The sequence below is a fragment of the Dendrobates tinctorius genome, unplaced genomic scaffold (genome assembly GCF_039654945.1).
Source record: "Dendrobates tinctorius isolate UK_male_01 unplaced genomic scaffold, ASM3965494v1 ptg000163l, whole genome shotgun sequence".
Classification (NCBI taxonomy): Eukaryota; Metazoa; Chordata; class Amphibia; order Anura; family Dendrobatidae; genus Dendrobates; species Dendrobates tinctorius.
The window spans coordinates 8,171,997-8,460,354 of NW_027361830.1; the positions used below are offsets into that span (position 1 = coordinate 8,171,997).

The window sequence follows — 288,358 nt, forward strand, 5'->3', positions numbered from 1 at the left end:
AACCACATGGATTTGCTGTGGGTATTTAGATAATCCAGTTCTAAAAATCTGCAGATGACACTCCAATTTCTCCCAAGGATTAGCCAGTGGATCCCCAAGCAAATGAATTCCTTAGAATGGGATCGGCAGCAATCATGGCCATACTATTGGAACTTTCATTCAATTTTCTTAGCTGATAGTTTTCTGGGCATGTGAAATTGATATAAAAGATTCTGATCACAAGCATTACTGGCAGAATATGTGCCTAAATCCTGACACAATCATCAATGTGTGAATATGGCGTTAGTTTCCTTACTGACTAATCACCATAGGGCACTTATGGCAGTCTATAGTTTATAAGTTGGCTTCAAAATATAAGTAGCTATATCATTAAAGGCGGCCATACGCCATAGATAGCTGTTGGTGACAACTGTGCCACATGACGCCTAAACAAATGCATGTTCGCCTGGACCGGGAATGCGTGTGTTCTTAATGGGGAGAGCAGACAAGGCCTCTGCAAGCTGCTTATCTCAGCTACAAATAAAAGGATGGATATGTTGAAGTTCACAAATGGTAAAGGGTTTGGCAACACTGCAGTAAAGAGGTCCTGCTTAGTAAGGAAGGACGGTGGTCCTGTGAATCATAAGAGGTAGCCTCAGCACAGAAAAAGATGAAGGCTTGATGCTTTTGCAAAGGTGAATATATTTATTAGAATCCAGCATTAGTGCAAGCAGATCAATTCTAACGTTTTGACCAGTGCAATGATCTTTTTCAAGGACATCTGCATCAGGAAGGAGACAGCTATATGTTGATTTTTGGCATTAGGCTGGGGTCACACTAACCGACGAGAAATACGGTCCGTACTTTCCATGCGTAATACGGAGAACTGTCCCCTAAACTGTGCTCCGTATGTCATCCGTTGTCAAGGTGTGGCCGCGTATTTTGCGCATGTAAGCATCCGTATGTCATCCGTATGCCTAGATTTTCTCGCAGGCTTGCAAAATGGACATATAATGGAGCCCAATGACAGGTTTAATCCCAAACAAAAGAATAGATATATACACATAGAATACACACACACATATATATATACACACACACACACACACACACACAGGTCATTGAGACATATATATATATATATATATATATACACACACACACACACACAGTATATATATATATTTATATTTCATACAGTTCTACATAGCAGAATAGCTGCAAAATCAATTGCTTCTGTAAAATCATTCTAAAACCCGACATGAAATGACACATGGTTTACATACAGTAAACCATTTATGTATTTTTTCTATGTCCCTGACTAATAATAAAATTAGGGTTTGTGTGTAAAATTTGGGACGTCCAGGTGTGAAATTAATGTGTTAATTAGTTGTAAAAAAAAAAAAAAAATGAGTGGGCTCACGCAGCAAAATCGCAACCCCTTCTGATGGATTGCAGCGGGAGACCTGACTGAGCAGCGGAGAGGTAAGGATATGGTTGCTTTTTTGTTTTATTTTTGTTACAAGTTGATGGCTTTTATATGGATTAGCAGAACAATAAATCTTGTCAAAAACTAGGTGTCTTTATTTCATTAAAATAATTTTAATTAATGTCATTGTGCGTTTTTTAACCGTTTAATAATCTAGGGTTAATAATGGATCATCGTCTTATTGACACCTCTCCATTATTAATCGGCTTAATGTCACCTTCCAATTGCAAGGTGACATTAACCTATTCATACTAACCCGTTAGCCACCACTACAGGGCAATGGAAATAGAGAGGATAAGTACCAGAAAAGGCGCATCTTATAGATGCACCTTTTCTGGGGTGTCTGGGGGCAGATTTTTGCAGCCGGGGAGGGAGCCAAAAACAATGGTCTCTCTCAAGGTATTAAAATATGCCCCCACTCACCTGCTTTACCCCTCTGGTTGCGATTTTGCCGCAGTAGCCCACGTATTTTTCTACAACTAATTAACCCATTAATTTCACACCTATACGTCCCAAATTTTACACACAAACCCTACTTTAATTATTAGTCAGGGACATATAAAAAAATACATGAAATGAAATGGTTTACTGTATGTAAACTATGTGTCATCTCATGTCGTGTTTTAGAATGATTTTACAAAAGCCGGCAACTGAATTAGCGGCTATTCTGCTATGTAGAACTCTATGAAATATAAATATATATATATATGTGTCTCAATGATATGTGTGTGTGTATATATATATAATATAATATAAATTTTTTTTTTTATTTTTCTCGTTATGCCGTTTACCAATCGGATTAAATTACTTTATATTTTGATAGAGTGCACACTTCTGAACACAGCGATACAAAATGTATATTTTTATATTATTATTGTTTTATTTTAAGTGGGGCAAAAGGGGGGTGATTTGAACTTTTATGTTTTTTAATTGTTTAAAATATTTTTTTGTTTGCTTTTTACTTGCTTCAATAGTCTCCTTAGGAGACTTGAAGCTGGGATCGTCTAATCGCTTGTGCTACATATAAATCATGATCTCCTATGAACCCTGACCACAGGCTGGCGTTCAATGGAGGTTCACAATGACAAGCATGCAGGTCTTCTGCCATGACAACCCATCGGCCGATGGATGTGTCTTATGAAGCGTTTCAGGTTCCCGCAACTTAAATGCCGCTCTCAGAAATTGACAGCGGCAGTTAACATGTTAACAGCCGCAGGTGGATCATAAGTTCACCTGCGGCTATTAGAGGCGCATGACAGCTAATCAAATCAACTGTCATATGCGGGGAAAGATGCAGGCTCAGTGCCTGAGCCCCCATCAAAGGCAGGGAGACAACTTTGGATGTATTCATACTGTACATCCAAGGTTGTAAAGGGGTTAAATAAAAGAAGCAAAGTGGATTTCTTCATCAAAGGTATCAATGTAATCAGTATTACAGCACCATTACAGCCATGTCTTTACTCTACATTACACAATCGTGCTGACTGCTTCCAGAGCTTGTTTTCCTGCCCAGCACCAGCTTCTTTAGCTTGGGTGGTGAAACAATTTAGGGAGGCAAAGGTTCCTATCTGGTTATGTCCAGCGCACTTAAGACCATGTTCACAAGTTCAATATTTTGTCAGTATTTTACCTCTAGGGCAGCTGGACCTGGGCAGTCTCCACTTCTATGTCCGTCATCCAGGGTCGGACTGCGGTGTCTGGGGCCCACCAGGGGAATGGACTCTAGGGGCCCACCCTACAGTCAGGGGCTGGCTGGCACTTTTCAGCCTGGGGGGCAATCACAAGGCAGTGGCCCTCCAGTTGCGGTGCTTTTGCCCTGTTTGTCTCTGGGCGCTGCATTAAAGAAGCATAGATAACAGGCTTTAAAAACAGGGTGGTACATAGATATGGGAACTGAACGGAGCTAGCTGCATATATATGGAAGCAGAACCAAGCTTACTGCCTACATAGATAATGTAACAGACAGAAGCAAGCTGACTACATAGACACGAGACCGGAACCAAGATTGCTGACTGGAGATTACTCCAGAGATATGGGAGCAGAACCAAGCTTACTCCAGAGATATGGGAGCAGAACCGAGCTTACTACAGAGATATGGGAGCCGAAGCGAGCTTACTACAGAGCTATGGGAGCAGAATTGAGCTTACTCCAGAGATATGGGAGCAGAACACAGCTTACTGCAGAGATATGGGAGCAGAACTGAGCCTACTACAAAGATATGGGAACAGAGCGGAGCTTATTACAGAGATGTGGGAGCAGAACTGAGCCTACTACAAAGATATGGGAGCAGAACTGATCTTACTACAGAGATATGGGAGTAGAACGGAGCTTACTACAGAAGTATAGGAGCAGAACGGAGCTTACTACAGAGATATGGGCGCAGAACCAAGCTTTCTACAGAGTTATGGGAGCAGAACCAAGCTTACTACAGAGATATGGGGCAGAACTGAGCCTACTACAAAGATATGGGAACAGAGCGGAGCTTACTACAGAGATGTGGGAGAAGAACTGAGCCTACTACAAAGATATGGGAGCAGAACTGATCTTACTACAGAGATATGGGAGCAGAACGGAGCTTACTACAGAAGTATAGGAGCAGAACGGAGCTTACTACAGAGATATGGGAGCAGAACCAAGCTTACTACAGAGTTATGGGAGCAGAACCAAGCTTACTACAGAGATATGGGAGCAGAACTGAGCCTACTAGAGAGATATGGCAGCAGAACGGAGCTTAATATAGAGCTATGGGAGCAGAACCAACGTTACTACAGAGATAAGGGAGCAGAACGGAGCTTACTACAGAGATATGGGAGCAGAACCGAGCTTACTCCAGAGATAAGTGAGCAGAACCAAGCTTACTCCAGAGATATGGGCGCAGAACAGAGCTTACTACAGAAATATAGGAGCAAAACGGAGCTTACTACAGAGATATGGGAGCAGAACTGAGCTTAATACAGAAGTATAGGAGCAGAATGGAGCTTACTACAGAGATATGGGAGCAGAACCGAGCTTACTACAGAAGTATAGGAGAACGGAGCTTACTACAGAGATATGGGAGCAGAACTGAGCCCTAAGAAAAAAATAATGGAACGTGAGTGCCCCTATCAAAACTAATAATGTCCCCATTTATAACAAATAATGTCCTCTGAGTGCCCACAAAGCTCTGAATATACAGAATGATGGTCCTACATACCACAAAACACAATATGATGGTCCCCAAAGCCCTTTATTATACATTGAGGACACCACATCTCCCTATATATAGTAAAATGGCTACATAGCCCCTATATAAAATAAGATGTTCTCATTGCCCCTATATATATTATGACGTTCCCCACTGCCCCTATATACAGCATGAAGGTCCCCCTGCCCCCTACATATGGTATGAAGGTCCCCACTGCTTCCTGTATATAGTATGAAAGTCCCCACTGCCCCCTATGTATATACAGTTGAAACCAGAAGTTTACATCCACTATATACTGTATAAAAATACAAATCTGCATGTTTTTCTCAATATCTGACATGAAATCAGAATAAACCTTTCCCGTTTTAGGTCATATGTGTCTTTTTATATAATGTATGGAAACTTCTTGTTTCAACTGTATAGTATGATGGCCCCATTGCCCTGTATAAATAGTATAAAGGTCCCCATTGCACCAAATAGTTTGGTGGCCCCAGTTGCCCCCATGTATATAGTAGAATGGTCCCAGTCCCCCCATATATATATAAAGTATGATGGTCCCACAGCCCTATATACAGTATATAGTAAGATATCCCCAGCTCACCCCATATATATATATATACAGTATATATATATATATGATGACCCCAGTTCACTCATATATACAGTATATAGTAGAATGGCTCCAGTTCCCCCATGTATATAGTAAGGTGGCCCCAGTTCTCCCATATATATAGTATGATGACCCCAGTTCCCTCATATATATAGCATGATAGCCCCAGTTCCCCCATGTATATAGTATGATAGCCCCTGACCCCCCCCCCCCCGTATATGGTATGATGCCTCCAGTTTCCCCATATATATAGTTGGATGTCCCCAGTTCCCCCATATATATAGTACGATGGCCCCATTTTCCCCCCTGTATATAGTAGGAAAGCCCCAGTTCCCCCATATATATAGTAGGATGGCCCCATTTCCCTCATATATAGTGGGTTGACCCCAGTTCCCTTATATATAAAGGATGATAGCCCCAGTTCCCTCATATATGAAGTACTAGCTGAAGAGCCCGGCGCTGCCTGGGCATAGTAACTAACTGTAGTTAGTTATAACAAATTATAATTATCCTCCATCACATAGTCCCGTGCCCATATACCCATCATACATAACCACGATCCCATAGGCCCGTGCCCATATACCTATCATACATATCCTCCTCCGTCCCATAGTCGAGTGCCCATATACCCATCACACATCCTCCGTCCCATGCCCATATACCCATCATACATATTCTCCATCCCATTGTCCCATGCCCATATATCTATCATAAATATTCGCCATAACATAGTCGAGTGCCCATATACCCATCACACATCCTTCATCTCATAGTCCAATGCCCATATACCCATCATACATATGCTCCATCCCATAGTCCCGTGCCCATATACCCATCATACATATCCTCCATCCCATAGTCCCGTGCCCATATACCCGTCATACATATCCTCCATCCCATAGTCCCGTGCCCATATACCCATCATACATATCCTCCATCCCATAGTCCAGTGCCCATATACCCATCACACATCCTCCATCTCATAGTTAAACATTATGACATCATAATGAGCGGCGGGGCTTGCGACCTATGATGACATCAGCGTCGCCATGGCAACCATTGTGACATCATAATGAGGGGCGGGGCTTGACACGCACACACTTTTTCCCCAGTATGCAGATAGGGGCAAAATTGTTTGGTGAAACGCGGGTTTAAAATTTCGCCTCACAACATTGCTTAGGACGCTCTCGGGGTCCAGATGTGTGACTGTGCCAAAGTTTGTGGCTGTAGCTGCGACGGTGCGGATGCCTATCCTGGACATACACACACACACGCACACATACATACATACATACACACTTTGAGCTTTATATATTAGACTAGCTGAAGAGCCCGGTGCTGCCCGGGCATAGTAACTAACTGTGGTTAATTATAAGAAATTATAATTATCCTCCATCCCATAGTCCCGTGCCCATATACCCATCATACATATCCACGATCCCATAGGCCCGTGCCCATATACCCATCATACATATCCTCCATCCCATAGTCGAGTGCCCATATACCCATCACACATCCTCCATCCCATAGTCCCATGCCCATATACCCATCATACATATTCTCCATCCCATAGTCCCATGCCCATATACCCATCATACATATTCGCCATCCCATAGTCGAGTGCCCATATACCCATCATACATATCCTCCATCCCATAGTCCCATGCCCATATACCCGTCATACATATCCTCCATCCCATAGTCCCGTGCCCATATACCCGTCATACATATCCTCCATCCCATAGTCCCGTGCCCATATACCCATCACACATCCTCCATCCCATAGTCCCGTGCCCATATACCCATCATACATATCCTCCATCCCATAGTCCAGTGCCCATATACCCATCACACATCCTCCATCCCATAGTCCCATGCCCATATACCCATCATACATATTCGCCATCCCATAGTCGAATGCCCATATACCCATCACACATCCTTCATCTCATAGTCCAATGCCCATATACCCATCATACACATCCTCCATCCCATAGTCCCGTGCCCATATACCCATCACACATCCTCCATCCCATAGTCCCGTGCCCATATACCCATCATACATATCCTCCATCCCATAGTCCAGTGCCCATATACCCATCACACATCCTTCATCTCATAGTCCAATGCCCATATACCCATCATACATATCCTCCATCCCATAGTCCCGTGCCCATATACCCGTCATACATATCCTCCATCCCAAAAAGTCCAATACAAAAATTTACAAAAATACATAAGTAATTTTATTGAGAAAGATATGGGGGGTATACTTTGCTGTGTGCCCATGTAATTTGATATATATTGGGATGACCACTCTGCAACTGAAAACACGTGTTCGCGAGCATGTGTTGGGGATACAGGCGGCAGTTGACCATGAGGACTTGGCCACTCTCAGGACGTTGCCTAGGCATTTTAAGCTCAAACACGATTGTGATAGTTCATTACTTCACGTTAGGGGCATTGATATTATCAAACCTAGCATACGGGGTGGTAATTTGACTAAAAGACTATTACAAGTCGAAACCAGCTGGATTTGGTCCTTGGATACCGTACACCCGAAAGGACTCAATGAGGCTATTAGCTTTGCTCCATTCTTGTGACCATCGTATGCGGCTTGATATTTGACCATTTTTTGTTCATGTGCTTTGTTTTTAAAATTGTGTTTTAATTTTTTATTTAGTGTGGTGTCCACTGATGTTTTTGTGCTTATACCTCCCATGATCTTGGAAATATATAACAAGGAACTATGGCTACATATTATCTGACTATACATTTGGACGAGGATTCTACGCCTGGCAAGACCTGTGATGGAGATTCATCATTATTTATGTTTATATGTTGTAATTTTTGTTTTTTAATTTTTTATTTCTTTTTCATTATTCTTGTATAGGAGAGCTATGTGGATCATGCCCCTTGAGCTAGCATTTGACTATGACTATGACATGATTATGATATGTATGCTGCTATCATGAAAAACATATATTCCACATTGTGATGTTTTTGTAGTTTTTGTTTATTGTATGGTCTTGTTTTTGATTTCTTATTTTTTATATTTTTAGTGTATTACATCTTTTCTTTTTGGTTATGATTTATATAATGATGTCCTCCATTTTTGTCTTGTTTTGCGGATCCTCTTTACACTTGCGGTCTAATTGCTCTGTTGGAGTGTTTACCATTAAAGGATTGCTGCATAACTTTTACTTCCCCTAGCGGCTCATGTTGCTCTGGCACGCATGTGTGCCGCTGCTCCCCGCACGCTCGGCGGCTTTCGGCATCTTTGTTGCCTGGTGACGGGTCACATGACTGTGACGTCACCGGTCATGTGATGCCGACGCCGTCTCGTGTCCGGTTTGCCGCGGCGACGCCTGCGTCACAGTGGGCGGACGTGACGTGCTATGGGAATAAGCAGTGTGAGGCACTTTCCTGTCCACTGTTGCCATGGTAACGTGGCGTTATTATGGGCAGATTTTCTTAACATCCTTGATACGTAGCTCTGATAATTCAACAGTAATGGGGGTGTTATCGCTACATTAGTGCCTGTGAGAATCATGTGGGAATAGTGGATGAGGGCAGGTATATCTCGCCCAGATACCTTTCCTATGTGGCCTAGTCTGGTCAGTATCTCACTTGGTGACTAATGAATAATGGGAGGCAGATATAAAAGGATGCCAGGTGGTTGCGTGAGTGTCTCAGCCTGGGAACACAGAGAGTCTGTCTGTGTGAGAGACACACGTGAGTGAAAGCAGTGCCCACTGCAACTGTGGTTTGGCTGGACGGGAGAAGCCCGCCAGTTGGTAGTTAGGTTGTACCTTGTTTAGTTAGTGCCGGACAGGCAAGGATTTGTTTTTTGTTTTTTTTCCTTTATGCATTGCTTTCACCTTTAATAAACCTGACCCAGTGTCAGTTATACCCAGACCCCGGCTGTGCGCCTGAGTTTCATGCTGAATGCACGTGACCTTTGACCCCAGCAAAGGTGATCCCGGAGTGTTTTATCACATGCCCCTATAGACAGGTCTTGAATCCTCTGCTTAAGCATGTAGCTCTGACATTAACATATGTGGTCATGCAGCGCTCCTGTGATATATTATATGAACATATGGTGGGCAATTTTTGTTTTTTGTTTATATTACAAATTTTTTTGCTATGATTATGTTTGTTTGATGTTTCTTTTGCTATAAGTCCATGAGGAGTTAGTTAGTTATCCATCTCCATGGTGACATATGTCCCTTCCTGGGAAGGTCTTTTAGATATATCACATGATTGGCTCATTAGATTTCACAATCTCATTGGTGGTTCCCCATTTTAAATACTTACCACTTCCCACTTCCTTTACCCCTTGAGAAAGGCCATCTGGCCGAAACGTGCGTTGGGGAGGGTACACCCGGGCAGACCCCTATTACTGACCAGTCAGAGAGGTAATATTATGCAGCAATTCATTTTGTGTTTTTGTAATATATCTTGCACATATTGTGTGTTGTGGTGGGGTCCATTATTAGGGGTAGCGATACCTATACACCTTATGTATATACCATTACTGGCTGTTCTATAGGATATATGTAGGACTTTGAAAATTTGTAATGTATTTGTCACGGTCACGTGTGTCTGGACGCAGAGAGTACCGCATGGCGAACCCATAAGACACCCGTGACCCTGGATACAGCGCCTCCAGTGGGGCGAATTTAAATAATAAAACGTGCAGCTGGATACACCGCCTCCAACTGGCGAATTTAGGTATTACACGTTATACATACAGCAGTCTGGAAACCCCGCCTCTAGTAAGGCAAATTTAAATGACAAAGGGGGAACCTGGGTAACATTAACAATGGTGGGCCCTGCGATAGGGAATAGGGAAGTGGAGACCTCCTGAACTCCCCTGAACCAGTGTCCCTGTACTCCTAACGTTCCCTATGCCAGTTCCGCACCGGGCGACGCACAGGAACCTAAAAACCCTAGCTCGCCCTGAACCTAAACCCTCACAAGGGAATTGGTCGGTGCGGAAACTAATCCCACCACTGCACTAAACACACATGAGGGAAAATGAAAATACAGGGGAAACACCACTTAGCTTTGCTCTGTTGCTTACGCTCCTAGCAACAGAGCCCACCACCTGTGTGCATCTTCTCCTCCACCCGGATCCATCACCATAACTGGATCCTTCACCATAGTGCAGCCTTGGAGTAGAGTCCACCACCAATTGCAGAAGTCCTGTAACAGAGTCCCAAAGATGAGTTCAGCTCCTGCCCAAAAAGTCAAGCATGCTTGAGTCCAGCTCTCAGCAACCAAGTCCCGCATGCTGAGTGCAACTCTCTCCATAGTCGTCACTCCACCAAACCATGCAAGCACTTCCTGCCGACACCATAAACTGTGACTCCACCACGCCATGCCAGACCTTCTTGCAGACCACATAGCTGCCACTCGTCACCTCTGGCTGGGCTGCCCAGGACTCATGTTCGTAGGGTTAAAATTTCGCCTCACAACAAAGCTTAGGACGCTCTCGGGGTCCAGACGTGTGACTGTGCCAAATTTTGTGGCTGTAGCTGCGACGGTGCGGATGCCTATCCCGGACATATACACACACACACACACATACATACATACTTTGAGCTTTATATATTAGATGATGGTCCCATATATATAGTACGATGACCTCAGTTCCCTCATATATATAGCATTATGGCCCCAGCCCTCATATATACAGTATGATAGTCCCAATTCCACCGCATATACATAGTAGGATGGCCCCAACCCCCATATATACAGTATGATGGCTGCAGTTCCCCCCCCCCATATATACAGTATGATGGCCGCAGTTCCCCCCCCAATTATACAGTATGATGGCTGCAGTTTCACCCCCCCACATATACAGTATGATGGCCGCAGTTTCACCCCCCCATATATACAGTATGATGGCCACAGTTTCACTCCCCCCATATATACAGTATGATGGCCACAGTTTCACCCCCCATATATACAGTATGATGGCTGCAGTTTCACCCCTCCCCATATATACAGTATGATGGCCGCAGTTTCACCCCCCCATATATACAGTATGATGGCCGCAGTTTCACCCCCCCCACATATATACAGTATGATGACCCCAGTTCCCTCATATATATAGTATGAAGGCCCCAGTTCCCCCATGTATATAGTACGATAGCCCCAGACCCCCCCATATATAGTATGATGCCCCCAGTTTCCCCATATATATAGTTGGATGTCCCCAGTTCCCCCATATATATAGTAAGATGGCCCCATTTTCCCCCCTGTATGTAGTAGGAAAGCCCCAGTTCCCCCATATATATAGAAGGATGGCCCCAGTTCCCCCGTATATATAGTAAGATGGCCCCATTTCCCTCATATATAGTAGGATGAGCCCAGTTCCCTTATATATACAGGATGATAGCCCCAGTTCCCTCATATATGAAGTATGATGGTCCCACAGCCCCATATATATAGTACGATGACCTCAGTTCCCTCATATATATAGTATGATGGCCCCAGCCCCTATATATACAGTATGATGGTCCCAGTTCCACCGCATATACATAGTAGGATGGTCCCAGTTCCACCGCATATACATACAGTTGTGGCCAAAAGTATTAACACCCCTGCAATTTTGTCACATAATACTCAGTTTCTTCCTGAAAATGATTGCAATAACAAATTCTTTGGTATTATTATCTTCATTTAATTTGTCTTAAATGAAAAAACACAAAAGAGAATGAAGCAAAAAGCAAAACATTGATCATTTCACAAAAAACTCCAAAAATGGGCCAGACAAAAGTATTGGCACCCTCAGCCTAATACTTGGTTGCACAACCTTTAGCCAAAATAACTGCGACCAACCGCTTCCGGTAACCATCAATGAGTTTCTTAGAATGCTCTGCTGGAATTTTAGACCATTCTTCTTTGGCAAACTGCTCCAGGTCCCTGATATTAGAAGGGTGCCTTCTCCAAACTGCCATTTTTAGATCTCTCCACAGGTGTTCTATGGGATTCAGGTCTGGACTCATTGCTGGCCACCTTAGAAGTCTCCAGTGCTTTCTCTCAAACCATTTTCTTGTGCTTTTTGAAGTGTGTTTTGGGTCATTGTCCTGCTGGAAGACCCATGACCTCTGAGGGAGACCCAGTTTTCTCACACTGGGCCCTACATTATGCTGCAAAATTTGTTGGTAGTCTTCAGACTTCATAATGCCATGCACACGGTCAAGCAGTCCAGTGCCAGAGGCAGCAAAGCAACCCCAAAACATCAGGGAACCTCTGCCATGTTTGACTGTAGGGACCGTGTTTTTTTCTTTGAATGCCTCTTTTTTTCTCCTGTAAACTCTATGTTGATGCCTTTGCCCTAAAAGCTCTACTTTTGTCTCATCTGACCAGAGAACATTCTTCCAAAACGTTTTAGGCTTTTTCAGGTAAGTTTTGGCATACTCCAGCCTGGCTTTTTTATGTCTCAGGGTAAGAAGTGGGGTCTTCCTGGGTCTCCTACCATACAGTCTCTTTTCATTCAGACGTCGACGGATAGTACGGGTTGACACTGTTGTACCCTCGGACTGCAGGGCAGCTTGAACTTGTTTGGATGTTAGTTGAGGTTCTTTATCCAACAGCCGCACAATCTTGCGTTGAAATCTCTTGTCAATTTTTCTTTTCCGTCCACATCTAGGGAGGTTAGCCACAGTGCCATGGGCTTTAAACTTCTTGATGACACTGCGCACGGTAGACACAGGAACATTCAGGTCTTTGGAGATGGACTTGTAGCCTTGAGATTGCTCATGCTTCCTCACAATTTGGTTTCTCAAGTCCTCAGACAGTTCTTTGGTCTTCTTTCTTTTCTCCATGCTCAATGTGGTACACACAAGGACACAGGACAGAGGTTGAGTCAATTTTAATCCATGTCAACTGGCTGCAAGTGTGATTTAGTTATTGCCAACACCTGTTAGGTGCCACAGGTAAGTTACAGGTGCTGTTAATTACACAAATTAGAGAAGCATCACAGGATTTTTTGACCAGTGCCAATACTTTTGTCCACCCTCTTTTTTTTGTTTGGTGTGAAATTATATCCAATTTGGCTTTAGGACAATTCTTTTTGTGTTTTTTCATTTAAGACAAATTAACTGAAGATAATAATAACAAAAAATTTGTGTTTGGAATAATTTTCAGGAAGAAACTGAGTATTATCTGACAAAATTGCAGGGGTGTCAATACTTTTGGCCACAACTGTAGTAGGATGGCCCCAGCCCCCATATTTACAGTATGATAGCCGCAGTTCCCCCCCCCCATATATACAGTATGATGGCCGCAGTTTCCCCCCATATATACAGTATGATGGCCGCAGTTTCACCCCCCATATATACAGTATGATGGTCACAGTTTCACCCCCCCATATATACAGTATGATGGCCGCAGTTTCACCACCCCATATATACAGTATGATGGTCGCAGTTTCACCCCCCCACATGTATACAGTATGATGGCCGCAGTTTCACCCCCCCCCCACACATACAGTATGATGGCTGCAGTTTCACCCCCTCATATATACAGTATGATGGCCGCAGTTTCACCCCCCCATATATACAGTATGATGGCCACAGTTTCACCCCCCCATATATACAGTATGACGGCCGCAGTTTCACCCCCCCATATATATACAGTATGATGGCTGCAGTTTCACCCCCCCATATACACTGTGTTCCAAATTATTATGCAAATGATATTTTTCTCTGATTTTCCTAAATAGTCAGTACAAATGACAGTCAGTCTAATAAAAGTCATCACCGGTTAGAGTATACATCAAATTTTGTTGAAGAAACCTCCCAATAATAACAGTATAATCTCCAAAATGAATAAAAACTCAAATTGCACTGTTCCAAATTATTAGGCACAGTAGAATTTCTAAACATTTGATATGTTTTAAAGAACTGAAAATGCTCATTTGTGGAATTTGCAGCATTAGGAGGTTACATTCACTGAACAAAAAGGATATTTTGGCGTTAAATAGCTTAACAGGCCAAGTTACATGTTAACATAGGAACCCTTCTTTGATATCACCTTCACAATTCTTTCATCCATTGAAATTGTGAGTTTTTGGAGAGTTTCTGCTTGTATTTCTTTGCATGAAGTCAGATTAGCCTCCCAGAGTTGCTGTTTTGATGTGAACTGCCTCCCACCCTCATAGATCTTTTGCTTGATGATACTCCAAAGGTTCTCTATAGGGTTGAGGTCAGGGGAAGATGGTGGACACACCATGAGTTTATCTCCTTTTATGCCTATAGCAGTCAATAACTCAGAGGTATTCTTTGCAGCATGAGATGGTGCATTGTCATGCATGAAGATGATTTTGCTCCTGAAGGCACATTTCTGCTTTTTATACCATGGAAGACAGCTGTCAGTCAGAAACTCTATATACTCTATATGCAGAGGTCATTTTCACACCTTCAGGAACCTTAAAGGGCCCTACCAGCTGTTTCCCCATGATTCCGGCCCAAAACATGACTCTTCCACCTCCTTGCTGATGTTGCAGCCTTGTTGGGACATAGTGGCCATCCGCCAACCATCCACTACTCCATCCATCTGGACCATCCAGGGTTGCTCGACACTCATCAGTAAACAAGACTTTGAAAATTAGTCTTCATGTATGTCTGGGCCCACTGCAACCATTTCTGCTTGTGAGCACTGTTTAGGGGTGGCCGAATAGTAGATTTATGCACCACAGCAAGCCTTTGAAGGATCCTACACCTTGAGGTTCGAGGGACTCCAGAGGCATCAGCAGCTTTAAATATCTGTTTGCTGGTTTGTAATGGCTTTTTAGCAGCCACTCTCTTAATCCAATGAACTTGCCTGGCAGAAACCTTCCTCATTCTGCCTTTATCAGCACAAACATGTCTGTGCTCAGAATCAACCACAAATCTCTTAACAGTACAATGATCACGTTTGTTTTTGGGAAATATCTAATGTTTTCATCTCTTGACCAAGGCATTGCACTATTTGATGCTTTTCAGCAGCAGAGAGATCCTTTTTCTTTCCTATATTCCTTGAAACCTGTGCCCTGCTTAATAATGTGGAACATCATTCTTAAGTAGCTTTCCTTTAATTGAGCTCACCTGGTAAACTAATTATCACAGGCATTTGAGATTGATTTCAGTGATCCAAAGAGCCCTGATACACAATACCATCTATGAGTTTATTTGATAAACAAAAAATTACATCTTTATGACACTTAAATCCAATTTGCATAATAATTTGGAACACAGTGTATATACAGTATGATGGCCGCAGTTTCACCCCCCCCCATATATACAGAATGATGGCCGCAGTTTCACCCTCCCCATATATACAGTATGATGGCCACAGTTTCACCCCCCATATATACAGTATGATGGCCGCAGTTCCACTCCCCCATATATACAATATTATGGCCGCAGTTTCACCCCCCCATCAATTCAGTATGATGGCCGGTTTCACCCCCCCATATATACAGTATGATGGCCACAGTTTCACCCCCCCATATATACAGTATGATGGCCGCAGTTTCACCCCCATATATACAGTATGATGGCCGCAGTTTCACCCCCCCCATATATACAGTATGATGGTCGCAGTTTCACCTCCCCATATATAGTTTGATGGCCGCAGTTTCACCCCCCCATATATACAGTATGATGGCCACAGTTTCAACCCCCCCATATATACAAGTATGATGGCCGCAGTTTCCCCCCCCCACATATACAGTATGATGGCCGCAGTTTCACCCCCCCATATATACAGTATGATGGCTGCAGTTTCACCCTCCCCATATATACAGTATGATGGCCGCAGTTTCACCCCCCCACATATACAGTATGATGGCCGCAGTTTCACCCCCACCCCCCCACATATACAGTATGATGGCCGCAGTTTCACCCCCACCCCCCCATATATACAGTATGATGGCCGCAGTTTCACCCCCCATATATATATTATGATGGCCGCAGTTTCACCCCCCCCATATATACAGTATGATGGCCCCACAGCCCCGTTCATATAAAAAATAATAAAGTTTATACTCACCTCATCCTGTTTCCCGGCACTGCAGCCTCCGTCTTCTCTTCAGGCCCGTAGAGCGGCGCGAGACAATGACGTCATCATGCCGCCTGCGAGCACAGCACAGTCTGTCTGTCTCATAAGCTGCAGACAGCGGCTGAGACAGACTGTGATGTGCACACCTGCGCGGCCGTGTCTGCTGCCGGCCACATCACAGCACAACACACACGGCCGCACGCAGTTTACTGTGCAGGGCCTTCAGGCGGCCGGCCCTGTACAGCTGCTGGGGAAGCGGCCCGGGGGGCATTTTCCTCCCTGCCACCCGGCCCAGCCCGCCCCTGCCTACAGTTATATGCAAATATCTGTCAGTCGTTATCCCCTTTACAGTGGAGCATCGGCTGTAAAGCACAGACGGCTCCTGCACACCTACTAGGAGGAAGAGGAAGGCCTGAGGACGCAGAGAGCACTGCAACAGACAGCGTCACCGCATACGACAATTGGGCGTCTTACCTAAGCTGGCGCCGGGCATAAGTAGCGGTGGGCGCCGCCATGTTGGGGGCAGGGCCAGCGCGTCACCTTACCCAGGAGGCCGCGCGCTGTGTGCTCATGCCCGACGCCGAGGGAGCCGGAGGCCGGGCGCGGGGAGGCGCCGAGAAGCAGGAGCGCGCCAGGCAGAGCACGCAGAGAGGTAAGTAGGAGGAGCAGGGGCCTGCGCCATGACAATAATGCTCCTCCATACAGTATTTTGGGGCACCTGCTCCTTCATACAGTATTATGGGCCCCTTGCTCCTCCATGCAGCACATTATGGCCCCCCTGCTCTTCATTGCAGCACATTATGGCCCCCCTGCTCCTCATTGCAGCACATTATGGCCCCCCTGCTCCTCCACGCAGCACATTATGGCCTCCCCTGCTCCTCCATGCAGCACATTATGGCTCCGCTGCTCCTCCATGCAGCACATTATGGCCTCCCCTGCTCCTCCATGCATCACATTATGGCCCCCCTGCTCCTCCATGCAGCACATTATGGCTCCGCTGCTCCTCCATGCAGCACATTATGGCCTCCCCTGCTCCTCCACGCAGCACATTATGGCCTCCCCTGCTCCTCCATGCAGCACATTATGGCTCCGCTGCTCCTCCATGCAGCACATTATGGCCTCCCCTGCTCCTCCATGCAGCACATTATGGCCTCCCCTGCTCCTCCATGCAGCACATTATGGCTCCGCTGCTCCTCCATGCAGCACATTATGGCCTCCCCTGCTCCTCCACGCAGCACATTATGGCCTCCCCTGCTCCTCCATGCAGCACATTATGGCTCCGCTGCTCCTCCATGCAGCACATTATGGCCTCCCCTGCTCCTCCATGCAGCACATTATGGCCCCCCTGCTCCTCCATGCAGCACATTATGGGCCCCCGGCCCCCCTGCTCCATCATGCAGCACATTATGGGCCCCCAGCCCCCCAGCTCCTCCATGCAGCATACAATGGCCTCCCCTGCTCCTCCATGCAGCACATAATGGCCTCCCCTGCTCCTCCATGCAGCACATTATGGCCCCCCTGCTCCTCCATGCAGCACATTATGGGCCCCCGGCCCCCCCTGCTCCTCCATGCAGCATACTATGGCCTCCCCTGCTCCTCCATGCAGCACATTATGTCCTCCCCTGCTCCTCCATGCAGCACATTATGGCCCCCCCCGCTCATCCATTTAATACATTATGGCCTCCCCTGCTCCTCCATGCAGCACATTATGGCCTCCCCTGCTCCTCCATGCAGCATATTATGGCCTCCTCTGCTCCTCCATGCAGCACATTATGGCCCCCCTGCTCCTCCATGCATCATATTATGGCCTCCTCTGCTCCTCCATGCAGCACATTATGGCCTCCCCTGCTCCTCCATGCAGCACATTATGCCCCCCCCGCTCATCCATTTAACACATTATGGCCTCCCCTGCTCCTCTGTGCAGCGCATTATGGCCTCCCCTGCTCCTCCATGCAGCATACTATGGCCTCCTCTGCTCCTCCATGCAGCACATTATGGCCTCCCCTGCTCCTCCATGCAGCACATTATGGCCTCCTCTGTTCCTCCATGCAGCACACTATGGCCCCCCTGCCCCTCCATGCAGCATACTATGGCCTCCTCTGCTCCTCCATGCAGCACATTATGGCCTCCCCTGCTCCTCCATGCAGCACATTATGGCCTCCCCTGCTCCTCCAGTATTATGAGCACCCACATAGTCCGCCATACAGTATTATGGGCAACCACATAGTCCTCCATACAGTATTACGAGCACCCACATAGTCCGCCATACAGTACTATGGGCACCACATAGTCCGCCATCCAGTATTATGAGCAACCACACTGTCCGCCATACAGTATTAACAGTATTATGTGCAACCACATAGTCCGCCATACAGTAGTATGGGCACCATATAATGCTCCTCCATACAGCATTATGGGGCACCTGCTCCTTCATACAGTATTATGGGCCCCTTGCTCCTCCATGCAGTACATTATGGCTCCGCTGCTCCTCCATGCAGCACATTATGGCCTCCCCTGCTCCTCCATGCAGCACATTATGGGCCCCCTGCTCCTCCTTGCAGCACATTATGGGCCCCCTGCTCCTCCATGCAGCACATTATGGGCCCCCTGCTCCTCCATGCAGCACATTATGGGCCCCCGGCCCCCCTGCTCCTCCATGCAGCACATTATGGGTCCCCGGCCCCACAACTCCTCCATGCAGCATACTATGGCCTCCCCTGCTCCTCCATGCAGCACATAATGGCCTCCCCTGCTCCTCCATGCAGCACATTATGGCCCCCCTGCTACTCCATGCAGCACATTATGGGCGCCCGGCCCCCCTGCAGCACATTATGGGCCCCCGCCCCCCCCTGCAGCATACTATGGCCTCCCCTGCTCCTCCATGCAGCATATTATGGCCTCCCCTGCTCCTCCATGCAGCACATTATGGACCCCCCCGCTCATCCATTTATCACATTATGGCCTCCCCTGCTCCTCCATGCAGCACATTATGGCCTCCCCTGCTCCTCCATGCAGCACATTATGGCCTCCCCCCCACTCATCCATTTAACACATTATGGCCTCCCCTGCTCCTCCATGCAGCACACTATGGCCTCCTCTGCTCCTCCATGCAGCACACTATGGCCCCCCTACGCCTCCATGCAGCATACTATGGCCTCCTCTGCTCCTCCATGCAGCACATTATGGCCCCCCTGCTCCTCCATGCAGCATATTATGGCCTCCTCTGCTCCTCCATGCAGCACATTATGGCCTCCCCTGCTCCTCCATGCAGCACATTATGGCCTCCCCTGCTCCTCCATGCAGCACATTATGGCCTTCCCCCACTCATCCATTTAACACATTATGGCCTCCCGTGCTCCTCCATGCAGCACATTATGGCCTCCCCTGCTCCTCCATGCAGCACATTATGGCCTCCCCTGCTCCTACTTGCAGCACACTATGGCCTCCTCTGCTCCTCCATGCAGCACACTATGGCCCCCCTGCGCCTCCATGCAGCATACTATGGCCTCCTCTGCTCCTCCATGCAGCACATTATGGCCTCCCCTGCTCCTCCATGCAGCACATTATGGCCCCCCCGCTCATCCATTTAACACATTATGGCCTACCCTGCTCCTCCATGCAGCACATTATGGCCTCCCCTGCTCCTCCATGCAGCATACTATGGCCTCCCTTGCTCCTCCATGCAGCACATTATGGCTTCCCCTGCTCCTCCATGCAGCATACTATGGCCCCCCTGCTCCTCCATTCAGCACATTATGGGCCCCCAGCCCCCCTTGCTCCTCCATGCAGCATACTATGGCCCCCCTGCTCCTCCATACAGTATATTATGGCCCTCATGCGCCTCCATACAGTATATTATGGGCCCTCTGCTCCTCCATACAGTATATTATGGGCCCCTGCTCCTCCATACGGTATATTATGGGCCCCCTGTCCTCCATACAGTATATTATGGGCCCCCTGTCCTCCATACAGTATATTATGGGCACCCATACAGTATATTATGGGCCCCACCACCACCACCACAAAGCCAAGGACACTGGACACGGCACAGACCCTGACTCTCCCCTTCCCCTACTATTTTCTACTCATCGGACCGGAGGGCTGTGTACACACTGAGGCGCAGAGGGAGCGGGAGCAGCAGGGTGAGCACTGCAGAGTGCGGCGGGCCGGTGGCGCCCTCTTGTCTGTGTGCTAGCGCTGCTATTAGCCAAGCAGCAGCCAGCTACAGACCAGGAAATCTGAGCGCGGGGCGGTTGTCACCGACCATCAAGAACAGGCTGCGCCGCTGTTGTGAACTGTATGCAGCAGCAAGGTCACGCGGCGGCCAGTGTGAGAGCGGTGAGTCATCACAGACTGTCAGGAGCCACCGGAGCCAGCCAGCCAGGGGGTCGCTGCCCGACCGCGCGTGGCGCGTCCCTGTGGCTCTTAAGGGGCCAACACATTTAAAGGGGCAGCAAATTTAAAGGGCCCCCGCAACCCACTGGGCGTTTACCCAGTACCCCGCCAGGCCAGACCGAGCCTGCCGACATCTTTGCGCGTGACGTTGCAGGGCATTACCAATACTATAGGTGCCCAGTATGCAGTTCGCAGAAGTGCCATGCAGTTAATCTTTTAGCTGAACTTTATAAATTATACAATGTGGTCAACTATTAATTGGCCACCTGCGCCCTGAGGTGGACGACTGCACCCTGAGGTGGACGACTGCACCCTGAAGTGGACGACTGCACCCTGAAGTGGACAACCACTTTGCAAGAGATTGCCAATTTTGGTCATTTTTTCTTTGACAACTGTCATCTTCACACCCATGGCCACATATAATGAGGCCACATTGCTAACTACAGTAAAATAAATTCTTTGAAACCATTATTATGAAATATCTATAGCCAGGGATGCCCATTACCAGAACGCACTTAAAGGGGAGGTCTACTAGGACCACATTACCTAGGGTAACGTGTGGCGAGTACAATTGCGCCACTCTCCTGCTGACACAGCCGTTACTCCCCTTCCCAGTGAATGGTTTCATCTGTCAGACTGAATAACACCAGACACGGACTAGTCTCTGATCACTTGAGAGGTGTGCCCGCTCACAGTAGTTCACAGCTAGGAGCCACTGAGGAGATTCGCTAAGCCCACACCCTTGCCATTCCCGGCGGGCTATGACACCCGGACTACAAGTCCCGAGCTGCACCGCGCGGCCTGTGACGCAGCCGCCGTCAGAATGACAGGCTCTCCTGGCTGGGTGCTGGCCCAGTGACAGGCTGCTGCTTAATATGTATGAAGCTGGCAGGCAGGTCACACCCCTCGGTGCATGGAGTGGCGGGGCTGGCAATCTCCAGCAATTACAGACGGAGCCTTCGATCAACATCACCTCCATGATGGCGCACCGTGCAGCCGGCACTGCCTAGACGTGGCCCCCGTGGGATGCGCGGGATTGAGGCTTAGATCCGATGCTCGCTCGTCTGGAAGGTTCCGCCTCACAGTCCATGGAGCAGCCAGCGGCGGCAGCAGATGGGGAGAAGCAGCGGCCGGGGATGGATGGAGGCGCGACACTCGTGCTGCCCCCGGCCGGGAACTGCCACAGCTCCTCCGCCAACTCCGCGCTGCTGCTGAGGAGGAGGCGGCGGCTCAAGAGGAACTTGTCCGCGACCCCCCTGGGCTCCGCCGCCCCCTCCACCCTGGGGCCCGGCACCCGCAGCCTGGACAGGAAGACCCTGCTCAAGTACCGCCAGTGGGTGCAGCTGCAGCCGCAGGAGCGCGAGTGGGTGCGCGGGGAGCTGCGGAGGGGCTGCCTGCAGATCTACGAGCCGCGCTCGTCTCCCGGCCTCCGGCCGCTGCTCTGCACCCTGGACACCACGGCCGGCGAGGTGGCGGCCCGGCTGCTGCGGCCAGGAGGGGGCTCGTCCGGGGTGCTGAGGGTGCTGGGCCAGGCCCCTGATGCGGGCACCAGCGGCGAGCGGCCGGAGGTCTTCTCCGGCTCAGGGACCTGGGTGGGCCGGCCAGACTGCTGGGACCCCGAGGAGGTGAACGGAGTCCAGCCGGAGGACGCGGTGTGCCAGGGCCTGGAACTCTTCCACTGCGGAGCCGCCTCGTCCTCCTCCTCGTCGTCGGTGGAAGAGCTGAGCGCGGAGCCGCCGCCGCCCGCAGTCACAGTCCGGCCGCTCAGCCATGTGCACGGCTCCCTGTACGTGCAGCTCCACGGGGACAGCGGCCGCAGGCTGGAGCCGCACGAGAAGCCGCTGCTGCTGCAGAACGATTACCTCTTCCAGCTGGGCTTCCGGGACCTGTGCCGGGTGCAGGAGGAGGGCATGGAGCCCGAGATCGGCTGCCTCATCCGCTTCTATGCAGGTAGGGCTGTGCCCCTGGGAATGCCGGGCATAGGGGTCTGCCATACATCACCCAGGAGGATGGATATTGGGGTCTGCCATACATCACCCAGGAGGATGGTTAGTGGGGTCTGCCATACATCACCCAGGAGGATGGTTAGTGGGGTCTGCCATACATCACCCAGGAGGATGGTTAGTGGGGTCTGCCATACGTCACTCACCCAGGAGGATGGTTAGTGGGGTCTGCCAGGCATCACCCAGGAGGATGGTTAGTGGGGTCTGCCATACATCACTCACCCAGGAGGATGGTTAGTGGGGTCTGCCATACATCACTAAACCAGGAGGATGGTTAGTGGGGTCTGCCATACATCACTCACCCAGGAGGATGGTTATTGGGGTCTGCCATACATCACCCAGGAGGATGGTTAGTGGGGTCTGCCATACATCACTCACCCAGGAGGATGGTTATTGGGGTCTGCCATACATCACCCAGGAGGATGGTTAGTGGGGTCTGCCATACATCACTCACCCAGGAGGATGGATATTGGGGTCTGCCATACATCACTCACCCAGGAGGATGGTTATTGGGGTCTGCCAGGCATCACCCAGGAGGATGGTTATTGGGGTCTGCCATACATCACCCAGGAGGATGGTTATTGGGGTCTGCCATACATCACCCAGGAGGATGGTTATTGGGGTCTGCCATACATCACCCAGGAGGATGGTTAGTGGGGTCTGCCAGGCATCACCCAGGAGGATGGTTAGTGGGGTCTGCCATACATCACTCACCCAGGAGGATGGTTATTGGGGTCTGCCAGGCATCACCCAGGAGGATGGTTATTGGGGTCTGCCAGGCATCACCCAGGAGGATGGTTATTGGGGTCTGCCAGGCATCACCAAGGAGGATGGTTATTGGGGTCTGCCATACATCACCCAGGAGGATGGTTAGTGGGGTCTGCCAGGCATCACCCAGGAGGATGGTTAGTGGGGTCTGCCAGGCATCACCCAGGAGGATGGTTAGTGGGGTCTGCCAGGCATCACCCAGGAGGATGGTTAGTGGGGTCTGCCATACATCACTCACCCAGGAGGATGGTTAGTGGGGTCTGCCAGGCATCACCCAGGAGGATGGTTAGTGGGGTCTGCCATACATCACCCAGGAGGATGGTTATTGGGGTCTGCCATGCATCACCCAGGAGGATGGTTATTGGGGTCTGCCATGCATCACCCAGGAGGATGGTTATTGGGGTCTGCCATGCATCACCCAGGAGGATGGTTATTGGGGTCTGCCAGGCATCACCCAGGAGGATGGTTATTGGGGTCTGCCATACATCACCCAGGAGGATGGTTATTGGGGTCTGCCATACATCACCCAGGAGGATGGTTATTGGGGTCTGCCATACATCACCCAGGAGGCTGGTTAGTGGGGTCTGCCAGGCATCACCCAGGAGGATGGTTAGTGGGGTCTGCCATACATCACTCACCCAGGAGGATGGTTATTGGGGTCTGCCAGGCATCACCCAGGAGGATGGTTATTGGGGTCTGCCAGGCATCACCCAGGAGGATGGTTAGTGGGGTCTGCCAGGCATCACCCAGGAGGATGGTTAGTGGGGTCTGCCAGGCATCACCCAGGAGGATGGTTAGTGGGGTCTGCCATACATCACTCACCCAGGAGGATGGTTAGTGGGGTCTGCCATACATCACTAAACCAGGAGGATGGTTAGTGGGGTCTGCCATACATCACTCACCCAGGAGGATGGTTATTGGGGTCTGCCATACATCACCCAGGAGGATGGTTAGTGGGGTCTGCCATACATCACTCACCCAGGAGGATGGTTATTGGGGTCTGCCATACATCACCCAGGAGGATGGTTAGTGGGGTCTGCCATACATCACTCACCCAGGAGGATGGATATTGGGGTCTGCCATACATCACTCACCCAGGAGGATGGTTATTGGGGTCTGCCAGGCATCACCCAGGAGGATGGTTATTGGGGTCTGCCATACATCACCCAGGAGGATGGTTATTGGGGTCTGCCATACATCACCCAGGAGGATGGTTATTGGGGTCTGCCATACATCACCCAGGAGGATGGTTAGTGGGGTCTGCCAGGCATCACCCAGGAGGATGGTTAGTGGGGTCTGCCATACATCACTCACCCAGGAGGATGGTTATTGGGGTCTGCCAGGCATCACCCAGGAGGATGGTTATTGGGGTCTGCCAGGCATCACCCAGGAGGATGGTTATTGGGGTCTGCCAGGCATCACCAAGGAGGATGGTTATTGGGGTCTGCCATACATCACCCAGGAGGATGGTTAGTGGGGTCTGCCAGGCATCACCCAGGAGGATGGTTAGTGGGGTCTGCCAGGCATCACCCAGGAGGATGGTTAGTGGGGTCTGCCAGGCATCACCCAGGAGGATGGTTAGTGGGGTCTGCCATACATCACTCACCCAGGAGGATGGTTAGTGGGGTCTGCCAGGCATCACCCAGGAGGATGGTTAGTGGGGTCTGCCATACATCACCCAGGAGGATGGTTATTGGGGTCTGCCATGCATCACCCAGGAGGATGGTTATTGGGGTCTGCCATGCATCACCCAGGAGGATGGTTATTGGGGTCTGCCATGCATCACCCAGGAGGATGGTTATTGGGGTCTGCCAGGCATCACCCAGGAGGATGGTTATTGGGGTCTGCCATACATCACCCAGGAGGATGGTTATTGGGGTCTGCCATACATCACCCAGGAGGATGGTTATTGGGGTCTGCCATACATCACCCAGGAGGCTGGTTAGTGGGGTCTGCCAGGCATCACCCAGGAGGATGGTTAGTGGGGTCTGCCATACATCACTCACCCAGGAGGATGGTTATTGGGGTCTGCCAGGCATCACCCAGGAGGATGGTTATTGGGGTCTGCCAGGCATCACCCAGGAGGATGGTTATTGGGGTCTGCCATACATCACCCAGGAGGATGGTTAGTGGGGTCTGCCAGGCATCACCCAGGAGGATGGTTAGTGGGGTCTGCCAGGCATCACCCAGGAGGATGGTTAGTGGGGTCTGCCATACATCACTCACCCAGGAGGATGGTTAGTGGGGTCTGCCAGGCATCACCCAGGAGGATGGTTAGTGGGGTCTGCCATACATCACCCAGGAGGATGGTTATTGGGGTCTGCCATGCATCACCCAGGAGGATGGTTATTGGGGTCTGCCATGCATCACCCAGGAGGATGGTTATTGGGGTCTGCCATGCATCACCCAGGAGGATGGTTAGTGGGGTCTGCCATGCATCACCCAGGAGGATGGTTAGTGGGGTCTGCCAGGCATCACCCAGGAGGATGGTTAGTGGGGTCTGCCAGGCATCACCCAGGAGGATGGTTAGTGGGGTCTGCCAGGCATCACCCAGGAGGATGGTTAGTGGGGTCTGCCAGGCATCACCCAGGAGGATGGTTAGTGGGGTCTGCCAGGCATCACCCAGGAGGATGGTTAGTGGGGTCTGCCATGCATCACTCACCCAGGAGGATGGTTAGTGGGGTCTGCCAGGCATCACCCAGGAGGATGGTTAGTGGGGTCTGCCAGGCATCACCCAGGAGGATGGTTAGTGGGGTCTGCCAGGCATCACCCAGGAGGCTGGTTAGTGGGGTCTGCCAGGCATCTCCCAGGAGGCTGGTTAGTGGGGTCTGCCAGGCATCTCCCAGGAGGCTGGTTAGTGGGGTCTGCCAGGCATCTCCCAGGAGGCTGGTTAGTGGGGTCTGCCAGGCATCTCCCAGGAGGCTGGTTAGTGGGGTCTGCCAGGCATCACCCAGGAGGCTGGTTAGTGGGGTCTGCCAGGCATCACCCAGGAGGATGGTTAGTGGGGTTTTCCATGGGACTGCTGTTATAGATGGCACTGCGGGGGTCCCACAGTCTCTGACCGTTCAGTGACTGGCATGGAATTTAGAGGTGGGCACCCTTCAGTGACTGGTGTGTAAACACGTAGTTGTGTGTGGGTGGGACGTTCCACGGCTGTAATGAGTGGCACAGCCCACTGGCACTATTGGTGGTTGTACATGGGAATGGCGCCCACTCTGGCCCCGCAGACGGCTTTATCAGAGTTGTGCTCCCATGCTGCGGTATTCCACTAGCTCAGTGCTGGAGAGTGGCACATTCCAATGGTGCCGTATTAATCATTAATGTGGTACAAATATTTGGATGGGACTTGGCCTGGCGGTATCTGCCTGTCACTCTCACTACCTGGGTATTCGGGGGAGGATGGCAGGAAAGATGAGCGGCTCACTGAGGGTGACCCAGGGCGGCGCACCCAGGAACATCCCGCCTGCAGCTGCTCCATTCTCATGGCTCCTAGAGGGGTCTAACTGGCTCCCAAATTCCACTCCATTCTGTCCACCCCCCGCAGGGGCAGGATGTGGGCACCCAGCGGCCACCTGACAACCCGCTTCTCAGATGAGCAGCAGAGGAATAATAATAATAATAATCTTTATATAGCGCCAACATATTCCGCAGCGCTTTACAGTTGAACAGTTTCAAACACAACAGTCATAAGTAACAACGTTAACAATACAATAATTAAAGCGAAATAATGTAGGCGGCGGGATAAATGATCTCCGCTCTTCATTTTAGGGGACACCCGCTCTAAAATACCTGACCACACAAATGGGATGTCTGACAGGAAACCCACTTTCTGAATGACCCCTTTAGGGTAATCTCATTAAATAAAATGGGACCCCTATTAAGCACAGCAGAGAGCTGCTATGAAGAGCTCAGGTGTGCCTGCAGACAGCACATTTAAATGGGCAAGGTGTAATGCTTCACTCCCCCTGCGGTGGCGCTCTAGGGAAAGTCTCCCCCAAAATGCAAATTCAGCTAGTTAAACATTTATATAGAGGACTTGGTTCTATATAAATCCTGTCGGTAATGCACATTTTAGTGTTTGTAGTTGGAGATAAATTCCTTTTGAATCCATATGCTGCTGACGAGGGCGCACTGATGCCCCCCTGGCGTGGCCAGTGTCTGCGCTGTTGTGCCCTCTGGCATATCAGCACAGCGAGCGCTCCTTTATTTGCAACCAAAAAAATACTTCTAGCATGATTTCAGTATAAACATACATTTTATAGTCCTGTATAGGTAGCTTTTTGGGGTCACGGTCTCCATTTAAAAAACCCCATTTCCACCATCTTATGGTTTGCCATCAGTGGGCACTACTGACAGTGAATGTATCCATAGTGGGCAACATTACTCGGTATCGTCACTTTCTGCTGTAGTATTTCATGGGGAAATACTTGTTGCCATGTACTTTGCCAGCTGGTTGGTTGGAATAGAACACGGCACCTTTGTGTACATGCCCGCGTCCCCTACCCTCAATCAGCCATCTTTGCCCAGTTGGCAGTATCAAAATCTCTCCAAACTACTTAGAAGACTTCCTAAAGGGAAGTGTGGGGTTTTGGAGCCTTCACTAGGGAGCTGCCATATTTTTTTACTTCGGCCGGCCGCCCCAGTGGCATGCTGTGACTTGTCAGGTGAATGAGGCGCCCTTTTCTCTGCTCGGTTTTCTTCAGTTTGCAGCTAGACCTCATGCCCGTCCCATGCACGTTATCTGTTGTGTAAGGTTGTAACTTGAGATGATGATATGCAGCCGTCTGGAGGGAATTAGCCAAGGTGCTTGTTCACGATGCTCATAAAGTAAGTGACATGAGCTTTCATTTTCCTGTGAGTCATTACTGTTTATACATGGCGCTCGGGTGATGGAAGGGATCTGTAAACTCTTATGTAACCTCCGCCACATATTGGGGGCTCCTTTCTGTATGATGTGCCCTGTGCTGGAAGCGCCACACTCAAAGATGGCTGAGGACAAGGGGCGTCTCCTGATTCCATTGAAGGACTAGAACCCATCTTGCAGTGGGTCTTCCCACCAGGAATTCCTAGCATTGGCTTAGGTTGTAAGCAGTCCTACATTTTGCTGTATGAATGGGCGGCCGCTGAATTCAGATACATGTCTTGTGCTGTCTCTCTGAAGTGGCTTTTGGAAGGAGCAGAAGTATAATTTTAAGAGCTATGTACTTATCTTTCAAAGTGCAACGATTGCCAAAACTATAACACCCACAGAAGCGTTCATTATCGAAACCTATTATTTCCACAAATTAAAGGGAATCTGTCACCAAGTTTTTACCATATATTATATCTATGAGAGCAGCATAATGTAGAGACAGAGACCCTGGTTCCAGTGGTGTGTCGCCTACTGGGCTGCTTAATGTAGTTTTCATTTACTGCTGCTAAAATGATCACTAGAGGACTAGTAAACCTGCTGCCATGTAGTCCTCCATGTTTATGAGCTCTATATATCCCTGCCACCACTATTTGGCAGCTTTCTGCCTATGCAGTGTAGACAGAGCTGTCAGTGATGTGGGTGGGGTTATCCAGAGCTAAGCTTTAAGAGAACTGCAAGATCTGCAGCAAGCAGCCCAGTAAATGACCCCCCCCCCCCATATCATGCCACTCTCACACGGGGTAGCAAAAACTGGTGACGGATTCCTTTAAGGGGGTTGTATGTGACTAACTTATTGATTTCCGATCCTTAAAGTATTGGATCATTAGGGTCCAACCCCAGCACCGCAACCAAGCAGCTAATATCTACTCCTGCAGTGGTCGCTGTTCCTCCCAACATCGGCTGTGAACTCCCCAGCTCCATACACTGATGAGTGACTGCTGCCAAGCTCTGCGGTTTGTCTGCATTAGTCTTAAGGCTCTGTGCCCACGTAGCGATTCTGAGGCAGAATAAACCTGAGCAGAATCGCACACCCTGCTCCCAGGAAACGCATGCGTTTTTTGACGCGCGTTTGTCAAGCGTTTTTGCATGCGTTTTCCTAAACGTGTTTTGGCCAATATAATTGATGGTATGCGGAATCGCATGCGATACTGCAAAATTAATGAACTGCGTTTTTAACAGCTAAGCGTTTCCGCAGCGGTTAAAAACGCACCATTGGCACAACATGTACGTTTTTCATTAAAAATCAATTGGATGCTTTTCTTAAGCGTTTCTGACTTTCTGCAGCAGAATCGCTTGTCTAAAAGCACTGCAGGAACGCTTAAAAAATGCTACGTGGGCACACAGCCTAAATGAGCTTTCCATCCCATAAACATTCAGCATGTTATTAACATGTATACCGTGCTGTACATGTAAGGTCCACATTTGGGGGATTTGTGTGGAGCTTCCCGAATTATACGCATAACGAAGTTCTTTCAGATTCGTAATTTCTTATTGCAGTAGGGCTCTTGAAAAACAAGTGTCACCCATGTTTCTATGTCTTGTAACGTATGACATCGCATTGAGTAACATGAGTATGCTTCCAGTGCCCGCTATAGGAAATATATGGCAAATCACAGGTGCGGGCAGCAGTGGACCTCCGTAACTTCTGTGTTTTAGTATCTTTAAATAACTTTTATAATCTACTTAGTAAAAACTTACCCCCAGTCTCCTGATTATCAAGGGCCCGATTCGTGGAATAGTTTTTAGCAGGATATTGGCAAAAAATAAATCTCAAAATGTTCCATAGTTTTGTGACTTTTGGTGTTTTACTCCAAATTTGGCCACCTTAACCAAAGTTGGCACAGCTTTGCCATGGCATGGTGAAGCCTATCCAATTCATCAAAAGTTATCCCACTTTAGTGGCATTATAATCGGGAGAGCATAGTTGAGGCAAGCGTCCCGATGGATCAATCCGTCTGGAATGCCCATCCCAGTAATCATAAATTATTATGCTAGAAATGGAACTTGACTAGCATGGATGAAAACTTCTTCCTGTTTCGGTACGATATCCTTGTGTCTATACCCATTAGCTAGAAGCAGGTTGATGCCTGAGCTCTTGAATGAATGAATGAATGAATGAATGATCGGCTGGTAGATTGTTCTGCTGAGGCAGCCATCCACATGTTGGCCATTAGTCATCCAATCTGGCAATGTTCAATGACGTCGGGCGAAGGTTGAACAATTTTCGTGAGGTTTTGTTTTTTTTTTTTCCCCCCTTTCAAAGGAAGATTTCTGGTGGACCCTATGAATGTTCTTTATGGGTTAAATGGTTCATTTTTGTTAACTTTAGTCTGTGTATGGGCATCTTTTAGTCCCTGCTTGGTACCTGCTTTTTACATTGCCCCTTACAAAATAAGTGAGTTCTGTTAGCGTAAGGATGTGCATTTGTGTAGATTGTTTCCATGCCCTTTGCGTTATTGTAGATCATTTTCTTTGACTTGTAAAAGATTTCCTGACGGGAGTGAACAATTTGTCGTGTGGTCGGACGACTGTACATTGCCCATGGGTTCCATTCATTCACATCATCCCTGTCGGTGGAGTTTACGGCAGTACTCGTGCTGTCATGTAATCTCGCTAGTGACCGTGTTTCCTACTGGAAATCCGAGTTGTTAAATTCCACAGGTTCTATTTGCACATTTGTGAAGGTTAATGGAGCTTATGTCATAGGAATGTAAATGGAGTCGTACACCATTACTATTCTGTACAGCTCTGGGCTAAGCTCACCTGCTTCATTCTAAATCTAGATCAATGTCTACTGATTCAGGGGCAGCGTATACAGTCACTTGCTGCAAGCAGAGATATTTGAGGAATGCTATGTGATGAGCATAAGACTTTCTTTTCTCCCCTCCTCTGGAATGCATGGAATCTGGTCACATACACTTGCATGGAAATGGGTTTGTTCTTCTGCTTTAATTTTGTGAGCTGATTAAGTTACTGAGTTGCGCTTGGATCCCGGCATTGTGCCAGCTGTCCCAACACCCATCCGTAGAAATTAGGCCCTTATGTGACAAGCAATGTTCGTTTACCGGTAAAGATGGCATTCTTCTTATGTCTAGAAGTTCCTATGTCTTGTCAATAAGACCGTTATCTTTACAGGTGTTGGTGGCATCTTGATTGTGAAGTGCAGCAGCGCCCGGCCTCTTCTCTGGTCACATAAGCCGAGACTTCGAATTTTTAGTCTGTTGTGTTCTCATTTAGGGCTCATTCACATATCCAAGTTCTCCACGTACTGGAAGAACGGACGGAGTGTGAGCCGGGTTTCATCCATATATTATTTTTTTTCTTTTTTTTTCTTTTTGAACTTGAAGTTAAAATGAAAAAAAAAAAAATTCTCCTCGTTCATTCTGACAGTTAATGAAATTCAGACTGGCATTGACAATTTTGATCCAACCCTCTGATTGGCCCAGACATGTGAATCGCCCCATAGACTCACAAGTATAAGTTCTACCCTTTAAAGGGAATCTGTCACCCCATTTTTCGACTGAGCTGCCGGCACCGACATCAGGGGCTTATCTACAGCATTCTAGCATTCTGTAATGCTGTAGATAAGCCCCTGATGTAACCTGAAAGAGAAGAAAAATGAGTTAGATTATACTCACCTTGGGGCGGTCCGGGTCCGGTCTTGGTCCGATGGGGGTCGCGGTCTGGTCCGGCGCCTCCCATCTTCTAACGGTGACGTCCTCTTCTTTGCTGCCTGTCGTGGTTATGGCGCAGGCGCACTGCTCTGCCCTGTTGAGGGCAGAGCAGAGTCCTGCAGTGCCCTGGTGCCAGGAGGGGTCCTGCGCACTGCAGTATTCTGCTCTGCCCTCAACAGGGCAGAGCAATGCGCTGGAGCCACGACAGGCAGCGAAGAGGAGGACAACACCCATCAGACCAAGACCGGACCGCTGTAGATAAGCCCCTGATATCGGTGCCGGCAACTCATAGTCGAAAAATGGGGTGACAGATTCCCTTTAAAAGCACAGATAGCACTAGTGTGTGACTGGATGAGCCCTTATCCTGACCACTACTTTCGAAATTTGTATAAATTGCCCCCCAAAAAACAGGAATCTGATGCCTTCCAGATCCATGGATGGCGCTCTGTATTGCCTTTTTTTTCACTCACAGCGGTGATGTTCTTTTGCTCCCTTCTTTCCAGAGCCATAACTTTTTTATTTTTCTGTCAATATGGCCATGTGAGGGCTTATTTTTTGCGGGACGAGTTGTACTTTTGAATGACACCATTAATTTTACCATGTAGAGTACTCGAAAATGGGGGAAAAAAATTCCAAGTGCAGTGAAATTGCAAAAAAAAAGTGCAATCCCACACTGGTTTCTTGCTTGACTTTTTTGCTAGGTTCACTAATTGCTAAAACTAACCTGCCATTATGATTCTCCAGGCCATTACGAGTTCATAGACACCAAACATGTCTATGTTCTCTTATCTAAATGGTGAAAAAAAAATTCCAAAGTTTGCTAAAAAAAAAAAATTGCGCAGTTTTCTGAGACCCGTAGCATCTCCACTTTTTGTGATCTGGGGTCGGGTGAGGGCTTATTTTTTGCATGCCGGGCTGACATTTTTAATGATACCACTTTTGTGCAAATACGTTCTTTTGATCAGCCGTTATTGCATTTTAACCCCTTTCCTACATTAGACCTACTATTCCGTCCATGTGACCTGGGACCGAAGTCCCAAGGACGGAAAGGTACATCTAGCGCGATCAGCTGTGCTCACGGGGAGGGATTATCACAGCTGACACTCGGCACTGTCAGGGGCGGTCACGGACCGCCCCCCGACACACTGCGATCAAACATGATTGCAGTGTATCGTCGGCATAGGAGAGAAGCGTGCAGGGAGGGGGCTCCCTCCATGCTTCCCTGAGACCCCCACAGCAGCTCTGCTCCAGGGCCTCCTTTCCTGCAGGTCTCGGATCCAATATGGCGGCGGGGGCCTGCAGGGAGCCGGCTCCTCATGCCTGCAAAGCGCCGGCATGAGGAAGCCTGTGCAGCGCCTGTGTCAGATCGCTGATCTGTCACAGCTATCTGTGATGTCAGATCAACGATCTCACACATGAGTTATGTACCACCTGGGGCAATGTAATAAAGTTAAAAAAAAAAGTGTAAAAATAATTTATAAAAAATCGCTAAATTAAAAAAAAAAACTCAAACGAGCCGCCAGACAGCGTCATCAGCGAAAAAATAAGTTGTTTTCCCGTATTTTTATTTAGATTTTTACAATAAAAAGTGTCTTTTAGCATGCGACAGCTGCCAAAAATAAAAACCGCCATAAATAGTAAATCAAACCCCCGTTATCACCCCCTTAGTTAGGGAAAAATACTAAAATAAAAAAAATGTAGTATTTATTTCCATTTTCCCATTAGGGTTAGAGCTGGGGTTAGGGTTGGAGTTAGAATTGCGGGTTTTCACTGTTTTGGCACATCAGGGGCTTTCCAAACGCGACATGGCGTCCGATCTCAATTCCAGCCAAAAAAGTAAAATGGCGCTGCTTCCCTTCCGCGCTCTGCCATGCACCCAAATAGTGGTTTATCCCCACATCTGGGGTATCAGCGTACTCAGGACAAACTGCACAATAACTTTTGGGGTCCTGTTACTCTTGGGAAAATAAAAAATTTGGGGTGAAAAGATCATTTTTGTGGAAAAAATTATTTTTTTAATTGTACGGCTGTACGTTATAAACTTCTGTGAAGCCCATGGGGGTTCAAAGTGCTCACCACATATCTAGATAAGTTCCTTGGGGGGGGGGTGTCTAGTTTCCAAAATGGGGTCACTTGTTTCCACTGTTCATGCACATCAGGAGCTCTCCAAACTTGACATGGCATCCGATCTGAGTTCCAGCCAATTTTGCAGTGAAAAAATCAAACGGCGCTCCTTCCCTTCCGAGCTCTGCCATGCGCCCAATAAGTGGTCCCCCCCCCCCCCCCACATATCAGGTATCCGCGATCTCAGGAAAAATTGCACAATAACTTTTCCAGTCCAATTTCTCCTGTTACCCTTGGTAAAATAAAAAAATTGGACCTGAAATTATTTTTTTGTGAAAAAGTTAAATGTTCATTTTTTAAAAAATATTCAAAAAATTCCTGTGAAGCACCTGAAGGGTTAATAAACTTCTTGAATGTGGTTTTGAGCACCTTGAGGGGTGCAGTTTTTAGAATGGTGGCACTTTTGGGTATTTTCTATCATATAGACCCCTCAAAGTGACTTCAAATGTGATGTGGTCCCTAAAAATAAAATGGTGCTGTGAAAATAAGAAATCGCTGGTCAACTTTAACTCTTATAACTTCCTAACAAGAAAAAATTTTGGTTCCCAAATTGTGCTGATGTAAAGTAGACATGTGGGAAATGTTACTTAAGTTTTTGAGTGCCATATCTCTGTGATTTAAGGGCATAAAAATTCAAAGTTGGAAAATAGCGAAATTTTCGCCAAATTTCCGTTTTTTTTCACAAACGCAAGTTATATGAAAATTTTACCACTAACATGAAGTACAATGTCATGAGAAAACAATGTCAGAATCAGTGAGATCCATGGAAGCGTTTCAGAGTTATTACCTCATAAATGGACAGTGGTCAGAATTTTAAAAATTGGCCCGGGCAAACCACCCTTGGGAGTAAAGGGGTTAATGCAATGTGGCGACCAAAAAAACGTAATTCTGGCATTTTTGAATTTTCTCACTACGCCATTTAGCGATCAGGTTATTCATATTTTTTTTTTTTTTTTTTGTTTTTTAAACACTTTTTTTTTTTTCTTTTGACATGCTCAATAGCCTCCATAGGAGGCTAGAAGCATGCACAACTCGATCGCTCTGCTACATATGGGCGATGGGCAGATCGCCCATATGTAGCAGATTTACTGCATTGCTATGAGCACCAACCAACGGGCGGCGCTCACAGCAATATCCCTGCAACAACCATAGAGGTCTCTATGTGACCTCCGGTTGTTCAGGCAACGCATCGCCGACCCCTGATCACATGACGTAGGGTCGGTGATGCGCTCACTTCCGGCCTGGCATCCGGAAGCGCTAGTTAACTGCCCGCTGTCAGCTTTGACAGCGGGATTTAACTAGTTAATAGGCGCGGGCGGAAGGCGATTCCACTTGCGCCTATTGCGGGCACATGTCAGCTGTTTATAACAGCTGACATGTCGCGGCTTTGAGGTGGGCTCACCACAGGAGCCCACCTCAAAGCAGGGGATCCTTACAGATGACGTACTATTCCGTCATCGGTAAGAAAGGGGTTATGGGTAGGTGCACATGATCAGTAATCGCTGCAATTTGGACATTGTGTTCTTGTCCAGCATCCAGATGTTACAGCATAGTGGATGGGATTTCAAGAAATCCCATGCCCATTATGTGTTCACAGATGCTCGCCCGCAGAGCCGAGCATGTTGCGCGTCACAGCATGTCACCCATAGAATGTATAGTACACGGTGAATCCACACGATTTAGTGAACACATGCGGATTCACCTGTTTATTAGATGGTAGCGATTTTGGACACGCTGTTACAAAGTGCTGCCACTTCCGGATCGTCTGCACATACCCAAATAACAGAAACATGGCTCCTTTTTCCAAAAGTAGCACCACATCGGTCTATAGGCTGTGTATTTGGGCCTAAGCCTCTTTCTGCATTGGAGCTTCACTACCAGGCCCAACCTATGCACATACAGTATGTCTGGCTGTTTTTTGGGGTTTTTTTTACACCACCTCTTTAGTTTCACACTAGCGTTTCACTGACCTGCGTTTGTCTGTGCATGGCCGCTGCTAAGTTCCGCCTCCTCCTGTCAGCTCCGCCTATGGGCGCATGCGACCTGCATACCCTATCTTTAGCATTGGGTATGCAGGTTGTTCGCAGGTATGCGTTTGCCGTTGCGCCGAGCGCACCAAAATGAAACACGGTGCGTTTAACGCAGGTCGGCGCACCGTTTTTGGACGCATGCCCCGGCAAAGGCATACCTGCGCACGGCCTGCGTACCCAATGCTAAAGATAGAGTACGCAGGTCGCATGCGCCCATAGGTGGAACTGACAGGAGGAGGCGTGGCAGGGGGCGGAGCTTAGCAGCGGCCATGCGCAGACCGACGCAGGTCAGTGAAACTAGCCTTATAGACCAGGAAATAATATAGTGCCATCCAGCGCACCCTGGGTGTGTCCTCCTGCCTTTGCTCCAGCAGTATGGGTGTATTGGTAGCCACTGGAGGTTTTGGCAGAGTGGACGCAGTGTTCTGTTGGTGGCCACCTGTAATTTTCCAGACATGTGTTGCTGTGTTTGCTCCTTATCAGTCGCTGTGAGTAAAGCCGAGGCACAGGAAAGTCCTGTGTATTTAGCACCGTGAACTGGTCTTTGCTTTCTGTCGCTTGCCATGTAGCCATTGGTCGCTTTGTCTGATGTCACCTTTCAGAAAGGGACCTTTTGCTGCTGTTGTCACTTGCTACAGTACAGCTTGCAATTTCATGTTCCTGGTAAAGCAATCAGTAAACACTCATTTGACATGCCACCATGACGGGACATCATTCATGAAAGATTGACTCCTGAGATATTCGGTGTTGAGGAATTAGAAGAGCAGTTTCTTTACTTCTAGGGTATGTTCACACACAGCTTTTTGACACGAATATTTGACATCATGCTACTATGTGTCACTTTGGCAACGAGCACATTTTCAGTATTTGAGTTTTTACCTCCGTATTTGTAGCCAAAACCAGGAGAGGAACAATCGGAGGAAAAGTATAATAGACACACATCACTTCAGGATTTATCACCAACTCCTGGTTTTGGCTTAAAGACACTGATGTAAAATACTGGCCAAATACTGAACGTGTGAATGTGGCCTTAAGGGCTGCTTGCGGCACATTTTATCTACTGCAGATCTACAAGTTCTCTCCAATATGAAGCTCTGCATCATCCCTCACACAGCATTGATGGACAGCTTTTTGTGCGCACTTCATTGGCAGAAAGCTGCCAATCAAAACTTACCCAAGCAACCCATTTTGTGACACATCACTGAAATCTGGGTTTCTGGCCCTTCTTTTTGCTAATCCCATTATGTGGTAAACATTTGGTTACAAATTCACTTTAAAAGGGAGCTGTCAAGAGATCAAGAGGCCAGTTTTTTTTGCTTTGGTTACGTTCCTATTGCCCCCTTGATTACTGTTTTGGTGGGGGTTTTTTTTGTTTTAATTTTAACCCACCATACAGTTTAAGTTATAGGTCTTTTTATTTAGTTCTAAATTTAGGGCTTTTAGTAAGGGGGCGTGGCTCAGATTCTTTGGGCTTGTGTTTCTGGGCTCACTTACCCTGTGAGCCACACCTCGTAAAGACAAAAATTAGAACTAAAAAGTCCATCTTTGCAACCATATGACAGACTTTGAAAAACAAAACCTGGTATACTCAAGGGAGCAGCAGGAATATAACAAGGAGACTCCTGCCACGATTGGCCTGGTGACAAGGCCTCTTTAATACCACAGATGCGTGGTCTTCGGCCTGGTGATATTAGTGAGGCCTTGTCACAGTTGTGTGGTCTTCAGCCTGGTGATATTAGTGAGGCCTTGTCACAGTTGTGTGGTCTTCAGCCTGGTGATATTAGTGAGGCCTTGTCACAGTTGTGTAGTCTTCAGCCTGGTGATATTAGTGAGGCCTTGTCACAGTTGTGTGGTCTTCAGCCTGGTGATATTAGTGAGGCCTTGTCACAGTTGTGTGGTCTTCAGCCTGGTGATATTAGTGAGGCCTTGTCACAGTTGTGTGGTCTTCAGCCTGGTGATATTAGTGAGGCCTTGTCACAGTTGTGTGGTCTTCAGCCTGGTGATATTAGTGAGGCCTTGTCACAGTTGTGTGGTCTTCAGCCTGGTGATATTAGTGAGGCCTTGTCACAGTTGTGTGGTCTTCAGCCTGGTGATATTAGTGAGGCCTTGTCACAGTTGTGTGGTCTTCAGCCTGGTGATATTAGTGAGGCCTTGTCACAGTTGTGTGGTCTTCAGCCTGGTGATATTAGTGAGGCCTTGTCACAGTTGTGTGGTCTTCAGCCTGGTGATATTAGTGAGGCCTTGTCACAGTTGTGTGGTCTTCAGCCTGGTGATATTAGTGAGGCCTTGTCACAGTTGTGTGGTCTTCAGCCTGGTGATATTAGTGAGGCCTTGTCACAGTTGTGTGGTCTTCAGCCTGGTGATATTAGTGAGGCCTTGTCACAGTTGTGTGGTCTTCAGCCTGGTGATATTAGTGAGGCCTTGTCACAGTTGTGTGGTCTTCAGCCTGGTGATATTAGTGAGGCCTTGTCACAGTTGTGTGGTCTTCAGCCTGGTGATATTAGTGAGGCCTTGTCACAGTTGTGTGGTCTTCAGCCTGGTGATATTAGTGAGGCCTTGTCACAGTTGTGTGGTCTTCAGCCTGGTGATATTAGTGAGGCCTTGTCACAGTTGTGTGGTCTTCGGCCTGGTGATATTAGTGAGGCCTTGTCACAGTTGTGTGGTCTTCGGCCTGGTGACAAGGCCTCACTAATATCAGTCCGTGGTCTTCGGCCTGGTGACAAGGCCTCACTAATATCACAGTCGCGTGGTCTTCCTGTGTAGCTGCTCTATGTAAGTGAACCTTCTGTCTATATATAACCTGTATGCAGAGATGTCCCTGGCAAATGTTTTCTTAGTCCAGAACTCTGTGCTCCACCTATTTACTGACCTTGATTTCTGAGTCAGCACTGGCATTGGTTCCTGATACACTAGGTTTATATAATAACAGTGTCATTTTATACAGGTTTTGTAATAATAAACAACCCATTGTGTCTAGGTGTGGGCTGCATCCTTGTGCCAGCATCACCTGTCTCATGACCTTTCCAATGCAATGCTGTCAAAAAGTGATGACGTGCTAAGAAGCAAACCGTTTTTCTTGGCTCATTTAAAGATTTTGATCTAGTTAGGGCAGGGTTCCCCAACCTGTAGATCGGGAGCCACATGTGGCTCAGGGTTGTCTGCCAGCTTGGTGCATTAGCTCCAGGTATAGCAAATGGGTAAGAGGAGCATGTCTCAAAATGGTGAATTCTGTGAGTAGCCCTGCACAGAAGATCCGATCTGGATACACACATACTGGTCTTGGGGTTTAGAGAAAATGTAAGCATGGTACGCTGGAGGCAGGATGATACTACCTGTAAGAGGAGGTGCTTGATGCGAGTGTGTTGGAAAGTGCTTGTTGGGAGAATACTGATTGGGGGGTATTGTGGGAACCCCTGGATCTCAGTCTACTGCTTTGTGGTGATATCTGCGGAAAAGCTTTGGTTACCTTTATACTCATAATGGGGGCTAATGTGCGGGAGGCAGGAGCTGGATGTGGCTCTTAAGGTTAGAAAGGTTGGACCACCGAGTTAGGGCAAAGACCAACAATCAGAATGTTGGTCATGTGTAGCCTAAATGGGGCCTTATGCTGTGAGATTCTGTATGGAATCAACAAAAAAAAGGCACAGTATTCTATTGGGATTCCCCTCAGTGGCACACAGTGTCCAAACTTTTCCACCACCTTTTTACCACATTCTTTTTGAGTTTGTTAGCCTAAAGTTTTCCTATAATGGGGATAGACTAGCGTTTTGTTCCTTTTGAAGCAAAGGCACTAGGTGAGGCGTTCTCATATGCCGTGTAACCAATTTAGTTCAAATGTAAGAATCCGAGGCAGAAGGGTAGCTGAGCTCTTCTGGGGGTCTCACTTGCTTTGATATCTAGCTGGCAGGAAGGCTGAATCACAATCATTCACAGGCTTGCATGAAATCTGACTCATTGCCAATTCTATTCATCTCCTGTGAACGCGGGAAGCTCTGTGATTTCATTGAGATGTGCAGGAAACAGTGCAGTGTTTGTTTTTGCCTTTTATTTTATTTTTTTTTCGTAGCCTAAATTCCTGGGGATCCGCAACATTTTCAAAGGACCGGGAACCGCAGATGTACCAGGAAAATGATTTGTTAAACCATTTGTCCACTTACAGTGTACATACAATTTCACAAGAAAATGACTTGTAGCTTAAGGGGGTTTTACACTAAGCGATATCGCTAACAATATCGCTAAAACGTCACTGGTTTTGTGACGTTATAGCGATATTGCTAGCGATATCGCTATGTGTGATACTTACCAGCGACCGCCTCCCCCGCTGTCCATCGCTGATCGCGCGAGAATGCCCGGCTCCATTTCTCGTCGGGCGCTTCCTGCTGTGACTTCCTGCTGTGACGACGAGCGACACTGGATGCGGGCGGGAGGACTTCAGGATCGCTGTGTGTGAATGGTAAGTATCGTGCGCTGCGTCGCTGCTGCATCGCTGTGAGATCTTTCTGTATGAAAGCTCACTAGCGATCATTTAGCGATGCACCAGCGATCCTGACCGGGTGGGATCGCTGGTCGGATCGCTGGTGCATCGCTAAATGTAAAAGGGCCTTTAGAACGCTGCAGTATATCTTTTTCTAAATCACACTGCATTGGCTAGTTCTGCCGAACATCCTCACTATGCACTTACAGAAGTCAGTTTGGGCTATGCTAAACAATAGAGCACCCTACTGGTCACTCTTAAGGCCCCGTCACACTAAGCTACTTACCAGCGATCCCGACACCGATATCAAGGTGTCAGGATCGCTAGTAAGTCGCTATGTGATCGCTGGTGAGCTGTCACACAGACAGCTTCACCAGCGATCAGCACAGCGATGCCGAGCGCCCGGCATCGCTGGCCATCCCTGTAAAAAATAGAATCAAAATAAAAAATATAGTTATTCTCACCTTCCGACGTCCCGTTCAGCCATCCTGCCTCTCTCCACGCTCCGGTCCCAGTGATCCTTTGCGAGAATGACCGCGAGATGTCACGGTCTCGAGGGATAACAAAGTCTCGCGGTCATTCGTGCAAAGGATCACTGGGACTGGAGCGTGGAGAGAGGCAGGATGGCTGACCGGGACGTCGGAAGGTGAGAATAACTATATTTTTTATTTTTTTTTATTTTTTTACACCTGATCGCTGGTCTCCCGCCTGTCACACACAGCGATGCGTGCTGGCCAGCGGGAGACCAGCGACCAAAGAAATGTCCAGAGGTTTCTTCCAGCGATACCGGCAGGGGGGCCGCTCGCTGATCGCTGTCACACACAGCGATCTCGCTGGTGAGATCGCTGTTACGTCACAAAAGTTGTGACTCAGCAGCGATCTCGCTACCAAGATCGCTTAGTGAGACGGGGCCTTTAGTCTTCATTGCACCAGTGAGTGCTGTAAACGGTTGACGTTCCGTACCACATCGCAAACTGTACAAAACCTGCAAGAGACAAAATGAGCAAAAACCCTGCTGTAACTAAAGTAAAAAGCAAAAGTGCATTTAAATAAGAGTTCTTAGTAATACTGTTTTTTGATCAAAAATGGCATAAAAGCCATCCCACCGTTGACAAGCTGACTCTGATCGGGACAGTCCTATACTGTCTGATATTAAAAACCTTACCATGTGTCAGAGTTAACCTCAATGTGTGAATAAGGGCAGACAAAACGACTGGGTCCCAACCAGTTTACACCAGTCTAGGGAAGCCTTTAAATACAGTTTCCAGCTCAGGAGAGGGAGGCCACACCCCGGCTTACACAGAATGCAAAAATACAAAGAAAAAACACAAGAATTGAGCTTGGTATGAGTTGGTATATATGCAGCACATAAACGCATGTTCACATTGGCCATAAAACCTACAAGAAATAAAATGAGCAAAAACCCTGCTATAACTAAATAAAAAGCAAAAGTACATTTAGCTAAGAGTTCTTAGAAATGTTGTTTTAGAATAAAAGCCATCCCACCGTCGACAAGGTGACTGATTGGCACGGTCCTACACTGTCTAATATTAAAAACCTTACCATGTGTCAAAGTTGACCTCAATGTGTGAATATGGGCAGACAAAAGGACTGGGTTCCAATCAGTTTACGCAAACCGTAGCCTAGAAGTAGGAGAAAATGTTGCATATTTGTGTGTAGCTGGAAGCACAGAGTTCGGGCCTCCATACCAAAGGTCATCACCAGAAATTACTACTAGAGTGATCATAAAAATGATTATACAGAGCTTAAAGGGAATCTATCACCTTTCTTTGCCTATCATTCTGTAATGCTGTAGATAAGCCCCCGATGTAACCTGAAACATAAGAAAAACACGTTAGATTATACTCCCCGGAGGGGGCGGTCCGGTCCGATGGGTGTCGCGGTCCGGTCCGGCTCCTCCCATCTTCATACGATGCCGTCATCTTATTTCCTTCCTTCCTGTAGTGGCTCCGGCGCAGGCGCACTGCTCTTCCCTGTTGGGGCAGAGCAGAGTCCTGCAGTGCACAGGTGTCGGGAGAGGTCAGAGAGGTCCTGCGCACTGCAGTATTCTGCTGTGCCCTCAACAGGGCAGAGCAGTGCGCCTGCACCAGAGCCACTACAGGAAGGGAAGAAGAGGACGGCATCGTATGAAGATGGGAGGTGTCGGACTGGACCGCCCCCTCCAGGGAGTATAATCTAACATGTTTTTTTTTATCTTTCAGGTTACATCGTGGGCTTATCTAGATAAGCCCCTGATGTCAATGCCAGCAGCTGAAAAAGGGTGACAGATTCTCCCCCCCCCCCAGCCCAAGTCTTGTGATACATGACCTTATCCCTCCTCCCTTTAAAACGTTGCAGTTATCTTGTCCCCTTTGCAGAAAAGCACCCCCAAAGTATGATGTTTCCCCCACCATGCTTGACATTTGAGATGGTGTTCTTGGGGTTGTACTCGTCCTCCTTTTTCCTCCCAAACTCGGCAAGTGGAGTGGATACCAAATGGTTCTCTTTTGGTCATTGGCAAACTTCAAACGGACCTGGATGGGACCTCGCATGCCCAGCAGGATTTTTAATCCATGACTGCGTAGTGTTACTAATGGTAATGTTTGAGACTGGTCCCAGCTCCACACAGGTCATTGACCAGGTCCTCCCGTGTTGTTCTGGGCTGATTCCTGACCTTTCTCAGAATCATTCTTGCTTCACAATTGCATGGAACCCCAGACCGAGGAAGATTGACATTCATCTTGTGTTTCTTCCATTTGCTAATAATTGTTCCAACATTTGTTGTCTTCTCACCAAGCTGCTTGCCTATTGTCCCATAAGCCCATTCCTGACTTGTGCAGGTCTACAATTTTGTCCCTGGTGTCCTTAGACAGCTCTTTGGACATGGCCATGGTGGAGAAGTTGGAGTGTGATTTATTTTGTGTGGACACGTGTCTTTTTCACAGGTAACGAGTTCAAACAGGTGCAATTAAGAGTAGGAGGGCTTTTTAAAGAAAAACAGGTCTGACAGAGCCAGAATTTTTGCTAGCTAGTTGGTGATCAAATGCTTATTTCATGCAATAAAATGCAATTTAATTATGTAAAAATCATACAACATGATTGGATTTTATTTTTCTTCAGATTGTATCTCACAGCTCTTCGTTCTTTGTAGGTGGGAAAACTTGCAAAATCAGCTGTGAATCGCGTGCTTATTTTCCCCACTGTGTGTAATTATATGTATGATACACTTTTATTAATTATAAACAATATCTAGGTCTAGTTTATGGAGCTGGAATTATGTTTGAAATGACTGTAAATTGTGGTCACTAGTTGGGGCTTGTGTCTGATGTAGTGATATCAATCCAATCTTTTAGGCCACAGATCATTTTCTAAACTGAGCCTTGTAACTGCTGCTGTCACTGTAATGTGCTGCCCTACATAATGGTCGCATATTGCCACTACATGACTGAAGGGCTCGTATCCATAACCTCATAAGAAGCTTTAGCTGGGCACGCGTTTTGAGTTGTGTATATTCATGAGTGCATTGCTGTCCTCGCCCATCAGGGCATGAATTGACATGCTGCAGTGTCAGCCGCTGCAAAGGGGCGAAGAGTACAGATGAGTGAACCCAAACCTCAAAGTACTTGGTGTCCGGTGCTTCTCCCGGAAGTCCGTATTATTTTTCTTAGTTTGGTGGGAAGTCCAGGTGGAGAGGGAGACTGGGGTTTTTTTTGTGTGCAGTTTTAGCTAATAGCAATATGCTCTTGCATAGGATGGAATAATACGATGACAGCTATGACTTATTGTTGTTGTGACTGAATACAGCAATGTTGTACAACGTTGAAAAAACAAAACAAAGCTGTCTACAGGATCCCCGCCATGTTTTTAAAGCTTTTACAAATCAGTTATAATGGGCGGTGGATAGTTAGTGGCGTGTCCACAAGTGGTTTGGTCCTCTTTGTTGTTCAATTTTTTGAACGTTACACGGTATATGCGTTTCCCTATGACAAAATATCCATGATCTTCGTTAGGGATTACAGATTAAAGAGAATGTCAGCAGGTTTTACTGTTTAGTATGAAAGCAGCATAATGTAGGGGCCAATACCCGTATTCCAGGGATGTCACTCATTAGGCTGTCTGCCGTAGTATCCAAACAACCAGTGATTTATCAGCATAAGATTATCACTGCTGGACTAGGTCTGGTCCAGCTAATCCGTGTAACATCGCCCACCACTGATTGGCAGGTTGCTGAGCATGCACAGTGTACACGGGACTCTACTAATCAGGGGTGTGGATGTGGTTATACAGAGCTCAGCATTCATAGCACTGCTAGATCTGCAGCAGAGAAAATAGGGACTCTTACCACTCTGGTGCAATTTAGATAAGTGTCACATCAGTGGAATCAGGTTCTCTGCCTCTACATTATGCAGCTCTCAATTACATGGCAAAAAGCTGCTGACAGATTGCCACTTATGTAGGTATCAGCTCCCCTCTAAACACTTGTTTTTCCTTTAGTAAACATGGTGGTATAGAGTGAATGATATGCATCATGTATGTATTGTTTGTAGCTTTAAGTGAAGATCTGATTTCCAATACTTTCACTTCTCCATCTAATCTCATCTCGCTTATTTTACACTGGAAAATTAAATATATTGTAAATAATTTTAGCAGACTAAAATTATTTTTCAGTAGTAAACTAGTTATAATGTTTGTAAACAAAGCTTTGCTCCCTGTCCTGCAGCGTCTTCACTTGGGACTCAATGTACTGTGCCGGAATGAATGTAAATGAGGAATGGCTTCTCATGTATGCAGCACAATGTGGGGAATTTCCAGCGAGCCCTCTCCTTGAAGTGATAATGTGATCCTTTGGAACGACCTTGCTCTTATAGGTATTTGTTGTGTCTTGACTGCTGTCTGTACAGTCCAGCCTAGGAATGGGACACGGCGCAGTCACGTCACTGCTGGCACGGTTTCCAGTGAAAACCTGTTGAACTGCACTTCTCCCTGGTGTTCAGTGTTTGTTTTTCTGGGGCAGCTCAGGAAGCGATCAAGATCCTCATCTATTTTGTGAGCAGGTTCAGCTGAAGTAGTCATCCGTGACTGTTATATAATGAACTTCCTGTGATCCTGGTTATAATGGCTCGTATTTACCTTTGTGATTATCAGCGACGTGTCATTAGAACACAAAGCTCCTCTTCCATCTCATGTGCACACGGTGGAGCTTGTGTGGTTTTCCGAATGGTTGCAAAACTTGATAAAAAGACAAAATTCTAGCTGTGTTTGACCTGGTATCTAACAGGGGTGATACTGTTCAAAAATACAATCCAAAGCACTGAGTTTTATTTGCATGTGGCAGCAAAAGAATGCAATAATTTACCCCTCCAAAATGTGCTAAAGTCCCCATAGATGGGCGCCAATCAAACCCATTGATAGACTGGCTCTGCCAACAGGCTAATGTATATGGTAGCCCAGGAAAAGATTAATTGTCCAGCCTTAAGGGTCTGGCATGTCATATTTTTGCAGCGTCGATCCTATTGTTCTTCAGGCGGTAAGACACTGGCTCTCTGAGAACTCTGTGCTCTTGTGTATAAGGGGGCCCACCAAACGCTGACAACCAGCTGATGTGTATGGCGGGCTTTAGTTGATCGCATGGTAAAACCAAATGCATTTGTTAAATATCTGATTTCACTCTGCAGTTTATGAGCTTATTTATGTAGTTTTCATGTGCTTTATGATTTTATGCTATTTACCGTGTATGAAAATTCCTCCCATCCATAAACAATTTCCATTTTGACCAAGTGCATTCAAAAGCTTCCACTATGAAAGCTGCCTACACATCCATACCAAGTCTTAAAATTGACAGCAGATTTCACTTTTTACATTGCACGATGTTCTTCACCCCTCGGGACATGTAAGGTCAGCTTGGCGCAGTTTTACACGCACACCATGCTGGTACAGGGAGGCTCTGAGAGTGAGAGAATGTAGCCCATGCAATCACTGACGTGCCACCACACTCGGTCACAGTCATGACAGGCTGAGATGTCCCTTTCACGAGCACCAAGAAACAAAGCGCTGCCAGGCTGGTAGGACTGCCACCAGTTCCTCATTAGATATAAGCCCGGTCTGTTAACTGGATTATATCAGTCCAGAATCCAGCCCCAGTAGCATGGGAAGTTAAACTGAGAAAAAGACGTGGATCGAGATAAAAGAGCAGGTCAAGGTTAAATTATATACTTAATTGCCTTAAGTGCACAATATGCCATACACGATGGCCACACACATACAATTGTGAGATATGCAAATAGAGTGGTTGGATAAAAGATATAGGCAGTACATCTGAGAAAGAGACCACATGGCCGTACACTAGCCTTTAGCCCCTTTGGGTCACTCCCCTCCAGCCCTCTGGGCTGTACCTAAAACCCCCTTGCCCCTACAGCTGCAAACTCCAAAACCTATGAAAGATCATGACTCCTTTCTTAATGGTCCTAGGGCGGTGGTTCTGACTGTCAGATCCAGCCAGGCCCCTGCTACACGTTAAGGGTATGTGCACACGTTGCGGATTCGTCTGCAGATTTTTCCGCGTGAAATCTGCAGAATCCGCAGGTCAAAATGCCTGCGTTTTACCTGCTTATTTACTGCGGAATTTTAGCATTTTTACACCTGCGGTTTCCTAGAATGGAATAAGTGTAAAAACGGTGCGGAGTCCACACAAAGAATTGACATTCTGCAGAAAATAAACCACTGCGTTTCAGTGCGGATTTTTCCGCGACATGTGCACAGCGGCTTTTATTTTCCATAGGATAACATGGTACTGTACATCCCTTGGAAAATTGCTGCAGATCCGCAGACTAATCCGCAACGTGTACACATACCCTAACACAGCTATGCTCTCTGGCATATTGGCTGTTCTGTGTATCCCTGGACCCGTGGAAGCGAGTAATCGCGAAACGGCCGTCTTCCCTTCTCCCCCGCACGTCTGGCATGTCCTTCTTGTCCGTTTGCTGTCCATGGCACTTATGTGAATAAAGGGCTATTGGATTGTATACCTGCTGGTGAGTGCTACGTTTTTCCTTTCATTGTTCATTGGATTTAGTCTGATTTCAGTTAAGCACCAATACCAGCTATTTTTACTGCGGTATTCAGATTCATTTGGATCCATGTCTGTTAAGTGGTGATTTGTGCTCCCTAGTGCTGTTCGCTTTGTTCTTTGCTTTTGGGAGTTCTATGTATCTCCATACCCCTGGGTGCTTCAACATGTCGAAACCCAGTCGGGAGTTTGCTATGTTCTGGTGATCTCGGAAATATAACTGGTGTGTGGCCAGGACATGCGGTAAGTCCATATTTTTCTTATTAAATCATGGCTGATTCAACAAAGCAGTTAGACCGCATGGTTTGGATCCCCATGGCAAGCAAGCCTTTTGTTCTGCTCTGAGTTGACTTGGTTTTAGATCTGTCATTCATAGCCTTTGAGGGTTGACCTTGCCCTGCTGAGCTGGTTGCACACTTATAATACCATGCCACATAGGATACAAACGATTGGCATTACATTATATCTCCAATATTCTTCACACAGATGATAACGTCAAAGAAAAAATCCAAGATGAATAAATCCCCAGTACCTATGCCAAACTACATTATATTTTGCAGCGCACAAAGCATATTACTTAAAGTGAACCTGTCGGCTGTTTTGACCGCTATAAGATGCGGACACTGCCTTTCACGGCTTATCTATAGCATTCTATAATGCTGTAGATAAGCCCCCGATTTGACCAGAAAGATAAGAAAAATAAGTTTTATTCTACTCGGGCGCCTCCCGTCTTCTTGTAACACTGCCCCTCTGCTTGCTTCATTGCTCCCTGGCATTGCGCTCCTGCGCAGGCATACTTCTCTACTCTGAGGGCAGAGCGAAGTACTGCAGTGCGCAGGTGCTGGGAATGATGAGACCCAGTGCCTGCGCACTGCAGGAATCTGCTCTGCCCTCAACAGGGAAGATAAGTATGCCTGCGCAGGAGAGCGATGCTGGGGATCCTGTGAAGCAAGCAGGTGGGCGGCGTTGCAAGAAGATGGGATGTGCCGGATCTGCAACACCCATCGGACTGGACCGCCCCCTGGGTGAGTATAATAACTTATTTTTTCTTCTCTTTCAGGTCGGACTGGGGGCTTATCTACAACATTATAGAATGCTGTAGATAAACCCTGAAAGGCGGTGGCCGCATCTTATATCTGCCAAAACAACTGACAGGTTCCCTTTAACTTGAGACAAGCCCCCATTGTCGCCCAAATGGTAAAGAACAGACTAAAGACGCAAATCTTACTTCAGTCCCTAGGGAACACCACAGCTGAACTAGACTAGCCGTGGCGTCGCACCCCTGTCCCGCCCCTGCTCCACCCATTTTGGCAGAGCAAGGAGAAACTGGTGTCAAAATACCAAAGGTCACAAGTTTTTGGCAACTTTTTAAAAGCAAATTACTCCAGAATTCTGGCGACAATTGTCGATGAATTGTGGCCAATAACTTATTGGCTTGGTTCTAGTGTTGGCAAGTATTTTTAATCAGTAGTTAACCATAGTCTTAGTTTTCACTCAGTTTTTCTCACCACCTTTTTTTTTTTTTCCCCAGGAAGTTGTTTTGACTTTAAGGCTGTGTGCCCATGTTGCGTTTTTGATGCGTTTTTCGGGGTCAAACCACATCAAAAACGCTTAAAAGAAGTATCCCATTCATTTTAATGCATTTTGGCCTTTTTGTGCCAATGGATGCGTTTTTTACCCTTAGCAGTAAAAAACGCAGCATGTTCATTGATTTCCGCTTAGGTCCGCATTTTTGGCTATTTCCAATAGTCCAAAAGACGCGCGGAAAAAAACGCACGGTTTTTGCGCAAAAAACACGCAAAAATCATGGCAAACAACGCGCGGTTTCTGGGAAGGAGACCCGTTTCCTGAGCGTTTAAAAAAGCTACTGTGGGCACATAGCCTAAGGGTATCTTTGTCCCTCCACACTGCTGTAGCGTGCAGATAATGCATCCTTCCCTCCTAGTCCATCTCTACACCATCAACTGGATACACACTTGTCTCTAGTGCACGTCTACGGAGGCTCCATCTGACTTGAGCTTGGCTCTTGGGCTGCGATTGTCTTTCTCCAAAGTGTTATTGCAGCCTTATTTTATCCAGCCTGGGCATAGGGAAGACCAAAAAATAATACGCTGATGCTGAGTGAAATTTACTTATACACACTTTGATGTTCTCCTATACAGCTAGAAACATCTGCTGCAAATGCAAAACGTCTGCACATACTGGGAGTGTTGGTTGGAAAAACACAAGTTTTTGACTTCATTTTTTCCCCCATTAATTTGGGAAAAACGCTAAATTGACTTGCAGCAGATTTGAAGGAAAGGGGAAAAAACCGCTTTAAGGGTTCAAAACTTTAAGAATAGAATAAGCAGCTTGTGCGTCAGATTTCAGAAATCTCATTCCCTTTGCTGGTACTTCATAACGCTGCATGTTTTTCTGCAGCAGAAATACATGAGGGAAAAACCTAGCAAAAACATAACGTGCATACGAGTCCTTTAAAACTGGCACATCAGATAAAACATCAATTGCTTGTATACTGATCGGTTTTACCTCATCAGGTTCTATCAAGGGTCATCGGTATTCTGACCAATCTACTCAGGAGATGAGTATATAAATATATTTGCAATTTTTGTTTTATTGTAAGATCTGAAATGAGATTTCCATGTGTGAACATGGCCTTTTGAGCTTGCCTTGTTTGAAGTGTTTCTCCTTTGCAATATGCAGATTATACATTTGTTCTTAGTAGAGCAAACTTTTGTTTTAAGGCCCCGTCACACAGCAATCTCGCTAGCGAGATCGCTGCTGAGTCACAATTTTTGTGACACAACAGCGATCTCACCAGCGAGATCGCTGTGTGTGACACTTATCAGCGACTGGCCCCCCTGCCGGTATTGCTGATCGCTGCAGGAAAGGCCAGGACTTTTTTTTTTTTGGTCGCTGGTTTCCCGCTGGCCACTGCTGGGCGTCGCTGTGCTGATCGCTGGTGAAGCTGTCTGTTTGACAGCTCACCAGCGATCACATAGCGATTCACCAGCCATCCTGACACATTGATATCATTGTCAGGATCGCTGGTGAGTCGCTATGTGTGACTCCAGCCTTAAGGGCCTGTTACACATAGAGACATCGCTGTAAGGTCACTGGTTTTGTGACGCAGCTGCGATATTGCTAGCGCTATCGCTACATGTGATACTTGCCTCCGACCGGCTCCCCCGCTGGCTATCGCTGATCGCGCGAGAACGTCCTGGACCGTTTGTCGTAGGCTTCCTGTGGAGAGACGAGCGACAGGCGTGGACGCGGGCTGGAGGACGTCAGGATCGCCGCGTCTGACAGGTAAGTAGCGACCCCCGACCACTGCTGTGTCGCTGGTGAGATCTGCCTGTGTGGCAACTCACTAGCGACCACTTAGCGATGCACCAGCGATCCATATTGTCTGGATCGCTGGTGCATCGCTTAGTGTAACCATACCCTTAGTCAGTAGATTAGATTAAGGATTTCCCCAGTTTAACCTTTTCTGTTGTCAGATTGGGCAAGCAATCGGTGTTTAGGTGCAGTTTTGTTACCTGTAAATATTTTTATTTCTAGAATGCCTACACATTCTACAGCACTTAACAAGTTTAGAGGGGGCTTGTACAGACAATAAAGACATCACAAAAAAAGCATAACTTGGATACAAAAGGAGTGAGAGCCCTGCTCGTAAGCTTACAATCTATGAATACTGTTTTTTAAAAATCTGATACCTCTCAGCCTAATTTCCCATGTTATCTAATGTGTGTGTGTACACTATACATTATAAAGGCACCTTTACATTTAGCGATCCCGACCACGATACGACCCGGTCAGGATCGCTGGTGCATCGCTAAATGGTCGCTAGTGAGCTGCCAAACAGGCAGATCTCACAGCGATGTAGCGACGCAGCAGCGGTCGTTACTTACCTTTCAGACGCGGCGATCCTGACGTCCTCGTCCACGCGTCGCTCGTCGCCACCAGCAGGAAGCCCAGCAGGAAGCGCCCGACGAGAAATGGAGCTGCGCGATCAGCGACAGACAGCAGGTTAGCCGGTCGGAGGTAAGTATCACGCATAGCGATATCGCTGCTGCGTCCCGAAATTGGTGATGCTTTAGTGATATTGCTAGCGATATCTCTATGTGTAAAACCCTCTTAACTTTCAGCAAGCCAGGTACCTTTGATAGTTGATCTCGTAAATCGGTCTGACTAGTTACTGGTGACTGTATGTTCTATATAGTGTATGTACAGACGCTCATGCTGGACCCAATCGATATACAAGCCAGGGACATTAAACGGAGCCGCACTTGGGAAACCTACAAGACGAGACTCTCGGTGTTTCTCTGCACGATTTGAGGTTTTAGTGTCTCGGCTCTGTTAGGCGATTATATACAGAACAGAGGACGAGGAGAAACGATGTATACGTTTACCTGCACAATTCCCATCCCTTCACCAGACTGTACGTTTAATTGATTTTACTTTTCATTACACTTGTCAGAACTCAATTAGCATGCGTCTCAAGAGACCTAGCGTTAATATGAATCTGCTGGGAAGACTGCCAATGGCTGATGTCATGAATGTGTAAGGCAGGCCTGAAGTATGTGGCTGTGCTATTCTCTTTATGTTTAGAAAAGCTAGAATTGCTGTTTTCTGGGATAAAGGTGGCAGCAATATATCTTGACTAAGCTTACGATTTTTTTTTTTTTTTTTTTTTCTTTTTCCTTAATTCGTCCAGACTTTACTTTTCTTGTTGAAATACAGCTTCAGTGCTGTTACTGGTCACACCTGAAGTGGACCTGTCATTAGCTTTCACACATTATAAAATAGATCTTAGACCGCATGGGGTTGGCATACTTGCTATGTTACAGGAAAGATATATCTTTGTACAGTGTTGGCCAGTAGAAAAATATTTAGAGTTGAGAGTCCTCAGTGGTTGATACCTTTTAATGGGTAACTGAAAAGATGGTAACAAATTGCAAGCTTTCGAGACTACGCAGGTCTTTTCATCAGGCTTGACTAATACAAAATCTGAAGAATCACATATTTATGCACAAGACAGCACAGAAATAACTCAATAGCTAAGTCAAGTGATGTGAAACAGAATAGTCATTATGGGAGAGGGCTAAGCATAAATATTGGAGCAGTTCATAGATAAGCAGTGTGAAGGTTTTATTGCCCTCTGATTGCAGTCTGGTTCTGTGTTGTGATGACCAAAGAAGATCTGAGGAGCAAATTCCTTAATTGATGTAAAAAGACATAAATCCATGCGACACATTCATACCTGCACTGAAAGTTTTCATAAATTTGTACTCTGAGATTCTTCTCTCTCTCTGAGACTTGAAGTTACCTTTTAATACAAGTAATTTAATGTCCATCATGCTATGACCAGGGATACAAAAATGTTTTGCCACAGGTAGATCCATTCTTTTTTCTCTTATTGTGTGACGATGAGAATTCATCCTAGTTCAGTTTTTGCCCTGTCTCACCCACATACAGACCCCCAGTTGGACATTTAGTACAAATAATTAAGTACACCACATTAGATGTGTTGCAACTGAAAGTACCTGGGATCTTGTAGTCCTGATGTGAGTTGGGTATCTTTATCATGTCCGTGGTCATTATAAATGGACATGTTTTACATTTTTTTTCTGGTTGCAAGGAAAGGTTCCTGCAGCTGTTGGAGAGGACAGGGAGCTTCTGACAATTATGCTTCTTAAATTTGGGGGCTGCCTAAAACCCAGTAGTGGGGGGTCTGGAAATATGGATTGTAATTGGGCATCTTTTTGCAGTAAAGGTTGTAATTTCTGTGCAGCTCCCCTTAGCACCTCCAGATTTGGATTGTAGGTGACAACTAGATGCACCCGGTTATTCTCTTCTTTAGCTTTGTAATGTAGCAGGTGATTCCTTGATATTCTGGTGGCCCTTGTAATTTGGTTTTCAATTGTTCTTGGATGGTAGCCCTGATTCAAAAAGGTTTTTCTGAGGCGACCAAGGTGTTCATCTCTATCCATGGGGTTGGAACATATACGATTGCATCTGATGGCTTGGCTGTATGTGTTTTGGATGGAAACTGTCCCATTTAAGGTATGTTGGATGATCGATTGGCTTCTGATACAGGGATGTCTCTATTTCATTGTTCTTTAGCTTAATGATGGTGTCTAAAAAGTTAATTTCAGTGCAGGAATAGTTGAGTGTTAAGTTGATGGTGGAATGAAATTGAATAACTGTTTGTCGAATGTCTTTAGCTGTTGCTCAGACTCCGTCTAGATTAAGTTGATGGTGGATTGAAATTGAATAAACTGTGGAACGTCTTTAGCTGTTGCTCAGACTCCGTCTAGATGATTAAAATATCAATGAAGTGGTAGTAGGCCAATGGCCTGATGGGACTTGAGGACAAGAAATCACTTTCAAACTTGGCCATGAAAGTATGCGGCCATGAAAGGATTTGCATACTGTGGAGCCGTTTTACTTCCCATAGCTGTGCCAGTCTCTAGGAAATAGATCTTATTGTCAAATTCAAAGTAATTGTGGGCGAGGATAAACTTTGAGTTTCACCACAGAATTCGCATAATTCCCGGTGTTTTCCATGAAGACTTTGCAGGCATTTAATCCATCCTGGTGTGGGATATTAGAGTACAAAGATTCCACATCCATGGTGGCCAGGATGGTTCCTTCTGGTCCTGAATGTAGCTGCGTTCGATACGCATACGTACTTGAGAATGAGCAGGTCCAGGAATTGTTAAATTAAACATTGTTTTTCTTTTTGTTAATGTGTGTTTTTTTTCACAATCCCTGTCTCCCTGTGTTTTTCTTTCTCTTTATTTAAACATGTATATTGTTGAGTGAAGTATTAATGGGTGTTAGTCAAGGTGTTTAGTATTAAAGTTACAGTGAAGGTTAGTATATAGTTAGTGAACATTACAGGTACATTTTGCTTATTAGCGGAATAAACCAATTCTTCTTGCCATGCCACATGTCTAATATCAGAAACAAAGTAGGCAGCAAATTTATCCCTCATTTGGGCAACTTCCACTGTAGTCCTCATAGGGTGATCTTGGTAATCCTGCAATGTGGCAGTAACAGGTTCCTCAAGTTCTAAGTGGTGTCGCTCTTTCACCAGGATGTAATTGTACAGAACAACACACTTTCACAACCTCATCACTTGCCTCAATTTGTAGATTGATGGCTGTTCCCAAAATGCGCCATTTAGATACCAGCAATTCAAAGGCACACTCCACAGGTCTTTGTGCCCTTGTCAGTCGGTAGTTGTAAATTCTTTTGGTGTGATTCATGTCCCGACTTGAGTACGATTTTACGAGGTTGGCACACACTTGAAACGCCTCATCCCCAACCACAACAAATGGCATTGGTGGTCCTTCAGTGTTCAGAAGAGGTCGTGGCTGTGGAAAATTGAAATTATTCCTATACAAACGTTGGCCCATGTCAGAGTTTTTGAAAGTCTGTGTCATTTCCTCGTCCAAATGAGCCAATGTCCACATCAACAGTCAGCATCTGCAATCGCCATGACAACAATCAGTGTTTTTTGTAATTGAAATACTCAGATCCACTTCCAGCAAGTTTCATAATCCGAATGTGTTTGCCGTCCACAGCCCCCAAGCAGTTAAGAAAATTATAAATGTCCGGGAATCTTGCAGCATTTTCCAGCCAGAGTTCAGTTGTGGGTTGGGTAAGGAATTCACATAAAGCACGGCAGGTGTCTCCAACAATCCCAGAAAGCGTGGACACTCCAATCCGGAATTGAAAAGGAAGGGAGAAGGTCTCTCCGGTAGGCAGGAATCTGCCGAACGGAAAATGGGGGGGGAATCAATACATGACTTTTAGAACAATCATACTAATGACAAGTGTTCGGTTTTTTTTTGTGTTTTTTTTTTTTTTTTCAACATTACGTACCTCGGGGTCACCAACAGACGTTCCTCCGCATGAATTGATTGCTCGACGTAGTTGTGTGTCCTGCCTGGTGATGGATCCTTGGGCACGTTGCAGCAAGTCATTGAAGCTCTGTTCCAACATTCTCTTGTACTAGAAAAACTTCTCAGGGTTTTCGCACAGCTCTGTATACAACGCGTGGTAGGCTCCATGGCTCTCTCGGACGTCAACAATGGGGTGTTGCCAATAGTGACGACGAAGTCTTCTCCGTGTTTCTTCGTTCGTCTTCACAAGCCACAGCAAAGACAACAGTCAATTTCAATGACAAATCAAGATTAATAATCTCTCCACGCTAAGATACATCTTGCAGCTGGATACAGAAGCAAAAGACGAGGATTTCATCAGTGCAGTGTGTCTATATATAGAAATCCCATGAGACGCGCCAATTGGGTGTCTGGTGTCAAGGAAACTCTACTGGAAAAGCATTGGAAATATCGAGCGCATGCGCAGAAACAAACACATGCACACGCAGTATTTTTTTGCCGCCATGCATAGATGATGCGGATAAACGCTGCGTAAACATGTTTGCGCATGCAGATGATGCGCTGTGCAGAGAAACGCTAATGTGAACCTAGCCTAAGTGATACAGTTCCTACAGTTACATTGAGGGAAAATGCCCATCCTTTGCCCTCTTCTAGGGATTTATAGGTCCTATGACACAGGCTGAAGTATTCTATGTCGTGGTGAAGGAAGACACTTGTGATCATCATTCTCAGTAGGGTTGGCATAGGGAGATCTGAGAGATCCTTTGACAATTAGGTCCGTGACCTTGGTGATCGGGTTTTGACTTTAGAACCAGTAATATGATGCGTTGGTGCTACAAGTGCAGAACAGTCCCAGTCAGTGCTGGAGAGCCACATGGAGTGCCAAGCCTTTGCTTTTATAGCTGTCCATTATTTTGTAGTAACACCTTGTTAAACCCCTACCTATATGTAAGGAGAGCACTGTAAATGTCACCCTGACAGCTGAAGGCACACTGTCTGCATAGTGGCTATGGACACATTATGCTTCCAGCCAACATAAGATGACTGATAAATTTGTCTAGGCTACATAAAATGTGTGCTTTTTCATCAATCCTATCAAGTTCTGCTTAAGGCTAATTGACCTTTCTAACTGGCTTATGGGTAAAGTTGCCTTTGCAGACATGATTTGCTTTGACTTTGTTTATGTTTAAGGCAAACTCTTGGGGTGGCTCTTTTTCCAATTGAAATGGGGTCATGTTATGTAGTAATCTTCTGATCTTGAATTTCTCTAGAGATGTGGATGATGATTCTCCAGGGGGTTTATAGTCTATATAAACTGTATGTATTTATGGATTGTCCAGCTGACGGATGTGGGCATTATACAGGATTCCATATCTCAGCAGTCCTGTATATCCAATTAATTTCATTTAGTACATTAAGAACAATATTAGGGAATGTTTGAGAAGTTCTCTATTTATAGCGTACCTTCACCAGTTTCCCAATGTTAAAGGGAATCTGTCACCCTTTTTTTGGACTTATGAGCTGCCGGCATCAACATCAGGGGCTTATCTACAGCATTCTGTAATGCTGTAGATAAGCCCCCGATGTAACCTGAAAGATAAGAAAAAAAAGATTATACTCATTCCCGAGTCCGGTCCGATGGGTGTCGCAGTCCAGTCCGGCGCTAATGTCGAACACTGCTGATTGATGAATGGGTGCATGCCTTTTCGTGAATCTGTCATGTCTGACGAATGGCATGCTATAGGGCTATTCACATGTCTGTGTTTTTCTGGGATCATGGATGACCAGGGTAAGTGTAGGTTTATGGGTCTGTGAAAAACACAGCTCATGGATGACATTCTGATGAACACTGGCACCGGTACCATTTTTTTTTCTTGGACATGTATGATGCCTCGGTTGACTAAATAATGTAATGTAGATAAAAAACAGATACTAACAGCAGCAAAAATGTAAGGTTGTTCTAATAAGAGTTTAGTGCAATATACCTTGATTCTTCCATTTTTGGGTGATGTAGCCCAGAAGTGTGGTTCACTGTGCTGGTGTGATTGATGGTCTGACATGTCGGTGCACATGGAAACATCAGCTGAAAGAATGATTGAACATGCTGCCTGAGTGCTGTACAAATCGCTGTGGGATTCTTTTACACAGACAGCGTGGGAATATTTTGTTTCCTAATCCAGAAAGGAACCATAGCTCCGATACTTCAGTTCTGTTTACATGACCTTGTACAAATAGGGGATGATAAAGTGTCACTTCACATCGGTGACGTGCCCAACACCACAGCACTCATCTGTGCTGGGCTGGTATGCACACACCAAAACAATGGCTCTCGTGACCTAGAACCAGTAACCAGTCTGGCCAGAGATTATTAATTGGGTACTGCCTTGGGGAAAGACACTTTCCTTCTGTTATCCCACAGAATTAGGTTTTGCGTGTGACCATGTTGTTCCTGATCTGATGGAGAAATCCCAAATACCTGGTGCATTCTAGAGACTGGTTCATCTGTGCTTGCTGCCCCAGCTATTAGTGGTCAGTTTGTGGCATGTTTGGGGACCGAGAATGCGCTGGGAGCCCGGTACAGCTGGACAAACACTTGGGATTGCATGCCTGTCTTCCGCTCGGCATTTCAGTACTGGAATGTCACTTGGCGGATGACTGGGATTAGTGCACGCAGCACAGGTCATTCAGCTTCAGGCTTTCTGTTCTTCTTACATGTAGTGTTAGCCATTATCTGCTAAACCTTGTTGACTTGTGACCAAATTCAATGGCTGAAAAAGATCAAATTGCTCAGAGACCATGGGTTAGCAGTAAGAATATCAGGATTTGTATCTCTTTACTTGGCATCCATGACATGGCAGCTCACACAATGGGGAGGTGAAAAGGCTGAGACTGCACCCAGTTTGGTGCTGGGGGATAAAGCAATGACCCTTTCAAAGTATGAGGGGCTTGAAAAACTACAGCGCCGGGAAGAAAATCTTTACTAGTTCAACGAAACCACAAAATCTTAACACTCAACCAATAAGAGTGCAGCTTTCATTTTACCAGAGCAGTATGAGAAGTAAAAGCTGAGCTTTGATTGGTTGCTATGGGCAACTAAGACAGTTTTACTTTTGGACACTGATTACTCCCCCATTGTGTGCACTTGTAAGAATTGAAATCATGATGTGGATTTTACATGTAAGGGTGTGTTTTGTTTTTTTTTTCCAGCACTATCATCAGGTCTAGTTTAGTTTTACCTATCAGGGACTGGACTTTGCATTTCCAAAAACAAAAGTCAAGCCTTATTGTATGGCAAAACCAGATTAGTTTATATACAGACAAGGTAGAAAAAGTTCAGTAACACACATGACAAATGCCAGGGCCAGATACCATGGCCACTACAGCTGTAGTGATGCTCAATGTCAGCCTGTTTACTGCCTGATGTCAAGTCTAACCTACATCTATTGGCAGATACTATGATCATAGATTGTAAGCTTGCGAGCAGGGCCCTCATTCCTCTTGGTATCTGTTATAATCTATGTGATTATTGTTATGCTGTAATGTCTACTGTCTGTACAAGTCCCCTCTAAAATGTGAAGTGCTGCGGAATAAGTCAGCGCTATAGAAATAAAACTATTATAGGAATTGCAGGAATTAGGGATGAGTCTTGGCATCTTCGTCCCAGCTTTGCCTTTGTTGAATGCCAGCTGCAATGTATGCTGTTAAAGGGGTTGTCCGGGCTTTTCACATAATCTCAGTACATATCTGAGCTGCAGAATTACGACAATAAGTAATTTACTTTCTGTCACTAGTTTGGACGGTTTTCTAGATATTCTGAACAGAACGTCCAAGGTGGACGGTGATCCTGTATTTGTGAAAGCAGCACAATACATACATACATACACCCCCCAACACTTCACACTGTTACAGCTGCTGACTGGACAAGCTGCTCCCATCAGTATTTGTGTCATTAGAGACACAGTGCTCACACATACACTGCACCAAATCTGCTGCTGTGTGAAGACATCAGTGACACAGAGCTGTCTCATTCACACAGCAGAGGCTTTGTCACACAACAGATGACATCAGTGACTGCCATCCCCTGTGCAGATTAGAATACAGGATGATTTTCCCTCCTCACTACTTTCACTTTCCATAGATAACTGTTCAGTGTGTGTCTGGGGGAGGAGCAGCTCTCTGCTCTCTGCACTGAGGCTGCTGGAGGGGAAGAATTTGTTACTGTGTGATGAGGGCTGCTTCATGTGGACGGGGAGGGCCTGTAGCTATGGAGGGTGGGGTTGTTGCTATAGAGGGCATGTTTGGAGTAGAGTAGGAGGTTACGACTAGTTATCATTTGAATGCCATAACGCCCCCCCCCCCCCTTGGACGTTCTGTTCAGAATATCTAGAAAACCGTGCAAACTAGTGACAGAAAGTAAATCACTTATTGTCATAATTCTGCTGCCCAGATATGTACTGAGATTATGCGAAAAGCCCGGACAGCCCCTTTAAGTGAGGGAAAGGACCATCCAGTACCTGTAATGCTGACAGAATGCTGATACAAATGAACCTCCCAATCAAAAAGTTTGTCAGGTTACAGAACATGAGAATTGCTACAGTTCCTGGACATATTAGGTTTGCATTTACAAAAATTGCAATTTTTTTTTTTTTTTTTATCTTGTGGAGATTGAGGACCATTTTGTCTGGTGGGTGCAATACATGTAGCAGCTTTGATAATAAGCTGTCTGTATTGAAATCTGCCCTTTATAGAGAATATGCATGTTTCCTGCTCTTGACCTCCTTTTATTTATTGGCCAGAAGAAAAGCTCCTTCAGAGAGCCACATCTCTGGAGACCTCTTAAATGCTGAGAACATTGATGTTTGCGATGTGGGTGACCTTGTTCTGTGACACCTAGAATAAGGGACGTCTGCCCTGCTTGGCTGACCACCACCATGTTCAGTTCTGGTACAAACTATCAGTTCAGATAGATGATAACTGTAAAGTGTGGGCCTGCAGCTGTGTTTTGCTTATTCTATGGCGGTATAATTGTGGTAGAACGCATTAGCCTGTGCTGAACCATCTGACAGATTATGTAGATTGCACCTCCTAAATATTTAGAAGGGAGCTGTCATGGATGGTAGAGGCTGGCTGCACAGCGGCTCACTTACGATATTTCTGAGCATTTTCATGCTGTAAATCCGTTCCGTGTCGATATGCCAGCTTTCCACTTGACAGCTTCTGTTTAGCATGTTTTCACTTCAGACTGTTGTGTGGAACTAGGTCATGAGTATAGCGGTGCTAGGAGTAGCCTCTCTTGTTTTGTGTTGGCACACAAAGACTTCAGTGCCCTGGTGCTGAAATGATGGAGGCGGCATCAGCAGAGTTCAGCAGCAGGGCAAGACGGCATTATTTATACAGGGCATGGCTGCTAGCCGCTATGGCGGAACAGTTTTCTTGCAATGTGTGATGATCTCTTTCCATATGACCCAATAAATTGTGCCGCACTGTAGGGTTGAGCGTCCAGTGTTATGTCGTATAGGTTGATGATTGGCATTCTTTGCTTTTGGGTAGTTGGTGTACAGTTTTTAATGTGTCATATGGAAGAGGTTCAGACAGATAGACCTCCTTTTTCCTTTTGACCTTCTATTTCCTCGAGATTTTTCTTGAATCTGCCATTCCGAAGCACTCTTCCTTATGTTTGTGTTTAGAAGTACGCCGCCTTCCACCTCCCTCTTCCTTCCATTTCCTGCTGTCATTTCCCTTGGCACCAAGCCACATGCTGTGCCAAAGGGGAATTTTCCATCTCTCTGGCAAGAAGTTTGTACTTGACATTTTCGCAGCCTAAACCCCAGATGTTATCTGCACAAGATGGCAGGAGATGCACGCTGAGGGCCGTCCACGTTGCTGTGGTGTGTAGGTGCGGCGCCACTGGTCTGTATTTCTCATCACGCGTACATTAGCCGTCTGTGGTGTGTATGGCAGGTCTGATTAGCACTTCAGCCCAATAAACAATGCAGTGCTAGTTGCATGCAGCACATTTCCGCTTCACAGACACTTGTCTCTATTTTTAACTAAATTATGCAATCTGAATCCTGTGAATTCCTCTCCCAATGCACCAGGCGCTATGTATTCTCAGCCAGCGAAGTGCCAAACAAATGTGCATTGGCGCCTTCTCAAAGCTCGGGAGGAGCTGACAGCAGCTGCAGCAGAAACTGACAAATGTTGGCAATTGAGCCTTTCGCCGTAGCATCGCTGGCTTTAGCAAGTGTTTCTTTGGCTAGAAGAGCTTTCTGTACTGAGATTACACACATTTGCACTTAAGAAATTAAAGAAATCATTTATTGAAGAGGGGGATGGGGCTCACGGCTGTAAGGCAGTAACGCTGAAGTAGTGCCATTATGTAACTGGCTTCTATATTAAAGCCCGTGATCAGAAAGTACAGTAACTGTAACGTGCCACATTTTTAATGAAACCCAGTTGCAAAAATTATTTTTATCCTCCATTACATGCATCTACGTACAGTAGTTTTTTGAAAGGAATCTTTCACCAGGTTTTGGCTACCTCATCTGAGAGCAGAGACCCTGATTCCAGTGATGGGTGCAACAGCTGTGATGACAGAATCAGTTTTTTAGATGTAGCAGAGCTCAGAAAGCTAACCCTGCCCACACCACAGATTTCTGTGTACAAGGCTACTGACAGTGAGCTCCTAATTCGGTGAGGGGGTGTGGTCGGGCCAGGGCTCACATGAGCTGTGGTCCAAGCATTAAGCTCCTGGTGATAAAACCTTCGTTGTATGTGAACAGCACACAGCCTTATAAGTAACACATTTCTGAAATCTGTCTTGTTTTACAAAGCAAATACCTGCTGACACTCCTTTTTAAGACAACTAGGCAATCTATGGAGTGTCAGAAAAGTGTTAAACTGGGAAACGGGGCACAATCGTAGGACAGCTCTTTTGCATGTCCCCCCCCAGTTTCTGGGAAGTCTCTGACCTCATGGACGAAGAATCAAATCTTCCAAAGTCAGTTTCAGTACTTCCTAGGACTCTTCGGGTCTGTGCACATGTTGCGGATTCTGCTGCGGTGTACAGTACCAGTCTAAACAATGTAAAACAAAAAACCCGCTGTGCACATGCGGATTTTTCCGCTCAGATTTTGCTGCGGTTTTTCCACCTGCTCCATTATAGAAATCCGCAGGTGTAAAACGCAGGGGAAATCCGCACAAAATCTGTAGAAAATCCGCAGGTAAAACGCAGGTCATTTTACCTGCGGATTTGGAAAAATCCGCAGCAGAATCCGCAACGTGTGCACATACCCTTCCAGTTGGTAATTTTTTGTTGCCTGATTTTGATCCGCCCGTCCCCTTTTTGTATCTCTTTAAAGGTAAGTTAACGTCCCGACTTACGATTTTTGCCCATTGTATCATCTGCTCTAGTCTTGTGGAGCAATATGGCATTAGTACTGTTTATGTAGTCCATTAACCCATGCTGCCATGTCAATATTTTTCTATAGTGTTCTACAATGAAGTATCTAGTATCAGAGTGCAGTGAAGACAGCGTTTTCTGCACCATATTAAGCGCCCACTAAAGTATTGGTTATAAAATAAACCCCATAAAGGGAGATTACGGGCCTGCTGTTTTTGTTTTGTAGCTAGAATGGTTCAGATCAAACAAGATCCTGAATAATAAGTCGCTACCCACAAAAGGAGGTCCTGAATGTCCCGTTCACTCTCATTCATTAGTTGTAACAGCTGTGTAAATAATAAAAGAAAAATAAATGCAGATAAAGCGGAGATCAAACACCCCGGGCAGAAGATAAAGGTATTAAATCATTGTTTACGGCCTCTCTGATTCAGTAACAACTTGGGAAACCTGAGGTATGACTAGTTATACAGTTGCGATAACTGCAAGCAAAGGCTAAAAAAGCCATCTATTGTGAATTATCGCTGTTAATTATGGTCAGCAGTTTGCAGAAAAATTATAATTGACCATTAATAACCACAGACTTGTATAAGAGGGATACTTTTAAATGTTAGCCACCTTTTGAGGGAACTTTTTTAAAATCCTTTTTGTAATTGGGTTTCATTACAAATGCTGTGCTGTTGCCTTCTATAATGTTTCACTGTCTGTTGCTGAATGTGCCGAGGGTCCACCAGTGAGCTGTCTGATGGGCCAGTGAGAGAGTTCAAACTCCTGGGTTTTTTTTTTTCTGACATCTCATATTTATGACCACAGCTTTCTGTGTACACTGCTAATCAGTGGTAGGTGAGCAGGGTGATTAGGAGGCACGAGACGTCTAGTCCTGTACTAGTTAAAACCGTGATTTTATTGAAACTGCAACACAGCCGAGTAAGTGACAAAGCTGAATTCAGGCTCTCTGCCCCTACATCATGCTGTTCTCATAACAAATACCTGCTGACAGGTTCCCTTTATGATGGCAAATGCATTAAATGGGTGGTGGGTTTGGGCATTGTTTATCCTGTGTCTATATTGTGGCTCTCCCTAACTCTATTATCACGAACTGCAGAAAGGAAAATAAATATTTGTATCACCGCACATATGAAGGAGGAGCAGTTTGGATCAGTAGTCGGTGCCCATGCCCTAAATATGCCCGCTTTAGATAGATTGAGGTCTGTGTAAATAATTTGAAGCCTGTTGATGCCAGCACCCCTGACTGCGCATGGACCCGATGCCCTTTACTCTGGGCTTACTGGCTGACTTGCCATCTCTTCATTTGTTGCTTATTATCACTGAACTGCTGTTGCCCCCCCATTATCTCATTGTCCACCGTACAGCCCGTATTCCCAGTGCCACTGAGGACTTGCTCGTGTCCCTTCTTATGCAGCACTAATGGCTGTGCAGCCCATTCATACATTGGTTCTCTCTGGAATGTCTGGGCACAGATCGTCTTCCATATCTGCAGGTTGTGACTTCGGTAACGTCGTGCCTACACAGTGGGTGGATCTGTTTACCGTCTCCATCTTGCTGAGCGTGTCGTAGCCACTTAAGTGACCGCTCCCTTTCCTATTTAATACAGGAGAGTTTATATGAACGCATTTACAAGTTAATTGCCGTCTGCGTGATCTGTCTTGTTGCCTTATTATTTGACAAGATTGTAATGGCTCTTGCCCTTCTAAATGTGCGGCTAAAAACCTTCTCTACCACAATGTAAGATCTATTCCCTTTTAGTGTACCTCTTCATCACCATTCTTAAGGGTACATTTTTTTTGTTCACCTGTGGATTTGTTTTTGCTACTTTGTGAAACCTGGAATCTCCTGTTTTGGGCCCATACATGTATGCCAAATGTGTGTGCAGGATCCCAAGGTTGGTGTACCACGTCCCTGCTCATGCTTGTACACCATTAATCTCTTAGGACGTATCTATAGGGGTTTGCTCTGTCAGTAAGTTTTCCTACCCTTTTTTTGTTGTCATATATTTTTTATGGTGTTATTGCTAATAATGTTTTTTTTTTTTTTTGTTATCCTGATGTGTTTTTCAGATACAACAGTAAGAAGTGAGTCTGTCTCCCCGGGAGCAGCGTCATGCACGTGCTGCCTCCCCATTTACCATCTCTGGTGCTGATGGAGATGGCCTAGCTCTGTTCTTTGTGATCTGTCATTTGCCTATTGATGTACTGTAGTGGATGAGCTTTTTCAACAGTTGCATCCTACGGTTTACACCTCTTCCATACATTTGCCACAAATGGCGTACTCTGTTGAAGTCTCCCAACTTGTCCATTCAACGTTTTGATTGGTCATGTTTGCTTACAGGGTTAAAGGGTTGGACCCTTTATTAATGATGGACTGTATTCCAAGGCGCATTCAGTGACTTGGAAATGTTCTCTTCCATTCTTTTTAGTCACCGTATACCTTTTACATTAGGCATTGTTCATGGGATATTTCAGTTCTCGTGTTGCCTTCCTAAATATTTCCCCTAAATCGGCGTTGCTTACATGACCGCCACGTTAACAGAGCCCCAAGGCCCCCACCTTTAGTTCTTGCTCCTGTGCTGGAGTGCCTTGTTTTCCTCTAATCTCAGGCTAATGATGCACATTACAAAGAAGCCTACTTTGCAGAAGCCTGGGCTCTTTTGCTAACTTGACTAATCCATTCAGACATAGTATTGAACTCCTGAATAGCTTATTAGAGGACGCTTGAGTAAATTTGCTAGTCAAAAACAACACCCTTTGTAATACTATTCCATTGGCCTCACTGCAGAAGAACAAGTGGTTGGATTGTCCAGTATATGGGCAAAAAGGAGGGCGGGGGAGATAATGGTTTTCATCACAATGCTGGGAAGCGTTTGGTGAACTTGCAGAAGTATCTACGTTATGGAACGTATCCACAAATAGTAAAGATTTCAGATTGGACGTGTCAGTGTCAACATTGTACAGTTAATGAGATTTCAGGAGTTTCATTTTCTTTACTGGTACAGTAAAATACTGCAGGCAACATGTGAACAAGCTCTAAACATCCATCACTCTGATTTACATATGATAGATAATTTTAATAAAGTTTTCTGTTCCCTCTCCAAAAAATAACTACCGTACGTTAAGAATTTTATTAGGATTTTTTTTGTCCTTGTAATGACTAGACATTTGGTGGATTATACATACAGTAGATTGGAAAGGTAAACTACCTTCATGAAGCATAGAAGCGGTGAGCGGTGTTGGTGCCAGCTGACCTGTCTCCGTGCCCATCTACAGGTCGTTGGCTCCCTGTTCGCTGACGCCTTCCTCTTCAGGCCGTCTTGTAGAACACACATCTTCATCAGATAGGCTTCTCCCTGGTGGTGCATGTTACTCTAATTGCTACAAGGAAAAGCTTTTGTGCTGGTTTTTACAGTATTTCCACGTTTGGCTTTAGTAGCGATTTGTGTCTCTACCACATTTTTTTTTCTTTTTTTTTTTCTTTCCATTTTATATGATGGAACAAAAGTTTTAGATTCTACCTCTACAAATGGCTATGAAATTGCACAAAATCAGATTACAGGTTCAGAGAAAATAAAGCCATAAGCGATGTTTGTCTGATTCCTCCGTATATCTGTGACTAGGAAAAGGCCGCATTGCTCGTCTGAGTGTCACCGTTGTATCAAAGAATCAACCTCTGTCTGTAATGGCGGATATGCTGGTTGCACTGGTATTAATGTTTTCCAAGCCAAGCATGTAATACCTATACTTTCTGCATAAGTGTCGGCGTGCGCTATTTGTTTCATAGACTGTCAGGTCTGTTGTCAGGCTTGACTATCCCTTTTTGGGTGGGCTTTAGATCCAGGATGTAATTGAGATACTTGATATTCCACTTCTGATGGCTGTATTATATAGGAAATGTAAAAATAGTGGGAAAAGTTCTTACATCACATATCTGAGCATGTACAAAGCAGCTTCCTGATGGAAGGCTCACCATGTATCTGAGCATGTACTAAGCAGCTTCCTAATGGAAGGGTCACCATGTATCTGAGCATGTACTGAGCAGCTTTCTAATGGAAGGGTGCATCACGTATCTGAGCATGTACTGAGCAGCTTTCTAATGGAAGGGTCACCATGTATCTGAGCATGTACTGAGCAGCTTTCTAATGGAAGGCTCACCATGTATCTGAGCATGTACTGAGCAGCTTCCTAATGGAAGGCTCACCATGTATCTGAGCATGTACTGAGCAGCTTTCTGATGGAAGGGTCACCATGTATCTGAGCATGTACTGAGCAGCTTTCTAATGGAAGGGTCACCATGTGTCTGAGCATGTACTGAGCAGCTTTCTAATGGAAGGGTCACCATGTGTCTGAGCATGTACTGAGCAGCTTCCTAATGGAAGGGTCACCATGTATCTGAGCATGTACTGAGCAGCTTCCTAATGGAAGGCTCACCATGTATCTGAGCATGTACTGAGCAGCTTTCTAATGGAAGGGTCATCACGTATCTGAGCATGTACTGAGCAGCTTTCTAATGGAAGGGTCATCACGTATCTGAGCATGTACTGAGCAGCTTTCTAATGGAAGGCTCACCATGTATCTGAGCATGTACTGAGCAGCTTCCTAATGGAAGGGTCACCATGTATCTGAGCATGTACTGAGCAGCTTCCTAATGGAAGGGTCACCATGTATCTGAGCATGTACTGAGCAGCTTTCTAATGGAAGGCTCACCATGTATCTGAGCATGTACTGAGCAGCTTTCTAATGGAAGGCTCACCATGTATTTGAGGATGTACTGAGCAGCTTTCTAATGGAAGGCTCACCATGTATCTGAGCATGTACTGAGCAGCTTCCTAATGGATGGGTCACCATGTATCTGAGCATGTACTGAGCAGCTTCCTAATGGAAGGGTCACCATGTATCTGAGCATGTACTGAGCAGCTTCCTAATGGAAGGGTCACCATGTACTGAGCAGCTTCCTAATGGAAGGGTCACCATGTATCTGAGCATGTACTGAGCAGCTTCCTAATGGAAGGGTCACCATGTATCTGAGCATGTACTGAGCAGCTTTCTAATGGAAGGCTCACCATGTATCTGAGCATGTACTGAGCAGCTTCCTAATGGAAGGCTCGCAATGTATCTGAGCATGTACTGAGCAGCTTTCTAATGGAAGGCTCACCATGTATTTGAGGATGTACTGAGCAGCTTTCTAATGGAAGGCTCACCATGTATCTGAGCATGTACTGAGCAGCTTCCTAATGGAAGGGTCACCATGTATCTGAGCATGTACTGAGCAGCTTCCTAATGGAAGGGTCACCATGTATCTGAGCATGTACTGAGCAGCTTCCTAATGGAAGGGTCACCATGTATCTGAGCATGTACTGAGCAGCTTCCTAATGGAAGGGTCACCATGTATCTGAGCATGTACTGAGCAGCTTCCTAATGGAAGGGTCACCATGTATCTGAGCATGTACTGAGCAGCTTTCTAATGGAAGGCTCACCATGTATCTGAGCATGTACTGAGCAGCTTCCTAATGGAAGGGTCACCATGTATCTGAGCATGTACTGAGCAGCTTCCTAATGGAAGGGTCGCTATGTATCTGAGCATGTACTGAGCAGCTTTCTAATGGAAGGGCCACTTGGAGGTATTTTGAGCATTAATTTGCCCTAAAAATCTGCATCAGAAACCTAAAGTCTTTTTGGTGCATTTTTTTTTTTTCTTCTGTGTACTAGTTCTTAAGTGTGGTTCTTGTCAGTCTTTTTGGATACTCCATGCTGTGAAGCTAAACATAATGGTTGTTTTGTGTCTCAAGTAAAACTCGCTCTCTCACTAAAAGGTCACCCGACCTGCAGATACAGGGAGCTTTGTTCTTCACCACAGGGGGCGTGGCTTCGCCCCCACGTGGCTACGATCACTCCGATTGGCTGTTTCACTTTTAACAGCCAATCAGAGCGATAATAATATTTCATCAATGAAAATTGATGAAATATTACAATCCAGCCATGGCCGATTCATTTTGATCACTGTGATAAACTCTCACAGTGATCAAAATAGAATGAAATGTAAATAAACCCCCCCCTTTATCACCCCCATAGGCAGGAACAAAAAAATAAAATACATTTTTTAATTTTCCGTTAGGGTTAGGAATAGGGTTAGGGGTGTGTTGGGGTTAGGGTTATGGTTAGGGTTGGGGTTAGGGCTGTGGTTAGGGGTGTGTTGGGTTTTGGGTTGGAGTTAGAATTGAGGGGTTTCCACTGTTTAGGCACATCAGAGGGTCTCCAAACGCGACATGGTGCAACCATTGATTCCAGCCAAAGTCAACGGTGCTCCCTTCCAAGCCCCAACGTGTGCCCAAACAGTGGTTTACCCCAATATATGGGGTATCAACGTACTCAGAAAAAATTGCACAACAACTTTGGTGGTCTAATTTCTCCTGTTACCCTTGGGAAAATAAAAAATTGGGGGCTAAATTATTTTTGTAGAAAATTTTTTTTTTTTATTTTTCACGTCTCTGCGTTATAAACTTCTGTGAAGCACTTGGGGGGGGTTCAAAGTGCTTACCAGACATCTAGATAAGTTCCTTGGAAGGTCTAGTTTCCAAAATGGGGTCACTTGTGGGGGGTTTCTACTGTTCAGGCACATCAGGGACTCTGCAAACGTAACGACGACCGTAGCTTTCCATCAAAGTCTGCATTTCAAAACGTCACTACTTCCATTCTGAGCCCTTACATGTGCCCAAACAATGGTTCTCCCCCATATATGGGGTACCAGCGTACTCTGGACAAGCTGGACAACAACTTTTGGGGTCCAATTTCTCCTCTTACCCTTGTGAAAATAAAAATTTGCGAGCTAAAAAATCATTTTTTGAGGAAAAGATTTTTTTATTTTCACAGCTTTGCGTTATAAACTTCTGTGAAGCACTTGTGGGCTCAAAGTGCTCACCACACCAAGATAAGTTCCTTGGGGGGTCTAGTTTCCAAAATGGGGTCACTTGTGGGGGGGTTCCACAGTTTAGGCACACCAGGGGCTCTGCAAATGTAACATGACGCCAGCAGACCATTCCATCAAAGTCAGCATTTCATGATGTCACTACTTCCCTTCCGAGCCCCGACGTGTGCCCAAACAGTGGTCCCCCCCAACATATGGGGTACCAGCGTATTCAGGACAAACTGGACAACAACTTTTGGGGTCCAGTTTATCCTGTTACCATTGTGAAAATAAAAAATAGCGTGTTTAAAAAAATCATTTTTGAGGGAAAAAAATATTTTTTATTTTCACTGCTCTGCATTATAAACTTTGGTGAAGCACTTGGGGGTGCAAAATGCTCACTACACATCTACATAAGTTCCATAAGGGGTCTAGTTTCCAAAATGGTGTCACTTGTGGGGGTTTTTCACTGTTTAGGCACACAGAGGCTCTCCGAACACGTGCCCGATAACGATTGGAGCTAATTTTCCATCCAAAAAGTCAAATGTTGCTCCTTCCCTTCCGGACCCTGCCTTGCGCCCAAACAGTAGATTATGACCAAATATGAGTTATCTGTGCACTCAGGAGAAATTGCCCATCAAATTTTAGGATCCATTTTATCCTGTTGCCCATGTGTAAATGAAAAAACTGAGGTTAAAAGAAAATTTTTGTGGAAGTGTTTTTTTTTTTTTTTTTTTTTTGTTTTGTTTTTTTTACAGATCAATTTGTGAAGCACTTGGGGGTTCAAAGTGAATACCACACATCTAGATAAGTTCCTTGGGGGGTCTAGTTTCCAAAATGGGGTCACTTGTGGGGGAGCTCCAATGTTTAGGCACACAGGGGCTCTCCAAACGCGACATGGCAACTGCTAAATATTCCAGCATGTTTTCCATTCAAAAAGTCAAATGGTGCTCCTTCCCTTCTGAGCCCTGCCATGCACCCAAACAGTGGTTTATGACCACATATGAGGTCTCGGTGTACTCAGGAGAAATTGCCCAACAAATTTTAGGATCCATTTTATCCTGTTGCTCATGTTAAAAAGAAAAAATTGATGCTAAAAGAAAATTTTTGTTGAAAAAATTAGTCCATTTTTTCTTTCCACGTTGCTTTAGTTCCTGTGAAACACTGAAGGGTTAATCTTCTTGATTGTAGTTTTGAGTACCTTGAGGGGTGCAGTGTTTAGAATGGTGTCACTTTTGGGTATTTTCTGCCATATAGACCCCTTAAAGTGACTTCAAATGTGAGGTGGTCCCTAACAAAAAAAAAAAAAAAAAAAATGGTTTTGTAAATTTTGTTGTAAAAATGAGAAATCACTGGTCAACTTTTAACCCTTATAACTTACTAAAAAAAAAAAAATTTTGTTTCCAAAATTGTGCTGATGTAAAGTAGACATGTGGGAAATGTTATTCAGTAACCACTTTGTGTCACATAACTCTGGTTTAACAGAATAAAAATTAAAAATTTGAAAATTGCAAAATTTTCTAAATTTTTGCCAAACTTCTGATTTTTTTCACAAATAAACGCAAAAATTATCGACCTAAATTTACTACTAACATGAAGCCCAGTATGTCTTGAAAAAACAGTCTCAGAATCGCTAGGATCCGTTGAAGCGTTCCTGAGTTATTACCTCATAAAGGAACACTGGTCAGAATTGCAAAAAATGGCCAGGTCATTAAGGTCAAAATAGACTTGTTCATGAAGGGGTTAAATAGTTTATTTTGGGTGTTGTGTAGTTTGAAGCAGAATCTGCTAAAAAGTATAGGCAATAAAACTTCACGAATGAGTTTTCTACTTTCAGGAAAGAGCAGGTATTCGTACTCCCTCTGTCCAGCACTGGTTCTTGTTTTAGGTACAATGGTGACATCAAGTTGACACTGCACAACACCCCTGTAACTAATCGCTGAGTTCAGTGGCTTGTGCCATCTACCTCCGTCTTTTCTTTTTTTGTTTTGTTTTTTTGTTTTAGAGCATATCGGGTCAACTTTCCTGAAAGTGGGAAAAAAAAAAAAAGCCTTGAAGGAGTATTCCCATGAACAAAGTTCATTTTAATCAATAGATATTGGACTAATAATTTCCACAATTGAATGTGTTTAAATAAAATGTTCCTGTGCTGATATAATCTTATAAATGTGCCCCTGCTGTGTACTGTGTAATGGCTGTGTCTGACCGTGCAGGAACATGGTCTGATGATACCACATCTCCTGGGCAGGGGAGGAAGCAAAAGAGGATTCAGACAGTATGGCATGAGATACAGCGGATACTTTTTGTGAGAGAAAGCCAGGGCTGTGGAGTCGGTAAGCCAAACCTGCGACTCCGACTCCTCAATTTCCCTTACACGGACTCCATGAATCAGACTCCCACACATATTGCTTATATTTAAGTGAAAAATGTATTGTAGTACAATGTGAACATCAGACATTTAATCATTTTTATGATACAATAATCAAGATATTTAGATAGAACATAATATATATTTATTGGAATACAACTTTAGAACACAAAAAACTGTAATAAATTGTAAATATGTAATGCACTATGTAATATCGATTACATATATACAGACTGTGTGTGTGTGTGTATATATATATATATATATATATATATATATATATATAAAACTATGTAAGTGGCAAAAACCGTTTTCAACAAAAACATGCTAAATAAGATTTGTGCAGTCTATGAATTTGTTCTAAGAAATACAATTGCCTCCATCAGATCCTCCTTCATAGATGACCTAAAATCTGATCTAATAATTTTAAGGCCAGAGATCAACCTCTCTACACTAACTTGGGTTAGAGGCAAAGCCGTAACCACATGAGCAACATCTCTAACAATTTCCGGGTATAAAGGAATTGCCTCATGCACAGTCAGTTTTGATGAACAGTTGAATTTTTCTATTTCTTTGAGAGCAAGTGAAACATTTTGCTGAAATATGGTCAATCTGCTTGCTATAGGAGACGGAGTGAAATCTTTTTCCTTGCGGCAACGCTTTGCCTGCTTCATGTCATCCAAATACTTGTCAAAGTCAAACTCCTCATGTGATGAGGATGAAGATATGGCAGCAGTAGCACTGTCAGGACGCAAGTCCTCTGGCGCCTGGCAGTCCTCCTGTAGGCCACTCATCCTAACTGCTACCTCTGTCAGAGCTTCTTTTCCTTTAGTAAGCTGTTGATCATCAAGCAGTATACGATGACTTGGGTCCACATAAACAGCTGCCAGAAAAATTTTATTTTCCAATAGCTTTGTCTTTCTCCGTTTTCATTGAAGCAGAAATGCCTTCTGCGATTAAACCTCCTTTGGGACAGGCAAAATAGCAAGTTCTTCCACTCCCTTATGAAAATGCCAGGAGTTAAATCCTCAGCTTGTAATTTTTTAGTCATGGTAAATGGGTGATTAAGCAATTCCTTCAATTTAGCCACCTGTGTCCATTGACCTTCATTTAGGGTTACCTTGAGGGTTCGCCATATCTATAAGAAACGGTTTTAGTTCAAGAAATCGCTCAATCATTAAATAAGTGCTGCCCCACCGAGTGGCTTGTTGGACAATTGCCCCTTTCCTAGCACGTCTCTTCAATTTCTTTGTCACAAACATATCGAACATTGATGGCAAAATAGTTCACTCTGTGACGTGTGCAGGCATCCATTTTAAGAAACATGAAGCGTCTTTTGAGAGTCTTTAAGATCTTCCTTTTACAGAGAGCACATAATAATCACCTACAATATTAGCATTAGTTACTTTCCTGTGTGTAAGAGATGAGCAGTAGTACTTTCTCCAGCTCGGGGCCCAGGAATCAGATCCTGGGCAGGAACCCCTCCCCCTCCTCTTTCTGGTGAAGACAGGACAGAGGAGGGGAGATTGCCCCCTGCAGTTTGGAGCCAGTGCAGGATGGGAGCACTGTAGCATACAAGTGAGTTTTGATAGGTGCGTGCCCCTGCTTCTAGGGGGGGGGGGTCAGCTGCCCCTCGCTGGCTATGGCCATGATTCATACACAGCGTTTTTGCAGTAAAATGCAGTGACTCTGGGCATCCCAGCAAAGTCAGTGGGTTTCAAGATATGACATTCAGACATATCGTTTTGTGAGGATCCGTTTTTGGGCTCAAAAACGGATCCTCACAAAGAATGAGCATGTCAGTTTGTGCAGCGTTTTTCTAATCTGCTTTTGCTACTGAAAACATTATCTGAGCTCAAAAACCTTTCAGGTGATGCGGTTTTTTAAAAAGCTGATCTGCTTTTGCAGCTGAAAAACGTATCCTCAAAAAACACAGGAAAAACGCTGTGTGTGAATGTAGCCTTAGATCAGGAACAGAACAGCCATTTATAGGACATTTCATAACTTTCCCAAATTCCTATGAAAAAATATTCAGCACATTCTGCATTGAACTACTGTACCCAATTTATTAGATATTTTAGGAGTCGGACCATTTTATACCGACTCCACCAAAATGAACTCCGACTCCACAGCCCTGGAAAGCATTTCACTGCCTGGTTTTAAGCAATGTTTTACCTCAAATAATCAGCTGTATCTCATGCTGTCCTGTCTGTGTACTCTTCTTCCTCCCCTGCCCAGGAGCTGCGGTATGATCAGACCATGTTCCTGCACAATCAGACACAGCCATTACACAGTACACAGCAGGGGCACATTTATAAGATTATCTCAGCACAGGAACATTTTCTGTAAACATATCCAATTGTGGAAATTATTATTATTCCAAGATGTATTGATTTAAAATGAACTTTTGTTCTTGCAGAAAACCTTTTTAAGGGTATGAGGACACGATGGCCCCAACGCATCAAAGTGATTATAGGTGTAAAGTTTTGGTGCAACACAGAGCTGCACAAATATTTTGTAACCTTTTTCTGTTTTCATGACCGTTTCTCCCATCTCCTCTGAAATGGGCAAAACTGGGGCAAGACGGATGTGCAATGATTTGTCACTTTTTCACCGCCTATGGCTTCCAAAACTGAGGAACGTCCAGCACCGTTGACCTGTCATTTCTTCTGGCAGTTTCCACTTGGAGGCTGTGACTATTTTTTATCTAGACTTTAGAAGACTCTCTTGAGGAACCAAACCCAGGCGGTATTTTCCAGAAGTGTCTTTTGCTTCATAAGCGAAGTGTTTGGGTATGCTGGCGCTAAAAGATGTGCATGTATCCTAGTAGTAGACGTCTCCCGGGCTTTATATTAGCATGATGGCTGACACGTGCGATACCTAAGTGTCAGCTTCCAGCTTTCAACCATATTCTCTGGGTCATTCCTTTCTCACTATTTACACAAGTCAGACATCGATCAGATCAAAAGTGCGTCCACCATCCACTCTGAACGTTTGCTCTTCTTAGACCTCGTCTCATGTTTCAGAATTCTATTGCGTTCCTCAGCGCTCCTCTTCTGGATTAAAAATGACACATGCGGAGAGTAAAAGCGGCACTCTTACTCTAATGGAAATGCTTTGTAAGAGTCGCAGACTAATGTTATATACAGTCATATGTAAAAGTTTGGGCACCCCTATTAATGTTAACCTTTTTTCTTTATAACAATTTTGGTTTTTGCAACAGCTATTTCAGTTTCATATATCTAATAACTGATTGACTCAGTTATATTTCTGGATTCAATTGAGGTTTATTGTACTAACAGAAAATGTGCAACCTGCATTTTAAAGAAATTTGACCGGTGCAAAAGTATGGGCACCTCAACATAAAAGTGACATTAATATTTCGTAGATCCTCCCTTTGCAAAAATAACAGCCTCTAGTCGCTTCCTGTAGCTATTAATGAGATCCTGGATGAAGGTATTTGTGACCATTCCTGTTTACAAAACAATTCCAGTTCAGTTAAGTTTGATGGTCGCCGAGCATGGACAGCCCGCTTCAAATCATCCCACAGATGTTCAATGATATTCAGGTCTGGGGACTGGGATGGCCGTTCCAGAACATTGTAATTGTTCCTCTGCATGAATGCCTGAGTAGAGTTGGAGCGGTGTTTTGGATCATTGTCTTGCTGAAATATCCATCCCCTGCGTAACTTCAACTTCGTCACTGATTCTTGCACATTATTGTCAAGAATCTGCTGATACTGAGTTGAATCCATGCGACCCTCAACTTTAACAAGATTCCCGGTGCCGGCATTGGCCACACAGCCCCGAAGCATGATGGAACCTCCACCAAATTTTACTGTGCGTAGCAAGTGTTTTTCTTGGAATGCTGTGTTTTTTAGCCTCCATGCATAATGCCTTTTTGTATGACCTAACAACTCAATCTTTGTTTCATCAGTCCACAGGACCTTCTTCCAAAATGTAACTGGCTTGTCCAAATGTGCTTTTGCATACCTCAGGCGACTCTGTTTGTGGCGTGCCTGTAGAAACGGCTTCTTTCGCATCACTCTCCCATACAGCTTCTCCTTGTGCAAAGTGCGCTGTATTGTTGACCGATGCACAGTGACACCATCTGCAGCAAGACGATGCTGCAGGTCTTTGGAGGTGGTCTGTGGATTGTCCTTGACTGTTCTCACCATTCTTCAATGCCTTTCTGATATTTTTCTTGGCCTGTCACTTCTGGGCTTAACAAGAACTGTACCTGTGTTCTTCCATTTCCTTACTATGTTCCTCACAGTGGAAACTGACAGGTTAAATCTCTGAGACAACTTTTTGTATCCTTCCCCTGAAAAGCTATGTCGAATAATCTTTGTTTTCAGATCATTTGACAGTTGTTTTGAGGAGCCCATGATGCCACTCTTCATAGGAGAATCAAATAGGAGAACTACTTGCAAGTGGCCACCTTAAATACCTTTTCTCATGATTTGATACACCTGGCTATGAAGTTCAAAGCTCAATGAGGTTACAAAACCAATTTAGTGCTTCAGGAAGTCAGTAAAAAGTAGTTAGGAGTGTTCAAATCAAGAAAATGATAAGGGTGCCCATACTTCTGCACCGGTCAAATTTTGTTTAAATGCAGATTGCACATTTTCTGTTAGTACAATAAACCTCATTTGAATCCAGAAATATAACTGAGTCCATCAGTTATTAGATATATGAAACTGAAATAGCTATTGCAAAAACCAAAATTGTTATAAAGAAAAAAGGTTAACATTCATAGGGGTGCCCAAACGTTAACATATGACTGTATGTTTAAAATGAACTAGGATTGTATCTGCATTTGACCGCAAGCAGTTCAACCTTCCATAATGTGAAGTCAAGTAATTCTGTAGATTTTAGTTTTGTTTTGTTTTTTTTTTGTTTTTTTGCCATGTCTGAAATAAGATATTGGTGGAACCCCGGGGGTAGTGCACATTGTTAACAAATTGCAATTGATATCCAAACAAAAAATGTAAATGTAATAGAAAAGAGCTGAAAATATCATGAAGAAATGTCTGTCTTCTACCGAGCCTGATCGTGTAGTCTTTAGTGAATTAATCCTGACTGTTTTGTCACTTATGTTTCAGGAAAGCCTAATGGAGCTGGCATGTCTGATAGGACTCAGCTGTCTGGAACGTACAATGTACGGAAAAGGAAGATGCAGTTACCTGTAAACAGGTGGACAAGACGGCAAGTGATCCTTTGTGGGACCTGTCTGATTGTGTCATCCGTCAAGGAAAGCCAGACTGGAAAGATGCACGTTCTCCCTCTGATAGGTGGAAAAGTATGTATAGATCTTTCTCTTATGACCCTGCCTTGCATGAAGCTGACTAGTCAGCTCTTTAGAGCAATCTACAATTGAGTGTTTGGATCTTGTGTTCACTGAGGATTACTGTGAGCTATAGCAGCCGCCTGATCTTTCATGCAAACTGGATAGCGCTGTCGTTGTGAGTTCGAGTGCAGTGTGACGGGCTTAACCAGGGGTTTAGCGTAAGGATTTTTGTGGGGCCCGTACCTGGAACTACAGCAGAGCTGTCTGTTGCTCAGTCAGTCTTGCAACAGAAGCCACTGGGATGGCTGTGGCTGCAGCGGAACCTTCCCTCTGATAGACCTTGCGTGGGAAAGGAGCCGGGGAACCCAAGCAGCCCAGAACAGATGCTGCAGCACGATGGGTAACGCGAGGAGAGGAAAATTTTTTTTTTTTTTTTTTATTTTTTTTTTTTTACACTAATGCAGGTTCAGCAGCCATTTGTTTGATGGCTACTACATCTGTGTCTTTATGCTTTATTCCAACAGCAAGTTGAAAAGGTTGCAACCAATTTACGAACTCTAGACCATTCTGCAATTCACCAATCGTAATTTGTTGATTTAAACAGGTCCTGATTTATATGGGTGCAAGAGATTGGGGTCCCTCATTACAGACTCTAGCACACACCACTGGTGATCACGCACTTCATATGTGAGGTGAGGGGTAGGAGACCAAATATTATGTGTCTCTTGATGCTCTGACCAGGCATTGCCTCATTAGCAGAAAATACATCATTTTGAGGTTATGTTGGCTTTTTATTCAAAGTTGCGGTCTTTTTATAGAACCCCAATTCCAAGAAGTCGGGATGCTGTGTAAAATGTAAAAAAAAAAAAAAAAAAAAAAAATTGGGATCTCTAATAGCCAAATGTTGTTCCCAGAACATAAGTCACAGATCAGAAGATGAGTCGGATATTTCTCACACACCACAGGAAAGTTGTGACAGGGCTGCTGTTCTTGTCTGATCTAGGTTTGTAGCTGCACCACAGTCCTGGGTCGTTTTGCCAGATTTTTAGTTTCATAATGCGCTAATTGTTTTCTTTTGGTTCGAGGTCTGGGCTGCAGCCGGCCAGTTCGTAAGCGGAACTTTCTGTGAAGCCATGGTGTATGTAGTTTAGCATTGTCTTGCTGATATGATGAGCCTTCCCTGAAATGGACAATGTCTGGATGGGAGCATATACTATAAAACCTCTATATGCTCCGCATTGATGATGCCTTTAAGGATGTGCAAGTTGCCCATGCCATAGGAACAGATGGAACTCTGTTGTGAACTCATTTTCTGGTCTGCCACCGATTTCTGTTGAGGGAGCTGGTTGTGCTGACAGAGGAGTTGAGTTCTCTTTCCAGGCTCCCTCTGGTGGTGGCAGGAGGTACTGAAGCTGATCTAATTAACAGAGACCTGCCACCTGATAATGAGGATGAGGATTGGACATCTGGAGTCACAGACTGGATTTAAGACAGCCGACTCTCTATTCCCATGCTGGCGATTTTTTTTTTTTTTCCTGCCTCCTGAGGTCTTAGTTTCCAGTCCAGTTCCTGCCTTCTCAAGCTAAGTGTTCTCTGCTAATGTTCACATTTGGTTTAGTCTATTCAGTTTTTTGTGTGGTCAGCCAGCCCCGGCTGGGGCTGTGCTGAATTTCCATTCTTACGTCACTGTATGTGCCAGTTTGCTTTTTGTCCCTTATTAGATTGGCCTCTTTTTGCTCTGTTCTCAGAATATGCCAGAGTGCTGATATAATGGGAGAAGTCTAGTGACTTCAGGGTTTTTTTTGCTATCAGAAGTGTTGGACATTTTTGCAGGGTTTTTTGGTGTGATTGCAGACAGTATCTTTCCTTTTCTGTCCTTTCTAGTTAGTGTGGGCCCCATCGTTTGCTCAGCCTATTTTCCTACCTGTGTTTGTGCTTTCATCTTGTCTCACCGTCAATACATGTGTGGGGACTGTCTATTCCTTTGGGGTCTGCTCTGGAGCAGTTTAGATTTCCCCTTTTCTTGCTGTAGGCTTATTTAGTCCTCCGGCTGTGACGAGGCGTCTAGAATCATCGTAGGTACGCTCCACGGCTACTGTTAGTTGTGTGGTCAGGATCAGGGGTCTGCAATCCGTGTAGTTACCAACCTCTCTGGTTTTTCTGTGACTTAGCTTGGTCTTGTTTTCCTCCTCGGTGACCCATTCCTAACACAACTCCATACCATCAGAGATGCAGGCTTTCGAACTGTGTTAAGAAGCTGGATGGTCCTTCTTCTTTAACACGATGTCCTGCATATGCAAGAGGAAAAAGTCCTGAGCCCGTGCAGTGGTTTGCAATGCCGAATCATGCCTGTTTTTAATGCAGTACCACCTAAGGGCCCGTAGAGCACAAGTCTCTGATATTGACCGTCGGCCTTGTTCCTTGTGCACGTGGGTTTCTCCAGTAAATTTCTGAATCTTTTGACATTATGTACTGTTGACGGTGGGTCTTTGTAATTTTACCTTTAACATTTTTCTGAACTTGTTCCAGATTTTTTTAGATGCAGTTATTCAGATTGGTGAACCTCAGACAATATTTTCTGCAGAGAGACTGAGCCTTTCTAGCATGTGTGCAATCACACATTCTTTAGTATTATCTTAATTTAATTTGTCTTAAATGAAAAAGCACAAGAGAATGAAGCAAAAAGCAAAACATTGTTCATTTCACACAAAACTCCAAAAATGGGCCAGACAAAAGTATTGGCACTCTCAGCCTAATACTTGGTTGCACAACCTTTAGCCAAAATAACTGCGACCAACCGCTTCCGGTAACCATCAGTGAGTTTCTTACAATGCTCTGCTGGAATTTTAGACCATTCTTCTTTGACAAACTGCTCCAGGTCCCTGATAATTGAAGGGTGCCTTCTCCAAACTGCCATTTTTAGATCTCTCCACAGGTGTTCTATGGGATTCAGGTCCGGACTCATTGCTGGCCACCTTAGAAGTCTCCAGTGCTTTCTCTCAAACCATTTTCTAGTGCTTTTTGAAGTGTGTTTTGGGTCATTGTCCTGCTGGAAGACCCATGACCTCTGAGGGAGACCCAGCTTTCTCACACTGGGCCCTTCATTATGCTGCAAAATTTGTTAGTAGTCTTCAGACTTCATAATGCCATGCACACGGTCAAGCAGTCCAGTGCCAGAGGCAGCAAAGCAACCCCAAAACATCAGGGAACCTCCGCCATGTTTGACTGTAGGGACCGTGTTCTTTTCTTTGAATGCTTCTTTTTTTCTCCTGTAAACTATGTTGATGCCTTTGCCCAAAAAGCTCTACTTTTGTCTCATCTGACCAGAGAACATTCTTCCAAAACGTTTTAGACTTTTTCAGGTAAGTTTTGGCAAACTCCAGCCTGGCTTTTTTATGTCTCTGGGTAAGAAGTGGGGTCTTCCTGGGTCTCCTACCATGCAGTCCCTTTTCATTCAGACGCCGACGGATAGTACGGGTTGACACTGTTGTACCCTCGGACTGCAGGGCAGCTTGAACTTGTTTGGATGTTAGTCGAGATTCTTTATCCAACATCCACATAATCTTGCGTTGAAATCTCTTGTCAATTTTTCTTTTCCGTCCACATCTAGGGAGGTTAGCCACAGTGCCATGGGCTTTAAAATTCTTGATGACACTGCGCACAGTAGACACAGGAACATTCAGGTCTTTGGAGATGGACTTGTAGCCTTGAGATTGCTCATGCTTCCTCACAATTTGGTTTCTCAAGTCCTCAGACAGTTCTTTGGTCTTCTTTCTTTTCTCCATGCTCAAAAAGGGGAAGAAGGTGGACCCAGGCAACTATAGGCCCGTGAGTCTGACTTCTATACCAGGAAAGATCTTTGAACAAATTATTAAACAACATGTATGTCAATACCTGGATAAGAATGAAGTGATTAAACAGAGTCAGCATGGGTTTGTAACTAATAAGTCATGTCAGACTAACTTAATTTCCTTCTATGACGGTATCACTGATTGGGTGGATCAAGGAAATGCTGTCGATATAGTATATCTTGACTTCAGCAAAGCATTTGACAAAGTCTCTCATACAATTCTTATTGAAAAAATGACTAAGTATGGAATGGACAAGGCAACTGTTAGGTGGATTCATAACTGGCTTAGTGATCGGACCCAAAGAGTGGTCGTAAATGGCTGCACATCCAGTTTGAAGAATGTTTCAAGTTGGGTACCACAGGGCTCTTTCCTGGGCCCTGTATTGTTCAACATCTTTATCAACGATTTAGATGAAGGAATTGAGGGTAAACTAATTAAATTTGCTGATGACACAAAGCTAGGAGGGATAGCTAATACTAGAGAAGAGAGAGAGAGGATTCAAAAAGATTTAAATAAACTGGAGAAGTGGGCAGCAACTAACAGAATGGTTTTTAATGGAGAAATGCAAAGTACTACATCTGGGCAATAAAAATGAAAAAAGCATATACAGAATGGGAGGAATAGGGCTAAGTGACAGCACATGTGAAAAAGACTTGGGTATACTAATAGATCACAGACTGAATATGAGTCAACAGTGTGATGCAGCAGCAAAAAAGGCAAATGCAATTCTAGGATGTATTAACAGAAGCATACAGTCTAGATCACGTGAAGTCATTATTTCCCTCTACTCCTCTTTGGTCAGACCTCATCTGGAATATTGTGTCCAGTTTTGGGCACCACATTTTAAAAAAGACAACAAACTGGAGCAAGTTCAGGAAAGAGCGACCAGAATGGTGACCGGTCTGCAAACCCTGTCTTATGAGGAAAGGTTGCAGGATTTGGGAATGTTTAGTTTGCAAAAGAGAAGACTGAGAGGAGACTTAATAGCTGTCTACAAATATCTAAAGGGCTGTCACATTGTAGAAGGATCAACTTTATTCTCATTTGCACAAGGAAAGACTAGAAGCAATGGGATGAAACTGAATGGGAGGAGACACAGATTAGATATTAGAAAAAACTTTTTGACAGTGATCAATGAGTGGAACAGGCTGCCACGAGAAGTGGTGAGTTCTCCTTCAATGGAAGTCTTCAAACAGAGGCTGGACAGACATCTGACTGGGATGATTTAGGGAATCCTGCTTTGAGCAGGGGGTTGGACCAGATGGCCCAGGAGGTCCCTTCCAACTCTACAATTCTATGATTCTATGTGGTACACACAAGGACACAGGACAGAGGTTGAGTAACTTTAATTCATGTCAACTGGCTGTAAGTGTGATTTAGTTATTGCCAACACCTGTTAGGTGCCACAGGTAAGTTACAGGTGCTGTTAATTACACAAATTAGGGAAGCATCACTTGATTTTTCGAACAGTGCCAATACTTTTGTCCACCCTCTTTTTTTATGTTTGGTGTGGAATTATATCCAATTTGGCTTTAGGACAATTCTTTGTGTTTTTTCATTTAAGACAAATTAAATGAAGATAATAACAAAGAATTTGTGTTTGCAATCATTTTCAGGAAGAAACTGAGTATTATCTGACAGAATTGCAGGGTGTCAATACTTTTGCCCACAACTGTATATTCTGTCGTGAATAAAATGGCTCTAAGATTTCCAAATCGTTGCATTCTTGTTTTTTTTATATATTTGCACAACAACACAACTTTTTTGGAACTTGGATTGTAGATTTGTATATTTAGAGGGATATGGGCAGGACCTTTTGCAACAGCCCTAATATTAGTTTAGAGTCTAGGGGATTACGGTTCTAAATATCTCCTTATGTAGGTTTTGTGTTCTTGCAACAAAATTCAAGTAGTCACATTGTCTTGTAATATGGCCTCACAAGGAAGCTTTGGCGGCAGCCAGCACATGTGCTGTGTACTTAAGCCTGTACGTTCCACATCTCTGCACATGTGCTGGTCGTTCCCAGGACTGCCTTGTGATCAGACATCAACACCACTCCACTTGAAACAAATCTTAAGAAATGTTCTGCAAGTTATTCCCTCTTGTAAAATAATGTGTTGGTATTTCTAGCATAAAAAATATTTAAAATAAATTGTTCAACTTTGCAAAATTGCCCAGCCCTACGTGTTTTTCATTAATAATGACTGATGGCTAGGTGTCATTAACCTGATCATGTTCAGAAAACTTTAAAAATTGGCCAAATGCTGAGACTTCATGATGGGATTAGCGTGTGAGACACTTTTTTTCTTGCGTACAGTGTTGCAAACCTTCCACTTCTGAAAAGTTTATCAACAAAGTAGCCTTAAAGGGGTAGTCCAGGTTTTTTTTTAAAAAATAAATGGCTGCAAAGCACCTACCTGACACATCACCTGCTGCACCAGCACTGGCTCCTTGGAAGTCCATGCCATGTTAGCTAGTCCTGAAGTGATCTGACTACCCAGACCTGCAGCCAATCACTGGCCTCAATAATTTTGACGACCGTGTCCCCATCAGCACTGAGGCCAGTGATTGGCTACCACCATCAGGTTTGGGTAAAAGAATGTGGTCACTTAAGCTAACAAAAAATGTCAGGATCACCGCCATGATGGCCATGGAGCGGCAATGATTTTATCATGTTTTCTCTGTGGGCAGTTGTTTAAAATCCTGTAGAAACTTTTAGGCAAGCCAAATGTATGTTAGAAATTTTACATGAACAAGTAAGGTCTTATCATTCTCTGCCTTAATCTGTGCCCAGCTGGGAATGACAAGTCAATGTATAGTTAAGGCCCCGTCACACATAGCGATCAGCGACCAGCCCCCCTGCCGGTATCGCTGATCGCTGCAGGAAAGGCCAGGACTTTTTTTTTGTCGCTGGTCTCCCTCTGACCACCACGCATCACTGCGTGACAGGCAGGAGACCAGCGATCTGCTGGTAACTAATGTACACATCGGGTATCCAAGGGACGTGCGTCCCTTAGATACCCGATGTGTACGTTAGTTACCAGCGCGCTGATGCAGGGAGCTGGTAACTAACGTACACATCGGGTATCTAGAGACGCACGTCCCTTAGATACCCGATGTGTACGTTAGTTACCAGCTTCCTGCATCAGCGCGCTGGTTACTAAAGTGCACAGCGACGCCGGGCGCTCGGCGTCGCTGTGCTGATCGCTGGTGAAGCTGTCTGACAGCTCACCAGCGATCACATAGCGATTCACCAGCGATCCTGACACATTGATATCGTTGTCAGGATCGCTGGTGAGTCGTTATGTGTGACTCCAGCCTTAGGTGGTCATCCTTATCAGGGGGCACAGCTTCAAATAAGACTACAAAGTAAGGTGAGAATGTTCATCATTGGTTCACAGGACGTGATGTCTGGGGGGGGAAAAAAAATCTTTGCGCTCGTGAACTTTATCTTGAACTCTGGATAACCCCCAAAATGTTTAGATGTAAATCTTCTAATTTCCTTAGTGAAATTTTGCACAATACTTTTGAACAGAAAATGTGTATTGTTTCACATCTCCCCCATAAAGCAGCTCTTGTACCGGCAGTTTAGGATGTGTTTTTAACTACTAACTATCAATATATATTTTGTTTTTTAGGTTGAAGAAGTAAAAAAACATCAGCACTGCTTGGCGTTCAGCTCTTCTGGACCCCAGAGTCAGACCTACTACATTTGTTTTGATACATTCACAGACTACTTGAGGTGGCTCCGACAAGGGTCCAAGGCAAGTAGGATGGGTCGCCTAAGATTCTTGCTTTGAGTTGCACAGGTCTTTGAAATCAATCTTTGTTTTTTGCCAAGATCAACAAAATTATTTGCCCAAAGGCAGTAAGTGCCATAGAATAACGACCCAAATTTTCCATGATAAACTGCTTCCAGAACATCACCGCTCTGCTGCTGCCCTCCAGTCCTGTCTCCTTGTTTGCAGTGGTCACACCCTGCCTACACTTGTGACTACTGGTGCCGTCACTGACATCAGTGCTTTCCACCTCCGTGTCATATGGGCAGACTGCATGTGACGACTGCAGAGAAGCAGTTTGTTTTTATTTTTGTTCAAGTGGTTTTCCGCAACTTGGTTAATGATGGCCAATTTTTCGGATTGGTTAACAAAATCAGATTTTTGGGGCTTTTCATTCTGGCACCTCAACCAATCGGCTGTTGTAAGGTCCAGTGGTGGCCAGAAGTAAACTGTGTGTGAATCCTGACTACCACAGCGCCATAAAACGTGTAGTGGCTTTTCTTGGGTCATTGCTAGATTAGGGTATTGGCCTCCCCTGTCTTCATGGAGTGGTGCGCACACATGTGCTCTGGTATTCAGTATTTCCTTATTATTGGGCGGCATGGTGGCTCAGTGGTTGGCACTCCAGTCATGCAGCGCTGGGGTCCTGGGTTCAAATCTCACCAAGGATAAAATCTGCACGGAGTTTGTATGTTCTCCCCGTCTTTGCGTGGGTTTCCTCCGGATTCTCCAGTTTCCTCCCACGTTCCAAAGACATACTGATAGGGAATTCAGATTGTGAGCCCCATCGGGGACAGCGCCGATAATGTCTGTAAAGTGATTTGGAATTAATGGCGCTGTATAAATGAGAATTTATTTTAAAGTGAAACACTGGTAATTTCCCATTCAGCGGTCGGGTTCGGCCTTCTGGCACCATTATAATTACCATAATTCTCTGGCGACCAGTTTGATTTATGTATGATCACCGAAATCCTTACTCCAGCATTTCTGAACAAGTTGGCAGGTCATGTGCCTTGTTAACTGTAAAATCCTGTTTAATCTTGTTTTGCAGGAATAGTTGGATATTTTATTCTGTTCCTGCTAGAAATGTTTACACCTAGTTTGTGCATGAGAAATACACTTTCAGATGGATTGTAGTGATAATATCACAGGGATGAAGAGTACGGGGCCATTGGAGGAAGATGCGCTAAAGTAGGCAGAGCTTGGACTGGGCACGGTGACCCCCGCTTGTCAAATTGAGGTTTAGTGGCAGTGTTTGCTACGTCATTCATACTCCAGCAGATCCTGGAGTAAGAAGTGTGGCGAGGCGCACATAGCAGAGTACATACCATTATGTGCCGCACCTCTTAATCAGGAGAATGCCCCCTTATTAAGACCAACGAGTGAATAGCCAGTCTTGATGGTTCGTCCCCATTTCATAGTTTGCTCCACTTTTGTAGCACACGTTTTAACGAATGTTGGGCTCTTTTGCACCTAACTCCGCCATCTTTTTAAATGGTGATAAACGCCAAAAGTTCCCAAACTGTTGCACAGCTACAAGCTGCATAAAAATTTCAAGTGGTATGATCCTCTTTCTAGTTGGATGATCAGAAATGTGCTTGACTGGAAAAGTTATGTGAAGTAGGGTCAGTTAATGACCTCCACCCCAATTTCTATGCCATGTTGGAGAGTAGGGTGGCATCACCCTTTGGCCATAATAATGCCTCACCTAGACTCTCTATTGTATACCACTGCTAATGACCTTAAAATGGTAAGTGCAGTTTATTCCCATGTACGGCATTCTTCAGCATAAAGCCAAAAGTCTCAGTTCGCCTACTTCTGCATGTCCCTGTGGCATATGTGAGAAGACGTCCCTGGTAATAAGCTAAAAACAGAACTTGTCCCTGTTGACGCCTCTGTAAAAGGAATCTGTCAGTACGATTGTTCCCCTCCTCACCCTTCTCCAAAAAGTATATATGGGCATGTTGATCTTTTTGTTTAAAACAAAAAGAAAAGCCACTGGCGCCATTTTGGCAGAGAAAAGAAAAATTAGGCTTAATCAGAACGCAATAGCTGCTACTGCACTGGTGCTGCCACCGGCGCCATTTTGTTTGGGAAAAAAAAAAATTCCTAAAACTGTCTAAATCAAAAAATCTGCATATTATCCACTGTATCATGCTACAGTGTAGGTGCTGGTGCCTGCCTGATGAATGTGTTTTTTTTTTTTGTTTTTTTTTTATACACCATATTATATTCAGCATGTAAAATAGGAGGCAGGTCGGTGAGGGATCAGTGACCGGCCAGAAGCCATACTGATGAATAGCTAGTCAGAGCACCACATGAAGCCCCCCACAGCCCGCCACAGAGCACGAGCATATCATTAACTGGAAACCACAAGTAAAGATTAAACTAAAATCCACAAGATGAATTTCATCACCCCAAGTATCATTGTAATCAGTATAACAACACCAACCTGACACTTTGTTTACTGAGCACAAGTCTGCTGACATTTTCCCATTAAGGGTACTGACACTTAGCGATGTACCAGCGATCCCGACCAGCGATTTGACGCGGTCAGGATTGCTGGTGCATCGCTAAGTGGTCGCTAGTGAGCTGCCACACAGGCAAATCTCACCAGCGACATCGCAGGGGTCGGAGGTCGCTACTTACCTGTCAGACGAGGCGATCCTGACGTCCTCCCGCCCGCGTCCACGCCTGTCGCTCGTCTCTCCACTGGAAGCCCAGCAGGAAGCTGACGACAAACGGTCCAGGACGTTCTCGCGCGATCAGCGATAATCAACGGGGGAGCGGTCGGATGTAAGTATCAGACATAGCGATATCGCTAGCAATATCGCTATAACGTCACAAAAACTAGTGACCTTATAGCGATATTGCTAGCGTTATCGCTTAGTGTGACCGGCCCTTTAGCGAAAAACCCCAAAACACCTTTTATATCTCCTAACTGTTGCTTATTTCCCTTTCATAGCCTGTGACTCCAGAGGTTGCTTTCCGCTCCTCTCTTGCTTGATTAGTTGCTCAATATCCTGTGGATGTCAGGTGCCAGGCAATGAAATCAGACAGTGAGCTATAGATGCAGGTGCTTGGCGGAGGAGGCAGAGACTTGTTAGGAGCCTGTTGTGGCCACACACTTAACACCTCATCCGTATATGACTGAAACCGCAATTTACTGCAGCAACAGAGAGGCAATATAAAGGGGTCAGTGGATTTACATTTCAAAGGCATTCCCATATATGAGATTATGGCAGGGAGGGGTGGATCTTATTGACAGGCTCCCTTCTCAGGTTTGGCTCAGATTAGCTACTAAAGGTAACGTGTTGTTACATGAATGTAATGTAGTGGATGTGCCCTCCGCACTGAAGGAGTGGCTGGCACGCTGTGGGTGATTGTGTGCAGCTTTAGTAATGCATAGATGATCTGCCTTTCGGAGTGAAAGTGTTCTGTCAGCACACTGCTAATGTTCCTCCCGCTGAGCTGCACAGTGATTTCTCTCCAACCTTTGTTAGAGATGGCGTTATTTATAGCCCTATACTCCAGGCTGTACATATGGAGACTGTGCTCGTAGCCTGGGACTCCCCGCTCTGTGCGGTGAGCGTGCAGGGTTACTGAGAGGTGGCGTTTCTTGTTCAGGAAGGCACTTGATTTTGCGGTATAATTAAGATGGTATGGAGGGTATCTCAATTGCACTCCTTTGCCAGCCTCTTCAGCACTGCAGGGATTCTGTGCTTCGTCCCTATCAGCAGCTCATCCAAGGAGAGCATGTGTGCTCCGCTGCCGTATTATCATCTCGAAATGTAATTCCAATTATGCTAATGAAGCCTGAATAATGGAAGATGCCAGGGAAAAGTGGTGATTACTAGAGTGCCGCAGATTGCCAGTTGTGCTCCATTATCCGATTAAAAGAGCCAGGGGTTATCAGATAATTGAATAAATACCGGCAATTTCCTTCTTCTCACTGTCTGATTTTGGCAGATATTGTAGTTTTTCTGCGCAGTATGGATGGGGCTTGGTTTGTGCCAATTCACCAAATTGACACTATTCATCTAGTCAGTTGCACCTTTTTCTTGTTTTTGTTTCCTAAAGCTCCATTTCCATTTGTTGCATTTTATGTATTTAGTATACAGGTTTTCATGTTTATAGAGCAGTTTTCTGTATTACCCCGCCCACACCACTGGTTGGCCACTTTCTAAGTACACTGTGCATAGGCAGAAAGCTGACAGTCATTGGTTGAGCAGGATTTATGCAGAGCTCATGAATATGGAGGATTATATGGTGGCAGGTTTACTAGTCCTCTAGTGATCTCCTGCTTATTAAAACAGTGACTTTCATCAAAACTACACCAATCGGCCCAATAAGTGACACATATCTGGAGTCGGGGTATCTGGCTTTATATTATTCTGCTCTCAGATTAGGTGACAAATCTTGTGACAGATTCCCTTAAAATTGTGATGTCAATAAAATGGGTTAAAAAAATAATGATCTAGCTTCATCAAAGCAAGTCAAGCAAGCAGCCAGCACAATGTGGTGTGAGGTTGCACCTCCTATTGGGGGTGAGGAGTGGAATGCGAGAAAATTGCAAAAGCAGACACAGTGCTGAAATGAGTAATTTGGCTTATCCCAGAGCTGGATTTACAGCTTCAAAGTACAGTACTCATGTGTCATGTCCTCCATTCTTCTGCTACTTCTGAACATGTGCTTAACAGTGAAAGAAAAGCAGGAATCCATCTTCACCCTGTATGGAAGACCTCACAACAGCTTATTACCCTCTAAGTCAGAGAGCGCTTACAGTTAGTGCTGCAAATGGGAAAACTGGAGAAAAATGCAAAATAGAAGTCAGATAATGGCTAAAAATTGTGTACACACATGACACTTTTCAATAGAAACGAACGTGAAATGACAGGTGCCCTTTGATATCCCCCTGATCCTAAAGGACATATGGCTCCGATGTATTCCGGTCATAGCGCTACCACAATGTAGTCTTAAGTAAATTTAGTATGGCAATACTTTGATCCTTTTCCTTTAAAAAACATTAACGGAAGAAAAGCCCAGTGGTTCACTAAATTGATACTGATATTTTTATGCAGCATAGGCTCAATGTAAAGTTCTCGCTGATGTTACTACATCTTTTGGCACAGATGAGTGTTACTAGCTTCCTTCCAATAATTCTGTTAAAGGCCCTTTGTTAGCAACAGTGCTGGATTGTTGGGAGCTATTTGCTTGCTCTTTTGTTTGGCAGTGTGATTTTTGTTTTGATACAGCAAAGTTGTTTTTTTTTTTTTTTTTTTTTTTTTGTGTTCTGATATAGTTTGGTTATAAAAGCAAGGAGATCATTGTAGAAATCCAAAGAACTTCCAAGCAAGGCCTTCTTCAAGGATGTGTGGCCGAAGAAGATTTGGGCCTCTTAAGGGGAATCAAAGTTTTGCAATGGTCACAGATGAACAATAATAAAACACTTGTGTTTCTCCGCGTGATCCTCCTCCCTGAGGGTTGTGGTCACGTGGCATTGTCATCGAGCCATGAGTCAGAGCAGAAAGTACAGTTCACCTTTACTCCTGTACGAATTGTTTGCTTAAGAGAAAATAACTGAGTCAACAAGTTTTTTGGCCAAGGTCCATCCTTGTTGACTTGGTGCTCTCCCTGTCAAATCCTGTTGGGAATTCTAGAGAGTGACCATCTCTGATATTAAAGCACACTAAGTACTATTGGTGGCTTACTACTGCGTGGCATGGAGAGCGCGGCCTGAATCCTTCATTAGTGACTGCAGCTAGCTCAGCTTTGGCAGAATGTCAACTTGTAGAACGGGTCGCCAGAATATCTCTTGGTAGTCATGTATTTTAAGCACATATTGGACATGCTAGCTCCAAGAAATTACCCCAACTGTACTTGAAATTCTGCTGACCGATTCCCTTTACCCATCAGACTATTTGTGCATGTAGCTTTTTCAAAGACAATTGGTGCAATACCTATGCATGGCCAGTCCGATCCTCCATTTGGGGAGATATCAGCGTCAATGATTACTTGGTTCACACTTGGCAATGCCATTTTTAAAATAAGCTCTGGAGGCAGATTCTCGGGAGATCTCGGTCTGACCCATAGATCTTAACAGCTCATTTATGGGTTTCTTTGGATTTTGACAATGCAGTGCAGATATCCTTTTTATTCAGTTTTCTAGGACCTGTAGACGTCTTAGGGTACCGTTACACCTAGCGATGCACCAGCGATCCCGACTAGCGATATGACGCGGTCAGGATCGCTGGTGCATCGCTAGGTGGTCGCTAGTGAGCTGCCACACAGGCAGATCTCACCAGCGACATCGCTGGGGACGGGGATCGCTACTTACCTGTCATAGACGCGGCGATCCTGCGTCCTCCCACCCGGCTCCACGCGTCGCTTGTCGGCGCCGCAGGAAGTGACCGACGAGAAATGATCCAGGAGCTTCTCGCGCGATCAGCGATAACCAGCGGGGGAGCCGGTTGGAGGTAAGTATCAGACACAGCGATATCGCTAGCAGTATCGCTGCAACGTCACAAAATCGGTGACTTTACAGCGATATTGCTAGCAATATCGCAGTGTGTAACGGGGGCTTTAGGATGGCTGACCCTACTGACAGATTCTCTTTTAAAGAGAAAAGATGTAGTCCACTAATGACAGTACTTTGGTGCTCTGTAGCCATCTCTTAGTGGTTTGTTCCCCCAACAGACGCAATAGTGGTAATGGCACTCTCTCGTATGTGTGAATGGGCATTTGCAACTTGAACAAGGCAAGATTTTTGGATGTTGCAACAGCATACAGAAAACAAAAATAATCACGTGTTCAATGGGCCAGCGATTATATATTTTCCTGTATAACATAAATGCAAAAGTTTTTTTGTTGTGTGTGTTTTTTTTTTTTTTTTTTTTTTTTTTAATCAAGCATCCATCTAAACTTGGTTAAATAGGGCAGATGAGATTCTTATTTACAAGTTTATCAAAGTTGATGTGTATAACATTGTTCCATCTCCAGATTGCATCTCAGCGGATCAGCTCGGTAGACCTCTCCTGTTGTAACTTGGAGCACCTCCCCGAGAACCTTTTCTACAGTCAAGATCTTACACATCTCAACCTAAAGCAGAACGCGCTCCGGCTTAATCCTGACCCAGCCATCGAAGGAACGCTCGATGATCTTCACAGGTGAGGGTTGTAGGTCACCCTGCACTGCAGGTCTTTTTCCACCAAAGCGTGTTAATAACATATCACGCCAATACGGCATAAATGTGTGATTGGAGGGGATCCTATTTATTCTTAAAAACAAGGAGCATCTGGTGAATGCCTGTGTGCAACCATTAATGGAAGTTATTGGGCCTTTTTTTTTTATTTTATTTTTTTTGTGCCCTCAGTCTGAGGCTTTTGTAATATTTCATCTTCTCCTTGAAGCGTCATAACAATAAGGAATGAAAAGCACTCGAGATACAGAAGCTGGATATCCACTTAAAATCTTTGCATCCTTTCGAAAGCCTTATGGCCCCGTCTCACATAGCGATCTCGCTAGCAAGATCGCTGCCGAGTCACAAGTTTTGTGACACAACAGCGATCTCACCAGCGAGATCGTTGTGTGTGACAGCGATCAGTGGCTGGCCCCCCCTGCCGGTATCGCTGATTGCTGTAGGAAAGCCCAGGACTTTTCTTTGGTTGCTGGTCTCCCGCTGGCCACCACGCATCGCTGCGTGTGACAGGCGGGAGACCAGCGATCTGCTGGTAACTAACGTACACATCGGGTATCCAAGGGATGTGCGTCCCTTAGAAACCCGATGTGTACGTTAGTTACCAGCTCCCTGCATCAGCGCGCTGGTAGCTAACGAACACAGCGACGCCGCGCATTCGGCGTCACTGTGCTGATCGCTGGTGAAGTTGTCTGATAGCTCACCAGCGATCACATAGCGACTTACCAGCGATCCTGACACGTTGATATCGTTGTCGGGATCGTTGGTGAGTCGTTGTGTGACGGGCCCTTAGTTTCAAACTCCTTCAATGTGTCTTCTTCCTTACCATTTTGATCAAGTTTTTTTTTCCCTGCACACTTATAATTGTATGTATGCTACCTCATTTTTTAGAGGATTTATTTTTAATTTTAATTTTTTTTTTTTTTTTTTTTTTTTTTAAACTTCATGTCCTTGTTATTTTATTATCTATGGTCCTGCTTAATACCTCTTTCTATCAATATTAGAGGGAATATGTTAACAATTTTTCTATGTAATCTAAGGGCTGCATGAGACATTTCAGGGATGTCACATAGTGGGCTGTGAGCTGTTTCAATACAAGGACAGTTTTATCAGGAGGAGGCTATCATTGCCAGGACTAGCACCCCTGTGCCTCCTGGTCAAACCACAACCCTGTACTAATTAGCTGCTATCAGTACACAGTGTAAACAAAGCTGTGGTGTGTCACAACTGCTGCACCCAGTAAACTAAGTGATACATCCCTGAAATCAGGGACTCTCTTTCTACATTATGCTGCTCTGATGAGGTAGCAAAAACCTGCTGACAGATTCCCTTTAAAGCATAGAATGGGTAGCACATAGTATAGTGACAAACAGGGCTGTGGAGTCTGTAAGCCAAACCCTCCGACTACTCAGTTTCATTGACCCCACAGCACTGGTCACTACTGAGCATGTGCAAAAAGTGCAGCACAGATTCATCTCAACTAAAATCCGAGATCCTTGGATCAGGAACAGAACAGACATTTATAGGACATTTCATAACTTTCCCAAATTATTATGAAAACATCTACAGCACATCCTGCACTGAACTGCTGTAACCAATTTATTATATATTGTCGGAGTCATTCCATCTTATACCAACTCTGACTCCACCAGAATGGACACCAACCCCACATCCCTGGAGACAACTCAGTGAGCTCTTATTCTAACTTTATCTATTATTCTGTACATTATATTGCCACATCTAACTGCACAAAAGACTTTTGATTGGCTAAAATTAATTGTTTTGTCAAATTTTCACCATTGTTTCCTCATGATCCATTATACAGTATGTTGAAAATTGTTTACATAAGTGCCATGATTACTCTGATGGAGGTATGCTCTAGATCAGACCTGGGCAAAGTTCAGCCCGCGGGCCACATCCGGCCCTCTGGCTGTCTGTCCGACCAGCAAACCGAGAGAGCCGTGGGGCTGGAAACCTGAGGTCCATGGGCAGTGCCCGCTCGCTGTCTCCCGCAGTCAGCATTGGTGGAGGAGGGGTCTCCGGCCACTACCTCCACCAATCAGCGTGTCAAACAGCTGACGCGATGACGTAATTTCATCGCGTCGGCTGTGTACCGCTGGAGAGTCCACGCTCCAGAGGCAGAAGCAGGATGCCTGGGAACAGGACCGAGGTGAGTATGTTGTGATTTTTTTTTTTAATGTGTATGAATATGTGGTGGACATGGGAATTCTATGGGGGTGACGTACAACACATGGGAAGGCTGTATACTGTCATGCATTATATAGGGAAGCTGTGTGGGGGGCTCATGCAGTGTATAGGAAAGCTGTGTGGGGGCTCATGCAGTGTATAGGAAAGCTGTGTGGGGGCTCATGCAGTGTATAGGGAAGCTGTGTGGGGGGCTCATGCAGTGTATAGGAAAGCTGTGTGGGGCTCATGCATTATATAGGGAAGCTGTGTGGGGGGCCTCATGCAGTATATAGGGAAGCTGTGTGGGGGGCCTCATGCAGTATATAGGGAAGCTGTGTGGGGGGCCTCATGCAGTATATAGGGAAGCTGTGTGGGGGGCCTCATGCAGTATATAGGGAAGCTGTGTGGGGGGCCTCATGCAGTATATAGGGAAGCTGTGTGGGGGGCCTCATGCAGTATATAGGGAAGCTGTGTGGGGGTCTCATGCAGTATATAGGGAAGCTGTGTGGGGGGTCTCATGCAGTATATAGGGAAGCTGTGTGGGGGGCCTCATGCAGTATATAGGGAAGCTGTGTGGGGGGCCTCATGCAGTATATAGGGAAGCTGTGTGGGGGGCCTCATGCAGTATATAGGGAAGCTGTGTGGGGGGCCTCATGCAGTATATAGGGAAGCTGTGTGGGGGGCCTCATGCAGTATATAGGGAAGCTGTGTGGGGGGCCTCATGCAGTATATAGGGAAGCTGTGTGGGGGGCCTCATGCAGTATATAGGGAAGATGTGTGGGGGGCCTCATGCAGTATATAGGGAAGCTGTGTGGGGGGCCTCATGCAGTATATAGGGAAGCTGTGTGGGGGGCCTCATGCAGTATATAGGGAAGCTGTGTGGGGGGCCTCATGCAGTATATAGGGAAGCTGTGTGGGGGGCCTCATGCAGTATATAGGGAAGCTGTGTGGGGGGCCTCATGCAGTATATAGGGAAGCTGTGTGGGGGGCCTCATGCAGTATATAGGGAAGCTGTGTGGGGGGCCTCATGCAGTATATAGGGAAGCTGTGTTGGGGGGCCTCATGCAGTATATAGGGAAGCTGTGTGGGGGGCCTCATGCAGTATATAGGGAAGCTGTGTGGGGGGCCTCATGCAGTATATAGGGAAGCTGTGTGGGGGGCCTCATGCAGTATATAGGGAAGCTGTGTGGGGGGCCTCATGCAGTATATAGGGAAGCTGTGTGGGGGGCCTCATGCAGTATATAGGGAAGCTGTGTGGGGGGCCTCATGCAGTATATAGGGAAGCTGTGTGGGGGGCCTCATGCAGTATATAGGGAAGCTGTGTGGGGGGCCTCATGCAGTATATAGGGAAGCTGTGTGGGGGGCCTCATGCAGTATATAGGGAAGCTGTGTGGGGGGCCTCATGCAGTATATAGGGAAGCTGTGTGGGGGGCCTCATGCAGTATATAGGGAAGCTGTGTGGGGGGCCTCATGCAGTATATAGGGAAGCTGTGTGGGGGGCCTCATGCAGTATATAGGGAAGCTGTGTGGGGGGCCTCATGCAGTATATAGGGAAGCTGTGTGGGGGGCCTCATGCAGTATATAGGGAAGCTGTGTGGGGGGCCTCATGCAGTATATAGGGAAGCTGTGTGGGGGGCCTCATGCAGTATATAGGGAAGCTGTGTGGGGGGCCTCATGCAGTATATAGGGAAGCTGTGTGGGGGGCCTCATGCAGTATATAGGGAAGCTGTGTGGGGGGCCTCATGCAGTATATAGGGAAGCTGTGTGGGGGGCCTCATGCAGTATATAGGGAAGCTGTGTGGGGGGCCTCATGCAGTATATAGGGAAGCTGTGTGGGGGGCCTCATGCAGTATATAGGGAAGCTGTGTGGGGGGCCTCATGCAGTATATAGGGAAGCTGTGTGGGGGGCCTCATGCAGTATATAGGGAAGCTGTGTGGGGGGCCTCATGCAGTATATAGGGAAGCTGTGTGGGGGGCCTCATGCAGTATATAGGGAAGCTGTGTGGGGGGCCTCATGCAGTATATAGGGAAGCTGTGTGGGGGGCCTCATGCAGTATATAGGGAAGCTGTGTGGGGGGCCTCATGCAGTATATAGGGAAGCTGTGTGGGGGGCCTCATGCAGTATATAGGGAAGCTGTGTGGGGGGCCTCATGCAGTATATAGGGAAGATGTGTGGGGGGCCTCATGCAGTATATAGGGAAGCTGTGTGGGGGGCCTCATGCAGTATATAGGGAAGCTGTGTGGGGGGCCTCATGCAGTATATAGGGAAGCTGTGTGGGGGGCCTCATGCAGTATATAGGGAAGCTGTGTGGGGGGCCTCATGCAGTATATAGGGAAGCTGTGTGGGGGGCCTCATGCAGTATATAGGGAAGCTGTGTGGGGGGCCTCATGCAGTATATAGGGAAGCTGTGTGGGGGGCCTCATGCAGTATATAGGGAAGCTGTGTGGGGGGCCTCATGCAGTATATAGGGAAGCTGTGTGGGGGGCCTCATGCAGTATATAGGGAAGCTGTGTGGGGGGCCTCATGCAGTATATAGGGAAGCTGTGTGGGGGGCCTCATGCAGTATATAGGGAAGCTGTGTGGGGGGCCTCATGCAGTATATAGGGAAGCTGTGTGGGGGGCCTCATGCAGTATATAGGGAAGCTGTGTGGGGGGCCTCATGCAGTATATAGGGAAGCTGTGTGGGGGGCCTCATGCAGTATATAGGGAAGCTGTGTGGGGGGCCTCATGCAGTATATAGGGAAGCTGTGTGGGGGGCCTCATGCAGTATATAGGGAAGCTGTGTGGGGGGGCCTCATGCAGTATATAGGGAAGCTGTGTGGGGGGCCTCATGCAGTATATAGGGAAGCTGTGGGGGGGGCCTCATGCAGTATATAGGGAAGCTGTGGGGGGGCCTCATGCAGTATATAGGGAAGCTGTGGGGGGGGCCTCATGCAGTATATAGGGAAGCTGTGGGGGGGGCCTCATGCAGTATATAGGGAAGCTGTGGGGGGGGCCTCATGCAGTATATAGGGAAGCTGTGGGGGGGGCTTCATGCAGTATATAGGGAAGCTGTGGGGGGGGCCTCATGCAGTATGTGGAGAGACTAGGGCTTATGCTGTATATAAGGAGTTGTGGGCGTGGTTAAAGATATGTAGAGGGGTGTCAGCATACTTAAATTAATTCTGCTCAATATTAAGTGATACAATTAATAATTAATATTGATTAGAATTAATTTCAAGCTATTGGTACGGCCCTCCACAACAGTCATGGTCTCTCATGTGGCGTCTCGGGAAAATTAATTGCCCACCCCTGGTGTAGATACATCTACTTTACAATGCAGACAAGTTTGTGCCAATAAATTCTGATCTTTGTTCTATTAGCTAACACTTTGATAATCTTATTATATAGCTAAGTAGGTTTATACACAGTTTTATTTTAAAAATCCTAATTGTGGAAGCCCACCTGTATTTGTGAATAGGTAGGCCCATAGCCCCAGGTCACTGGCTAATAAGTGACTTCATAATGGCAATGATTTAGCAATGTAGCAGCAGAACAGTACAGCCATAGGAGAACTGATGCTTCCATCAATCCATTACTTGGTCATGACCCCCATTTGAACCATCAATTGAAGCCATTAACTCCACCCGTTTGATTTGCTTGTCATGTCAAATATCATAACCTAGTCATGGGATTTGACTGTGACCACTTTGCAGGAATAGTCTGTCTTGATTTCACATCTAGGTCACATTTAATACCTGCCTCAGGATAAAGCTTGAAAATTAGTGGAGGAACCTTTACAAATGATTAATATTATGGGCATCAAGATTACAGCAGACATTTTTTTTTTTTTTAAAGGGAATCTGTCACCTGTATTTAGTGATATCATGTAAAGATATCACTAAATTGTGCGTCCCATAAGGATTCTAGTCGGGCCTTTGACTCCCCCCGACCCCGCACCTTTGAGGCATAAATACCTTTTTTAGCTTGTTGTGAATGCATGCAAATTGCCGCGGTCCGGTCCGATGGGCGTGGCTTAGGAGTCTATGCCCCCTCACCTCCTCGGCTTGCTTCACGTAATCTTTGTCTGTGAATACCACAGACACCGTTGGTTTCTGCGCTTGCGCAATGTAAAGGCCTACGGCGCCTGCGCTGTATGCTTTGCCCGACTGTGGGCGAAGCATATAATCGCTACTGCGCAAGCCCCGGTATTTTCCAGCACGGTCTATGCCCAGAAGTCTTCACATGCAGGAGACACTTCCAGGGCATAGACCGCTCTGAAAAAAATACCGGTGCTTGCACAGTAGCGATTATATGCTTCTCCCACAGCCGGGCAAGGCATACTGCGCAGGCGCCGGGGGCCTTTACATTGCGCAAGCGCGGAAACCAACAGTGTCTGTGGTATTCACAGACAAAGATTACGTGACGCAAGCCGAGGAAATGGGGGGGGGGGAGACTCCTAAGCCACGCCCATCGGACCGGACCGCGGTGATTTGCATGCATCCACAACAAGCTAAAGGTATCTATGCCTCACAAGTGTGGGGGGTCGGGGGGAGTCAAAAGCCCGACTAGAATCCTTATGGGACGCACAATTTAGTGATATCTTTACATGATATCACTAAATACAGGTGACAGATTCCCTTCAAAGCAATAATTTACTGAAGTACAAATATGTATTAGGTTTTCTGTGAATTTATACCAAATTTAGGAAATTAAAAATGTTCTGTGTAAAGATCTGAGTTAGTGGCTGGGCAACTTTTACATACAACTGAATTTTATTATTTTTTAAGATGTGGAGATTTACCTCAAGTTTCAGATAAAGATGTTAAACCCTGGAGATGGCTTGTGATTTTGTGGTATGTTATCTACAGGTCACAGCAGCCACTCTGCATTCAGAGAGAGACTGACTCTTCAGTGTGAGCAGCCTCTTCTTACCTGAGCACCCCTGGTGTCTCCAGTATTGGATCAGAAAGACAGGTTGGACAGCAGTGTTTGCAGCCTCTTGTTATCTCAGCAGCCTTGGTATCTCCAGTATTAGATCAGAAAGACAGGTTGGACAGCAGTGTGAGCAGCCTCTTGTTATCTCAGCAGCCTTGGTATCTGCAGTATTATATCGGACTCACATGGTGGACAGCAGTGTGAGCAGCCTCTTTTTACCTCTGCACACCTGGTATCTCCAGTATTACTGTATATCGGGCACACATGGTGGGCAGCAGTGTGAACAGCCTCTTGCTTCAGCACACCTGGTATCTGCAGGATTATATCAGACATGCAGGGGGGACCACAGTGTGAGCAGCCTCTTCTCAGTTTCAGCCCCGCTGGTATCTCCAGTGTTATATCGGACACACATGGTGGACAGCAGTGTGAGCAGCCTCTTTTTGCCTCAGCATTCCTGGTATCTCCAGTATTATATCAGACATGCAGGGGGGACCACAGTGTGAGCAGCCTCTTCTCAGTTTCAGCCCCGCTGGTATCTCCAGTGTTATATCGGACACACATGGTGGGCAGCAGTGTGAGCAGCCTCTTTTTGCCTCAGCATCCCTGGTATCTCCAGTATTATATCAGACATGCAGGGTGGCCCGCAGTTTGAGCAGCCACTTATCAGTGTCAGCCCCGCTGGTATCTCCAGTGGTATATCAGAAGATCTTAATTTACAGCAATCACTGTTGCAAGTGGTTTTCATAGTAAAGGGGAGAAAATTGTCACAGCTGCCACACAGACCCTTCAGAGCACTTTGGTTAGCATGTTATGCTGCTCGACCAGCAAGTGTGCTGATGTTTGAACTGGGAAAAATACCCCATTCACTTGTTGCCCTCGGGTTCTCCCTGCTGCAGTGATGACATCCGGACAAATAGACATGTTCTTTCTATCGCCAATCGTTGCCTACAGCAATGATCCACTACAGCCAGTGATTGGCTATTATAGTGACATGTCGGTCAGAGTGCCATCACTGCAGCAGGAATTGGAGACTGATTTGGTACCGGCGATAATGAGTGTTGCATTTATTTTTATTTTTTTTTATGATGCTTTGAACCGATTATGAAAAGGGTGAAAGTGGACAAACCCTTACATGTTTAAGATCAAAATTGGTGAAGTTATTCATAATTTGTTTAAGGAATTTGTAGTTTAGGTTCAGTGTCTTCAACTGGGATAAACCATGAAATAAACTTCTTTGAAAGACCGCTTCCTTCCATCCATCTGAGAGTGACAAAGAATCCTTTCATGAAATGTCAGCTCCCCATTCATTGTACTCATGTGTCTTCCAGACACCGCCTTCCTCTTTAACTCCCTTCTTTTTACTATTCCTTGTAGTTGTTAGGCAACAGCGAATAAGCTGACTACACATGCACATTAAAGAGACTCTTATCCGCTGCCTTTTCTTTTGCTTCCTTCTGGATTGTCTGGATGTTTTAGTAGTCGCTGAAGTAAAGCCCATTTACTTCATCCGTGTTGAGAGGTCTTAAAGGGAATCTGTCAGCAGGTTTTTGCTATGTGTAATCTGAAGATGGCAGACGATAGAGGCTAAAACTGAGGATTCTGGCATGTGTCACTTGTCTAAGTGCATGCTGTTTACTAACTGTGAAGGATTTGTCACTGAGAGATTAACATTGCTGGACTAGTCCGGCTGCACCTCCTCCTGTGATAACCAGCTCATGGTCTATGGACTTTGTACATGGAGAGCCTGGAGTGGGCGGAGTTAGCTTTCTCACCTCTGCTTCATTCTAAATCTAAATGCTCTGTCAGAACGCTACACCCAGTAAACTAAGTGATACATTGCTGGATTCAGATTCTCTTTGCCTACATTACACTGTTCTCCGATGTGGTAGCAAAACCTGACCGATTCCCTTCAAGACTCCGCTTCTGTGCATGAAAGTATGGCTCGGTGTTCCTGTTTTATTGATTGCATTATTGCCAAACTAGCCAGTTATCGTACCAATATCTGTTGCCACGCTATTAAGCAGATTGGCTTTTTTAAAGGGACGGCATTCTAAAGGAAAATGGTCATATTGAACTTGCAGTGCTATCTGTGGGCAGCAATTTACAGAGCGAAGCAGAATGATATATAATCTAGTGGCAATAAATCTAGGTGCTCCTATTAAAGGGCTTTTCCCACAAAGTAAGTAAACTTTAATCAGTAGGTCTTGGAATGATAATTTCCACAATTGGATGTGATTAAATAAAATATTCCTGTGCTGAGATAATCTCATAAATTTGCCCCTTCTGTGTACTGTGCAATGTCTGAGTCTGACCGTACAGCAACATGGTCTGATCATACTACAGCTCCTGGGCAGGGGAAGAAGCAAGAGAGTATACAGACAGGATCACAGCTGCTGGTTTTTGTAAGGAAGAAAATGTCCCGATCTGTTTTGAAGTTTGTTGTTTTGCCTCATCACATTGATCGGCTGCAACCCCTTTCCCTTAATGTCTGTATATTCTTTTGCTTCCTTACTAGGGATGAGCAAATTTGATCGGGTTAGGGCTTATTCGGCAAGCTATAACATTTACCGTGTAAGCTGCAGAGGGAACCCGGCTTCCTGGAGCGTTCCGACTGTTCGGCGCTGCATGTGCTGGGCAGTGTGACAAATCACGACACATGCATGGAGAGCCTGTTTGAGGCATGGAAAAATCTTTAAATCCAAATTAAGAATGGCTATGGGTCTATAGTTGATTGAACTTTTTTGAGTGCAGTAATACAACAGCTTGGGTACTGGGGTCCTGGCATCTATTTTTTTATTCCTCTTGTTTGCCCAAATTTCACAAGGGAGGATGTTCACAAGTCAAGCCAATAGTGTGAAGAGTATAAAGGTTTTATTTCATTTTACATCTTTTGTGTCTTTTTAAGGCTCCTTCTAAAATATATGAAATAAATAATGGCTTATTTATATTGTTTTGCTTTCAGATTTTCAAAGCTGAAGAGCCTCAACCTTTCGAACAATAATTTAGGAGACTTTCCGTCAGCAGTATGTGACATTCCTACTTTGACGGAACTGAACCTTTCCTGCAATGGTCTCCGGGTCATACCACCAGCAGTGGGAGAGATGAAAAAGTATGTATTAGAAGTGTGCCTATAGATAATAAAAATATTTCCAAAAGGTAAATGGCCAATGTACCGTATTTCTTGGACTACAAGACGCATCGGACCATAAGACGCACCGGTTTTAAAGGAGGAGAAATTCAAGCAAAAAATGTAGTTATGACTCAGTTATTGGGGGAAGAAATCTGCTGACACTGTTAGGCTTCTTTTACACTTGCTGTGTTTTTGCGGGCCGTTTTTGCGACCCCCCCCCCCCCCCAATAGATTTCTATGGGGCAGCAAGAACGGTCCGCCAAAATTCATCGGAGCGCCGTGTGCTGTATGGCCGTATATGCGGCCATGAAAAAATATCGAGCTTGCTCGATATTTTTCACAGCTCACGGACACGGCTGCAATACATTTCAATGGTACCGCAAAAACGGCAGCTTGTTTTTGCGGTACACCGTATTTGCGGATTGCCGTATTTTTTCCCACCAATTTGTTAAAACAGGGGAAAACTGCTATCCGAGAATTTTTTTGCGGCTCGTTTTTGTGGAAGACCGTAAAAAGGGCCACACAAAACCCGGCAAGTGTAAAAGAAGCCTTATAAGGGGTAATGTCCCCCAATTCTGTACTGATAACCCACATCCTGGTATATATACACAACCCAAATTCGGGTATACATGGGCCTCCCCATCCAGATACATGCCCCCCTATCCTGGAATACATGGTCCCCTTATCCCAACCCTATCCTGGTATATATGGTCCTCTCATCCCCTCACACTGGTATACCTGATTGCCTTACTCCGCCATTCTGGCATACATGGTCCCCCTTATCCCCCATTCTGGTGTATATGGCCCCATCATGCTGCACACAAAAATAAACCATTCTACTCACCTTCCCGCTGCTCCCTTGCAGTGTACTGTTCTGATGCCAGCAATTGATTTCAGCTTGTAAGCATCTCATGGCAGTGACGTCATGCGCTGCTTGCTCATTGAGGTAAGCTGCCGGAATACTCACTGCTCCTCAGTTGGGACTATGGGAGTGGAGAGCAGTGTATATTCATCATCTTTACTAGCCGGTACATTTGTAGCCACAGCTGCCAGCTTCCTGCAGCTGGGTAATCATGCGTGCCCGCTGTTAAAGAGAATAAATATTTACTGCTCCCCACACTATGGAAGTGGAGCCGGCGTCTGCTGCTAACAGTGTGCCTGCTTTTTAAAGATGAATATTCACTTCTCCCCACACCCATAGTCTCGCTCACCTCTCGAGGTTGGCTTCAGTGCATATAAGTCGGAGGGACTATGGGCGTGGGGAGCAGTGAATATTCATTTTCTTTAACAGCAGGCACAGGTGTTATCCGCAGCTGTTGACTCCTGATTCCTGTATCCTGCTCGTCTGCATCTGCAACTCCCAACCACCACAGCAGGTACATCTGGACTGTAAAGCGCACCCCCCATTTTTCTCAAGGTCTGGAGGAAAAACATTGCATCTTGTAGTCTGAAAAATATGGTACTTTATTTAGCTCTGTTTTTTGTATATATTTTTTATTTTTTTTTTATTTTTTAGCCTGCAAACCTTTCTGCTGGATGGTAACTACCTCCAAACGCTACCTACTGAACTGGGAAGCTTGAGCCAACTCAGTTACTTGGGCCTGTCCTTCAATGAGTTCACAGAAATCCCAGAAGTATTAGAGAAAATGGCTGCCATGGACAAACTGTGCATGCCGGGAAACTCTCTGCAGGTGGTTAACTTGAAGACTCTCAGAAGAATGCAGCAAGTCAGACATGTGGATCTGAGGTGTGAAAAAATAAATGTTTTTACTTCAAAGATAAAATGTTCCGTCAATGGAATTATCATTTGTACGTTTATATCGGCCCCTTGGTTGGTGAAATACGGCTATTTAAACGCAACTCTGCTTCTCTCTGCAAGCTGCTCACTCTGTACTGACCTTTTAGAATGTCGGTACAGAGTAAAGATTGACCGCCTGGACGTTTATGGGTTGAATATAGAAGTATTTAAAAATGGGCATAAGGATGGCATAGGATGAAAATGTGGATTAAAAATCTACCTTAGTTTTTCATCCAGTAAAAACGAAAAATTTAAATTACTTCTTCTGATGCCTTCCTTGGAGTTGCACTAGAATATGAACCAGAATGTAAATTTGTAATTATTTTGTTTTGTTTTTTATCCTTTAACCCCTTCCCAACATATGACATACTATTATGTCACCTGTTGGCTTTCTGTCTGCGATGCAAGGTCATGAGCTTACATCATTCCTGGCAGATACTGACTGTTATATGGCCATCATCTGCCTCTTAACTGCAATGGATTGAACACAGCTTTTCCCACTTCTACTACCCATTTAAATGACACTGATGTCCGACAATGGCGTCTACGGTGCATCATTCAGGTGCATTCATTAATAGTAATTAGAATCATAGAATCATAGAATCGTAGAGTTGGAAGGGACCTCCTGGGCCATCTGGTCCAACCCCCTGCTCAAAGCAGGATTCGCTAAATCATCCCAGTCAGATGTCTGTCCAGCCTCTGTTTGAAGACTTCCATTGAAGGAGAACTCACCACTTCTCGTGGCAGCCTGTTCCACTCATTGATCACTCTAACTGTCAAAAAGTTTTTTCTAATATCTAATCTGTGTCTCTTCCCATTCAGCTTCATCCCATTGCTTCTAGTCTTTCCTTGTGCAAATGAGAATAAAGTTGATCCTTCTACAATGTGACAGCCCTTTAGATATTTGTAGACAGCTATTAAGTCTCCTCTCAGTCTTCTCTTTTGCAAACTAAACATTCCCAAATCCTGCAACCTTTCCTCATAAGACAGGGTTTGCAGACCGGTCACCATTCTGGTCGCTCTTTTCTGAACTTGCTCCAGTTTGTTGATGTCTTTTTTAAAATGTGGTGCCCAAAACTGGACACAATATTCCAGATGAGGTCTGACCAAAGAGGAGTAGAGGGAAATAATGACTTCACGTGATCTAGACTGTATGCTTCTGTTAATACATCCTAGAATTGCATTTGCCTTTTTTGCTGCTGCATCACACTGTTGACTCATATTCAGTCTGTGATCTATTAGTATACCCAAGTCTTTTTCACATGTGCTGTCACTTAGCCCTATTCCTCCCATTCTATATATGCTTTTTTCATTTTTATTGCCCAGATGTAGTACTTTGCATTTCTCCCTGTTAAAAACCATTCTGTTAGTTGCTGCCCACTTCTCCAGTTTATTTAAATCTTTTTGAATCCTCTCTCTCTCTTCTCTAGTATTAGCTATCCCTCCTAGCTTTGTGTCATCAGCAAATTTAATCAGTTTACCCTCAATTCCTTCATCTAAATCGTTGATAAAGATGTTGAACAATACAGGGCCCAGGACAGAGCCCTGTGGTACCCCACTTGAGACATTCTTCCAACTGGATGTGCAGCCATTTACGACCACTCTTTGGGTCCGATCACTAAGCCAGTTATGAATCCACCTAACAGTTGCCTTGTCCATTCCATACTTAGTCATTTTTTCAATAAGGATTGTATGAGAGACTTTGTCAAATGCTTTGCTGAAGTCAAGATATACTATATCTACAGCATTTCCTTGATCCATATTTTCACTATATTTTGCAAGACTGGTCTATTGCTTATATTAAATACTGTAATATCACAGGTTCCAGTCCCCTAAGTGGACTACAAAATTCATATAAAAGAGAAAAAGTAGTTTTTACACATATAACAAAATAACGCATTGAATCGCCACTTTGCCCCATTACAACTACAGAAATAAAAATCTCCATATATATGCTATCTCCACGTCTGTAAAAGTCTGACTTACAAAATATATAATTAATTTAGCTGATCAATTAAACAGAATAAAAAATTGAAATGCCAGAATTGCAGTTTTCCGGTGTCTGTAATGCCACGAAAAATGCAATAAGAAGCGCCATGCAAGAAAATAGCCCTCCCAGCTCTAATCGAAAACTTTAAAATGCTATAGGTAGTGAAAATGGCAACACGAGCACGTATATAATTTTTTTTTAAAGTAAATATCCAATTTTTTATATATACACAGTGCCTACAAGTACTATTCAACCCCCTGCAGATTTAGCAGGTTTACACATTCGGAATTAACTTGGCATTGTGACATTTGGACTGTAGATCAGCCTGGAAGTGTAAAATGCACTGCAGCAAAAAAAAATGTTATTTCTTTAATTTTTTTTTAAATTGTGAAAAGTTTATTCAGAGGGTCATTTATTATTCAACCCCTCAAACCACCAGAATTCTGTTTGGTTCCCGTAAAGTATTAAGAAGTATTTCAGGCACAAAGAACAGTGAGCTTCACATGTTTGGATTAATTATCTCTTTTTCCAGCCTTTTCTGACTATTTAAGACCCTCCCCAAACTTGTGAACAGCACTCATACATGGTCAACATGGGAAAGACAAAGGAGCATTCCAAGGCCATCAGAGACAAGATCGTGGAGGGTCACAAGGCTGGCAAGGGGTACAAAACCCTTTCCAAGGAGTTGGGCCTACCTGTCTCCACTGTTGGGAGCATCATCCGGAAGTGGAAGGCTTATGGAACTACTGTTAGCCTTCCACAGCCTGGACAGCCTTTGAAAGTTTCCTCCCGTGCCGAGGCCAGGCTTGTCCGAAGAGTCAAGGCTAACCCAAGGACAACAAGGAAGGAGCTCCGGGAAGATCTCACGGCAGTGGGGACATTGGTTTCAGTCAATACCATAAGTAACGTACTCCACCGCAATGGTCTCCGTTCCAGACGAGCCCGTAAGGTACCTTTACTTTCAAAGCGTCATGTCAAGACTCGTCTACAGTTTGCTCATGATCACTTGGAGGACTCTGAGACAGACTGGTTCAAGGTTCTCTGGTCTGATGAGACCACGATCGAGATCTTTGGTGCCAACCACACACGTGACGTTTGGAGACTGGATGGCACTGCATGCGACCCCAAGAATACCATCCCTACAGTCAAGCATGGTGGTGGCAGCATCATGCTGTGGGGCTGTTTCTCAGCCAAGGGGCCTGGCCATCTGGTCCGCATCCATGGGAAGATGGATAGCACGGCCTACCTGGAGATTTTGGCCAAGAACCTCCGCTCCTCCATCAAGGATCTTAAGATGGGTCGTCATTTCATCTTCCAACAAGACAACGACCCAAAGCACACAGCCAATAAAACCAAGGCCTGGTTCAAGAGGCAAAAAATCAAGGTGTTGGAGTGGCCTAGTCAGTCTCCTGACCTTAACCCAATTGAAAACTTGTGGAAGGAGCTCAAGATTAAAGTCCACATGAGACACTCAAAGAACCTAGATAACTTGGAGAAGATCTGCATGGAGGAGTGGGCCAAGATAACTCCAGAGACCTGTGCCGGCCTGATCAGGTCTTATAAAAGACGATTATTAGCTGTAATTGCAAACAAGGGTTATTCCACAAAATATTAAACCTAGGGGTTGAATAATAATTGACCCACACTTTTATGTTTAAAATTTATTAAAATTTAACAGAGCAACATAACTTTTTGGTTTGTAAGATTTATGCATCTGTTAATAAATCCTGCTCTTGTGTGAAGTTTGAAGGCTCTAACTTATTTGCATCTTATCAAACCTGCTAAATCTGCAGGGGGTTGAATACTACTTGTAGGCACTGTATATATACAAAAAGGAAACCAGCAAGAACTCAGCAAACCAGGGTTGGAGTAAAATGCTTTTTTCTTCAACAAGGTTAAAAAAAGGTTTGGACCGTGAAGGCGGATTAGGCCGCCGAAATGCGTAGTCCCATTTGCGTTTATTTCTGCCATGCACTCTGGTTCCTGATCCTTGTGGGTCATTTTTTTACCTTGTTGAAGAAATAAAGAAAAGCATCATTTTACTCCAACCCTGGTTTGCTTAGTTCTTGCTGGATTTCCTTTTTGTTCTCCTATTGAAGGATTTACTCCTAATCCAGTCTGTGCAGGTACTTGATTACCAGGTGGGAAAGACCCATGAGTCTCATTGCTGCAGCTGGACACTGACACACACACACACACACACACACACACACACACACACACACACACACACACACACACACACACACACACACACACACACACACACATAATCTGAGCGCTTGGTATCGACATACTTGTTTTGACTTGGAGAATCATTTTGACAAGTGGGTTTAAAAGGTTGCGGAACGTGTATGAACTTGTGTTAAAAAAGTCGTGGGTAAATCTGTTTTTTTTGGGGGGTGGGTGGGAGGTGCAATTGTTAATGCTACCCTAGAATATGAAGCATCGGGGTGTGCTCAGTTAAAGCTGTTCTGGGGAAAAAGTCAAGTTGTACTAAAACCTATTGAGATCCATTCTCAAATTGCAGTGTGTGAGCAGAAAATGTTCTCCTTACACGCCAACTTCTGGATTCTGTTGGTTTTCTTGAAAAACTGCATGGATTGAATGTCAGGGTTTTTGTTTACAGCAGTACTTTTTTCCACATTGTTTTGGGGCTACAAAAACCTGCCACCGGAAGGACCAGTTTTAGTGACTGTCTGACTTTTTACAGTTTGTACAGTCTGCACATGCCGTAGAGGCGGCGATCTTCCCCACTCTCCTGGATTAAGCTTTCCATCGGCACTAGCACTCGCAGTGTTGCATGGTGTATGGGACTCCGGGGAAATTAAATTGTCTGCTATTCTCAGATACACACAGGAATGTTTTCTCCGGTTCTAGTTGGGCATAATTTGAAACGCTATCAGCAGCACACATCATGAACTCATTAGTTCAGCGCCCCATTTGCTATTTCTGCTTTTTGTATGCGAATTAGTTAACATTTGTCCACCTGCCCCTTTTCCAGCATTAGATTGCTATTTTGAAATGTTAAAGTCCAGTTGTGATCAAGCTTCCAAGAGTGATTTTCATTATTCCGACTGCCTTTGTTCTCCTCCTTTGGTTTGCATGTACTCTGGCTAATGAAAGTTGCCCCTTACTTTTCCCCATTTTTGTAGGTAGATGGAGCCTAATCTTTTAGCAATGAAATTTCAAATTCTTCAACTTTACAGTGTATTTTTCTTCATATGTCCATCCAGTGGCTGAAAACCTAATGTGTACAGTTTTAATGTGTACAGTTTATTACAGATGACGGATGTGAGTAAAGGAATTTTTAATATTTTTTTTTTTTTTATATTACAAATGCCTCCCATATGCAAAAAGTTGTATGCTTGGTGCATATGTCTAGAATGTGCCAAGTGTACAGCTAAGCATAGCCACACGGCTCTATTCACCCAACAGAGGCCTAAAGCGTGCTTTGTATACTGGCCTGATGGATGGCGGTATATACAGTCATGGCCAAAAGTTTTGAGAATGACACAAATATTAATTTTTACAAAGTCTACTGCTTCATTTTTTCTAATGGCAATTTGCATATACTCCAGAATGTTATAAAGAGTGATCAGCTTAACAGCAATTACTTGCAAAGTCAATATTTGCCTAGAAAATTAACTTTATCCCCCAAAACACATTTCAACATCGTTGCAGCCCTGCCTTAAAAGGACCAGCTAACATCATTTCAGTGATTGCTCCACTAACACAGGTGTGGGTGTTGATGAGGACAGGGCTGGAGATCAATCTGCCATGATTAAGTAAGAATGACACCACTGGACACTTTAAAAGGAGGCTGGTGCTTGGCATCATTGTTTCTCTTCTGTTAATCATGGTTATCTCTAAAGAAACACGTGCAGTCATCATTGCACTGCACAAAAATGGCCTAACAGGGAAGAGTATCGCAGCTAGAAAGATTGCACCTCAGTCAACAATCTATCGCATCATCGAGAACTTCAAGGAGAGAGGTTCCCTTGTTGCCAAAAAGGCTCCAGGGCGCCCAAGAAAGACCAGCAAGCACCAGGACCGTCTCTTAGAAGTGTTTCAGCTGTGGGATCGGGCTACCAGCAGTGCAGAGCTTGCTCAGGAATGGCAGCAGGCAGGTGTGAGTGCATCTGCACGCACTGTGAGGCGGAGACTCTTGGAGCAAGGCCTGGTCTCAAGGAGGGCAGCAAAGAAGCCACTTCTCTCCAGGAAAAACATCATGGACAGACTGATATTCTGCAAGAGGTACAGGGAGTGGACTGCTGAGGACTGGGGTAAAGTCATTTTCTCTGATGAACCCCCTTTTCGATTGTTTGGGACATCTGGAAAACTGCTTATTCGGAGAAGACCAGGTGAGCGCTACCACCAGTCTTGTCTCATGCCAACTGTCAAGCATCCTGAAACCATTCATGTGTGGGGTTGCTTCTCAGCCAAGGGAATGGGCTCTCTCTGTCTTGCCTAAAAACACAGCCATGAATAAAGAATGGTACCAGAATGTCCTCCAAGAGCAACTTCTCCCAACCGTCCAAGAGCAGTTTGGCGATCAACAATGCCTTTTTCAACATGATGGAGCACCTTGCCATAAAGCAAAGGTGATAGCTAAATGGCTCAGGGAACAAAACATAGAGATTTTGGGACCATGGCCTGGAAACTCCCCAGATCTTAATCCCATTGAGAACTTGTGGTCAATCATCAAGAGACGGGTGGACAAACAAAAACCTTCAAATTAAGACAAAATAAAATCATTGATTTTGCAAGAATGGACTGCTATCAGTCAGGATTTGATCCAGAAGTTGATTGAGAGCATGCCAGGGAGAATTGCTGAGGTCCTGAAGAAGAAGGGTCCACACTGCAAATATTGACTTGCTGCATTAACTCATTCTAAGGGTACCTTTACACCTAGCGATGTACCAGCGATCCCGACCAGCTATATGATGCGGTCAGGATCGCTGGTGCATCGCTAGGTGGTCGCTAGTGAGCTGCCACACAGGCAGATCTCACTAGCGACATCGCTGGGGACGGGGATCGCTACTTACCTGTCAGACGAGGCGATCCTGCGTCCTCCCGCCCAGCTCCACGCGTCGCTCGTCGGCGCCACAGGAAGCGCTGCAGGAAGTGGCCGACGAGAAATGGTCCAGGAGCTTCTCGCGCGATCAGCGATAACCAGCGCGGGAGCCGGTCGGAGGTAAGTATCACATGCAGCGATATCGCTAGCAATATCGCTATAACGTCACAAAATCGGTGACTTTACAGCGATATTGCAAACGATATCGCAGTGTGTAACGGGGGCTTAACTGTCAATATAACCTTTTGCTACTCATAATATGATTGCAATTATATTTCTGTATGTGATAAAAACATCTGACAAACACACATAAAAACCAGAGGGCAGCAGATCATGTGAAAATATAATATTTGTGTCATTCTCAAAACTTTTGGCCATGACTGTATGGCCCTACATTGGGTGATTTTGGATTATAATGTGGTGTCCCATTGATGTAGAGATTAGTGCTATTTGCTAATCCATTTATGCACACATCGGACGACTTTGGCCTGATGGGAAACACATGGATGTCCGGGTGCTCACTGTGTATGACGGTCTTGACCAAATGTTTACCTTTTTCAATTTTGTGATTCTACGTTTACCTGGTGTAAGTGTTTTTTTTGGTTCTGTTGTGGTCAGGTTAAATGAAATCAAAAGCTTGTTGGCAGATGAAGTCGACTTTCTGCTTCATGTGACCCAGCTGGATCTTCGGGATAACAAGATGACAAATCTTGATGTAACTTCTCTAAGCAACCTAGAAGTCCTGCACTGTGAGAGGAACCATCTGACCTCCCTTAAAATAAGTGGCTACTATCTGAAGGCTCTTTACACGTCAGCTAATGGTGAGTATAGTATTACCCCTCTAAAAGCCAGCATCCTACTCCTCCTTTATTGGCACTTTACAGAGAGGTCTGTAGACCTTTGTAATAATTTGTGGTGATTAGCCTGTGCCAAAACGGTGCAGCATTTTAGTCCATTGTGTGCAGTCCAAGGCCTCATTCAAATTTTTTTTGGTGCCGGTAAAGTCTTGTAAGTGATTCCTGGCCTGTTCAGTTGACCTTTAAACAGATGTAGAAAATCGTCCACAAATAGATTTTGCGAGAGTTAAAACTTGCCATAAATTATAAATTTTGGAATATGTAAAAGAGATTTAGGCAATTTTTACACCAACCATTGGCCCTTTTTGCCAGACTAGAAAAACACAACGGCTATCCGATCAATGGTGGATATATGAACATTGATCTGCTGCATTGGATTTTTTTAGGGAGTTGGTTTTGGTTGTTGAAATCAAATAATCTTCCATGTGGAATGACAGCGGATGCATCCAATTAATGGAAATCCGTGCAAGGAAAAAAGCGCACAAATTTGAATTGGTCATTTAGTTTAAGATTTTCTTCACTGCCCATCAAATAGCTTTGGGTTTGTATTTTTTTGTCTGACTACAGTTTCTCATAGTCCTTTTTTTGTTTCTCTAGCGCTTATACGTCTATCTGTTTATCCGGACCCTTGCAACCTAGCATTCCTGGATATTTCCAGGTAAGATGGCCTTTAAAATATATCTTACCAGATTTCACAATATAAACTGCATACTACACTATTCTCTTCTTTCAATAGGTCTTGGACCTAATGAGACTGTTGTGCTTATTTTAAAATCTCAGAATGTCCTGATAATCTTGGTATTAAAGGGGATATTTGGGAAAATTAAGGAAAACGTCAATCTCTGCTGCATCATCAGTAAGAATCCATTCCTGCTTCCCCTTCTGCAGCAGAGTTGTCGTCTTCAGGAGGAAGAGGCACGTGTGAATCTGAAGGTGTGCATTGGCAGTCATAGTTGTGGAAGGGGGCTGAGAGGCAGGAAGAGCATTTGAAGCCAGAAGCCGATAATGCCCCCTGGTCTGTGATGCAATGTCTCGAAAAGGAGATGGGAGCATTAAGAGCAAAACCAGCACCACAATATATAGCAGTTACTATATTTAGAAAAAGGGCAGTGGATGCTGGCTTTATTGTGTGTTAAAGTATTTCCATGTAAATTCTTTATCCCCTGGAGTTCCCCTTTAAAGCTAGATTTGAGCCCAGCTGAAGAGTGAGAGCTTATGTGTATTCAGTCTATCCCCTCAGCTTGACTGACGGCCGCAGCTTGTACTGAGCTGTATGAGATTTCAGCAGCATTGAGGATGGCGGTGAGGATCTGTCAATTAGGCTTGATTGTCAGAGATTGAGCTTAAATTTTCAAGATTTATTATACGGTCATTCCGACCTGGATGATTTAAAGAAGCACACCTCCCATCAAAGTTTTCATCCTCTTAATATTTTGCAGTCATCATATTAACACTGTGTACTTACAATTGCTCATTTTGCCTTTCTACCCATCTAATTCTTCTCTTTTCCATTAGGTCTGACATCACATGATTAAAAACTGACTAGCTGAATCCTTCTAAGCTCTATGTAGAAACAGGAGGTCAATTTTCTCTGCACAAGTTGAGTCACTGCAAATGTCTGGCAGAGGGGAGTAGCGGAACAGCTGGGTCAGGAGTTGAAGGAGGGGGATGATAAGTGCAGGGACAACAGACTTCCTCTTTCTTCACTGAGCATCGGAAAAGAAAAATTAGCTGGGTAGAAAGGCAAAATGAGTAATTGTAAGTACACAGTGCTATATAATATGATTGCAATATATTAAGAGGCTAAAAACTTTCTTTAACCCCTTCACGACCAGTGACACTGCGTATGCGTCATGAAAGTCAGTGCCATTCTGACCAATGGCGCATACCCTGTGTCATGACTTCAAAGCCCCCCTGCGGGTCGGGTGACCGGGGTCAATGAAAGGTCACCCGACCCGCAGATACAGGGGGCTTCGTACTTCTCCCCCCGTGGCTACGATCGCTCTGATTGGTGTTTCACTTTTAACAGCCAATCAGAGCGATAGTAATATTTCATCAATGAAAATTGATGAAATATTACAATCCAGCCATGGTCGATGCTGCAGTAGCATCGGACATGGCTGGATACCCAGATCCGACCCCCCCCCCCCACACCGACGCACGGGGCCGATTGGCCCCCGATACCGACTGACGGCGGCAATGTGCCGCCACTGTCATAATCAGCTCCTCTCCCCCTTCTTTCCGTTCCCCCCCCCCCCTCACCCCCCCGGTACCTCCGATTTCCCGCTTCATGGGCGCCGCCATCTTGGAAAATGGTGGGCGCATGCGCAGTGCGCCCGCCTGAATCTGCAAATGCTGCTATTCATTCATTTTGATCACTATGATATTCTTTCACAGTGGTCAAAATGAAAAAAAATTGTAAATCCTCCCCCTTTATCACCCCCATATGCAGGCACATATAACAAAATAAAGAAATCTTTATTTTTCCGTGAGGGTTGGGCTTGGGGTGAGGGTTGGGCTGAGGGTTGGGCTTGGGGTGAGGGTTGGAATTGGGGTGAGGGTTGGAGTTAGGTTTACAGTTAGAATTCAGGGGTTTCCACTGTTTAGGCACATCACGGGGTCTCCAAACGAGACATGGCGCCACCATTTATTCTAGCCAATTTTGCGTTCAAAAAGTCAAACAGTGCTCCCTCCATTTCAAGCCCCAACGTGTGCCCAAAACTGTGGTTTACCCCCATATATGGGGTATCGGCGTACTCGGTAAAAATTGCACAACAAGTTTGGAGGTCTAATTTCTCCTGTTATCCTTTGGAAAATAGAAAATTGGGGGCTAAAAAAATTTTTATGGAAAAAAAATGATTTTTAATTTTCACGGCTCTGCGTTATAAACGTCTGTGAAGCACTTGGGGGTTCAAAGTGCTCACCACACATCTAGATAACAAGAAAAATTATAGCCAGCTCACCGAGTTAGACGTCCTTAGTGGTTCTGCTCACTGCCAGGAAGCCGCACGGAGTTGTAATGGGAGAGGCACACCCATGTTACAATAGAAACAAAAACCAGCAAATAATTCCAGCGGATGCTTCCTACTTGGCCATAAAATCCATTTTATTTTTATCTTTTAAAATAGTTCCATGTGGCAGAAACCCAAATATATACAGGGGGTCAGAAGAAAAAAAGGGCACACTGCTGCTTTATGCGTGCAGACTACGCGTTTCGACCTTACTAGGTCTTCTAGGTCTAATTTTTGGGGTCCAGTTTCTCCTGTTACCATTGTGAAAATAAAAAATAGAGGGCTAAAAGATCATTTTTTGAGGGGGGGGGGAAAAATATATTTTTATTGTCACGGCTCTGCGTTATAAACTTCTGTGAAGTACCTGGGGGTTCAAAGTGTTCACTATGCATCTAGATAAGTTCCTTAGGGGGTCTAGTTTCCAAAATGGGGTTATTTGTGGGGGAGCTCCAAAGTTTAGGCACACAGGGGCTCTCCAAACACGACATGGTGTCCGCTAACGATTGGAGCTAATTTTCCATTCAAAAAGTCAAATGGCGCGCCTTCCCTTCTGAGCCCTGCCGTGTGCCCAAACAGTGAATTATGACCACATGTGGGGTACCAGCATACTCGGGATAAACTGGACAACTTTTGGGGTCCAATTTATCCTGTTACCTTTGGGAAAATAAAAAATAGCGGGCTAAAAAATCATTTTTGAGGAAAAGATTATTTTCATGGCTCTGCGTTTATAAACTTCTGTGAAGCACTTGGGGGCTCAAAGTGCTCACTGCACATCTAGATATGCTCCTTGAGGGGTCTAGTTTCCAAAATGGGGTCACTTGTGGGGGGTTTCCACTGTTTAGGAACATCAGGGGCTCTGCAAACGTAACATGATGCCCACAGACCATTCCATCAAGTCGGCATTCCAAAATGGCGCTCCTTCCCTTCTGAGCTCTCCCATGCACCCAAACAGTGGTTCCCCCCACATGTGGGGTATCGGTGTACTCAGGACAAATTGCACAACAACTTTTGTGGTCCAATTTCTTCTCTTAGCCTTGTGAAAATAAAAAATAGGGGGCTAAAAAATCATTTTTGAGGGAGAAAAATGATTATTTTCACTGCTCTGCGCTATAAATTTTTGTGAAGCACTTGGGGGTTCAAAGTGCTCACTACACATCTAGATAAGTTCCTTGGGTGGTCTAGTTTCCAAAATGGGGTCACTTGTGGGGGAGCTTCAATGTTTAGGCACACAGGGGCTCTCCAAACGCGACATGGTGTCCGCTAACAATTGGAGCTAATTTTCCATTCAAAAAGTCAAATGGCGTGCCTTCCCTTTCGAGCCCTGCCGTGCGCCAAAACAGTGGTTTATGACCACATATGAGGTATTTGGGTACTCAGAAGAAATTGCCCAACAATTTTAGAGTCCATTTTATCCTGTTGCCCATGTGAAAATGAAAAAAACTGAGGCTAAAAGAAATTTTTTGTGAAAAAAAAGTACTTTTTTTTTTACGGATCAATTTGTGAAGCACCTGGGGGTTCAAAGTGTTCACTATGCACCTAGATAAGTTCCTTGGAGGGTCTAGTTTCCAAAATGGGGTCACTTGAGGGGGAGCTCCAATGTTTAGGCACACATGGACTCTCCAAACGTGACATGGTAACTGCTAAATATTCAAGCATATTTTCCATTCAAAAAGTCAAATGGCGCTCGTTCCCTTCTGAGCCTTGCCATGCACCCAAACAGTGGTTTATGACCACATATGAGGTATCGGTGTACTGAGGAGAAATTGCCCAAGAAATTTTAGGATCCATTTTAAAATGAAAAAATTGATGCTAAAAGAAAATTTTTGTTGGAAAAATTAAAATGTCCATTTTTTCCTTCCATGTTGCTTTAGTTCCTGTGAAGCACCTGAAGGGTTAATAAACTTATTAAATGTGGTTTTGAGTACCTTGAGGGGTGCAGTTTTTAGAATGGTGTCACTTTTGGGTATTTTCTGCCATATAGACCCCTCAAAATGACTTCAAATGTGAGGTGGTCCCTAAAATAAAAAATGGTTTTGTAAATTTTGTTGTAAAAGTGGGAAATCGCTGGTCAACTTTTAACCCTTATAACTTCCTAACAAAAAAAAAAATTGTTTCCAAAATTGTGCTGATGTAAAGTAGACATGTGGGAAATGTTATTTATTAACTATTTTGTGTCACATAACTCTCTGGTTTAACAGAATAATTCAAAATTTGAAAATTGCGAAATTTTCGCCAAATTTGATTTTTTTCACAAACGCAAAAATTATCGACCTAAATTTACCACTAACATGAAGCCCAATATGTCACGAAAAAACAATCTCAGAATCGCTAGGATGTGTTGACGCGTTCCATAGTCATTACCTCATAAAGGGACACTGGTCAGAATTGCAAAAAATGGCCAGGTCATTAAGGTCAAAATAGGCTTTGTCATGAAGGGGTTAAAGTACATGCACCATCCTCATTAGATCTAAGAGAGCTGTATAATAATCTATGCAGTTTATATTGTGAAAGCTGACAAATCTACTTTAAATAACTGATTCCTTGATGTAACTTTCCTTTCCGTTGTTGATTGTGTAGTTCCGATAATGGTTTTATTAACTGCTGAAACGTGTGTTTTACGAGCTCACTGGAGATATGTTGGGTTTAAAAGCCGTCCATCATTGAAGGTCGTTGACCAAAGCATTGGTTACTTTTGCTGGCCCTATAATGTAAGGTCTCACTGACAGCAAAAGTCAAGTTAAGTGCATTATGTAAGATTAGCGCCGTCTCAGTGGAAAACAGTGTATGTTTGATTTTCTTTAACACTGTATTTAGTCTGAGGAATTTGGTTACTGTAAGTTAATCTTTAGCTTGGAACAAGAGCAAATTGTGTAGAAGGCCAACAGCCACTTGGCAAGCTGTTCTCCTTGTGTAGAAGTGTTATGTGGTTCTACAACACTTTTATTATTGACATATTTAATAACTAATATGGGTGAAATGATCCTCTCGTGCATGAGCCTTGGTAATGTTTGTTCTCGTGGGGAGTACATGTACTTAGGGTCCAGAATTGTGTATTATTTTTTATTTATTTTTTTTAGGGATTTGTGAAGAAATACAAACAATACTGAATTAATTAAAAAAAAAAAGTTGAGTCAATTAAATTTTTGTGCATGTCTATTTTTGGGTTATTTTTACAGAGTTGCATTATGGCCTTCCAGTTAAATAGCAACCTTGTTGTTGCCCGTCTCCTGTGATTTATAGTGGGGAGGTCCTCAGTTGATCACCCCTTTTTATAATGACCATATGCACTACAGAGTATATGACATGGCATTGTCAAGGACAACCCCACTGGATTTTTCAGATTAATTATGGTTTACTGTTCCCAATTTGCCATCATGTTTTCTACAGGAATTGCCTAGAATGCCTACCTGACTGGGTTTGTGAGAGCAAAAACCTTGAGGTCCTGGATGTCGGCCATAATCGCCTGACTGAACTTCCTGCCCGGTGAGTGTTCTTCATGTCTTGCAGGCTTAGATAATAAGCCTTTGTTGTTCTCGCTATTTTCCCAACATTGGATGACAAACTGTCAAGGATGAAGAATTTCCAGTATCACTCTCCAAACGGGATAAAACGTTTCTTTGTTAATTCATGTTAAAAACGAGGAATAAACTGCAATACGTGGTAGGCCGGTTTCACATTTGCGCTTTATAGCGCTGCGACGGCCTGCGCACGGCCGCCGCTAAGCCCCGCTCCCTCCCGGCTCCCTGCCCGCCCCATCCGGTCATCGCCTCCTAAAAGCGCACATGGGCGCTTGCGATCTGCGCACCCTATCTTTAGCATAGGGTGCGCAGATCGTGCGCTGGCCGTGCGCTAGCAGGATTTTGGTGTGCGCTGCGCACTTTTGAAGGTGCGCCGTGTGCGCCAAAATGCAACATGCTGCGTTCGGCGCACACGGGCGCACCTTCAAAAGTGCGCAGCGCACACCAAAATCCTGCTAGTGCACGATCTGCGCACCCTATGCTAAAGATAGGGTGCGCAGATCGCAAGCGCCCATGTGCGCTAGTAGGAGGCGATGACCGGATGGGGCGGGCAGGGAGCCGGGAGGGGGCGGGGCTTAGCGGCGGCCGTGCGCAGGCCGTCGCAGCGCTATAAAGCGCAAATGTGAAACTAGCCGTAGTGCTCCGTTTTGTAGCAGCACTAGTAAGTGTGAAACATCATCGCCTGCACGTGTATTTCAGTTTTTCCCCTGGCGTGTAACCTTGCTTTTAACATGATGTAATAAAGAAGCGTTTATCACTTTTGGAGAGTGACACTGGAAACTTTTTGTCCTTGAAAAGAATGTTTCTCAACGGCTGAGCACCTCTTCATGGAATTAGATAGTACAATCTGTATACAGAGAACATACTCTCCATTGGATCATAGAAGTCAAAGGGATTCAAGGTAGTGTTATGTCCCTTCTTTTCCCTCTTTTTTGTGACTTCGATGACAAACTGGTTACATTCTAGGGATGAGTTCACACATTGTGATTAAAATTTCATTCTTTTATACTGTAACCAAGTGTGGTTTGGTGTACAATGCTTGTTGTCTTATATGTTGTGTCTAATTGTTTTCAATAAAACAGATTCAACATAAAATTTCATTCTTTTTCATGGATTTGCAAAATTGTGCTTTGACTATGATTTGTGAAGTGAGGATTTTCCAGTTGGGGTACCTGGTATGGTAGCCTCACGACTGAAAGTATTTAAATACAGCCAAACTTATTTGGCATAAGATATGTTTGTGTGTTCATTGTAGACGCCTGAAAAAGTGGTTGGTTAAAGATTAACTGTCGTTTTCCTTTTTATTTCATACATTAATGGTACACCTGAAAATATACAACTCTGTAATATTTCTTATCAGAGAACCTTTTTTTTTTTTTTTGTGGATTGATCTTTAACTCCACTCAGAGTTAAAATTATTATTCAGTGAAGACCGACTTTCGCATTACTGAAAGAGAATCTAATAGGCACCCATTGTCATCTCCTAGCTCAGAAATGGGAAAGTCCGTCTTCACGGAGTAGAACATTTATCCATGAATTAAGAATGAAAATGAATGACAGATTTCTCGGATTTAGATATGTTACCATTTTGAAGGCCTCAAACATTGTTTTTACATCAGAGTTTGTATTCCAAAGCTAGAAGTGGAACTTAGAGGAAAGTCTGATACCCGGTCTGTGGTTTGGAGACACTACCGCTTTTGGCATACAAATACCAATGTGTGAATTAGGCCTTAGAGTCCTATTTCACTGATGATGATCTGACGGCCATGACTTCGAGCACTGCTCTCTCTCATAAAAGCCAATTGCTGGACGCTAATGACCATTTTTGTCCATCCATGATCAAGAGGGGCATGTAGACTGCACGGCTTGGAGGAAGAGTGAGGTGCCATTCTAATCGGCCACACCATAAAAAAAAATGTAGGAAGTTATCAAATGGTATCAATAAAAACGTTGGCTAAGGCCTGTTTCATATTTCCGTTTTTTGACGTCCGTCAAAATCCGCCAATTTTAGAAAAAACGGATCCGCCCCTTTTTTGTCGGATTCGTTTTTTCCCCCCATAGACTTACATTAGCGGTGGATATTGACTGATGTAATTTTAGCTGCTCCCGGGCGGATGAGATGGACTCTGAAACGTTCTTTCAGAGCGACGGTCCGCTATTTTGTATTGCGCATGCCCAGCAGATTTGCTCTGGCAGGGATTTTAACCCCTGAATAGCGTTCCGGAAAAGCCGTTCAAACACAAATCAATCTCTCTCTTACACACTCACTCCAGCGGATCCGTCAAAAAGCGGTCCGGTGGCATACGTTGGTGTCACAACGGAAACGGATACGTTTTTTGGATCTTTCACGGATTGCAACTGAACAAAAAAAGGAAGTGTGAAACAGGCCCAAGCCCTCACACAGATCCTTCGACCGATGAAAATTTAACACAACGCAAGTAACCATTTATGCGTAATGCCAACACGCCCACACCCCTACCTGGGGAAACAGGAGCACCATAAAAACTATTGTGGATTTGTATTTTTTTTTTTTTTTACTCTTTCAATACATTTGGAGCTTTGTTTTCTTTTTTCCAGTACATTGGTAAAATGGTGTCATTTAAAACAATATGGCTATAAGAGGCGTCTATATACCAATGTAGATTCAGATTTATTCCCTGATCTCATGACAATAATTGCCCTATAAGTAAATGAAATTCTGAATTTAATTGAATTGCTGATCGTGCAAGTATAAAAATCTTAATATATGGCTGTTTACACTAGAAAGAAACTAAATGTAAACTGACTGCTGGAATCCATTGTCTTTTTACCTGGCTGCAGCCAGCCAGGTCCTGCAGCTTCATTAGCCACAGATAATGCTCACATGCACAGACCTGGTTCTTGGCTGTCACATTCTTCCCAGCAATGATCCTGTTAATGTTTATAGGATCAGTATTGGCCAGATTGGTGCCTAAGCCTACACTACAACACTGGGGGAATTTTACACATTCCCATAATCTGCTTGTTCTGCCGTGATTCCTGGCAGGCTGTATGTAGAATAGGATTACAATATGCTAGATTTAATGTATATGATACGAGTCTAGTGATCTTGCTGTATGAAAAGGTAGGTACATGGTTCTATTACCTTTTACGAGTTATCTTTACTTTTGAAGAAAAATTGTTGTCGCTTAAAGGGGTTTTCCGGTATGTTTACTTTTTCCTTATTGGGCTAAGACCTAGCAAGTACTAGCTAACTTCCGTACTTGCTGTTCAGCCCAATGCCAGCTTGGAGTGGTCTCGGACCACTTCTAACAGTGATTATGCTGCTTCACCTCAACAGAGCAGCTCTTTCTCTTTTGGGCTGGTCTGTTGACAGTGTGAGACAGACGTCATGCTGATTGATAGCCGGCTTACCGCAATTATGCAGTGTGGATTTGGCTATCAGTCATCATGACATCTGCAGAGATGCCTCTTCAAGAGGGCAGAACAGAAGTCAAGCAGTTTCTCTGTGAACGTGATGTCGCCAAAAGCGGCAGGAGCAATCCGTGACAGCTCTAAGCTGCCAAAGATTGACGGTGGGTGCACAGCAGCCAGTTAGGTAGCTACTGCCTGCCTGCCTGCCTGTTAGTTCCTAGGCTCATAAGAAAAGAAATAGAAATAAACCTCTTTTTAATGGTGCTGAGAAATAAGGGTATAGCGCCCCTAGCGTTAGCTGAGACAATAGAGAACAAGATTGGGGCCAGTTTTTACGGTTCTATGTCATGCGTTCACTGTTACTCACTGAATAACCGCAATCGCAAAAAAAAAAAAAATGTTGGGCTCACCAATTTTTCCTATTGGCTCCTTTTCATCACTGTAATGGACCCTATCACAGTGATTTAAAAAAAAATAGTAAACCAAATCCCCCTTTTGTCACCCGCATAGATGAAAAATTATATATAAAAAAAAAATGTAAGTTTTTTTCTATTCTTTGGGGTTGTGGTTTGAATTTTTTTTTTTTTTCAAAAGTAGAAAAAAAAATATGACAGCTAGTGTTAAGTGCAAGTTCTTGCTACTCTAGTTTACATGGGGTGCTCTGGTATGCACGGAGTGTCGCAAATCCCCGTATGTGTTGATTCCAGCCAATCTTGCGTTCAAAAAGTCAAATGGCACTCCTTCCCTTCCAAGCCCTGCCACGTGCCTAAATAGTAGATTTCCCCCACAAATGGGGTATCTGCGTACTCAGGAGAAATTACACAACAAATTTTGTGGTTCATTTTCTCTTGTTACCCTAGCTTTCTGGAGCATTTGCTCCTTTTTAGTGGCTTTAGTATTTCTGCTTTATTTTATTCATGTCTTGCACCACTTTTCAAGTTGTCTTCCTTTGTAAGTCTTTATTTTTCCTTTACAACTTTGTTTACCCAGATGTTTTAGACATTTACAAAATGTAACTTTTTAAAAAAAAAATTTGGTGCATTTTTGGAACTTTTTAAAGAATATTTGACTTTTGATTGCTAAAAAGTATCAATTATTGGTTAAAGACCAAAATAAAAAGCATTTTCAATTTTTCAACAAATTCATGAACAGTGTGGTATAAAAAGACAGCAAATACCAAAAGACAAAACAAAATGACTTGAATAAATCTTCAATGATCAATTGAATCCTTTGTATTAAGTTCTCCTTCTTTAAAATGTTATTTTTTAGGATATTCTGTGCTCGTGGTCTGCGAAAGTTACTTGCTGGGTATAACAGACTTAATCGTCTTCCTGAGTGTGTAGAACATACCCAACTTGAAATACTCGACGTGCAGCATAACCAACTCCTGGAGCTCCCAGCCAACTTATTGTTGAAGTCTGAGAGGTAACAGAACCTAGAAATGTGCATGTTGTGTCCAACCTTATAACATCAATAATAATATTTGTGGATAAAGGGCTTCTACTAGGTATACATAGAAAATATATATAACATATTAATGCCCGGGCAACGCTGGGCTCTTCAGCTATTATGTACTAAAGCTGAAGATTGGTTAAGCTTCTTTACAGCATTCAGGTAGCCCCAACTCCTATATCAGGGGATCTCAAAGCCTTCTCATTGCTGCACACTGTGAACTTGATAACTAGGGATTCATGTGATGTGTTCTACTTAGCTTGTCCTTGTCAGGCGCTGCTTGGCTATTCCTGCAATCTATGATTATACAGTAAGTATCAATGCCTCCATTCATTCCTAGTATAATTATCTTTTACTATACGTTTATTTATAAGCAGACAGCCAGTGGAAAAAGCCAATCTGTTCTAACCCTAAGTAATGGGTATGATGCAAAGTATTGCCATTGCCACAATCAGGATAAAACTTTTCTTATCTTTAATGGCTCTGGCATCAGGCCAAAAACTGTCAACTGATAGTATCAAAGAAGCATACATGCTACAATGCAGCTTAATGCCCTTGTGTTTACTACCGTAACTTTGTCCTTTTTTTTTTCCATTTGAATTTAAAAATGCACGCATACATGCATGCATACATACATACATACATACATACATACATACATACATACATACCTACACGTAGCGATCACTAGCGGGTTGGGGTGTACTCGCTTGGCAGTGATATTCAGGCACAATTGAACGATCTTTCACTTAAGACATTCTATCTGGTTTGTTTTCTCCATAAACCATCGAAACATGAACAAAAGGCAGACAGTCTTACATCAGACAGACAAATCTTCAATGTCCATGGTAGAGCTCTGCTCTCCTCAGGCCTGTGGGTGCACAGGCTGTGCCATGTCCAGCACGCAGGCTCTATAGCACAGTTTCTCACTGACCCCGGTGAGCATACCACAGATTCCTGTCCGTTACCTGTTGGTGTTGGCCACACAGGTTCCCGGATGCCTCTTATGCACAGAGGTATCCAATAAACACTCCTTCCTGACCCCGGTCAGTAACACTGTTGTCAGACCGTCCACTCCGGAGGTAACTCATAGCCCTCCTTCCTCTGGCTCAGACTAGCCAGCACTGCCACATGTGCCAAACAGTGTCCATTCATTAGGTAGCTTCTAACCACACCCACAGGTGAGGTAACATCACATGTACTGGTCACGTAATCATGACATCACCGCAGGTCCTTAAACATGCACAACCACACAGGCTTCATTAGGTATTCAGACACGCCCCTTGGGTGGGTATGTAGGTGACTGGACCCACCCATCTCTCCAAGTCACCTGGAAGCCTCCCAATGTATAGCAAAAATCCTCAGCAGTAGATCTGCTGACCAAAACACACCCAGGCTTCCATCACAGGGCCACCCACCTCTGCGATACATACCGCCCATCAATCACATGACCAGTCGCCATGCCACATAATTATATAAATTGCACCTGCATTGCATGCACTGGTCTATATGCCTGTGTAAAATGTGCAAAATTTTCTCTACATACCATATTTTTGGGGCTTTGTAACGCACCTTACCATAAGATTAGTTAAAACTTCCCTGTTGGTGTCAAGTGGAGGGATCATTATCACAACTTTTAATGTGCACTAGGGTAAAATAGGGAGGTAATAAGTCTCAAGATTTCTCTGCAGCATGTGTTATACACACAAAGCCCTTCTACATGTACACTTAAAGACGCAAAAAGCTCTACTGCTTGTACATTTACTGACCTACACACTGCGCTGCTACATGCATATTTGCGCACACAGCTTTATAACGTGTACATTGATACAGTTCTGCTACATGTAGACTTAAGGTACTGTCACACTTAGCGATGTACCAGCGATCCCGACCAGCGATATGACGCGGTCAGGATCGCTGGTACATCGTTAAGTGGTCACTAGTGAGCTGCCACATAGGCAGATCTCACCAGCGACATCGCTGGGGACGGGGGTCGCTACTTACCTGTCACACTAGGCGATCCTGCGTCCTCCCGCCCGCGTCCACGCTCGTCTTTCCACAGGAAGCTGACGACGAGAGGCGGTCCTGGATGTTCTCGCGCGATCAGCAATAATCAGCGGGGGAGCGGGTCGTAGGTAAGTATCAGACATAGCGATATCGCTAGCAATATCGCTATAACGTCACAAGTTATAGCGATATCGCTTAGTGTGACAGTACCTTTACACTTGAACACACAGCTCTGCTACATGCAACTGTGCATATAGCTTAGCTGTGTGAGTGCGCAAATTTGAACCAACACATACCCGATACAATACCACATTTTGAAGTTCCTGATGGGACCTGAATAGAGGCTGCACGAGCTGAGATGCTGAGGGACTTTCTACTCGATTAACTCATCAACCTTTCATGTCATGTTATTTTTCACATGACTTCTCAGGTTCTAGCCTTATTCTAGTGGAAGGTCCTTCAGGTGCTCAACTGGCGCAGCCTCTGTTAGGGTTCTGTTAGCTTCCTTTCCACCGATCGCATTGATCAGTATTCAACAGTAGGAGAGAGGACACTTCTCTCTCTGATCTGGAGTGTCCGCTTTCTCCTTCATCACAGGGAGCTGCCTCCGGAATAATAAGATGCACCCACTTTTTAGCAGGAGTTTTTAAGTGTGTCTTTTCTAGTCCGAAAAATGCATTTGCTGTTTATTATGAAAGTTGAAAACTTCAAAAATAAATGCTAATTAAAATGGTGATTCAGATTACGTCTGGAAAATTCATTTTACTGTGCCCACTATGGAGAAACTAAGTGACACATCACTATGCTGTAAATAACTTTTAGTACTTAATGGAGCAGGGGCTAAGCATGTGCATCTCTGCGTCTGCAGCACTTTTCTTTCGTGTAAACTCTAGACCAGAGGTCTCAAACACGCGGGCTGCATGCAGCCCCTGAGGCAGTCATCTGCGGCTCGCGGTGCACCACATGTCTCACCCCCGAGGCAGGTAGAAGGGGGAAGGCACGCAGCCATCCAGGAGCGCTCGATGGCTGTGTTCTGTGTGCACAGGACCTGTGATGAGGTCACAGGAGGGGGGAGGAGTCAGGGAGTCACATGATCAGGGGCCTCAGAGTATGCAGAACGCTGCTGTCTTTCTGTGCTGGTTGTCATGGTGCTGGGTAAGTTTCTGTGTGGGGTCAGGAGGGGTTTACAGGGTGGCTGTAGCAGATCTGTGTGTGTACGAGGCGTACGGAGCGGAGATGTGCGTGTATTTTGGCATGGGGTGGGCCCCATTTGAAAGTTTGCACCAGGGCCCATAACTTTGTCTCTACGCCACTGCTCACGCTAGAAGAGAGGAGTGCGCCGCTCCGTAGTGGCTGTGGCCCTGGGTGATGATATCCCTCTGGCGCTGTGTAATGACAGCGCGCAGAGAGCGGAGGCGTGACTCCCCCCCCCCCCCCCCCATTGCTGGATTTTGCAGGTGACTGGCTGTGCGTGTACAGCGAGATGATAGCACTTGCTCACATGCAGAGCCGACACCATCATCCGCTGAGGTAAGCTGTACATCGCAGCTGACAACCTTTTTGAACGGATACGATCGGTATTAGCACCGATCGCGGCGGTTTAACCCCTTAGATACCGCTATCAATTGTGACTGTATTAAGTTTGAAAGGAATGTGGCCCGCCAGCTTAAATTTTTTTTTTTTTTTGTGTGTGACCCATTTACTCTGCCGAGTTTGAGACCCCTGCTCTAGACTGATAATCTCTGATGGTTAGTCCCCTCATCTGCATGTAATCTGTAACATGATAGTCTCTGCCCCCACAACCCCCCTCCTCTAGGTATAAAAACTCTGACTGATGGGCTATAATGGGCTCTGCATAATCATCCCCCTCCTTTGTGTGTACGCTGTAGCATAATGGTCTGTACCCCTGCAGCCCCCTCTTGTAAACTGTAGCATGATGGTCTCTGCGTCTGCAGCCACCTCCTCTGCAACCACCTCCTCTGCATGTAAACTGAAGCGTGATGGTTTTAGCCGATCAGTGTGTCCACAGCGTCCTCCTCTGCATGTAAGGTGTAGCGTGATAATCAATGTTGACCATCTGCGTAAAGCCAATTAGAGACAGTATGACCATTTTATATGTACACTTAAGCGAATAGTGTTTGCTTTGGTATCACAATGATCATTCTGAGCATTAGGAATTAGGATACCGTTACATTTAGCGATGCACCAGCGATTCCGACCATGATACGACCCGGTCAGGATTGCTGGTGCATCACTAAATGGTCGCTAGTGAGCTGCCAAACAGGCAGATCTCGCCAGCGACATAGCAGCGGTCGTTACTTACCTGTCAGACACGGCGATCCTGACGTCCTCCCGCGTCCACGCGTCGCTCGTCGCCGCAGCAGGAAGCCCAGCAGGAAGCAGACGACGAGAAACGGCCCAGGCCATTCTCGCGTGATCAGCGATAACCAGCGGGGGAGCCGGTTGGAGGCAAGTATAACACACAGCGATATCGAGAGCAATATCGCTGCTGCGTCACAAAATCGGTGACGCTTTAGCGAGATCGCTAGCGAGGGGGTGCAACACTCCGTTTGACCTTGGTCCAGACATTTAAAGACACTCCGGGTAAGGAGCTGAATCTTTCCCCAGGGCTGTAAACTGTAAGTTCTGTAATGAGTTATATTGGTTTATGGCCAAAAATCAGATGGCACTAGGCGTAGGTAGACATTGGCAGTTCCATGTATGTTCATTTGTTCGTGCAGATTGTGGAAACCTAGTGCAGGCATTTCTTTTGGCTACTAGAGAAAGGTCCATCACTAAGCAGCAAAAAGAGGACTTAAAGATCCTCCAAAAATTTGAAGAACCAGCAGAAAAAAGGCAGAGATGTTTACCTTCCCAGACCTCCAAACAAATGCACAGGGTGCAATGGACCCATTTAACACAGGTGCAAAAATGCTGTTGAGACAACCACTCACAGCCTGCCAATTCATGGGGGGGTTGTTATTTGGCATATTAATGCACAAAAAAAGGTCTGTATGCGGCGCTGTTCACACCCAGGCGATGCGGAGCATCTGGTTTACAGCCTATTGGTGACGCCCATACTATTAGATTAGGCGAGCTGCCCAGTGCTTTCCAAAATGCATCCCATGTGAACAGACACCACAGTTTACAGAGCCAGCTACTAGAGAAAGGTCCCAATCAAAGGAACTACCACTAGATTTTACAAGGTGGTGCGTCACTGCAAAGATCAGCTCCTGTCCTGGAAGAACCTGCACTTGTACTTGAATACATGTTGTATAACGCAGCTGCAGTCTTGTATTCTGTGTATGACTGGCACATATCCATCTTGTGGTGGTTGCTGTGAGGTGGTACCAGCCCTAGTTTGGTCAGTGACATGTCCACTTCTGAAAACATTTTCTACAACTTCTTTTCCTTCTTGGTCACACTTCACTTTGTACTCTACTGCTGATGACTGCAGATTAAGTTTTTTGACATGCAATGAATTTATCTTGAAGTCCTACTATGGGTTTATTGTATTGGTTATGGGACGTCCAGTCTTCTCTCCCCCAGTCCCCACCTTGTGTAGCAGCTAACGGGCACACACTCACATTGTAAGCCTTCAGGACACTCTGTTCCTTTACACTGTTTGAGCCAATTTAAATGTTCAGTGTTACTTTGTGGATTTGATCATTCCATTTTATCCTGTGTGCAGGAGTTCTGGCTCTGGTATTGTGTGAACCAGCTGAGGTTATTGCTGTACACTCCACTGAGGAAGGTTGTATGCCCACCTCTTCCTTCACCATAGCTGCAGTCAGCCATAATTGCTTGGCACCAGTCCTCCTGTTTTGGAAAACTCCAGAACTTGCTTGTGCAAACCGGCCAGCCTAGATCTCTCCTTTCAGTGCACTCATTGACTTAGCTGTTCAGAGCCCCACGTGATTCTCATTTTATACAGCAAGTTCCAACAAGCTGTAGAGAAGTCCTGCTGAAAAGTAATTGCTTTACATCTTTAACGCATGCCTAGCTGAATCGGTTTCCCATGTCACCTAAGCATTTTTCATTCATGTGTAGTAGTTGCACCGCTTAAGTGTGGTTCTTTGTTTCTACCTTCTACTGTTTTGTGAAAAGGTCCATTTTTTTTTTCACTTTTACCAACCTGTTTAATAGTATCCTAACTATTCTCAGCCACTACCATATCAGTTATTAAAATATTTGCTTTTCTCTTTCAAGTTTTGCTCTTAACATTTTCCACTTTTATGCTCCTTGATCAGCTTACGATGCTTGAATGCTTCAGCCAACAATCTTGAAGTGCTTCCTGCTGCTTGTCTGTCGGAAGAATCGCCGAGCTTGCTGCAAGAATTATACGTGACCAATAATAACCTTACTGATAAATGTGTGCCTCTATTAACGGGACATCCCCACCTGAAGATACTGCACATGGCCTTCAATCATCTACAGACCTTTCCTGCAAGGTAGGTCCCACTAGTGAAATCTATAGATCTGTAGCTCATGTTCAGATGAAATGCACAAACCTGATACACCTCAAGATTATCTCAGTGGGTGTGAGATTTAATCCCCCCCCCCCCACCACCTTGCATATTAGACTAATGGCCGCACCCACTGGTGTAGAAGAGTTCGGCCAACAGTCTGTGTATGGCTGGCCCGACAGAGGATTGTCGGGAGATAAGGATTCGACATGTCTGATTTTGGGCTACTGATTCGTTCTCTCTAATCCATAAAGCACCTGCAGAGATGTCTGGAATCCGCTCTCTTATCGAGAATACAAGAGCGCTCAGCAGTCGGGCAAGTAGCTGTTTATCTGGCTGCTTTAAAATTTATGGCGGTCTTTAGGTTTAGATTGTAGTGTTGCATCGCTGATTCTCATCTAATGGCAAATGATAATGGTCAATGAGGTTGTGAAATACAATGCTGAAACGTTCGCAAAATAATCCAATGCCTTTTCAATTTTGGACACCTGCAACTTTGCTCCCATAGCATCCACTGTAAGTCACGCACAATTTGTGACTTTCATGTGATCTTTATTTTATTTATGAAAACCGAACAAATGTACACATTCCCATTTTTTGTGTATCTGGTAACAAACTTGATCAAAGTTCCTGTGTTCACTATTATTCTCCAGTAAAATGGCCAAACTGGAGGAACTGGAAGAGATAGATATCAGTGGGAACAAGCTGAAAGCCATTCCAACCACCATCATGAACTGCAGACGTATGCATACTGTCATTGCCCACTCCAATTGCTTGGAAGTCTTCCCTGAAGTTATGCAACTCGCAGAGATCAAGGTGAGTGATATTGGTCTGTCAGAACTTGATGACATAGCTTTTCTAGGTGTGCTGCTCCCAACATCCACCGTATTCGATACGATTTGGTATGATCTATTCTGTCAACTCTGCAGTACATGCCTTTATTTTCCTCATATATTCATAAGTCTTCTTTCCTCTAGATGACTCTAAAAAATTGGAAAAGTAGCAAGTAAGAGATTTCATGGTGAATGCAGAACTTCAGGTTATCTTTGCTATATTTAAAAATATAAAAAAAAACTTGTCGCCAAGACTAACCTTAAAAAAAAAAATAAAAAAAAAAGGTTGTCTCGTTTAGAAAACTCCTTTTTGATGAAATTTTCAGTCGGACTATGGTGACATTACGTTTGGGGCACACGTCTGTAACTCTGAAGAACCAGGATTCTGAAGGGACCTCCAACAGCGCTATTCAACATGCAGACGATGGTAGACCACCTAAAGTGGTGGACTCTGCCAGAACAGAAGGGAAAAAAACACAAAGGGACTCATTGCAATGAATGGCTCCATAGTAGGATACCAAATCCTGTTTTGTTTTTTTCTGTTTTTTTTTTTAAGGGTTTCAGAGAGCAGCTCTGACAGAGCTGCAAACGTGTGGCCTGAATGTAATGTGAACGTGGTCTTATTAGAAAGGGGTCCCCTGTTTAGGATCTTTTCGTATTGTTCAGAATAGAGAACATTGCAAAGTGTGTGCATGATCGCTTTCTGCACTGTTCCCTGAGATGTCTTCAGAGCAACGGTTCTCAGAATTGGTGGGAGTCCCCGTGGTCAGGTCCACAACGATTGGAAGATTATCCCCCTACTCTTTGTATGGGGGAAAACTTCTAAGCTTCAGAATATGCCTTTTAACATTAACATAGCATGCCATTCTATTAACAGTGTAGTGTAGCTTCTGTCAATTAATTTCACTCCATTGTTTAAATCATATGTTTGAGATGGGTGCCCAAAATGTCTTAACCTGCCAAGCTGTTACCCATGATCTGCCGTGTAATCTAATTCACAGGCTTTAATTGCAATAATATGTAGTCGGCTGGTTCTCAGACAAGAGACTATACTGTTTCATATCACTAGTATTTGGAGATCTTGTACTAGTTTCTATTTCCACAAAACTCTGCATTCAGGCTCCAGTACTTAACGGTCAGTTATCAAAGCTGCTTTCCTCATTTTGCTTCCTTTCACATAATGTAAGCAAGAGCTGCCGGCTACAAGCTCTTTGCAGCTAATATTTTGAGGCAGAGTACTTTAATGTATCTATCTGCTTTTTCAACTGGGAAGAAAAGTCGCTTCTGTGAATATTATATTTTTTTTTTTTTTTTTTTTTTTTTTTTTTATTATACCAAATAGAAAACCTGTAGGGGTTGTGTAAAGATTCGGCCCCCTGTATCAGGCTGAAAATCCACCACTGTTTTAGGTAAAAATTGTAATTGCTTTCCTCTTGTGTTCATTGAAACGGTGCATGAACCAAGGGATGGACATAATTAATTACAAGGTTAGTCAAGTTTCGATAACCCCAGTGAATCGGTCTTATCGTAGAGGGGAACCAAAAATTAGCAGTAAGAATACAAGCAAACCTCTGTTATACACTTTATTATAGCTCTGCTCTTATTTGGTAAAATATGAATTGGGAAAATGTATACCCCGCACACAAGGAAATGGGAACGGTTTTATTGTACCTGTGCTGTAATATGTCAAACTATTTAATCTCCTCGGTTTTCAACTTAAATTGTATACAGGTCCATTCATTCCTGCCATAGGGAATATAGCTTTGGTAAATTCTTGATGCTAAAGTGGAGTAGAAGTGAAACTAACAATATTGGTTGTATTTTGTTTTCACAATTCATTTGTTGCTTTCTGCTGGTAACCGACCCTTCACTGATATCAGTGGCACTGGATGACCATCTAATGAATATTAGGGTATCCTAACTTTTTCCTTCCAATAGTAGATGATGTTGGGAGAGGGGATTGGGCTGTTGGATGTCAACATGCCCCTTCATTTCATTTTTTGAGGAGATGAGTCGCAGCTGCTAGTGTGGTCTAGTAGTGGCTAAAGACCCCCCCATATAAATATTACAGTTGGCCGAACTTATCGATTTTGGTGGTATCAGCTGACTAATTCTTATTGGGGCCTCCCAGCTCTTCCCTCCAACTAATGTTTGTTTCCCATCTAACTCTGCCCTTTGGCTTTGTGAAGCCAGAGTTGTTAGTCAAATAGGTGGGATGTGCAGATGGTGGCAAACCAAGCAGATGGAAAGGTGTATTTCAATATTTGGCCCTGTTTAGATGCGTGGAGCGCCTCTACTTGGTTTGAACAGTCATTCTGTGCTGATGGTCCCTTCTGAAGCACATGAACACTCAGCTGAGCCAAGCACTCATGCGTGTGGTGTCGCAAGAAAAGGCGGTCCATGAGTAGGGAGTCCATGGCTTTCTAAAGTGCACAGCTCTAGTCCCAATAGTGCACTCCAGTAGCAGTAATTTGTCTTGAGGGTGAAGAGGAGAAACACATTGCTATGTATCCAGATATGTAAATATTAGTAAAGTTTAACATAGATTTTACAACTAAAATCTGCTTAAAATATAGCTTAAAAGTGAGATTGTTGGTTTCTCTATCGCTTCATTGGGGGACACAGGAACCATGGGTGTATGCTGCTGCCACTAGGAGGCTGACACTATGCAAATAAGAAAGTTAGCTCCTCCTCTGCAGTATACACCCCACCGACTGGCGCTCAATTACTCAGTTTAGCTTAGTGTCAGTAAGAGGTGGACACGGGTCTTTCATTAGACCCTTATCTCCCTCAGTGTGCGTCGTTTCTTTACAGGTTCCGGAGGGGTACAGAGTGAATAGTCAATCTGTACTCCCGCATAGAGACTGAGTACGGCGTGTACTGCCACCCCGTATTCTCATATGTCTACCGGCCAGGAACACGTATGCGTGTTCGCCTTCTGTCTCACCCACTCGCCTACCAGAGCCTGTCGGTGGATGGAGACACGGTCTGCAACTGGAAATGGGGTAGCTCAGGACTGCAGGAGGTAAGTATCAGCATGCTGAACCCCTCTCTCCTTCCCATGATAGTAATCCCCCTGGGCGGTGGGGAACAGGCATGCTTCCTTAAGCGGCATTACCTGTATTTAGCGTTCTCAGCGCCATCGCCGCGAAACTGCGGTTCTCTTTAGACCTCCACGCTGCCCCGCGCTCTCCGGTGGCCGCCATTACTAATCCAGGCCCCCGGCTTCAGTTCGGGCCTAGTTCTGAGGCGAGGCCACGCCCCCCCATTTTCAGGCGGGCTTTTTCTTCTGAGGAACATTCGTGCCCGTCTGGCGCCGCCCACCGCTTCTCTGAGGGTTAGAGGCGTAGCAGGGGCCCGCCCGCTCCTCCCAGTATAGGAGGAAGTGGAGTTTTCTTATCTCCTAACAGAGCAGATAGCTCCGCCCCCCTCTCTGGTGAGCTGATTCCGCCCACAGCATTCAGGAGCGTGTTTTTACCTCAGTTTTTCTTCAGCCTGCGAGCTTCTCGTCTCCACTTCAGCATGCTGTGTACACAGGTTCCGTGATTAGCTCTGCGCTGCAGACTGACACCCTCCTCAGCTCTCCGTCCCCTAACCGTCTGGCACTGTTAGTGAGTTAGCTCATAATGTCTAATTCTAAACCAATTCACTCTGCTTCTTCCTCTGTGGTAGTCAGTCATTTTGCATGTTCTTCTTGCAAACGCAAGTTTCCATCAGGTCAGTCCTCTGCCCTCTGTCAAGACTGCAGCAAGCCCACTGAACTCACAGCCCAGGAGCCCCCGGTTGTCCCAGGTGAGGTTGAGGCCCCTATCCCAGGGTGGGCTTCCACTCTGTCTCAATCTGTGGCGGATCTCACCAAGGTGTCCCAGACCTTGGTGTCCATACTGGATAAGTTGCCACTACAGACTTCTGCAGGACCCAGCAGATCACAGGATGCTCCGGTTGAGCCTGTTAATATTAGCCGCAAAAGAGCCAGACTGGAGCACCGGTCCGGTTCCTCTTCCCGTTCCGCATCGCCCTATAGTCCGTCCAAACAGCCTCCCTTATCAAGATCTTCCTCCCCTGAGCCAGGCGAGACTTTCTCAGATGGACCCGCCGAGGATGTCTTGGAGCTGGACTCGGACCAAATCGCTGATATGAGGGATATAGTTCAGAGCCTCATTGCAGCGATTAACCAGTCCTTCAATATCAAAGATTCTCCTGCGGAACCCGCGGACCAGGAGGTTTCTTTCAGACGGTCGAAACTACCTTCCAAGGTCTTAGCTCATCATTCGGAGTTCCAAAAGATTCTTTCCAGAGAGCGAGAAAATCCAACCAGGCGTTTTCAAAGAGGAAAACACCTTGGGGTGTTAAATCCTTTCTCGCCGGTACTCATTGCGGACTGGTCAGCTTCACCGACCGTGGACCCTCCGGTTTCAAGACCTCTAACAGCACGGTCCTTCCGATTTCTGGGGGAGCATCTCTAGCAGACACTAATGACAGAGTCATAGAATCTTTTGCCATGTCAACCTTCGAAGCGGCGTCTTCTGTTCTAAGCCCGGCCTTCGCTTCTACTTGGGCTTCTAAGGCCCTAGCGAAATGGGCTAAGGACCTCCGCCAAGGCATTTTGGCTGGAGACCAGCCAGAGCAGCTGGCGGATCTCGCCGACCAAATTTTGCATGCAGGCGAATATTTGGTCTCGGCCTCCCTGGATGCCGCATCCTACGCAGCTCAGGCATCAAGCAACTTGGTGGCTATTAGGTGCACAGTTTGGCTTAAGGCTTGGCAAGCGGACTTATCGTCAAAAAGTCCCTCACCAGTTTACCGTTTCAGGGATCGCGTCTTTTCGGCGATAGGCTGGACCAGATCATTAAGGATGCCACTGGGGGCACAAGCTCCCTTCTTCCCCAGTCAAAATCTCCTCAACCTCCTCCGAAACGTCAGTTTCGACCCTTTCTGCCTTTTCGTCGCTTCACGACAGCAGATACGTCTTCCCACCAGCAGAGGCCTCAACCACGCCAAGATAGGAAAAGTCTCCTTTAGGCCCACTCCTTCCTGGCGATCTCATTCTTCCCAGGGTAGATCTATCAGACCTAGACCTGGAAGATCTTCCTCCGCATGACTGGAATCAGAACACTGGAGCATACTCCCAGGTGGGCGGCCGTCGTCTTGCCTTCAGGGACGTATGGCTTGCCTCGGTGGAAGACGCTTGGGTCAGGGAAGTTGTATCTTCAGGATGCAAAATAGAATTTGTTTCTCATCCTCGGGATCGATTCTTCGAATCCCGAACCCCGAAAGACCCCGCCTTGGTTCCGGGTTTCTTTACAGCCATCGACTCTCTTCTCAAGTCGGGAGTGACTGTTCCAGTACCAGAAAGAGCGATTCACAGGTTTCTATTTGAACCTGTTTGTAGTGCCGAAAAAAGGAGGCACGGTTCGGCCCATTCTGGACTTAAAACTACTGAACAAAAGGGTCCGTCTGCTACATTTCAGGATGGAGTCCCTTCGTTCAGTAATCGCTTCCATGGAGGCACAAGAATTCCTGTGCTCCACAGACATTCGAGACGCCTATCTACATGTCCTAATCTTCCTGGGTCATTAAAAAATCCTGCGTTTCGTGATGCATTAGGATCACTTTCAGTTTGTCGCCCTGCCGTTCGGGCTCGCCATCTCCCCAGGGTTTTTACAAAAATCATGGCAGCGTTGATGGCCATTTAGAGGATCAGGGACTCGTGCTCTTCCCGTACCTCGACGACATCCTCATCAAAGCTCCATCCTTGCCTCAGGCTCTCGAAAGTCTGACCATTGTCGGCGACACTCTTGCTCGATTCGGGTGGATCATCAACACAAAAAAGTCCTGCCTAGTTCCAACACAACGCCTTGTGTTTCTAGGCATACTTTTCGACACTCGTCAGGCAAAGGTCTTCCTTCCCGATGACAAGAGTAACTCTTCGGCGGGATGTTCGTTTGTTTCAGGGCCCCTGACTCATTTCCCTCCGATCAGCCATGAGCGTAGGGAGGATGGTTGCAACGTTGGACGCGATTCCCTTCGCCCAATTCCCCTCAAGACCACTTCAGCGGGCCATTCTGTCGCAGTGGAACAAGTCTCTCCTCACTGGATCTTCCAGTTCGACTCTCATTTCAGGTCAAGCTGTCCCTCAATTGGTGGCTAACATCTCCTCTTATTGCCCAGGTACATTGGCAAGTGGTGACGACAGACTCCAGTCCTCTGGGCTGGAGCGCAGTGTTTCGCCATCTCACAGTACAGGGCCGTTGGTCAAGGCAGGAAGCAACTCTTCCGATCAACGTCCTAGAAATACGGGCTATTTTCCTGTCTCTGATTCATTGGGACAAGCTGCTCAAAGGTCTGCCAATCCGGATTCAGACGGACAGTGCCACAGCGGTGGCATATATCAACCACCAGGAAGGGACTCTTGAGTTCCTCGGCGTTGGCCAAGGTATCCAAGATACTTAATTGGGCAGAAAGGTCAGTCCCAGCGATATCCGCCGTACACATTCCGGGTGTGGAAAACGAGGCCGCCGATTTTCTCAGCCGCAAAGGCCTCGCGGCAGGGGAATGGTCCATGCATCAGGAAGTCTTCCAACAGATTTGCCTTTGTTGGGGTACTCCGGACGTGGATCTGATGGCGTCCCGTCTGAACAAGAAAGTTCCACGGTTCGTATCCAGGACCCGCGATCCCCTCGCGGTGGGCGCCGATGCTGTGACCATTCCTTGGTCAGTTTGTGCTCCCCTATCTGTTCCCTCCTCTTCCTCTTCTTCCTAAGCTGTTGAAGATCAAGGCATAAGGGGTACCAGTCATCCTCATCGCGCCGGATTGGCCCAGAAGTTCTTGGTTCGCGGACATCGTCAACCTTCTCGCGGACGCTCCTTGGACACTTCCAGACAGACCAGATCTGGTGTCTCGGGGTTCGATTTACCACCCCAATTCTCAGTCGCTCAATTTGACGGCGTGGCCATTGAGACCGTGGTACTGAAAAAGTCAGGGTTTTCAGATCGGGTAATTCACACAATGATCCGGGCTAGGAAGGCTTCGTCTTCTAAAATATACTATAGAACGTGGAAGGCATATTTTCGTTGGTGTGAGTCCAATCACGTTCCGCCAATGTCTTTCTCGCTCCCTTCTATTCTAGCATTCCTCCAGGTAGGCCTTGACGGGGGTCTGGCCCTTAGTTCTCTAAAGGGGCAAGTTTCGGCGCTTTCATTTCTTTTCCAGAAGACGCTATCCTCTCGGCCGCAGGTAAAAACCTTTTTATAAGGGGCGGCCCATGCAGTTCCTCCGTATCGGGCTCCAGTGGATCCCTGGGATCTCAATTTAGTCCTAGAGGCTCTACAAGGTCCCCCTTTGAGCCTCTCAAGGAGGTTTCTCTATCTCTTCTCTCTTGGAAAGTGGCCTTTCTAATGGCCATTACTTCCATCCGACGTGTCTCGGAGTTGGCAGCTCTTTCTTGTCAACCTCCTTTTTTTAGTGATTCACCAAGATAAAGTTGTTCTACGGCCTCCGCCGTCCTTTCTTCCCAAGTTGGTATCTGCTTTCCACTTGAATGAAGACATCGTTCTACCTTCTTTCTGCCCGGCTCCAGTTCATCCCCGGGAACGCTCCTTGAACAGACTGGACCTGGTCAGGGCGACGAAGGTCTACTTGGCTAGAACCGATGCGTTCCGGAAGACAGACTCTCTTTTCGTCATCCCACATGGGGCTCGAAAAGGCCTGTCGGCCTCCAAGGCGACTATTGCGCACTAGATCAGATCGGCTATCTTAGAGGCTTACCAGATAAAGAACAGAGTGCCCCCTTCTGGGATTAAGGCTCACTCCACTCGGGCAGTGGGCGCATCCTGGGCGGTGCACCACAGGGCTTCTGCGATGTAGCTGTGTAAAGCTGCAACCTGGTCCTCTGTTCACACCTTTGTAAAATTTTACAAGGTCCACACCTATGCTTCGGCGGATGCCAGCCTAGGAAGAAGGATCTTGCAGGCGGCGGTGGTGAGTCCGCTGACCTGATGGGAGTTTGTTTCCCACCCCAGGGACTGCTTTGGGACGTCCCATGATTCCTGTGTCCCCCAATGAAGCGATAGAGAAAACAGGATTTTTAGTTGCTTACCGTAAAATGTTTCTCGGAGCCTTCATTGGGGGGACACAGCACCCTCCCGTGTTTTCAACTTCTGTACTTTGTTCTATGTAATATAGTTCTAGTTGAATTGTTGGTTTACTTTATATTCTATTGCTTCTCCTACTGCTTTCTCACTAACTGAGTAATTGAGCGCCAGTCGGTGGGGTGTATACTGCGGAGGAGGAGCTAACTTTCTTATTTGCATAGTGTCAGCCTCCTAGTGGCAGCAGCATACACCCATAGTTCCTGTGTCCTCCAATGAAGGCTCCGAGAAACAGATTTTACGGTAAGCAACTAACAATCCTGTTTTTATTGACCTGTTAATTAGTCTCTGAATATCCTGATATGACCACAGAATTGTAGTGTAAAGAACTGGGTGTATGACGGCACTTGGTCACTTGCCCAGACTATCAGATATTTTGATAGACTACTGAAATTGGAGTTTAGGATTGAGGCGTTTCTCCTATTGAGCAACCAAGCTTTAAGTCCAATTATTTCATCAGGCCAAGACATAGCTATATGCTTATGTTGTAACCTGCTCCTCTTCTCTACAGTGTGTGGACTTGAGCTGCAATGAACTGTCTGAAATTACTTTACCTGAGAACCTCCCTCCCAAATTGCAAGAACTGGACCTGACTGGTAACGCACGGCTCCTTCTGGACCACAAAACCCTGGAGCTGCTCAAGTGAGTAGCCTTAGTCATGGGATTTTCCACTGTAGGTCTCATACTGATGTGTAACGTGCAGATCAGGCGTCTTGCTTTAAACACCCTTTGATTGCATGTTCAGTCAGAAGTCATCCAACTTTCAGCCATAGCTATGTGTATATGTGTGTGCATATATGTCTTTGATTTGGAATCTGAGGTGCAACAAATTCTAGAGATGGTTGCTTGCAGACTATTTTAGAGAAGTTTTGCTGACATTTACAGGTTAATAGGAGAAAGAATTGCAAAATAGTGACGTTTCTAGACCAGAGGCGGACATATCATTGGTGCAACCGTGCAAGAGCCCATTTTCTGTTTTTTGCACAGGGGCCCTTTCTATCTGTGTCTGCCAGTGGTGTAGACATTTATATAAATGCTGACACGGCCAGGCACACACTGCCTCATAGCAAGCTGCTTTGGAAACCTTAAAGGTCACCTTTGTGGAATGTACACTGGTCACAAGACTTCTGTTGTATGTTTCATACTGTCTGATGCAGCAGAATCCTAATGTTCTGTACAGGTGGTGTGCTTTGCATGTTGCTCTTGTCATGTGAGTGCGAATGAGAGCAATACATATGGTGGGCTATTCTGTGGAAGAGTCAGGATGAAATAAGGTGGTCTTTCCCATCACGTGGCCCCAGTTTTGCCATTTTGCACTTATGTACTCTTAGAAGTGACTTATCTGGCTGGTGAAATGTTACGGTTATGTAGTCTATTTTTCTTAGGTATTGAGGATTTTGGACAATTATATGGGCGGTTAAAAAACTCTTTAAATTTTGTCTTGAAACCACAATATTGGGACATTCATATTAAACTGCGCAATCCTTCTTTTTGTCATACGATCTGTTGGGGGCAGAGTCAGGAGATCCCCATACTCATTAGATGAATGTATGGTCCAACCGAAGTCCGGTTCAGGCAACCTAAAGAGCAGAGTCGTAATGAGCAGTCAAACTGGCCCATGCAGGTGGAGGGGCTTGCCGACCCCAGCACATATTTCACCTGGATGTGCATCCTCGGCTGAACATTCAGCTGAAGCGTATTGCAGCACAGGGACATCTGAGGCCATCAGCAGACGTCTGTGTGCCTGTGATTGACGGCAGTGACGTCATGTGCTGTCCATCGCTTGCACGAAGAAGTCAGCTGCAGGCTTTAGAAGAGGGACTCCACTCAGCAGGGGGAGTGGAGGGATGGCGAGTAGAATTGTTGTTTTTCTATGCGTTAAAAAAAGGCACAAGAACTGCCCACTTTCTACCTGCTGACAAGTCCTTTATAATTCTGTGTGTACAGATGCCACACAGATCCCAGTGTTTTACACTCTTGGATGCTCCTCATGTAGCACCCATATTAACATATTATATTGATCTTGTATAGATTCCTATGTAAATGGCAATGCCCGCGAACAGGACGATGTTCATACTTAACTGTGTCACAAGTTACAAATTTGGGTAATTGATGACTGAAAAGCTTTTGATTCCCACTTGTGACACCTTTACTGTCCTTCTGATCTAATGGGGACTTTTGAATAGTGTTTAGTGACAGTGGTGCCGTGCTGGGGAGGGCTTACTACTTATACCCAAAACTTGTCTCTGGTTGACTGAATTCCGGACTATGTAGCACGGAAGTGGAGTGAATGTGCCATAGGTAGGGCTGCGTGTAAGTATGCTGTGCATGAAGCGGACATCACATGGTCAGCACTCGGACCAATGTTATTCAAGAGGACTGTTTAGATGAGTGTTTTTCACCTAACAGGTGAAATCTATCACTTGGGTTCTGTATCAGGAAATCTATCCCTTTATGATAATCTGATGGGTTTTTTATCTATAGCAGTAACATTCGATATTTTAAAGTGGACCAGCCTTCGTGTGGATTCTCCGCCAGTGAAGCCTCGGGGGCGCCTGCTGTATGGAGCCATGGATACACAGAGGCTTCGGGAATGAAGAATAAGTAAGTCCCGGGTTTATTATACTCTAGCCATATCTCAGGTGAGGTCTGGGGGTTTATCACTGGTAACTGACTGAGACTTTAGTCATTCACTGTGCATGGCAGAAATAGTTTCTCACGTGAAACTTGAGATGAGGACTTTAAAAGCAGACACCGCCGCAACGTCACGCTGTAGCCTGTCCTTTTCCCTCTGCCTTTGTTGGTTGCAGTTGCTAGGAGACCGCTGTAAGTGATGCGGGTCGCCTTCACAGCACAGCATTGAACACAACTTCAGCAAGTATGGTCCCACATTTCATCAGCATTCATTGGTGGCTGAAAGGTTTTGCTTTCAAGTGTCTGAACGGAGTGATGTCATCTATCGGGAATGTTAACTGCTTGTCTGCCGCCTGTCTGACTTCCACACAGTCCCATTCCCACAGGACCTGTCTTTGCAACTTTTCTTTCTTGCATAAGTAATCCGCCCTTCTCGCCCTTTTTAGTGATTCTTTATCTTTGCTCTTCTCTGGATGTTTTTGTGTGCAGTTATGTTCAGTATGTGCTACATTTAATCCCATTTTCCCTGTTTTCCAGGCTGTGTGTAGCTTCCCTCTTGGTCAACAATTTCTGTGATAACCGTGAAGCAGTGTATGGTGTGTTTGATGGCGAACGCAACGTAGAAGTGCCCAATTTGCTACAGTGCACCATGTGTGATATTTTAGCTGACGAGTTGCAAAAAACCAAGAGCGAGGAAGAATACATGGGGAACACCTTCCTCGTAATGCAGAGGTAAACCTATTGGTTACAGACAGCGCTAAGTGTCTACATTATAAGCGATTGTTGTCTTTTCAGTATTCATTTTGTGTCTTTTTTAGTAGTCTGTTTTATGTCAAATATAGTAAAATCATGCTCTATCCTTGGACAGCATATTGATTCCTGCTGGCCAGTCTAACAAGTAGGTTGGGGCCATGTTCCAATTTGTGTACACCCTTGTTCCATCTCATGTATAAAGTTAAGCACAGCAGACATCCCTCTGGTCTGAAAGGTGTCAATAGTTTTTAGCTGAAGCTCCCTATAGATATGACTTCCCTTCATATCAACTCCAGGATCAACAGGCAATGCCATGTCTATGGAGACTGCAAAATAGACGACTTGGAGAGAAAAAAATGGTCCAACTGGTTCGATACTTCCAGAGAGCAAACATACAGGCAGATGTTCCAGAAAGTGTATTTCTAGACAGAGATGGATAGATGGGAGATCTCCCTCTCCCTTACGGTATTACCGGACAGGCTTGTTCTGTCTCAGGAGAAGAATTATTGCTAATACAGTCTGTAAAAACAAATTCACGTTTTATTGTAGGAAGCTGGGCACTGCTGGACAGAAGCTTGGAGGCTCTGCCGTTCTATGCCACATAAAGCATGATCCGTTGGACCCCGGAGGTTGTTTCACACTGACCTCCGCCAATGTGGGCAAATGCCAAACAGTGCTCTGTAGAGACGGGAAGCCACTCAACCTATCCAAGGCTTACACTGTTAGCTGTGATGAAGAGCTGAAACGCGTGAAGCAGCATAAGGCAATTATCACAGAGGTAAACAAATCTCATTAGGAGATCCTTACACCCAAAGTAACCTTTATAACTTCATTTACAATGTTCACTCGTGTTTATGGAGCATTCCCCTTCAGGATCTGTGCAAATGGTGACAGTATGACAGAGCGTTTATCATCTCTTGATACTTAATTAAATTTCTACTATAAAGGGTTTTGTTCTTAAAAACGTTGGAGAAAATCTACAATGAGGTACAATTCATCGCAGGTAAATTGGATTTTAGAAAACCTGCATGTAATACACCACCAAAAAAAGTCTTCTAAATTCTCTGTCTATGGAGTGTGATAGGACCCGGAGGAGAACTTGCACATATTGTCTTTAAAAAAGGGATTTGCAACTAGGCAACAGTGCTAACCACTGAGCCACCGTGCTGCCAATTCAAAGATTATCTGCACAGAGGCTCGGGGACAAAAATAAACAAAAAAAAAAACCCACGCAAACCACATTGCACTGGTCTTTATCTGATGCCGCAGTGACATCACATTGACAGCGCTGCATCAAATGCCTGAGCTCAGCCGCAGTGCTGTCAATGTGATGTCACTGAAGCTGCCAATTAATAAAGACAAGAGAGCAATGGCAACAGGCAGAGCTGGACCCCTGGAGGGTGAAAAGAGTTTTGTTTTTTTTTGTTTGTTTTTTTTTGTCCTTCTCAAATCCGTGATCCTTTGGGGGAATAATCTTTGAAAGGTAACAAACCCTCTAGTTTTATTAGACAACCCATTTTATTGTACATGCACATTCCCCCTGTAAGGCTATGTGCCCACGTTGCGTTTTAATCCCGACACTCAAAACCGGACTCCTTCCCAGAAAACGCGCTGTTTTTTCAGCGCGATTTTGCCTCGATTTTCGCGTGCGATATTCAAGCACTTTCCAAGCGATTTTGAAGCATCGCTTGGAAAGTGATTGACAGGTTGGTCACACTCGTCAAACATAGTGTTTGACAAGCGTGACCAGCTTTTTACTATTGAGGCCGCCTATGCGGCATCAATAGTTAAAGAATGTTAAAAATGATAAAAAAATAAAAAATCTGGGTATATTTACCTTCCGACGTCCCGCGCAGTCTCAGCGATGCTCCCGTTCCCAGCGAGACCTGTGATGACGTTAGTCTCGCGTTGCTATAGCGATCTCATGAGACCGCTAGAGTAATGCGAGACTACGTCATCACAGGACCTTGCCGCAAGGCATTACTGGGAACGCTGAGGCCCGGGAAGGTAAATATACCGCATAGCCACATGCGGGAAGTAAGCGGTTCTCATGCATTCCTATGGGTGCGGAATCGCGGCAATTCTTTGCGATTCTGCACAAAAGAATGAGCATGCGGAATGCCATAGGAATGCATGGGGTGCGTTCTGTACGAGTTTTTTAAATGGTTTTTGCAGCGTTTTTGCGCTGAAAATCGCGGCAAAAACGCTTAAAAATCGCATTGTGGGCACACAGCCTAAATGCACATTTCTTGTAAAATGTTTTTTAAATATCTGAACGTCTATGTAACGTTCATCTCTGTCCCACTGCATGTACATTGGAGCTGTCACATTACAGGAGAATGAGATTTTTAATTCCCCAATGTTTCCTAATGAACCACGGGCACATTAGTATGTCTGTTAGTAAAGTAGGTGCTCTGAAAGTGAACGTAGCCTGGTACTCTCAAACCTGTTAATCCCATACAATAACCTCGCCTATCAATTGTCCACATTGAAGTACAGTGTGTGGCTTGTTTCAGGGCTCATTACATAATAACCATTTGTATCTCTTGATTTCTCTTTTTAAATGTCACATTGCATTATTTTGCTTTGCAGAATACACCGTTTTCCAGTTATTGGCTAGCATGGTGTGAGGTGTAAGCTGAGCGCTCTGCTGACATTTCTATGACCCTTGAAATAGGAAGGTTTTCATGAAATGTAAATGAAATGTCAAAGCTGTAGGGATTTGTTGTCGCAGGCCTGGGATCTGAGAGATTCAGCACCATTTGAATAAGTGGCTCATCCTGTGCTCCGGTCCCAGCATCGCAGAACAGTTGTCATTCATCCCTTTCCTCTTTGTGAAGCTATTTTCTTCTCTCCTGCCATCATGAAAAAAGATCTTCTCCCCCCTCCGTCCCATGCAAAAAGTAATTGGAGCATAAATAACCCTGAACTGCAGATGGCTGGGTAAAGCTGCTTTCTAAAATGGCATCCACTACTTGGTTTAATACTGGCATTTAACTCTTACACTGCTGAAGTTTTATGACTAAATTAAAAAAAAAAATTGATTTCATGCCAGAGCCCCCTGAAATGACTAATGCAGAGAATTAGTGTGTATCTAATTTGGCTTTCCCATAAGCTTAAAGAGCATTACTGATATCCAAAACACAGCAAAAAAAACCTTTATACAAAGGCAGAAAATTGCCAGGATAAAAGGGAAAACGTGGACGGAGCCCACGCGAAACGCACTTTGGGGCTGCATACACGGTATCCCCAAGTGGTGATTACGGGTAAGAGCAGCTTCGAGCATGATTCAGGTTTATTTCGTTCCCTTAAAGTGATATACACTATTTTCTACTTCAGATATGATTCTCTGATGGTGACTTTTTCTCTCTCACCGTCTCATTTTGTGCTACATTCTTATTTGATTTACTACTTTCTTCATTACCTTTGTGTGTAGCGTGAGACGGTAGATGTTTGTCTCCACTGAGTCTCCTACTTGCCGTATATGGGAACATTTACTGACGATAGGCACTTGCACTTTCAATTCTGCTGCTACATCCTGCTCTTTCCTACCACTATAATAAAAGTGGACTCTGTTACTCCTGTGATATCTATTATCCAACTTTGTCTTCATTTTTTTTATTTTTAGAATAGTTTATAATAAGTTAATTTTAATTTTTTATTTTTTTTTTAGGATGGTAAAGTGAATGGGGTGACTGACTGCACACGTATCTTGGGGTATACTTTCCTCCATCCCAGTGTTACTCCGCGTCCCCATGTACAGTCTGTGGCACTAACACCGCAAGATGAGTTCTTCATTCTTGGAAGCAAAGGTTTATGGGATAGCATTTCAGAGGAAGAGGCAATTGAGACCATACGGAATGTGCCCGATGCTCTGGCAGCTTCTAAGAAGTTGTGTAGCCTAGCTCAAAGTTATGGATGTAGCGGGAGCTTGTGCGCAGTGGTTGTACAGCTGAATGTTACAGAAGATTGCTTCTGCTGTTGTGAACTTAATGGTGGTATTCCTCCTCCCAGTCCGGGCATATTTACACCTTCTGTTAATGTTATTAAGGACCGAGCTCCAGAAAGTTTAGGCATGCCATCTTCTAGCAGTGGCTTGGCCTCTGAAATAAGCAGCGAGATTTCCACCTCAGAAATGAGCAGTGAAGTTGGGTCCACGGCCTCTGATGAACCTCCTGCAGTTTCACTCCATGAAAATGGAATTGGCACTGTAGGTTGCCCTAGTGAGCAGCGATGTACATTGCATCCTGTTTGCCTTTCGAGTTCCTTTCAACGTCAGCTGTCTAGTGCCACTTTCTCCAGTGCCTTTTCAGACAATGGTCTTGACAGTGAGGATGAGGAACCCATTGAAGGTGTTTTTTCTAATGGCAGCAGAGTAGAGGTGGAAGTGGACATTCACTGCTCCCGTTCCAAGAATGGCGGACTACCTGTACCCACACCTGTGCAGGAACCTAGTGATGAGGGCATTGTTATAAGCGCCACTGAGGATGACCTTGGTACATTAACTAAGAGGCAGGACTTTTCCTCCAATACACTTGGCCGCCAGAGGAAAGCAAATGGATCAGTGGCGCCCTCTGAGAAGAGTCACAACCTGATTGAAATTGCTGCAGATGCACCTTTTCGAAAAACTGGTGGTTATTTTGCAGCACCCGCCCAGCCAGATCCTGATGATCAGTTTATTGTACCTCCAGAGCTTGAGGAGGAAGTGAAGGAGATCATGAAGCAACATCAGGTACAGCAGCAACAACAGCTGCAGCTTCAGCAGCACAGGCAATATCAAATGGACCAGTTACCAGACTACTATGACACACCACTATGACACTTTCATTGCTCATTGAATGCATTTTAATAGAACTCCCTGAGCTTCCCTTGCTCTCCCAGCGATCTGGGAAAAGCAGAATTTTAGGTACTTATTATTTTCAGCGCAAGCATCTGTGCTCAACTTCCTTTTAAACCTTAGTAACACCCAATTCTCGCTCCTCCCATACTATTTTGTCACTTACTGACATCATACCCTTTTCTTTTTAAACTAACCACCAACTTTCCATCTTAAAAACTTTAACAATCTTTTAATTACTGTTTTCCATACGATATCGTGTTTAAGGAAAATTAAAGTTTGAAGAAGGTTTTGATGAAAAAAAATTTAATATATTGCAGAGAAACAATACAGATTTGTAATATTTTTTAATAAAAAAAAAAAGTTTTGTTTTATTACAAAAAGGCCATGTGCGGAGATGGTCAAGGCTTGTAACATACAATTCCTTTTGGAAGTGAAGATGTGAGTGATGCCTGTTGGGTATGAGAGGGACTGTGGGAAGTGCTAGACATTTGTAGATCAATATGACTTTAACTCTTAGGAGTTGCTTACTTTTTCCGGTGACCTTAAATCACGGAGTTTCACTAATTTTCTCTGAGAGAACAGTTGATTAGGAAATTATGACTTTTTCAGTGCTGGAAGAACCCGTTGGGGGGAAACAAGGCGGCTTCTCCTAGCAGTTGAAGGGTCAGTGTATATAGCCTATGTATTGTATAGTATTCATAATGACACACCGTGTGGTGCTGCTGCCGCCGTCAGAAGGTTGTTTTTGCTAGATGGCCACACCAGGACTATCTCAGCTGACGAGTGCATTACTGGGGAAATTTAATATATTTTTTAGCTTTGAAAAGGCACAACCAGCATAAAATTGCTACCAATCGAAGGTGGTTTTTTTTTTTTTTTTTTTTTATATATATCAATCAAGCCCACAGTTCATTTTAGCGGCTGTGCTGAAAAAATGTGATTTTATTTTTTTTTTATTTTTTTTTTCTGGAACAAAAAATAAAATGAACAATATATCCGCTGGACCATGTTTTCCCTCCTTTTCAAGACTGTGTTCTGTATTGCTGCAACCACAATCCAGCATGATTGTACGAAACTCACTTAGATTCAGCTTTCCAGAGTTATATCAATGCTGAATGCACAAATGAAAAATGTCATCATTTTTGGTATAATAAACATCAAACTTTACAAATAACAGCGCATGTTGTCCCTCGTGCTCTTCTTGACTATGAACGGTTGAAGCCTTTCATGTACACCACCATTTCCCTCAATATTCCATGTACACGACACTTGGACACAGATGGAATTTCACTTACAGTTGTATTGTATTTTTTCTTATTTGTGGGCCGTAACAGAATTGTGAAATGCCGCCATGTGCCAATCAAATCCAACTGCCTGCTGTGGATATTGCAGACAAAGATGGTTTTACCCACTAGGATATATTAGGCCATTTTATTAGCCAGATTATTAGATTTCAGATGCAAACGTTTGAGACCCCTTTTTGTCTTTTCTGTAGGCATTGTTTGCTCCAGAAACTGGTATATCACAATACTTATGACACAGGTACAAGCATTAGAATTTCTGTACTACCCAATGGCTGAGGAAGAGAATTAAAGGGGGTTGCTCACCACATTTTTTTTTTTTTTTGCTAAATATGCATTTTTTTTTTTCTCTAAAAATAAGCCTATTATACTGTATTACTGGCTGCAGATAAAGTGAACTGTGAATCTGGCTTCATTCTGATGATCCAATGCTAGAGATTCGAACTAATTTAACAGTCTCCTTTATTAAGCTACATAAAGCTGATTTAAACACAGATTCGGACAAAGTTTGAATGTGCATGAAAATAGATCCCGCCAAAGCAAAACGGTGCAACATTTGTAATGAAACTCAATTGCAAAAGTTATTTTTTCTTATGTTGTCCTCAGGGCAACGTAACATTAATGGACACATCTGTAACATCATTTTATATTTTCTATGCTTCATCTATTTTTCGTTGGTGCATTTCTGCATCTTCCAATCCTCATTCAATATTACACCAATATCAAAGCGGAGTATGTGAGATTTCTATGTAAGTTGTGTTGTCAACAAACCACGCGCTTAGATTTTATCCATACAAAAGACTTTTATTGAATCATAAAGTATAGTTAAAAAGTAGGATCAACAGAACCAGCTCATAAGAATCTGGGGGTACTCACATCTTAAAGGGAATCTGTCAGTAGGATCAACCCTCGAAAGGGCTCGTGCATATGACCGTAATAATTAAACAAATGCTAGCCGTCTCTTTGATACACAGATCTTGCTCTCCATCTACCTCCAGAGCTTATTTTAAATGTAAGAGATGTAGATCAGGAGAGCAGTCAGTACATGTCTCATATTGGTAACGTCCCCTTTCATTTAAGATCTGGTGTTGATTCTTAAGAGATCAGCGTCCAGCCCATAGATCTTAACAGCTCGTTTACATACCAGGAAAAATATGGATTTCTGTAGAATAAGACCTCAGATCAGATATTAAAGTATCATTTTATTAGAATTTCTATGATCTGCATGTCCAAGTAGATGGCTCAGGAGAGCGTTGATTCTGACAGATTACCTTTTAAGATAAATATGTTTGATTCATTTACTATAGCAATGACCATTAATACATGACCAATATAGCAATAATAAATCATTTTTGCCACCGTTTTTGTTTTTCCCCAGATGTTTGGGGATGGAGAATGTAAAGAACAGTAGGAAATGCATGTCTAAAAAAACTGCAGAGGACTACTAAAAAAAAAAAGTGTTACCATTCCAAAGACATTTTTTTAATATATTTTGAATAGATTTTTTTTTTTTTTCGTGTCGGGGGCAGGGCTGTAAATTTATTTGGAGTGTCTTTTGGCTTTTTCTCTTTTCCCCTTTTTTTTATGCTGGTCCCACCTTAAGGTCTTCAAAAACTTTGGGGGCAGGGACTCTCTAACGTATTAATACACTATTTTTATTACTGATATCGCCTGTAGCTGGGGCTAATTTGTTAGCCATGGTTACAAAAGAAATTCTGCTTGTAGGTTCAATAGTCTCCTAGTACCCAGCAGCTCATACTCCCTATGTACAATCATCATCTCATGATCACTGGATCTGGAGGAGGAAGCACTATCAGTGCTTCCTAATATGTACACACAATGCTTGATACTGATAACTGTGTACGCAACCATTAAACAGGTAAACATAACAAACCAGGCTTATTTTCCTTTGTGATGCCGGACAGCCGGCACCGCATCCCCACAGCTGCACAATCGCCTGCAAACTGCTCACTATGCTGTGGCATTTTAAATTTTCAATATAGAGTAAGGGCTCCCCCATTTTTAATAGCCAGTAAAGGCTAAGCAGACAGGTGTGAGCTGATATTAATAGACCGGGAACATCCATGGCTAGTGACCCCTTCCCAGAACAAGACCACCAGCTGTTAGCTTTCTCTCAGCTGGTTATTAAAAATAAGGGTGATCCCACACCATTTGTTTCCAATTTATTTAATGGATATAAGGCTAAACACTCTTTAGTGACACATAAAAGGCACTAAAGGGTATTAATGTCACAAGCACCCTACATAGAATAAACGATCTACAGGATATCTATCCTATTTATTCTATCTTTGTTTAAGATCGACTTATTAGTTTGTAAACCAGCTTTAAAAGAGACATACTGTATGTAAAAGCTGATGTTAAAAACACATTGCATGCACATGTTATACGGATGCTAGGTGAGAAACACACTGTTCTCGCATAGCACTTGTCCTACTTTTCTGGCTCAACATCGGACCCTATATATATATATATATATATATATATATATATATATATATATATATATATATATAATTATAATCTCCTAGTGTGACTCCAGCTTAAAGTGTAGTCTGCCCAAATGGGTATAGTCAATGGGTGGTCCAGAACTAGTAAATCCAATGACTATTTAAATTTGCCATTTCTTCAGACATTTGGCATGCGTTCCAGCCTGGACTGTATAGCTGATATAAGATAGATACAATTCAACCAAGGTTCTGTATTCATAAACCGATATATAGCCACTAATAATGTAGTAACCCTACTCTAAATATTTTTCAACAAACCTAGCATAATGTGTCCTACTATGGCCTTGACCCCCCTCACATAGAAAGATCTGTTATGGATCACAATAGAACACAGCTCATGTCTATGAAGTGCCATACATTAAGGCATTATGTCTGTAACAAGCTGGAAATGACTTATGTCAACCACAATGGAGTGCAACATTACCAGACGAGATGTATGCAGTACAATGTGGAATTCCTCCCCAAAAACGAGCACAAAGATTAAAAGAAAATGCACCAAAAGGTTTCAATACATAAAACGGCTTAGAATTGACAAAATAAGTAAATTTAATCAAACCAATCCCCAACAATTAGCACTACTACATGATGTATATGGACCATATAATGCTACACTGAAGCTTGAAATTGCAGCATGTAGAAGGAAAAGCTACGGAGTTATTAAAATCACAGGAACGATACATATTAATGATATGCAAATAAAAAAACCTTAACATTTTCAAAAACAATTTTTTTTTCCAGCAGTGAGTATGAGCGCCACCTGCAGGAATACACACTTTCACGCCTTGGCTGTTATCAGTGAGGTTATTAATGCTTGTCTGAGGACTGTTCAGCCACACTGACTGCATCTGTACACGGAAATCATCGAAAACCACTGCTGGCAGCTTCCTTTTCAATTGCCAACCAATGACTTCTAAGACGTGCTCATTGGGTAACAAGTAGTGATGAGCGAGTACCATAATATTCGTAATCGCTATACTCGTAACGAGTACTTTGCAAAAATCACGTATTCGTTTCCAACAGTGAGTACAATGCAAGTCGATGAGAAATGTGATTAATTTTCTGCTGGACCCTACAAAGGGGTCTGGGGGCCTGAGGAAAAGACTGAAATGGATGGGAAAGTGATGAAAAAGAATGGGAAGAGCCTGGAGAATATGCCTGCGTGCATTTCTGACTCACATATGGTTTATGGGAATAAGTTATGTCGCAGTATTAGGCCTCTTTTACAGATACACAAGAACTACCAAACCTAGATTTCTATTGAATATGTATCCCATATCTCAGTCACAATGTGGGACAATCTGTCACAAGGGCCTGCAATGACAAATATTAGTTTGGTAGGACCACTCTACATTCAAGATTTGTCCACTGCACAATGTGCATGGGGTCAGTAAAAATTAGCCCTATAGGCTGAGTCATGGTTGATGCAGGAAGCCACCATCCCAAGATCCTCCAATCACAAATAGTAGTTGGGCTGGAGTAGGAATTCTGTCCTGGTTTGTCCAATGCACCACGTGCATAGGGTTTGTAAAAACTGGCCCTATGGGCTGTGTCATGGTTGACGAAGGAAGGGGTTAACAGCAGTAGCATGAATCAGCATTTTTGGTGAATTTAGTTTGGCTTGCTGTCATCTGGAGGGATTGCAAACTGGAGATATCCAGTCCTTGTCTACATTTTCCGTAGAGAGGCGTGTGCGCCTATCAGTGATGATTGACCCAGCAGAGCTGAAAACCCGCTCTGACATCACACTAGCATCCGGGCAGGCCAGCACCTCCAAGGTGCATAAGGAGAGGTCGGGCCAAGTGTTTAGCTTGGACACCCAATAATTAAGGGGAAGTGAAGCATCAGAAAGGATGCACATAGGGTTCTGCAACTTCTCCCTCCTTGGCATTGTTATAGGCACAGATAGTCCTTGCTGTTGTGCTGATTTGTTGAAAATTGCCCAATTTGTGCACATCTCTCTCTTCCCCCCCCCCCCCCCCATGTTGGACCTGGTGTTCGTGTCTCTCCCCATTATCCCTTGGTGTTGAAAACAGCTGCTACCTCTGCCACCAGCATTGTCTGAGGATGGTGTTTTCAGTAACTGATCTACAATGGCCCTCTTGAATGATTCCATTGTAAAACTCTGACTCCAAAAGGAGAGGGAAATTTCTCCTTGTACCGTGGATCAAGAAAGGTGGCCAACCAGTATTAGTTGTTGGATAAAAAATGTATCACGCAAGGGTCTTGCCACAGACAGTTACACATGAACTGTGCCATGTGAGCCAAGGTGCAAAAGGCAAATATTCTGTGTCCCCAACAGTAGAAACTACCCATCCTCTCCTCATGCTGACTCTCCTCCAACTCCTCTCCAGCCCATCCAGGCTGCACAGACCTGAAACTTGGGTTGGGTGTCCCCTGTGTAGCATTAGGAGACCCCTCGGTAGCACAGAAAAACAGTCCTCTCCCTCCTCATCCTCCTCATCACCCAATGTTGCCTCAGAATATTGCCTGGGCTGGGTAGTATCACACATTGTGAAATCAGGCTCCATACCAACATGCTGGGCCCTCCAAGTTTCCTCTTTGAGATTATGCAATTATTATTTCAAGAGACAGCAGCGGGATGGATAGGCCATGTGCACACTGAGTATTTGGTGAATTTTTTACCTCAGTATTTGTAAGCCAAAACCAGGAGTGGAACGGTCAGAGGAAAAGCATAATAGAAACATTTACACCACTTCTGCATTTTTCACTCACGCTTGGTATTAGTTTACAAATACCGGGGTAAAAAAAACTCACCAAATACTGAATGTGTGCATGTGGCCTTACGCTGACAATGGCCTGATCATCGCTCACGAGGTTGGTGCAGTACTCAAAGTTCTCAAGAACCTCACAAATGTCAGCGATCCACACACACTCGACAGTTGTGTGGTGGCTGACTCAGTCTGACAGCATGTTGAAGCTGGTATTCAGCTACTGCCCTCTGATGCTCACTAATCCTCGCCAACGTATCATAGGTTGAGTTCCACCGCGTGGGCAAGTCTCCATTGAGTCGGTGTTTTGGCAAATTCAAGCGCTTTTGCAGCGCTGTAAGACCAGCAAAAGCTGTAGAGGAATGGCGGAAATGGGCACTAATACAGCACACCTTCTGAAGTAGGTACTGCAAGGCAGGTTAACTTTCCAGAAATTTCTGAACTAGGTTCAGCACGTGTGCCATGCATGGCACATGTACCTGCTTGCCAACCTTTAAAGCCGCCACCAGGTTACGCCCATTATGGCAGACGACCAGACCGGGTTGGAGGTGCAGTGGGGAGACACTGATTGGTCTGTTTTAAAGCAGGCCACAGCTCTGATAATGTTTGGACTACTGCTTTGCATAGGGAACTAACCACCTTTTTCAGTGGTTTAATGTTGACAGCAGAAGGCAGGCTGTGACCACAAAAATAGCAGGGAAAATGGCCTGGTGCATGCTTGGTAGCAGGCAGTAGGAAATGTTTGGACTACTGCTTTGTGTAGGGCACAAACCGCCTTTTTAAGTGGACTAATGTGGACAACAGAAGCCAGACTCTGACTCCAAAAACAGTGGGGAAAATAGACTGGTGCTTTAAAAAAAAAAAAAAAAAGGCAGCACTAAATGCTAGTAATCTGTGTGCTGGAAAAATATTGCTTTGCCTCTAGCAAGAGCTGTTTTAAGATGGATGCTGGAAGAACACTTTAACCTCTCCCTACCTAATATACAATCTCTACCTCCTTGTACTCTGACTTTGTGTGTCTTCAGCTCTGAAAAGAGCTATTTTTTGGTGGTATTATGGAGCTAGTGACCGGCTCCTTAAAACTGTCCCTGCTCGAGTATCTCTCTCCCTACTCTACTCTGACCTAGTATACAAAGCAGGTAGCCCTGAAAAGGACTTTTGTTATCAAGAGGCCTAAAGACTCTATCAGCTGAGTGATCTCTCCCTATGCTTGTAGATGCAATATGCGCAAAATGGTGGCGGCAGGGCTTACATAGACCGTATGACGCTGGGCGACCAGCCAATCACAGTAATGCCACAACCAAGATGGCTGTAGAATTACTGTGATTGGTTAAGAAGCCCAGCATGTTTAGTGGCCGCAAAGGAAGCGCCAAAACTGCAGGACGGGACATCCAAATATAGCGAGGCGAGTACACAAATACTCGCAATGTAACAAGTAACCTGCATACCGTACTATCCGTACGAATAGTAACGATTATACTCGCTCATCCCTATTAAGTCCAAAGACTCTACAGGCCATGATAGCATGCCAATACGTGTATGTGCAAGTATTTCTACCCATGCGCTTATACTCTCTACTGAATAAATTGAGATACTTTGAATTATTGAAATTATAGGATCCTTAGACATAATATGCAAATTGCAAAAAAAAAATAAAGGTAACATTTTCAAAGACTTTCTTGTTGGTGTTCCATAGTATTGACTGCATATATAAAACAAAATGTCTGTAAATAAAATTTACAATAAATTTACTATAGTAATAAATTCACACAGTGCAAGAAAATGTATTAATCTTATGCATAGTAATCGTGTGTAATAGTGTAAGCTGTATGCCACCTGCTGGCGACATAGGATGAAGATCCTGAAGACTTATCTGTATGATGGGGAAGATTAATCATTCTCAACTAAATACAATGATAAATATGTAAAGCCCCCCCCCCACGTCCTTCTAAATTAAGGTAGGAAAGAAGATGGCCACATCACAGCACATCAATAGCTGATTATCCAAAAGGAAAATTAATTCAATAAAGGCACAAGGCAAGATACTCCATGTCGAGATCAAGAACAAGTACGTAATTTATGACTAAGGTTAAAGAGCTGTAAAAATATTTACTCATTCAGATATTGTTCCATTTTCCGTAACCATTATTTTTATGTATCGGACATGCGTAGTAACAGGTAATAACAGGGATTTGGATATGGTATTGCTATGATCATACGGACCTGAAGAATAAAGCTGCCTTATCAATTTTACCACACGTGGGAATGATGTAAAAAAAAGCATTCCTGAATTGCTTATTTTTGTTCCTTCTACCTTCTAAAAATCTGAATAGAAAGAGATAAAAAAGTCATGTGCCCGAAAAAGGTACCCTTAAAAACGTCAATTCGTGTCGCAAAAAACAAATCATCACGTGACTGTTTGCAGCAATATGGAAAAATCAATATGGCGATGCAAAAACTTGTATTTGCAAAAACAGCTTCTGTTAGAAGACCAGTAGAAGCGCCAGTGAAGCGCAAAACGGTCATCCGCCACGTCTCACGTTTCTTTCTGAAATACCTGCAATATTAGCACTACCACACTTTAGGATATTGTCCAGGATGTTAAGAAAATAAAAATGGACCGATTTACCTGCAGATCAGGTGAGTGCTGACATTTCTTCCTCTCCTTGGAAGATTTACATACACCTTCCCACCTGTGTGCTATCCCTCTATCTCGGCCCTTCTCTGGCTCTATGAAACCAGAGCTGTCAATCAAATAGGTGGGTGGTCGAGATTGAGGCACAACAAGCAGGTGGACGGTGTACAGCTCTGGCAAAAATTAAGAGACCACCACATCAAAACCCTGTCATGGGCAGCCCATTCTCCACACCTGGACCCCATTGAAAACCTCTGGAATGTAACCAACAGGATGATGGATAGTCACAAGCCATCAAACAAAGAAGAACTGCTTAAATTTTTGCGCCAGAAGCAGTGTGAAAGACTGGTGGAAACGATGCCAAAGCGCATGAAAGCTGTGATTAAAAATCATAATTATTCCACAAAATATCGATTTCCTGAGTTAAAACATTAGTATTGTTTTTTTTTCTAAATGATTATGAACTTGTTTTCTTTGCATCATTTGAGGTCTGAAAGCACTGGGCTTTTTTATCTAATTTTGACCATTTTTCTTTGTCAGAAAAAAAATACACAATTTATTGCTTGGAAACTCAGACGTTGTCAGAAGTTTATAGACTAAAAGAACAATTTACATTTTACTCATAAATATACCTAGAAAGAGAGAAATCAGACAAACTGACAATTTGAAAGTGGTCTCTTAATTTTTGCCAGAGCTGTATATAAATGATTGGCCCCACCATGAAGCACTGAACAGCAGGACTTAGACTACTTTCACATTAGTGTTTTTTAGCGCTGCGCTTCATGCGCATTAGAAACGCATGCAAAAATGCATCATGCGTTTTGCATGCTTTTGCGTTTTTTAAGTGCATGCGTTTTAACCAGTTTCTAGCCATGTTAACTCTTAAAACGCATGCGACTTTAAACGCAGGCACGCGCATGCGCATGCCTGCGTTCCCATAGACTGTAATGCGTAATATTGTCGCATTCCGTGCGCAAGCGTGTGCATGCGTTTTTTTACACCTTTGGACGGACCCAAAAATGCAACAGGTTGCGTCGGGCACGCCTAGGCGCACACTAGAAAAATGCATGCGCACGAAAACGCATATGTGCGCGTGCAAACGCTAGACCATGTGCCCGCCATGTTAAACATATGGGCGCATGATGCGCTGCGCTAAAAAACGCTAATGTGAAACCAGCCTTAGTTTGAACAGTGATTCTGTGCTGACAGTTCCTTTAAATTTCCACCTCTTGTTCTCTTTTGTACCCTACAATACTTCTAACCCTCAAAGAATTTGACACGATTATGGGGTTTAAAATTTTCTTTGGAGAGTTGAGAGAATTCAAATCTTCCAACTCTCACGCCATATGAATGTATAAGGCAAGTTCCCCTACACTGTTTCTTTAAATAATACTTTTTATTAAGGGATTTTTTACAAAACAAGGGGAAGGGAAAATAAAATATGATAAAGACAATATAGTAGTATTTAAACAGTTATATCATCCTAACAAAACTTTTAACTTGGAGGAAAAACCAAAGGAAGGAAAGAAAAAAACGAAAGGGGGAGAGGAATGGGAAAAGAATAAATTTGGAAAACCGGGAAAGGGAGGTGAAAGCAAACTGGATCTATAGTATAATCCTTATTATGGCATCACAGGATTTCAGTTTAATTATATTAAAATATTAAATTATCTTTATGGCTAAAAGATGTTATTTGTTTGGAGACGTATTCTTATTCAGGGTTAAGTGTGAGTTCCAGGAAGACCATATAGAATAGTATTGAAACATCAAAAAGAAAAAGCGTAAATATTCCTAGTGCTCCAGATATTATCATTCATGAGATTTTCAACATGGAAATAAAAGATCTTGGGAGAAGTTTGGATATGGATAGTTTCTTTCTGATATATTTCCTAAGCTCAAGAAAATTGTAGTTTCTCTTATGGAAGGTTATGAAAAGTTTTAGGGATTGGAAGTTTATTTGTTTTTTGGGCCAGTAAATAGAGCAGAACAGTTTAAGGTTCCAAATTTTTCCCATTGATAGGAAAATTAGGAATGGCATGAATTGGAGATAAGGGAAGTTTATCTGATGGGTAGCTGCTTTTGTAATTTTTTGGACTATTGTATAATTTCCTGCACAGTGGTTTTTAATAGGTTATCTGGTAAGGGAAGGGAATGATCTAGTAAATGTGAAATAAGTATATCTAGAGGATTATTTCCATTATGTATGGTACTTTTTCAATTTCTGTCCAACTGGTTTTCCCCTCTTCTATGAACCATTTTCTGCTTTAAATAATATTAGCTTCAGAATAAACCTGGATGTTTGCTAAGGCTATTCCCCCTTTTCTTCTTTTGGTTGGTAACATTTTTGCAATTCTCAGAGCCTTTTTTGCCACATATACGTTGACAGTTTATGAAGGGATTTAATCTATATTTATTCGGACTCCCATGACAGCACCACGAGAGAGGGGATCCGCCCTATAGGAACAGGAAACCTACAGATACAAAAGGGTGGCACCTCTCCCACGCATCAGTTGGTTTCCTGTTCCTGAGGGGACGGGATCCTACAGAAGATTTGGATCCCAGGCCGGCCAGCCGACTCCGGTAGCGAGGGGGTCTCCTACCTCGGCCTGTTTCGGATTTCCTGGAGGACGCCACGGTGGCCCAGGATGGGTGTCACGGCGGTGGCGTGGACAGCAGGGAGCGGCGTCCGGAGGATGTCCGTCTCCAGGAATTTAGCCGCCGCCGGTAAGTATACCCCCCCCCGGGGATTCCCGGCTCCGGCGGCGCATATGGGTTGGCAGCGCTGTGCAGGGGGCTGCGACCGGGCGCTGCTCCGGAGCTCCCGGGCGTCCCGCGGGGCTTCCGGCGTTTCCGGGGTAGCGGTGACGTCAGGGGGCGGGCGGAGGAGGCGCTTCCGGGTCAGCGCGCCACTGCGCATGCGCGGCGATTCCAAGATGGCGGCGCCCATCGGAAACACCGATGGCGCGAGTTCGGGCGCCAGCTGGGGTAGGGAGCTCCGTTAAGGGGGGGGAGGGGCGCGGCATGGATACTGCTGACCGGAGGAGGGGGTATTTAGGCGGGACCCGGGCAGGGTTCCTTGCCTTGGCCACATTACTACATGCAGCAGTGTGCAGCAGCAGCAGTGGTAATGGAAAGCGATCGAGAGCAGCAGCAGCGGCAGAAGCAAGGGCAGCAGCGGCAAACATCACTGCCGCCCCTGGATGACCTTCGGCAGGTCAAACAGAAAAAGAAAGGGTCCCGTGACAGTAATGCGGGACGAAGTGACCAGTCCACTCGTAAGAGCTCCTCCAGGCAGACAGGAGCATCGGCTGAAAGAAATCCCCCTCGTTCTCCGGTACTTGATTGTGGCACTGGTAAGTGATCTTCGTGAAAGTTCACTCAGTGACGGGACCCCCTTCTGTGTTTTTCTTTTTCTAGGGAAAAAAAGCTACAAATAAAAATAAACATAGGGAATGCGCACTCTGTGCATGCCCATTACCGGACGCGTGCCTCAAAAGATTGTGCCCCCCCTGTATTCAGCAAACGGTGGCAGAAGAGTCGCCTGCAGTAGCGGCGAGTTTGAGAGACATTGTCAGGGTAGAAATGAGGGAAACCCTAAAGTCCTTGTCTCAGCCGCAAAGTCTAAGGGGCGAGGTCCTGGCGGAGTCTGATTCCTCGGCAGAGTGGAGAAAAAGCAGAGACTCCCAGGCTTCATCTCCCTCGTCCTCCTCAGGAGAAGAGGACTCGGGGCGATTTTGTCTGCCTCTTGACCGGGTAGACAAGCTGGTCAAAGCAGTCAGAGGGACAATGGAAGTAGAGGAGCCTAAGCCCCATTTATCCATGCAGGATGTCATCTTCGGTGGGCTGGAACAGAGGAAGCGGAGAGTCTTTCCGTTAAACCAAAAGATACAGGATCTGATCCACAGAGAGTGGAAAAGACCGGACAAAAGAGGGTCGCTACCACCAGCCCTCAAAAGGAGATACCCCTTCGACGATCCGGCAGTAAGTTCTTGGGACAGAGCCCCCAAATTAGACACTGCCATTGCGAAGGCATCAAAAAAATCCTCGCTCCCCTTTGAGGACATGGGATCCCTTAAAGATCCCTTAGACAGGAAAGCTGATACTTTCCTGAAAAACACCTGGGAGATGGCGGCCGGGTCCTTAAGACCAGCAGTGGCTTCAACGTGCACGGCCAGGTCCATGATGGTCTGGTTGGATCAGTTGGAGTCACAACTAAAACAGGGTACATCAAGACAGACAATTCTTGGGGCCCTACCGACCATCCAAGAGGGAGCAGCCTTCCTAGCAGATGCCTCAGCGGATGCAGTGAGAATGGCCGCCAGAGCAGCAGGTCTCTCTAATGCAGCTCGCAGAGCCCTGTGGCTAAAGTGCTGGCAGGGAGACATCCAGTCCAGAGCGAAGCTCTGTGCGATTCCATGTGAGGGCGAATACTTGTTTGGAACTGTCCTAGACGAGCTGCTTGAAAAGGCGGGGGACGACAAGAAAAAATTCCCAAACCTTTCATCAGCGTCCTACCGTCGCCCATTTGGTAGAAGGAGATTTGGCCAGGGGAGAAGGCGCAACTCTTCGCCTGTTAGAGATCGACCCAGATGGGAAGGCAGAAGGAGACGAGGTACGGGCTATATGTTTACACGCTCGTCGAGAGATCAAAAGAAACCAAATCAATGACTAGCGGTTCCCGTAGGGGGTAGACTGTCATCCTTCTTCCCGGCATGGTCACAGATTACGAATAGTGACTGGGCGCGTAAGGTAATATCCACCGGGCTTAGGTTGGAGTTTACCCAGATCCCGCGGGACACCTTTAAACTGACCCCCTTAAGATCTTCTTATCTCGAACAAGCGGCTTTAGAAGCGGAAGTCTTGAGCCTATGTCAGAAAAATGTTCTGGTAGAGGTTCCAGAGGCTGAAAGTGGAAGAGGGTTTTACTCTCCCCTGTTTCTAATCCAGAAGCCTGTTAACCCATTCAGAACGATTATAAACCTTCGTTCCCTTAACGAGTATTTGATTAATCATAAATTCAAAATGGAGTCCATTAATACAACAATAAAAATATTGTTTAAAGGTTGTTTTATGGCAGTCATAGATTTGAAAGACGCGTACTATCATGTACCTATCCATACAGACTTCCAGCAGTTCCTGAGGGTGGCAGTTTCAGTAGAGGGCACAGTACGTCATTTTCAGTATAGAGCCCTTCCCTTTGGTCTCTCAGCAGCACCCAGGGTTTTTACAAAGTTAGTGGCCGAAGTTATGGCTCACTTACGGGAGGTGGACGTCTTAATCATTCCATATTTAGACGATTTCTTGATTGTAGGAAAATCGGTGGGTCATTGTAAATCCCAGATAGAAAAAGCTAAATCCAGGTTAGAAAACCTGGGATGGATTTTAAACTACGAGAAATCCCGACTCCAGCCCTTAAAAATACAGAAATTTTTAGGGTTGATACTAAATTCAGACACTCAGCGGTGCCTGCTACCACTAGATAAAATACAAAAGATACAGGAGCAGGTTCTTCGGACAATGGATAATCCATCTATGACCCTCAGACAGGCCATGTCCCTGTTAGGTTCTCTAACTTCATGCATCCCAGCAGTAAGGTGGGCACAGTTCCATACCAGAACCCTTCAAAACGGCGTCTTGATTAATAGCAGGGCCCTTGGAGGCTCCTTACAGGGTCGGATGTGTCTAAGCCCCTCAACTGTTGCATCACTGAGATGGTGGCTTGAGAGCAAGAACCTAGCGTCAGGGGTGCCCTGGATAACACAGATAACCCGTATTATAACCACAGACGCAAGTTCCTTCGGTTGGGGAGCCCATATGGGGGACATAGTGGTACAGGGCCAGTGGGATTCTAATTCTGAAATCTCATCCAACCAGAGAGAACTATTGGCGATAGAGCGGGCAGTCAAGAAACTCATTATCTACCTGCAGGGCCATCATGTGAGGATACACTCGGACAACCAGGTAGCGGTAGCATATGTCAACCACCAAGGTGGAACCCGCTCCAGCGCTCTGATGCAGATAACAGAACGGCTCCTCCAGATAGCAGAGAGAAATTGTCTATCTTTGACCGCGCTCCACATCAGCGGAAAGGACAATGTAAGAGCAGACTTTTTAAGCCGCAAGGCTCTAAGACAAGGAGAATGGGCTTTGAACAAAAATATTTACTGCCAGATTGTCCGCAGATGGGGCCAGCCAGAGGTAGACCTTTTTGCCACCAGAAAAAACAGAAAAGAAAGATTGTTCTGCTCTCTGAACCCCAGGGAAAATCCCCTGGCGGTGGATGCCCTACTGATAAGATGGGATTTTTCTCTGGCATACGCCTTCCCACCATTGAATCTTCTTCCTCTGGTAGTCCGGAAGATCAGAGAGGATCAGGCAAGAGTCATACTGATTGCCCCCTTTTGGCCCAGGAGGACCTGGTTCGCATGGTTGAGGACCATGTCGGTAGGCGATCCCTGGGTACTGCCGAACCTTCCGGATCTCCTCCACCAGGGGCCAGTCAGCCACCCACAAGTAGCGGGACTTCATTTGACGGCGTGGTATTTGAAAGGTCACTATTAAAAAATAGAGGGTTCTCCAAGAACTTAATTGACACCCTCCTAAGAAGCAGAAAATTAACCACCACTAATATCTATGCTAGGACCTGGAAACGCTTCCTGTCCACCTTTCACTTTGACATCAGAGATGGAATTCGCACGAAACATATTCTGGAATTTCTCCAGAAAGGTTTCGAATTGGGTCTCTCCACAAGCACGCTAAAAGTACAAGTTTCAGCCTTAGGGGCCCTGTTTGCAGCTGATATTGCAAAAGATTATTGGGTAGCAAGGTTCATCAGAGCAGCGGCCAGATCGAGACCTATACACAAAGACAGATGCGTACCGTGGGACTTAAACTTAGTCCTTACAGCCATGACAGAAAGTCCGTTTGAACCTTTAGATTCCGCCTCACTAAAGATTATATCCCTTAAAACAGCATTCCTGGTAGCAATAACATCCGCACGTAGGGTGAGCGACATACAGGCACTCTCCAGATTGCCTCCTTACACAGAGTTCTTACAGGATAGAGTGATCCTAAGACCAGATCCAGCATACCTTCCCAAGGTAGCAACACAATTCCACAGGACACAGGAGATAGTTCTGCCTTCCTTCCTCCCTAACCCAACCAACCCTAAAGAGCAGAAACTCCAGGCGTTAGATATTAGAAGATGCTTACTGACATATTTAGCAGCCACGGATCCTTGGAAGAAGGAGAACGCATTATTCCTATCCTTCCAAGGTTCCAGGAAAGGATACAGAGTATCAAAACGCACATTAGCAAGGTGGATTAGGGAGGCTATCTCTCTTGCCTACACAGCAGGTGGCGGTCCGGCTCCACAGAACCTGAGGGCACATTCCACTCGGGCCATGGCATCATCCTGGGCGGAGAGATCTGGAGTATCAATTGATCAAATATGTAAGGCGGCCACCTGGTCATCTCCTTCCACCTTTTTTAACCACTATCGGTTAGACATGGGTGCCTCCTCAGACCTCACCTTCGGGCTAAGGGTGCTGCAGGCTGTAGTCCCTCCCTAAGTTAGTTTACATCTCTGTAATTCTCTCGTGGTGCTGTCATGGGAGTCCGAATAAAGTATTAAGTTACGTACCGGTAACGGTATTTTTCGGAAGCCCATGACAGCACCCTTAGTTCCCTCCCTTGTTCACGTATAGGGGTGCACTCCTTTAGAAGATTGTTCATAGAATCACCATATGTGGGAGATGGTATGAAATAATTCGGTTAAATAGGGTAGATAGGTTGTATATATCATATGTTGTGTACTAACCATGGTAGCCTCTCAAGCTCTGTAATCCAACTGATGCGTGGGAGAGGTGCCACCCTTTTGTATCTGTAGGTTTCCTGTTCCTATAGGGCGGATCCCCTCTCTCGTGGTGCTGTCATGGGCTTCCGAAAAATACCGTTACCGGTACGTAACTTAATACTTTCTGGGACTTGAATCGGAATTGTTCTGAAAATATACTATAAATTGGGTAGTATAATCATTTTGTAGAGGAGAATCCTACCCCGCCATGAAGTGATAGATTTATCAAAGTTGCCAATGCTTATTTGGATCTGCTTTTGCAATATGTTTAAGTACTCCTCTAGGATTTTATGTAAAGTGTTAGTGATTTTGATTCCTAAATATGGAAATAGGATTTTTCCCATGTGTAGGAAATCTCCCTTTCCATTAATTTTAATTGAGAATCTAAGAAATAACTTAAAACTTCCAATTTTTTTTGACACTTATTTTATAATAGGAGACCGCTGAAAATTCTTTTGATATTTTGGGTAATAGCTCTAAGTGAGTTGATAGGTTCAGTAATGAAAATTAATGTGTCATCCGCAAATAAACTAATTTTATTTTGTCTAAAATGAAGTGGGATTCCCTTTTGAGGTTGTTGGTTCTGTTAACATCACCAAACATTTCCATTATGAGATCAAATAAGAGTGGAGAATAATGAACGTCCTTGACGTGTACCATTAGTAATAGTAGCTGTTTTAGAGAGTAAATTCTTAAGTTAGGTCTGTGCTGAAGGGCACCCCACCAGGAGTCTGTTCGCACTGTGTTGCTTTAACCATTGGTCTCTACGTTCACCTATTTATCTATACTGCTCCTGACCTGGAGATTGCCAGCCGGGTCAATATAATTGCAACAGGTGAGACCAATTATTTGACACATTCCTCCTTTTGCTGTCAGATAATCTAGTACTATAGTATGTTGGTTAGTAACTATGATTAATTGTCTCTGTATTGTATTAGTCTCATTAAGAACCTCAAGAAACTGAAAAATCTGAGAATCCAGGTAGGCTGTAGCTTCCACTAACTTATCCCACACTTGTGTTATGAAGGACTATATTACTGAATATTTTATTTGTTATTCCCATATCTACTAAATGTGGCTTATTGTCTGCAGCCCTTCTATACAAGGTGTGAATTTCGACTGCTGCTGTCTATTTTACTATGTCTATTTTACTATGTGGAAATATGAAAGTGGCTGGTGTTAGTTTGGCAAGAGTGCAAACCCCTCTTATATCCGGGTTCACCAACCCGTAGGCACGATGTCCGCAAACTAAGAGTACTCCTTCTGGGAGAACACAAATGTGACCAGGGGTCTGTATACATTGGTATAAATTTAAAAGTCCCAACATGGCTTAAGGGGCACAACAAGTATTAATTTTTTTTATTTATACCAAATGTACATTTACCCCTTTCTTACCTACTTTACCAATAATGTTTTACAGCTTTCAACACCATCTTGGTACACTCATTAACCTGGGTTCAATCATGTGTATATATGGAAGAAATTGTCCTCACCACAGGTATTTGCTCCAGTGTGTTGAAGACTGAACTACAATCCATCATTGGGAATGGGGTACGAATGATGGATCTCAGTCCTCCTCTTGGTGACCACATTTCCAACTTCTGAACCGTACTCCCACCACCACACTTGTATCATAGGTCGCGTTATATTAAACTGGAACCAGAGATTAGCGGCCCATCAGATTATAGCCAATGAGGGCGATATATTGTAAGGCAGCTAGGATGGTGGTCGTGGCAACTGGCTTTACTGTTCCCACACCCTGGCGCCTCACAGATGAAACAAGTCGTCTTTGCTGTGTGTGACAAAACACGGTCACTGCCAGATTCTCCTCAGGTTTCATCACTGCATCTTCTCAGAACTCAGTCACAAGTCTTTTTAAACAACACAACTTTACTGGGCAACGGCATCTTCATCTCATAGGCAGCACATTTCATACAAAGTCTCACATCCTGCGCTTTCCCTGTCATTTGGACAGACCTTGTTCTTTTACCAGTAGCTTCTCCTACCCAACAATCCCGGCCGTATATTTGTGGACAATCCGTGTCCCTCCTGTTTCTTCCTTTCACTGCAGCACTCGCCCTGGTCTTAGACCCCAGATCCTGCTTAGGGATGATCTTACTAGCTGTTGCCCGTCAACACCATCCTCAGATTGGGGCCCATTCAGCTTTATCCCTACAGCCTCAATCCTGTTACTGCTCACAATTCCTGTGAAAAATGAGGATGAATGAACTCATGGAGATCAACATCCAACACTGCGGAGACACCATCACATGTTTCTCAACGCAGTGATGCTAGAGCATTGCCCCCATTGAAGGAAACCACCTATGCCAAAACATGGTATCCATCCACAGACAGCTGTTTCTGGGTATTGCCCCTCATCAGTGTGGAGTAGGAAACTGGCTAGTCATTGCTTGCGTTGAGAAACATGTGATGGTATCTCCGCGGCTCTTGATTTACATGTTTTTGCATATTTCCCATAAGGGATGGGGGCAATGCTCTAGCATCACTGCGTTGAGAAACGTGATGGTGTCTCCGCAGTGTTGGATGTTGATCTCCATGAGTTCATTCATCCTCATTTTTCACAGTCTTTTACTAGGCATTGCTCCTACTAGCCAGTTTCCTACACACTGATGAGGGGCAATACCCCAAAACAGCTGTCTGTGGATGGATACCATGTTTTGGCATAGGTGGTTTCCTTGATTGGAGACTGCCCTTCCCGTGGTTGTCCTTCCCGGTGAAAGACCTGGCTAGTCATTGCTTGCGTTGAGAAACGTGATGGTGTCTCCGCGACTCTTGATTTACATGCTCACACATCCTATCCTGGCCATGGGCAAGCTGCCAGGACTTTTCACAGAACTAGGAAGTACCCTGACTAAAAAGTACTCTGCTCTGTGCGACCCCTCCAAACAGGTTAACCCCTCTGCTGCCTGTATCCTTCTCTATTCTACACTATACTCTATCACTAATGTGCCCTCTCTATCCTAGCCCCACTACGGTTCTATTCTACCCTTTGTCCTATTCTATCCCTAATTCTACAAACAATACATTCACATTACATGACAGAGTCCTGAAGAGAGGAGGCACGTGAGGTTCCCCATCACCTATTTACACTCCTCCCTCCTAGAATATGGTCGTCCCTGACCTTGACGGAACCTGTAAATTTAACTGTTAGAAATTTTTTTTTTTTTTTTGTTGTTAAAACATATGCAATTAAGACAATCTTTATAATGTGGGTCAACCGTGACCCCAGCTCCACTCGGTTGGAGCCCTGGAACAAAGAGTCCAAGTTCTTTTAAATCTTGTCCAACTTACCCCGTTTCCACAGCTCCTGGGACTCGGACACTTACGGTGTCACACAACAATTCAGGTCCATGGGCCAATCCTTTCCTGCTCCGGGTAGCTAAACACAGGAAGTTACTTTAAACACATGGCCCAATGGTCCACTTAGCAACAGTCCTCTTAGTCCTGACCCGGCTCGCTCTTTGGGTCCTCCTGCACAAGTTCTCCCCCTCCCTCCTTTTAGTGGATTATGGGACCCAAACACAAGTGGGTTGCTTTATCAAGGAACAGTTCAAAGTTAAGACAGGTAAAATGCAAGGTTAAAATAACAGTCCTTAAAACAACCACACACGCAGTTTATATTGATTAACCCTTTCAGAGTTTCAGTCCCGAAATCTAGCAGGGGATGCGCAACGGGCGCAAAAAAACTTGGATGAAGATTAGGGGGAAAAACCAAACAACTTTTTTTGCCTGATTACCAGCCGGCACTCAGTCCTGATGCCATCCTGGGCTTCCAGCCCAACTAGAAACGCAGAACAGTCTCATCACTTTTTTTTTTTCAGATGCAACCAGCACAACATTTTTTTTTTTTTGCAAATAAGGCCACATTAATCTACGCAGGGCCGCTGGTGGTGTGAACACTTTTGACCTGGCTTCTGAGTTTGGGCTCCCTCTGGTGGTTGCTGCTGGTAATGGAGCTGGTCTAGCTGACAGAAGTCAATCACCTGAGCAGGATGATTGGAGGTCAGGTGTTACAGACTGGGGAGATTTAAGTGAACAACCGTCCCTCAGCTCTTGCCGGTGATTTGGTTTGCTTCCTGAACATATTTTGAAGTCTGCTTGTCTCCTGCTCCGTCCTGCATCTTTCAGATAAGTTATTTGTCGTCTTGAATCTTTTTTTTGCATTGGATCCATTTTTGCTTGTCTCAGATTTTTGCTTAGCTGGTGTGAGTTCAGCCTGGTTCCCTGTTTGGGCCTGTGCTGGACCCTGTTCCATATGCCACAGCGTATGTTAGTCTTTTTAGTAACCAGTTCACACCAGAGTTCTGATTTAGTGGGGGAGAGGTCGTGTGGCCTCAGTATTTTTGTATATCAGACGTGTTGGATTTTTCTTAGGTTTTTTGCGTGATTGCAGAGAGTATCCTTTCCTGTCCTGTTCTATCTAGACAGTTTGGGCCCCATCATTTGCTTACTCTATTCTCTGCCTGTGTTTTGTGCTTCATCTTGTCTCACTGGCAATATATGTTCGGGGGATATCTATTCCTTTGGGGTTCTACTCCGGGGCAGTTTAGCTTTCCCATTTCTCTATTTAGGCTTAGTTATTTCTGTGGTTGTGCCGAGGCGTCTAGGGCATCGTAGGTACGTCCCACTGCTAATTCTAGTTGTGTTGTCAGTTTAGGGGTCTGCAATCTGCTAAGCTACCAACCTCTCTGGTTATCTGGTTGCCTAGTCTATTCCCCCGTTATCCTCCTCGGTTACCTAATCATAACACGCTGGGTAGCATAGTGGGCTGCATTTGGGCCCTGCACAACAATGTAGGTGTGGGCCGAAGACCCACTGGAGTAGGACTCTCCACTATCCCTTCTGCTCCTCGTTTCCTCCAGTGGCATACACAGGGTGCTCGAAGCCTCCGGCTCCCATGATTCAATCGCGGGCCCTGTATCTACTGTCCCCTGGCTGGTCGCAGGGGCTGCGACCGTCGTTGTCGACTGCACATCATATCGGGCTGCACATGCCCGTCGCTCCTCTGGACTGGAGACCATCTTGACGCCCACCATATATGGCCCTTGAGGTCCCTGTTCCTTAACGAAAGTCACTTGGTACCACTCTTGTATGGGACTGTCACTTCAAATAGACCCGGCATTTACATAGACCTTTTCTTGAGTCTCAGGTTCATAGATAAACCCATATACCTGGGTGGGATGAAAATACTTGATGTAACCGTGGGTTACCCAGCCTGACATGGCTCCCCCGCCGGGGCATTGCAGCTCTCACAATTCGGTATTCTCGCCACTTTTTCTCCTCTGACTCTCTTAATCCACAGAGCCTCCTCAGTAGTGTGCACCCAGGGTCCTTCCAGGTACACGTCGCTGGTGGAGGCAGAGACCGGAGCAGGCTGCAGGGCCGAGGAAGGCGATGTAGCAGGAGAGTGACGGCGCCGAGGAAGGTGGTGAAGCCGAGGAAGGTGGCAAGGCAAGAGTTGGTATGGTGACTGGGATGGGCACAGATTCTCCACTCGCCGACACTGTGTCCAATGACAATCCTCTCACGCAGCTGTGTGAGCTGGGAATGACAGTTGCAACAACTCCTCGCAATACGGCCTCCAGTGTCTTTCGGGCCTCTTGCAGTTCCTATGGTCTCACGATGCTCAGGCTCTTGGCAAACTCCTCCCGCCGTCCGAAGGGTAACCATTTCTCTAATTCCTTCAGCGGCCAGCTTCCAGGACGCAAGCCCATCTCCACCTAGGCCACAGACCGCTCCCAGTCCTGGCATCTTATACCTCTTCGGAAGGACATGCTGCTTCTTAGCATCGCATCAGGTAATGGCGCCTCTCCCTCAGACACGCTGGCTGGTCCTTCTGGGTTCCACCTGTTTGTGGATGGAGTCACTTCTGGCTGCTCCACCCAATGCTACATATTATGCTGTAAGGATCTGGGCCTTTTCTTCTGCCGCACCCATCTTGGGCGGGCACCTGTCACAATGGGTCGTGGCCACATCTCAGACCACTGTCTGCCATCTTCGCACCTTCTCAGGATGCCGATGAAGGGCAGCACCGCCCTCTGTTTTCGCACCACTGACCACTGTCTTCTTGTGAGTGTTTGACGCCAGCTTAAAGTCACTATCTGCTGCCATATTTAACTCTCACAGCTGTCATTTCTAGGGTTTCTTCGCTCTTTACACATAAGGTATCGGCATCCTGCCGACTATGCCAATTCTGTAAGGCAGCCATATGGATGGGGCTTATTGCCTGCAGCCCTTCTCTACAAGGTGTGAATTGGGACTGCTGCTGTGTCTATTTTATTATGTGAAAATATGAAAGTGGTTAGTGTTCGTTTGGCAGAGCAAACCCCTCTTATATCCGGGCTCACCCACCTGTAGGCACAATGTCTGCAAACTAAAAATACTCCTTCTGGAAGTCTGGGAGAACACAAATGTGACCACAGGGGTCTGTATACATTGGTATAAATTTAAAAAGTCCCAACATAGCTTTATGGGCACACCAAGTATTATTCATTTGTTTTCCGTTTATTCCAAATGTACATTTACCCCTTTCTTTCCTTACTATTTTACCAAATAGATGTTTTACAGCCTTCAACACCATCTTGGCACATTCTCATTAATCTGGGTTCGATCATGAGTGTATATTTGGAAGCAATTATGGTCCTTACCACAGGTATTTGCTCCAGTGTGTTGAAGACTGAACCACAATCCATCGTTGTGAATGTCGTCTGAATGAGGGTTCCTAGTCCTCCTCTTGGTGACCACATTTCCAACTTCTGAATCATACTCCCACCACCACATTTGTACCTTAGGCTTTGTTATTTTAACCTGCAACCAGAGATTAGTGGCCCATCTGATTATAGCCAATGAGGTAGATATATTGTAAGGCAGCCAGGGTGGTAGTCGTGGCAACTGGCTTTACTGTTCCCACACCCTGGCGCCTCACAGATTAAGCAACAAGTTGTCTTTGCTGTGTGTGTGACAAAACACGGTCACTGCCAGATTCTCCTCCAGTTCCATCACAGCAGCTTCACAGAACTCAGAGTCACAAGTCTTTTTAAACACAACTTTACTGGGCAACGGCATCTTCATCTCATAGGCAGCATATTTCATACAAAGTGTCCCATCCTGTGCTTTCCTGTCATTCGGACAGACCTTGTTCTTTTACCAGTAGCTTCTCTTACCCGACAATCCCGGACGTATCTTTGTGGACAATCCGTGTCCTTCTTGTTTCTTCCTGTCACCAGCTCTTTATCAGCCCCCTCTTCTGGCTCCAGTGGGAAGAGGTGCCAGGAACGCTTTCACTGCGGCTCCCACCCTGGTCTTAGAGCCCAGATCCTGCTTAGGGATGATCTTTCTAGTTGATGCCTGTCGACACTGTCTGCATCTTGGGGCCCCTTCAGCTTTATCCCCACAGCCTCAATCCTGTCACTGCTCACATGTCCTGGCCATGGACTAGCCGCCCTGGCTTCTCACAGAACCAGGAAGTACTGTGACTAAAAAGTACTCTGTACTGCCCCTCCCATCAGGTTAACCCCTGTGCTGCCTGTGTCCTCTGTTCTACACTATACTATATCATTAATGCGTCCCCCTCTATCCTAGCCCCACTACGGTTATATACTACCCTATATCCTATTCCATCCCTAATTCTACAAACGGTATATTCACATTACCTGACATAACAGTATATAAACATTAATAAACCATGAAGTGCCGCATATGACCTTGCGAACTGAGTCCTGAAGAGAAGTCACGTGAGGTTCCCGGCCACCTCCTTATAATATCATGGGGCACATCTTTTCAACTTAGATTGAGTCCAGGTCTCGTGTATGCAGTGTGGTGTTAATACCTTCCATGGCTCCAGAGGTAAGGCTAAGTACGGCATAGTCCTTGCAGATACTGGGCTGTGTGTACAGATCCAACAGTATTTTGTTTTTTGTCATTCCATGTCCTTTATAAGAGCATGATGTCGAATAAGTTTGTTGTCCCAGTCAATATTTAACCCCTTCATGACCCAGCCTATTTTGACCTTAATGACCTGGCCATTTTTTGCAATTCTGACCAATGTCCCTTTATGAGGTAATAACTCAGGAACGCTTCAACGCATCCTAGCAATTCCGAGATTGTTTTTTCGTGACATATTGGGCTTCATGATAGTGGTAAATTTAGGTCGATAATTTTTGCATTTATTTGTGAAAAAAATGGAAATTTGGCGAAAATTTTGCAATTTTCAAGTTTTGAATTTTTATTCTGTTAAACCAGAGAGTTATGTGACACAAAATAGTTAATAAATAACATTTCCCACATGTCTACTTTACATCAGCACAATTTTGGAAACAACATTTTTTTTCGTTAGGAAGTTATAAGGGTTAAAAGTTGACCAGCAATTTCTCATTTTTACAACAAAATTTACAAAACCATTTTTTTTAGGGACCACCTCACATTTGAAGTCACTTTGAGGGGTCTATATGGCAGAAAATACCCAAAAGTGTCACCATTCTAAAAACTGCACCCCTCAAGCTACTCAAAACTACATTCAAGAAGATTATTAACCCTTCAGGTGCTTCACAGGAACTAAAGCAACATGAAATGAAAAAATGGACATTTTAATTTTTCCAACCAAAATTTTCTTTTAGCATCAGTTTTTTCATTTTCACATGGGTAACAGGATAAAATGTATCCTAAAATTTGTTGGGCAATTTCTCCTGAGTACACCGATACCTCATATGTGGTCATAAACCACTGTTTGGGCGCACGGCAGGGCTCAGAAGGCAAGGAGTGCCATTTTACTTTTTGAATGTAAAACATGCTGGAATATTTAGCGGTTGCCATGTCGCGTTTGGAGAGTCGCTGTGTGCCTAAACATTGGAGCTCCCCCACAAGTGACCCCATTTTGGAAACTAGACCCTCCAAGGAACTTATCTAGATGCATAGTATGCACTTTGAACCCCCAGGTGCTTCACAAATTGATCTGTAAAAAAAAAAAGTACTTTTTTTTTCACAAATTTTATTTAGCCTCAGTTTTTTCATTTTCACATGGGCAACAGGATAAAATGGATCCTAAAATTTGTTGGGCAATTTCTCCTGAATACATCGATACCTCATATGTTGTCATAAACCACTGTTTGGGCGCACGACAGGGTCCGTAAGTGAAGGAGCGCTATTTGACTTTTTGAATGGAAAATTAGCTCCAATCGTTATCGGACACCATGTCGCGTTTGGAGAGCCCCTGTGTGCCTAAACATTGGAGCTCCCCCACAAGTGACCCCATTTTGGAAACTAGACCCCCGAAGGAACTTATCTAGATGTGTGGTGAGCACTTTGAACCCCCAAGTGCTTCACAGAAGTTTATAACGCAGAGCAGTGAAAATAAAAAATAATTTTTTTTTGCTCAAAAATGATTTTTTAGCCCGCTATTTTTTATTTTCACAAGGCTAACAGGAGAAATTGAACCACAAAAGTTGTTGTGCAATTTGTCCTGAGTACACTGATACCCCATATATGGGGGGGAACCACTGTTTGGGAGCACAGGAGAGCTCAGAAGGCAAGGAGCGCCATTTTGGAATGCAGACTTTGATGGAATGTTCTGCGGGCGTCATGTTGCGTTTGCAGAGCCCCTGTGTGTCTAAACAGTAGAAACCCCCACAAGTGACCCCATTTTGGAAACTAGAACCCCCAAGGAGCTCATCTAGATGTGTAGTGAGCACTCTGAATCCCCAAGTGCTTCACAGAAGTTTATAAATGCAGAGCCATGAAAATAAAAAAATATTTTTTTTTCCTCAAAAATGATTTTTTAGCCCGCTATTTTTTATTTTCCCAAGGGTAACAGGATAAATTGGACCCCAAAAGTTGTTGTCCAGTTTGTCCTGAGTACACTGGTACCCCATATGTGGGGGGAAACCACTGTCTGAGCGCATGGCATGGCTCAGAAGGGAAGGAGCGTCATTTGACTTTTTGAATGGAAAATTAGCTCCAATTGTTAGCGGACACCATGTCGTGTTTGCAGAGCCCCTGTGTGCGTAAACTTTGGAGCTCCCCCACAAATGACCCCATTTTGTAAACTAGACCCCCTAAGGAACTTATCTAGATGCATAGTGAGCACTTTGAACCCCCAGGTGCTACACAGAAGTTTATAACGCAGAGCCGTTGAAATAAAAATATTTTTTTTCCCTCAAAAAATAAATTTTTAGCCTGCTATTTTTTATTTTCACAAAGGTAACAGGATAAATTGGACCCCAAAAGTTGTTGTCCAGCTTGTCCTGAGTACGCTGGTACCACATATGTGGGGGGGACCACTGTTTGGGCACACGTTGCGGCTCAGAAGGGAAGTAGTGACGTTTTGAAATGCCGACTTGATGGAATGGTCTGTGGGCGTCATGTTACATTTGCAGAGCCCCTGATGTACCTAAGCAGTACAAACCCCCCTCAAATGACCCCATTTTGGAAACTAGATCACCCAAGGAACTAATATAGATGTGTGGTGAGCACTTTGAACCCCCAAGTGCTTCACAGAAGTTTATAATGCAGAGCTGTGAAAATAAAAAAATTATTTTTTTTCCTCAAAAAATGATTTTTAGTCCACTATTTTTTAATTTCACAAGGGTAACAGGATAAATTGGACCATAAAAGTTGTTGTCCAGTTTGTCCTGAGTACGCTGGTACCCCATATATGGGGGGGACCACTGTTTGGGCACACGTTGGGGCTCGGAAGGGAAGTAGTGACGCTTTGAAATGAAGACTTGATGGAATGGTCTGTGGGCGTCATGTTACATTTGCAGAGCCCCTGATGTACCTAAACAGTGGAAACCCCCCACAAGTGACCCCATTTTGGAAACTAGACCCCCCAAGGAACTTATCTAGATGTGTGGTGAGCACGTTGAACCCCCAAGTGCTTCACAGAAGTTTATAACGCAGAACCGTGAAAATAAAAAATCTTTTTTTTCCACTAAAATAATTACGTTAGCCCCCATTTTTTTTATTTTCCCAAGGGTAACAGGAGAAATTAGACCCCCAAAGTTGTTGTGCAATTTTTCCTGAGTACGCTGATACCCCATAAGTGGGGGTACACCACTGTTTGGGCACACGTCGGGGCTCGAAATGGAGGGAGCACCGTTTGACTTTTTGAACGCAAAATTGGCTGGAACAAATGGTGGCTCTATGTCGCGTTTGGAGACCCCCTGACATGCCTAAACAGTGGAAACCCCTCAATTCTATTTCCAACCCTAACCCCAACACACCCCTAACCACAGCCCTAACCCCAACACACCCCTAACCCTAATCCCAACCCTAATCATAACCCTAACCACAACCCTAATCCCAACACACCCCTAACGAAATCCCAACGCTAACCCTAACCACAAGTCCGACCGTAATCCCCAAGTCCGACCGTAATCCCCAAGTCCGACCGTAATCCCCAAGTCCGACCGTAATCCCCAAGTCCGACCGTAATCCCCAAGTCCGACCGTAATCCCCAAGTCCGACCGTAATCCCCAAGTCCGACCGTAATCCCCAAGTCCGACCGTAATCCCCAAGTCCGACCGTAATCCCCAAGTCCGACCGTAATCCCCAAGTCCGACCGTAATCCCCAAGTCCGACCGTAATCCCCAAGTCCGACCGTAATCCCCAAGTCCGACCGTAATCCCCAAGTCCGACCGTAATCCCCAAGTCCGACCGTAATCCCCAAGTCCGACCGTAATCCCCAAGTCCGACCGTAATCCCCAAGTCCGACCGTAGTCCCCAAGTCCGACCGTAGTCCCCAAGTCCGACCGTAGTCCCCAAGTCCGACCGTAGTCCCCAAGTCCGACCGTAGTCCCCAAGTCCGACCGTAGTCCCCAAGTCCGACCGTAGTCCCCAAGTCCGACCGTAGTCCCCAAGTCCGACCGTAGTCCCCAAGTCCGACCGTAGTCCCCAAGTCCGACCGTAGTCCCCAAGTCCGACCGTAGTCCCCAAGTCCGACCCTGGACCTAACCCGAATGAAAAAAAAAAAAAAAAAATTTATTATTTGTCCCTACCTTTGGGGGTGATAAGGGGGGCGGTGATTTACTTTTTTTTCTATTTTGATCACTATGAAAGTTTATCATAGTGATCAAAATAAATGAATGAATCTGCAGCGTTGCAGATTCGATTCGGCGCACAGCGCATGCGCCCGCCATCTTGCAAGATGGCGGCGCCCATGACGCTGGACACCGGGACGGATAGCGGGAGGTCGGAGGCACAAAGGAAGGTGAAAGTGGGTGATCGGAGGGGTGATCGGAGGGGTGATCGGAGGGGTGATCGGAGGGGTGATCGGAGGGCTGGGGGGGCGGAGGGATGGCGGGGGGGCAGATTATGACGGCGGCTGCCGATCGGTGCCGTCAGACGTGGCGGCAGCCGATCGGTGCCGTCAGTCGGTGTGGGGGGGGTCGGGTCTCGGTGTCCAGCCATGTCCGATGCTATTTCAGCATCGGCCATGGCTGGATTGTAATATTTCACCATTTTTCATTGGTGAAATATTACAATCGCTCTGATTGGCAGTTTCACTTTTAACAGCCAATCAGAGCGATCGTAGGCACGTGGGGGCTAAGCCACACCCCCAGGTGTTAACTCTGAAGGGTCCTTTGTGTGCGCGGGTCGGGTGACCTTTCAGTGACCCCGGTCACCCGACCCGCAGGGGGGCTATTTATAGCATGACGCCTACATAGGCGTCATAGGTCGTTTGGGCACTGCTTTTCATGACGCCTACGTAGGCGTCATAGGTCGTGAAGGGGTTAAAAGTTTATCCAGTGTCTCTGTAGGATGCAATAATCCTGCTGCTCCCAGCACGGTGATTAGTAGAACAGTCATTCTGCCGTTGAAGTGACCTTGTTGCAGTGACTGACGTGGATCCAGGTGGGCTTTTCCTCAAGTTTCACTGAGGTGGATGTGGTCAGCTGGACTTGGAACGGGCCATCAAACCGTAGACCTAGGCTCCTCGTGTGTCTGCGTTTGACCATCCAATCACCTGGATTCAGCTGATGCACGTCTGCACTTTCATTAGGATCTGGAATGGATGAGAACACATGTTTATGCGCCACATTATGTCTTTTCTGCAAGACCTGGACATAGGCTGTCATAGAACTGTGTTGCATTTATAGCACCTGTGGGAAGTACAGACCAGTCTTTGGGGCACTACCAAACAGGACTTCAAAAGGAGTCAAGCCTTTCTTTCTATTTGGAGTGTGTCTGATTGAAAAGAATTCCCTCATCAAAGCACAAGGCAAAACGTGCAAAACTGGGTCAGTATGATTCACAGTTCTCTCCTCCTTTCCATCATTCTCATTCATCAATGGTAAATCTCTCTTTATAGATATTATTGGCTATTTGCAATAGGTAGGCACGTGTCACTTTATATACAACTTTTTGTTTTTTATTCATCATGTTTACCTACCCTTGCCATGATTTACATCCATACATTGGATATCTATAAGCACTTAGCACTTTATAATCACGATCACAATTTGTATGTCAAATCTATATTGGAGAGATTTTTTCCTTTGAGTATCATATAATTATTTTGGATAAGCTGACTGACTTTTGAGCGTCATTTTTGATTAGCTTATTTGAGTTTGGACTGTACCACCACAGGTTTTATCAAGCTATATATACTTATTTATTTTACTTACCTGTTGCTGGACAATACTATACAGTGATTTTTCACAATCCCAAATTTTAACCCACCTCCTGTGCATTTTTTATTTTATGTTTTCGTTTGTGTATCTTATGTTTTGTTGGGTTGTTTTTTCCCTCTCTCCTCCTCTCCCCCCCACACTTTTTTTGTCATTGTGCAATTATTTGTGAAATAATTTAAAAAGATTTGAATTATTTACATTGCATACGTTGTGTGTCGTTATAGGTTTTCATTCCATTGAGGTTACACAACGATCCTAATATTGGTTTTAGGGTTTTTTTTTTTTTCATTGACTGAAAAGAGTGCAAGAGACAAGCACTCTACCCAGTTCTTTCCTGTGTCTGCCATGGCCTTTTGAATTTTTATTTTGTGTCCCATTTAGCCTTTCCACTTTCCCACTACTTTGTGGATAATATAATGTATGAAATGCTTGCTGTATTCCCAGGGCCTGCATAATTTCCTTCATTATTTCTCCAGTGAAGTGTGTACCCCTATCACTTTCTATGGTTTCTGGGACACCGCATCTGCAGATCAGTTCTTTCATCAGTTGTCTGCAGTCATTTTAGCATTTGCGCATTTTACCGGATACGATTCTGACCAACCAGAGAAGAGATCTACACATACCAGGACATATTCATCCACTCCTACCTTGGGTAGCTGTATGTAGTCAATCTGCAGTCTGACACGGGTAGAGAGGCGCTGGTGTCGCTTTCTTAGGGACTTTTATTTTTCTATCTGATTGGGTTGTGCAGAGATGAGGCAGGACAGCACGAGTTTCGCGGCTGCGTAACTGAAACCAGGAGCGATCCAGAAGGCATTTACCATGGCACACATGTGACTTTTTGAGGTGTGAGTGGGGCTAAGTGTTGCTTGCGCCATCACTTGAGAACAAGGACAATTTATCCCTATTCTCCCATACTCCACTTGAGTTCAGCTCGGCTCCCATTCTCCCCCAGTGTTCCTTCTCTGAGGGGGAAGCCTGTTGGAGGGATTCAGGACATCTAGGCTCACTGTGGCTGGAATTCACTGGCTCCCCACCTCCGTCCTCTGTTCCCTAGGCCACCTTGCTCCTATTTTAGCAGCCTTGTCCGCCCTTCTGTTGCCCTCTATCTCCACCTTCTATGTGTGCGTTCACCTTGATTATGCCAACCCGGACTGGTAACATACATGCCTCCATTAATTGTTTCACTAGCTCTGCATTTTTAATGGGCTTACTAGCTGATGTAAGAAAAGCTCTGCTTTTCCACATAGGGCCATAATCATGTGATATTCCTCATCCATAATTTGAATCTGTGTAAATGTTAGCAACTTTACCTGCAGCAGCTCTACACGCCTCAGTGAGTGCCTTCAACTCTGCCTCCAGCGCTGACATGTGAGGAGGGAGTGGTTCAGCTAGGGTTAAATCATTTGAGGATACTACTGCATATCCAGTTTAGAATTTCCCATCCTGGTGGTATCTGGAGCCATCTAAAAAAAAAAAAAACAGGTTTATCATGAACATGTGCAAACCCCACTGTCTCCTGTCTCATCAGTTCTACGCAGTCATGTCGGAGTACGCTTTCTCACTTGTTAATACTGTCACCAATTCCCCCTTTTCTGAATCCTCAGGCAGACTGGTGGCTGGACTCAGAATTTTACAGCTTTTGAGGGTGACACATTCAGGAATTAGTAGAGCACATTCAAGTGTGACCTGTCTGGCCATAGACAGGTGTTCATTCCTCCTTGTTGGAGGACCATCCAACAGTACTGTCTCTCTTCATAAGTGAAGGCAAAAAAATATGGACAGTCAGGGTGGAGGGGTACAGAGAAAAGTGAAACATTTGGAGGTGGCTGGGATCTGTGACAGTAAGGTATGTCAGTGGATGTGAGGAGGAAGCTTGTAATAAAGCATTTACTGCGGTTGGTTTTCTAAATAGATCAGTTTGAAGGCAGTTATGCACATCCCTCTTCACCTTGACATCCAAAAATTTAATGGCATCCCTATGGTGATGGTATGTCAGATGTATATTGATATTGTTAGAATCTAAAGTATTTATGAACTTATGTAGTGATTCCAAGGAATCCTGCCAGACAAAAAAAGATGTCGTCAGTATAGCACGCCCAAAAGGGGACGCGCTCCATTGATGACAGCCGGTCTGACAAAAGAGGTCTCTCTCCCACAGCCCCAGGAACAAGTTGGCATAGGAGGGTGCAAAAGAATCACACATAGCTGTTCCCTGGAGCTGTAGGTAGAAGGACCCCTTAAAAACAAAAAATTATGCGTTAAAGTAAATTGCAAAAGATCAATAATAAATTTAATTAAGGCGGATGGTAGTGAAGAATGCTGTAAAAAGAAATTAACTGCTGATATTCCGTCAGTATGACGAATACTAGTATATATATTCAATGTCACAAGTGACTAAAATTGAATTGGAATCAATATACATGCCATCCACTTTTTTGAGAAAGTCACTGGTGTCTTAGGTATAAGAGGGAAGTGACATAACTAGGGGTTGCAGAATCGAGTCCACATTTATTAACATTTTCCAAAATAATTACTGCAACCAGATATTATTGGTCTCCCAGGTGGAACTTCCATATCTTTGTGGACTTTTGGCAATAAAGGGTGTGAATAGTAGGAACCTAAAATGCCAATAAAAGTTCATCAGAAATGACATCATTATCCCTGGCATTCCGAAGAATAGCATTCAATTCCGTTTGGTATTTAATGAGGGGATTAAATGTCAATTTTTTATTACATTCCGAATTGCCCAATTGACGGAATGTCTCTGTCTTATACATTTTCTTAGGCCAAACTTCTATATTCCCACCCTTATCTGCAGGATTAAAAATCACATCCTGCAACCCTTGAAGACTTTTAAGACCAATTTTCTCCTCATGGCTCAAATTATACTCACCAGGGATACGAGGAATCTTTTCAAATTCTTTACTTACAGTTTTAACAAAAACATCAATTGTTGGACAGGTAGATAGCGGAGGAAATTTAGTGGTGCGTTTCTTAAAGGTAGAAGGGATCTTGCCTCCAATAGGGGTATTGTGTTCGATAGCCAGCTGTTCCGTCTCTGTTGGGAAAGATTTTAAAAGGTCTGCATCATGAAAAAAACGTTTAAACAGTTTACTCGCAAAAAGGTGTAACTCCTTAATTGCAGTGAAGCTGTCAAAATGGGAAGTTGGACAAAACATGAATCCTTTATTTAACCCCTTCCTGACATCAGACGTACTATCCCCTCCATGGGACCCGTGCCCATGATTATCACAGCTGACACCCGACACAATGTGTCAGGGGCGGTCACAGACCGCCCCCGACACGTTAACCCCTTGCACACCGTGATCAAACATGATCGCGGTGTACCGGGGGTTAAAGGGAAGCATCGGCAGGGAGGGGGCTCCCTCCGTGCTTCCCTGAGCCCCCCATGGCAGCGCAATGTGCAGCGCTGCTGCGGGGGGCTCCTTTCCTGCAGACCCCCGAATCCAAGATGGCGACTGGGGCCTGCAGGAAGCTGGCTTCCTCAGTGCCTGCAAAGCGCAGGCATGAGGAAGCCTTCGGCACTGCCTGTGACAGATTGCTGATCTGTCACAGTGATCTGTGATGTGACAGATCAGCGATCTGTCACAGGACAGTGATGTCCCACCTGGGACTATTTAATAAAGTTAAAAAAAAAAATAGTGTTAAAATAATTTTAAAAAAATCGCCAAATAAATTAGAAAAAAAAAATATTCCCCCAAATAAATCCATTTTTTGGAAATAAAAAAAATAAATAAAAGTACACATATTAGGTATCGCCGCATCCGTAACGACCCGCCCTATAAAACTGTCCCATTAGTTAACCCCTTTAGCGAACCCCTTAAAAAATAAAAATAAAAAACGAAGCAAAAAATAATTTATCATACCGCCAAACAAAAAGTGTAATAACGTGCGATCAAAAAGACGCATATAAATATCCATGGTACCGCTGAAAACGTCATCTTGTCCCGCAAAAAACGAGCCGTCACACAGCATCATCAGCGAAAAAATAAAAAAGTTATAGCTCGCAGAATAAAGCAATGCAAAAATAATTATTTTTTATATAAAATAGTTTTCATTGCATAAAACCGACAAAACATAAACGACCTAAATGAGGTATCGCTGTAACCGTACTGACCCGAAGAATAAAACCGCTTTATCAATTTTACCGCACGCGGAACGGTGTAAACGCACTCCCCCAAAAGAAATTCATGAAACGCTGGTTTTTGTTCATTCTGCGTCACAAAAATCGGAATAAAAAGCGATCAAAAAATGTCACGTGCCCAAAAATGGTACCAATAAAAACGTCAAATCGTCCCGCAAAAAATAAGACCTCACATGACTCGGTGGGTCAATATACGGAAAAATTATAGCTCTCAATATGTGGTGATGCAAAAACTATTTTTACAGTAAAAAGCGTCTTTTAGCATGTGACAGCTGCCAAACATAAAAACCGCCATAAATCGTAAATCAAACCCCCCCCGTTATCACCCCCTTAGCTAGGGAAAAATAATAAAACAAAAAAAAGTATTTATTTCCATTTTTCCGTTAGGGTTAGGGGTAGGGTTAGGGTTAGGGCTGAGATTACGGTTAGGGGTGTGTTGGGGTTCGGGTTGGAGTTAGAATTGGGGGTTTCCACTGTTTGGGCACATCAGGGGCTCTCCAAATGCAACATGGCGTCTGATCTCAATTCCAGCCAATTCTGAGTTGAAAAAGTCAAATGGTGCTCCTTCCCTTCCAAGCTCTGCTATGCTCCCAAACAGTGTTTTACCCCCACATGTAGGGTATCAGCCAACTCAGGTCAAATTGCAAAACAATTTTTGGGGTCCAATTTCTCCTGTTACCCTTAGGAAAATAAAAAATTGGGGGCAAAAATATCATTTTTGTGGAAAAAAATGATTTTTTTATTTTCACGCCCAGGCATTATAAACTTCTGTGAAGCACTTGGGGGTTCACCACACATCTAGATAAGTTCCGTGGGGGGTCTAGTGTCCAAAATGGGGTCACTTTTGGGGAGTTTCAATAGTTTAGGTACATCAGGGGCTCTCGAAACGCACATGACACATGACAGACCATTCCCTCAAAGTCTGCATTCCAAAACGTCTGCTTCCCTTCTGAGCCCCGATGTGTGTCCATACAGTAGTTTTCTCCCACATATGGGGCGTCAGCGTACTCAGGACAAATTGGACAACAACTTTTGGGGTTCAATTTCTCCTGTTACCCTTGGGAAAATAAAAAAAATTGGTGACTAATTGATCATGTTTGTGGAAAAAATACGATTTTTTTATTTTCATGACCTGGCATTATAAACTTCTGTGAAGCCCTTGGGGGTTCAAAGTGCTCACCACACATCTAGATAAGTTCCTTAGGGGGTCTCGTTTCCAAAATGGGGTCATTTCTGGGTGTTTCCACTGTTTAGGTACATTAGGGGATCTCCAAAGGCAACATGACACCCGCAGACCATTCCATCAAAGTCTGCATTCCAAAACATCACTACTTCCCTTCCGAGCCCTGATGTGTGCCCATACAGTAGTTTTCTCCCACATATGGGGTGTCAGCGTACTCAGGACAAATTGGACAACAACTTTTGGGGTTCAATTTCTCCTGTTACCCTTGGGAAAATAAAAAAAATTGGGGACTAATTGATCATGTTTGTGGAAAAAATACGAATTTTTTATTTTCACGCCCGGGCGTTATAAACTTCTGTGAAGCACTGGGGGGTTCAAAGTGCTCACCACACATCTAGATAAGTTCCTTGGGGGATCTAGTTTACAAAATGGTGTCATTTGTGGGGGGTTTCCACTGTTTAGGTACATCAGGGGTTTTCCAATCGCGACATGGTGTCCGATCTCAATTCCAGCCGAAAACGTCAAATGGCGCTGCTTCCCTTCCGAGCTATGTCATGCACCCAAATAGTGGTTAAACCCCACATGTGGGGTATCAGCGTACTCAGGACAAATTGCACAATAACTTTTAGGGTCCTGTTACCCTTGGGAAAAAAAAAATTGGGGTGAAAAGATCATTTTTGTGGAAAAAATGATTTTTTAATTGTACCGCTGTACGTTATAAACTTCTGTAAATCCCTTGTGGGTTCAAAGTTCTCACCACATATCTAGATAAGTTCCTTGGGGGGGGTCTAGTTTCCAAAATGGGGTCACTTGTAGGGGGTTTCCACTGTTTAGGTACATCAGGGACTCTCCAAACGTGACATGGCGTCCGATCTGAATTCCAGCCAATTTTGCATTGAAAAAGTCAAACAGCGCTCCTTCCATTCTGAGCTCTGCCATGCGCCGAAACAGTCGTTCCCCCCCACAAATCAGGTATCCGCGTACTCAGGACAAATTGCACAATAACTTTTGCAGTCCAATTTCTCCTGTTACCCTTGGTAAAATAAAAAAAAATTGAGCCTGAAGTATTTTTTTTTGTGAAAAAAAGTTAGATATTTTTTTTTTTTTTTAATCAAAAAAATTCCTGTGATGCACGTAAAGGGTTAATAAACTTCTTGAATGTGGTTTTGAGCACCTTAAGGGGTGCAGTTTTTAGAATGGTGTCACTTTTGGGTGTTTTCTATCATATAGACCCCTCAAAGTGGTTTCAAATGTGATGTGGTCCTAAAAATAAAATGGTGTTGTAAAAATGAGAAATCGCTGGTCAACTTTTAACCCCTATAACTTCCTAACAAAAAAAAAATGTCGGTTCCAAATTTGTGCTGATGTAAAGTAAACATGAGGGAAATGTTACTTAAGTTTTTTGTGTGCTGTATCTCTGTGATTTAAGGGCATAAAAATTCAAAGTTGGAAAATTGCGAAATTTTCAAAATTTTTGCCAAATTTCCGTTTTTCTCACAAATAAACGCAAGTTATTTGACTGAAATTTTACCACTAACATGAAGTACAATATGTCACGAGAAAACAATGTCAGAATCACCGGGATCCATGGAAGCGTTCCAGAGTTATGACCTCATAAAGGTACAGTGGTCAGAATTGTAAAAATTGGCCCGGTCATGAACGTGCAAACCACCCTTGGGGGTGAAGGGGTTAAAACATTAATTTCAGCAGATGAAAAAGTATGTAAGCTCAAATTAATTACCTTTTAATTGATTCCTAGTTGGTTCCTGTGAATATCTGAAATTACGTTTGTTCGGAAGAAAACACAGATCTCTTTTGCGTTTGGGGATGATAATTGATGATGCAGAGATGGAAGAGGAGGCAACAGATATGTCACTGGCTGGTAGATCAGAGACCATGGAGAGATTCCGATCTCTATCAACACCCTTAGTAGAATGTCTCCTCCAATTATATACCCTACCCAAGGCGAAGTCACTTTGATTTCTATTCAACTTTACAGATTGTTTCTGTTGAATATCCTTTACTGGAATTTCAATCTCCTTGTCCAGATTACTGTTGATTAAATTAAGTTGTTCTGTAGATAGATCAACGTTCGCCTTGGCATATGTATCTCCAAAGCTTTATCAATTGATGTCATTGATTTCAAATATAAACCAATCAGTACATCCATCAGCTTTCTCGAGGTCTCATTACATACTTTTTCCCACTCTTTGATGAATTCCTCGTCTTCTATACACAAAGGAAGGTGTTTCTCGCACCCTAAGGCCCCTTGGTATCAGTTGTTTTTGGACATAATTTTCCAGGAATGCCTTAGTCCACCAGAAGCGAGTTCTTTTAAATAAGATTTTAAATCATTTTAGAGAAATTATCTATTTTCAAACCACCAGAAACCGGTGCCGCTACACCAATATTACCAAATATTTAATTAATCTGTCCTTGCCAGGACAATTCCCTGTCCCCTTTTGGGCGCGCTACATTGACAATATCTTTTTTTGTCCGGCAGGATTCCTTGGAATATCTACATAAGTTCATAAATACTTTAGATTCTAACAATATCAATATACATCTGACATACAATCACCATAGGGATGCCATTGAATTTTTGGATGTCAAGGTGAAGAGGGATGTGCATAATTGCTTTCATACTGATCTATTTAGAAAACCGACCGCAGTAAATGCTTTATTACAAGCTTCCTCCTCACATCTACCAGCTTTGATATGTTCTATTCCGATAGGTCAATTTTTACGCCTTCGGCATATTTGTTCTGATGATTTGGATTTTGAGAGGCAGGCGGATGAATTGAGATCCAGATTTATGGAAAGGGGGTATAGTAGACGCTCAATAAAAAGTGCATATAATGGAGCCAAGCATATCACTAGACATAATGCATTGTATACCACTCCAGTACCAAAGTCAAATAAAATTGTTCGTTTCATTACCCAATATACTGGCCAGGCCAATACATTGCATTATTTTCTCAATGAATCTTGGCCTATTTTACAAGCTGACCCTGTTCTTTCCAAATATATTGGACCTATTCTCAATATCCGTTTTAAAAGAACACCAAACTTTAGAGAGAGTTTAGTAAAAAGACATTATATAGGGGAACAAGTTACTACCTTTCTTTCTCAATCTAAGCCTCCCTGGGGATGTAAACCTTGTGGACAGTGTGGCCTGCCCCATTTAGTGCTCAAATTTTTGAGGATTCCACTAAAGCCCGTCACACATAGCGATCTCACTAGCGAGATCGCTGCTGAGTCACAAGTTTTGTGACACAACAGCAATCTCACCAGCAAGATCGCTGTGTGTGACACTGACTAGCGACCGGCCCCCCTGCCGGTTATCGCTGATCGTCCTGGAATAGCCAGGACATTTTTTTGATCGCTGGTCTCCCGCTGGCCAGCACACATCGCTGCGTGTGACAGGCGGGAGACCAGCGATCAGCGCGCTGGTAACTAAGGTAAACGCAGGTTTTCTAAGCACCGCCCGGTGCTTAGAAACCCGATGTGTACCTTTAGTTACCAGCGCGCTGATGCAGGGAGCTGGTAACCAAGGTACACATCGGGTTTCTAAGAGACGCACGCCCCTTAGAAACCCGATGTGTACCTTAGTTACCAGCTCCCTGCATCAGCGCGCTGGTAACTAAAGTACACAGCGACGCCGCGCGCTTGGCGTCGCTGGTGCTGATCGCTGGTGAAGCTGTCTGTTTGACAGCTCACCAGCGATCATGTAGCGACTCACCAACGATCCTGACAAGTTGATATCGTTGTCGGGATCGCTAGTGAGTCGCTATGTGTGATGGGGCCTTAACTCACAGACTTTCAAGATTAAACAGTCTATTACTTGCTTATCTAAGGCTGTTATATATTACGCCACCTGTCCATGCTCCCTCATCTGTGTGGGTCTGACCACCCGACATTTGAAGGTCAGTGTGTGTGAACATGTCCTTGGGATTTTGGCAGCCAGAGAAATTCAGGATGTTTGCGTTAAAGACTTTACCACGACATTTTAAATGATATCACAATTGTGATGCATCATTACTAAAGGTCATAGGCACTGATAAAACTCAATCTACGATAAGAGGTGGTAATAACAGTGTATCCCTGGCTAAGTTGGAGACCAAATTTGCTGCTTTTTGTATGTGCAAACTTTTTTGTGCTTCTGAACTGCTTTTTTTATTTTTATTAATTTTTATTATTTATTCATGATTTTATGTATTTTAACTTATTTTTATACTTTCTTAGAATATTTATCCGAGTTTGGCTGATTAAATTTTCTGAATGATTGATGGTCATAAAACAAGATTTATGTTTACCTATGAAGAAGATATATATTATGAAGCTATTAACATCAAGAGTGATCCGAAAAAGATCTTATACGTTTATAGATTGACTATTTTGTAATATGAGTCTTTGATACCTTATTTGAGTAATGGACTGATTAATTTTTACATGCACTATTATATACATATTTTTTTTAATCTCCCACTGGTATATACAAAAAAATGTTTGGGAGACCTATATATGCAATGCGCATGGTTAAAAAAAAATATATATTTGTATGCATTCTCTTTTTTTTATTATTTTCCTTTTTTTTATTTTTTCCTTTTTTTTATTTTTTCCTTTTTTTTATTTTTTCCTTTTTTTTATTTTTTCCTTTTTTTTATTTTTTCCTTTTTTTTATTTTTTCCTTTTTTATTTTTTCCTTTTTTTTTATTTTTTCCTTTTTTTTTATTTTTTCCTTTTTTTTATTTTTTCCTTTTTTTTATTTTTTCCTTTTTTTTATTTTTTCCTCTTTTTTATTTTTTCCTTTTTTTTATTTTTTCCTTTTTTTTATTTTTTCCTTTTTTTTTATTTTTTCCTTTTTTTTATTTTTTCCTTTTTTTTATTTTTTCCTTTTTTTTATTTTTTCCTTTTTTTTATTTTTTCCTTTTTTTTATTTTTTCCTTTTTTTTTATTTTTTCCTTTTTTTTATTTTTTCCTTTTTTTTATTTTTTCCTTTTTTTTATTTTTTCCTTTTTTTTATTTTTTCCTTTTTTTTATTTTTTTCCTTTTATTTTTTCCTTTTTTTTATTTTTTCCTTTTTTTTATTTTTTCCTTTTTTTTATTTTTTCCTCTTTTTTATTTTTTCCTCTTTTTTATTTTTTCCTTTTTTTTATTTTTTCCTTTTTTTTATTTTTTCCTTTTTTTTATTTTTTCCTTTTTTTTATTTTTTCCTTTTTTTTATTTTTTCCTTTTTTTTATTTTTTCCTTTTTTTTATTTTTTCCTTTTTTTTATTTTTTCCTTTTTTTTTATTTTTTCCTTTTTTTTATTTTTTCCTTTTTTTTATTTTTTCCTTTTTTTTATTTTTTCCTTTTTTTTATTTTTTTCCTTTTTTTTATTTTTTTCCTTTTATTTTTTTCCTTTTATTTTTTCCTTTTATTTTTTCCTTTTATTTTTTCCTTTTATTTTTTCCTTTTTTTCCTTTTTTTCCTTTTTTTCCTTTTTCCTTTTTTTCATTTTTTTCATTTTTTTCCTTTTTTTCATTTTTTTCCTTTTTTTCATTTTTTTCATTTTTTTCATTTTTTTATTTTTTTCCTTTTTTTATTTTTTTCCTTTTTTTATTTTTTTCCTTTTTTTATTTTTTTCCTTTTTTTATTTTTTTCCTTTTTTTATTTTGATTTGCTTTATCATTTTTTACAGTCTGTCTGCAAATGGTTGTTTAGCCTGTCCCTTTCCCCTTTTCCCACCCTCATCCCCCCACAAACCTCCCCTTCCCCCCCTCCCCTTTCCCTTCCTTTCCTTCCTTGTTTCCTTCCCCCTCTCCATTTATCACTCTCACTTATTTCACTTTCAATATATACATATATATTTATGATCATTTATTTCATTTTTAATCAGTATATATTCTTTTCAAGTCTTCACTCTGTGTTTTAATTGTAATTGTCACTTTCTATTCCACGGTTTTCACATAATTATTTTTTATTATTTTGTATTTTCACTTTCTTTTGATCTTCATATGTATTATTTACACCTTATTTGAGTTGTGGTTATGACTATTATTATGGTTATTCTGGCACTTAGTTTTGATGGCACTGTTCACATTGTGCTTGTTTATTATCCATATTTATCTTTATATACCTACTTTGTTTATCATTATAATTATTTTTTTTTTATTTTTATTAATGGTGTTATTTTGGTGCATACATATAATACCTTGGCTCCATGCATCATGATTGCTTCTGTGCACATTGAGTATATTTTAATGGTGTCGGTTCGGTACATAGATTTTTGGAACAGTAAATATATATATTGTGTGTGTGTGTGTGTGTATATTATCCACTGCTCAAAAAAATAAAGGGAACACTTATATTCTGTTTAACTCCAAATAAATCAAACTTCTGTGAAAACAAACTGTCCACTTAGGAAGCAACACTGATTGACAATCAATTTCACATGCTGTTATGCAAATGGAATAGACAACAGATGGTAATTATTGGCAATAATCAAGACACACTTGAAGGAGTGGTTCTGCAGGTGGGGACCACAGCTCAGTACCAATGCTTTCTGGCTGATGTTTTGGTCACTTTTGAATGTTGGTTGTGCTTTCACACTTGTGGTAGCATGAGACGGACTCTACAATCCACACAAGTGACTCAGGTAGTGCAGCTCATTCAGGATGGCACATCAATACGAGCTGTGGCAAGAAGGTTTGCTGTGTCTGTCAGGTTAGTGTCCAGAGGCTGGAGGCGCTACCAGGAGATGTGGAGGGGGCCATAGGAGGCAACAACCCAGCAGCAGGACCGCTACCTCAGCTTTTGTGCAAGGAGGAACAGGAGGAGCACTGCCAGAGCCCTGCAAAATGACCTCCAGCAGGCCACATATGTGCATGGATCTGCACAAACGGTTAAAAACCAACTCCATGAGGATGGTCTGAATGCCCAACATCCACAGATGGAGGTTGTGCTCACAGCCCAACACCATGCAGGACGCTTGGTATTTGCCACAGAACACCAGGATTGGCAAATTCGCCACTGGTGCCCTGTGCTCTGCACAGATGAAAGCAGGTTCACACTGAGCACATGAGACAGAGTCTGGAGACTCCGTGGATAGCAACCTGCTGTCTGCAACATCCTTCAGCTGACTGGTTTGGCAGTGGGTCAGTAATGGTGTGGGGTGGCATTTCTTTGGAGGGCCGCACAGCCCTCCATGTGGTCGCCAGAGGTAGCCTGACTGTCATTAGGTAGCGAGATGAGATGAGATCCTCAGACCCCTTGTGAGACCATATGCTGGTGCGGTTGGCCCTGGGTTCCTCCTAATGCAGGACAATGTCAGACCTCATGTGGCTGGAGTGTGGCAGCAGTTCCTGCAAGATGAAGGCATGGAAGCTATGGACTGGCCTGCCCATTCCCCAGACCTGAATCCGATTGAACACATCTGGGACATCATGTCTTGCTCCATCCACCAATGTCACATTGCATCACAGACTGTCCAGGAGTTGGCAGATGCTTTAGTCCAGGTCTGGGAGGAGATCCCTCATGACATCATCCGCCGACTCATCAGAAGCATGCCCAGGTGTCGTAGGGAGGTCAAACGGGCACATGGAGGCCACACACACTCCTGAGCATCATTTCATTGTCTTGAGGCATTTCCACTGAAGTTGGATCAGCCTGTAATTTGATTTTCCACTTTGGTTTTGAGTGTCCTTCCAAATCCAGATCTCCATGGGATATTAATTTTGATTTACATTGATCATTTTTATGTCTTCTTGTTCTCAAAGCATGCCACTATGTAATGAAAAAAGACTTGCAGCTGCTATATTTCATTCAATAATATCTACGATATGATATCTTAGTGTTCCCTTTAATTTTCTGACCAGTGTATTTTTTTTTTTTTTTTTTTTTTTAAATTGACTAGCACATTACAGCATCATCTAGTTCAACCACAGGTTCACATTTGCGTCTGGGGTTATTTCCTTTTATGACACCTTTTGTCTTTGGGTACAGTTTGTGAGAAAAAAAATCATAATGTGCTTTAATTACCATCCCTGATAGCAGTGTTGAATCTCCACTGCTGCTAAGGCTTTATGGTATTTATTGGCTGTGGAGGCAACCAACTGGTTTCTTCAGGGGCTCTTTTATCTACACAGGTAGAGCCGCTGAGCTCACTGGCTGTTGCTCTGTTGATGTGATATCCATACAGCAACCAATACTGGACACCAAGAAAAAGCGGCATAGACTCGGCCCTGGACCCAGAGGAAACAATCCCGCACATAAAAATACAGAAGTATGCACACTTAGGAAGGATTTACACTCTGTAGATTTTGGTGTACCTTCCCACCTACTTGGTTTCCATCTTTCTCCTCCCTTCTCTGCTCTGCAAAGCCAGAGCTGCCAATCAAAGAGAGCAGGGAAATAGAGGGAAAACAAGCAGGTGAGATGTCATGTGCTGATTTATATTACGCCTTATGCAGGGTTTATAGCTAATTTTACAAATATTCAGCAATTGCTAAGCGCCAAGTTTTTAGAATGCAGGAAAAGGGTAAAATACAAGCATGATGGCAGTTTAGAGTGATAGGGTAGCTGATAGGTTCCCTTTAAAGATTTAAAGGACAAGCTTCAAATACCTACTAAGCCATATCCCACATTCACTACTGAAGATTTTTTCCAAGCCAACATATGATAACACTGCCACCAAGTGTCTAAAGATATGCAGTGAAAATAAAAAGGATGTATCCTGACATTTCTATAAGGCCGGAGTCACACTAGACGTATAAAAATTCGGTCCGTTTTTAACAGACGAGAATCTCACAAATATTTCATGAACAATGATCCGTATGTCATCCGTGTGCAATGCGAGGATGCGACTTCCTCGCATCAAAGTATCCGTGTGACATCCATATGGCATCCGTACAGCGAGATATTCTCGCCGGCTTGCAAAATGGACATATAATGGGTCCATAGCCTCAAATATTCGTGAAAACAAATATATAGTCTCTCTATATTTCATACAGAGGTAAATGGCAGAATAGTCGATAATTCAATTGTCTGCTTCTGTAAAATCATTACTGAATTCGACAGGATATGAGACACGGTTTACATACAGTAAACCATTGCATATCCATTAGATTTATATATGTCCCTCACTAATAATGTTAGTAGTGTATGTGTGTTAAATTTTGGAGCTGTAGGTATTAAATTAAAGGATTAATTCACGAAAAAAAACTGGCGTGTGCTCACGCACAATTTTTTCCGCCAGAGAGGGCAAGTCAGTGACTGAGGGCAGAAATTATTAGCCTAGAGAGGGACCATTGTTTTTGCCCCCCCCAGCTAAAAAAAAAAAAAAAAAAAAAAAACAATCTGCCCCCAGCCACCCCAGAAAAGGCGCATCTTACAATTCCAGCACTTACCCACTCTATTCACACTGCCCTGTAGCGGTGGCATATGGGGTAATAAGGGGTTAATGTCACCTTGCTATTGTAAGGTGACATTAAGCCTGGTTAATAATGGAGAGGTGTCAATAAGATACCTGTCCTTTATTAATCCACTAGTCTGAAAGGGATAAAAAAAACACACACACATTAAGAAAAAAGACTTTTAATGAAATAAACACACATTTTTTTCAACCTTTATTTCACTCCCAATCCATTCGAAGCCATCGTTCTCCTGTAAAAAAAAAAAAAAAAAAGCAAAATAAAAAAAGCAACAATATCCCATACCTGGCCGCCGTACAGTCAAGTCCCATGCCGCAATCCATCTGTAGGGGCTAAATAGTTTACAATCGGGACCGATGCTAATGCGACCGGCCTGGCTATAAACCACGGAAGAATTAAGGCAAAGCTGCCTGTGCAGCCTCCCCACCTGACCGGAGATGAACTGATTAGCGTGGGAAAGTTTCTGAATACTTTCCCATGCAGTCAGTTCACCGCGGGTCAGGCGGGGAATCAGCGCAGCCTAAGTGACGTCAGTGGTAGTCACTGAGACTGTGCAGACTCCCTGCCTGACCCGTGGTGAACTGACAGTGGTGAATTGGTGCATCTTACAGATGTGCCTTTTCTGGGGTGGCTGGGGGCAGATTTTTTTTTTTAGCCGGGGGGGGGGGGCCCAAAAGCAATGGTCCCTCTCTTGGGCTATTAATTTCTGCCCTCAGTCACTGGCTTGCCCTCTCTTGCGGAGAAAATTGCGCAGGAGCTCACACCAGTTTTTGCCGTGAATTAATCCTTTAATTTAACACCTATAGCTCCAAATTTTAACACACATATACTACTAACATTATTAGTGAGGGGCATATCAAAAAATAACGGCTATGTAAACCATGTCTCATATCCTGTCGGGTTCTGTAATGATTTTACAGATGCCGACAATTGAATTTCTCACTTACATTATATATATATATATATACACCTATACTATGTGTATACATGTATTCTATCCTATTTTAACCTGTCAGTGTGAATTTACAGTACAGCGCACTGAATTGCTGGCTTTTCTAAAGGACACCGCTGCGTATTTCTCGCAAGTCACACGCATGGTCCGTGTGTAATCCATTTTTTTCTCACCCCCATAGACTTGCATTGGCGAGTCTCGGCCGAGATATGGTGGAAATCGCAGCATGCACCAATTTCTCTCGCACGTATAATACGGGTGAGAAAGAAACGGATGATGTGAGCTGCCCCATAGATTAACATTGGTCCGAGTGCTATGTGATTTTTTTTTCGTCCGTATTTCTCTCTAGTGTGACTCTACACAAATGTAAGTGTTAGGCCAAACTGCATGTTTTTTCCTGGGTTAGCAGGATGATATCGTAGACTAGCGTTGACCGTGATGGTCTTTTGAGGGAGTTGTGAAGGGTGATGGATGAAAGTAGCATACAATCAGAAATGCAATCCTCACTTTACATGCCATGTTACAGCTCTATGTAAATTAGAGATGAGCAAATGTTTTGAAACTTGAATTCACCAGCTTCAACCATTTTTTTTTTTCTTCCAAAAACATTGGTTTGCGGTGGATAGATTCACCATGAATTGCAAAGCCTCCAATTGCCATGAAAAGACACATGAATAATACACTGATACTTCTTAGGATTGTATTAAACCCATTTCAAAATCTCTTACACAAACGCAGCCTTAGTAATGTCCAAGTGACCTCAAAATATTTGGCAGTGGGTAAGCAGATGGTTACTGGTGGTGACCCACAGCCTATTTAATGACACACTGCAATGTTGCACTTTTTATGCTTTTTTAAAATGTAAAAATAGTCCAAAAGTGTTTTCTGGGTGGCAAATGTCTGCTGTGCCGCTGTTTATACACAAGCAGAGCACATGCAAGAAGGCTTTTTGCCAAATGGTAATCTAAAAATGATCCCTTTTTAGGTGGTGGAGAGTAACAATTGCAATAGCTTTTAAAGAAGCTTTCCAAAAATTATCCCTTTTTTTTTTTTTTTTTTTTTTTTTTTTTTTTTTTTAGATCAGCAACAGATTTGCTGTTTGGAAAGCGACCAAACAATGGTTTCTTAAAGGGTTTTCCTGACATTTTGCACCTCTAGTAACCAGGACAATGTTTTAACTTCTTGATGTGCTCAAAAAAAATTTAAATTAAGATATTTAGGAATTGGGGGGTGGGGTGGTGGTTAATAGCAAATTATTTTGTAGAGTAGACACCTTGCACATTTTTAAAAGTGCATCCAGCACATAATATTCACAGGTACTTTTTTGTGTTTTAAAATTAGATTTAAAAATAAATAACATTAAAAAGCATAAAGATTGATGTCAGTGTTTTAAAATGGTGTCCTAACAGAAAATTAGATACACCGCACCTTTAAATTATAAGTTTACAATGTGCATACATACAACTAGGCCTATATCTACATTTTATAAATCTTTATGCACTTCTCAGAATTGAAACTGCAACACCAATAAGAAAGTTGAGGAATTAAGGAAATCTCAGGACTGATAAACATGGTAATGATATGCAAAAGATGAAAAAGGGAAACAATTATCAAAACCTCTCATTTTATTCAATATTGAGTATGAGCACCATACACAGCTCTTCCATGCCTTAGCATGCTATCAGAGAGGTTATTAACCCCTTCCTGACAGTCAATTTTCATTTTTGCATTTTCATTTTTTTTTTTGCTTCCCTTGTTCAATGATTTATAACTCAAACCCACACACGCACACAACTTACACCATTTTTTTGAAAAGTACCACGTATAGTATTGAAAACCGTGTTTACCTTATTTATCATGGCTGCTTACATAGCAACAACTAGGACCAATTCTAGTTTCCTGCTATGTGAGGCGAAAGCTGAAATGGTGACTATCCCATTGTTAAAATAAATAAATCGTTATTAAAAAAAATCAACACAAGAATAAAAGCTGTATGAGGGCTTATTTTCTTCTGACACAAACTATATTATGTATTGATAACATTTTGGGGGTTTATGAAAGTTTAACAACTTTTTATTCAATGTTTTTAAGTGAAATGATCTTGAAACTACAATTCTGCTTTTGTTTTTCTTTTTTTAATGGTGTTTTCTGGTGGCAGAAATGGCATGTTCATTGTATAGTTTGGGAAGAGAAGAAAAAGAACCACTGCAAATAGCGCACACTGAACCAGTACAAAAACAATGTTTTATTGATGCAGCAATACAATTAAAAACATAATAAAAACATATGAAGCATCCCACAATATATAACAGTGAAGTATGGCATATCACAATTATAGATTATGCTGTAATAACCTGTATATCAACCATGTGGTCCAACCTCACTGCAATTAATAACAACCACCCCACAAACCTGCTCATGGAGACCAAGGGCCCTAATATTGCACAATCACTGCATGAAATAATTCCATGCATGTGTCCCTAAATATTCACTGGTTAGGGCACACAGGCCATAATAAGCCAACAGCAATATGGCCAATGCCCACAATCCAATATTCAATTGTACCACATAAAAAAATTACTCCAGAGCAACCAATAAGGTCGCAGTGAAAATACAGCTATAACCAAGTGGGTGCTACACCCCGGATCATACCCCACGCGTATCGCCGCAACCCATGCGGCTTCATCAGTAGACTGATCATGATCCAACAGCCTTATATACCTTACTAAGACTCAAATGACTCGCACATGCACCACAGGTGAACTGCCGCCATCCAAAAGTTCCAATCACTACAAAAAGACCGGCGTCCCGGTCACTGAAGGAACATGGCCGCCGCGCATGCGCAATGAGCTGTGTGAGGAGTGTTGATAAAACAGGGGAGAAAAAAAAAAAAAAATCCTTCAAAAAATTTTTTCTTTGAAAAAATTTTTTTTTTTTTTTTTTTTTTTCTTTTTTCTTTCTCCCTTTCCTCTTTGCACCTGCGTCCAGTGAGACACATGGAGTTCTCCCCTGGAACGCAAGCCTCACGCCCCCACATGCTTGCCAAAGAAGTCAATCAAGGTCAGCACCGAGCGGTAACCCACACCCAGGCGCGAGGCTGCAGCTCCAACGACACACAGTGCTCACAAGAGCATGCAACATGAAGAACAGACACAACAATGAGACAGACAGAAACACATAGGGAGGGGGTCACAACATGAAAAGGAGCCATAAGCTAATTAGGGTTAATGTGAAGCATGAACACCGGTACATGTCATAAAAGACATTAAAAATATAACAACGGCTACCTATCCCCAGGTCCAACCCAATGGTCCCCATGAGCTCAAACCTAGGGATCCACCATATTATTCCAAGGTCACAATATACAATAGAACTAGATAGAAAATCCATAAAGGGATTAATGTCCCAAGCAATATATAAGGTAAAACCTCACAGCCAAAAATGATAATATGATGATAAAACCCCCCTCACATCAGACTCCTACTATACAGAAAACAGAAGATAATGATAAGGAATATCTCAAAGAGACTACAGAGACATCGTGTAAACCTATCAATTAGAACCATATAAATCAATACAGTACAACTTTATTCAGATTTTAGTTACATATAAGAGAACGAAGACCTAACACAATATATCCAGACTGAGATTCCAATGAGGTAAGGGGTAACCATCTTCCCCATGAGAAGTGATGTCCAATAGGATAACTGCATGAGGGGAGAGAAGAGAACATCATAAATATTCATCCCAGAAATCCAGTAAATAAGAGCTCCTCATTTAGACCCCTTGGGCTCAGTGAGTCCAAATTAAAAATCCATCTGGACTCTGTTTGTAATAATAGCTTTCTGGGTGAACCCCCCCCTATTGGATAATGATATTTTCTCCAATGCGACCACCATAGTACCAGCAATCTTACCAGCATGGTGGTTCAAGAAATGGGCTGCCACAGATGTCAACACCTTGTCCTTGGTTTGATCAATACGTGCCAGGTTGATTGTTGAGAAATGCTTCTGGATCCTCCTCCTTTTGCAGACAATTAATTCTTCAGGTTTTACACAACAAGCCACGGATGGTGGATGGTTTGGATCAAACGGATAGTCAGGTGTTACAGGATCTATTGGATCTTTTACAGGAGGACACGACACATGGTAAAAATCGATTTCCTTATAAAAAATAAATCAATGGTAGCCCCGCCTTTTTCCTTGGTTCCAGCTGTGAGGGTTTTTTTTGAGTTGGTCAAAAAAGATTTTTTGGCCATTCCTGCTAGATCACGTCACGTGGATAATCTACATGCGGGGGAAAGACTGGCTGTGGATAATTTAAAATCTAATAAATTGTTTTTGATTAAGGAGGCTGATAAAGTTGGAAATGTGGTGTTGTGGCCGCATGAATTATATCAGGAAGAGGCGCACCGCCAATTGGATAATGTTCGATTCTACAAAAGATTACCGTCAGATCCTACTGGACCCTTCTCTATTAAATTCAAGAGACTACTAGATAGGGCTTTTGAGTTGGGTATTATTAACAAGAAGGAGATGGAATTTTTGTGGGTTGAACATCCAATCACTCCTACCTTTTACATGTTGCCGAAGGTCCATAAGGATCTTGTTAGGCCTCCGGGCCGACCTATAGTTGCCAGTATAGGCAGCTTATGCGAAAAGGCCTCTATCTATGTGGACTATTTCCTTCAACCGATGGTGAAGACATTACCATCCTATATACAGGATACCTCTCATTTTATTAGGAAACATCGTGATATTACTCTACCCCCTGGGGCCTTGTTGGTCACTTGCGATGTAGAATCGCTTTACTCTAATATTGACCATTCTGATGGCATCACTGCAGTACTGTATTTTTTTGATCAGATAGTTCATTCGGATAGAATGCACGATTCATTCATTGTGGATCTGTTAGGTTTTGTGATGAAGCATAATTTCTTCCTTTTTGACAGGTCTTATTTTCTCCAGACCTCCGGTGTGGCTATGGGGGCCAGATGTGCCCCGGTTTTGGCTAATTTGTTTCTCGGATGGTGGGAGGCCACTCGGGTATATGTGACACAAATGTTCAGAGATAAAGTGCGACTTTGGTCGCGCTTTATAGACGATATTTTTTTTATTTGGACTGGTACGGTAGAGGAATGTGATATCTATATGGGATTATTGAATTCCAATCCATACAACATTGTGCTCACTTATACTGTGTCCTCTGTTTCAGTTAACTTCTTGCATCTTATGGTCTCTAATATCAATGGGGGCATCTCTACAAGACTGTTTAGAAAACCTACTGCTACAAATAGTCTTTTGGACTATACAAGTTTTCATCCAGCCCATACGAGAAATGGGGTGCCCATAGGGCAATTTTTGAGAGTACGAAGAAATTGCACATCGGAGGTAGTGTTTCGTGAGGAGGCTGCACAATTAACGAAGCGCTTCAGGAAGAGAAACTATCCTCGGGGTAGCATTTCACGAGCTTATCAGCGAGCGAATGGTACTACGCAGGACTCTCTCCTGGTTACTCGTGACAAGATTCGGAGTGTGATGCCCCGGTTCATTACGCAATATAATAGTCAGTGGTCACAGGTGAGAGAAGTGATTGGGAGACATTGGGATATACTTACGACGGACTTGCAGACGTCTGCTCTGGTGCCGGAACGGCCCTGTATAACAGCAAGAAGGGCTCCAAACTTTAAGGATATTTTAACAAAAAGTCACTATATGAGACCAGTAATTGGGTTGGAAAGGGGAATAATGCTTAGGGGCTCATTTGCATGTGGCAATTGTACCACATGCCCCCATATGCATTCCATCAGGGATTATTTTGTGAACCCAAGAGACGGCACTAGACATAGGTTAAGGTCATATATGAACTGCAAAACTACTTGTGTGGTTTATGCATTAATCTGTCCATGTCATCAGGTTTACGTTGGTCAAACTTCTCAGGAATTACGCCGGAGGATCCAGAAGCATTTCTCAACAATCAACCTGGCACGTATTGATCAAACCAAGGGCAAGGTGTTGACATCTGTGGCAGCCCATTTCTTGAACCACCATGCTGGTAAGATTGCTGGTACTATGGTGGTCGCATTGGAGAAAATATCATTATCCAATAGGGGGGGTTCACCCAGAAAGCTATTATTACAAACAGAGTCCAGATGGATTTTTAATTTGGACTCACTGAGCCCAAGGGGTCTAAATGAGGAGCTCTTATTTACTGGATTTCTGGGATGAATATTTATGATGTTCTCTTCTCTCCCCTCATGCAGTTATCCTATTGGACATCACTTCTCATGGGGAAGATGGTTACCCCTTACCTCATTGGAATCTCAGTCTGGATAGACTGTGTTAGGTCTTCGTTCTCTTATATGTAACTAAAATCTGAATAAAGTTGTACTGTATTGATTTATATGGTTCTAATTGATAGGTTTACACGATGTCTCTGTAGTCTCTTTGAGATATTCCTTATCATTATCTTCTGTTTTCTGTATAGTAGGAGTCTGATGTGAGGGGGGTTTTATCATCATATTATCATTTTTGGCTGTGAGGTTTTACCTTATATATTGCTTGGGACATTAATCCCTTTATGGATTTTCTATCTAGTTCTATTGTATATTGTGACCTTGGAATAATATGGTGGATCCCTAGGTTTGAGCTCATGGGGACCATTGGGTTGGACCTGGGGATAGGTAGCCATTGTTATATTTTTAATGTCTTTTATGACATGTACCGGTGTTCATGCTTCACATTAACCCTAATTAGCTTATGGCTCCTTTTCATGTTGTGACCCCCTCCCTATGTGTTTCTGTCTGTCTCATTGTTGTGTCTGTTCTTCATGTTGCATGCTCTTGTGAGCACTGTGTGTCGTTGGAGCTGCAGCCTCGCGCCCGGGTGTGGGTTACCGCTCGGTGCTGACCTTGATTGACTTCTTTGGCCAGCATGTGGGGGTGTGAGGCTTGCGTTCCAGGGGAGAACTCCATGCGTCTCACTGGACGCAGGTGCAAAAAGGAAAGGGAGAAAGAAAAAAAAAAAAAAAAAAAAAATTTTTCGAAGAAAAATTTTTTTGAAGGATTTTTTTTTTTTTTTTCTCCCCTGTTTTATCAACACTCCTCACACAGCTCATTGCGCATGCGCGGCGGCCATGTTCCTTCAGTGACCGGGACGCCGGTCTTTTTGTAGTGATTGGAACTTTTGGATGGCGGCAGTTCACCTGTGGTGCATGTGCGAGTCATTTGAGTCTTAGTAAGGTATATAAGGCTGTTGGATCATGATCAGTGTACCTCCCCTGATGAAGCCGCATGGGTTGCGGCGATACGCGTGGGGTATGATCCTGGGTGTAGCACCCACTTGGTTATAGCTGTATTTTCACTGCGACCTTATTATTGGTTGCTCTGGAGTAATTTTTGTGTGGTACAATTGAATATTGGATTGTGGGCATTGGCCATATTGCTGTTGGCTTATTATGGCCTGTGTGCCCTAACCAGTGAATATTTAGGGACACATGCATGGAATTATTTCATGCAGTGATTGTGCAATATTAGGGCCCTTGGTCTCCATGAGCAGGTTTATGGGGTGGTTGTTATTAATTGCAGTGAGGTTGGACCACATGGTTGATATACCGGTTATTACAGCATAATCTATAATTGTGATATGCCATACTTCACTGTTATATATTGTGGGATGCTTCATATGTTTTTATTATGTTTTTAATTGTATTGCTGCATCAATAAAACATTGTTTTTGTACTGGTTCAGTGTGCGCTATTTGCAGTGGTTCTTTTTCTTCTCTTCTCATGTTTATTATTCCACTGTTGCTGCACCTAAACCTTCATTTATATATTGGTACAGTTGGTGCGCCCCATTTTTGTTATATATCATTGTATAGTTTGGGTCGCTATAGACATGGCGAAACCATCCACTGTAGTACATACAGCCACTGCAGAGACATATGCTTAGTATTATGTCTTGATTCCATCCCTTATGCTGTATGTACTGTGTTTGTATTCCTTTGCTGTTAGCTACTGACCATTGCTGTTTTCATGTATTTGTAGGTGCAATTTCCCACCATTCCTCTCTCCTTGTAACGCCTCCTATCTTGTTTCATCATATCCTGTTCTTTCTGGTCAGTGCTATCTTGGCAGTGTGTGCACGATAGCCTGGAACATCTCATTTTCATATAAGAAAAATATTTACTGGTAAGTAATTAATGTGCTTTTTCGGGACCCATGACAGCACCATGAAAGAGGGGATCCACTCTTCAAGGACAAGAAACCATCATGATAAAAAGGGCGGCACCTCTCTCCGCATCAGTTGGATTACAGAGCATTAGAGGACCCCCAATAGTTAACTATACAATATTATTGACAAATCCTTCACCCAACGAGTGAGACCCACCAACCAGAAAAGCGAAAGTTTAGTAACATGAGAGAATATAAGGGTGCTGTCATGGGTTCCGAAAAAAATCACTTTACAGGTGAGTAATTTCGTATTTATCAGTCACCCATGACAGCACCACAAGAGAATTACGGAGAATAACACATTTTTTAAGGGAGGGTCCACAGCCTGTAGAAACCTTCTCCCAAATGTGATGTCAGAAGAGGAAGATAAATCCAGCCTATAGTGTTTATAAAAGGTGGAAGGGGAAGACCATGTTACCGCTTTACAGATCTGTTCAATGGAGGAGACATTTGGCCTCTCTGCCCATGATGCTGCCATCATTCTTGTGGAGTGAGCCTACAGACCTTCTGGAGCAGTCCTACCTGCTGTTACATAGGATATTTTGATGGCCTATCAGATCCAGCTTGCTAAGGTCTCCTTTGACACTTTAAATCCCTTTTCTAGGTCCCTAAAAAGATATGAAGAGGGCTCTATCTTTCCTCCAGGATACTGTGGAGGAATGTATGCGCCCTTTCTTCCTTATGATTCTTAGGATTAGAACAAAAGGATGGCAACACTATCTCCTGTCACCTATGGAATTTAGAAACTACTTTAGGGAGATAACCTGGATTTAATTTAAAAATTATCCTTCAGAACCTGGGTAGAAAGCCTGTATGTGACTCTGTGAGCCAATGTCAATGCTACTAATAGGCCTGAAGGGAGATTAATTTTGCTGAAACTGAATCTAAAGACTCAAAGGGCAATTTTGTTAATGATGTCAGAACTAAATTTAAGTCCCAAGGGGGGCCCTTGAAAAAAGGGCAGGTCTGGACCTAGTATATGCTTTTATAAATCTAGAGACCCACTTGTTGCCTGCCAGATCATAATTATACAACGCACCTAAGGTTGTACCTGAACTTTAAGGGTGCTGACCAAAGGACCATGTTCTAATCCCTTCTAAAGGAATTCCAATATACAGTTGTGGCCAAAAGTATTGACACCCCTGCAATTCTGTCAGATAATACTCAGTTTCTTCCTGAAAATGATTGCAAACACAAATTCTTTGGTATTATTATCTTCATTTAATTTGTCTTAAATGAAAAAAACACAAAATAGGATGAAGCAAAAAGCAAAACATTGATCATTTCACACAAAACTCCAAAGATGGGCCAGACAAAAGTATTGGCACCCTCAGCCTAATACTTGGTTGCACAACCTTTAGCCAAAATAACTGCGACCAACCGCTTCTGGGAACCATCAATGAGTTTCTTACAATGCTCTGCTGGAATTTTAGACCGTTCTTCTTTGGCAAACTGCTCGAGGTCCCTGATATTTGAAGGGTGTCTTCTCCAAACTGCCATTTTTAGATCTCTCCACAGGTGTTCTATGGGATTCAGGTATGGACTCATTGCTGGCCACCTTAGAAGTCTCCAGTGCTTCCTCTCAAACCATTTTCTAGTGCTTTTTGAAGTGTGTTTTGGGTCATTGTCCTGCTGGAAGACCCATGACCTCTGAGGGACACCCAGCTTTCTCACACTGGGCCCTACATTATGCTGCAAAATTTGTTAGTCATCTTCAGACTTCATAATGCCATGCACACGGTCAAGCAGTCCAGTGCCAGAGGCAGCAAAGCAACCCCAAAACATCAGGGAACCTCCGCCATGTTTGACTGTAGGGACTGTGTTCTTTTCTTTGAATGCCTCTTTTTTTTCCTCCTGTAAACTCTATGTTGATGCCTTTGCCCAAAAAGCTCTACTTTTGTCTCATCTGACCAGAGAACATTCTTCCAAAACGTTTTAGACTTTTTCAGGTAAGTTTTGGCAAACTCCAGCCTGGCTTTTTTATGTCTCGGGGTAAGACGTGGGGTCTTCCTGCGTCTCCTACCATGCAGTCCCTTTTCATTCAGACGCCGACGGATAGTACGGGTTGACACTGTGGTACCCTCGGACAGCAGTGCAGCTTGAACTTGTTTGGATGTTAGTCGAGGTTCTTTATCCTACATCCACACAATCTTAAGTTGAAATCTCTTGTCAATTTTTGTTTTCCGTCCACATCTAGGGAGGTTAGCCACAGTGCCATGGGCTTTAAACTTCTTGATGACACTGCGCACGGTAGACACAGGAACATTCAGGTCTTTGGAGATGGACTTGTAGCCTTGAGATTGCTCATGCTTCCTCACAATTTGGTTTCTCAAGTCCGCGACAGTTCTTTGGTCTTCTTTCTTTTCTCCATGATCAATGTGGTACACACAAGGACACAGGACAGAGGTTGAGTCAACTTTAATCCATGTCAACTAGCTGCAAGTGTGATTTAGTTATTGTCAACACCTGTTAGGTGCCACAGGTAAGTTACAGGTGCTGTTAATTACACAAATTAGAGAAGCATCATATGATTTTTCAAACAGTGCCAATACTTTTGTCCACCCTCTTTTTTATGTTTGGTGTGGAATTATATTCAATTTGGCTTTAGGACAATTCTTTTTGTGTTTTTTTCATTTAAGACAAATTAAATGAAGATAATAATACCAAAGAATTTGTGTTTGCAATCATTTTCAGGAAGAAACTGAGTATTATCTGACAGAATTGCAGGGGTGTCAATACTTCTGGCCACAACTGTAGTATTTAACGGTATTTTCCAGCTTAGGGTAGCCCGTCGAGGACAGGAATTTTTTCCAGGCCCTACCATATATCTTTGCAGTAACTGGTTTTCTACAACTGAGCAGGGTAGAAATCAAATTGGAGGAAAACCCTTTGCTTTCCAGTATCGACTTTTGATGTTCCAGGCTGCTAAATACAGCCCGGACACTTGGGGATAATGAACCGGCCCCTCAGCTAAAAAGTCAAGAAGAACCTAGGAATCTGTGATCAACGTCGTCTTTAGCAAAGGTTTCTTTGGCCAGAATGGAGGTTGTCCTCCCTGATCTTATTTAGAACTGACAATCAGACATACAGGATAAGACATAAACATAAGCCAGACTGAAGTTCCATCTTATTAGGGAGGTATCTACCATCTGAGGACTCTCCTTTGGATTCAGGGAGCAGAATTTCTGCACTCTTCTGCTTTGTTTGGTTGCAAAAAGATCTATATTTGGAGGACCCACATGCTTACGATGTGATCGAGCATGGATTTATTCAGCGACTATTCTCTCTGTCGCAGCTGTTTGCCACTCATGAAATCTGCCTTTTAATTTTCATTTCCTCTGATATGCAGGGCCGATAATGAGAGGAAATGTTTTTCCGCTACCATAAATATTCGTTTCACAACTGACATTCGAGATCTGGAGCGAGTGCCTCCCTGTTGCTTATGTACACTACTGTGACCTGGTTGTCAGAGAACTTCCACATGGTGATTCCACAGGAAGAGAAACAGTCTGCCTAGGGCATGCTCCACTGCTAAAAGTTCCCACATGTTTGAGTAATTGCTCCTCCTTTGACCATGTCCCCTTGGACCAGATGATTGCCCAGATAAGCCCGCCTTCCCTTAGGGCTGGCATCTGTGGTGATCACTCAGGAAATAATAAGGAAATAATCCACATGATGTACATTCAATATATACGTAACGTTTCGGTCTCTATAATGGACCTTCTTCAGACATGTGGAGCTGTGAGGATCGCCACGTGCAGAAAACCATGCGCTGTCAGTTGTGTGCTGCCATGTTAAGAAGTGCGCACGTGGCGATCCTCACAGCTCCACATGTCATGTGGATTATTAAGCTGTGAAAAATAAAAAGGAACTTCTACTTTTTGCATTTGGGAGTGCCGGATTTTTTTTCCTATATGAGTCTACTATGAGGCTCAGGAAGATCTGTGCTTTCAATGGCTGTAGTTTTGACATTTCCAGATTTACACACCACCCTAAGCTCTTTTGGGTGTTGCACACTTCCTTCATCTGCCTCTGACAATGATGAATCCAGCTGCCTACTATCAGAACATCATCCAGATGTGGAATTATCAATATGTCTATCTCCTGAAGGTGGGCTGTAACTTCCGATATTATTTTTGCAAAAACCCGACAGGCTATTGCTAAACCAAAGGGATGGGCTCTGTACTGAAAGTGCCTGACCACCCCTTGTATTGTTAGTGCTACCCTGAGGAATTTATGGTACTCTTCATGTATCTCCACAAGGTAGTAGGCGTCCTTCAGGTCCAGAACTGCCATATAGCATCCTGGATAGAGTAAATTCATTGCTGTTTTTACTGATTCCATCTTGAATGTTGGTATCTTAACTCCTTAGAGACCCTGCCCATTTTTTTTTTGGGTTTGTTTTTCCCTCCCCTTCTTTACAGAGCCATAACTTTATTTTTCTGTCAATATGGCCATGTGATGGCTTGATTTTTGCAGAACTAGTTGTCTTTTTTTTTTACCACCACCATTGGTTTTACCATATCGTGTACTCAAAAACAGGAAAAAAAATTCCAAGTGTGGTAAAATTGCAAAAAAAAATGCAATTCCACAACTTTTTTGGATTTTATTTTTTACCATGTTCACCAAATGCTAAAACTGACCTGCCATTACAATTCTCCAGGTAATTACGAGTTCATAGACACCAAACATGTCTAGGCTCTTTTTTTTATTTAAGAAGTGAAAACAAAATCCATTTTGTTTAAAAAAAAAAAAAAAATTGTGCCATTTTCCAAGACCCGTAACATCTCCATTTTTCGTGATCTCGGGTTGGGTGAAGGCTTAGTTTTTGTGTTCCGAGCTGATGTTTTTATTGATACAATTTTGGTGCAGACATGACATTTTGATCGCCCTTTATTGCATTTTAATGCAATGTTTCAGCGACCACAAAAGCGTAATTCTGGCGTTTTGACTTTTTTCTCGCTACGCCGTTTAGCAATCAGGTTAAACCTTTTTTTATTGATAGATTGGGCGATTCTGAATGCGGCGATGCCAAATATGTGTGTCTTTTTTATTGCTTTATTTTGAATGGGGCGAAAGGGGGGTGATTTAAAATATATATATATATATATATATATATATATATATATATATATATATATATATATATTTAATATTTTTAAAAACTTTTTTTTTTTTACTTTTGGTATGCTTCAATAGTCTCCATGGGAGACTAGAAGCTGCCATAACCTGATCGGCTCTGCTACATACGGGTGATGATCAGTTCGCCTATATGTAACAGAATTGCTGACTTGCTATGAGTACCGACCACCAGGCGGCGCTCATAGCAAACCCGCACTGACAACCATAGAGGTCTCCAGGAGACCTCTGTTTGTCATGCCAACCCACCGGTGACACACGATCACGTGACGGAGGTCACTGGTGGGAGGATTTCTGACCCGACGGCCGTAAGTGTGCGTTAAATGCTGCTGTCAGTTTGACAGCGGCATTTCACTAGTTAATAGCCGCAGGTGGATCGCGATTCCACCTACAGCTGTTGGTGGAAAACAGCTGACATGTCCCGGGAAAGATGTGGGCTCACCGCCGATACCATCATCAAAGGGAGGGAAGCAACCTCCGCTGTACTAGGTCACAAAGGTGTTAAGGAATCTGTTTAGCACCTTAACATGGATTATTATCTTGAATGAATTGTCCATTTTTCTTTTTTTTTTTTTTATCAGGAATAAAGTGAAGTAGAACCCCTTTTTCCTTTCCTCTGGTAGGACTTCTATTAACACACATTTAAAAAAAAAAATAATTTAAGACTTTTATCTCCAGTGCTAATGGTTCCTGTGGAGACACCCGTATAGATGCCATGATGAATCTCTAGTGGTAACATAAAATTCTAGTTTCAAACCTGACCCTATTAGCCTGAGGATCCAGATGCTGGAGGAAATCTTTTCACAGGCTGAGAGGAAGAGAGAGGGCCTCCCTACCACCTGGGGAATAGAGTAATTGAGTGGGCTTAATACCCTCTTGTGAGGGACCGCCAAAGAGGAATCCCCTATTTCTTCTGGTCCAGCCTTCCCATCTGTCCTGATCCCTGGATGGCCTCTTCCAGTTATACAGCATCCTCCAAAAAGACTGTTTGAAGGATGGAAAGGGAGATCTTGGAAACCCTCTTTTATTATCCCATGCTTTTTCAAGGATATCATCCAAGGCTGAACCAAATAAGTTTTCCCCCTCACATGGAAGAGAGCATAATTTTACTTTTGCCTCTACATCACCCGGCCAACATTTCGACCAGAATGCTCTGCGGCCTGAGTTGGACAAGGCCGCTAGCCTTCCTGAGTCCACTGAAGTGTCTGAAAGGAAGGCAGCCACCCCTTTCATACCTGGGATTGAAGCTAGAATGGTATCCCTTGCCACTTTGCTATTTAATTGGTCTTCTAGATTATTTAACCAGACTATGAGGGACTTGGCCGTACAGGTTGCCACTATGGCCTGCTTTAGGGTTTCTGCTGAAGATTCCCATGCAGGAATCTTCTGGAAACTATCAGCTTCTTATCTAGGGAGTCCTTCAATAATTCCAGATCTTCAAAGAGAAGTGAAAACTTTCTTGAGGTCTTTGAATTGGCCACATATAGCTTGGGAGCTTTGTCCCAGGATGTTGTAGTCTCCTTCTCAAAGGGGTACTTCCTTTTAAAGGATGATGGGAAGGGACCTCTATTCACAGCTTTTCTTCATTCTTTATCAATAAGCCACTGCACACTCTCATTTATGGGGAAGGTATTACGTTATCTTTGTTCAGGGCCCCCCTGAACATCATGTCCTGAACAAATTTTTTGGTCTTTTGGTCAACCAGACCTATAGTTGCTTTCACTGTTTTTATTAAACTATCCATTTCCTCTGGCAGAAAACAGTGTTGACTCACTGTGTCACTGTCAGACAAGGTAGAACTCGTCGAGAATTCATACTGACCCCTTGCCTTTGATTCAGAAGACTTATCAGACAACAGGGAGGATCTTCTAGTCCTTTTTGTATCCTTAGATTTTTTTTTATTGTCTGAGTGGGATAGTGACATTAAGGCATCTTAAATTTGAGGCAAAATTGGGGAATTCCTCTGAAATAGTCTGCTCTATGCAGGACTGACAACTTCTTTGGCCACGTCCTAGCTAATCCCTGACCACAGAGAGCACCTAATCTGTGGTTAGATTGGATATACACTGCTCAAAAATAAAGGGAACACTTAAACAATACAATGTAACTCCAAGTCAGCCACACTTCTGTGAAATCAACCTGTCCCTGTCATGATACCAGTGCTGGGTGACTGGCACTTCTGGGGTTAATGTTCTGATCGCAGTGCAGACTCTCACCTGCACACCTGGGACCTATTATGGTGGCCTCTCATTGGTTCTGGGGAGGCTTCTTATAGCCTCAGGAAGCTCCCATCCCCCGTCAGTTATACTTTCGCCCTTGGCATTGTGTGGTGACCCCTGAGTGTGTTAGTGCTGTGTTCTGTTTGTATGATTCCCTGTGTATGACTCGGTCTGTTCTCTGGATATCGCTTTGGATTCTGCCTGGTACCTTCTATGTCCGTTTGGTTTTTGATCTCTGCTTGGCCCTGACTGTCCGTTCTGTCTCATCCCTGGTACTGTATTGATATCTTGTGTATGACCTTTGGCTTTGTCTGACCTTCCGTCTGTTTATCCCTCCTGTACCTCACTTGCCTGTATTGTGCCTGACTTCTGCTTTGCCCGACTGAGTTTTCTTCCTCCTCTGAAAGCAGGATGCTAAGCCCCGCCCCCTTGCAGTCACATGACCGTTCACATGACCGTAGGTCCTATGCCTGCTTTCTAAAATTCTACATTCAGGTCCCGTGCATCGTTATTGTCCGGCTGTTCTTGTCCCCAGGGGTCCCTACGGTGCGGGTGAGTCCCTGCTTAGCACAGGCTGTAGGCCAGCGATGTCAGGACCCTGACAGTTCCGTTATGAAGCAACACCAGTTAGGAATCAATTTCTCCTGCTGTTGTGAAAACGGAACAGACACTAGGTAGAAATGATAGACAATTAGCAAGACAACCCCTATAACAGAGTGGTGTTGAGGGGGTGACAATAGTCCATTTCTTTTTTCTCATCCTTTTTGGCTGTTGTTTTGGTGACTTTTGCATTTTGTCATTGCTTTCACCCCTAGAGTTACTGCATAGTAGCATGAGGCAGTGTCTACAACCCACAGAAGTTGCTCATGTAGTGCAGCTCATCAAGGATGGCACATCAATGCAAGCTATGGAAAGAAGGGTAGTTGTGTCTGTCAGCACAGTGTCCAAAGCATGGAGCAGATACCATTAGACAGGCCAGTACTCCAGGATACATGGAGAGGGCTGTAGGAGGGCAACATCCCATCAGCAGGACTGCTACCTCCTGCAAAATGCCCTCCAGCAGGCCACTAATATCCATGTGTCTGTGCAAACTGTCAGAAACCGACTCCATGAGGGTGGTATGAGGGCCTTACGTCCACACGTGCATGTTAAGCTTACAGCCAAACACCGTGCTATGTGATGGTTATAGGAGGTTTCTCCCCAGGTACATTTCACCCCCGTGTTTCACCCCCAGATGTTTTACCAACAGCATTTTGTCCTTGGATGTGTCTCCATCTGATGTTTCGCCCCTAGCATTTTGACCCCAGATGTTTCACCCTCAGCTTTCGGGGTCAACATGCAGGGAACAAAACATCTAGGGCTGAACATACCTGGGGTAAAATATACAGGACCCCAGTTGCTGGGGATTCCTGTGGCTGCCTTTTCAGCAGCTCACCCAGTGTCTATTCTGGCTGGCCTTAAAGGAGTATTATCACCCTAGAACACAAAAAACTGACATACTTACCTGTCGCCATTGCAGCTCCTTGGGTCCAGGAGTGCAGTCTAGTGGTTCCCCGTGACATCTCCTGCTTCCGGCTGTCTTTTCATCTTGCCTGGATCACTGATCCATGAAGCACCCTACATTACACTATCCTCAAAGTTTCCCTTTAAGGCAAAGAAAATCACATAGTATTCTATATCAGCACTTTGTAATATATAATTTTTCACATTTGTGCAACATAAACTTTGCAATAATTCTGCATAATGGAAATGTTAAATGCTTACCAGAGTCATGCAGAAGGAACTGCTGCTGGATACCATCAATATTGATCTGGAGCTCCTGGGGAATAACAAGTTGATCAAGGGTTTGGGGCCACCTTGGAATATTGCCAAGTTGCCTTGATAATCGTATTGTTCTCTTCAGTGATGCTTTCCTTGGGAGAAGTGCTACAACATTAGAATGGATTCCTGAAATGATTTCTGTGAGAATCTGTTGTGGTGTCTCCTGTGTTGTCCTTGCCCTGGTGACCGCCTCATTGACAAGTCAGATTGCTTCAGGTCTTGCTGCTTGTGCTGCGTGGTTGTGGGGATTGGTTACTTTCACCACGTCACCAGATGCTTCATTGGTCCAAACACGTCCCTTGCAAGTCGACCGTTTTTCACACACCCAGATGGAATGGACATTGTCAGCCGTTCATTTGGAAAATATGTAAATGTGATTCTCGTAGACCAACTTCTTCTTCCCACGTTTGGATAGAACTGAATTCATACTTGTAGAAAGTGAATTGCTGTGGAAGCTGACTGATTTTTTTTTGTGCGAGTACACCTCTCTCTTTGTAGAGATTTTAAACACTGCTATATTCTGATGTAAAGATGGAATAAGAGCTAGTCTAATGTAACTTACAGGACACCTGACATGAAAATTGGTACATCTGCAACAAAACTTGCAAGAAAGCAGGTCAGTGCTAGGCCAGGTAAAAGTTCACAAAATGTTTTGAGTTTAGAGTGGTTTACATTCCCCACCTAAATCAGGCCTCATTCACACTACATTTTTTTAATCCACTTATTTTTTTTGTGTTATGTTTTTGTAACACAAAAACGTTTTAGAAACGTTTTGGAAAATGTCTTGTTAAAATTGTGGGCAAAATGCTCTGACGCTATAATGCAATCAGTTGTGAGGTTTACAGATAGAAACAGTTGATTTGACATGTCACAAAAGTGCAGCACTCTGTACAGTACTTTTGTGACGTGGATTGATGACGGACGGGAATTCATGAACCACAAGGACAAACTTGCGAAACATCCAAACACAAAGTTCTGGGGGCAAAATAGGGTACAAACATTTGGGGGTGAACTACCGGGGGCAAACTGCTGGAGGCGAAACATCCGGGGGCGAACTGCTGGGGGCGATATGTGCGGGGGTGAAATGTGCGGCGGCGAAAGATTAGATATTGATGTCCTGTGCACAGATGAGTTCAGGTTCACACTGAGCACATGTGACAGTAGTGACGCAGTCTGAAGACGCCGTGGAGAATGTTCTGCTGCCTGCAACATCCTCCAGCGTGACTTATTTGGCAGTGGGTTAGTAATGGTATGGGGAGGCATTTCTTTGGAGGGCAGCACAACCCTCTATGTGCTAGCCAAAAATACCCTACCATTAGGTACCAGGATAAGATCCTCAGACCTTTTTCCATCCACTAATGCCATGTTGCATCACAGACTGTCCAGGAGATACTGTAATACAGGGCTAGGAGGAGATCCCCCAGGAGAATATCCGACACCTCATCAGAAGTATGCCCAGGTGTTGCAGGGATGCCATTACAGGCATGTGAAGGCCACACACACTACTGAGCATCATTTCCTTGTCTTAAAGCACTTCCACTGAAGTTGGATCAGCCTGTAATTTTATTTTTCACTTTGATTTTGAGTATTATTCCAAATCCAGACGTCCATGGGATAATAATTTTGACTTACATTTGATCATTTTTATATTTTATTGTTCTCAACGCATTTCACAATGTAATGAATAAAGATTTGCAATGGAATATTTCATTCAGTGATATATAGGATGTGGTATTTTAGTGTTCCCTTTATTTTTTTGAGCAGTGTACATTTTTTAGTAGTCTCCTGGTCCCTGCCAAAAAAGAAAATGAACTTTCACATGGATCACTCACCAATTAGGCCTGTTTCACACATCAGTTTTTTTGTTCATACAAAATCCGCTAAAATGGCAGATAGCGGATCCATTCCTGTACTAACGACAACGTTTGTCACCGGACCGTTAACGGATCCGTCAAAGGAAGAATTTCAAAGGAACCGCTGCCTGGGGGGGGAGAGAGATTTTTCAGCCGCCAGAACAGAGTTTAGGGTTACATTTCCGGCTGAGTGGTCTTTCGGGCATGCGCAGTGAGAAGTGCAGATCCTGCCGCCCGAAAAAAACGTTGCATGGTCTGTTCGGGCATGTCGGCGGACGTCAAAATTTTGGCGGATCCGCAAAAAAACGGATCCAAAGGATGGCCATCCGTCAAGATCCGCCGGTAATGCAACTCAATGGGGAAAAAAACGGATCCTCCAAGAAAAATGGTGGATCCGTTTTTTTTTGCAAAACGGCGGATTTTGACTGATGTACACAAACGGATGTGTGAAACAGGCCTTAGCTAATTCAAGGGTACTGGATCAGGAGGCAAAATTACATCCTATAAATCTCCCCTGGAGACCGAGTATTCCTCAACTTTGCTGGAGCTGTGCTGAGTCGACGTGACCTGGAATTTTCGGCCTCTAGTACTCCGCCCGAGCGACCGCCCCACCCCACTGCTGCGCTGTCGACCTGAACGTAGTTGCTGGTGAACTTGTTTTTTCTGGGGTTTTAGTCGCCATGGCTGGAGATGCTGCGGCTGATGCACCTTAACCAATTGCTGCTGCTCCAGCAGCATTGGACGATGCTCTTGTGGCTGCTATTTCCATGGTGGAGCACAGCCTGGCCGGAGGTCAACCCTCACGTAGATTTCTATAGTCCATGTCAGTTCGCAAGGCCAGTGTTTCATTTATATGTGAGGATGAACGATTTGCCTACCTGTTATAATTGAAATTTCTGACTAATCATCTTCTCAATCTGACTCTGAAAATGTTCTATTTGATAAGTTTAGGCATTTATTCTCTTCTAAAGTGGTGAAGGATATTATGCAAAATGATGTCGTGTTGCCTTAAGAAGACAACAATGTTCTCTTTCTGCAAGAAAAAGTGCTAAAACAGTGCATTCTGAATCTGTTCAAGAGTCTATAATCATAATACAGTGGATGGGATCTGACAAAAATAATCTAACTTTACAAGACAATTTATAAAGTAGTCAATATGGGTATGTTCACACAACGCGGTTCCCTCTGAATCCAGAGTGTCTTATTGACACCTCTCCATTACTAAGCTGGGCTTGATGTCACCTTACAATACAAAGGTGACATCAACCCCACAACTGTTACCCCACTTGCCACCGCTACAGGGCAAGTGGGAAGAGAGAGGCTAAGTGCCGGAATTGGCGCATCTTAGTGATGCCCCATTTCTGAGGTAGCTGAGAGCTGGTGTTTGTAGCCAGGGGGTGGCCAATATCCATGGCCCCTTCCTAGGCTATGAATATCAGCCCGCAGCTGTCTGCATAGCTTTTTCTGGTTATTAATTATAGGGGGACCCCACGTCATTTTTTTTTTGGGCCCCCCTATTTTAATAGCCAGTAAAGGCTAAATATACAGCTGCGGGCTGATATTCATAGCCTGATAAGATTCATGGGTATTACCCGCTTCCCAGGCTATAAACATCAGCCTCCAGTCGCTGGCTTTCCCTGTCTGGTTTGAAAAATTGCGTGGGAGCCCACGCCATTTTTTTCACCAAAATCATCTTTTATTTAAATACAAGTACAGTAATTTGCACACATACTATACTAATTGTATTTGACACACATCTCTATATCTACCTATTCTGTATGTATTTACTGTATGTAAACCATCTATTCTATCCTTTTCCTAAGAAGATCCTTTTGGATAAATTATTTAGGCTTACTTGTGCGCTGCTGAGACCAGGATAAAGTCACCACATGAGAAACTTTTTAACTCTTTATTCCCAACGCGTTTCGAAGTGGAAAATCACTTCTTCATCAGGGGATGACATAGACTCTATGTCATCCCCTGATGAAGAAGTGATTTTCCACTTCGAAACGCGTTGGGAATAAAGAGTTAAAAAGTTTCACATGTGGTGACTTTATCCTGGTCTCAGCAGCGCACAAGTAAGCCTAAATAATTTATCCAAAAGGATTTCTCTCTGTGGTCACGGACGTGAACCTCGGGCGTGCAGCAGGCTGACATTGACCTACATGCTTTTATCCTTCCTGGAAAAGGTGAGATTCTTTTGAATTTATTTCATCTGTTACCCAGATAAGACCCTATTGCGCTCTTTCTTTCCCCAGTTTTATCTTTTCCTAAGAAGATGGGAGGCGCTGGACCCGGACCTGCAACAGCCATCGGACCGGACAGCACCAGATGGCCCCCCTGGGTGAGTATAATAAAACTTATTTTTCTTATCTTTCAGGTTGGACTAGGGATTTACAGCATTATAGAATGCTGTGGATAAGCCCTGAAAGGCGGTGGCCACATCTTATAGCGGCCAAAAAAGGTGACAGGTTTGCTTTAAACGTAAACATGAGCCATGTATGAGGGAGTCAGAGTTGGAGTCAGGGACATTGAGGAGTCGGAGGTTTGGCTTACGGACTCCACAGCCCTGGTATCCTCAGGTCTTCGATGGGTTTTCGGCTATAACAGTAATAAAGTTACTTAAAATGTAGATTTAGTAAAACGTAGGCAAAAAACTAAAACACACAAACACGGCGCTGTGGCCCCCGGATGCTCAGGGATGGGGAGGGTGGCACGTTTTGAGGGGAAAAAATTAGAAACATTGTAAAAATGAAAAAAATAATAGAAAACGCACGTCAGTAACGCATCTCATATTCCTCCCTCTATAAAAGCCGCATGTCCCCAGGATGATGTCACGGATCACTACAGACCCCCAAACATAGAGACTAAACCCTGCGGTACTTGAAGGGTTAATCAGGACAGACAGGTTGGAGCTCCTGTCCTGGGGGTCACAGCTGGGGTCCTCAGCAGCAGACAAGGCTGCATCCCCCCCAGCCATACTTCTCTCCTCTGTTGGATGTGTGTGTGTGTGTGCAGTGCTGCTGTCACTTGTAGCGCTCCTCCTGCATCACAGAGACCCCTGCAGCAGCCGGCAGACTGTGGTGGGGGGGCCGACCCCCCAGACAAAAGAAAAACTTTGCTCACGTGCCACCGCCCCATCTTGGCGCCCTAGTGGCAAATACGGCCCTGATCTCACGTCTGCAGCTGCCTTTAATTCCAAAATGAAATATTATGGCTTAAATTGAATAAAGAGTTGAGCATGTGTGCATATCACTTCTATAGGCCCACAGAAGTGAATAGTTGGGCATGCATACTAATGCTCAGTTCACACAAGAGACTATCCTGTTAGTTGGACTACAAGCAATACTACATTAAGAAGCTATCCTGCAGAAAATGTAATTAATGTGTTCAAAGTGTGACTTACCAACATGAGGACTATGTCTTTTTGGGAGCTGGTATCTCTCTTACCAGGGATATCCAGCCAACAAGTAATTTGCTTTGTATTGATAAGAAAAAAAAACCCTTTATAACAGTGGTGGTGTAAACAAAAATGCAATAAATCAACTGTATTTTATAAAGTGAAATTCTGAAAGTGCAGAAATATCACCTTTTACACAAGCAACAAGTACCTTTGTTCACATGAAGCTTATCTGTGCAGATGTGGAAATATAAAATAATTTAGGATGATGGTAGGAAATAGAGTCTATGATAAGTACATCTTCATGCATATTGGCAATCCATTTTAGGGCTTATTCACACGTCCGTATTTTTGCATCTGACAAAACCAGGATTGAAACTTAAGAGGAAAAACTAACAGATTGTCACTTGCCCTGTGGTTTGCAGATGCTCCTGGTTTTGGAATACAAACACTGATGAAATACTAATTAATAATTACTGATGTATGAATAAAGCCTTAAATTGGATTTATGGTACGAAACTTTAAGTAGAATAATTTCTTTGATATTTAAGGGTAAGGAATAATTGAGTGTTTGAAATATTTTGAGCAATATTGTTTAGGACAGATTTTATATTTAAAGCGACTATCCCCTTTCAGAAAGGTTTTCCTACAAGCTCTTAACTTTAAAGCTCAGGTTTTTGTATTTTTTTCTTGCGTTCTACAGATCCAACTGTATGTCTCTAATTACTGCCCTGGACTGTGTTGCATGGCTGCAGCCAATCAACAAAGATGAGGGCAACAGCGGAGATACAGACTGAACCTGGGGACGGTGAGTAAAAACGGTAATTAGACCTCTGGTAATTGTATTTCCAGGAGTCCATCCTGACAGCACTATGGAGGTCGACCTTCTTATCCTTGCTGGAACAGGAAACACACGAGAGGTTAAAAGGACCGTCCCACCTCCACCCCTCAGTGTGTTTTCCAAGTACCACACCAGGATGGATGCAACAAATTTTATTAAACATTCTTTATTCAAAAGTTAAGTCACATAAGTATACAGGGTGGGCCATTTATTTGGATACTCCTAAAAAAAATGGGAATGGTTGGTGATATCATCTTCCTGTTTGTGGCACATTAGTATATGGGAGGGGGGAAAACTTTTCAAGATGGGTGGTGACCATGGCGGCCATTTTGGATCTAACTTTATTTTTTTCAATGGGAAAAGGTTTTTGTGACACATCAAACTTATGGAGAATTCCATAAGAAAAAACAATGGTGTGCTTGGTTTTAACGTAACTTTATTCTTTCATGAGTTATTTACAAGTTTCTCTTTGTTTAAAGCCATTGACATGTCTCAGAGGTTAACACATGACGAGCAGATAGAATTTGTGTTGATGTTTGGTGAATGCAGTACCTGGTTAATTGCAGCAGATTTCAATGCAAGACACCCTATGCAAGAAAACTGTCACCATTCCCATTTTATTTAGGTGTATCCATATAAATGGCCCACCCAAAAAACGTTTGCCTCATCACTGAACATAATGTTCTGTGTAAACTGAGGGTCCTGTTACAATTTTTGTTTCGTCCATTCTGAAAATTCAGCGTGCCGATCTGGGTCACCAACCATTCCCGTTTAATTTAGGTGTAGCCATATAAGTGGCCCACCCTGTAGAATTTTTCCAATGGGAGGGAACTAACCATGCTGTCAGGATGGAATCCTGGAAATACAATTAAAGATAGGTCTAATTACCGTTTTCCAGGTCATCCCTCCTGACAGCACTATGGAGAATACCAAAGTACATGGCATTAGGGTGGGACCACTGCCTGAAGAACCTTCCTACCGAAGGCAACATGTCCTGAGACTACGTCTAATTGGTAGTGTCTAGAAAAGGTGCTTAGGCTGAACCATGTTGTGGCCCTACAATTCTGATCCACTGAAGCGCCCCCTCTTTCTGCCCATGAAGTGGATACGGTTCTGGTCGAATGGGCTTTTAACGTCCATGGGGCTGGTTTTCCTTCTGCCTCATAAGTCAACCCTATTGTGAATCTGATCCACCTTGCTGTAGATTTGGCTGTTTTCTTACCCCTATTAATTCCCCCATACTGGACAATTTGGAGTCCTGTCTCTAATACCTGGTAGCTTTCAGGTAATGTCTTACATCTAAAGTGTGGAAAGCTTGCACCTTATTATTTTTAGGATGGTGGCAAAAAATACGTAGGACAACCTCCCATTTCCCTGATTCATATTTGTGACAGACACAACTTTGGGGAGGAAAGCCGGGTCAAACCTGAAGACTATTCGGTCCTTAAAGATCTGAAGATATGGATCCCTGATAGACAGAGCCTGTAGCTCTCCTATCCTCTTGGCTGATGTAATAGCCACCAGAAAAGCAGTCTTAAACAAAAGCCTGCTAGTGTTTACGCCACTCACCGGCTCGTATGGATGTTTGCATAGCGCATTGAGTATCAGGTTCAAGTCTCGTGGGATGGATTTCCTCACCAAGGGCTTCAATCTCTGGACAGCTCTGGAAAATCTAACTATCCAGGGGTGGGTAGCTAGAGGAGAATAAAAAAATACGCTTAAGGCCGAAATTTAGACCCTCGAGGTACTTGGACTTAATCCCTTGTTGAATCCTGCCTGCAGGAAATCCAGGATTCTTGGTATATCTGGATGTGCCGTATCTACCAAGGATTCCCTTCACTCTGTACAGAAACATCTCCAAATGTTTTTATTTATAGCCAATGTTACTGGTTTTCTACTTGCCTGAATATTAGATATTACCTATTCAGACAATACTCTTAGGACCTGCATTTCAGGATTCCATGCTGAAAGGTGCAGCCTGGCTGTCTGATCTTCCCTCTCCCACTGACATCTTCCTCAACAGGGGAAACCAACTCCTTCTTGGACAGAAGGGCACTATTAGTATTATTTTTGCCCTTTCCTCTCAACACCTTTCTCAGCACTCTTGGAATTAAGGGGAGCGGAGGGAAGGTGTTGGCCAGTTCTTTGCTCCAGGTCTGGGATAACGGATCGATCCCTGTGAGACTGTCTAGGGGATTTAATGAACATAGTCTTCTGACCTACACATTCTCTCTGGCTGTGAAAAGGACTATTCGTGGGATCATAGAATCGTAGAGTTGGAAGGGACCTCCTGGGCCATCTGGTCCAACCCCCTGCTCAAAGCAGGATTCGCTAAATCATCCCAGTTAGATGTCTGTCCAGCCTCTGTTTGAAGACTTCCATTGAAGGAGAACTCACCACTTCTCGTGGCAGCCTGTTCCACTCATTGATCACTCTAACTGTCAAAAAGTTTTTTCTAATATCTAATCTGTGTCTCCTCCCATTCAGCTTCATCCCATTGCTTCTAGTCTTTCCTTGTGCAAATGAGAATAAAGTTGATCCTTCTACAATGTGACAGCCCTTTAGATATTTGTAGACAGCTATTAAGTCTCCTCTCAGTCTTCTCTTTTGCAAACTAAACATTCCCAAATTCTGCAACCTTTCCTCATAAGACAGGGTTTGCAGACCGGTCACCATTCTGGTCGCTCTTTTCTGAACTTGCTCCAGTTTGTTGATGTCTTTTTTAAAATGTGGTGCCCAAAATTGGACACAATATTCCAGATGAGGTCTGACCAAACAGGAGTAGAGGGAAATAATTACTTCACGTGATCTAGACTGTATGCTTCTGTTAATACATCCTAGAATTGCATTTGCCTTTTTTGCTGCTGCATCACACTGTTGACTCATATTCAGTCTGTGATCTATTAGTATACCCAAGTCTTTTTCACATGTGCTGTCACTTAGCCCTATTCCTCCCATTCTATATATGCTTTTTTCATTTTTATTGCCCAGATGTAGTACTTTGCATTTCTCCCTGTTAAAAACCATTGTTAGTTGCTGCCCACTTCTCCAGTTTATTTAAATCTTTTTGAATCCTCTCTCTCTTCTCTAGTATTAGCTATCCCTCCTAGCTTTGTGTCATCAGCAAATTTAATCAGTTTACCCTCAATTCCTTCATCTAAATCGTTGATAAAGATGTTGAACAATACAGGGCCCAGGACAGAGCCCTGTGGTACCCCACTTGAGACATTCTTCCAACTGGATGTGCAGCCATTTACGACCACTCTTTGGGTCCGATCACTAAGCCAGTTATGAATCCACCTAACAGTTGCCTTGTCCATTCCATACTTAGTCATTTTTTCAATAAGGATTGTATGAGAGACTTTGTCAAATGCTTTGCTGAAGTCAAGATATACTATATCTACAGCATTTCCTTGATCCACCCAATCAGTAATACCGTCATAGAAGGAAATTAAATTAGTCTGACATGACTTATTAGTTACAAACCCACCTGATGGCTTTGAAAAGCTACAATCATGTTTTCCGACAGGATCCTTACATGCCTGTTTTTGACTATCATCTAGCACTGGCCCAGGACCTCCCATACCGCTCCCTGTAGTTTGAGTACCTGGCCCGGACTGTCGAAGTCCATGTTCCCTGGAAGAATATTCCTTCCAGATGACCACCCCAACCTAGGGGGAGAGGATCCAGGAGACTCCCATCTGGAGGTTTTCTGGAACAGTCCACCAGATAAGGAGTTTTTTTTTTCACTGAGAGGGGCAATATGACATCTAGGTATAGTTGACATCTGTACCAGGCTAATAAAATGGCCTCCTGGATACCTGGTGAATGGAACTGACCACCACACACAAGGGATGCAAAACATCATTACTCCCAGGATCCTCACTATCTCTCTGATGGAGCAACGGTTCTCTGAAAATTGACAGATCTTATCCCCTATTGAGGCCTGCTTTTCCGCAGGTAGAAAAACATTCTTAGAGGAGTCTAGGAGAACCCCCCAGGAATTTCTTCCTGGTTTCTGGACTAAGAAATTTGTCCCAATTTATCACCCAGCCCAGATTTTGAAGCATGAGGACAGAGACTTGGAAATGCTCCATAAGCTGTCTTCTGGTGCTGGCTATAATTAGGAAGTCGTCTAAGTAGGGGGCTATCACAATGTCTAACTTCACATAGGCCACTACCTCTGCCACTAGCTTTGTGAATACTCAAGGTGCTGAGGCTAGGGAAGGCAACAGAACTAGTAATGATGCACCTGATTTTGGATCTTCAATCCAAACTTCAGGTACTGTTGACAGCAGGTATGGATGGGAACGTGATAATACGCAGTCTTTAAATCCAGGGTGCACATCACTGCATCCTTGTCTATCAGGGGAATTGTGGACTTCATCGACTCCATCTTGAATCTACTGTGTCTTGCCCAGTGGTTCAGGGACTTTAAATTTATTATCGTGCGGCTCTCCCTGGTGGGTTTTATGACCGAAGAGGCTCGAATAGTGGCCCCTGAATCTTTCTTACTCAGGGAACTGGGGCTATAGCTCCGATTTTTAGAACATCCTGAATGTCCCTGTAGTCTGAGAGTCCCCTCTCCTTATGTACTTGTGTGGCCCTTGTCTTACACATGTTTATTATATTTCCCCTTTTCACATGTAAAGCGCCATGGAATAAATGGCGCAATATAAATGCACAGTAATAATAATGTCTGACCACATGGGGAAGGTGGCGGTCGGGGGCTGGGAGTTTGTTAGGACGAACCTTTCTGGTGGGGGCTGGTAAACTCTATCCTGTAACCTGAAGAGATTACTCCTAGCACCCAATTTTTTTTTTTCAAATCTCCTGCCAACCTTCCAGATGACCTTAGTCGTCCTCCCACTCTCATGGCGTCATTGCTTTCCTGACCCCGTGCCTGAGCCAAAGATAGAGCCCCTACCTCCTTTGGGGTAGCTCCACCTGCCCAATTTTCCCTTCCTTTTGTAGCTTGATCTCTGGGAGGGTTTGGGTCTACAAAAGGGCTGGTATTTTTTAGGCCTATCCTCTGAGAACCCCTTTGTCAGATGCCTTCTGTAGAATTTCGTCTAGAACCGGGTTGAACACTCTAGAACCTGAGAAGGCAATGGAACAGTTTATCTTTAGTTCGTGTATCCCCAGACCACATCTTTACCCAAACAGCATTTAATAAAGCACTGTTCCTGGCAGCAAATCTGACTCTGCAGATGCGTCCACTATGAACATCGTAGCCAGGTTAAGCAGCGGGAGGGACATTAGGATACCCTTCCTGGGAGTTTTGTCCTCTAACTGTTCCTCTAGGTTGTCGATCCACAGGTGCATGGATCTTGCGACTTTTAAGGAGACCATCTGTTTTCCTATCTATAGGTTCGTTGAAACTTGATGAATCTTCGAAAGGGATCATTTTTTTTTGCCACCTTGACTATGGGGGGGTGTCGATTTTCAGAACGTCTTCTCAGGGCTTAATGTCCTCCAGGTCAAAGGGGAGACTAAGTCTAAAATCTCGGGGAATAATGAACCTTTTTTCAGCATCTTCCCACTCTTCCATGATCATGGTGCGGATTTGGTGGTTTGTAGGGAAGACTGTCTCTGGAATCTCAGGCTGCCAAACATCCCCTCCTGTATAGAGTGAGATCTCTGGGTTTCCTTCACCTGCATGGTACTCCTAACTGCACGGAGCTCATCCATACCCTCAGGTGCGAAGAGGTATTTCTTCCCCTCCTCTGGAGGGTCTGTAGCTGTTTCTCCCATCAGACCCGCAGGAGTGCCTTCCTCGGGCCTTAGTTCCATCTCCCATCTTGGCATGAGGACCACCCTGGGACTCAGGCTGCAAAGCATGCGGATAGAGTAAGCTGAAATAGAGGCCTGGACTTCTTCCCTGATGATATATCTCATATCCGTTAGCAGAGATGACTGCTCCTCCCTTATGACTTTGAAACTGCAGCTCACATAGCTGTGTTATCGGGCAACTTGACGATGCAGATAGCGCATCTCACTTGCACACTTCCCTGCTCTCTTTAAGGTGCTGTAGAGGTGGATGTTCCCCCCTAAAATAGAGTATATACTGTGTGTTTTCTGTGGAGGATGGGACTGTCAATGGGCATATTCCATACCACTTTCTCACGTGCCCCTGGACCTGTTCAGCTGTAGCCACTGTCTTGCCTAAATCTTCCATGCTGAGCATACAGTAGGGCAGCAATACAAACGGTAGTGCATTTATACAATATCGGATCTGATGAGGCACCATCCAGGTTTCCCTGCAATCTCTTCCTGCGTTCCACCGTAGAATACAAGCTGTCCGGCCATAATGACGATACTGGAAGTGTCCTTCTCAATCTTCAGCGTGCCGGAGCGATAGACCCCCATGGGAGGGAAGAGGCTCGCAAACTGGGAGCAGTGCTTGATCAGGGGGTGGCTACTACAGATCGTTTGACAGAGGGAAGGAAGAAGTTGGACCCCCGATCCTGCTTAGTCTGTCCAGGTGCAATCAGGTCTTCTCTCGTCATTCCTATCCCTCACAAGGACAGGAAAAAACACTGAGCGGTGGAGGTAGGACTTTCCTTTTAACCTCGTGTTTCCTGTCTAAGCAAGGATAAGAAAGATGACCTCCATAGTGCTATCAGGAGGGCTGACATGGAAATAAGTGTTATCATTTATTTTGTATGGAGAAATGTTTTTTGAAACAGAATAACCACTTTACTTAGATTTATTCAACTAGAAGTTTGATGGTTGAATTTTTTAATTTCATGTGTTGAATAATGAACTTTAGTCATGGTTATTTAAACAGGAGAAGCTGCAAAGGCTATGTCTGGAAGAAGCATTAATGGCAAAACAAAGTTGGGCAGAAGTGGACTGATCCTGCAATTTTGTTACTAGAGGCTCAAAGGACTTGAAACTCATGACAAACAAGTTGTCCAACATTTACCTGGAACAAAATCCTTACTACCACTTAACAGGCAATGAAATAAATTAGGCCGGGATCACATTGCGTTACGGCAGTGTTAGCCGGACTGCGTTACACCGCGACATAACACGGTGTAACGCAGTCCGTTAACGCTGCCATTGATCCCCATTATCGGATGCATCGCGACGCATGCCGTAAAGCGGTATGAGTTTGCGATATGCCATCATTCAGTGACAGAGCCTCGGACACAAGCTGCAGCGTCTGAGGCTCCGTCACAGCTAGCGCAGATGAATCATCTGCGCTAGCAGGTATAGTCTAACGAGATTGCGTTATGCTATACCGTTTAACGAGACCGTCAACGCTATGCGTGGAACGGGCTGGTTAAACGCAATATGAACCTAGACTTAACCTGATCTTTTATACCGCCAAGCTCAACCAAAGTTGGAAACTAGAGGAATTTTCTAAATGAGTATCATGTGGGAATAATGCCTTCCTGGAAAGTTAGATACCTTGGCTACAGGGCTGTGGAGTCTGTCTATTTTGGTGGAGTTGGTATAAAATGGACAGACTCCTAAAATATAATACATTTGGGAAAAAAAAAAAAAAAAGTCCTATAAATGTCTGTTCCTGATCTAAGTAAGGATCTGGGATTTTAGTTGAGATTAATGTGTGCTGCACTTTATGTACATGCTCAGTAGTGAGGCAGAGCTGTGGAGTCAGGGAAATTGAGGATTCGGAAGTTAGACTATGAAGTTGGTAACAGCAACTGCTATAAAACATTTGGTAAATTGCACCGGATAACATGCCAACTGTCTTTTCACATTAGATGTAAAATACATTCATTCTTTCCCCCTAACCTCTCCCAGTCCTATTCTTTTCATAAAAAAAAAAAAAAAAAAAAAAAAAAAATCTTTAAGACATTTGAAAGCCAAGCACTGTGTGCCAAAAGTACCATTATACATCTGTTTTATTACAATAACTATCACTGTTTTACCAATGGTCTTTGAATAAAAGTTAATATTTTATGCAGATGAAATATTGCCTCTGTGCTTCACTCTTGGGGGACCTCCTCATTTCTTCAAAGAAGGAAGAGCTTGAACCAAACACACTCTCCTTGTGAGGTGATCTGTAAAAAATTCTACCTGTGTCACTGGCAGGGGTGTGAAATTAGAGCTGGAAATACTTCAACTGTCTAATAAGGACACAACACATTTTAAACGCACTTGTATTACTTATTATTGCCTATTCACATGCGGAGCCAACTTCTGTTTCATATGCCGCTGAGTGGATTTGTAAAAGTACTATGGACAGTAGTGTAAAATATAAGGTGATAATATTTAGGGGTAAACCTCTTTAGGTTACAACATTTGAAGTATTCCTTCACAGTTTTGTAGGGCTATTCACATGTACTGACAACTACAGGGCAAGTTATTTGTCGGCTGGTTTGAATAATAAAGTACCAGGTTTTCTCTGACTGTAAGACAAGCATATAAATTTTCATGCTAAAGTAAATAAAGAAACAACACACATTGCTTTGCTGTTTTTTTCCCCCCCTTTTGTGTTTATTGCTGTTAATTCAAGGAAATAATTTTGCATAAAATCCAAAATCTTTTCTAGAAATATAGGTAACCTTTCCAATACATAACAGTTGAAATATCAAAGTATATGGTAAACATACAAGAAGGCAATGCCTCGCTCTTACAGTACAGTATTGTAGAATCCTCTTATCTCGCCAAGTTTTATACTACCTTCTTTGTGTTCAATCATATCCAAAAATATCTAGTTTAAAATAAGATTTTCTCTTAAATTAAAGCTTTATATGAACTAGTAACTAAACACTGTTCTCATACATCATCTGATGCTTTATTTTTATAGACAGAAAAAAAAAAAAACCTCCATTAGCTGGGAAGGACAAAAAGGCGTTTTACATAGATGATACTTCTTTCAAGTATTGCAATTGGTCTGGAAGCAACTGTACATCTGTTTTTCTAGGTCATGGGCTGTGACAATATATGTAGGTTTGCAAATGTTTTTACATGCTTAGTTATACCGGACGTAAAAATATACTTCACCTATGTAAAAAGCATTTTAAAGAATATCCTCCCAGTAAATGATAGGAATGCAACAAAACAAAAAACGCAATACCGACATACAATGCTGGTAAGTGACTGCTGCCATAACTTCTAGATAACCTCAGTGCACAAAGGTATAAACATTATCCAGAAGACTGTAGTGCATATGTTGGCAAAAACACAGCAGCATTAGTCAAGAAGACAAGTTTCAGACTTTCACATTATGCATCACACTTAGTGGTAAACTCGAAAAAACTAGTAATGATTCTATACTTCTAGGAGCAAAAATATTCCTAAAATTACCCAGTAAAGGCTTTTAGACTTAAATACTGTCATACATCCTGAGTGTAAATAATTTAGAACTGGGTGTGTGACTTGCAAAAACACTGACTCTCTGGTCTGATGAAAACCCAAAACCAAATGGTGAAGCCTTAACACAATAGTGTAAATCCATCAGTCAGACAAGCTTAAATGAAAAAAATAAAAAATAGGTTTTTCCTACACTGATAACATTTCAGAAACCAGCTTATTAGCAAAAAATATAAAAATGGAAGAAGACAGGAGTAGTGACTCAAGAGGTATGCAAGCTTTTGAGACATAATCCAAGTCAAACATCAACTCAAATTAGAAGCACACAGATTCATCCCAATAAATATCTGCACTTTGTATAGACTTTTTTTTTTTTCACCTAATGCACAATCGCTTGCAAACATTGACATTTCCAAGGTAAATGAACAGAACAGATTCTCAGTTTACTTCGAACAGTTGAAGTTGTTGGACCTACAGTGCAGAATGTATCTACAGACATATTCATGGCGAAAATACAAAATTGCATAACGTTCCCAGATCCATTAAACGAATAAATGCTGTCAAGTGTTCTGCAATATTTATAGTTTAGAATCAAAGTATTTTCTTAGTCTAATCTTCAGGATCCTATAGAGCAGATTATCCAGGCCAAGTTATATAGCCACTCTTCATCATGGCAGCTTCCGGTCTTCAAGTTCAGAGCTCACATTTCATGGCAAAGCAATGGCGAGAAATTAGCTCCCCAATGAAAAGGATAGCAAAACTTCGGTACCATAACATTAGACGTGGAGACGAAGTACATTTCTATTTTGTGTGACTTATTTATTTTATGTGAATTGGTTTCAGTCTGCAGAATCCAAAGAATCATTAGGGGGAATATGAGGATACCTCAGCCTGAAAGTGCCTAAAACAGGAAAGAAAACTACTGAGTCAATGAAGCATTATAGTTCAACAAAAATAATTAAACGTGGACAAAGAAGCACAACAGAAAGGCACTTTTTCAAAAAAATGGAGAATCCAAATATCGGACAAACGCTTACTGTACAGCCCCATAAACACAGCATGTACGCTGCTACATTGAATACTTTGTAATTTGGGGGCTCCCATCTAATTCTGCTCTTCATTTCTTCTGTTGGCTAAAGAAGGCCAACATTGTACGTATGCCTTTTAATAGACATGGATAAAGAGTTACATAGGCACAAGAGTTGATGACTAGGCACAAAACACCAAGACGTGGGAATTTACACATTTCTTTTTAACAGGGTTATCAATACAAAATATAGTGACAGATCTGAGCAGATCGGCACACCATTGCAGACAGGTGCGAGAGCAATACACATTCACACAAACACACAGCTGAATCACAGCCATCACGCGGAGGAAAGGAAAGACAAGACAGTTAGTAACATGTCCTCTGGGAACTATCACGATTACCTTGCTGACTGGCATCCATTGGTGGCTGTTTACAGTCCATAGCATAATGGCCATTTACCCCACAGTTATAGCAGGATATATTCCCATTTTTCTTAGTCACAGATCCATTAGAATTGCCCACTACATTTGTAGCTGGATACATTGAGAACATCCTACCAAAATTTGCCATCTGTTGCATTCCATAATTGGCTTGACCCCCAAGCACAGGGTCATGCATCAGTCCATTAGAGTAAGGAGCCTGATGAAAGAAGATAGGGTATTGTGTCCCATTGCTCTGGTGTGCTTGGCTGAGGTAGGTGTTATTGCAAAGCGATGGAATAAAAAGTGGAGGAACTCTGGTATACATCTGTCCAGTGATCGGGTTAGGATAGTAGAAACTGCCAAAAGGTATTCCTCCACTATTTCCACATCCACATCGACGTCCGCAAGACCCACAAGCTCCTTGTCCTACTTGCTGAGGAGGTGGGAGTGCCCCATTTGTGCTAGTATTACCAACTGCAGCACTAATGAAAGAAGTGCTATCACTCTGTGCAGTACTGTGAGTTAATGCAGGACTTGGACTGGGTGCTGGTCCAGGGCTATGGGTAGGAACTGTGGGAGGAATTGACTGTAACTGACCTATGCCACCACTAACTACTTGAGTGGCAGCAACAGTTGCTGAAGCATTCAGCACATTAGTATTTGGGGATGGCACCATACCACTTGCTAGGGTTGGTGCAGAGAGAGCAAAAGGAATCGGTGCAGGTGCTGTGGGCAAGTTTGTGGTTGGGAGATGCAATTTTATCTTTGTAGCTGTAGGCTTTGCTCCGACGCTTCCATCCAGGTGACTTGCGACCTGATTAAGGCTTGCTATTTGTGAAATGGGTTTAGCTAGATGGTCTGATGAAGTCACTGGGGAGGCTGCAAACCCACTTGAACTGTGAATGGATATAAAACTAGTACTGGCAGCCCCTATGCCCAAACTAGTCTGTGCCGTTCCGTTAACTGTACAGTTTGCTGTTGGCCCCTGAGAAGGTAATTTCATTCTATGAACTGGGATATGCATAGCGGGGTTGCTGGGTTGATAATTACGAGGAAGAAAAGTGGAAGGAACAGGCAGAGGAGAAGCCATCAAGTCCATGCATTTTTCAGATTCTCCTGCAACAGAACCTGGAGGTGGAGCCACAAGTCCAGAAGAATTCTGGTGAAATAATTCTTTCACAGGAGACATGGATACAGGACTGACAAGCATACCAAGAGTCTTTCCATCTGAGGGTATGGCTGATGGTAGGCCATGTTCCACTTTATCTGCACCACTTGGCATCACACAATGCAATGGAGGCAAAAGATGAAAATGTGGGAATTTGGGATTGTTCACTGTATCAGTAGTACCATCTTCATTGTTAAGGTGCTTAGACAATTTGGCAGTGGAAGCTTTAACTGCTCTAAATGTTGTGAAACCAGAAATATGTTTGGCAGAGTCTTCCGAGTTACTGTCTGTATCTGCAGAGGGGGCGAAAAAAAAAATTAAAAAAAAAAAAAAAAAAAAAAAAAAATCACCTCAAGGAAGTATAATTTCTATTTATAAAAGTTTACATTTTTATGGGTAATATAATAAAACATAGATGAAAGGTTCTCTTAAACCCCTCCTTTGTACCCCGTAAGCAATATAATTAAAAGCAGCGTTTGAGGCATCATCCCGATTACACAATATGTAAAAGATTTAATCTACAGCATACTAGTTACCATACTTAAGGGTCTGCTTATCTGCATCCTGTTCTAGTGTACAACTCCACATTTTACAACAAAAAACAAGTATTCTTTTATTATGGGAGCCAACCACCAACTAAATGCCGACCTCTGTCTTTCTCTTCTTCACTCTCAAAGCTTTCTCTCCTGCTATGGCTCGGGCTAGGTGGGGAACTGTAACTCTCCGAAGAGGTTTCTCCACAAGTTTCGTGCCCAGTCGCAAATTCTAACACGGAACCTAAAAGTAAGACAAAATGATTTTTTCCCCACGCATGGTCTCGTCTAAAAGTCCAGAATGGAAGAAAAATAATGTAAGGCTGAGTTCACACGTGGCGAAAAATAAGCATCCCATGCATTCCTATGGGATTCCGCAATGCTGTACTAATGCTGCGGTTTTTACCGCGGCGGAATCGCTTCGCGGTAAAAACCGCAGCATGCTCATTAGTTTGCGGAATCGCGGCGATCCCGCACCCATAGGAATGCATTGTTCCGCTTACTTCCCGCATGTGGCTGTGCACACCATGCGGAAAGTAAGCAGAACATTTGCAGATGGTACCCACGGTCCGAGGGGGGGGGGGGGGGGGACGGGGACTGTCCTCCGGGCTTTGGGTACCATATCCCTGTAAAAAATAGAATTATAAAATAAAAAATATTGTTATTCTCACCCTCCGACGTCCCGCGCAGTCTTCCCGCTTCTCTTCACGCTCTCGTTCCCAGTAGTCCTTTGCGAAAATGCCCACGATGGCGTCCGTTCTCTCGGGATCGCGAAGTCTCGCAGTAATTCGCGCGACGTCATCGCAAATTACCGCGAGACATCGCGATCCCGCGAGAACTGACGTCATCGCGGGCATTTTCGCAAAGGATTACTGGGAACGGCAGCGCGGCACGTCGGAAGGTAAGAATAACACCATTTTTTTTTTTTTTTTTTTTTACATTCTATCTTTTACTACTGATGCTGCATAGGCAGCCTCAGTAGTAAAAAGTTGGTCACACTCGTCAAACACTATGTTTGACGAGTGTGACCATCCTGTCAATCAGTTCTCCAAGCGATGCTACAGATCGCTTGGAAAACGCTAACATTTTGCAAGCTAATTACGCTTGCAACATGCTAGTTTTTCCGCGGGAATTTAAAATGCGATTTTCCCGCGGACTGGAATTCCAGAATTCTCGCGGTAATTTCCGCGAGAGTTCCGATACGTGTGCACTTAGCCTAATAGTTGAAAAAAAAAAAAAAAAAAAAAATATTATATATATATATATATATATATATATATATATATATATAATAAATATAAAATATATAATAAATATATAATAAATATATATATAAAAAAAATAAAATATATATATATAAAAAATAATATAAATATATATATATATATAAAAAATAATATATATATATATATATATATTTTTATTAATATATATATTTATTATTTTTTATATATATATATATATTTTATATATATTTATTATATTTTATATATATATATATATATATATATATAATAATAAATATATATATATATATATAAAAAATAATAAATATATATATATATTTATATATATATATATATATATATATATATATATATATATATATATATATATATATATTAAAATTTCTAGTTGCTTCTTCAAATTTCAATTCAGTAAATTGACATGTTTACAAAGATAACAGGTGAATGTTAAAAAAAGAGTGTAGATATAGATACATATTAATGATACATTGGAGGTGCAGTATAGTCCTTAGTGTTATAGATGCAAATCAGACTTCCCACTTTGCAGAAAATGAAGTAAAAAAAGTCACAATAAATGTATGCCTTTGTCCTATATGCTTTGTACCAATGCCTGGAATGTCACTAAGCACCCACACTATACACTATTGGGATTTTCAGGACCACTGATGTAGATTGTGTTACGCTACAAATGAAACATTACGGGAGGGTGCAATTCACATGCTACTAATATCTATGCAAATACAAACTCAGTAACAGGCCTCACAAACAGTTAATTTCTGCCAAGGTGAATAAATAAAACAAAAAGCCCTAATGTACAAAACACACAACATGCAGACATTGCAAGACTTGGGTGTAATAATCACCTTTCCCAGTCAGAGTCCTCAGGTTTGGTGGTGGATTTACTCCATTTGCTTTGTATACTGACAGGCCATTTGGCTTCTGTGCAATTCTGCAGAGAGAATACCAGCAACAAGATAAGGGTTACCAGAGTTACTATATACATTTTCGAATGAAAAGCCCAACCAAACATTACAGTGTATAAAAAGATTCCTGTAGTTTCCCATGTACTACTAAAACAGCAGTGTAGTTCGAGGAAGTACTTCATGTTCAATGAAAAAGAAAAAAAACAAAAAAAAAAATCTGCAGCCTGAAAAGTGAGAATCAGGTGCCAAGTGCCCACTTGTCAGCTTTTCAGCGCACCTGGTAACTAGAGATGAGCGAATTGGTTTGGATTTGGCTCCGAATACGATCAGAATCGAATATTGTTTTTGCAATATTTGTCGAACACAGCCGAACTTCATTAGAGTCAATGGGAGTAGAAATTACCGAGTAGGTTCGGAACCGATCATAAGACATACATTTGATATGAATGGTGTTCGAATATGGCTCGAATATGTCAAAATCACATTTGGGGCCAAAATCCGAACAAATGCGCTCATCTCTACTGGTAACAGAATCAGTTTATCATATTTAATGGTACAGTATATATTAATGCTAGATCTGTCAGCTAAATAACCACAACTGATGTAAAAGCAAGGAAAAGAAACCATAAAATACTCAGTCACACAATGATAGAAAAAAGAATGGATCTACCTGTGGCAAAACATTTTTGTATGATGGACCACAGCACCAGGGATATGAAATTACTGTATTGAAAGGTAACTTCACATCTCAGAGAGAGAAGAGTCTGAGTATAAATTTATGACGACCTTTGATACTCTCAATGCTGGAATGAATGTGTCGCATGGATTTATGTCTTTTTACATCAATTAAGGAATTTGCTCCTAAGACCTTGTGGGGGCATCACAACACATTAGGAGACCCCAATCAGAGGACAATAAAACATCCGGACTCCTTATCTATGAACAGGTCCAATATTTATGTTTCTCCCTCTCCCATAATCATAGTTCGGCTTCACGTCACTTGTCTCATCTATTGCATTTTTTCTGTGCTGTATTGTGCATAAATATGTGACTCCTCAGATTTTGTATTAGTCTATGCCTGATGAAGAGACCCGAGTAGTCTCGAAAGCTTGCAATGTGTTACCATCTTTTCAGTTAGCCATTAAAAGGTTATCAACCACTGAGGACTCTCAATTCTGAATATTTTTCATAAAATACCAGTGACTCATACACTGGCTTACATATAGTGCCTTAACACTTTAAAACCAGAAAAGCGACTAAACAATAGATTAGGTAGCCATTCTTACCGATCCGAAGTCTCCCGTCCTTTTGGAAGTAAACATTGTTTATCCAATGGTCTCTATTGTAGAAAAAAAAATTTTTTTTAAAACATTACTAGAGTATGTTCGCAAAACATCTAACAAATTAGGATTTACTCTTAAAGGGAACCTGCCACGAGGTTTGACCGATACGAGTTACGTCCACTGTCTTTCAGGGCTTATCTACAGCATTCTATAATGCGCTTTTGATGAAGCACCAAAAAAAAAAAAAAAAAAGCAGACATCTTATTTTAAAACCCTTTGAAATCTTTACCTAGAAGTGACTTTGCAGTATAACTACCTCATGTGTTGTTTCTGGGCTCAGTCTTGCTATGGTGTATGACCTGTGACATAGCATGCGTATCTTGCTACAGAAAATAAAATTCATACTAGTAATCAGTTATAGGTGTACGAGTTTGATGAAAACTAGAGAATAGGCATGTACATGGACATTTTCCAGCAAACAATATTGGACCCAGCATCCATTCACCACTAGCTACACACCTAGCGTTGATCTCCGGATCACCAAATGACTAGGTACAAGTCATGTGAGATTTCTGTGTGCCAATACCTGCTGTTCTGTGAATTAACACAACCAGCAAGATGGAGCTGCGCTTCAGACAAGATGTACTGCAGTGCGTCTAAATTGTCATTACGATCATATCCAATAAATTATTGCAATATGAGGTGCTGCTGATAAGTCTTTGGCTTTGTGATCTTTGTTTCTATGGTAACGAATGTTACATCAAATGAAAGCCTTGTGGGTCTGATATGTTTTCAGAATTTAGTGGTTTAGCTTATGGCATCAGTGTTCTACGCACACGGGAAAACAAAATGGTGGAGTCTAATGTGATACTCACAGCAAATGAGAGCAGAGGAGTGATACAATTCTTGTTTCTGCAAGGAAAGTCCGCAAAGGATATTCATGGTTTTATGTTGAAGACATTGGGGGATCAATGCCCTTCATATTCTACAGTTAAGAACTGGGTTGCCAAATTTAAACCGGGCCACTTCAGCACCAATGATGAGGAATGTTCTGGACAACCGAGAGTGGTTGTTCCAGAGATCGTCGATGCTGTGCACAACCTCATACTGGAGAATCGTCGAATTTCAGCTAAAGCAATAGCAGATATCATGGGTATTTCCTGTGAATGTGTAATTATCCATGAACATTTGGACATGAAGAAGCTAATTGCAAAGTGGGTCCCAAAATGTTTGACAACACATCAGAAAAGCATGCGAGTGAAAACTTCCCAGTCCATTTGTCAGCATTTCCAGACTGATAAGAACTTCCTGGATCGACTGGTCACTATGGACGACACCTGGATTTATTTGTATGATCCTGATACCAAGGAGCAGTCAAAAGAGGGGAGGCAGTGTTCCTCCGTGTCCAATGAAGTTCAGGGTGCAAAAATCAGCCACTAAGGTGATGGCGTCTGTGTTGTGGGATAAGGAGGGCGTACCGCTAGTGGACTACCTTCAAAAGGGTTCCACCATCAATGCAAGGTATTACATTGAACTTTTAAACCATCTGAAGGCCAAAAGACATGGCAAGCTGTCCAAAGGAATCTTGTTCCTGCAAGACAACGCCTCTGCTCACACTGCACAAGCGACCAAGGCAAAACTAGCGGAGCTGGGCTTCCTGCTGTTTGACCACCCACCTTATTCACCAGATCTAGCTCCCTCCAACTATCATCTGTTTCCAAACCTGAAGAAACACCTCAAGGGTACCAAATTTCACACCATTTCTGATTCCATGGCTTTTACGGATGCCTGGTTTGAGGCACAACCGAAATCCTTCTTTTTGCAAGGCTTACAGAACTTGGAATACCAATGTAAGAAGTGTGTTGACATCAGTGGAGTATGTGGAATAAATGTAAAGTTTCATCTTCTCATTCCGTTTCTTTCTGGGTAAAGCCAAAGACTTAGCAGCCCCTCACACTTTATTTAGCCTGTGGAAGCTCAGTTAGTATGGCTTCAGGAGAAAGGTTTTCTGCACGCCTCAACATATTGTTTTGCTGGGATAATTTCTGCAATATTTCCTAGATTTCTCACATTCCTCTCTTTGATGTCAACATCAGTGACACGTTGTCTAGACATATTTTTTTTGTTTTGGCAATGTATCCCGTTTCAGATCACCACTGTGCCAGTCCAGAATTACTACTTTTTGCTGGAACATAAAGGCCGGAAATTTGACCAACAGAACAGACCTGTGTTTCTGGGAATGAGTGTGCATACATAGGTCTCCACTATCACAATTCCTTGTTCAATATGACATGCTGGACACAACACTACTGCTTCCCACAAGAGAGTACCAACTGACCGCCAGGGATACAATGGGCCTCGTTTAAGGCCAACTTTAGTGAATAGTAAAGTTCTGCTTTCGTCAAGACACTTTTGATGAATGAATTCCAATAAAACATTATCCGGTACAAACTTCACAAGTTACACAATTTTTTTTGTGGTTCAGCCTGTAAAAAACTGCACATTTAGTGGATATTGTCTGCTATATGACTAACAATTACATGCCTTTAAGCTGAAGGCAAGTACTAATTAAAAATTAAAGGATGAAAACACAAAAAATATAAAATCTTTGGCTCTTCTAGTGCACATCAGAGCATAATTATGAAATTCTGAGTTGAAACCAATCTAGAAACAAATTGTGGAAAAAGTTCTGTACTACAGGATGTTCTCACCTGTCCTATACTTAAAAACCGCTCAGACGTGCAGTCATTCTTAGCACAATCTTTTCCATTCTGCTCACTATGTGGCACATGGGGCTCACACGGAAAACCTTTTGCAGCAATAAAACTGTTGAGATAAAAATAAAAAAATCTAAAATTTATGTTGTGCAACTGCAGAATAGAGTTGTTAGAGCATCATAGTAAAAAAAAATACACATCGGATACCGCACTAACTAGAGCACTTTCTTAGTTAATACACCTTATGGTAACAACTGTATTGCCCATTTAAGGCAAGCTCGTCATACCTCACAATCCAATTTTAAAGCCACATTCCCACGTTGCACTTTTGGCTAGTTTTCTGCAGCATTCCTGCACTTACGTAAATTAGGTTGCTTACAATTTATTACTTTTTTTACCTGCGTTTTTATGTCTCTTGTTGGTATTTTATGTTTTAAACAAAGATGCTTTGTTTTAGATACATCCTAGTACTTGGCTTTGATAAAACTTTATTGATACAGTCATGTTCAGATTACATGAGTTTTTGATGCTTTTCTGTTGCAAAAACACACTAAAAATGCATGGTTTTTTTTTTTTAAACCTGCAGATTTTCTGCATCTTATTGCATGTCTACAGGAAAATCTTCACAGAAAATGGAGCGTACCCGCAAGAAAAAGAGGGATTTTGGGTTCTTACCGTAAAATCTCTTTCTTGGAGCCTTCATTGGGGGACACAGATTACCATGGGTGTATGCTGCTGCTAGGAGGCTGACACTATGCAAAAACAGTATACACCCACCGACAGGCACCAAGTACCTCAGTTGGTGAGAAAGCAGGAGAAGCAACCAAAAACTCAACATATGTACCAACCCAACAAGGGAGTCGAAGACCCAACACGGTACAACTTAAACAGGGAGGGTGCTGTGTCCCCCAATGAAGGCTCCAAGAAAGATATTTTACGGTAAGAACCCAAAATCCCTCTTTAATCGCTCCTTGGGGGACACAGATTACCATGGGACGTTCCAAAGCAGTCCCGAGGGTGGGAACAGCAATAAAGGAATGAAATAAGGAAGGGCTTAGGTCGGTCGATGTGCCACCGCCGCCTGCAGAACCTTCCTACCAAAAGCTGCATCAGACGATGCCTGGGTATGAACCCTGTAGAAGCTGGCGAAAGTGTGCGACCAGGTCACGGCTCTGCAAAGTTGCAAGGCTGAAGCCTGGTGTCGCACAGCCCAAGAAGCCCCTACAGCCCGGGTGGAGTGGGCTCTCACTCCCAGAGGGGGTCGTTTTTCTTGAAGTCGGTAGGCTTCCAGAATGGTAAAACGAATCCAGCGAGCGATTGTGGATTTTGATGCTGGAAGCCCTTTCCGGTGACCTTCAGAGATGACAAACAGGGAGTCGGATTGGCGAAACGAAGCGGTTCTGGCAAGGTAGACACACAAGGCTCTCCGTACATCCAGTTTGTGGAGCGACTTTTCAAGAGAGTGAGCAGGCGCAGGAGAAAACGAGGGAAGGACGATATCCTCGTTAATGTGGAACGGGGATACCACTTTTGGAAGGAAAGAGGGAACGGGCCTGAGAACGACCATATCCTTGTGGAGGATTAGGTACGGGGAACGACAGGATAAAGCCGCCAACTCGGAAACTCTCCTGATGGATGTAATTGTGATTAGGAAAGTCACCTTCCATGAGAGAAGGGACAGAGGAAAGTCCTGGATAGGTTCAAACGGCGCCTTTTGGAGAGCGCCTAGAACGAGATTGAGATCCCACGGATCTGTGAATGATGAGGAGGAGCCACATGGGCGACTCCTTGGAGAAAAGTCTCCACCTGCAGTAAGGAGGCCAGATCCTTCTGGAAGAGAATCGTCAGAGCAGATACCTGGCCTTTGAGGGTACTGAGGGACAGGCCCGCATCCAAACCGTACTGGAGGAAGCCCAGTATGGATGGAATCGAGAATGATAATGAAAAAACATCGTTATTGTTGCACCATCGGAAAAAAGCCTTCCAGTACCTATTGTAAATGCGGGAGGAGGCTGGCTTCCTAGCTCTGATCATGGTTTGAATGACCCGGCTGGAAAAACCTGATTCTCTCAGAATCGCGGCCTCAACGGCCATGCCGTTAAACTCAGACTGAGAATTCTGGTGGTAAAGGGGGCCTTGTGAGAAGATCTGGACGATCTGGAAGCCTCCAGGGGATGTCCGCGAGCATATTCACCAACTCCGCGTACCAAGGTCGTCGTGGCCAGTCTGGAGCCACCAGAATTACTGGGATGCCTTCTGACTATCTTTTTGACCACCCTTGGGATCAGGGCAAGGGGAGGAAACAGGTAAGGCGGTTGGAACTGGGACCACGGAATTACCAGGGCGTCGCAAACCGACAGCTATAGGATCCCTTGACCTGGCTACAAAGTGAGCAACTTTGTTGTTCATCCGAGATGCCATGAGGTCGACGTCCAGGGTGCTCCAACGCTGGCATATCTGATTGAAGACCATGGGGTGAAGGGACCATTCGCCTGACGCTAGACCCTGGCGACTTAGGAAGTCAGCTGCCAAATTTTCCACCCCTGGAATGTGAACGGCGGAGATCGCCCAACGCAGTATCTTCGCCACGTCTGACATTACCTGCCTGCTGTGAGTACCACCCTGGTGGTTTATGTACGCCACGGCCGTGGCGTTGTCTGATTGAATGCGAACTGGATTGCCTACAAGGAGAGGCTGCCAACAGAGGAGAGCAAGAAAGATTGCTCCGATTTCCAGAAAATTGATGGGAAGGAGAGTCTCCTGGGCGTTCCAGCGCCCGTGGGCCGTTTTCCGATGGAAAACCACCCCCCATCCTAGGAGACTGGCATCGGTGGTGATGACTTGCCACTGAGGCGGAAGAAAGGACCTTCCCTGGAGAACTGACGCCGGCAATGTCCACCAAATCAGCGATTGCCTTACTCTGAGTGGAAGGAGAATGGGACGGTCCAGCGAAACGGAGGTCTTGTCCCAGACTGAAAGGAGGAACAGTTGGAGAGGGCGAGTGTGAAATTGTGCGAAAGGCACTGCTTCCATGGAAGCCGTCATCTTCCCGAGGACCCTCATGCAGGACCGAAGGGGAATGGGCCTTGAACGTTTTAGGGATCGGATTCCCTTGCAAAGGGCTGAAAATTTGTCCCTTGGTAGAAACACCCGGGCAAGGTTCATGTTGAATTCCATGCCTAGAAAGGTCAGACGCTGAGTAGGGTGCAGGATAGACTTCGTTTGTTGACTATCCATCTGAGGCGGCTGAGAGTATTCAGGGTTTCTGAAGACTCTTGGCGGGACGAGCCCTTGATCAAGAGGTCATCCAAATAAGGGATGATGAGAATCCCAATGGAGCGAAGAATAGCCATGACTGTTGCCATCACCTTCGTAAATACCCGGGGAGCGGAATCTAGGCCGAAGGGGAGGGCCGTGAACTGATAGTGGTTGTCCTGAATCGCAAAGTGGAGATATCGCTGATGTTGCAAACACACAGGGATGTGAAGATCGGCATCCTGTATGTCCACAGAATAGAGAAACTCCCCGGGTTCCATTGAGGCCATCACCGAGCGCAGGGACTCCATCTTGAAGTGGAGGATCCTTACGTGGCGGTTGAGCAACTTGAGGTCCAAGATTGGATGAAGGAGCAGTCTTTTTTGGCAACTACGAAAAGATTTGAGTAGAACCCTGAAAACCGTTCGTTTGAAGGAACGGGAACGATAACTCCGGCGGAAAGAGGGAGTAAACTGCTTGAAGGAACCTTGGAATCTGTGACCGCTGTCTTGGGGATCGCGACAGGAAGAAGCACCTGTTTTGGAGGGGGAAAGAAAATTCGGTTTTGTATCCTGAAATGATGATTTCCCTGACCCAAACGTCGTTGACAACAGACAGCCATGCGTCCATGAAAGAGGAAAGTCTGCCGCCCACCCTGGAAAAATTTCCAGGTGGGGGTGACCCGTCACTTTGAGGAAAATCTACCGGAACGGGAATCTGAGGACCTGGAGGGTTGGCCTCTTGATTTCCAGAGGGGAGCGGGTTTATACGATGGTTTTCTGCGATCTCTGGAGACAGAGGATCGGTCCTGCTGGGATGATCCTTCTGCTGAAGGGAAGGGACGAAAGGACCTAAAACGGCCGAGAAGCCTTTCTGTTGAAAAAGCGTCTAGGCCGAGACTGGGGAAGAGAGGTACTCTTACCCCCAGTGGCATCGGAGATTATCTGATCCAGCCTGGCGCCTCATCAGGACTCTGGGTGCTCCGGTGGGGCAGACATCACGGAAGGACTGGAGGACGGGCAGAAGGGAGACTGACCTGACGCCCACTTCTTTTTGCAGCACGCGCAGGCGTAGTGGGTAGCGGTGGGTCTAGTGTAAGGAGCTCTTGCAGGGTTGGACATATGCGAAGACTGCAGAATTACTGCGGCCGGTATCTGTAAAAGGAGTACTGCCGCAGGAGCTAAAATTAGGGGCTCAGAAAAAAAATAAGAGCCTACCGTGACCAGCACCGTTATCTGATGCGCAGCAGACAGCAGATGTGTCCCCCAAGCTGAGATCCCTGGCGTGTCTCACACTAGGAATCAGAGAGGCGCAGGACCTTAGATATGGGCGGAGCTGGGCAGCAGCGTTGTGCGATTGGCTGCGACCTGCAGGGGGGGGCGCGGGTCACAAGAAGAGGATGCATGAACCGAAAGTAGCCCTGTGATGGGCTGATAACTGGCGCCAGCAAAGCGTGCGCTCTGCAGTGGGCGTGCACCGGAGCACAATGGAAAGTGAAACCAGTGCAGCGCCTTTTTTTCCCCCCGGAGCTCTTGATCCTGGCGCGATGAGCCCGTGACGCCGCGGTGGAGAGGGAGGTAATGGAGAGAGGCACCGCTGCATGCTGCTTCAGAGAAGGGCACACGGCGTGTGGGCTGAGAGGCGCGCGGCTGCAGAAGAATGGGCGGGAATTTCAAAGGAGACTCTGCTACCAGCCTTGTAAGGAGCGAGCATGGGACGGATGGTAGCCTTTAGGCTGCTTACCTGACGTCCACATGTTTCCTGAAGAGGATGACCACAGGGGCCCGCGATGAGGGGGGGGGCCGCTGGGAAAGAATGTCCTCTGCCCCGCACTATGTCCGAATAGTGCAGAAGAGGGTGCCAAACTTTTCTGCCCGCAGGGGATAGTCACCGCCGGTGACTACCGTCTTCCTCTCAGCCCTGTCCCGGGAGAGGGGTGAGGAGGGAAACTGGCTAGGACCCGCCACGTGAAGTCAGCCCGTAGCACCCGAGGGTGATAGGGAAAGGGTCCTGCCTGCGGTCCTGAGAGTTGCGATGTGGGTAAAACCACATTGCTCGCTCAGCCGCATGATATGGGAAGCAGGGTGAACATGTACCCCGTTTCCCAGTGTAGAATCTGGAAAATAAATGGAAAAAGATTAATACACACACACACAAAACACCTAAAAGAGAATCGATAGATGCAGATCTGGGGAGATCCCGGTCCGCCTCCTACAGACACTAAGCACAAACTGAGGTACTTGGTGCCTGTCGGTGGGTGTATACTGCCGGGGAGGAGCTAGTTTTCTTGTTTTTGCATAGCGTCAGCCTCCTAGCAGCAGCATACACCCATGGTAATCTGTGTCCCCCAATGAAGCGATAAAGAAATAGATATGTTGTGGATTTTAAATGCACCGGAGGTCAGTTTATGCAGAGTTAAATAAAGAAGAAGTACAGTGGGCATGAGATTTCTATAAAACACATCCACTTTGCAGGAGTTGTAAGACGCTGCGTTTTTGAAGCAGGTATAGTATGCAGCGTAAAAAAAAAAAAAAAATCACCAGAAACTCATTGTAGGCACAAAGGGCAGTGTAAAGGCAGACTTAACTTTAAACAATTTTTGGTGTTTCAAGGCCTAAGACCTGAGCCCTGATCAGGCAATTGATAGGGTAGAAAAATGGGCTTATGCCCAAGTGTGCAATGCTTGGTTTATATATTTATACTGTACCAAACAAATTTTTTAAATATTTTTGTGACAAAAAATAAAAAAAGAAGATCTCTAACTTTTTTAATATTTCAATCAATGGATCTGTATGGAGATTTGGTTATGTGACTTAAAAACGCGATGTATAGAGTTCAGTCCTTGTTTAAAGCTGTATATGCAGCACATCCATGTGACACGTTTGTGTGTTGCCGATTTTTCTTGGACAGCATGCGGATTTATAGTTTTTCATTGATCCATACACACATTAATTTGCAATTGGACTCCTGTCTCCAGTTCGAGACTCCGAGTGTGTCCTATTCACATCTGTTTTGGGGCTCAGACTCTGCTATTAATGTCTATGGGGATCAATATAAAGCACTGACAACATACTTTGTACTTCAGAGTTCCACTCAAGGTTCATCCTTTTTTAACTAATCCATGACTAAGGCTAGTTTCACACTAGCGTTCTCGGGCGCAGCACAGGGCCGCCGCTAAGCTCCGCCCCCGGCCACGCCCCCTCCAACCAGGTACTCCTATGATTGCATGAGCCATTTTGGCGTTGCGCCCAGAGCACAAAAATGCAACAGCACATTTTTGTGCGCTAGGCGCAGCGCCAGCAAAATCAGACTAGCGCACGGTCAACGTACTCAACGCTAAATATAGGGTACGCTGATCGCATGCAGCGTCATGTGATCATAGGAGGAACTGACCAGAGGGGGCACGACCGGGGGCGGAGCTTAGCGGCGGCCCTGCGCCCGAGAACGCTAGTGTGAAACTAGTTTAAGTCAATGGATAAAAAATAATAATAAAAAAAAAAAATATAGCTGACAGCTTCAGTGAAGGAAAAAAAAAAAAAAAAAAAAAAAAAACAGACACAAACAGATGTGTGAATACACCCTAAGGGTATATCTCCAAAGATCCATAAAAGGCTTGTGCAACTGATCATCCACGTTCTCCTATGGCTTAGTGATTCCGGTTTTTCTTTTTTGCATTAAGGAGATAAATATTTGTAAAGCTTCAACTCACTTTGAGATTGAACATTTCCCAGCAGTTTTCTTATTAACGGACGTAAGGTGTGTAAAGTCTAGGAAGAAAGAAGTATATGAAGTCAGTCTTTTTTCATCCTAATTTGCTTATCAGTAATTTCCCAACAGTATCTGTGCGCTTTACTTCATAAGATCTTAGGCACAGCAAGGGTGATATTTTCTGTGATACAGGGTGGTCCATAATCTTGTATGCTAGCGACCATCAGTGACTTTACAGCAACTTTCGGACCTTTTCTCAAAAAGGCACCTACCTTACCACTGAAGTAGGACACAATACTCATTAAAACGTATGGCCATGCAAGGTTTGCCAATAGAGTCACCGTTTCTAAAGAACTATGTCGATATGTTAGGATAATCACTTAAAAAGGAATACATCCATTTAATTTTTTTCATAATTAAAATAAGATACTGATAAATGTTTTTCCCTCTCTCGCTTTCCAATTATTGATTTTATAATTCTATTCTCTCTGCACAATTATGGAGAAAGCCATCTTGACTGCAAAAAAAGAACAATACGAAAATAAGCCATCTGACTGGACACAATTTAGAAATATGCTTTTCTGCTGCTATATGGATCACTGAAAGCAATTGACAGGACCTGAATCATTCACTTCTAAGGAAGGGTTTTCAAGGCATGCTTAGTGCAGAGGTTATCATGCTGGGAGAGTGCAGAAATGGTGGATGTTTGAGATGTAGTATATATTTATATTCTCTATGTTTGGAAGTGCTCACAGATTAGAAAGATTAGTAACCAAAGTGAAAACTGCACAATTTCAGGATTGGTTTTCAATACAGAGACTTGAAAAACAAACAAATACCATACTCTTGTCTATTGATGAAGATATTCACTGCAGTAATATCATAATGGACGTCATCCCCTTAAATTCACTCACCTTCCTCCTGACTTGATGTCTCAGAGCTGTCTTCTTGGCTTTTACAATACTTTGAACTAGCCTGTAAATGACCTGATGAAATATAGAACATCAGAACGACCAGTAGTATAGTTTGACAGTATTTGGAGCCCACCCATTTCTCTGCAATGTAGTCGATGAGCCTCCCCACAAAACATCATTCAAGGAAACAGGAAAACAATGACACAAGATAATATAATAGATAAGACAAGCAACGTGAAACAGAACTATCACTATGGGAGAGGGAGAAGCAGTTGTGGCCGTAAATATTAGAACAGTTCATAAATAAGGAGTGTGTATTTTTTTCTTCCCTTCTTTATTTCCATACACAGATGTACGAGGGCTTGTTTTGTTATGAGACTAGTATATAGTTTTGAATCACACTATTAATTTTACTGGAAAGTAAATTTCAAGTGCGGGGAAGTTGCAAAAAAAACAAAAAAAAAAAAAACACACACCCTGCAGTTTGCACATTCTTGTTTTATGAACTGCTTTAACAGCGTACATTGTGTGGTAAAAATGACCTGGCATCATGATTGTCCAGGGCGGCAGGATTATGGCAATAATTTGTCCATTCATTTATTATTTTAGTAGTGACTTTTTTTTTTTTTTTTTTTAACCGGTCTCACCATTTTCCATGTCATTTTAATTTTAGTCAATGGAGCCTTGCAAGGGTTTATTTTTTTGCGGAGCAAAACATTTCTATTGATACGGTTTTGGGATATATCATCGCATCTTACTGCATTTTTTTTGCAGCATTGCAATGGCCCCTCAAAAATTGCAATTTTGAGGATTAGAGTTTAATCATTTTTTCTTTACGCAGTTAACCAATCAAGTTAAATTTTATTTTTGTTTTTTGATAAAGCAAACTTTTAAGGATGTGGAATACCAAATGTGCATTTTTTATATTTCTACCTTTAATGGTGAAAAAGGGAGTGAACTGAATCTTTAGGTTACCGTAATTTTTTTTTTTTTTTTTTTACACACTTTTCATGCATTTGTTAGTCCCCTCCGGGTAATTGAACTGTGATTGTCTGTTGTACTATATACAACAAAACTTGAGTACTGCTGCATATAGTAAGAATCACTCTCCACTGCAGCCCAGCCATAGGCTGGGTTTAAATGGAGCTCTGTGACAGCCAGCACAGAGGGTCTTCAACAGACTCACAGCTGCCACTGCAACCCATCGACGCCCAATAGGTACTTAGAATGAAATGCGATTCTGCCCTCTCTTTAAGAGATCCTTTTGTGTGCTAAACTAAAGGTATGGGCATAATATCTCTGTCATACTGATTTAACTGGAGAAATGGAGAAAATTGCAGCTTGTTTTTTGTTAAGTTAGAAATTTCGGATTCCTAAACGCTTCATGTTCTGGGGCAGGATTGTGGGTAGGGTCTTCGACTCACCTGTGGCCCCTCTGCTGCCTATGATGATTTTATTTTCTTGCTCATTTAAATTTCACGCTGGCGCTATCTTAATCAATCAGTGCACAAGTTTTTTTTTTTCCTGTGCCGATCTAATTTTGTACATGTGCCCCTGCTGTGTACTGTGTAATGGCTGAGGCTGACAACCCCTCTGCAATGGATTGGAGATCCCGCAGCGTGACGCGGTGTCCCGATAGTGCATAATCAGCAAGTCTGTCAGTGCAGAGCTGACAGTTTTTGCAGCATGGGGATGCTGCTTCATCTCCCTTCTGCAGAAGCAATCAGCATGCAAAAAAATGATAGTCCTATAGTGGGACAAAGTAAAAAAAAAAAAAAAAAAGATAGAAAAATAAAAAAAATTAAATTGTAAAAATATTTATCAAAAAAAAAAAAAATCAAAAGATATTGTATTTCAAAACATATTTAAACAACCAAAAAAACCCCACAAAAAGTAGACATATTTGGTATTGCAGCGACCGCAACTATAAAACTGTCCCACTAGTTAACTCCGTTAATGAACACCACAAAAAAAAAAAAGTCAAAAAACAATGCTTTACCATCATACAGCATATCAAAAAGTGGAATAAAACGCGATCAAAAAGACGGATATAAACCATGGTACCACTGACAATATTTTTTTGTGGGACAAAATGACAAGCCACCATACAGCTCTGTCAGTGGAAAAATAAAATTAAAGCTCTCAGAATAAAGCGATGCAAAAATAATTTTTTCTAAGAGTTTTTATTGTATCACTGTAATCGTACTGACCCGAAAAATAAAACTGTCTTATCCATTTTACCACACACAGAATGGCATACCCCCCTCCCCCAAAAGAAATTCTTGAATTGCTGGTTTTTGTTTGTTCTGCCTCATAAAATAGGGATTTTTGTGTACTCACCGTAAAATCTTTATCTCCGAGCCAATCAGTGGGGGACACAGACAGTGGGTGTTATGCTGCTGGCCACTAGGAGGACACCAAGTAGACCAGAAAAAAAGTTAGCTCCTCCCCTGCAGTATACACCCTCTCACTGGCTGAGATTTCGCCAGTTCAGTTAAAAAAGCAGTAGGAGCATAAACAGTCAATAAATAACCCAAATTAAGTCAAAGCCTAAGAATGCTACAGTGAGCCAATAGGCTAAACAGGGTGGGTGCTGTGTCCCCCAATGATTGGCTCGGAGAAAAGGATTTTACTGTGAGTACACAAAAATCCCTATTTTTCCTACGCCTCATTGGGGGACACAGACAATGGGACGCCCTAAAGCAGTCCCTGGGTGGGGAGCATACATCTGCTAATACCCAATGTACCACTGAGTCAACACTGAGGTACTGCCGATTGCAGGCTGCGTCTGCCGAGCTGCATCCGCAGAGGCCTGAGAATGAATTAGGCAAAATGTTTGTAAAGGTATGCAAGCTGGAACAAGTCGCAGCCTAGCGGACAGGCCTGAGCATGAAATTGGTAATGTTTTGTAAAAAGTATGCAGACTGGACCAAGTTGCAGCCTTGCAGACCTGTTCTGCCGAAGCCTGGTGCCGAATGGCCGAAGAGGCGCCCGCTGACCGGGTAGAGTGCGCCTTAATCCCCACTGGGACAGGCGCGTTCCTGATAGAGTAGGACTCCTGAATCGCCAAGCGAATTCACCAGGCTAGTGTGACTTTTGACAAGGCTAGACCCTTCCTATGCCCCTCTGGAAGCATGAACAGGGCATCTGACTTGTGGAAGGGAGCTGTCCACGAGATGTACCATCTCAGCGGCCTAACCACATCCAGGGTTTGGAGGGCCTTCTCAATGCGATGGACTGGCGCCAGACAAAAAGGCAAAACAATTTCCTCGCTGAGATGGAAAGGGGAGACTACGTTGGGCAGGAAGGACGGGAACGTCCTGAGAGCTACCTTTTCCTTATGAAAATTCAGGAACGGAGAACGGCAGGACAGGGCTGCCAATTCCAAAACTTGTCTGATTGACGTAATTGCCATTAGAAAGACCACCTTCCAAGAGAGGACGGACAGTGGCACGTCCTGCAGCGTTTCGAAAAGAGCCTCCTGTAAGGCCTCGAGAAACAGGTTAAGGTCCCATGATTCCAATGGCCTTCTATAAGGAGGCGCCACATGGGAAACTCTCTGAATGAACGTCTTGTCCTGAAGTTTGGTGGCAATTTTTCGTTGGAAAAGCACTGACCAGGCCGAAATTTGACCCTTGAGCGAGCTAAGCGCGAGGCCTGATTTTAAACCAGATTGAAGGAATTCCAATATGACCGGAATGGAAAACACCAGAGGTGATCGACCCTGATTCTTGCACCACAAAAAGGTTTTCCAGGTGTAGTGATAGATGCGCATGGACACAGGCTTCCTAGCACTAATCATGGTGGAAGTCACGTCGTGAGAGACCCCAGCCTGCACTAAAATCCAGGATTCAACTGCCACGCCGTCAAAGACAGGGCCCTGGAGTTCTGGTGGTAAATCGGGCCCTGCGAGTGTAGGTCCATGCGATCTGGAAGTCGCCAGGGGACGTCGGCGACTAGTTGTATTAGTTCTGCATACCATGCTCGGCGTGACCAATCTGGCGCGACAAGGATCACTGGTAGAGGGAAGATGTATGGGAGCCGGAACAGGTGCCATGGCAGAACTAGGGCATCCGCTCCAATGGCGCATGGATCGGGCAATGAACCGAGGAACCTTGTTGTTTAGACTTGAGGCCATGAAATCCAAATCCGGAGTCCCTCAACGATGACAAATCTGCTGAAAGACTTCCGGATGAAGAGACCACTTCCTCAAGGCAATGCCGTTGGCAACTGAGAAAATCTGCCACCCAATTTTCTATGCTCGGCCAAATGGAGGATGTGACTTGCTTCGTGCACAGCCATCCTGCTCCGGGTACCTCCCTGGCGGTTGATATACGCTACAGCCGTGGCATTGTCGGATTGGTTCCTGATGGGGTGACCTGCGAGGAGATGGTGGAAACTCCGTAGAGCTAATCTGATCGCTTGTATCTCCAAAATGTTGATGGGGAGACTGACTCTCAGGTTGACCAATGACCCTGTGCCATGTGGCGACAAAAGACCGCACCCCAGCAGAGGAGACTTGCGTTGGTGGTTACTACCAACCATCTTACTGGGAGAAAAGACCTCCCTTGATTCAGGGAGGACCTCAGTGTCCACCACCTGAGGGCTTGCCTGACCCGCAGGGACAGAGGGATCCGAAGGTCCAGGGAGAACGAGTTCTTGTCCCAAGCTAACAGCAACGCGTGTTGTAAGGGACGGAGGTGGAACTGTTTCCATCGCTGCCACCATCTTTCCGAGAACGCTCATGCTGAAAACGAATGGAGTGAGAAACCGGTCCGGAAAGAGTCCGCGCTGCCTGTTGTAAGGCTTTGGTCTCTCCTGGAGGGAGAATGACCAAGCCGCGGGAAGTGTCCAAAATCATTCCTAAAAGGTAAATCTGCTGAGCCGGTTTTGGGAAAGTATCTTCCACCCCAGGCAAGAAAGTGTATTTACTGTTATCAATGGATTCCTCGCAGGCTGAAAGGGACGTACCCTTGATGAGGAGGTCGTCCGGACACGGTAACACCACCACTCCCCGAGAGTGGAGAATGGCCATCACAGCCGCCATGACCTTGGTAAAGACCCTGGGGGTGGTGGCGAGTCTGACGGGCAAGGCAATGAACTGGAAGGGTTCCTCGTGAATTGCAAAACGCAGGAACTGCTGGTGGGACAGGCAGATCGGAATGTGAAGGTAAGCGTCCTTGATGTTGATGGATGCTAGGGACTCTCCTTTTTCCATGGAAGTGACAACTGATCGGAGATACCATTCGGAATCGCCGTGCCTTAAACTGATTTAACAGTTTGAGATCCAGAATGGGTTGCATCGTCCCGTCCCTTTTTATCAACCACAAAAAAGGTTTGAATATAATCCCCTGAACCTTTTGTGATGAGGGACCGGAATGATGACTCCGACCCTTAGCAGAGCCTGAACAGCCCGAAGGAAGGCTCTTGTCTTTCTTGTGGGGAAAGGAAAGGAAAAACTGAGTTTGAGGGGGAGAAGAAAATTCTATCTTGTATCCAAAGGACACCAGCTCCCTGACCCATTGGTCTCATTGGGTAGATCTAGGAGATCTGGCTCCCCTAGATCCAGAAGCCCTAGGCCTGGGTTTCCAAGAGCGGTTAGGTCTGTATGAGTCCTGGGAGCCTCTGTCTCCACGCGGGGACCGACCTGATCTGGAAGGGAAGGTAGAGGAGGACCAACCGGAATTGTTGCGAGAAGATCAAATACGCGTCGGCTGTTGGTTGCGAAACGGCTGAACAGACCCTTTTGTTGAGGAAGAAATTTACCTTTTCCCCCCGGTAGTATCAGAAATGAGCTGGTCCAGTTTCTCTCCAAAAAGACGACCCGTTTGAAAGGAGAGAGAAATCAACGATCTAGGTGTGGCATCCGCCCGCCACTCTTCTAATGGAGATCACATCAGCGGCAGTTTGAGCCGCGCAATTGGCGGCATCAAAAGAAGCGTCTACTACAAAGTCAGCTGAGTGAATTATCTGCCTGGCGACGGTGGTTGCCTCCGGAGGAAGATTGGTGCCCTGGAAGGAAGTAATCAAGACTTCTGCCCAAACGGCCATTGCCTTAGTGACCCAAATTGCCGCGAAAGATGGAAAAAAAACGCTGCTGCTGAAGCTTCAGAAAAGTGAACAGGCAAGGTAGTCAATCTGACAATCAGAGGGGTTTGTGACTGAGGAACCCTCAGAAACACATAGGAACGTTTTAGAAGCAAGACGCGATACAGGAGGATCCACCGGAGGGGACTGTAACCAATCCTACATTAGGTCTGGATGAAAAGGGTATTTAGCCCGAGTAGACTTTTGCCCTGTGAACCGCTCATGTGGCCCATCCCGATGTTTCTGGACGGCTGATAAATAACCTGCGCACATGCTAGGTTTTCTTAAATGACATAGGGTGTGCTGGAGCGGGAATATTTTCCTCATCGAACCTCAGAACCCTGTTGACTGATTCTATAAGAGAATCAAGCGACTCGATCAGTTGGGGGATTCTGAGGTGCTGACGTGTCAGATTCGAATTCAGAGTCGTGCTCGCTGTGAACCTCAGGAGAGGGAGAGCGAGAGACAGGAGTCGCCGATGCTGAGGCGCGAACGTGACTAAGGGACGCGACATGGGTCCGCTTTCTAGAGACCTGACCATCCCTTGGACGAGTATGGGCCCTGCTGGTGGACGGTTCCCGGCCGACAACAGAGCCCTCCTCGGGAGGAAAGGACACTTTCTGACTTAAAGCGTCCTCCCGCAGGGAGAATATAGCCTGGGTCAAAGACTCCACCGACCGTGACAGGGACGAAGCCCACTCAGGGTTACTAAACGCAGGAGGCCTGTCAACAGCGTCGGGGAGGGACATTGAGCGCAGGTCAGGGCGCAGTCCGGGTCGCAGTCCGTGCATAACGGATTAGTCTGTGCACTGGGTAACGCAGACTTGCAAGTGGTACACACGGTAAAAAACGCAATGTGCTTCTTAATAGCTCGTTTAGCCTCCTTAGATTGAGGAATAGCGGTCCTGAAAGGGTTAACGGCAGAGTGTTTGCAGCTGCAGGGAATGTTCCGGGAAGGGGTTAAGCTTTAATCTGAGGGCAGATGCAGCTTACCCACGGTCCTGTGCTGTGCCCCCGGGAGGAAAAAACGGTGGCCCTGTGGTGTCACCCGGTATCCAGCTGTCCAGAGCAGGCATAGCGCTCGTGAAAGGGTTAACGGCAAATGAAGACATGGCCCCCGAGATTAGAATTGCGCGTCTCGTGAGTAATGAGAGGCGCCAAGAGGAGGGGGCAGCGACGTTAGCACGGGCTGCGCTAATCAAATTGCGGCCTAGTAGGCCGGAAAAGCAGGGGACTAAATTTTTGGCCTACCGGGGGCGGCGCCAGTGGGCGGCGTCAAATTGCGGCCTAGCCGGGGACTAAATTGTTGGCCTACCCAAGCACCAAGTGCGGAGGGGGGGCCGCGATGGGGCGCCAGTGCACCGCCGCTGACGTTACGTCAGTGCTTCTCCCGGGGGCCATATCTCCACTCCTGTGCTCAGGCAGGTCGTCGCTGTCTGGGGTCTTCCAGCTTTCTCATCCTCCGGGCGATGTAGCAGAGCTGGAGGAGGTCTTAAAGGGGTACTGCTCAATCAATTCACCCTGTGGTAGGAGGATGGAGAGCTCTGGGGCTGATTCACGGCATCCGAAAAAGCGCTGGTCAAGTCCTTCTCCATGCACTCCTGTGCTACGCCCTGTTGCGCTTGCCCTCGTATCCGTGGAGTATCGACCGTAAGGGAACCATCGTTAGAGGAATCAGCCCCATTCGTCGCAGGAAATTGTACGGGGAGGTATACTCCGCGTGCTTGCCTGTTGGTTCGGGGAGAGCGGGCCATAGAAAGGAACCGACACCCCCTTCACTCCGTTAATTAAAAAATAAAAATTTACAGAAAATTCAAAAATAAAATAAAAAACGGTGGGGGTCTGAAACCAGACCCAAGTGCCTACAGACACTAAGCAAAGAACTGGAGAAATCTGAGCCAGCGAGAGGGTGTATACTGCAGGGGAGGAGCTAAGAATGGCATAAAAAAGAAATAAAACCAATTCTTCACATGCTGTTGATTTTTCCATTCTACCTCCCAAAGATCGCAGTAAGGCTCAGTGCACAGTTATACTGCGCTCTGTGCCGAACGCTTACATCATGGTTTCTGCGTAAATCTCTAATACTTGATTCAGACGGAACCTCTGGCGGAAGATTCCCTATAATGAGGCAGATGGAGGCACTGTGGACGCTATGTGACCTGTGAACCACTGAACAGAGGCCAAAAATCTGTACTCCAGTATGGTGCCTCTTCCCTTCTGAGCTTTGCACTGTGCCTCAAAAGTAGTATTCTCCCACATATGGGATATCTGTGTACTCAGGAGAAATTGCACAACAAGTTGTATGGTGCAATGTTTCCTGTTACCCTTATGAAAATATTTTGTGCTAAAAACATTTGTGGGAAAAATTAGATTTATTTTTGTTTTTACGGCCCAATGTTATAAATGTCTGAAGCACCTGAAAGTTCAATGTGCTCACCACACATCTAGATCAGTTCCCTGAGTGGTCTAGTCTCCAAAATGGTGTCATTTCTTGGGGACTTTCACTGTTTAGGCATATCAGAGGCTCCTCCAACGCAACATGGCATTTGCCAATTCTTCCAGCAAATTTTGTATTCAAAAAGTCAAATGGCGCTCCTTCCATTCCGAGCTCTGCCGTGCGCCCAGTGTTTTTTGTGAAAAAAGTTTTTGTTTTTTTTTTTACCTGTGAAGCACCTGAAGAGTTGTTAAACTTCTTGAAACTGGTTTTGAGCACATTGAGGGGTGCAGTTTTTAGAATGGTGTCACTTTTGGGCATCTTCTATCATATAGACCCCTCAAAGGGACTTCAAATGTGAGGTGGTCCCTAAAAAAAGGGTTTTGTAAATTTTGTAGGAAAATCAGAAATCACTGGTCAACTATTAACCCTTATAACTTCCTAACAAAAAAAAAAAAAAATTGGTTCCAAAGTTGTGCTGGTGTAAAGTAGACATGTGGGAAACGTCATTGATGTCTTTGTGTGACATATCTCTGTGATTTAAGGGTTTAAAAATTCAAAGTTTACTTTCTTTCCTTTCCTGTTAAAAAATTCACAAAACTTAATAAAAACACTTAAATTAAAAAAAAAAAAATTATTCATGTTTTTTAAATTTACAAAGATTCGGGCACTAATAATAGTAGTACGTTTTAACAGGGCACATTATTTGTGTTTAACAGATTAGAATTAGGAAGATAAAGAAGTATAATTATATATATATATATATATATATATATATATATATATATATATATATATATATATTATATTATATTATATTATATTCATGTAGAATAAGAAGGTATTTGCTTTTGTAGCTTTGTTTGAACCTTTTTTTTTACCCCCAATCGGTCCTAGAGCCACCTTGCGTGGTTGAGGACGGGGGGGGGTAAAGCCTCCAAACAGGTCCTAGACCACCTAGTGGTTACGGACGGGACAGGTAACATGCAACTATAGCTTTTATTTTTGTACGTATGATGTAATTATGGTACTTTATGTTTGTATACCTGTCTATCCCCCATCTGGGGGTCTCCCTGTATTTACAGGGGGTATCCTTTCCTCACCTAACCCTTTCCCACTTTCTTTCCTTTCCTGTTAAAAAATTCACAAAACTTAATAAAAACACTTAAATAAAAATTCAAAGTTTAAAAATTCAAAGTTTAAAAATTGTGAAATTTTTGCTAAATTTCCTTTTTTTTACAAGTCATATCAAAGAAATTTTACCACTATCATAAGGTACAATCTAATATATAAAGCTCAAAGTGTGTGTGTGTGTGTGTGTGTGTCCGGGATAGTCATCCGCACCGTCGCAGCTACAGCCACAAAATTTGGCACAGTCACACGTCTGGACCCCGAGAGCGTCCTAAGCTATGTTGTGAGGTGAAATTTTAACCCCACGCGTTCCAATTCACCAAACAATTTTGCCCCTATCTACATACTGGGGAAAAGTGTGTGCGTATCAAGCCCCGCCCCTCATTATGATGTCACAATGGTTGCCATGGCGACGCTGAAGTCATCAAGCCCCGCCATTCATTATGATGTCATAATGGTTGACTATGGGATGGAGGATGTGTGATGGGTATATGGGCACGGGACTATGGGATGGAGGATATGTATGACGGGTATATGGGCACGGGACTATGGGATGGCCATATGTATGACGGGTATATGGGCACGGGACTATGGGATGGCGAATATGTATGATGGGTATATGGGCACGGGCCTATGGGGTGGAGAATATGTATGATGGGTATATGGGCACTGGACTATGGGATGGAGAATATGTATGATGGGTATATGGGCACTGGACTATGGGATGGAGAATATGTATGATGGGTATATGGGCACTGGTCTATGGGATGGAGGATGTGTGATGGGTATATGGGCACTGGTCTATGGGATGGAGGATGTGTGATGGGTATATGGGCACTGGACTATGGGATGGAGGATATGTATGATGGGTATATGGGCACGGGCCTATGGGATGGAGGATGTGTGATGGGTATATGGGCACGGGCCTATGGGATGGAGGATAATTATAATTTGCTATAATTAACCACAGTTAGCTACTATGCCCAGGCAGCGCCGGGCTCTTCAGCTAGTATGTCACAAAAACAGTCTCAGAATCGCCGGGATCCGTTGAAGCGTTCTAGAGTTATAACCTATTAAGTGACAGTGGTCAGAATTGCAAAAATTGGCCGGGTCATTAACGTGCAATCCACTCTTGAGGATAAAGGGGTTAAATTTAAATTGTAAGAGACCTCACTCCTCCTGTGTGTTATTTGGTAATTTCTTTACTGTCTGTACATATCACTGCTTAATTGTAAAATGCTGCGGAATACGTTAGTACTATATAAATAAAATATTATGGCTTAGAATTTTTTTTTTTTTTTACTTTTGATCCTTAATTTTAGAAAGTGTTATTTCAGACACACAAAAATAACCCAAACGCCAGTAAGTGTCACATTACTTGTAACCAGACTACACGGGCTCACATTTCATATATTCAGTGTAATGGTCATCTTTTCTAAAACAGCAGCAAGGAGAGACATTCCATTTACAATATTTGCTTACTGTTTGAGTTAGTAGTTTCTTCCTGGATATTTTGGAAAAAGTTGTACACCTTTTGGTTTTGAAGAAGAGCCTGGGATGGCGATGAAAAGATCTGCCTTAAAAGGAAAAATAAAGTGGTAACTATACAGTTATACATTTTTCTTTATACTCATGTCCTAAGCAGGGCTGTGGAGACAATATATAATAAATTGAGTTCAGTAGTTCAGTGCTGTAAATGTTTTCATAAGAATTTGGAAAAGTTATGAAGTGTCCTATAAAGGTCTGTTCTGTTCCTGATCTAAGGATCTCGGCTTTTAGTGGAGATGAATCTCTGCTGCACTTTATACATTTGTACATGCTCAATAGTGACCAGTGCTGTGGGGCCGGAGTCAGGGAAATTGTGGCGTCTAAGTTGGAGGTTTGGCTTACAGACTCTGCAGCCCTGGTTCTAAGACTGTCATAAAGGTATCCAAGGTGTAACATTTCTACTTGCGGAGACTGACATGTCAAGCTGACATGCCAAGTTGAGGAGACAAGCTGCAATGCTCCTCTGGGAAATATGCAAACTGTCTCTTCAGAGAGGAAGACAAGAACTCTATTGTCACCTATCGGAAGTAGTAATCCTAAAAGTCAATATCGTCTCTATAATGCAGGGTTCCCCAATTCCAGTCCTCAAGGCCCACCAACAGATCATGTTTTCAGGATTTCCTTAGTATTGCTCAGGTGATAATTGCTTCACCTGTGCAATACAAAGGAAAACATGGTCTGTTGGTGGACCTTGAGGACTGGAGTTGGGGAACCCTGCTATAATGAGCCTAGTCACATAATTTAGGATTACAGTCAAAATCTCAATTTGTAGACACTATTTCAGTGCGCTGCCAATCGTCAGTGCAAAGTGTGAGATCTGGTTTGCTGGGCGAGATGCTTCTCACCAGGATTCTCCTTGAGGAGACTGACATGTTACTCCTTGGATCAGACGCCTCTCACCCAGCCAAACCAGATCTTAGGGCCCCGTCACACATAGCGATCTCGCTAGCGAGATCGCTGCTGAGTCACAAGTTTTGTGACTAACCAGCGAGATCGCTGTGTGTGACAGCGAACAGCGACCAGCCCCCCTGCCGGTATCGCTGTAGGAAAGCCCTGGACATTTTTTTGGTCGCTGGTCTCCCGCTGGCCAGCACGCATCGCTGCGTCACAGGCGGAAGACCAGCTGGTAACTAAGGTAAACACAGGGTTTCTAAGCACAGCGCTGTGCTTAGAAACCCTCTTTGTACCTTAGTTACCAGCACACTGATGCAGGGAGCTGTAACTAAGGTACACATCGGGTTTCTAAGTGACGCACGTAGCGATCATGTAGCGACTAACCAGCGATCCTGACACGTTGATATCGTTGTCGGGATCGCTGGTGAGTCGCTATGTGTGACAGGGCCTTTACACTTTGCACTGATGAGAGGCAGTACCCCAAAACACAGTGCCTACAAATTGAGATTTTGGCTTCAACCCCAAGTCATGTGACAATGCTCGTTAGCAATTTGATATTGAATTTGAGGATTGCTACTTCCTATCAGTGGTCCTCTCTCTGAAGAGAAAGTCATACAGGGGAAGCATACTTTATCATATCAAAACTCACATGCCATCACCATAACCAGTATTACCTCTGGAGCCCTTTCTGAACCTACACACAAATATGCTGGAAAGGGAACTGCAACCTCACCCTCCTCCTAAAGTACATGAGGTGGGCAGCAATTCCCTACACAGCCGCTATTTTCTCAATTTCATACAATCTCACATCAAATATTCTTTCGCTAAATAATTCTGGTTTCAACTTACTTTACAATAGGCTCCAAGTCACAATAGTGAAGCTCTTCCCTCTTTTTCCCCAATTGTAAGGCTTCTAAAATGGTTTTATCAAGATTTTTATTGGCGAGCTCTTTTGGAAGCTTAAAACAAGAAAAGCAAAGATTGAACATGATGAAATATATGACAATAAATAAAAGATTCTCTCTAGGAATAAGACATTATGTACACACATACACAACACCAGCAACATAATCTGTTGTAATACCAGATTATATAAAACTTAACTTATGCCAAAAGAACACCCCGGAAGATACATAAATCTTTTTAGAAAGTCTCATTACTAGCCCCATTTATCCTCATATGGCTTACTTGGGTTGTCTGATCAGAGATTTAGGCAGCTGTGTGTCCACGTTGAAGAAATGCTGCGGAAATGCGAGAGAAGGGCCTTTGTGACGTCATGGTCACGTGACCGTGACGCCACAAAGGTCCTTCGCGCAATGCATCCCTGGGAACGGAAGATGCCGGCAGCGTGGCTGAGAGGCGGCAAGGCTCCGGGGGCCATCAGAGGGTGAGTATATCGCTATTTTTTATTTTAGTTCTATTTTTTTTTACAGGAATATGGGTACCATCCACACATGAAGTGCTCACTTTAAAGTGAGTGTTTCAATGCAATCCTATGGCTGTGGAATCGCCGTGATTCCGCAGAAATAATGAACATGCTGCGGATTTTACAGCTATGCGTTTCCGCAACGGTAAAGTCCACAGCACTGACACAGCAACTGCGGAATCCCAAAGGATTGCTTGGGAAGCGTTTTGTTAACTTTAAGCATTTCCGCTGCAGAAAAAAAAAGCGGCAAAAACGCTTAAAAAACGCAACGTGGGCACACAGCCTAATCCTTGCAATTAGCAGCAGAGGGTCTGACTCTGAGGAGACAATGTTTGTCAGATAAAGTTGCAGATATCCAAGTAAAACGGTTACAGAAGGTCTTAGTTGTAGCTCAAAAAGGAGGATCCCTCTATGCTGTCCATATACTTTAACAGGACTTGATACGGGGTTACACTATTGACTGAGGATTCTCCGATGCTGGAGGGCGCGTGATCGCAAGTGTGTGATGTACATACTCCTGGCCACATTTTGGCATAACTGTTTCCAGCCTCAATCAATACTATTGTCAATATGAGGTCTGGAGTATGAATATCACATACTTGCAGTCACATGACCGCTGCCCCCAGCGCCAACAAATCCTCACTGAGCACGTGATATAAGGATTCACAAGTCTACAGTCATAGACTGACTGCAGACTTGTAGACTAAGACCGGACAACCGCTTAAGAAATTTTAATAAAAGATGACATGCCTCACAAACACAAAATGAACTAAAGGCACCTCAAAAATTATTATTGACCTACTGCAATACATTGGGGATAGAGGGTCACACACAAAATTCCAGTGATGTATATTCTAACATAATAAATGATAGTGGTGCCCCAAATAAGCAGCGGTCATATAAAAAGGTTAGAGCTCATCCATGCCTCTTGACATCAAGCAAGGGTCATCAGGATTGCTTCTAGGGCCATGGCGTAAATAGATATCTGGCTCCTAATATTATGATAAAAGGGAATGTCAGTAGGATCAAACCTCAGAGCGCGGTCTGATTTTCACAGACATATTGAATGGAGAATTTTTGTTGTCTTAATTCTCCACATCGAGGAAAATGGACCGGACTCTGATCATATTCTGATTAGCAGAATAGGACAGTTTTTCTTGGATGCAGAATGTACAATAACAAATTATATTGTGGTACAGTGTTAGCCAGAAAAATCGATGTGAAAACTTCTGCCCAATGATGAAAAAGTATTCTCGGAATGATACCTTTATTGGCTAACCAGAAAATATGTTTGCAAGCTTTCAGTGCACAGAAGCTCCTTCTTCAGTCAAGATTACAAATGATGCAGAACAAACAGTTGTGAGCCTAAGTCTGACATATGAGCATGTAGATCATAAAAAGTTGAATAAAACAGTACCTTGAAATTGTTGATCCGATGTCTTAATCCAGAAGTCTACATTTTTCTTAATGTGTGAACAAGCTGTTTAAGGGAAGCGGTCACCAGCAAAAACACACTAACTTGCAGATATGGGCATAACCTGTATGTTAATAGCGTAGCCAACATGCCCGATGTGCAGGACGTAGACGAGCGGGGAGAAAATGAACTTCATTCCACCCGGCAGTATTCAGTTTCAGTTAAGGGGGCGATGCCGGCATGGGTTCAGTCATGTCTTCGAGTGTGCAGAGCAGCATCTGTAACCGCGCCCCCGGCCCTGACTGACAGCTAAGCCCAATGTAGAGCAAGTGTCAGTCAGACCCGGGAGCTCGGTTACAGATGCTGCTCTGCACACTCGGAGACATGACTGAACCCATGCCGGCATCGCCCCCTTCACTGAAACTGAATGATGCCAGTAGGAATAAAGTTCAATTTCTCCCGGCAGCCCTCTGCTACGTGCAGACGCCGGGCAGGTTAGTAACGCTATTAACCTGCGGATTAACCCTATATGTGCAGGTTAATGAGGTTTTTCTGGTGATGTTAAATGAAAGGGAACATTACCAGTGAGAGAGATGTAGATCACGAGAGCAGACTGTCAGTCATTACACATCACACTGGTTATGCCCAGTTAAAAGAAGCTTTGGAGGCTGTCTCAGAGACATGTCCAGCCCCAAATCCTGATCAGCTCATTTACATATTCAGAAAAATGTGGATTTCATTGAAAGACGACATTGCATTGCAGATATCAAGTTATCATTTTATTCAGTTTCCGATGATCTGCATTGCCCATATAAACTGCTTAGGAGAGCTGATAATTCTGATTGATTCGCTTTAACCATTTGATGCCTCATGCAATTGCTCCTACTCTTACAAGGGCCATACCCAAGTTTGCTCCGCGCCAATATAAATCTCCTAAGCTCCCCCTATTCCCTTCTGACAGGTTTCATCTTCTATTATGAAGACTCATCAGGGTAGTATATAAACAGAAGGCTTAATAATATGATATATCAAAATTGGGGTCACAAATCACACGTTTGACCCAGAGAGGAGACCTCAAAGCTGTAACTTTTCGGTCAAATTGAATCTTTAAATACCAATAAAAGAAATTCCTGCAGCTCCCGATATGATTTTGTCACAGATGTCCTGGAGTTGTCAGACCAGTTCACCTATAATAAAGAGACATAAGAGGTTACAGTTAGTCATGCATTCATCTGTAGAATATTGATTATAATGTCTATATAGCCTATGACAGGACTTCTCTACCAAGACAGCATCAGCCATAATGTAATGACTGGTCCTCATCACCAATGATTGACATGCATACAAATACTGTTTGATTTACCCTTTACTTGTCTCCTGAACCCAGTGTAATGTTAATATAAGCACACAAGTAGCCAATTGTGCTAGTAAACCAAGCCAGCTATAGAATGCATGTGTAGGGTGTAATCACTGCCAGTCCAGCCTTACCTTGCCATTATCTCGGTTAAAAAGGGGGCACGAAGGACCTCACTGGTGAAGCCCATGTCACAACCGTCCACAAAACTAAATGGGCTGATAATCTCTGCAGTCTAACATTCATATTGATGCACAAAATATTCCAAAAGCACTTACACCCGAGGCCACATAACACGCTTATGCAGTATGTTTTTTTTATGGATGGAGTTGTAGTTAGTACCAGTAAAGTTTTTTTTTAATACACAGAAAAAAAAAACCTTCTAGAATTCTCCATGCGCTAATTGGTACGGTCCTGTCCAATGTTTTTTGCTCGACGCCTCCTCCATACCCACAGTTGCATCCGCGTCTCCTGCCTTGATTGATACGGATGCCATCCTACATCACCACACAGCACTGTTACTCACACCTGCAGAGTTGAAGCACAGGCACACTTTGCTCTGCTACTACTGGCCTATAAGCACGGGGGGGAAACAAGTAGGGCAAAGTGCACCTGCACAGCGCTGTGTGGATGACGTAATCCACATTAATCAAGGCAGAAAGACGTGATTGCGGTGATTGAAGAGGTGCTGGGCAAAAACCAACAATGCTCATTGGACCAGACCACGCCAGGAGAATTAGGAAATGCATTATTTGGATTTGTGGTTAGAGTTGGGTGCTTATATACAGATTGCTGGACTGCAGTATAAGAAGAAATAAATGTGGTGGCTTTTGTTTATATTGGGTAATCTTTCTGACAAGTTCACTTCAAAGTCTTTTCAGTATCCCTTCACACAGAAATTTTTAATCATTAATTTTCTGTTACAAAATGCCTGCAGGTCCTTTATCTAGCTTAGGTCTATGCAAAAATATTACAAATCCTTCCAAGCTCCTCTCAACCTCCATTCTCCCAGCATTAGAGATACCAGAAAGAAGGAGGAGGTTGTTCAGATTTCAACAGCATGCGAAGGGAATAATCTTGAGGGTTAAAAAAAAAAAAAACAGGCTAGAAAAGGAGGAAGGCATATGAAGAGGAAAAAAAAAGTGTAAGATATATGCCGTGTTGATATATCAGTTAATTAAAACTGCAGCACCCTGAATACATACGGACCTCAAATCCTTCCTCTATGATCTGCAGATCATAAATAAGACGCAAGTCGAAACACATATATCGTTCCCTGTTAGTGCGTTTCAGTGCTGGATACAATATGTTGGTCTAATTTTTACTCTCGTGGAATAAAAGTTATTTTTTAGCAGCCTCTGCCATTCGTTGGATTTTTTTTCTCCTTTTATACAAAACATACACTCACCTCAAAAGTATATTCTGCGTTCTTGTCAACTCTCCTCCTTTGTATATGTTTAATACTTATGCTCTCAATGTGAACAGCTGCAAAACACGAATGGACAGGCGTTCATGTGCAGCCTGTACCAAAGGCAGGCGAGGTCTTAAGATGATAAAATGTTAAACCTATTGTACACTAAATAAAAAATGCTCTCCAACCCTGATCACACTTATTACTTTCTAAAAATCTTAATTGGAGGTCATTCAGCATGCTTGTCTTTCTGAAATAACACCATAAACACATCAGTGAACATCATTAATCTGTTTGCAAAGGAAGTACAGGGGAGACCATTAAACTCTCTCAGAATAAATTGAAAAGGTTTTGGGTTTGTTTTTTTTTGGGGGGGGGGGGGGGTTTACTTCAGACTACGGTATGTCTACTGGTAAGTGCAACTGGAAGTGACAAAGTGCATGCAATGTGCCCATTAAACACTGGCACCTAGGTTATGCTTGTGCTTCTCTTACATCACCTTACGCCTCATTGCTGGTCTGCTAATATTTCTGCACCTGCTCCACAGCAGACTATATATAGTAAACCCTCAACTAAAATCTGTAAGCGTTTTTAGACCCTGTATTAAACTAGGAACATGTTCGTGAACTGAGGGACCTTAGTCTAATCCCAGTAATACCGGCCAACAATACCGTGTAATTCAGGCAGCAGGGATCTATATGCTGATGGAGCAGAAGAAAAGAAAAGATGATGCAGACATGGGGATGAAACACTTACCATCTTGCTGAAGATTGTGAGCCGTTGCTCCAACTCCATTGTGAGTACCTGTACTGCCATCACTGCTAGGTAAATATTCATGAAGATCTTCCTACAGAAGAGAAGTGCAAATATTAACTCGGCAAACAGCTCCATTTCCTACTGCTACATAAACAAACGTAGGTTAAGTAATCTCCGGGAAGGAAATCTGAAGGAAATAAAGGAATGAAGACTCATGGTAGTGAGGACTACAGAATAGCGCCTTTACTACTTTTAAATATCATAGCTATTATTGCTTTTACAGGGTAAAAGTTGCGGTAGTGAATAAATACCGTAAGTAGCGTCCATGTAACCACTGAGGTACCAATTGTCTCATGAATTTATTAGTATATTTTTGGATACATGGGGTGAGGGGGGGGGGGGGGGGGGTCAGGAACTTCTGCCTACTTCCCTTCATACTGCCATAGAATTGAAGCTCTACTTTTGGTTAACCCCTTCCTGACATGTCATAATAATACGTCCCTGGGCCTATCTGACCAGGGACGTATTACTGCATGGCGATGGCCTGCGCACATGGGCTGTGCGTAGGCGATCACTGCCAGGGGTAAGCAGATTCTGACAGCTGTCACCTGGCACTAACTGCCAGGAGCGGTCACCCTGTTCCTAGCATTTTAACCCTCTAAATTCCAGGAGTCGGTAGAGGTCTGAAAGCCCCTCTGCCTTTGGATTGGAGATCCTGCGGTGTGAAGTGAGGTCTCGATCGTTGCCATGGTGACCCGATGTAGTTATGAAGACATCCGGGTCACCAGAGCTAGGAAAGTTGCTGATCATGCACAGTACATCATCAGCAACTTTCCCTGTCAGTGCAGAGCTGACAGTTTCTATAGCATGGGGATGCTGCTTCATCAGCCTGCAAAACATGATTGTCCCATATTGGGACAAAGTAAACGCAAAAAAAGTAATTTATTTTTTTTTAAAGTAGTTGTAAAAATTCTAAAAAATAAATTTTTTTTTACATCTTTAAATAAATATTTGTATGAAAAATATACACGTTATAGCCACGTCCACAATGACCAGACCTATAAAACTGTCCCACTAAATAAAAAACAAAAAATTGCTTATCTTACTGCTGAACAAAAAGTGGAAGAAAAACAAGATACAAAAATATGGATCTAAATAAACATGGTACCGCTGAAATCATCATCTTGTCCCCAAAAAAAGAGCCACCACACAGCTCTATCACCGGAAAAATAAGTTGCTAACAGAACCCAAAGAATAAACCTGCCGTATCAATTTTACCACACAGAATGGTATAAACCCCACCAAAAAAAAAAAAAATAAATGAATTGCTGTGTTTTGTTCATTATATCTCCCAAAAATCGGAATAGAAAGCAATCCATCATGAGCCCAAAAAAGTCAACTCGTCCCGCAAAAAAACAAGACCTCACATGAATCTCTGGGCCAAAACATGGAAAAATAATAGCTCTCAAAATGTAGTGCTGCAAAAACAGGTTTTTTTTCAATAAAAAGCGTCTTTTAGTGTGTGACAGCAACCAAACATTAAAACCCGCTATAAATCTGGTATCGCTGTAATCGCAGACCTGAAGAATAAAGACTCCTAATCACTTATACCACACGAGGAACGACGTAAAAAATTTGGGGGTTTCATCAGAATCACATCACTTAGATTTAGACGGAAACCCCAAAGTGGTCAGTGTAGAGCGCCGAATAAATGATCTCAAACGTTATGTAAAATGTTCCCAAAAATAGTTTCAATTCAATCCACAAAAAAGCAAGTCCCCACTCAGATCTGTCATCTGTTAACAAAAATATAGAGGTCTTCCGCGTTACTGGTAGCACAAAGGTTCTGGAAAAGAGAAATGGCTCCTAACCCGCCAAAAGAAATTCAGCAAATTCTCCGCTCCCAAATCCAAATGCACCCTCCCTTCTGAGCCCTAGTGTGTACCTAAACCACATATTGCGTCCACGCTTGGCATTTCTGAAGCGATGAGAGGCTGCTTAACTTACGGGTTCATGTTTCTAGAAGTACGAGTTGGGCATAAAGTACTGGTCATTACAACTGCAGTTTGGAAATTTCACTCGGCAGCACTCATTGCTGCTTGTTTCTGGAAAATACCCATGTAGTCCAAATCATCACTACACCTGTAGATAAATTCCCCAAGGGGTATAGTTTCCAAAATGCGGTCACTTGAGGGGGATTCTGCTCTTCTAGCAATTAGGGGCTCTGTATATGGAGTTCGTAAACTTCTCTGGGAACATCAGCGCTCCAGGAGGCAAATAGCGCTCCGTTCCTCCAGAGTCTCTCCATACAGCTAAGTAGTACACTACAGCCACGATCAATAGAAATTGTGGGACACATTGTGGTGCCATTTTTACCCACTTCTTGTGTGAAGATGTAAAATCTGGGGCTTAAACAAAATTTTGGTTGGTAAAAATGTAGTTATTTTGTGTCATGATCCCAGTGCAGGTTTTGACCTGCACGTCAGGGGTTAATGTCTTGGGCTCAGTGCAGATTTGACCTGCACGCTGGGGGTTAATTATTGTAGCCTCTCTTTGGCTCAAGGAGGGCTTCTTATAGCCCTGGGAGACTCCAATCCCTGTCAGTTATACTTTTGTTTTTGGCCAAGTGTGGCGACCCCTGTGTGCCTGTGCCTTCTGATTGTCTTCTAGCTTGCTTATATGGTTCTGACCCGGTTCTGTCCCCTGTTGTGAGTTTGTATCTTGATTCTGTACTGTATCTGCTTCCTGACTCATTGCCTATGTCCTGACTAGTCTTTGATTGCCCCTCTTGTACTGTGCTGCTATCTCCGTGTATGACTCATTGCTTACGTTCTTACTCTCTGCTTGTCCCTCTGGTACCGCGCTGCCCTCTCTGTGTATGACCCCCGTTTGTCTGATTTGAGGATCCCTGTAGTAGAATCCTGCACTTATCTCCAGCAGCAGGACGCTAAGTCCCGCCCCCTGCAGTCACATGATCGTAGGTCCTTCACTGCTTTCTACCTTCAGTGACACAGGTCCTGTGAGCCTGGAGCACGCATCGTCACCACTGCTGCCCTGCTCCACAGGTAACTTTGGGCACAGGTTTGTACTCAAGACATGCGCACTGGCTCAGTGAGCAAGTGCAGTGCGGTGTTCCTGACATTTTGTCTTCACTGCCCAATGGTATAAAATTCTGTGACACACCTGTAGTGTCAATATAATCACTGCACCACTAGACAAATTCATTGAGTGGTATAGTTTGTAAAATGGGGTCACTTATTGGGAGGGTTCTGCTGTGTTGGCACCTCATGGGCTCTCCCAGTGGGTCATGGCACCTGCAAACCAGAACAGTAAAATCTGGTTCTCCTTGCCTTCTGAGCTTTGCACTGTGCCTGAAAAATATTTCCCGATTACATATAGGGTATTGGCGCACTCAGGAAAAAATGGAGCTCAGTTTGTTGTAAAATACTTTCCTATTAGCTCTTCAAAAAATTAAAAACTTGGGGCTAAAATAACATTTTAGTGGTAAGAATGTAATTTATTCTCTTTCTTCAACGCTCAGTGGTATAAAATTCTGTGAGGCACATGTGGTGTCAATATGATCACTGCACCACTAGATGAATTCATTGGGGAGTGCAGTTTGTAAAATGAGTTCACATATAAGGGGTTTCTGTTGTTCTGGCACCTCAGGGGCTCTGACAATGTGACATGGCACCCTCAAACCATTCCAGCAAAATCTGAACTCCAACATGGCTCCTCTTCCCTTCTGAGCTTTGCAATGCACATCAAAAGCAGTATTCCCCTACATATGGGATATCAGTGTACTCAGGAGAAATTGCACAACAAATTGTATGGTGCAATTTCTCAGGTTTCCCTTATGAAAATACAATATTTTGTGCTAAAAACATTTGTGGGGACATTTGATTTTTTTATTTTTACGGCTCAACATTATAAACGTCTGTGAAACACCTGAGGGTTCAATGTGCTCAATACACATCTAGATAAGTTCTCTGAGGGGTCTAGTATCCAAAATGGTGTTACTTGTCGGGGATTTTCACTGTTTAAGCATATCAGAGGCTCTTCAAACGCTACATGGCGTCAACCAATTGTTCCAGCAAATTTTGCATTCAAAAAGTCAAATGGCGCTCCTTCCCTTCTGAGCTCTGCAATGCGCCCATACAGTGGTCAACTTTTAACCCTTATAAATTCCTAATAAAAAAATAATTTGATGCAAAATTGTGCTGATGTAAACTAGACATGTGGAAAGTGTTACTTATTAACTATTTTGTGTGACATCTCTAATTTAAGGGCATGAAAATTAAAAGTTGGAAAATAGCGAAATTTTTGCCAAATTTCCGTTTTTGTTTTTTTTTCACAAATAAATGCAAGTCATATCAAAGAAATTTTACCACTATCATGAAGTACAATATGTCCCCAAAAAAATCTCAGAATCACAGGGATCCGATGAAGCGTTCCAGAGCTATAACCTCATAAAGTGACAGTGGTCAGAACCACAAAAATTGGCCTAGTCATTAACGTACAAACCACCTTCAGGATTAAAGGGGTTAAAGTGGTATTCCCATCTTAAAATATATTAGAAATGCGCATCATAGTCCATAAATGTATGAGATGGGAAGCCCCTTTATCATCTGCTCTACTGAAAGAAAAAACTTGTAAAATCTTTTCAATTCCTTTTCAGTCTAGGTTCACAAGAGTTTTCTGCTGTATGTTGGCTTTACAAGTGATTATTTTTATGATACTGCATTCAATGATATAATTATATTTAACAAAACTGTTATGAGGAATGATAGGACCCTATTTATTTCTTGTTTCCTGAAATGAAACACAGCAGTTTGTGACAAATATAATAGGGGCTCTGAGGGGACAGATCTGCCAGCACATCCTTTCAGATTAGGGCATTGCATTCAAGTTTCCCTCATAGAAAAAAAGACATGTGCAAGCCTGAGCTTATACAACCCCCCCCATAGTGCTGACTATCTCCATTGCAGTTAATAGTATCATTAATATAAAAAAAAAAAATCAGAAAATGTACCCAATTTATTCCTAGATTTTTAAGGAAGACTGCATTGAGGTTCTGGTACAATTTAAATCTCCCAATTAAGTAAATAGAATAAAAACTTGAGCAAACCCAAAACAAAACAGTTAGGGCCTGCTTCATGAAGAACTGTAAAATGCATCTATGTGTAGACACAGGTAAGGATAGCTTTTAATGAGATCAACTAACCCCCAAAAAAGCTCCATCTTAATTCCAGAGCACAGCCAAGTGTAAACAGTGTGAAATCACAAAGCTGTGCTGGTGATGTCCTCATGGGTGCTGGAAGAACTGAACAACCGCATGAGACAAGTACAATTGTGCAATTTACTAGAGGTTTGGGTTTTTTTTTTTAGTGTAGATGGAGGGAGTGAAATTGCCCCTTGAAAAGAGATATCCTTCCACCGGTTTTGGGTACTAGTCATTGATATAAAGTATTGTGTTATTCTGTCTCCTGGGTGGGCACAATAATCTGTTTAGTAGATATTTGAGTTTCAGTTTAAGGATGACATTACTTCCTAGGGTGGTTCAAGAGAGGACATGTGCCATATAAAGAGGACCTGTCACTGATCAAAAGTGGTCAGGTATTGCTCTCATTTTATTCCTGCTACTCGTCTGAGTATTGCATTTTTTTTTCTTTAACAACTCGAATACGCAGGGGCGCAGTGAAAAAGTTAAGAGCAAAAACTGGCCACTTCTGACCAGGCGACAGGTCCTCAAAGGTATCAGTATATCATTTTTTCAGCTTGTCTCCTGCTGCTTGATCCAGTGGCAAAGTTAGTAGCCCTGGTTGCCAGGATGGGAATCCTGTAGAAACGTCTCCTACCTGCCGTCATCACAGGCTCTTCTGATTACTAAGTGCAAAGTCACGCATGCGTCAATGCCGCAACAATGTCGGACCGAGCCATCAAATCAATAGTGACACGCTGGGAATGACAGGAGGTAGAAGGTTGTTTGCAGGGATCTGGGGATCACGTCTCCATAAGAGAAATTGAAAAAAACAACGTGAGCACTACTGGAATAGGTGACAAAGTAGGTTCCCACACAATACATAAATATAAAGTAGACTTGGCACTCAACATTGTGATGTAGAAGATATATTTAATGCAGTCTAGGAAAGTAGTTCACAAAACGTGTCGGTCTAATTGACCATCAGTTACTACAGAATAAAACACGAGGGTGAATTTATAAAACGAAAAAACAAAATAAAGACAAAACAAAAATAGACAAAGTATATACACATGGGTAATTTGGTCAAAGGACAATGCAGTATGAGTTAATGCAGTGATATCCCCAAGATCTGTGATCCAGCCTATAAAATTATTGAAATAGGTATAAATCCTTGTATGAGCGAGGATGAAGTAAAAAGGGCAAAGAAGGGGCAAGAAGGAACAAAATACAAAAAAAAAAAAAAAAAAAAAAGAAAGGAGGGAGGACCTACTCAACTGCTGAATGAATGGTCGATAGAGGAAATGCATGCACGTATTTACAGTGCCTTGAGAAAGTATTTGGCCCCCGGGAACTTTTCAACCTTTTCCCACATATCATGCTTCAAACAAAGATACCAAATGTAAATTTTTGGTGAAGAATCAACAAGTGGAACACAATTGTGAAGTTGAACGAGATTTATTGATTTTAAATTTTTGTAGAAGTTCAAAAACTGAAAAGAGAGGCGTGCAATATTATTCAGCCCCTTTACTTTCAGTGCAGCAAACTCACTCAAGAAGTTCATTGTGGATCTCTGAATGATCCAATGTTGTCATAAATGACTAATGATGATAAATATAATCTACCTGTGTGTAATCAAGTCTCCGTATAAATGCATCTGCTCTGTGATAGTCTCAGGGTATGTGCACACTCTGCGGCTTTGCTGCGGTTTTGGCCCTGCAGAACTGCAGCAGTTCCGCAGATATGGTACTTCACCATGTTAGCCTATGGGTTTTCAAAACCGCAGTGCTCACGCTGCGGTTTTTTACCTGCGGAAAAGCTGCGTTTTTTTTTCCGCAGCATGTCAATTGTTTCTGCGGATTCTGCTGCGGTTTCACACCTTTAACATAGTAGAGGTGTGAAACTGCAGGGCAAAACCGCAGGTCACGTTACCTGCGTTTCCGCGGGAAAAAACCGCAGGTCACTTTACCTGCGGTTTTACCTGCGTTTCCGCGGGAAAAAACCCGCAGGTGAATCCGCAGCGTGTGCACTTACCCTCAGAGTTCTGTTTGATGCACACAGAGCATCATGAAGACCAAGGAACACAACAGGCAGGTCCGTGATACTGTTGTGGAGAAGTTTAAAGCCACATTTGGATACAAAATGATTTCCAAAACTTTAAAAATCCCAAGGAGTACTGTGCAAGCGATCATATTGTAATGGAAGGAGTATCATGCCACTGCAAATCTACCAAGACCCAGCCATCCCTCTAAACTTTCATCTCAAACATGGAGAAGATTGATCAGAGATGCAGCCAAGAGGCCCATGATCACTCTGGATGAACTGCAGAGATCTACAGCTGAGGTGGGACAGTCTGTCCATAGGACAACAATCAGCCGTACACTGAACAAGTCTGGCCTTTATGGAAGACTGGCAAGAAGAAAGCCTTTTCTCAAAGATATCCATAAAAAGTGTTGTTTAAAGTTTGCAACAAGCCACCTGGGGCACACCAAACATGTGGAAGAAGGTGCTCTGGTCACATGAAACCAAAATCAAACTTTTTGACAACAATGCCAAATGATATGTTTGGCATAAAGGCAACACAGCTCATCACTCTGAACACACCATCCCCACTGTCAAACATGGTGGTGGCAGCACCATGGTTTGGGCCCGCTTTTCTTCAGCAGGGACAGGGAAGATAGTTAAAATTGATGGGAAGATGGATGGAGCCAAATACAGGACCATTCTTGAAGAAAACCTGTTGGGAGTGTGCAAAAGACCCGAGACTAGGACGGAGATTTGTCTTCCAACAAGACAATGATCCCAAACAAAGCAAAATCTACAATGGTTCACAAATAAACGTATCCAGGTGTTAGAATGGCCAAGTCAAAGTCCAGACCTGAATCCAATCGAGAATCTCTGAAAACTGCTGTTCACAAACGATCTCCATCAAACCTCACTGAGCTCGAGCGGTTTGCCAAGGAAAAATGGGAAAGAATTTCAGTCTATCGATGTACAAAACTGATAGAGACATACCCGAAGCGACTTGCAGCTGTAATTGCAGCAAAAGGTGGCGCAACAAAGTATTAAGTTAAAGGGGCCGAATAATATTGCACGCCCCACTTTTCAGTTTTTGAATTTCCACAAAAATTTAAAATAACCAATAATTTTTTTTCAACTTCACAATTGTGCCCCACTTGTTGATTCTTCACCCAAAATTTACATTAGGTTTCTTTAGGTTTGAAGCATGATATGTGGGAAAAGGTTGAAAAGTTCCAGGGGGCCAAATACTTTCGCAAGGCACTGTATAGAGGTAGGGTTTCATCACACACGACCTCTCACTCTGCAGGCCTGTTTTTACCGATAATTCCTTACCGGTGACATCTAATATCCATTTCAGATACCATATAGCACCGGCAATACACTGGATACAGTGGTACCCACTTTACACTTTGAGCAGGTAGGCATAAGAATACATTATAGAATCTCTGTAACTATATGACAGCACGTAAACTGCATAACTGACATTTCAAGTGCTCTTATGTATGTATCATCCTCACAGATACTAACACGTCTTGGTACAGTTCACCATTTCCTCCATCTACCGTTCATTCAGCAGTTGGGTAGGTCTCCCTTTTTTTCTGTTCTGTATTGTTTTGTTCCCTTTTACTTCATCCTCACTCATACAAGGATTTATACCTATTTCAATAATTATAGGCTTGGTAACAGATCTTGGGGATATCACTGCATTAATGGGGGGTTTACACATAGCGATATCGCTATGTGTGATACTTACCTCCGACCGGCTCCCCTGCTGTCCATCGCTGATCGCGCGAGAACGTCTGGGTCCATTTCTCGTTGGGCGCTTCCTGCTGGCGCCGACGAGCGACGCGTGGAGGCGGGAGGACGTCAGGATCGCTGTGTGAAAGGTGAGTATCGTGCGCTGCGTCGCTGTGAGGTCTGCCTGTGTGACAGCTCACTAGCGATCATTTAGCGATGCACCAGCGATCCTGACCGGGTCGGATCGCTGGTGCATCACTAAATGTAAAGGGGCCTTAACTCGTACTGCATTGTTCTTTGACCATACTACCCATGTGCATATACTTTATTTTTGTCTTTGTTTTTTCGTTTTATAAATTCATCCTATGTTTCTTTCTGTAGTAACTGATGAAAGGTCAATTAGAAACGTTTTGTGTACTACTTTCTGGATTGCGTTAAATATATCTTCTACATCACAAAAATGAGTGCCAAGTCCACAAGAGAAATTGACATGCAGCGGTCTGAAGAGAAGTGCCGTATGTCCATCTCCGTGGGTGAGCCGCGGGAGTCTGTGGACGCAGAGTGGACATGGGATTTCTAGAAATCCCATCCATTATGTTGTAAAATCTGGCCACTGCGGGTTGGACGCTACAGAAGTACGCAGCATCCAACCCGCAGCGTTTACTGATCAGGTGTACATAACCTAATATTGCAACCATGTCCGCCTGTGAGTTGGAAGCGGAGCAGAACCTGTAGCTGTTTCAGCTATAATCACACACAGCTCTGCAGAGATCAGCCATTACCCATCAGACTGGTAACTCCCCTATTTAACCCCTTCCGGACATCAGACGTACTATCCCGTCCATGGGACCCGGGCCCCTATGCCCATGGACGGGATAGTACGTCTAGCGCGATCAGCGGCGCCCACGTGGTGAGCGCCGCTGATCGCGGCCGGGTGTCAGCTGATTATCACAGCTGACACCCGGCACTATGTGTCAGGGGCGGTCACGGACCGCCCCCGACACGTTAACCCCTTGCACACCGCGATCAAACATGATCGCGGTGTACCGGGAGTTAAAGGGAAGCATCGGCAGGGAGGGGGCTCCCTCCGTGCTTCCCTGAGCCCCCCACGGCAGCGCAATGTGCAGCGCTGCTGCGGGGGACTCCTTTCCTCCAGGCCCCCGGATCCAAGATGGCGACGGGAGCCTTCGGGGGCCTGGAGGAAGCTGGCTTCCTCAGTGCCTGCAAAGCGCAGGCATGAGGAAGCCTTGTGCACTGCCTGTGACAGATTGCTGTGACAGATTTTTTTTTAAAAAAAAAAGTGTAAAAATTTAAAAAAAAAAAAAAAAAAAAAAAAATTATACCCCAATAAATTCATTTTTTGAAAATAAAAAAACCCAAAACAATAAAAGTACACGTATTAGGTATCACCGCGTCCGTAACGACCCGCCCTATAAAACTGTCCCATTAGTTAACCCCTTTAGCGAACCACTTAAAAAATAAAAATAAAAAACGAAGCAAAAAATAATGATTTATTATCATACCGCCAAACAAAAAGTGTAACAACGCGCGATCAAAAAGATGCATATAAATATCCATGGTACCGCTGAAAACGTCATCTTGTCCCGCAAAAAACGAGCCACCACACAGCATCATCCGCAAAAAAATAAAAAAGTTATAGCTCGCAGAATAAAGCGATGCAAAAATAATTATTTTTTATATAAAATAGTTTTCATTGCATAAAACCGACAAAACATAAAAAAACGACCTAAATGAGGTATCGCTGTAACCGTACCGACCCGAAGAATAAAATCGCTTTATCAATTTTACCGCACGCGGAACGGTGTAAACGCACTCCCCCAAAAGAAATTCATGAAACGCTGGTTTTTGTTCATTCTGCGTCCCAAAAATCGGAATAAAAAGCGATCAAAAAATGTCACATGCCCGAAAATGGTACCAATAAAAAACGTCAACTCGTCCCCGCAAAAAATAAGGCCTCACATGACTCGGTGGGTCAAAATACGGAAAAATTATAGCTCTCAATATGTGGTGATGCAAAAAACTATTTTTACAATAAAAAGCGTCTTTTAGCGTGCGACAGCTGCCAAAAATAAAAACCGCCATAAATAGTAAATCAAACCCCCCGTTATCACCCCCTTAGTTAGGGAAAAATAATAAAATTAAAAAAATGTATTTATTTCCATTTTTCCATTAGGGCTTGGGTTGGAGTTAGAATTGGGGGTTTCCACTGTTTGGGCACATCAGGGGCTCTCCAAATGCAACATTGCGTCTGATCTCAATTCCAGCCAATTCTGAGTTGAAAAAGTCATATGGTGCTCCTTCCCTTCCAAGCTCTGCCATGCGCCCAAACAGTGTTTTACCCCCACATGTAGGGTATCAGCCTACTCAGGACAAATTGCAAAATAATTTTTGGGGTCCAATTTCTCCTGTTACCCTTAGGAAAATAAAAAATTGGGGGCAAAAATATCATTTTTGTGGAAAAAAAATGATTTTTTTATTTTCACGTCCGAGCGTTATAAACTTCTGTTTAGCACTTGGGGGTTCAAAGTGCTCACTACACATCTAGATAAGTTCCGTGGGGGGGGTCTAGTGTCCAAAATGGGGTCACTTGTTGGGAGTTTCAATAGTTTAGGTACATCAGGGGCTCTCCAAACGCACATGACACCCACAGACCATTCCATCAAAGTCTGCATTCCAAAATGGCACTGCTTCCCTTCTGAGCCCCGACGTGTGTCCATACAGTAGTTTTCTCCCACATATGGGGTGTCAGCGTACTCAGGACAAATTGGACAACAACTTTTGGGGTTCAATTTCTCCTGTTACCCTTGGGAAAATAAAAAAATTGGGGACTAATTGATCATGTTTGTGGGAAAAATACGATTTTTTTATTTTCATGCCCTGGCATTATAAACTTCTGTGAAGCCCTTGGGGGTTCAAAGTGCTCACCTCACATCTAGATAAGTTCCTTAGGGGGTCTAGTTTTCAAAATGGGGTCATTTGTGGGGGGTTTCCACTGTTTAGGTACATTAGGGGCTCTCCAAAGGCAACATGACACCCGCAGACCATTCCATCAATGTCTGCATTCCAAAACGTCACTACTTCCCATCCGATCCCCGACGTGTTCCCATACAGTAGTTTTCTCCCACATATGGGGTATCAGCATACTCATGACAAATTGGACAACAACTTTTGGGGTCCAATTTCTCCTGTTACCCTTGGGAAAATAAAAAAAATGGTGACTAAAAGATCATGTTTGTGGAAAAAATACGAATTTTTTATTTTCACGCCCGGGCGTTATAAACTTCTGTGAAGCACTGGGGGGGTTCAAAGTGCTCACCACACATCTAGATAAGTTCCTTAGGGGGTCTAGTTTACAAAATGGTGTCATTTGTGGGGGGTTTCCACTGTTTAGGTACATCAGGGGTTTTCCAATCGCGACATGGTGTCCGATCTCAATTCCAGCCAAAAACGTCAAATGGCGCTGCTTCCCTTCCGAGCTCTGCCATGCGCCCAAATAGTGGTTTACCCCCACATGTGGGGTATCAGCATATTCAGGACAAATTGCACAATAACTTTTAGGGTGCTGTTACCCTTGGGAAAATAAAAATTGGGGTGAAAAGATCATTTTTGTGGAAAAAATATGATTTTTTTAATTGTACCGCTGTACGTTATAAACTTCTGTAAAGCCCTTGTGGGTTCAAAGTTCTCACCACATATCTAGATAAGTTCCTTGGGGGGTCTAGTTTCCAAAATGGGGTCACTTTTAGGGGGTTTCCACTGTTTAGGTACATCAGGGACTCTCCAAACGTGACATGGCGTCCGATCTGAATTCCAGCCAATTTTGCATTGAAAAAGTCAAACGGCGATCCTTCCATTCTGAGCTCTGCTATGCGCCGAAACAGTCGTTCCCCCCCACAAATCAGGTATCAGCGTACTCAGGACAAATTGCACAATAACTTTTGCAGTCCAATTTCTCCTGTTACCCTTGGTAAAATAAAAAAAATTGAACCTGAAATATTTTTTTTGTGAAAAAAAGTTAGATGTTCATTTTTTTTTAAATATTCAAAAAATTCCTGTGACGCACCTAAACGGTTAATAAACTTCTTGAATGTGGTTTTGAGCACCTTAAGGGGTGAAGTTTTTAGAATGGTGTCAATTTTGGGTATTTTCTATCATATAGACCCCTCAAAGTGGCTTCAAATGTGATGTGGTCCTAAAAATAAAATGGTGTTGTAAAAATGAGAAATCGCTGGTCAACTTTTAACCCTTATAACTTCCTAACAAAAAAAAATTTTGGTTCCAAAATTGTGCTGATGTAAAGTAACCATGTGGGAAATGTTAGTTATCAAGTTTTTTGTGTGCCGTATCTCTGTGATTTAAGGGCATAAAAATTCAAAGTTGGAAAATTGCGAAATTTTCAAAATTTTTGCCAAATTTCCGTTTTTTTCACAAATAAACGCAAGTTATTTGAATGAAATTTTACCACTAACATGAAGTACAATATGTCACGAGAAAACAATGTCAGAATCACCGGGATCCATAGAAGCGTTCCAGAGTTATGACCTCATAAAGGTACAGTGGTCAGAATTGTAAAAATTGGCCCGGTCATGAACGTGCAAACCACCCTTGGGGGTGAAGGGGTTAATATAGGCACTGGAGGCAGAGTTATCTTCCAGACAACGTCCTCCCCATAGCTTGGTATAGGTTATTTACATATAAGAAAAACATGGATCTCTCTGGAATGAGACAGCGGATCGCAGATATTTTATTCAGCCTCCTATGACCATCATGCCCATATAGACTAGGAGGGACGATCTTCCTGACAGATTCCTTTTACGCTCTAAGGAACATGAGGTCTCTTAGGCTACTTTCACACTAGCGTCGGTACGGGCCCGTCGCTATGTGTCAGGCCGACGTACCGACGCACGTTGTTTAAGATTTTCACAACGGGGGCGGCGGATGCAGTTTTTCAACACATCCGCTGCCCCATTGTAATGTCCGGGGAGGGGGCGGAGTTTCGGCTGCGCATGCGCTGTCGAAAATGGCGGACACGACGCACCAAAAAACGTTACATGTAACTTTTTTTGGTGCGTCGCGGCCGCCAAAACACGACGGATGCGACGTGTGGCCATACGTCGCAATGCGTCGCTAATGCAAGTCTAGGGAGAAAAACGCATCCTGCAGGCAACTTTGTAGGATGCATTTTTCCTCCAAAACGACGCATTGCAACGTACGTCACACGAAGCTAGTGTGAAAGTAGCCTTAGGATAAATGTCCGATACGTGGGACCCCTTCTCCATTTATCTAATGAATCTTTGTAAACTCCCATTCCAGAAATACTGTAATACTGAATACCGTGTAAGGCTGGGGTTCACATTCGCATTCATAAATTCTCATCCATTTCCATTATAGAAGGGGAATGGAATCCAATACGGACGGCTTCATTGCATAGCAGCTGCGGCCCACAGAGTCCATTTTTTTAGCAGAACAAAAAGCACATCACCCAGAATTTTTTTCCCATCTAAAAGAGGATATCATAAAAAGAACCCAGACCGACTCATAATGATCCACTCTGCTAGCATTTGCATTTGAAACTGATCCCATTTTGGACAAGAATTCTAATTTCTTATCTGTTCCTAGAACGGAACAGACAAATGAAATTCCCTAAAGGAAACGTGAAACCAGCTTACTAAAACCTCAGTAAATTAGTTACTTGTTTACCAAGTCATCTCCAGACCTGCAATCAGGGGCTGGATGCAGGTAGTGAGGCCAGCTAATAAGAACTGGTTAAAAAATGATGGCTGTCATGTAGAGCAGCGCTGAACCTCCTGGCATCTCTGGAAGAATGTTTTTATTCCACTCCATAAAGTGGAAAGAATGAAGCAAGGATAGGCCCAATATCAACAGTGTGTTCCTGTGAGCTGTGCACTGTTATGTCACAGGAGGATTCCCTGTTCTCGGAGACAGCTGGAATGCAGGAGGATTCTGGCAGCATGCAGCCCGCTGCAGATGTTATTTTACCACCAGTCACATTTACAAGGGCTATAAGAAGGTATACAGAATTCAAATTGGAGTCTGTGGAAGGTGAAAATAGCACCAGAGCATGTGAAGACCTGATGAGCCAGCATCTATTCTGAAGGCACAGAGCTAGCCTACCTCAAAGATAATGAAGTGGACAAACTAGGAATAGTTCTAGAAAGGCTCAAAATGGACGATGACAGCTTGATTTTCTTCGTCAGTGTAACACCTAGACTTGGCTGCCAATGAGTTCTAGCACACATACTGAACCACTGCTCCGTTCAAGCAAGGTCACGGTGGGGCCCCCAGTAATAAGACACAGATCACTCATCCTGCAGATTAGCAAGAACAGTCTTTAGATTTTAAGGTGATCGAGCTTCCAAAAACATTCAGAGAAGGGGAGAAAAAGGTGCGGGCTGTGTCTCAATTCTGATATGGCAATTAACACAGACCGCAATAGTATTGGGCTGTTCTACGTACAACTGTTAGGCCAGTCATACATATTAGATGGATGATCGCCCAACGCAGGGAGCATTACTGGTGATGGTGGAACAGAAGTGGCTCGGTGGTTCACACTGGGGTCACATACCAAAGAGTTTGTATGTTCCCCGTGTTTGCGTGGGTTTCCGCCAAGTTCTCCAGTCTCCTCCCACATTCCACAGACATACTGATAGGGAATATAGATTGTGAGCCCCCATGGGGACAGAGATGACGTCTGTAAAGCGCTGCGGAATTAATGGAGCTATATGAGAAAAATACTGTATAGCACTGTGCAGTGTATGGGCACACACCCGTCAGTGAGAAGGCGTCTGGCCTCCACTGCATTTATACTGCTGGGACCCCAATAGAGGTTTTGGGTCCAAAACTGCAATGTCATTACTGGTCAAATTAGGCTTTATTCACATGGCAACTTTTTTTTTTATTCACTGAAATTATACTCTGATGCTATTGACATGTCATCTGTTTTTGCTATTGGCTTAATAGAGAAAAAAACACCTCAAGATGTCTTCTGCGCTGCTTTGTGCACAGCCCAGTAGCGTAGCTACCGGGGGGGCAGGTGGCCCCGGGCTCCACGCTCTGAGGGGGCCCACCGCAGCTACACTACACCACTATTCTGCGGCATAGCAGGGAGAATTGATCTACCTACTGTGCTGCCCGGCCGCTATGGGCCCGAGAAGGCGGTGGGGGGCCCCGATGCCAGCAGTGGGCCCCCACCTCTCATCCAGCAATGTCGTCCTGGGCTATTGTGTGCGCACAGGACCTGTGATGAGGTCACAGGAGGGGCGGAGTCAGGGGTCACATGATCAGGGGCTTCAGTGGCTGCAAGACTCTGCTGTGCTGGCTGGATGAGGTGAAGTTTCTGTGTGGGGGCAGGAAGGGTTTACAGGGTGGATGAAGCAGAGCCGTGTGTGTAGAAGGTGTACGGAGCAGAGATATGCATGTATGAGGTGTACGGAGGAGAAGAGCCGTGTGTGTACGGGGCGTACGGAGCTCGCCGTATGTGTCCCCATTACTGCACCTGATACCCCAATGCTGAGCCGCTGCTGCCGTATCAGGTGCAGAAGGGACATATACAGCAGCAGCGGCTCAGCGTTGGGGTATCAGGTGCAGTAATAGGGACACATACAGCAGCAGGGGCTCAGTATTGGGGTATAAGCAGGATGAGGATACATGGTGATGGGGCGGGAAAATGAGAAGTGAAACATGTCGTATTCTCTGTAGCAGAGTCGTGGCTGGAGGAGCTGTCATGTCGGTCTGGGACAGATGGAAAAGACGTGAAAAGTGAACGATTCCATCAGAAAGAACGTCAGCGGTAAGACACCAACTATAACTGTGCAGTAAACACTTATATGCTCTGTAGGACTGGTATTTACCACTGACCATATGGCGGTAATATCCATATTGGTCTTTATATAGGAATTATTTTCAGTAACAGCGCAGTCATCTCCTACATCCGCTATTAGGGTGTGTCACCGAGTTGTAATCAAAGTCACCTAGTTAGGGGCCCACTCAGAAGTTTCACCCCCCCCTGAAGCTAAACCCTAGCTACGCCTCTGGCACAGCCCATCGGGCAAATTGGCTAGTGACAAACACTGCACCAATGGCGCCCATGTGAGTCTTTCATGGCTGTCGGTATGGTCGGTCCAATTTGATTTGCATGTCCCACTCCATAGGCCACGGCAGTAATCTGGTAACAAGACGGGAGCACCAGCTCTTACCTGATGGCATCCGAGGCTCTTCATTTCATTAGTTGGCCGGCACGAGGATCACTGCGGGTCAGGTAATCAAAAGCGCCGCAGCGGATGCCGTCCGGTAAAAGGCGGTGCTCTGGTCCAGCGATTACGGATTACTGACATGGCTGATGGAATGGGACATATAAATTTGGTTGCCAGGGGAAACCTCCAGCTTCTCTTACATTCTTAGGTTCCCTGACAGCCGTTATTGATACAGCCGTGATGCCACCCCTGGCCACAGGTCGGCGACGGCGGGCAGGTTTCTGTGCACAGCTGGTCTCAGTGTGAGGGCAGCCAGCACTGAAGGGGTTAGCCGGCTCGCGCACATGTGGCCCGCTCCTCCTTACCTCAGGACGGCTTCTCCTGCCCATGGCCTCCCGCAGCCGCTGCAGGCGCTCCCGCAGGGTGACCCGCTGGTGGAAGGAGAAGGCCGGGTGCAGGGCCGCCATGGTGAGCAGCAGCTCGCCCTCCTCCCAGCCCCCCGGCTCGGGCTCTATGGCCGCCGGCAGCAGCAGGCGGTACAGGCTTCCGGCCGCGTCTCGGTTCTCCGAGCTGAGCAGCGCCAGGTAGACTATGAGGCGGGAGCGGGAGACGGGATCCCCGCGGTCGCCCAGGAGCGGCCCGGACAGGCTGTTGGCTCTGCTCTCGTAGTCCCGCAGGTAGTGGCAGTCCTTGCGGGCCAGGTCCTCCAGGCACGAGCCCACGAAGCGCAGCTCCAGCGGGTTACACAGGTCCAGCAGCCCGCAGGCGAACTCCAGCCTGTGCGCCGGGCCCAGCGTCCGCACGAACCACTCGTACACCGCCTCACGCCGGAGGGCGCCCTGCCCGGGGACCCCAGCGCTGGCGGGGCAGTCCCGGAGGGGACGAGAACACATCCCGAGCCGCGCTGCCTCGTCCTCCGCCGCCACCCGGTGCCTGCTCTTCCTCTGCGGCAGCTTCATCCTCAGCATTATCAGCACCGATGCTGACACAGGGCCGGTACCATGGCCGCCCCCACCGGGCGCTGCTGTACCACAGAGCGGGCGCTGGGCGTGTGAGGGCGGAGCAGCAGCCACTTCCAGAACGCTCGTTCTCTTTCCCCGGGTTCCACAGTCTGAGCAGTGACGTGCTCCGTCCTGCACGCTGATTGGCTGCCCGCGGGATCCCCCGCCCCTCCTCTCGGCGGCGGGATACGGAACGCCATGTATTGCGATAATGAGGGCTGACATCGCGACAGCTCCTGTGCGCCCGGTGTGTCACAGACAATTCATCCTGTACTAGTGGCAATGGCGACGGGATTTCCCGCGCTCCGGACGACGCTGACTGCTGATGAGACAGTCGTGTGCGACAAGTGACGGCGGCCCCTCACAAACATGGCGGTCTCCGGGGCCTCCATTACTGGGCCTCATGTTATCCATGGAAGGAGCGCACTGAGGCCAATTGTGAGGAGCTGGCTAAAGAACAGGCCCTTTAGGCTATGTGCCCACGTAGCGTTTTAAACCGGACTCCTTCCCAGAAACCGCGTGGTTTTTTCCCCCGCCCGATTTTACCGTGATTCTGTCCGCGATTTTCGCGTGCGATATTCAAGCACTTTCCAAGCGATTTGAAGCATCGCTTGGAAAGTGATTGACAGGTTGGTCACACTCATCAAACATCGTGTTTGACAAGTGTGACCAGATTTTTACTATTGAGGCCGCCTATGCGGCATCAGTAGTAAAAGAATGTTAAAAATGATTTTAAAAAATCGGGGTAAATATACCCCGAATTTTTATTCTTTTTTTTACAGGGGCATGGTACCCAGGGCCTGGAGGACAGTCTCCTCTCCTCCACACCGTGGGTACCAACCGCACATGAGACGCTTACTTCGCGCATGGTGGGCATAGCCACATGCGGGAAGTAAGCGATTCTCATGCATTCCTATGGGTGCGGAATCGCGGCAATTCTTTGCGATTCCGCAAAAAAGAATGATCATGCTGCGTTTTTTCCGCGATGCGATTCCGCCCCGGAAAAAGCGCAGCATTAGCACAGCATGTGCGGAATGCCATAGGAATGCATGGGGGGCGTGGTGTGCCCACGTTGCGTTTTTTAAGTGTTTCCGCAGCGCTTTTAGACAAGCGATTCTGCTGCGGAAACGTTAAGAAAAGCATCTAATGTAATAGAATGGAAAACGCACATGTGCTAATGGTGCGGTTTATTCCGCTGTGGAATCGCTTAGCGGAAAAAAACGCAGCATGTTCATTAAGGCTATGTGCCCATGTTGCATTTTTGAAGCAGAATATTCCTGAGCAGAAACGCACACCCTCTTCCCGGGAAAACGCATGCGTTTTATGAAGCGCTTTTGTAAGCGTTTTTACGCTTTTGTTAAGCGTTTTTGCATGCGTTTTCCTAATCGTTTTTGCAATGCAATTGTATGTATGCGGAATCGCATGCATTTCCGCAAAATTAATGAACATGCTGCGTTTTTTTTCTGCTAAGCGTTTCCGCAGCGCAAAAAAACACACCATTAGCACAACATGTGCGGATTCAATTATTAATGGGATGCTTTTCTGCAGCAGAAACGCGCGTCTAAAAGCACTGTGGAAACGCTTAAAGAAAGCAACGTGGGCACACAGCCTAATTGTCCGGCATCACATGCGATTCCGCATACATACACTGTAATTGCAAAAACACATAGGAAAAGGCACATCAAAACGCTTGACAATTGCGTCAAAAACACGTGTCAAAAAGCGCATGCGTTTTCGCTCAGGAGAAAAACACTATGTGGGCACATAGCCTTAGGCTGTGTGCCCACGTAAGCGTTTTTTAAGCATTTGTCCCAGTCAAAACACTTAAAATAAGCATCCAATTCATTTTAATGCATTTTTCCCTTTTTGTGCCAATTGATGCTTTTTTTCCGCAAAGGAAACGCTTAGCAGTTAAAAACGCAGCATGCTCGTTAATTTTGCGGAAAAGTCAGCGTTTTTAGCTATTTCCTATGTGTCAGAAGACGCGCGGGAAAAAAGCATCAAAAACGCGTTTTTTGAACAAAAAATGCGCAGAAATAGAACGCGCGTTTTCTGGGAAGGAGTGCGTTTTTGAAGCAGAAATTTTCTACATACGTGGGCACATAGCCTAAAGGGGCTGTCCACCACTGTGATGCTGCCGACCCTAGAGAGGTGGTCAGCCCCCAACCAGTCAGCTCCTTCTGATGAGGGGATTTCAGCACTGTTCACATCTGGCAGTCGGCTGGTAAAGTCTGAGGTGTGAGTTGCTAGGAGTTCTGCCCCCACCAGGCTAACACCCATGGGTGGCGTTGGTGGATATCCGAGAGGTGGACAGCCCCTAATACGTTATATTATCACTCACCCACGGCATCCATGGAGGTCACCAGCCTCACCACGTACCTCACTGTGTAACCAGGGGTGAACCTAGCCTCTCTGCCGCCTGAGGCGAACAGCAAAATGACACCCCCCCCCCCCCCCCCCCCCCGCACACAAAGTAAATTTTCACATCCTGTAAAACTGAGTACAATAGTGGACATTTTGATTCAGCTAGATAGAAAAAAAAGGTGTCCAAACACAAGGATGTCAGCGCCATCACACGCACATACAAGAACAACACAAAAGTATCCAGAACAAGGGTCAATAATGGCAATGGCAGGCCTGGCACAGGGCCGGACTGGGGCAAAAAAGCAGCCCTGCCACACAAATCCCACCAGCCCACAAACTATAGCACTCATCAGCCCCGATCAGTGAATTTTTGCTATACTTTGTCGTCCCCTCATCACTCACTTTAAGGAGTTATTTGAAGAGCCACATGTGAATGGCACCACAGTGTATATGATCGACCACAGCTCCATTTACATGGTGCTCTTCAAAGCTACATTTCCCAGGATCATGGGGGTCCCAGCGGTCAGATCCACAACAAACAGAAAGTCATCCCCTATCCCCACATAATGCTCCATATAGTATTATGGGACCCATATATTACAGCATACAGTATAATGTGCCCCATATATTACTGCATACAGTATAATGGGCCCCATATATTACTGCATACAGTATAATGGGCCCCATATATTACTGCATACAGCATAATGGGCCCCATATATTACTACATACAGTATAATGGGCACCATATTTTACTTCATACAGCATAATGGCACCATATATTACTGCATACAGTATAATGGGCCCTATATATTACTGCATACAGCATAATGGGCACCATATATTACTGCATACAGTACAATGGGCACCATATTTTACTTCATATAGTATAATGGGCCCCATATATTACTTCATACAGTATAATGGGCCCCATATATTACTTCATACAATATAATGGGCACCATATATTACTGCATACAGTATAATGGGCGCCATATATTACTGCATACAGTATAATGGGCACCATATTTTACTTCATACAGCATAATGGGCACCATATATTACTTCATACAGTATAGTGGGCCCCATATATTACTTCATACAGTATAATGGGCACCATATATTACTTCATACAGTATAATGGGCGCCATATAATTCTCCCCAAACCCCGCTGCTCTGGTCTCCCCAGTGTATTCTGATCCTTCGCACTGCTTGGCACAGGGACATCATTAACTTTATGTATATAATTGTCCACTTGTACTGATAGTAATAGTGATTTGTTTGTACACTGTTGTCTGGGGCTGGCCCACTTTATGGGGGTGCTCAGAGCATATGATTATACAACAGTAAAAGGTATGAGAGGCTCAATGTGACCAGTGCCACATAGTTTCCTACCCCTCTTATTCTACTGGTACTGTGGGCACACTGACTGGTACTGAGGAAAAGAATGAAAGAACAGAGAGAAAAAAGAAAACAGAAAGAAAGAGGGGAAGGAAAGAAAGAAAGAAGAGAGAGAAAGAAAGAGGGGAAGGAAAGAAAGAAGAGAGAGAAAGAAAGAAGAGAGAAAGAAAGAGGGGAAAGAAAGAACAGAGAAAGAAGGAAAGAAACAGAGAAAGAAAAAAAGAAAGATTAGCGAGATAAAGAAACAGAGAGAAAGAAAGATTCTATAAAGATACTATAGCAGCCCGGCTCCCACTGTAGTGCCCACCTGAGCCTCCCGATGCAGGACACATCATGATCCGCTCACATGGCCATCATCCCCAAGTCCAAGGCGATCCTGCTGTCCGCGCTGTTGGAGGAGGACACAGTGATAGATCTGAAGCATTCCCTGAAGTGCCTCCATGGTTCCGTCACAATCTCCTCCCGAAATTACCTCATTTCCAGTCAGCTTCCAGTACGTCACTTCCGGTGGAACGTCATGTGCAAATTTTAAAGTGCTCCTCGGGGCTCCGCCGTGTACTCCTGTGTCCGCGGGAAAAGTAAGCTCCTAGCCGGGGCAGTGGGGCAGAATCTCTCTCAAAATCGGGACTGCCCGCTGGGATGTATGAATGCTCCCCACCATACTCCTTGTACACGTATGGCTCCGCACACATCATACACACACGGTTCCGCTTTTTATGCCTCCTACACACACGGTTCCGCTTTGTACACCTCGCACACACACACGGCTCCACTCAGTACACACATGGCTCCACTCCGTAAACCTCGTACACACGTGGCCACGCTCTGTAAACCTTGTACACAAATGGCTCCACTCCGTAAACCTTGTAGACATGCGGCTTTGCTCCATACACCTTGTACACATGCGGCTCCGCTCCATACACCTCGTACACGCGCGGCTCCGTACACCTCGCACACGCGCGGCTCCGCTCCGTACACCTCGCACACGCGCGGCTCCGCTCCGTACACCTCGCACACACGCAGCTCCGCACACCTCGCACACGCACGGCTCCGCTCCGTGTACACACGGCTCCGCTCCTTACACATCTCTGCTCCGTACACCTCGTACATGTGCAGCTCCGCTCCGTGCACCTCGTACACGTGTGGCTCCTCTCCGTGCACCTCGTACACGTGCGGCACCGCTCCATGCACCTCGCACACACGCGGCTCCGCTCCGTGCACCTCGCACACAAGCGGCTCCGCTCCGTACACACACACGGCTCTGCTCCGTACACCTCATACACACACGGCTCCGCTCCGTACACCTCGTACACATGCGACTCTGCTCCTTACACCTCGAACATATGTGGCTCCGCTCCGTACACCTCGCACACACAGCTCCGCTCGGTACACCACACATTCGCAGCTCTGCTCCGTACACCTCGTACACACACGGCTCCGCTCCGTACACCTCGTGCACGCGGCTCCGCTCCGTACACCTCGCACACACGGTTCCGCTCTGTACACCACACACTCGCGGCTCTGCTCCGTACACCTCACACACACACGGCTCCGCTCCGTACACCTTGCACACGTGGGGCTCCGCTCCGTACACCTTGCACACGCGTGGCTCCGCTCCGTACACATCGCACACGCGCTGCTCCACTCCGTACACATCTCTGCTCCGTGCACCTCGTACACGTGTGGCTCTGCTCCATGCACCTCGTACACGCACACGGCTCCGCTCCGTACACCTCGTACACGCACACGGCTCCACTCCATACACCTCGTACACGGCTCCGCTCCGTACACCTCATACACGCACGCAGCTCCGCTCCGTACACCTCGTACACGGCTCCGCTCCATACACCTCGTACACGCACACGGCTCCGCTCCGTACACCTCGTACACACGGCTCCGCTCCGTACACCTCGTACACATGGCTCCGCTCCGTACACCTCGTACACACGGCTCTGCTCCGTACACCTCGTACACACTGCTCTGCTCCGTATACCTTGTACACACGTGGCTCCGCTCCGTACACCTCGTACACACGCGGCACTGCTCCTTACACCTCGTACACATGCGGCTCCGCTCCGTACACCTCGCACACACAGCTCCGCTCCATACACCTCACACACTCGCGGCTTTGCTCCGTACACCTCGTAAACACGCGACTCTGCTCCGTACACCTCGTACACACACACAGCTCCGCTTCGTACACACGTGGCTCTGCTCCTTACACCTCATACACACGCGCGGCTCCGCTCCGTACACCTTGCACTCACGCGGCTCTACTCCGTACACCATACACGGCTCTGCTCCGTACACATACACACACGGCTCTGCTACATCCACCCTGTAAACCCCTCCTGATCCCACACCGAAACTTCCCTCATCCAGCACGATGACAACCAGCACAGCAGAGTCCTGCGTAAACTAAGGGCTGATGCGTACTGGACCCGTGAGGAGGTCACAGGAGGGGAGGAGTCAGGGGTCACATGATGAGGGGGCCCTGAATCCTTCCGTCCTGTGACCTCATCAATTACAAGCCTCTTGCACGACCGCAGCACCAGCGTGAAGAGGCTAAATTGTAGGTGCTGCGAGTAGAGGAGCGGATAATGCTGCCCCCTGCTGCCTGCCACTTGAGCAGCTGGCTCAAATCGCCTCATAGCTGCGGCCCTGTGTGTAACGTGTGCAGCTTCAGGATAATGGGGTCTTGGGTCCTCTACTCTGGCTATTGGGGTCCCAGTGACGGCAATGTGGTGGGAATACGTAACCTCCCAACCTGAGAGGCGCACTCCCCTAAGAATCTGGTGGCTCTTTATCAAGGCCGGAATGAAAATCTTCAGTCTTGGATCAGGGCCCCAGACTCTGGGCGGATGAGACGGCGATGGTGTAGACTGTTCACCATAGTAGCAGCAAGAAAGGCTATTACCAGAAGAGCCTGATCCTTCCTGTAAAGCGTGGCAGCGGGATCATACAGGACTATATTATTTTTGCCAAAAAACTGACCTGCAGTTACTATCTGCCTGTTGTCTCCGGTGCCAGCTCAGAGCGATCACAGACCACTCCTGTTGGCGATTCAGCTGCTCCACATCAACAGAGCAGCTCTTCATCTTCTGGGCTGTCCTGTCAATTGGAGGTGACTGCCAGTGTCATGCTGATTAACAGCTCCCCGCAGTAAGGCAGTGTGGAGTCGGCTGTTAATCAGTATGACAGTCACTCCATGTTAACAGAGGAGAATGAAAGAGAAGCAGCTGCTCTGTCAGTGTGATGTCTATGGAGGGTGCGGAATCACTCATAGGAGCGGTCACTGCTCTGTGCTGGGCAGAACAGGCAGATAGTTAGCAACTAACTTCTTGTAAGTTTTAGGCTCATAGTAAAAAAAAAAACACTCTTGTGTAACTCCTGTAAGGTTGTGTGCTGGTCTGCCACATCAGAGCCTGTACCTCTGACCCCGATAAAATCCACTATGAATTCTTCCTTCTCCATTTTACTAATTTATATAGTGTATGTATACAGTCTATAGGATCCCTTTAAAATTTAACTTTTAATAATACCAGTAAAATTGCATTACAAATAGCCGACAAATAGTAAAAAAAAATCAGGCCCCATACGGTCTTAAATATCCACAATGGAACATATCACATCACACAAGCCCAATCAGACATGGTCAGCAAAAAGACCCATAGAAGTCCCCACTGATTCTTAAAGGGAACCTGTCAGCAGGAATGTGCTCAGTAATCTACAGACAGTGTCAGGTTGGCGCCGTTATACTGATTACAATGATACCTTGTTTGATGAAATCAGTTTTGTGGTTGTTTAATCTTTATTTTCAGTTAATGAGATTCTTGTGCTTCTGGGGGGCTTTATTTGGTGCTCTCTTCATCTTTATTGTGGCTTAAATGACAGTTCTCTGATCCTTCAGTGACCTGCCTCCTATTTTAAATAATAAAGGAGAAGACCAACAAACCAATTGACACAAATAGTAAGGAAAATATACAAAACTTTATTTAAATGGGGAGACAGATAAAAATGGTTACAAAATACATGTGTATTAATAACCCTCCCAGAG

General features: G+C 44.2%; 2 protein-coding genes and 1 long non-coding RNA gene across 3 annotated transcripts; 2 read left to right on the plus strand and 1 right to left on the minus strand.

Moving 5' to 3' along the window:
• The first annotated feature begins 21,441 nt into the window (after positions 1 to 21,441).
• On the plus strand, positions 21,442 to 148,663 carry PHLPP1 (PH domain and leucine rich repeat protein phosphatase 1). Its single transcript, XM_073550183.1, has 17 exons — positions 21,442 to 22,662; positions 77,463 to 77,659; positions 85,137 to 85,262; positions 92,277 to 92,443; positions 102,540 to 102,686; positions 104,224 to 104,454; positions 112,191 to 112,393; positions 113,027 to 113,087; positions 118,828 to 118,923; positions 123,621 to 123,776; positions 130,061 to 130,261; positions 130,930 to 131,092; positions 139,772 to 139,902; positions 141,745 to 141,864; positions 142,432 to 142,626; positions 143,197 to 143,425; positions 146,321 to 148,663. Exons 1-17 carry the CDS (start codon positions 21,765 to 21,767, stop codon positions 147,464 to 147,466), a joined length of 4,467 nt encoding a protein of 1,488 aa, XP_073406284.1. The 5' UTR covers positions 21,442 to 21,764; the 3' UTR covers positions 147,467 to 148,663.
• Positions 148,664 to 215,210: 66,547 nt separating this feature from the next.
• LOC141052872 (uncharacterized) lies at positions 215,211 to 225,342 on the plus strand. The gene is made up of 3 exons (XR_012220910.1): positions 215,211 to 215,502; positions 217,262 to 217,366; positions 224,190 to 225,342. It is a non-coding gene; the product is annotated as an uncharacterized lncRNA (long non-coding RNA).
• Positions 225,343 to 225,839: 497 nt separating this feature from the next.
• On the minus strand, positions 225,840 to 280,633 carry ZCCHC2 (zinc finger CCHC-type containing 2). Its single transcript, XM_073550184.1, has 14 exons — positions 279,901 to 280,633; positions 262,343 to 262,433; positions 261,584 to 261,660; positions 259,937 to 260,008; positions 256,831 to 256,940; positions 255,022 to 255,116; positions 243,888 to 243,959; positions 242,975 to 243,032; positions 236,005 to 236,119; positions 233,297 to 233,349; positions 231,951 to 232,036; positions 229,956 to 230,084; positions 228,119 to 229,600; positions 225,840 to 227,588 (listed from the first exon to the last, which is right to left on the minus strand). Exons 1-14 carry the CDS (start codon positions 280,501 to 280,503, stop codon positions 227,527 to 227,529), a joined length of 3,105 nt encoding a protein of 1,034 aa, XP_073406285.1. The 5' UTR covers positions 280,504 to 280,633; the 3' UTR covers positions 225,840 to 227,526.
• Positions 280,634 to 288,358: the final 7,725 nt, after the last annotated feature.

What these genes read in the sequence shown, in the direction of transcription:
- ZCCHC2 (XM_073550184.1), bottom strand. Translation starts at nt 280,503, where the DNA reads ATGCTGAGGATGAAGCTGCCGCAGAGGAAGAGCAGGCACCGGGTGGCG. An exon ending in ACGCAGAATATACTTTTGAG is followed by an intron (nt 260,009 to 261,583) that starts GTGAGTGTATGT and finishes TCTTTATTATAG; the next exon opens with GTGAACTGGTCTGACAACTC. An exon ending in GGTTTTTAAGTATAGGACAG is followed by an intron (nt 233,350 to 236,004) that starts GTGAGAACATCC and finishes TTTCTACAATAG; the next exon opens with AGACCATTGGATAAACAATG.
- PHLPP1 (XM_073550183.1), top strand. Translation starts at nt 21,765, where the DNA reads ATGCTCGCTCGTCTGGAAGGTTCCGCCTCACAGTCCATGGAGCAGCCA. An exon ending in GCAGTGGGAGAGATGAAAAA is followed by an intron (nt 102,687 to 104,223) that starts GTATGTATTAGA and finishes TTTATTTTTTAG; the next exon opens with CCTGCAAACCTTTCTGCTGG. An exon ending in GTCAGACATGTGGATCTGAG is followed by an intron (nt 104,455 to 112,190) that starts GTGTGAAAAAAT and finishes TGTTGTGGTCAG; the next exon opens with GTTAAATGAAATCAAAAGCT.